The sequence below is a fragment of the Neovison vison genome, chromosome 1 (genome assembly GCF_020171115.1).
Source record: "Neovison vison isolate M4711 chromosome 1, ASM_NN_V1, whole genome shotgun sequence".
Lineage (NCBI taxonomy): Eukaryota > Metazoa > Chordata > Mammalia > Carnivora > Mustelidae > Neogale > Neogale vison.
Genome location: NC_058091.1, coordinates 205,044,870 through 205,300,040, shown reverse-complemented (window position 1 = coordinate 205,300,040; position 255,171 = coordinate 205,044,870). Strand labels below are relative to the sequence as shown.

Sequence of the window (255,171 nt, the reverse complement as noted above, 5' to 3'; positions counted from 1 at the left end):
GACAAAATTTCAGTGTTGACCTTAATGAGTTATAGTTACATGACAAGAAACGAAGAAAATAATGATAAATCTCCTCACAAAGTCTAAATTTTATGGCAGTTAAGGCATAAACAAGCACTGTGAAATACACTTTAGATATCATTTTGGCCTTTTAAAACATGTTTTGAATACTGAACAACAAATGTAGGTCATTGTCAATGACGACATTCTCCTGTAATTCTAACGATTTGTCCCTGTTCTCCTCCTCGTCTGCCGACAGACACCACACTTTGAGTCCCACCACCACACACACATCCCGGTTGCTTGTCTTTCTGCTTCTCTGTAAGGTAATCCTTGGTCTTCTCTCTCTGTGAAGATAGTAAATGAAATTAGAAAGCCTAGATACCCCAATGTGAAGTCACGTTTGCTGAATGTAACACATTGGACAAGATTTTGCCTCTCTGAGCTTTAGTTTTATTACAAAATAGGGACTAAAGCAAGCCAACATACAACACAGGCTTTTAAGAAAAAATCTAGAAGCATCATTCAAATGCAAGATATGATTAATCTCAGGAAATACTGTAAACTGGGTAGTAAAAGGGACCAGTTTCTAGGTGGTTCTTCTCCCAGGAAACAAAACAAACCCTTAATCTATTTGGTTTCCTGTTTCGGTATCTCCCAACAACAGCAAAAGCAGATATATATGAAAATTTCTCTGTTGTCTTCCTTAGCCCAGTGTGCTTTGCAGTTCATGTGGATTACATAACTTTTGTTCATTTATTTAACAAATCCTAATTGAGTACCTTTTTACCGTTTACCTGTGGGTGCTGTGCTAGGTGATTTAGACACATTCCATGAAGAAAAAAAAAGAAAAAACACCAAAGATATGGGCGCCTAGATGGCTCAGTCAGTTAAGTGTCTGTCTTTGGGTCAGGTCATGATCCTGGAGCTCGGAAATCAAGTCCCACATGGGGCTCCCTGCTGGGCAGCAGGGAGTCTGCTTCTCCCTCTGCCCTTCCCCCTGTTCATGTTCTCTCTTTCTCTCTTCCCCTGCCTCAAATAAATAAAATCTTTAAAAAATTATATGTATATGTATATCTATAGATATATATCTCCCCCCAAAATCCTTACCCTCTTGGAGTTCCGCATTCTCTCTAGGAAGGAGAGAGTGTGGGTGGAAGAAGAAAGATAATAAATAATAAATATTGAAAAAAAAACCCTAGTATTCACAGCATGTTAGAAGATGATCAATTCTATGGGGAAAAAAGGGGTGGAGCAGGGAAAAGGAATGGGAAGAGTTTTCAGGAAGGGCTTGTCAGCTGGGTGGAAGGAGAGGCTGCTAGGTACAGTGTCTAATTGGGTAGGTCTCCATGAGGAAGCTGTTTTTTTTTTTAAGATTTTATTTATTTATTTGATAGACAGGGATCACAAGTAGGCAGGGAAGCAGGCAGAAAGAGAGGAGGAAGCAGGGTCCCCACTGAGCAGAGAACCTGACGTGGGGCTCGATCCCAGGACTCTGGGATCATGACCCAAGCCGAAGGCAGAGGCTTTAACCCACTGAGCCACCCAGGTGCCCCGAGGAAGCTGCTTTTGAGAAAAGGCTTGAAGGGTGAGGAAATTACTCAAGAGAACATCTAGAAAAGAACATTCCATTAAAGGGAATATCCACTGTCCAAGGCCTATGGTGGCACTTTCTTGTCATGTGTGAGAGAACAACCAGGTCCTTGTGTCTGGCGAGGAATGAGTCTGGGGAGAGTACCAGGAAAGGAAGCTAAACGATAACATTTTATCTAAAAATACCTTACTTAAGGGCGCCTGGGTGGCTCAGTGGGTTAATGCCTCTATCTTTGGCTCAGGTCATGATCCCAGGGTCCTGGGATCGAGCCCCGCATTGGGCTCTCTGCTCAGCCAGGAGCCTGCTTCCTCCTCTCTCTGCCTGCCTCTCTGCTTACTTGTGATCTCTCTCTGTCAAATAAATAAATAAATAAAATCTTAAAAAAATTTTTTTTAAAATAAAAATAAATAAATAAATAAATAAATATACCTTACTTAAAACTTGGGAGCCTTACTAAAACTTTCAAAAAAATGCAAAAACAAAAAAAACTTATTTCTATAAATTTTAAAAGCAAGAAGACTTCGGTTTTTGTTCTCATGCCTGATTGTTTCAATGAATATTTGATTATTTCTTATATGTTACATTTTATTGGTAGAAAGATACACTTAGTATTCATTTTTTCCTATTCTCTTTCAACCTTTCCCATCATTTATGACTATAATCAGCTTTGAAAAGCATGAGGCCCCCTCACACTTACCCTACATTTGCTTTAAGAGCTGCTCCCAGTAGGTTGGAGCTTGCTGTCTAGGTTTTAACCCTGCTCCCCAACAAAGTTCCTCTAAATTGTTATCCCAAATTGTTATCCCACAGGGAAAACTGTTTCATTGTCTTTATGCCATCCACACAGCTGCCCAAAAAAAACAACTGCTAACAAGAGTGAAAAGCTAATGCATCCCCATTTCTATTTCATTACAAGGAAGAGGAAAACAGGGTAAACCCAAGTCATGGATGACATAATTTAGAAATGAACTTCATGTTTCCCATTTTGAAGTAAAAAAAAAATGGAGGTGCACTCTGGAAAAACAGCATGGGGTTTCCTTAAAAAGTTGAAAATAGAGGGCGCCTGGGTGGCTCAGTGGGTTAAGCCGCTGCCTTCGGCTCAGGTCATGATCTCAGGGTCCTGGGATCGAGTCCCGCATTGGGCTCTCTGCTCAGCAGGGAGCCTGCTTCCCTCTCTCTCTCTCTGCCTGCCTCTCCGACTACTTGTGATTTCTCTCTGTCAAATAAATAAGTAAAATCTTTAAAAAAAAAAAAAAGTTGAAAATAGAGCTACCCTACAAAACAGCAATTGCACTACTGGGTATTTACCCTAAAGATACAAACGTAGTGATCCGAAGAAGCACGTGCACCTGAATGTTTATAGCAGCAATGTCCACAATAGCCAAACTATGGAAAGAACCTAGATGTCCATCAACAAATGAATGGATAAAGAAGAAGTGGTATATACTTACAACAGAATACTATGCAGCCATCAAAAGAAATGAAATCTTGCCATTTGCGACTACATGGATTGAACTAGAGGGTATTATGCATAGCGAAATAAGTCAATCGGAGAAAGACAACTATCATATGATCTCCCTGATATGAGGAAGTGGAGATGCAACGTGGGGGGCTTGAGGGGTAGGAAAAGAATAAATGAAACAAGACGGGATCGGGAGGGACACAAACCATAAGAGACTCTTAATGTCACAAAACAAACTGAGGGTTGCTGGGGGGAGGGGGATAGGAAGGGGGTGGTGGGGTTATGGACATTGGGGAGGGTATGTGCTAAGGTAAGTGCTGTGAAGTGTGTAAACCTGGTGATTCACAGACCTGTACCCCTGGGCCTAATAATACATTATATGTTTATAAAAATTTTTTAAAAATTATTTTTAAAAAATGGAGGTGCAAGGATGTTCACTGCTTTTCCTTCCTCAGAAATTATGATGAGGTGTGGTATTATGTTACTGTTTATCCCAGGCAGGAAGGGAAATCTTGCAATATCACCCTCTACGACAGAAGAGAAATTATGCTTTCCTCCATCAAATTTTCTTCCTCAGCTCAGACTTTGCTTCACTGAATTAAATTCATATTTATCAGATAAAGCTATTTAGTATTTTGCCAGGTTTGCACTAGGAAGGATTTAGGGTTTTTTTTTTCTGAGAAATTTTAATAAAACATAAACTCATTCCACCAAGATTTTTTTTTTTGAAATTCAGACTATCTGATCTTTAGGGCAGGATTTTTTTCAACAGTTGTAATTATTTTCTAACACCTTTTGTAATACATCATTCTGCTGTTTTACAGCACGTTTGGGTAATAAATTTTTTATTCATTTTATCTAAATTCTGACATCCTATAGATCTGGCATTAAATTATTTTGTTTAGGTTTCTACTAGTAAGTAGCTGAACGTCAAAACAACTTAGAAGGTTGTTTTAAGGAGAATGAACAAAAAGAAAACAACCCTCCTTTAGTTCGACAGGTTTCGATGGATGCACTTCTGTGTATAATAGAAGATCATGTCACTGTGGAATCTAGGACAAAGAGGGCTTTTTAGAGAGCATGCATTCTTCGCTAAGTAGGGGCCATTTAATTCATACAGTTCAAAGAAAGAACCCTGAGGGGGCACCTGGGTGGCTCAGTGGGTTAAAGCCTCTGCTTTCGGCTCGGGTCGTGGTCCCAGGGTTCTGGGATCGAGCCCCGCATCGGGCTCTCTGCTCAGCAGGGAGCCTGCTTCCCTTCCTCTCTCTGCTTGCCTCTCTGCCTACTTGTGATCTATCTGTCAAATAATAATAAAAAAAAAGAAAGAACCCTGAAACATATTGTGTTTTTCTATGTTCTTACTTCTCTACCACCAATTTCCTTCATTTATATTTATGCACTCCTGCTCTTACGGGCCTATGTACATACACTCACTTTACTGGAAATGCTATATTCTCTGATGGCAGTTGATAGAACCATCATCACTTCCCACACTTCTGCACAGCAGAACGACATTTTTTTTTTTCTGATGCCTTTTCCTCAGGAGATCACTCTTACTGTTTGGAAAACCCAAGGCTTACGCTGTGTATGGGCCATCCCTCGGGCTCCCTTGAGAAGAGTAAATGAAACGGACAAACACAAACTCAGGAAAGTTTTCTTCTGCCAGTTTTCAAGATTGTTATAGTTCTTTGATCAAAATGATCATATTAACCCATCAACCAGTAACAAAGAAGAGAGGAAAGTAAAAAGTGGGGTATCTTGAAAATCATCGAAAGAAAATCATGAGATATTATTAACAAGTATTAACATAATTGACTGTATAATGAATTTGTCTTGATGAAATTAAGTACATTTCCATATATCACAAAACTATTATAAATACAGGTAGTATGACGTTGGAAAGAAATACAAGAAGTGCCTCATTGGTTGTCTCCGCTGATGGGGATGGAGAGATTAATTTTAAAGAGAACAGTCTGTACCCTGACAGTAGCAGAGTGAGATGGGCACTCTCATAGATTGCTGGTGATGTCTACATGAAGCATTCTGTCAAGAAAGCAATTTGCAATATTGATCAAGGACCAGTAAAATTTTTCATGCCTTTAACCTTAGTAATTCCATTTTGAGGAATTTATTCTAAGGATATAAGCTGACGTGTAGAAGACGGTTTGGAGGTTTGGGGGGGGTTGGTTTTGTTTTGCATTTGCAAAATATATTACTGAAGTATTTTTTACAGAAGTGAAAATGAAGGAAAACTTAAAAGCCCCAAATTGGGTAGGATTAGGTAATCCTTTTTCTGTTTCCCAATTATTTTGTACATACATTTTATTCAAACAGCCAGCATAGTGGGTTCTCTGCATTTGCATGGATACCTTCTTGAGTAACTGAGTTCTCAGAGTGAAAAAAAGAATTTTCATCTCTGTGATCCCAGAGCCTACTATAAAAACTGGGGCCCCATAGACTCTCAGTTAATGCTTGTAAATTAGTAAAATTTCACTTTATTTGTCATGCAATCCATAATGACCACTAAGATTATTATTTCCCCCAACTCTCACTGCCTACACACCCATAGACATGAGACTAATTCATTCCATTTTTGCAGTTTAGCAAAGTAGACTGTTTAAAACAAACTGAATTTGGCTTTATCTGTTTATACATATAGATAGAGCTATTGGCATGGTCATAAACAAACTGAATTATAAATCAGTATATTACCATGACAGGTATTAATATAAAGATAAGCAGTAAGATAAGAGATAATATTTCAAGTCACTTTTAAGACTTTACATGAAATTTTTGATGCTTGGGAAAACCAAACGATTCAATGTCAGATGGATCCCAGAGGATATGTGAGGCTGATACAATGTGGAATAAAAATTACAGAGTTTGGAAAATCAATGTCATATATGTATATATGAAGATTGAGACCATTTTCTGTATCTTAAAAGTAATTTTAAGCTGCTTTAAGAGGCAGTCTATTGAGTGTAAGCCTCCTGACTCAGCTCAATTACATCCCAACACAATGAGAAAAATTGCGAGTGAGTTCACAAAACACTGTGGGAAAACTATTTTAGACTGTTATTGGGAAGTTGTCTGTACATAGAAGTGTAATAGCTGCACTTCAGTCCAATTCTGGTCTTTGCAATTTACTTTAAGATGTGCCAATCCTCAGTAAATTATGTGAGAAGAGGACAATGAAATCATTATTTACCTGAATTGTAATACATTCCTATCTTACTCCAGGAGTAGTAAGATAGTATTGATTAAATAAATCAATAAACGGAAGGGTTCATGTGTAGAGGATTGAAGTGCCCACACATACAACTTTTCTTTTTTTTTTTTTTTAAGATTTTATTTATTTATTTGACAGAGAGAAATTGCAAGTAGACAGAGAGGCAGGCAGAGAGAGAGAGAGAGGGAAGCAGGCTCCCCGCTGAGCAGAGAGCCCGACGCGGGACTCGATCCCAGGACCCTGAGATCATGACCCGAGCCGAAGGCAGCAGCTAAACCCACTGAGCCACCCAGGCACCCCCCACACATACAACTTTTATTCCAGGTTTGAGGGTGAGAGGAGGTAGAAAATGATTTCAGCAATAACAAATTAGAAAACTAGTGGAACATTTTAAAAGCATGAAGAATTAAATCCATTTAATTTCTGAGTATCTGTTAATGTCATGTAACTCTGGATAACATTTAAAAAATCATATATGAAAAAATAAACAGCTAAATGTTGGACAACAGAGAGAAAACTCACCTTAAACAACTCAAGCAATTCCTCTAGAAAGGAGAGGAAAGGGAGAGAGGGAGGTAGGACAGAAGGAAATAGGGAAGGGGGAGGGAGGGAGGAAGGAAGGAAATAATTTAGAGCTTGTATAGTACCTAAACTACCCTCTTATAGTGGGCAGCAGACAAGGTCTTGGCCACCCTGAGGAAGAGACAATATGGCACATCAAAAGTGCCCCAGAGTTTTAAAACTTAGTTTTACCAATACCAGCTAAGACAATCTGATTGAAATAATTTCTTTAAATCATACATCTACATGTGAAAAAAAAACTTTGTACCATAATATAAGGTAAAATCATATATTTTCTCCTCAATACATGTTTTCCTAAGTGCTGCTCAGTAAATAACACCTTTCCTTTTTCTCAGAACTACAGTGGTGGTGGCGTGGGGGGAGGGTAACATACCAATCAATACTACATCTAGTTGCAAACATTATTTTCTGAACTCTTCAAAGATTGGTGTTGGTGCTTTGGTAAGGATGTTGGTGGCTCCGAGAATTCTGTGAGTTTTAATTAAGGTCTCTGGGCCCAAGATTCAATGTAGAGAGAGTATAAGTGTGCTTTATACCCTAAAAAACTGTTTGGATATATTTCCTTGAATTCAGGTATTCAAATAAAGTTTGTTAGATAACTGTAGGTTTGAATATTTCAATGAAGATGATAATTTAATATGACAGGAAAAATGATAACACTTATAATCCGTGTTCCCAGGCCATAGTGGCCTAAAAGAACAAAGCTTTGTGTCAGAGTAAGAGTAGAGATAACATCGAACAGCAGAATAGATGGAATCCCACCCCACTGGTCATTCCTTCATTTCACTCAACAAATATTTATTATCACATAAGAACCAAGCACTCTGCCAGACACTGGGGGTATGATGGTGAACAAAAGTAGACATGGTCTTTTGTGTACCTTAAAATCTGGGAAAGGCATTGAGTAAATAACAAGGAAGTCTTACCTAGACTTGGGAAAGGGGGCAGCTACAGTTAAGATGGGTGTCCCATAGGAAGGAATGCTTGGGCTGAGTTATGATATATCGCCTGGAGTTAACCAGGTAAGGGGAGGAGGCACAAAAGGTGAGGAGGAACATTAAGGACAGACGGAAGACTATTTTCAATGATCCCATTGTCAGAGGGAACCTATCACATCTGGGAATGAAAGAAATTCTAAATCGTTGGGGTGCAGAGAATAGTTGAAGGGGAAGAGGAAGGTTGGTAAAGGTCAGGCTTGACTGTCATCTTGAATGCAGAGAAACCATCGAAGACTTTTAAGCTGGAGGAGTGGTGTGGAGAGAAAAGAGTAATAGGATCAGATTTGCCTTTTGAAAACTCCACTGTGCCTAAGTTGTGGAGGACCCATTGTTGGGAGGGAAGGACAAAAGCAGATGAATTAAGCACCCACTGCAGTAAATGGTGCAAATCTAAGTCTGTGGTAAAAACTTTTGGCCACTTTCCTCCCTGGGAGCCTAGAAAAAATACTTTATTTCCCAGAGAAAACCTTCCCTCTATAGTGGAGGTGGAAGGAAGTCAATTAATTGAACATTTAGAAGGTAAAATTGGCAAGACATAGTAATGGATTGCATATGGTTGCAAGACACAAGGGCTAGTTGAGGGTTTGTACGCCTGGACAGATGAGAATCCCATTCATTTGGGCAACAGCGGTAACTTATTATAAGTGAAATGGATAATGTTTATTGAGCAATGCTATGCTACGGTCATTGTTCTAAGTGCCTTGCACACTTATTTAATTCTTTTTTTAAACAACTCTGTGATCTAGTTAGTACTCCTATTTTCTCCATCTTATAGATGAAGAACTGAGGCAGAGAAAGATTAAGCAACATGTTCATTTACGTATCCATACAAGTCGTGGATCTACGTATTGAGTCCAGAGCTATGCTTTTCACTACTTTACCATGCTTCCTCCCCCTTCAAGATGTGTTTCCCGTAGTTCAAACAAAAGGGCCTCTTTTTCCTTCCCAGCTCATCTTGTGGTTTTCATTCTCCTTCAGTGCTCACTTCCAATGCTCAAAACAATAGTTTCCTCATAGCTAAGTTGCTATCAATTTTTGAAAAATATCTTTGTCTCTATGTTGATATCACCTCGTGGAGTCATAATTTATTGTTGTAATTTGAGGTTGAGGGACACAGAGAAGAAGATTCCAATTTGTATTCCTAATGGTCCAATGCAGGTTTATGGACAAATGGATTTTCTTAGAGTGCTTAGACTGCCATAACAAGGTACCGTAGACTGGATAGCTTCACTAACAGAAATGTATTGTTTTACCATTTTGGAGGCTGGAAGTTTAAGATGCCAGTATGGTTGAGTGCTGGGGAGAGTTCACTTTCTGACCTAGAGATGGCTGTCTTTTTTTTTTTTTTTTTTTTTAGATTTTATTTATTTATTTGACAAAGAGAGATCACAAGTAGGCACAGAGGCAGGCAGAGAGGAGGAAACAGGCTCCCTGCTGAGCAGAAAGCCCGATGCGATGCAGGGCTCGATCCAAGGACCCTGGGATCATGACCCAAGCCGAAGGCAGAGGCTTTAACCCACTGAGCCACCCATGCACCCCATGTCTTCTAACCATATCCCCCTGTGGCCTTGCCTTGATGTTTGCACACTGAAGGAGAGGGAGAGAAGAACAAGGGTGGGGGGGAGAGAGAGAAAGAGTTAGTTCTCTCTCTTGCTCTTCTTATAAGGCCACCAATTCTATTGAACTAGGACCCCACCCTTACGGATTTGTTTAATTGCCTCCTAGAGACCCTATCTTCAAATACAGTCACACTGGGGGCTAAGGCTTCAACATATGAATTTGGGGGGAAAACAATTCAGTCCATAGCATGGACCCAGTTGTCTTCTTTAAGAAAGATAACACAGAATTAGTCCAGAGCTTCTCAAGGGCCCTTGAAATTACTTCCCCAGCTTCTCAGTAACTTCACCTCAATTAGGAAGTCCTTAGACTTCTATTCAGCTCTAACTTGGGAGTGTTCAGGGAATGGCTCAGGAAATACAGGGAAATGATGAGAGAGTTAGGAAGCAAATCTTGGTTCAGTGAGCATGACAATAAAGCTGGAGGCCATCCCTGCAAGCAGTGTTGACCCTGGCTGCTTCAGAAATCCCAGACCCTCAATCACAACGATTACTGATGTCCATGCCCAACAATAGAGCCCAGGAGCACTTGCCCAATATCACAGGTGCAATACCTCCTAGGGACTCCAGAAATAAGTAGAACCAGTTCTGAAGTGAGCAGGGAGGGTTGGGGGAGGGAGGACATCATGTAGCATGTGGGGATATCTACGAGAGAAACCACTAAAACTGTGCCCTATATGTGGTGTAGGCTGGTGTAGCCTGAGACACACAAACTACATCATCTTGTGACCCCACACAGTTTATCATGACTCTAATTTTAAGGGTCAAATTTAGGCTACAATACTCTTCTTCCTCTTACATTAAACTCTAAGAGTCATCCCAAAGCACGGTATCCATGCATTTTCATTTTTCAATGGTACAACTCCATCCCCTCTACTCGAATGACCAACCATCATGGTTCACCCGGGACTGAGGGGTTTTCAGGAATGCAGTCTTTTCACTGCTGAAGCCTAGTCAGTTTGAGTAAACCAGGATGTTTGGTTACCCTAAGTGTAACTCCTCCCCTAAGAACATAGGAGTATTACTCCTGCGGGTAATACCAGAGAAAGTATTCTCCCCTTGCCCCCAAAACAGAGTGCCTGGCCCCAGCTGGTAATTTTTAATTCTGATTTCAGTCAGAGTCAGAACTTTATTCTTCCTCAGACTCCTGGGAGATAAAGGCCACTGTTTGGAACCATTTGGAACTCAGAGACTGTGTTCATTATAAAACCGGGTGACTGGCTTATGGCTATAATTTGCTAATTTTATTTCTTGCAAAATCACATTAAAATATTATTTATCTTAATTACTGCTTTTGGGGTGCCCTTTACATTTAACTCCCAAGGCTGATGCTTCATTGGCTTTACCCTAGTCCAGTCTTGTCAGTAGGCATGGAACTCGGGTTCCTGGTGGGCAGTTCCAGCCCCTAGTGCAGTACTCAGTCTCTCCTCAAGTGCGTCAAACCCTCCAGCAGACTGGACTGAGGAGCCTCCAGCCTGCCAAGTGTGCCCTATGATACTCACATATGCTGTAGGTGAACAGTATTTGACTTAGGTACTGGGACCTTTACCATACCTGGGTTAAAATCATATAATGATGATTTGACTCTTGGAAAATAAATATTTTTGTGTACACCTGTACTCCAGCAAAGGTGTATAATATGATGCCAAAAATAGCGTGGTGTAGGGCACCTGGGTAGCTCAGTGGGTTAAGCCTCTGACTTCAGCTCAGGTCATGATCCCTGGGTCCTCGGATGGAGCCCCTCATCAGGCTCTCTGCTCAGCAGGGGGCCTGCTTCCCCTTTCCCCTGTCTGCCTTTCTGCCTACTTGTGATCTCAATCTCTCAATCTCTCTCTCTCTCTGTCAAATAAATAAAATCTTTTAAGAAAAAAAATAGCATGGTGTTCCAAAGAGCACAATTCTTAAAATCAGATGGGATCTCTGACATTTGTCAGCTATAGTATCTTGGGCAAGTTAATTAACTTTCATGAATCCCAGTTCTAGTAACTATCAAATAAAGATAATAGTTACCTCACAGACTTGCCTGTGAGGATTACATAAATCAACACATATCAAGCATAAATCAGCTACCTGACACAGGGAGCAGGCTGTGATACAGTTTTCTTTCTTCCTTCATGTTTTCTGCCTGGTCTCCTCACCACTTCTCACCAAATCGCGCTTTTTTTTTTTTAACTTTAATGTCTGTGGATCTAGAATTTTCTTAAGGACACCCTGGACATATTTTCAAATGCTTTAGAAAGAAAATAGTTATTTTGTCATTGTACTCGTAGGTTCAAAGTATAGTTTGTTTTGTATTCCCCTGAGCTGTTTGATGTCTGAAAAGTAAACAATCAGGCTAAAGCTTTCTAAAATCCAATATGATTAAAAAAATATTTATTGAGATAGCAGTTTTTCTCTCCAGATTCCCTTGATAATATTGGTACTCTACTTCATATTTCTAGATAAAAAATGTGAAGATTAGAATGCTGCTGTGTTCTGTGCTCTCACACAAGAGCTACCCTTGGGCAGAAGGACTTCCTCTCTCACACTCTCTCCGACCCTGAGCTCACTGCTTCCACAGTTATTTTTCTGCTTTTCTGGAAAAACATAAACTTTTTCCATTATTGTCACCTGGGAGAAAAACACTCACAGAACAATTTCAACTATTTTCCAATTAAAAAAAAAAAAAAACCAAAAACTTGATTTAGAAAGTGCCTGGTAAAAGAAGGTAATAACAAAATGCTGATGACTACTTCCCTAACTACTATTTCATATGGTATATGTGGGTATAGGAACAACTGATTTTTTTTTTTAACCTCTTGTTTCGAGTTTCAGCAATATCTTAAAAAACACTAGATCTCAAAACAGACTACCATCCTTTAATAATGTCTACATTTCCCTGGGAAATAGGATATATCCAGAATCTAGTTCTTTGCTTGTGATTCATTTCTTAATGAAATTCTGTTATCTTACAGCAGCTAATGGAATATACCTCAGGGCCCGGTGCCATCAGATGCATTTTAGAAAATTACTATTTTCTATGAGCACTGTTAATGCTTATTTTAATTGATGGTGCTCACATTAAATCATCAGAAAACAGATCTTTTAAAGGAACTAGTGGCAATACTGTTTGTACTTTTTTTTCCAAAAAGTTATAACATCATCAACTTTCCAATAACTTTGTGTATGTGTGGGACATGCATAAGAGGCTTGGTTTTATCCTCTGACCTCTGCTTCATCGTAAGAGTTTTAGGGATAGAAGAGATCTTAGAGATCTTCTAATCCAACACATCATTTTAAAGATAGTAAACATTTTAATGACTTGCCCAAGGCCAAAAAGCTGGAGTGAGGCAGATCCACAGCTAGGGCCCAAGTCTCTGATTCCAGACCAGTGCTTGTCCCACCCAATTATATTCCACGATCCTTACACTGGCCTCCCTGCCTCTTTCTGTCCACAAATGTATTCACACGATAAGCAGAACTACTCACATCATAGTCCCCTTCAGGAAAAAGTGGAGCTGCATGATAGCTTCAAAGTGGAAGGCTTAAAGAAATGAATTATAATCAAATAGCACAAGGTATAAACATATGTTTATGTAGTAGACAGCACAAGGTATAAACAATTTCAGGCAAGAAAAAGAGCTCCTGTCTCTTTTTGTTGTTCTTTTTAAGAAAGAAAAGAAAAAATTCTAAATGTCTTGAGTTTCAGGAAAAATGCTCTATTAGTGAGTCAGACTCTCAAAATAATGTTAGCAAAGGAAGTGACTGTCAATGCGTGGGTGAGATTTTTTTTTTTAGAAGTCACATGAAAAAAAAAATAGTTCTATGTGTACAGTTCTGAAACATTCTTTTTCCACTCTTCAGGGCTTCCTCGAATGTCCAGGCTGCCATAAACTGATTTATGTTTATTTTGCTTTCTCAACTTCTGTTTCGTGGACCCCAACATACAAGCCAAGAACATTATTATTTTCTTCCAGTATTCCATGTACTCGAACACGTCTGTGACTTTGCTATTTTTCTTTTACTTTTCCCTCCTTTTTCTCCAACTGTCAAAATCTTAGGCATCCTTCAACACCTGATTTAATACCACCTCCTCCGTGAAGCCTTTGCCTATCTGCAAATGCATTATTAGTGACTACTTCCCGTAGCGCTTTTGTTGTACTTCTTAGAGAAATGAATCCAGTCTACTTTGTTCTAAAGACCATGTGACTGTCTTCCCTGATGGATTTAGATCTACTTGAGACCTAGGGAAAAACTTATCTTTATATGCGCTGGGGACACGGATTCCAGAGTAAACATGAAAAAGCCCTTGGCTTCAAGAAACTATCTAAAATCTAGCATGCAAATGTAATTGAGGTTATATTCCCCTGTCAGAAAGCAGATCTTGACATAAGGATTTGAGTGCAAGTAGTGTGTCTAAGTAGTGAGAGTGAGGAAATGAGATCGTAGAGGGAAGAATGCCAAAAAAAGAAGCATATTAATAATGAGAAGGTTTCCACAGAAATCAAAAAAAAAATAGAGTGGTGGTTGCCAGGGCCTGAGGTGTGGGGGAAACTGGAGATGGAAGTCAAAAGGTACAAACTTTCCAGGTATAAGATGCATAGTTATAGGGGAGCAAATGGACAATAGGGTAGCTACAGTTAATGTTTGTACACTTGAAATTTGCTAAGAGAGTTGATCTTAAGCATTCTCATCACAACAACAATAAAAATGTAACTATATGAGGTTCTGAATGTGTTAATTAACTTGACTGTGATAATCATTTCACAATGTGTACATACATAAAATCACCACATTGTACACTTCAGATATATACAGTTTTATATGTCAATTAGCCTCAATAAAACTGGAGGGGGGCAAAATGAAAGGTTTCTACTGTGGGGCCCACCCTTGCTGAAGACCCTCTGAGAAATATGTAGAAGGTGCCTCTGATTATGCTGAGCTGAGGACACTGTGGTATAAATCCCTCAATTCCACTCTCCTTGTTTCAGGGTGGCTAATGAAAGGTTCATTCAAAGTCACTGCCAGCCAGTTCTCTTCCCCAAGTAGCCAGAAAAGGCCCTAATGCAGAGATAGAAGTACTTGGGGAAGGAAGCTGTTGGCAGGTCCAACAAGTGTCCACCATGATTGGAGGTGACCTTCAGGAGGGCCAGGAGGACGTAGGCAGAGCAGGAACCCTTTCAGCTACAGGGTTATAAACAGTTACTGCTGGGTTTACTTAAACCCTTGAGTTTAAATAAGTCTAGTTGCTATCCTTAACAACAGGTAAATGCTGAGATAGGACTGAATTTACTCTTTTCTAAGGAAGCTGAGGGTGTTTTTTAAGTATAATTTCCTTACCAAACCATAATGTATATTAGATTTGAATTCCTGTGAATTACTGAGTTACAAAAAAGAAAAAAAAAACTTAACTTTATTAGAATAAATTAGAATTAGATTGTTCCTGATAGAGGCTACTCTCTGAGAGTAGGTTAGGAAGCTGTTTCTTGTCGGAAGTATACTCTTTATTTTCCTTGACGTCTTTCTCGCTTTTAAGAGTAATACAGCTAATTATAGAAACATTATAAAATATACAAGAGTAAAAGAAAAAGAAAATCATTCATTGTTTCCACCAAATACTCGCACAGAAAAACAACATGGAACCATCCTGACTACAGTGCCCAAGCTTTTCCGTTAATGAGATTATCTATTAACGTTCCCTCATCTATGTTAGATTACGGATAAACTTTGTTATATTATGAAAGGATACACTTATTACCTGCCATTTTTAAGAGACTTAAATTCCTTAAGCAGAATCAGTAACCTGGAGAGAATCCTGCTGCTTATAATATGGACTTGCACAATTTTCAAAGGTATTTATTTGTTATTGATTTTTAATTATCCCACACTTTGGTAAGAAAATGTAGTCTACCGGATATTAATATTTGGAAACTGTGGAAGCTTCATCCCTGGCTAGTACATGACAATTTTTTGTGAATATGCTGTAGATTCTCAAAAAGGTTATGTAGTCTCAGCTTTTTGAAGAATGTGCCTGGTTTTCCCTTCTTCACACTGAAATCATGAGGATTTCTTAGGTGACCATGTTTCACGCCGTTGTATATATACAGGTATTAATTAAACACATCAGTTGTGTCCTACAAGTATGTTAGTTTGGCCAGCTGTAATGCCCAGAAGTCATAGGTAGACTCTGTTCTCCTGTTCATTATAAACTTGAAGGAATCAACTTCTCCAAATGTCACCTAAAGCATGTTTAGAGAGATTTTGCCAGGAAGAGAGTGGAAAAGAGGAAACATCTGTACAGAGGGTATGTGTAGAAAACCTTTCCTCTGATCCTAGTGCAAACTATAAAAGACACAGAGAACACACCCAATCCATTAAAAAGTTGCATTACTTATAGTTTTCAGAAGGTTTTCTGTTGCATTCTCTGAAGAACCAAGAACTCACAAATCAAGGAATGTCCCTGTTACTGTAAGAAAAGAATATTAAAGAAGAATTTTTAAATGAAATAAACTTAGATCCTAGTGAAACACATCTTCTATGATACTACTAAAGGCAAAGCCAAATAGTGAGGTGGAACAGAGAGACCATGAATAGACTATGAACATGACCCTTTAAGGAGCGATGAAATTTAGCTCCCACAGTCAACTACTTTCTGTTCTTTCTAGGAGGAAAGTCTTTGTAAAACTTCACCTTGGTGGGGCTCTGTGAATTCAGCACTGAAGTCTTTGCTCAGGGTTTATAACCACACAATTGTCTTTTTTTTTTTTTTAAGATTTTATTTATTTATTTGAGAGACAGAGGTCACAAGTAGGCAGAAACGCAGGCAGAGAGAGGAAGGGAATCAGGCTCCCTGCTGAGCAGGGAGCCCGATGCTGGACTCGATCCCAGGACCCTGTGATCATGACCTGAGGCAGAGGCTTTAACGCACTGAGCCACCCAGGCGCCGCCGCACAATTGTCTTTAAGACAGAAAGTCCTGTAGGTAATGTTATTCTCTTGAATGCTTTAGCTTTCTGTCATTAAAGATCTCCAGTTTCACACCACATACTCTACCAGTCTTAACATTAGAAAATTGTTTCTCTGAGAATATATGTTTGCTCCATGCTCAGACAGGAAACTCACAAACAAATTTTTGGATAGTAACCTATGGCTAAATTGAGAACTAACTACATTAATTTCGCCAGACAAATTTTTTCATTCAAGATAATGAGGAGTCATCAGATGACATTGCTTCATGGTTTAGGAAACTGATACCCTGTCATGAAAGAGTTTATTATTACACTCTACCAAAAAAATCCAAATTCCAAGGAAGTAGTTTATAGATTAGAATAGTCCTACCATTTTCTAATGTAAACTCTAAGATATACTGTCCAAGAGCTATGGAAGTTAGTGTCTATGGGTTTCAGTGGTATGAGGAATCATACTCACTAATTTCCTACATATATATGTAAATGCACAGTACACACACACACACACACACACACACGCGTGCACACACATTGTCACAATGGAAAAATAATTTTTTTTCTACTCAAGAAGAGCAGCTAAACTTTTTTTAATATCATGAAAGGCAGACAGAGAGACAGAGAGAACTGGTTATAACAACTTCCCCTCTTTTCCATAACATTTTACTATTAGCATGAATTTACAGAGACTATGCAGTTCTCTTACTTCAACAGCTGGTATTCCAAGCAATGTCATATTTAGGGAATAATTTCCTACACCTAGTTACCCAGAATATCCAAAGTTAATAGTTTGATTTAGATCTAAGGTATTTAAAAGTTAGAGTTGCAGAGGGAAAAAAAGCAAACAATCAAAAAAAAAAGTGATTAATGCTGTCATTTACTTCAATCCAACTAGATAAATTAAGAACATCCTGAATGCCTTCACTTATTCTAGCTAAGCTTTCAAGGGTTCTAGAATGCTATTCTTATAACAAAACAAACATACGAACAAATAAGAAATTTTATGTGAAAAGTATCTCTAAGTTTGTTCCCAAAAGCCAAGGTGAAAGAATGGTTAGGAGTATTTTCACTCATGAGGGGAAAATATGACTAAAAATAAGATGTATCAACAATTAAATCTTGCTATTAGTTATATTTCATAGTTTAGAATGACTAAATTATTAATGGCTTTTAAAAATGATACCAATGAGTTGCTAGAGTAACATTTTTTAATTATTTATTTCATCCTTAAAAATAAACTTATGAACCTACATTACAGATCCTAGAAGCTAAAAATCAAGTGATTAGTAAATTAGCCTAATATATCTATCTTCCAGAATATTCTGCTGCAATTTGTCCTGTAATAATATCTGAGCTATGCTGTATTACCAGAATACATAAAATAATTCATATGCATTATAAACAGGCATATTAGAAACAATGTGTACACACGTGTAAGACATTTGATTAAATCAGGTTTTTAAGTCCAGAAATATTCATCAAGCATCTACCATATACCAGGCACAGTGACAGATTATCTTCAAAAAGAACACTTTCAAATTACTTATATTTTATTATCTTTCTGGAGAAAATCTATGTTGTTTTAATTTATTTCAAGTAGATAAAGTCTTATTTTAAGAAATACTCACTTTTCAATGATTTTTAAGTAATATCAAATTCACATATTATGTTGTTGGTGGTTTTTTTTTAAATTTTTTTAAAGATTTTTATTTATTTATTTGACAGACAGAGATCACAAGTAGGCAGAGAGGCAGGCAGAGAGAGAGGTGGAAGCAGGCTCCCTGCTGAGCAGAGAGCCCAATGCCAGGCTCGGTCCCAGGACCCTGGGATCATGACCTGAGCCAAAGGCGGAGGCTTTAACCCACTGAGCCACACGGCACCCCGTTGGTGTTGTTTTAAGACACAAAAATTTAAATGCAAAACATAAAAGAACTGCTTATTAATAGCATAGTAAATCAAAGCTCAGTTATTCAACAAGTATTTATTTGGTGCTTATTCTGTTCCAGGAATTGTTTTAAGGCCTGAGAATACAATTTTAACAGAACAGAGATCCTGCCTTCATGGAGCTTAGATGACACTGCTAGGCAATGCATAGGAATCCATTTGCAGCTTTCCTTACTGTTTTTGTCATAAGCTCTTAGAATTTGATTATCACATTCTGCAGTCAGACCACATCCCATACTTCATGAGCTGTTAATAAATGTCAAGGGACTAACATTTCCTAAATAGAGAAAGCCTGCTATTCTGCTTTTGCTTAACCATAGATGGTAATGCAGACGGACAACTGTGAGTCAGATGCATTATTAGAAGTTGTTAGTTGATCTTTATAGAAATAAAATTACATTATGGACCTTAAGAGTAAAAGAATGTGACCAGTGTAAGAAAATAGGTTTTGAAGGTGTTCCTATGTGGCTGATTTATTTTAGAAATAGATTTGTAATCTTTATAAATAACCATTACTAATTGTCTACTTGCATAACATATAATTAAGAGAAAGGTTTATGCCTCCAACACTATTACGGTTGCAGAAAAAAATGTCCAGCCATAGGGCTAGGAACTGGGAATTGGCTTTGGTATATTTACACAATGGCAATTATGCTACTAACATCTCGAAATAATACAGACCATACTCGTAACTTTCTCTTACTTAAGAGGAATCATTATAATGAATAACATTTTTTTAAAGACTTCATTTATTTATTTGACAGAGAGAGATCACAAGTAGTCAGAGAGGCAGGCAGAGAGAGAAGAGGAAGCAGGCTCCCCGCAGAGCAGAGAGCCTGATGTTGGCCTCAATCCCAGGACCCTGAGATCATGACCTGAGCCGAAGGCAGGGGCTTTAACCCACTGAGCCACCCAGGCCCCCCACGAATAACATTTTTAAACACCAACATTGCCATGCACTATTTCAAAGACATCATCTTTAATCTTCACAGCAAGATTCTCTATAATGTGGCCATCATTCTTCCATTTTACTTGTGGCAACTGAGGCCAAGGGAGGTGAAAGTGAACTGTCCAAAACCGTGAGCAAAGACAGCACTTAGGATGAGCATCTTGAATCACTGCATCATTTGTTCCCAGGAATACCCAACTCACTGGTCACTATTTAGCCTACCAGCCTCAGGCCTAGAGAGCAAAGTGTAACGTTTGTAGTACAGTATATAATTCAGCTGATTAAAGAAGTGTAAGTAATTTGGGGGGTTAATTCAAGTATATTAGGGTCTGAGATATTTAGAGATTAGTTATTTCCTTGGCTTTCTACTTAAATTAACTTTTCTTCACATTCATCCAAAGAAGGAATGAGATCAAAAGCACAGATAATAACAACTCAGTCATTGTTATTTTATTATATATATATATATATATATATATATATATATACTGGAAGAAAACCTTCTCTTGAATTCTCTGAGTTAGGATTCTCAGACAATCCTTTACTGTGACCAATGGGCTGAAATAAAGAAAAATAATAAGAATAATAATAACCATAAGCCAGACTTAACAGTATCTTAAACAACTGAGTAAGAGTAACTAGTTCCACAAATTCCACTCTCCTTCCCCTGTAGTATCACACTTGCTCCCCTAGTCCAGCTGTATATGAAGAATAATTTACCCCGGAAGTGAAAATTTGTTCTTCAGAATACATAAAAGGGAAAGAGACCACTTTTTCCATTGCCAGTGCTTTTTGGGGTGATCCTAATACAAAATGTGTGTTTTGGGTGGTTTATACTTACACTTTTTTTCTTAATTGTGAATGAAAATGCTCACACAAATAATGGAGAGTGCAGAAGTAGTTCTCAGTGAAGTCTTACAGTCTAGATTTTAGTAAATGGTGAACAGGTGGAATTTAGACTTACAAATAGACACTTAAGGTAATAAAAAATTTGGCAGTAGACTTTGCCATGGTATATATTCAAGACAGCAATTTCAAAATCCATTTGCCTTATTTTGTAAGCAGCCTTTGATGGAGCTGTTTCAAAATCAGTGAGATTCATTTAAATTATTTCCTCCACCCAAGGAACCTGACCTTGACAGACATGGACTAAACGAATCTAACCTGTTTTTCAGTCTCAGGATCTAGTGGGAAGCCAGCCAACCAAGGAGAAATAGCAAGTGTCTAGTGTAAGAGAAGCAAAATCACACATAGCAGAGCCAAGACAAAGTATAGGTAAAGAGACATGGGGATCTTAGTTGCAAGGAGGCTAAATTTGTAGGAATACTAAGTCTAAAAGCAACCTTTGACTAAGGCTACAGAGAAGAGGACAGTGAAATATGTATCTGGAAAGGAAAAAATTGATCTTTCTTTAAGTTTTTTAGTAAGTCCTATAGAGGTGTGGCTTGGCTGAATGCCAAAAGCAACAGGGAGAATTTCTGACAAATATTTTGCCATCCTGTACCTGAAGGCTGGTATATCTGTGTGATGGGATTGCGTTGGGGTGACCTTGAGGAAGAAAGAATTCCTTTAAAAAGAAAAAAAAAAAAAGGCTGAGACAGAGATAATGCCAGTACTAGAAATTTTAGGCAAGAAGTAAGGCAAGAAGAAAAATTGTACTCTCATTTCCACTTTCTAATAAATACTCACTTATGGATCTTGATAATACACTTAAATGGAATCTTGCCTTAAGCTTCCATGAGCCTCTGGAAAATATAACTTTATATAAACTCTAAAACCATGAGAATAAAGCAGTTAACAAAAGAAAGATTCTCTGTCTTCACCTTGAAAAAGAAAGGCATTGTCTGAAGGAAAAGAGGGTATATGTTCTACTATTCAGAACCCAAAATCTTTCTTCTCTTTAGAACCCAAGATCTTTTAGACTCTATTATTGATTTTCTCCTTGTCTTGCAATAAAATTAATTTGGGTTTGTTATATGTAAATGACAGACTGTTGTCTAAATTTTTATTTAAGAAGCATTAGAAAAGCCCCTCAGGGAGCCTGGGTGGATGAGTCGGTTAAGTGTCCACCTCTTGATATCCGCTCAGGTTATGATCTCAGGGAGTGAGATCTGCTCCAGCATTGTCTGGCTCTCAGCTGGGCGTTGAACCTGTTTAAGATTCTCTCTTTCCCTCTACCCCTCCCTCAACGCTTATGCACAGGAGTTCTACTCTTAGGAAAGGAAATGAAAGGGGAAAGGGAAAAGGGAAGGGAAAAGGAAAGGAAAAGAAAAAACAAAAGCCTCTCAAAATTTCTCACATGGGCCTGGAATTCCATGGTTCATTGGACTGTTATTCCTAAGGGTGCACAAATTAAGACAACTAATATTCCAGAGGGGATAATTCATTACACTATTATGTAGCATAGCCTTTCATTGATAATGTATACTCAAGATTGCTTTCCAGAGTCTCAGCTTTCTGAGAGGAAATCCAATTGGTCATAAGGTACAGATGAACTTTTAGAAAGAAAAGTAAGGAAGACAGAAGATGGACTTCAGTGATTTTATTGATAGGAGAGAATCCAAAATCAGAAATAAAAATACATATACACAAAATCAAATAGGCCTGAAAATATATTACCAGCCAAAATACTTTTCTGAACTTTACCCTTAGCTTTACTAAAATTATAATTATGTTGCAAATTTTTATTGCTAAAAAAGGCCTCAAAGATTATCTAGCTCACACTGTTCAAAGAGAGGATTTGGAAACTAAGACCCAGTCATGTTAAGTGATGTGCCCAATGTTACTAACAAGTTAGTAGCAGAATCCCCTCCAGACAGCCAGGTCAGCTTTCTTTTGTTCTCTACCAGTGTTTGCCAGTCTTCGGTCCTTTCCATTTCCTCTTCACCTTTTGCTTCATTGTAGTATCACCAGCATTATTGTACTTTTTTCCTGAAAATGTATTTTCTGTTTTTATTTAATACATTTACATGAAAATGAAACTTTATATCATGTCTACAAATAGAAAACCAGAATCATTTGCCATAAATAGAAAGGAACAGTGAATAATATAATATAGTAAAAATAACAATATGTGGTAGATCATGTAGGCAGTTTCTTACTTGATGAAAACTCTCAGAAATGTGCTGTGCCTTGTCAAGTTAGAGGATTGGAGAAGTCTAGACATAGATTAACACTGAACTACAGCTTCTTCCTTGATAAAATCACAAGGATTGAAAGGTGCTTGCAAAAATAATAAAACAATCCCTTTTTGTGATTCAGTGTTAATTTATGCCCTATCCATGAACCTCATGTCATGTCTAGTGCCTCTTAATATCACCTTGGATATTATCATTGTTAGATGTTGCATACTTCCAGAAAACACCCCTTAGTAGTATTTTGGATTGATAAACTGAGTTATATAATACTTACATTCCATTGGATAATGCTGATTAAATTTCAGTTTCAAAAAACAGATTAATTACCTGATTTGGTGCTGACTTTTAACAAGTGATGACTTAAATACCACTAGAGAAAGACTTAGGAAATCAGAGCAGTCTGGCTTGGGTGGACGATCAGCATCTTTTGGAATTGATTTGTGGCCCTCAAAGTACCTAGCATGGGGGGACCTGTTCCAGGGACCTCATCCTAGCATGGGGTCTTGGCTACCGACCAGGCTGTAGACTAATACAGAAACATGTTCATACCCACACTTTCAGGCCTCCATTTTCTATAGCTAGGAGAAGAGCAAGCTGGTAGGTGGATAAAATGGAGTAAAAACATATTTTGACAACTGAAACACCTAAATACCCAGAAAGATTTCATATGGAAAGTAGTTACTAAATCTGAAGGACTCCAGTGACTTATGGGATACTGAACTACTTGACATTATGGAGTACATACCCTAATACCAACTCTTGACTAATTACTAAGTTCTGGAAATCAGTTATTTGGTTCAGCAGTAAGAGCCAGCCCTAGGAGACATCACCCCCAACTTCAGGGCCAAACACTGGCCAGCCTTTCTTCCCTGAGAGTCAGCCTTCTACCCTTGTAGAGTGAGTACACACTTGGTTACAAATAAAGTGAAACTGTATCTCCCCACCAAATAATGATGATGAGGATGATGATGATGATAATAACTGGCATAGTTAATGAAGCATATAGAAGCCTGATTATATTAATAAGGGCATTTACTCTGGAAATCAGAGATCCAAGTTTGAATAGTTACTTAGTTCTACTACTTAATAGCTATGAGAGCTGGGAGAAATCACTCAACATAGAATGTTTCCTCATTAAAAAATGACAGATAATTGTACTTGACTCATAGATTGTTGAGAATTAACACTTTGAGTAGAAATTGACTAAATATTGATTTAATTAATTCACATGCTCATTTACTAAAACTTCATAGTTCACTAAAGTTCTCTATTCTCCCACATAGTAGTGTGGATAGTTTTCCATACTTGAGCTCTAAAAAGTACTTTGCATTAGAAAAATTAAGCACATAAGCAGATTTAAATATTTTGTATTTTAAATAGGGGAACTAAACTGATGAAACTACTCTTCAAAAATCTTACACTTAGGGGCGCCTGGGTGGCTCAGTGGGTTAAGGCCTCTGGCTCAGGTCATGATCCCAGAATCCTGGGATCGAGTCCCGCATCGGGCTCTCTGCTCAACAGGGAGCCTGCTTCCTCCTCTCTCTCTGCCTGCCTCTCTGCCTACTTGTGATCTCTGTCTGTCAAATAAATAAATAAAATCTTTTTAAAAAAATCTTATGCTTATTGTCAACATTCATCTCTTACTAAGTCTCATGGCCACTTCAAAAATTTTTAAAGTAATTTTTCTTGAGCTTTGATAAAATATGACTTGTGAGTAGCGACCAATAAACAGTCTATGCAAAAAGTAGACAACGTTTCAAAATACTACTAAAGTAGAATAAATTACACAACAAAAAAGCTGAATTCATCCTTATAAATAATATAACTCTCAACAAATCTGCTCTTCTCAATAATATACATTAAGGGATTAGAGACTCTTCCTAGCATAGTTACAGGTTTTAGGAGATAGGAAGAAATACTTCAGGAGTCTCATATACGTCATATATATGGGGGATGTGGGAGTGTAAATAATGTGTATGTGGAAATAAATTTGACCAATCAAAGCATAAATAACATTTAGCCAGATATAGTATTACACCTCAGTAAAGATTTCTTTTCACATCTTACATTATATTCTAGTTGTTTTCCTGATATTTGATACCCAGGCTGTAAAATAATTTTTAAAGTTAATTCTACCCTGCAGCACCTTGGAATATAACCCCTACAAAAACCAAGTAATCTACCAACACCTCTGTCCCCTTTGTGAACAGTTCTTGCTAGATAACTATATGCTTATTCAGTCTGATTTAAATTTTCTCTTTGCATCTAATCTCTTGTTCAAACCAACTCTACTGCGTTTGTTTGAGTTTCAGAACTGGACAAATATACATGTTGTGCTTAAATATCTAGAGGAGTACTTCTCAGAGTGTGTTTTGACTGTTTTTATTAGAATCGGCTGGACTGATTGTTAAAAGGCCAGCTTCACCCCCAATCTGGGGCTTTCCCACCCCAACCTGTTTTGTTAGGCAGAATAATGGCCTCCTGAAGATGTTCACATGCTAATCCCCAGAACCAGGGACTATATTATGTTAACGTGGCAAGAGAGAATGAAAGTTTTGGGTGGAACTAAGTTTGCTTGTCAACTGACCTTAAAATAGGAAGATTATACTGGATTATCCAGGAGGCCCAAAATCACAAGGGCCCTTCAAAGTAGAGTAGGAGGCAGAAGAGAAGAATCAGCAGAGGAATACGTAACTATGGGAGAAAAGCAGAGAGATGCAGTGTTACTGGCTTTGAAAATGGATGATGGAGCCATGAGCGAAAGAAGGTGGACAGCCTCTAGATCCTAGAGAGGGTATGGAATAGATTTTCCTTTAGAGCAGCCAGAAAGAAATATAGCCTTGCTGACACCTCGATTTTAATCCAGTGAGACCAGTGTTAGACTTCTAACCTACAGAACTGTAAGATAAGTTTACATTGTTCAGGCCACTAAGTTTGTGGTAATTTGTTATAAAAGCAATAGGGAAACAATATACGTGCCCAATCAAAATTTCTGGAAGTGAGGTCCAGGAATTTGCTGCTGCTTCTTTTTTTTTAACCAGTCTCCCTTTGTACTCCAACATTCAAAAACCTAACACTAGCTTCGAGTTCTTTTTTTTTTAATTAAAGATTATTTAAAGGGGTTCATTTGCTTCCTTAATCTTTTTTTAAAAAGATTTTATTTATTTATTTATTTGTCAGAGAGAGAGAGCAAGGGCACAGGCAGGCAGAGTAACAGGCAGAGGCAGAGAGAGAAGCAGGCTCCCTGCCAAGCAAGGAGCCCTAAGCAGGACTTGATCCCACGAAACTAGGATCATGACCTGAGCTGAAGGCAGTGGCTTAACCAGCTGTGCCACCCAGGCGTCCCCCTTCCTTAATCTTACAGGCAAAAAAGAAAAAAAAAAAAGATTGATCAGATTTTTTTGGTCTACAAACTTGGAGAAGTTAAGAAATAATAAGCTAATCAGTGTGCTTCGTGAAAGATACTGAGCACTTCTTAGCAGGATTATTAAATAATTTTTTAAAAGATGAGACATTATGGATTCTCTCATCAAGTGCTCTAGGATTTAAAGAAGAGAGTTATTGATGTTAGTTGGAATACATGTGAAGAATTAAAAGGATTTTCAATAAGTGGGACTGAACATATATGAAGTGTTAGGGATGAGAGTATTTAGAAATGCAAAGATGTAATGGTAAAGACTGAGGTGGTGCATTTTGAGGGACCATGAAACTAGCTTGACTAACATGTGTTGGGGGTTCTGGTGGAGCTGTGAGGAGACAGTGGCTCTACAGGGAATTCTGGAAAATAAACTCAGGTGGTTAGTGTGGATGCTGATTAAACAAAGCTTTTAGAGAGGCGCCTGGATGGCTCAGTCAGTTAAGCGTCTGTCTTTGGCTCTGGTCATGATCTCAGTGTCCTAGGGTTGAGCCTTACGTCTGGCTCCCTGCTTAGCAGGGGAGTCTGCTTCTCCCTCTGCCCGCTGTTCTCCCTGCTTGTGTATGCAGAATCTCTCTGTGTCAAATAAATACATAAAACCTTAAAAAAAAAAAAAGCTTTGTAGATTTTTGCCTAAATTGTGGACAAATTGTTGTTAGATGGAGTACTATTGGGTGTTTCTAAGCATGGTTCCTTGATAAAAGTGGTCCTTAAGGAAATTTGATCTGCTAGTGCTTTGTACAATAAATTAGACAAAGAGCCAAGGCAACCACCCAGTTAGGATGCTTTAGAGTAACTTACGTTTACAGTGTCTAAGGTTAGATTAAAAAAAATGGCAGATGCTAGATTAGAATTGGATACATTGCTATGAACTCATGTTTCATTTAATATAGATGCAGAGGGATACACATAAGAATATTTATAGATAATATATACATGAGCTAGCATGTATATACATATTTCCTTACTCTGTCAGTTGAGAGGGCCTAAAAGCAAAATACTCTGGCAGCAATGGGCACATCCAGTGTCCAAATCCTGGTTTGGACCTAGGGATCCTTGGAGAACTAGGGGTCCTTGGAGAAATGGTTGATTCTATAGGAAGAATAATAACTCCACCACCCAAAGATGTCCACATCCTAGAATTTCCAGAATCTGTGAATATGTTATTTTATTTATTTTTTTTAAAGATTTATTTATTTATTTTAGAAAGACAGAACACAAGCAGGAAGAAGGGCAGAACTAGAGAGAGAGAGAGAGAGAGAGAGCGTGACAAGAGAATTTTTAGCAGGCTCCCTGCTCCAGGGGAGCCTGACACAGGGTTTAGTCTCACAACTGAGATCATGACCTGAACCAAAATAAAGAGCAGATGTTTAACGGACTGAGCCACCCAGATGCCCCTGAATATGTTATTTTATTTTATTTATTTATTTTTTAAGATTTTATTTATTCATTTGACAGACAGATCACAAGTAGGCAGAGAGGCAGGCAGAGAGAGAGGGGGAAGCAGGTTCCCTGCTGAGCAGAGAGCCCAATGCGGGGTGCGATCCCAGGACTCCAGAGTCATGACCTGAGCCAAAGGCAGAGGCTTTAACTCACTGAGCCACCCAGGCGCCCCTGAATATGTTATTTTAAATGGCAAAAAAGGAATTAATGTAGGAGATGGGTTTAAGGTTGCTAATCAATTGACTCTAGTATAGGAAGATTATCACAGATTCTCCATGCAGGCCAAATCAATGTAATCAGAAGGATTCTTAAATGTGAAGGGGTGGGGGGCAGAAGAGGAGAAGCAGAGAAATACAGCATGAAAAGGAACCAAGTTGCCATTGCTGGCTTTCAGGATGAGGGAATGGAGCTGTGAGTCAAGGATGCCCAGCAGACTCCAGAAGATGGAAAGAGGAAAATAAAAAAAAAATCTCCCCTAGATTCTCTAGAAGGAATGCAGGGCTGCCCATGTCCCAATATTAGCTCTTGGAATTTTGACCTCCAAACTTATAAGGTGTTATAAGGTAATAAATTTGTGTTGTTTAAAGCTACCAAGGTTGTGTTAAACTCTTGGAATTCCGAGCTCCAGAATTATAAGGAACTATAAGGTAACGAATTTGTGTTGTTTAAAGCCACTCAGTTTGTATTAAGTTTTTACAGTAGTAATAGGAAACTAATACAGACAGGAAATATACAAGATGACCCTAGGGCATCCTATAGTGCAATAAATTAAGAAAGTGTTTAAAAGACATACACAGGGGTGCCTGGGTAGCTCAGTGGGTTGGGTCTCTGCCTTTGGCTCAGGTTGTGATTGGGGTCCTGGGATCGAGCCCTGCATCAGGCTCTCTGCTCAGTAGGGAGCCTGCCTACCACTCTCTCTCTCCCTGCCTGCCTCTCTGCCTGCTTTTGATCTCTGTCAAATAAATAATAAAAAATTAAAAAATAAAAATAAAAGACACACATACACGAAAGACGTATGCCAAAGGGACATGGGACCTAAGTAAAAGATTTCTCATTGGTTAAAGCTGGAACATTTGAGCAACAAAAAAACTAGCACAGTATTGGTATAACCCTAAGTATAAAATAAATATCCATGGGTCTGTGTTGACTTAAATAAATACATACATATATACAAATCTCCATGCAAAATTCCAAATAATTCTATAGGTACTCTGCCCAAGGAGAAGGAATATGACTACCCAATGATTAAACACGGGCTGCATATAGTGACTTTCTTCCAAAGAATATAGCATGGAAAGGGGGAAAAGAGAATAACTTCACAGCGGAGAAATTTGACAAACACAACCTCGGCCAGATGATCAAGGTTAACAATAACAGTGATAAATCATTCTGACAGCATCTACTCTTGGTATGATGTGATGAGAATGGTACCTTCCCTCTGAACTCTTCCTCTTCAAAATTCAGTATCTTAATCTAATTATGAGAAAAACTTCAGACAAACCCCAGCTGAGGGGAATTCTACAGGATACCTGAATAATACTTCTTAAAACTGTCAAGGTCATCAACAATATGTAAATTCTGAGAAACTGTCAAAGCCAAAAGGAGCCTAATGAGATATGATTAAATGTAATATGGTATCCTGAATGAGACTCTGACACAGAAAAGACATTAGGCAAAACATTTAGAAGTCTGAATCAAGTATGGACTTCAGTTAATAATAATGCTTCAGTTTTGTTTCATTCCCTATGCCATATGTACATACCAATGTAAGATGCTAATAGTAGGCGAAGTGGGTATAGAGTACAATGGAATTCTTTACTATTTTTGTAACTCTTCTGTAAATCTAAGGCTATCCTAAAATAAAAAGGTTATTTCTTAAATGATAGGAAGGGCGCCTGGGTGGCTCAGTGGGTTAAAACCTCTGCCTTCGGCTCAGGTCATGATCCCAGGGTCCTGGAATCGAGCCCCAAATCGGGCTCTCTGCTCAGCAGGAAGCCTGCTTCCCTTCCTCTCTCTCTGCCTGCCTCTCTGCCTACTTGGTGATCTCTGTCGAATAAATAAATAAAATCTTTAAAAAAAAATAAATGACAGGAAGATTTCAGAGGGAGAAATACTTTATGCAAGATGTTAAAGGAGATATAACTGGTTTGGTGGCTAATTGGATAAAGTAGATGAAAACATAATGAATGAGTCATAGAGTGTTGTCAGAGTTTTAGGCTTGAGTGGTCAGGGCAATGTAATGCTGGTGACAAAGACGAGAAGAGGAAAAGTGTAAAGAAGAAGCTTGCTGAATAGTTGAGCAAATGGTCCGTTTGAGACACAACAAATTTGAGACCAAAGTGGATAATTCAAGTATAAGTATAATCAGTAGCTAGAGATTAAAAAGAAAAAAATCGGTTTTGAGTGAAAGTTCATGAATGGGAATGTAGGTTTGTATTTTATCAGCTAAGCCACAAATATACATGGAATAAGTGTTGATAAGGTCATGGATGGAGAAGGGGAAGGGAATATATACCAAAATGGAATCACTGGAGAGTCAAGCTTTACGTCTAAATAGTGAAAACAACAGAAAACAACTGCACAGTGTTGAAAAACATTTAGCAAAAACATGAAGTGTAGGAGTTCAGTACAGTGACCTGAGCATGCATTTTGTCAGTATAAATGAGATTGTCGAGGAAAGTGTTGTAAACTGAATGTTTGTGACCCCCTAAAATTTATGCACTGCAGCCCTAATCTCCAGTGTGGCTGTATTTGGGGCCACTAAGCAAGTACCTGGAGTTAAGTGAAGTCATAAGAGTGGAAACCTGATCCAATAGATCAGTGTCCTTATGAGAAACACCAGAGGACTTTTCTTCCTCCCCTTCTCTGACCATGCACTGAGGAAAGCCAGGGAAGGACATAATGACAAAAGAGCCATCTACAAGCAGGGAACAGAGCTCTCACCAGAAATCAAATCACCTGAAAACTTGATCTTAGACTTTGAGCCTCTGGAACTATAAGAAAATAGATTTGTTGTTCAAGCCTGTAGATATTTTGTTATGGCAGCCTGAGCAGACTAATGCGGATGGTCCTAAGAGGGTAAATGAGGAAATGGGAATGGGAGAGTAATAAGATGAAAACCAAGGCAATGTAGCACTCAGGAAGCCAAGGAAAAAGAAGTCTTCATTTATTTTTTTCATAAATACCGATTGAGAACTTATCTTGTGCCAGACATTGTATTAGATCCCAAAGGTACATAATAAATAAGACCCACTCCATCTAAATAGAATGTACACTTGCAAACAAGAAATAATAAGACAGACAAGTAAGCCATACAGAGATCATGTTAAGTACTGTGAGAGCGGAGGTAGTGAAGACTAACCACGTACAGTGTAGGTATGTCTTGAACGGTCAAGGAAGAACTCTCTAGGGAGATGACATTTAAGCCAAGACCTACAGAATGAGAATGAGCTAGCTGTGCAAAATGTTGAGGTAAGAGTTTTGTGGGCAAAGAGAACAGGAAGTGCGAAAGCAGTGGTGTCAGAAAACACATAGGGCTTTTGAGAAATGGCAGTGAGGCTGCTGGGAAGGCTGAACGTGATGCAGCAACTTTATAAAGGTAGGAAGAAGCCACGTGTGCAGTCTTGTACAGCCTAAGAAGTAGGAATCTATTTCTTTTTTTTTTTTAAGATTATTTATTTATTTATTTATTTGTCAGAGAGAGGGAGAGAGAGCAAGCACAGGCAGACAGAGAGGCAGGCAGAAGCAGGCTCCCTGCCGAGCAAGGAACCCTATGTGGGACTCGATCCCAGGACGCTGGGATCATGACCTGAGCCAAAGGCAGCTGCTTAACCAACTGAGCCACCCAGGCGTCCCAGAAGTAGGAATCTATTTCTAAGACAGTGAGAAACTGTTGAATGAGTCTGAAAAACACATGACATGGCCTGATTCATGTTTTTAAATAACTCTGATTGCTATGTGAAAAAAAATATTTTTGAATACAAACAAGGAGCAGGGCACAAAGACCAGTTGGGGAGCTATTTCAAATAGTACAGAAAAGAGATGATGGTGGTTTAATTTAGGACAGCCGTGTATAGATGGAGGGAAGTGACAAAATCAGATATTTTTTGGTGATAGAAACAGGAGAAGTGGATGATGGGTTGGAGGTGGGGAACTGCAGAAAGAGAAGTTTGTTTAAGAAAATGGATGAACGCTGGTGCCAAATACTGAGATGAGGAGGAGTAGCGGAAAACCAGACTTGTGACAAATGTCAAAAGCTCTGTTCTGGACAGGGGGCTAGAAATTTAATTTTGAGAACCATTAGCATATAGAAGGCTTTTAAATCTATGCCGCTAAATGAGATCTCTTAAGGAGAAAGTTCTGGTAGAATTAAAAAGAGGACTAGCTCTGAGCCTTGGTGAGCAGCAGTGAGGTCAGAGGAAAACCCGGAGAGTGTGATGTCCCAGAGCCAAGAGAAAAGGGGAAGGTTTCAAAGAGCGTGTGTTTGGTGACATCAAACACGGTCAGGCAACAAGTGAGAGGACAGAGAAGATAGTTCTGGTAATGAAGAAACTGAGGGAGACTTGGCAAAAGGTGTTTCAGTAAAGGAGTAGAAATGGGCGCTAGATTAGAATCTGGTGAAGAATTAATTGGAAGTAATTAAGAGCACTGACACTGTGTTCAACATATTTAAGAAAAAGATGTGGAGAAATTGAGCAATATCTGCAAGAGAATGTGGGATCAACAGCCCTGTGGTTGCTTTTGTTAACAAGGGACCTGTTGGATATGCTGATTGGTGTGGTCCAACATAAAGGGTGAGAGGTATAGGAGCTGTAGACCCAGGTCTGTGAGAAGGCAAGAGGGCAGTAAATCCAGAGAAAAGTGGAAGGATTTGCATTTGATAAGAACAGGGTAGGGCCTTCGCTGTAGCCCCAGGGCATGGGTTAGGCATTCACTTTTGATGCCTTCTGTTTCTCAGTTAAGCCAAGGGAAGGGCTGTTAAGGATGAAGAGAGTATTTGAAACAGTCATCTAAGAAAGTGGAAAGCAAATTTACTAGAAGACATATATGAGTTCTAGACAGCATTGAATGGGCATCTGAAGTTTTGTCATGAATTTCAAGTATTATCAGTCTGCCTAGTTTTTTCCACCCATGGTCAGCTACTAAAGTGCAGACAAGGAGAGGGATATGTATGCAGATTGCAGATTGGAGGTTACTATGTGATTAAAGATCTGTAGCAGTGAAAGACCAGGATGAGTAAAATAGAATAGGAGGTGATGGTCGTAAAGTAGGATACTTTAAATAAAGGCTGGCTGCTTTCCCAGTGATAACACATTCCAGTGCTGTTGTGACAACCAGTGCTGTGGTTGGCAAAGATGGAGCTGAAGAAGAGAGAAGAGAAGGAGAGGTCAAGGAACAGAGAAGCTTAAGTTTAGTGTATTTCATTCACGTGGTTCTTGCAATCACTAAGAACAATGACAGGAATTAAGATGTACAGGAAGGCAGTCAGTCAGTAGTTAAGTCTTAAGTGAACAAGGAAAAATGATCAGGAAGATAGCTAGGAATTACCACCAAGAAGGGGTCACAGATAGTAAAACTAGATGGGAACCCATATGAGGATATTGTCATAAAGACAGGGCAGCATAGCTCTATAAAGAATAATATATATATTATTATTTAATCAATGATATTTTCAATAATAACTGTCTTCATTTTTTAATCACACATTCCTATCAATCAAGAATTTTTATTTATAAATTACATATATGCTACTCTAAAAATATTGTTACAAAAGAAATTTTAAAGGGTGAAAATTTAAATGAAATAAACTATGTTTAAAACTACTATTTCATTTTATTGTTAATATTATAAAATCTTTTTTCTCTCACTAGAAAATTATTATTAAACACTTTACAATGGAAAACACTTTATTTTTTAAAATCCTGGTTTAAATTTTGTAACTGGGTGATCTGAAGGTCTGGTGCTAAGTTTAGTATATTTCAGTACATAATTTTAATAACGTTCCTAACTGAATAAGAGACCTCATAAAAACAATTATATCTGAATGAAAGAAGTATATTGTTGACTATATTTACCAAATTCTGATTTCTAATCCCATCTACCAAGTATACAAAGGTTTTCAGTAACTTATATATGGTAAAATTTAATTTACCCTCATGTCAATCAGCTTTCCTAGACCAGTTGAAAGGTGTAATATTTTTATGTCTGTAACAAAATAATTTAAAACTCACTGAAATTCTTTATTTGGATAAGTTTGAATAAGTTGGAAAATTATCATTTTAAGTGCGCAAATAAGGGAGTATTTATAGGTGCTGTACCTAATCACTTCCAGCGATGACATTGCAAAAAGCTGAAAAATTTGTAAATGTTTATATTCAAAATGTTATATTCATGTTATGTTATATTCATAAGATAAATTGTTACTTTTTTTTTTTAAGATTTTTGCGTATTTACTTATTTATTTATTTAGAGCGCTTATAAGCGTGCTAGCCAGTAGAGGGACAGATGGAGAGGAGAGAGCAGACTCCAAGCTGAGCACAGAGCCCCATGTGGGACTTGATCTCCCAATCCTGAGATCATGCTCTGGGCCAAACCAAGAGACTGAGTCACCCAGGCGCCCCCAAAAATGTTACTTTCTTACTACTAAAGTACCCTGTTTTTTCTTTAAGGAATTGATTAAATATAAGCCTTCCCCCAAACTCCAAAAAAAAATGCGGCTCGGTAAAATACACAATGAAAACAACTGTTCTTTTGTAATGGAAAATGATTCACTTAGCTAGGCTTCACCAGCCTCTGGGGTCTCTATGCATTTTTTCTAGCAGCAACATACCCTGTGGACTTCAAACAAATTCCTACGGGTACAATTTAACATCACCTCTCTTCCAGCCCTGGGAATTGACTTTGGATGTTGAAGCATAAAATGCCACAGGACACACATGCACAAGCCGGAGCTCAAGAGAAAAGCGCCACAGGGTGAACCTTTATTTTAGAACAGGTTCTTCAGAGAAACAGAAAAATAGTGTGTGTATGTGTGTGCGTGTGTGTGTGTGTGTGTATGTACACATATATGTGTGTGTATATATATATATATAGAGAGAGAGAGAGAGAGATAATATGTGTGTCAGTGTGTGTGTATAAAATAAGATTTACTGTAAGATAGTGGCTTACATGATGTGGAGGCTAGGAGGTTCCATAACCTGGCGTTCGCAAGATGAACACCCAGGAAAGCCAGTAGTGTTGTTAGCTGGAGAGACAAGGGTGTAGATGGCAGGCCAAGTCTGAAGGCCTAAGAACCAGGAGCACCAACAGCGGTAGATCCATGCCTCCTCTCAAGCAGTCAGGGAGCTCTCTGCCTTTTCCTCACCTTCAGGCCCTGCAGCTTGTTCTGTGAGCATCCAAGATGGGATTAGTCGCTTTAATCATTCTACCCGTTCAAATGCTAATTTCTTCTAGAAACACCCACACCCAGAATAATGTTTAACTAGATACCTGAGCATCTGGTGGCTCACTTGAGTTGACAGGTAAAATTGGCCAGCACAATCTTTGATTAACAGCTGGGGGCTAGAAGATTATTACTTCTCCATTTCTCTTCCCAACAGACAATCAAAGCAAGTTAAAATCCTTTATACATTCTCATGGGAGATGAGCCCATGAGACTGAGTTGAGGCATTTGATCCTTGTGGTGGCAAACTTGATAATGCAACTTATATTTGCTCTCTCCCATTCCCTGCCATGGTCCCCTTTTCTATCACTTGCAGGCCCCGAAGTTTGCTTTGCCAGATGCTGAAGTAGCCCACAAGCCTTCCCTGCAGGCTCTAAACCCAAGATGAGAGAAGTATTTTTTCCTGATATGAAGTATAAACCCTCTTACTATATAAAATCTGTTCATAGTAATCCCTCCTCTAATTACATAATATTTAAGATAATGTAGGAGATGTAATCATACGACTTATTCAAGAACATGCGAACTGCATTGTGTGGTAATATGATTTTACACAAATGTGAGTGCCAATATAAAATCTTCCAACTCTAGGACACTTTCTCCAGTCATATATAATATACTGTGTATGAAGTATGAATATCTGACAAAAGATCTGATTTTCGTCCTATCCATATATATAGATCACTAGCCAATCCATATTTCATTTATTTATTTTATTTTTTTGTCAATCCATATTTTAAACATAAGTAAAGTTTAATATCCTCATTTATCTGTTGAATTGAGTTGATTGTATGCACCCCTTCTTGGGGACATACACCTAACTACGGAGACAAGTGTTCTAGAAGCTACAGTCGATGCCTACCTATATTGCAAGAATTCCCTCCAGGGTAGTGGTGAAGTTTTCAGATGTCTCTGCTCCACAAAGAAGGGGACAGTTATAACTCAATAGATGGGAAAATAATCATAAATCATGAAAATTTTATTTGCCTCCTGAAAAGATAGAAGGCAATGCTTTAAGGCAGAGGATCCTTTGCGCAGAGTATTTAATTTCTTATTCAGCATTTAAAGATAAATTAATTGTTCATTTTGAGAAAAAGTATTCTATTAAGTGTTTGTATATCATCTATCACTAATTTCACATTTTAAATATAGGTATTAATTTAAACCTCAATTTAAAATATTTGCCATTACACATGTATTTCTTAGGGATTTACTTAAATTATATTTTGTCTATCAGATATGAGTTATCACCAGCAACTTTACATTTTAGCATTTAAAACTGCTATTTTTCTGTTCTATGAGAAGTAATGTTATTCTGCAAATTTTAGTATTTATAATTATATATACAAATATGTTTTTCTGTAAAACAGTAAAATTAATATAAATTGATATATATTTAATTCATAATAAGTTTTGCAAATATTTGGGGGAAGTTTACCTCAGAAAATAGGCAAAATTCTAACAGCAGCATATTGGCTAAAGGTCAGAAAAAATCACAGATTATGTAAAAATTGTTGTTTGAAGTTATAACTTAAATACCTGTTATAAGTAAGTACATTAAAAAGTTTGACGGGGGCGCCTGGGTGGCTCAGTTGGGCCTCTGCCCTCAGCTCAGGTCATGATCCTCCGGTCATGGGATCCAGCCCTGTATCAGGCTCCCTGCTCAGCAGAACTTTGCTTCTCCCTCTGCCCCTCCCGTTGCCCATACTCTTTCTCTCAAATAAATAAAATATTTATTTATTTATTTATTAAGATTTTTATTTTTATTTATTTGACGGACAGATCACAAGTAGGCAGAGAGGCAGGCAGAGAGAGAGGAGGAAGAAGGCTCCCCACTAAGCAGAGAGCCCGAATGCGGGGCTTGATCCCAGGACTCTGGGTTCATGAACTGAGCCGACGGCAGAGGCTTTAACCCATGAGCCACCCAGGTGCCCCAATAAATAAAATATTTAAAAATAAAAAAGTTTGAGGGGACGCCTGGGTGTTTCAGTTGGTTAAGGGTGTGATTGTTGATTTCTGCTCAGGTTGTGATCTCAGGGTTGGGAGATAGAGCCCCATGTAGGTCTCTGCTCTCTGTGCTCGGTGCCCAGCCTGCTTGGGATTCTCCCTCTCCCTCTGCTGACTCAACATGTGCTCGCTCTCTCTCTCTCTCTCTCTCTCTCAAAAAAAAAAAAAAAAAAAAAGTTTCATGTCTAACTTGAAAATAATTGTATATGAACAGATATTGCACTCATAACCTTCAATTAGTAGGATTAGTGTAGTTCTTAAAAAAAAAAAAAAAGATTTTGTTCATTTTACATCCTTCCAGTCTAATATGACTCCCTTAATGCAGCCCGTTGTAGTAGTGTTTTGACTAGTAATATACTGTAACATTTATACTAACTCTTCAGGAAAGACGGTTCTAAATTAGGCCACTCTCTTGGGGCTCCTGGGTGGCTCAGTGGGTTAAGCCGCTGCCTTTGGCTCGGGTCATGATCTCGGGGTCCTCCGATCGAGTCCCGCATCGGGTTCTCTGCTCGGCAGGGAGCCTGCTTCCCTCTCTCTCTCTGCCTGCCTCTCCATCTACTTGTGATTTCTCTCTGTCAAATAAATAAATAAAATCTTTAAATAAATAAATAAATTAGGCCACTCTCTTGGCGTGGGACCCCTAGAAAGCATAGCCTAGCAACATCTTATATGCCATTATTTCATCATAGATTCGAATTCCAGGAAAGCAAGAATGAGAAAAAAAGGGTATGAGGCAGAGGTATATTAGGAAGAGAGCATAATCCAGTTGTCACTGTTTACTATCAAGTCAAACTGATTACTTGTCAAAGGACTGTTTTCTCAGAGGCTATATAAATTACCATTTCTCCAGACAGTCCATACGAGAAGAAGGGAGAATTTACGTGCCGGCTCTTATTTCCCATTGAAAAAAATTCTCTCCTATCACTCCCAGTTGGACATGCTTGCGTTCTGAGTGGGTTCTATAGCCTCTCGTGGTTCAGCTGCAACAAGGAAGCCCTGGGGAAGTTGAGAAGCAAATGACACAGCCGCGAGAAAATGTGCTGCAAGGAAATGTGCTGTTGCATTATAGCCCTAAAAAATTGGTTACCTAGAGGTAGCAGAGCATAGCATATGCAGTGTTAATTACAATAGTGGTGGGTGGGTTAAAATAAGAATGTCTGAGGAAGTACCTAAGAGTTGTCTGATATAGTCACCAATCATATATAATTTTTCCCCTCACCTAAAATTAATTGCAAAATTGACACAGACTTATTATAGAAAAGTTGAGTATTTTATAAAGGAAAATATAACCAAAAATTACTGTTTCTATTTTGTTGAATTCTTTTTGCAAAATTGTTTGTTTCATTACTCACATAATGGATGTCTGATTTTTCCTAAAATTATTTACTTAATGTATATAAACACACAGTCTCATTGTAAAATTAAAAAAAAAAACAACAGAAGAAATATATAGAATTACAGGTGAAGAATCAACCTTTACATCACAAGCCTTCCTGACCCTGACCCAAACCCTTATACTTGTGAGGAATAAGAGTTTGGTATAAAATTCAACCAGATCATTTTCTGTATATACATGTGCAGTTTTATATATATGCATGTATAAATGTAAATATATATAGCATATAATTTATATATTTTTATTTTTACATGAGTAGGATTACGTGTACAGTATTATACTATGACCTGCATTACACACTTAATAAAGTCTTGGATCTATTTCCATGTAAGAATATATGGAAATATGCCAATCTTTTCAAGTTTTAAAGTATCTTATCATATGGATACACACGAGTTTCAGTCCCTTTTTAATGAATATTTCAGTAGTTTTCATTTTCTCACCATTGCAAACAAATTTGAATAAACTTATACATGTGTATTTATATATATTATTATTTAACTGTATGGGTTCTGGAGAAAAATCTCCTGTGTTCTAGTTCCAGCTGGATCACTTCCTTATTGTGTGACCTTGGACAAGTAGAAAAACCTCTCTAATCATCAGTTTCTTCATTTGTAAAGTAATAATAGTATTCCCTTCATAGATTCTTGTTGTGAAAGTAAGTGTTGAGGATTCAGAAAATTCCCACATGCAGCAAGCAAACAATTCATGTTAGCCACTATTTATGTGCAGTATTTCTGTAGATACATTTCTTAAATGGGATAAAGAGTTAAAGGGTATATGCATAATACATTCTGTATGGATACTGACAAGTTACCCTAAAAGAAGGCAATTTAACTGCCATTAACAGAGTATGAGACTGTCCATGTCCATACATCTAATCCACATTGGACTTTAGCAAACTTTAAATTTCTGTCAAATATAATCAGCAAAAAGATTTTTTATTTGCGTATCCCTGGTTACTAGTAAATGTGCTCTTATTTTCATAGTTATCAGTTTTTCGTAAAGTCATTGCTATTTCTTCTATGAACTGCTTGTTTGTATCCTTTGCTCGTTTTCAAGTTGGGTCATCTCATTTATTTGTGGGTACTTTTTATATGATATAGATATTAAAATTTGTTACATATGTAGTCAGTGCTTAAAGCTTTTTATGATTTCCTTTATTTTGAAAAAGTTTTAAATTTCATACACTCAAAATTACCAATATTTCCATTATCTGGTTTCTGTGAGCCTGACTTAGTAAGGATTTCCCTACATAAGGTTATGAAAAATATATTTTCTTCTAATATTTTTAAATTCATTGGTTTCATTTAATGCTAATTTGTCTTGAAATTTTACTGTGTATGGAATAAAATAGCTTCAGGAGTTTTTTTTCCTGTTTCATTTATCTATTCATATATTCATGTAACAATTTCACATTCTGTTTTGTCTTCACGGTCTCTTTAATTTTTAAAATAATTCTTTTATTTTTTATTAAAATGACATATTCTCAATATAAAAAGTTTAAGTAATAAGGAAAGTAGAAATAAAAACATCACCCCAGTTCCCACTGTTTAACAGATTTTCATTGACCACCTATTTTGTGCCAGGCACTGCTCTAGAAACTAAAGATCTAGCAGTGAACAAACCCAATAAATTTTCCTGCCCTAGTGCTTATATTTTAGAGGGTCATAAATCATATTTTACACTGGGGTAAATACCCACCCCAGACATCTCTTTACACAAATATACAGATGAAAACATGGATGCAGAAAATATATTACAATGGGATTACACAGGCTAATTCAAATAAAGTTAATTTTAGTGGCATTTAACAAAAATGAAAGGTCCTAATGTGGCAAAAAGAATAATCAATACGTAAATGTTTCTTGATCCCCAAAGATATTAAAGGTTTTTGTTTTTTTTAATTAACATATATGTATTATTAGCCCCAGGGGTACAGGTCTGTGAATTGCCAGGTTTACACACTTCACAGCACTCACCATAGCACATACCCTCCCTAATGTCCATAACCCCACTACCCTCTCCCTAACCCCCTCCCCCCAGCAACCTTCAGTTTGTTTTGTGAGATTAAGTGTCTCTTATGGTTTGTCTCCCTCCTGATCCCATCTTGTTTCATTTATTCTTTTCCTACTCCCCAAACCCCCCACATTGCATCTCCAGTTCCTCATATGAGAAAGGCAGATCATATGATAATTATCTTTCTCCAATTAACTTATTTTGCTGAGCATAATACCCTCTAGTTGCATCCACATCATCGCAAATAGCAAGATTTCATTTCTTTTGATGGCTGCATAGTATTCCATTGTGTATATATATACTGCCATTCATCTGTTGATGGACATCTAGGTTCTTTCCATAAAACTATGGAAAACTATGGCTATTGTGGACATTGCTGCTATAAACATTCAGGTGCATGGGCCCCTTCGGATCACTACATTTGTATCTTTAGGGTAAATACCCAGTAGTGCAATTGCTGGGTCATAGGGTAGCTCTATTTTCAACTTTTTGAGGAACCTCCATGATGTTTTCCAGAGCGGTTGCACCAGCTTCCATTCCCACCAACAGCATAGGAGGGTTCCTCTTTCTCTGCATCCTCGCCAACATCTGTCATTTCTTGACTTGTTAATTTTAGCCATTCTGACTGGCATGAGGTGGTATCTCATTGCAGTTTTGATTTGTATTTTCCTGATGCCAAGTGATGTGGAGCACTTTGTCATGTGTCTGTTGGCCATCTGGATGTCTTCTTTGCAGAAATGTCTGTTCATGACTTCTGCCCATTTCTTGATTAGATTATTTGCTCTTTGGTTGTTGAGTTTGATAAGCTCTTTATAGATTTTGGATACTAGCCCTTTATCTGATAGTCGTTTGCAAATATCTTCTCCCATTCTGTCAGTTGTCTTTTGGTTTTGTTAACTGTTTCCTTTGCTGTGATCTTTTGATCTTGTTGCTTTTGTTCTTGGTGAAGTCCCAGTAGTTCATTTTTCCCCTTGCTTCTCTTGCTTGTGGCAATGTTCCTAAGAAGAAGTTGCTGTGGATGAGGTCGAAGAGGTTGTTGCCTGTGTTCTCCTCAAGGATTTTGATGGATTCCTGTCTCACATTGAGGTCCTTCATCCATTTTGTGTCTATTTTCATGTATGGTGTAAGAAAATGGTCCAGTTTCATTTTACTGCATGTGGCTGTCCAATTTTCTCAACATCATTTGTTGAAGAGACTGTCTTTATTCCATTGGACATTCTTTCCTGCTTTGTTGAATATTAGTTGACCATAGAGTTGAAGATCTATTTCGGGGTTTTCTATTTTGTTCCATTGATCTATGTGTCTGTTTTTGTGCCAGTACCATACTGTCGCGATGATGACAGCTTTGTAATAGAGCTTGAAGTCCGGAATTGTGATACCACCAACTTGGGCTTTCTTTTTCAATATTCCTCTAGCTATTCCAGGTCTTTTCTGGTTCCATATAAATTTAAGGATCATTGTTCCATTTCTTTGAAAAAAAAATGCGTGGGATTTTGATAGGGATAGCATTAAATGTGTAGATTGCTTTAGGTAGCATAGACATTTTCACAATATTTGTTCTTCCAATCCATGAGCATGGAATTTTTCCATTTCTTTGTGTCTTCCTCAATTTCTTTCATGAGTACTTTATAGTTTTCTGAGTATAGATTCTTTGCCTCTTTGGTTAGGTTTATTCCCAGGTTATCTTATGGTTTGGGGCTCGATTGTAAATGGCATCGACTCCTTGATTTCTCTTTCTTCTGTCTTATTATTGGTGTAAAGAAATGCAACTGTTTTCTGTGCATTAATTTTATATCCTGACACTTTACTGAATTCCTGTACAAGTTCTAGCAGATTTGGAGTGGGGTCTTTTGAGTTTTCCACATATAGTATTGTATCATCTGCAAAGAGTGATAGTTTGACTTCTTCTTTACCGATTTGGATGTCTTTAATTTCTTTTTTGTTGTCTGATTGCTGAGGCTAGGACTTCTAGTACTATGTTGAATAGCAGTGGTGATAGTGGATAGCCCTGCCGTGTTCCTGACCTTAGCGGAAAAGCTTTCAGTTTTTCTCCATTGGAAATGATATTTGTGCTGGGTTTTTCAAAGATGGCTTTGATAATATTGAGGTATGTGCCCTCTATCCCTACATTTTGAAGAGTTTTGAACAAGAAAGTATGGTGTACTTTGTCAAATGCTTTTTTAGCATCTATTGAGAGTATCATATGGTTCTTGTTCTTTCTTTTATTAATGTATTGTATCACATTGATTGATTCGTGGATGTTGAACCAAACTTGGTAGCCCTGGAATAAATCCCACTTGGTCGTGGTGAATAATCCTTTTAATGTACTGTTGGATCCTATTGGCTAGTATTTTGGTGAGAATTTTCACATCGTGTTCATTAAGCATATTGGTCTATAATTCTCTTTTTTGATGGGATTTTTGTCTGGTTTTTGGATCAAGGTAATGCTGGCCTCTTAAAATGAGTTTGGAAGTTTTCCTTCCATTTCTATTTTTTGGAACAGTTTCAGGAGAATAGGAATTTGTTCTTCTTTAAATGTTTGGTAGAATTCTCCTGGGAAGCTGTCTGACCCTAGGCTCTTGTTTGGAGATTTCTGATGACTGCTTCAGTCTCCTTACTGGTTATGGGTCTGTTCAGGTTTTCTATTTCTTCCTGGTTCAGTTGTGGTAGTTTATATGTCTCTTGGAATGCATCCATTTCTTCCAAATTGCCAAATTTGCTAGCGTGTAGTTGCTCATAATGTGTTCTTATAGTTGTTTGTATTTCTTTGGTGTTTGTTGTTGATCTGTCCTCTTTCATTCATGATTTTATTTATTTGGGTTTTTTCTGTTTTCTTTTTGAGAAGTCTGGCCAGGGGTTTATCAATCTTATTAATTCTTTCAAAGAACCAGCTCCTAGTTTCATTGATTTGCTCTATTGTTTTTTTGGTTTCTATTCCATTGATTTCTGCTCTCTGTTATTTCTCTTCTGCTGAGTTTAGGTTTTCTTTGTTGTTCTTTCTCCAGCTCCTTTAGGTGTAGGGTTAGGTTGTGTGTTTGAGACCTTTCTTGTTTCTTGAGAAAGGGTTGTATTGCTATATATTTTCCTCTCAGGACTGCCTTTGCTCTGTGCCACAGATTTTGAACCATTGTGTTTTCATTATCATTTGTTTCCATGAATTTTTTCAATTCTTCTTTAATTTCCTGGTTGACCCATTCATTCTTTAGAAGGATGCTGTTTAGTCTCCATGTATTTGGGTTCTTTCCAACTTTCCTCTTATGATTGAGTTCTAGCTTTAGAGCATTGTGGTCTGAAAATAAGCAGGGAATGATCCAATCTTTTGATACCAGTTGAGACCTGATTTATGAGTTAAGGCATATTTTTTAAATCACTCTAGCTTGAGGAACTATTATTAAAATCATTGAGTTTGAGGTGACTGTGGGTTGTTTAAATTTCATGTGTCACTTTTAGTCATTGTTGATTGACTCCCTAGTAATAAACAGAGGAAACCAGCATGCTTAGAAGCTTCCTCCTGTCTCCCTTTTATCACCTCCCAATTCCTATTGGTGTTTACTTCACTTCAGCAACTAAAATAATATCTATGCTCTATCCTCAGACATAATATCCACAATGTTTAGTTTTCTCTCTGTGTTTAAATAGTTACTATATTCACTAGAGTTATTCAACCACAGTCTCCCCATCCCTGAGTTTTAGTTTTATTATTTTTGTTTGTTTATCTGTCTGGATTTAATTGAACTGCACATCTTTCCTGGGTCTCCAGCTTACCAGCCTATTCTGCAGATCTGGACTTGCCAAGCCTTCTTACTAACATGAGCCAATTCCTTTCAAGTCTCGCTCTTTTATTCTACTGTAGAAATATACATAAATGTGTTATTCATTCACCCATTAAGGGCAATTAGATTGATTCCAGTGTTTCATGATTTATGGGACAGCAGGAGCATGTGCATATCTCTCTGTGCACTTGGGCAAGATTTCCTACAGGACAGAGAAGTCGGTATGAAATTCCCAGTTTTTAAGATAAGAACATGTCCAGCTTTACTGTATATTGACAAATTGCTCACCAATGTGGTTTTGTCAAGGAGGATTGCATTCAGCAGCAAGTGTAAAAGGACCTAACTACCATAGCTGATAACGTTTGCAATTCTTTTGTCTTCCCTCCATGGTAACAGGATAGTTGCTGCAGCTCCAGCTCAGCTCTTGAATATTCTGATTCTTTAGTGTATAAATCGGAAAGAAGGGTGGATGGGGAGAGAAACCGCAAAAGTTTTCACAGGAACACCGCTGGAGTATTTTGTGTCTCATTGGCCAGAAAAGTTTCATATGGAGCTCCTTTCTGCAAGCACAGCTGAGAGGGATAGCCATGTTTGAAGTAGAGTAATCATGAGCCATCATTTGGAACCCAGCTTTTGTTGTCCTGGACAGAATTGGACTTCTGTTCTTTAGGAAGAAAGCTGGATGGATATTGGAGAAGCAGCTAACAGTGTCTGCTGTAGCAGTTGTACACATTTATGATCCTATTAGCAGACTTTCTGTTTCTGTGCTTTGTGTTGTTGTCGTTGGTGTGTGCATGTCTCTCTGTGTGTGTTACATGTTAACATATTAAGAATTTGGTAGGTTTCTTTTTTCAATCATTTCGAATTTTATCTATCTGTTCTGTGTTATATGTAAACCCAGTTGTTCACACTGGCATTTTCCTGATAGTAAAATAGGCATTTTCTCTTTATTAACCATCTGGGTCTCCTCTTCTGTAAACTGTATTCATGTTTTGTCCTCTTTTGCTCTTTTCTATCTGTCTGAGGAACTCTTTATATGATCTAAATATGAAGCATTTTATTAGCTGTATGCATTGGTAAATATATTCTCCCCATCTGTGACTTCTCTTTTAATTTTATTTTGATGTCTTTTATAGAATATAAATTTTTAATTTTAATGTTATCAAGTTGACAATATTTTTCTTTTGGGCCTGGTTTATGAACCCCTCCCCTACCCTGAATTCCTAAATTCTTCTATATTGTTCTAAAAGTTTTAAAGTTTTTCTCTTTTCATTTAAATTTCATTCATTTGGAATATATCCTTATAAATAGTCTGAGGCAGACATTTTGTTTTCCCATGTGCCTAACAATCGTTCCAGCATGTTTTTTGAGTTGTCTGGTCTTTTTGCACTGAATTGTAATGTCATGCCTGTCATATTCCAAGTACTCACATATGTGTATTTGTTCCTGTCACTGCATTTTGTTTATTAGTCTATTAATTTATTCCTGAAATAACAGCATAGTTTTATTAATATATCTTTGGAGTATCAGTATCTAGAAGGGAAGTATCAGTGACATTGATTAATGCATTGCTCGAATAATGTTAAAGCACATGTCAGTCTGATTAGCAGTGGCATACGATATTCTCTTGATATGGGTACTTGCTCTTCCATGCAGTAACTTAGCCTGAACCTCATATTAATTCCTGTTTTCTGGGTATAGACACTACTGGATTCCCTATGCAAATAATCTTCTGATAAGTATGTGAGTCTCCCTAATCTATACAACTTCTTTCTTACTTTATTCCATTAGTTAGAAACTCCAGAGTAATGATGGTTATTGGTGGAATAATGGGCAATATTTGCCTAATGCTAGTGAGAATTTTATAATGCTCAAACGTTATTCCTCAGATAAACCACCCTTGACCATTACATATTTTTTTAAAATGTTTGATTCAGATTGTCAACACTTTAAGACATTTGCGTGTATACTCAAAAGCGTGGTTAAACCAATAATTTTTCTTTCTCTTGGTTTTCTAGGTTTAGTATACAGAATATACTAACTTTATAACAGTGTTATGTAATTTCCTTTTCTCAATTTTTTTAATCATATTTTGTTGAAAAGAGGGATTTTTCTGTCCTTTGAAATATTGGTAGAACCTGCTTCTAAGAGTGTCTATGCTTGGTGCCTTTATTGTGGAGAGCTTTTTGCCCGCTGATTCAATTTCTGTGATGACTGTATCCTCAGATACAGGTTTACTCTTCTGGAGTTAATTTAGGTCATTTAAATCTGTATAGAGAATTTTCCATTTGTGTTTTAAATTTTATTTTTATAAAATTTTAATAATTTTCTTATGATTTTTGATATTTTAATTTATACCATATCTAGAATTATTTTATTTTCATTCCTGATACTATTTACCAGTGTCTTCTCCTTGCATTACTGATCAGCCTTTCAGAGGATTATCTATTTTATTATCAATCATCCTTCTTAGTGGCACTCAATCTTCTCCAAGGTCACCTCAAGCTGGGAATAGAAAGTAGAGGATGGAAAAAATAAGTGATTTCTGTGTCCCAGGACTAGAGTGGCTTAGATCACTTCTGTCCACATGACTTCAACCCAACTGTAAGACTTCTGAGAAATGCATTTTACTGTTATTTCTACATGCAGACTATACTCATCTCCTCCCCAGAGAAGACAACTGAGAGTCCCTTCCAGTCAGTGCATTCAGCTCAAAGTTCAAGATATCCAGTGAATGTGCAGTCTTCTCCAATATGTGAATAGCTGTCTTCTTCTGAAATGAAATCCTATGAACCAAAGACACAACTTATCTTTACCACCCATCACTGCCAAACATGCATACACACATCTAATGTACATTAATGGATCATGAACTGAATTAACTATAATAAAATGTCTGATCAGTAAGGGGGAAAATGGAAGGTATGTAGCAATAGCTAGTTCATAACCATCTTCAGCAACAGGTTTCCAAAATCACTGCAGAATGGGGAGAAGGTCTGAAAAGTCACAAATCAAAAGAGTTAACATACCAGACCTAGAAGTGGCAGATAGCTTTTGGACATATTCCAATGGCTAAAAGTCAACTCTGTGATCCCAATAAAATTCTAAGAAGCCTATGAAAGTATTTTAGTTGTGTGTCAAAAAAGAAAAGGAGAAAATGGATATTGATAAGCTCTAGTAGTCCTTGTCATCATAGTGAAATGATCATTTTATTATTAAGTAATCACTTTTTTAATCCTAATAATGATCTTGCTATTACGTGTTTTTTCTAATATCAGTATTACTCTGCCAGATTTATTTTGGTTAGGTATTTTGTGTAACTGTTTTTATCCCATTACTCTCATTCCATTACTTTCAATCTTTTGAGATTATTATATTTTAGGTGTGATTCTTAAAAAAAAGTATAGCTTAAACTTATATTCTAAATCCAATAAAATCCAATCTGAGAAGCTCTGTATTTTTCAGATTAACTTAATCCATTTTCATTTTTACAACTTTCATGCTGGGAAACAAGTATCTTCAAAAGATAAAACTATCATTCAAGATTTATTATGAAATAAAGACATTTTTTCAGAAAAAGAGAGAGGGTTTACTATTTGCAGATCTTCCTTAAGAGAACTGCCAAAGTATGTGGGATGCAAGAAGCAATGTCTGCGTGGAAAAAAAAAAATTGGTAAATCTGATTAAACACTGTAAAAAAATGACCAATTTGGGGGTGCTTAAAAACAAGGAGGACCTAAACACAATATAATTAAAGTATGTCAAGATTCAACTATTTCAAACTTGAATTTGGGGGGAGCTGAATAGAAATATTTGTGGAAAATATGGGCTGTGGACATAGATTTGGCAACTACTAATAAAAGATGGAAGAAATCACAGGAGTATTATTGAATGAAGCACTTCCTCTAGTTGGACATGAATCTAACTCTTGTTAATACAACAAGGTAGAATACAGCTTTTTTTTTTTTAATTTTATTTGTTTATTTGACAGAGATCACAAGTAGGCAGAGAGGCAGGCAGAGAGAGAGAGAGGAGGAAGCAGGCTCCCTGCTAAGCAGAGAGCCCGATGTGGGGCTCAATCCCAGGACCCTGGGATCATGACCTGAGCTGAAGGCAGAGGCTTTAATCCACTGAGCCACCCAGGCGCACCAGAATACAGCTTTAATGAAAGGACTCAAAGTATACAATGGCTCAAACACAGTAACAGTTTATTTTTCTCACACATAAATAGCCCAAGAAAGCTGCAGGAAGAGGTGGAAAGGATTCTGCCTCATGCAGTCATTCATGGACCCAGGCTGAAGAAATAACTTCTTCCACAAATAGCTTTCAGGGTCACCCTGATCATCAACATCTAGCCTGTGAAAAGGAAAGGACTATGTCTGAGTATGTTGTACTTTCTCAGTGCTTTATGGAGGCACATGTTGCTGATATGTCTCAACATATCATCCATATGTATCGTCAATCATGAGGCATATCAACCTCATATGCATCGTGCCACGATTCACTGAGAAGGGCACACCACCACTTCTATGGTAATCTTGCCCAAAATGCCCAACCTCAATGTAATTATGAGAAACACAAAATGAGACACATTCTTCAAAATACCCAACCAGCCCTCTTCAAAAGTGCCAGGGTCATGAAAGATAAGGGAAGATTGAGGAATTCTCAGATTGAAGGAGACCAAGGAGACATGACAACTAAATGCAATGTGTGATCAGTTACTTTTGAGTAACATCTATAGGTTAGTAAATAGTATTTTCTCAACATAAATTTCCTGCTCTATAATGGTCTTGTGGTAAGATGTTAACATATGAGTAGGCAGGTGAGGTAAATATAGAAATTCTTTGTAACATTTAATAACTTTTATAATCTTGAATTTTTTTTTCAAAATACAAGATTTTAAAAAGAAATGAGTAAGTAAATAGTCTCATTTTGTTTCCACCTAGATGGACAGCTGTTATCAGAGATAAAAAGGATTGTGAAGACCAGGTGGGTACTACTACCCTTTTAATTTTTTATCTTGTACATTAAGTATCATTAGATTAGCTTCATCAGTATAAATTTATTTATAACTAGAGTGTCCCCTACCCTTTTTGGAGGATGGTGAACATATACATCTGCTCTTGCATCAGATTACAGAGCCCCCAAAACTTGGTTCCTCTAAACCACCTTTTTCAAATTTACCCCTCCTATCCTTCCTAGCTAATTTACACATTTGTGGAACTATCTTAAGCATCATGAAATCAATCAAAAGGACACTCCTTTTAAGGTCCATCAGAGTCCCCTTGTTTTGTGGTTGTTCCTTTTGATTTCCTTCATTTGAGACAAAGAAACTGATGCAAGGAAATTTCTATGAGATAGTGCAAACCATTCACAACTTTTGAAAAGAAAGTGAGTACAGGTTAGTGTTTCTTTCTTTTTTTTTTTTTTTTCCAAAAGCATTATCATTATAAATATATCATGCTCTCCTAAGAATGCAGGCAAACTATGGGCTGTCTATATTATAATTAGGCTGCTACGGGGCATTTTCCTAACTCAGAGCCACTCTCTCCTGACTATTCCATTCATCAAAAGTGTATTGGATTCAGATTTAAAAGACTGAGGTCTTGTTCCTGATCTGCCACTTAGTAACTAAGAATTTTGGAAAACTAATTTCTGTCTATATGTCTGTAAAATGGGGATAACAAGAACTGCTTTGCCCCACCAGGGTGTAATAAGGTAGAGATGAGATACAATATATAACAATTTCATAAATCCTTATATAGATTACATTTTTACGTGATCACTAATGGTCTTAGGGTCAGAATGATAAGGTCTAACCCAGGGTGTTTTCTTATTTCTGACATTACCTCATGCTGTTGGCCATGGTTGTTGACCTTCAGGGCACTGTGCCAGAGATACCTTTCTGTGTTTTTATTCCGTTCCTGGTTTCCTGCTAGGATTTTTTTTTTTTTTACTTTTGTTTTTTAGTAAAATTTCATTCTTTAGCAAATGCATTGCAGTTTATTGTGATTTTTTATTTTTTATATAACAGATTTTGGTCATTTATAAATCTATTTTAAATTTGTAAGTCAATTCATTTCAAAATGATTAATTTAAAAGACCTATAGAAATGCTCAAAAGTTGCTTTTTCCTTTGCAAAAAAAAAAAAAAGAAAAAACCACGAAGAAGAAGAAGAAAAAGAAAAGAAATCCATTGCCGATTCTTAGTTATTAAAAAGTAGTTTTTTGGCAAAACTTTGTTAATATGAAGAGAAAACATTATAATGAAGGAAACAACCTAAATTTCAACACGTGATCCATTGTGAAGACCAGACCAATGTGTAATGAATAACAATATGTATAAAAATCTAATGATTAAATGTAATGAAAAAATATATGAAAAACATTAAGTTTCCATGCTCACATATGTTCCTTTATTTTCAGATCACTACTGTAGAGTTACTGGTTTACTCAGACTTTCCCTAGGAAACAGTCACCATCTGCCTGATTAGTCTGTTTCCTTGGTATCCTGCCCATTCTAGCTATTTAAGTTTCTGCTCTATTTCAAGAAATGCACTCATTAGGATGGTCACATCTGTTATCATTTGAAAAGAAATACACGTATTCATAAAACATATAATAGAATCTTGATATTTTATTAGCTATAAACAGGAAAGCTCTCTTTTCAACTACCTTGACCTTAAATGCTAGTAAAGGATGGCATGTTCTTTAAGGTTCCTCCCTGAAATTCCATGAATCTAAAATAAAAAAGGAGTGCTGAAATGGCAAAACTATAACTTATACATTTTCATTATATACATGTTAATGTGAAAAAATGCCATCTGTTAAAAATAGTTAACTGAATACTAGAAGAGAATGATAAATATGAAACAGGTATATTAGCCTATTGTGGTAACTTTATATCTGGATATTTTCTAAAGCTCTTGAAACAATAGGATACTAATATCTTACATATAATTTTTTTCCCTAAACTTTCTAGAATGTTTGCTCTATATGGACTGGTATATATATATAAAATATTCCCACACATACACTAATGTGTACAAGTAATGAGACACATAATAAATAGTTGACTCTTAAGGAGAATTCCAAGATGGTACTCCAAGATTCCTGACCTCTGATGTAGGTATATCTTCTCTACTTATTCACTCAAATACTAATCTATATATTACAATGAAGGGATTTTATGGATGCAATTAATGTCCCTAGTCTGTTGACCTTAAGATAGGGGGGCCATCCTGGTGGGCTTGACCTGATCATATGAGTCTTTAAAAACAGAGTTTTCTCTGCTGATCATAGAAGTCAGAAAGACATATCCTGACTGGTCTAGAAGAATGTAACATTCAGGTTGTGGATAAAGGCTGTGTGGCAAGGAACAATGGGCAGCCTCTAGGAGCTAAAAGGGCCCCCAAGCTGAGGGCCAGCCAAAAACCAGGGACCTCAGGCCTGCAGTCACAAAGAACTGAATTCTTCCAACAACCTGGATGAGCTTGAATGAGAACCTGAGCCCTGTAAGAAGTGTATAACCAGCCAACACCTTGTTTTTAGCTCGATGACATTGAGCAGAGACTTCAATCATGTTGTGCCTGGACTCCTGACCTACAGAACTGTGAGTTAATAAGCTTGTATTGTTTTAAGCTGCTACATTTGTGATAATTTGTGATACAGCCATAGAAAACTAATACATTGCTTTACAGTTGGAATTTAGTATTTGTGGAAGAAATGAATAAAATTTTGATATGCTACATAGTAAGATAATTTTATAAAAAGGGAAAAGCATAAGACTATGTAGATAGTTAGTAGAGCGTGAAGCCAACTGAAGACTATGGAACAACTTCAGTGCCCTGCTCTGCTTTCATACTGCCACCTCTCTGTGTCACCCTTGCCCCTTAAGTTCTTTGTACTATGGCAGCTGCTCACTCCAAGCAGTACCTAGGCTGGAGTCTGAGGAGACTGTAGCTAGAGCTGTAGCCAGCCAAGGCAGCATACTCGCCACAAAATTATTGTGCTTTTAGAACTAAGTTCTTGATACTTTTAATAACCACACATCTTGTCTTATTCCAGTACACTTATGTGACATGAATATGTCATCTTTAAATAGAAAATAAATCTAAAATTAAAATATTAATAACAATGCAAGGTAAAAACATGTATAATAATATCTCCATTAATATTTTAATTTTAAATGAAAGAAGCTTATAGTAAATAAGTCGAAAATCCCATCTCAAATTTATTTTGAATATAGTTGAACTAGAACTTTTATATATATTTGTAATATGTGAAACAAGATTTATTTCATGTAGAATAACTATACTATTAAATTGTTGAACTTGCAATCAGTATTCTGGAGGTTTACCCTACTTCCTTTTCAAATATGGCATGTCAAATTGGATAAGATTCAAGAAAATAGGCAATCCATGCTCTTAGAAATCAATAAAGTTTCAAAGACCCATCAACAAAAGTTTGACCTTAAATGGACAGAAAGAAATTAATCAGTGTTGGGTGGCTTGATGTTACATATAAAATGAAGTTACATAATCAGAGTGGATTTTAAAAGATGATACATAGCACCTTTTTTTAAAATTTATTTTTTATTTTTTATAAACATATATTTTTATCCCCAGGGGTACAGGTCTGTGAATTGCCAGGTTTACACACTTAACAGCACTCACCAAAGCACATACCCTCCCCAATGTCCATAACCCCACCCCCCTTCTCCCAACCCCCCTCCCCCCAGCAACCCTCAGTTTGTTTTGTGAGATTAAGAGTCACTTATGGTTTGTCTCCCTCCCAGTCCCATCTTGTTTCATTTATTCTTCTCCTACCCACTTAATACATAGCACCTTTTTAAATATTCTTGGCTTCTGTAGTTATAGAAAGTTGATACCTGTTGGTCTGAACAGTATTTATTTATATACCACTGCTTTTCAAAAAAAGATTTGAGGGGAAAAGATAAGTCATTCATAAAGTAAAGGTGAATAAACATAAATAAAACCCATCATTAAGGATGACTAAAGAATAATTTTTATCTTGGTCTTCTCTGAATTTCTCTCTTTGTACATTTATACGTTAATTCACTTGTGGTTAATTCCTTAGCTTGATCTTATCTGTCATAATGCAAATATTCATACTGCTTTGATTTTATTAAAATAAGCTTAATAATTGAAAAAGAGTGTTTTGGCTGTAATCTGAGCTGTTATTCAGTCTAGATCTACCATTATGCCCTACTGAACAATATCTGTTTTGATTGGTTGTTACCCATGCATCTCTAGTAGTCAAATATATTGACTATAATCACCTAGATATTAGTAATAATCTTCAAATAAGCCTAGCCTACAGAAGCAGGTTATGAAAATAATATAGCAAATATGAAGGTGTTTTGAAATATCATTTAAAACAGGTATTATCAATATTGCATTTAAATGTATTTTGTTATCCCCTAGTACTGGAAAGCTTACCTTTTACACTGAGGGAATCTAGCATTAAAGCAACTTAAATCAAAGAGATCCTGAAAGGAAACCAAAACATTCTTAGGATAATATCAGAACAAAGTGAACATAAAAGCAAGAAGTATTGCTGGAGACAAACAGGGAAATTTTATAACAATAAAGACATTAACCCACCAGGAGAATATCATAATTCAATATTTGAATTAACCTAGTCATATAGCTTTAAAATATATAAAGGCAAAAAGTGGGGCACCTAGATGGCTCAGTCCCTTAAGCACCTGACTCTTGATCTAGTTCGGTTCTTGATCTCAGAGTCATAAGTTCAAGTCCCACACTGGGCTCCATGCTGGGTGTGGACCCTACTTGAAACAAAAATATGTATAAAGGAAAAAGTCATAAATCTCAAAGGTGAAATATATAAAACCACAAGCATAATAGGGTACTTAAAAATCTTCTCTCAAAAACCAATAAAACTAGTAGACAAAATATCACTATGGGGGTAGAAAATTTAAACAAGACAATGAACAGACTTGAACCAACCAGACAGATCAACGCCACATCTAATATTAGAATACAAATTCTTTTCAAGTGCCTGTGCAATAAAAATAAATAAAAGGCTCAAAGATCAGAAATAAAGCAATAAAACAGCTATTTGCAAATAATATGATCATGTACATAGAATATCCAGAAGGCTACATATCAAAACAATCCCAGATGAATTGTAAAGCAAAAGGTGAAAGGTAAATTGTAAAACTTCTAGAATAAAATATAGAAGAATATATTCATGTCTTTGGAGCAGGCAAAGCTTTCTTAAAAGGGACACAAAGAGCAATAAATGAAAAGGAAGTAAAAAGATAAACTGACCTATGTTAAAGTTTACAATACCTATTTATCAGAAAGCATCATTAAGAAAGTATCGGCAAGCTATAGGGTGAGAAAATATATTTGTTTATATATTTAATGAATAACTCATATCCATAATATATAAAGAGCTCAGACAAGTAAAAAAAAAAAAAGATTGATAATCCTATGGATAAATGACAGAAGACTTAAAAAGCCCTTCACAAAAGAAAGAGTATATCCAGGGGCACCTGGGTGGCTCAGTCATTAAGCAGCTGCCTTTGGCTCAGGTAATGATCCCAGGGTTCTGGGATTGAGTCCCACTTCGGGCTCCTTGCTCAGAGGGAAGCCTGCTTCTCCCTCTTCTACTCCCCCTGCTTGTGTTCCCTCTCTCGCTCTGTCTCTCTCTGTCAAGTAAATAAATAAAATCTTAAAAGAAAAAAAGAAAGAGTATATCCAAATAGCCAGTAAGTTATGAAGACAGTTGCAACCAAATTATTTGTCAGGCTGATGTACATTAAAACCATAAAGCTATGGCACTCCTCATCTCTAACACTGTTAAATATTAAAAAGGGACAATATCAAGTGCTGGTGATGATGTGGAAGATCTGGAACATTTTCAGTTCATTGAGAGTGTAAATTGGAACAACCACTTCTCTAGGCATAAACCCAACAGAAATATGTGCATCTCCTCAACAAAAGACATGGAGAAAAATGTTCATAGCAGCACTGTTTGCTGTAGATGGAAACTGGAAACAAGCCAAATGTCCATCTACAGTGGAATAAATTATTCCATATTCATAGGAGAATACTGAATGGCAATAAAAATTAGTGAGCTATAATTGCCACAATGTAAATAAATCTCACAAACAATGCTGAGTAAAAGAATCCAGATATTAAAGAGAAAACTGCATGAGTCCATTGACTTAGGTTGAAAACTGGTGAAATGAATCTGGGCTGTTGGAAATCAGGTCAGTAGTTACTTCTGGGGTCAGGAGTGTAGGAACTGGAAAGGGACTTCTGTGATTCTGTTACTGTTCTATTTATCAATCTGGTTGCTGATCACTTGGGAGTGAAAAATCGACTGAGCTGTAGAGCTATGACTTATATATTTCTGTGCACCTATTATATGTCAGTATTACCTTGTTAAAAAACAAAACCTCACCAACAAAAACCCTCAGAATAAGAGCACTTCACTGACCTGTTTCTGTACCTGAAAATGTAAATTGACAAAAAATTAACACTTAAAAAGATGGTTAAGGCTACTGCTAAAAGTTCAGATAAAACTACCTAAGCACCAAATATCCATTTGAAATTAAAAAGTATGCCAATAATTTACAGATATCTCACTCACCCACACATTAAGTGTCATTCCTTTTCTGCAGTACCAGAGATGATTATTTATAATTATTTAATATTTGCTGTCAGTTCGTATCTTAAACATAGGACTAAAAATATTGCTATTATTTTTTAAAGACTTTTAAATATTTTTTAAATATTACTATTTTTTTAAAGATAAGATTTTTTAAAGCTTATTTGTTATTTGAGAGAGAGTGAGAGCATGAAGAGGGGAATGGAAAGTGGGAGAGGGAGAGCAAGACTCTCAAGCACTCCTCACTGACCATAGAGCCCAACCAAGGGGCTGGATCTCATGACCCTGAGATCATGACCTGAGCCAAACCCAAGATTTGGATGCTTAACCATCTGAGCCATGCAGGCACCCTGTGAGTAAAAATATTATGAATCAAAGCTTATGATTAACAAATATTGAAGAGAAGGGTTATGATTTGTCAGTGATAATCTAATAAGATGTTCTAAAACAGTAAAACGGTAATAATCTAGAAGTGATTTAGCTGCTAATCCATGACAGAGGCCATCAAAGTCTAATCTTTGGATAATTACAGACAAAGAAATATATAAACAAGGGTCATTGGTGTCTAAAAATTAAAAAATAAGATATGATACAAACATTTAATATTTAAGATAAAGAAGCATGGTGGTTTATAATAAAGTTATAAGTGATGTGTTAGTTTTCCATTGCTGCATAAAATTATAAATTGAGCAGCTTAAGAACAGCACAAATTTATTATGTCACAGTTTCCATGGGTCAGCAGTCCAGGTATAAGTTAACTGAGTCTTGAACTCAGGCTCTCTTCAGGTTGGTAACTAAGGTGTCAGCTGGAGCTATAATCACTTCTGAAGATTTGGGGTCTTTCAAACTCACCGATTACTGGCAGAATTCATTTTCTTAACCTTTAAGACTGAAATCTTTGCTCTTTGCTGGCTGTCAACTGGGACTGTTTGCAGCTTTCTAGAAGCTGCGCACCATTCCCTGACATGTGGCCCTCTCCACAATACGGCAATTCCGCAAGAACAGCAGAAGTATCTGTCCCTTAGGTTGGCTTTGATGAAATTTTATATGACATAACCTAATCAAGGGAGTGACTATCCCATCATAATTATAGGTCCCACCCATATTCAAGGTGAGAAGATTCTACGGGCTTGTACACCAAGGAATGGGGATTTGGGTGGTCATTTTTGAATCCCACTAATCCCCACATGTGCACATTGGTCATATGTAAATTCCCAACATAAGGAACATATTTTGGTACTATAAAAATCCACTCTGCTATAATATGAAAATTAGAAAAAAATGTGAGAGAGAAATTATTTAAAGGAGAAAGAGGAAGAAAAATTGTGATGACTCACTGTTAAAAATTACAGAGAGAAAACAATGTAAACAAAAAACTACATACATTTAACATTATCATGTTAAAGTCCCGTGGGTGGCTCAGTCTCCCAGGGTCTGGGAATCAGCCCCCAGTCAGGCTCCCTGCTCAGTGGGGAACCTGCTTCTAGCTCTCCCTCTTCTACTCCCCCTGCTTGCGCTCTCTTTGCCAAATAAAATAATAAAAATCTTAAAGAATTCATTAAAGATGGAGAAAAACCATGCGAGACCCTTAACTACAGGAAATAAATTGAGGGTTACCGGAAGGGAGTTGGAGGGGGATGAGGTATTTGGGTGGCAGGCATTAAGAAGGGAACGTGATGTGGTGACCACTGGGTGCTACACACAACTGATGAATTATTGAACTCTACATCTGAAGCTAATGATGTATAATATGTTGGCTAATTGAATTTTAGTAAAATAAAATATAATAAATAAAATCTTTAAAATATAAAAATAGAAACTCATTTGGATTACCAACATTTTTATTTTTTACACTAAAATAGTTCATTTTAAGAGAACCCATGCAAGAATGCCACTGAATTTTTCTGGTATTTTACGGAAAGGATAACTCATAACTCTAGAAATCATTTGCCAGAAAATATGAAGAGTTATATTATAGATAACATACCTGTGAAACATAAGCTGTCATGGAACTTGTTTAGTAACTCTAAGCATGTACATGTATCTTAGAGTTTAAACTGGATTCAACATTTCTAAAATAAAATGCAGCATTTTCTTCCCCGAAACAATTCTTCCTTCCTAGTTTGTCTATTTTTGTTCATGGCATCACCATCCTTCCAGTCACTAATAATAGAAACTTCAAAGTCATCTTCCATGCCCTTCCCTACTGTATTCCTATAACATAGAGTCACAATGTTTAATATCATTCCCCTTGTTCATTAAATAAACATTTACCAGGGGGCCTGCTGTCTTTAGGCACTATGCCAGGCACCAAAACTGCCACAATGAGTAAGTCACCAGTGGTTTTACAATGTTTCCTGTAATTTCCATTCTCACTGCACCTGCTTTATCTCAAAAGCTTAACTTGTTGTCCTGTCTCAAAACTCTCCTTATACCTAGTTTGTTCTGCATACTACTGCCAGATGAATCATTCTTTCTTTCTTTCATGGGCACCCCTCTTAAACCGTGATCTAAATGCTAAGATGACAGCAGTGAATAAGACAGCTGAAGCCCCTAGCTTCAGAAGTATATTTTCTGGGGCAAGAAGAAAGATACATATATAAAAAAGCATTTTGTATAATATCTTGGAGTGGCAATTATCCTATAATGTCTTTTTCCCCATGACAGTCTCAATTTTCATTTGTTCTTAATAATTAAAATATAAGTCCTTGATGTTCAGAACAGTCCTCAATGTGCTTTTTCCTCCTTTTGATGAAGGACCCTCTTGTTAGGCTAGCCTTCTTAGTTCTTCATTTTGCTGCTTCCATTCTCATGCCTATCTTTTTTCCCTCTCTTCTGGCTATCTTCTTCCCCCACTACCCGATTCTACCTAGTTATTTTCACATTTTCTGTGAAGTCTTTCCTGACTAATTCAAACCAAAATGCTTGCCCTCTTCTGACCTTCCCATAATATTTCTTATCTGTAACCATTGCGGTTTTTTTTTTTTAAGATTTTATTTTATTTATTTGAGAGACAGAGACAGTGAGAGAGAGAATGAGCAAGGAGAAGGTCAGAGAGCGAAGCAGACTCCCCATGGTGCTGGGAGCCTGATGTGGGACTTGATCCCGGGACTCCAGGATCACGCCCTGAGCCGGAGGCAGTTGTCCAACCAACTGCGCCACCCAGGCGTCCCCATTGCGGTTTTTTTTTAACCACATATTTTCTGGTAATACAGTCAGCTGCATTTTTGCAGGTATGTATGTGTTTCATATTTCCACCAGATCCCCAGCTTTTTTAGGGCAAAACTATCTATTTTGTATCTCAGTATCTTCAATACTAGTTCAACAAAGATATGGATAAACTTTTCCTTCTCTAGAATTAATCTCTAACTAATTATTAGAACTAATTATTCAGTGTAGTTTTTTTTTGACAGGCAGAGATTACAAGTAGGCAGAGAGGCAGGCAGAGAGGCAGGCAAAGAGGGAGGAGGAAGCAGGCTCCCCACTGAGCAGAGAGCCTGATGTGGGTCTAGATACCAGGACGCTGGGATCATGACCTGAACTGAAGGCAGAGGCTTTAACCCACTGAGCCACCCAGGCACCCATGTAGTTTGTTTAGACAGTAGTTATTCTCAAATAATGAAACCATTTTGTATACTATTTTTTCCTCAAAAAGGGAAGAGTACTTCATGTAAAAAAATTATAATCATGAATACAAAAAAAGTGAAAGGTTTTTGAAAAAAGTACTGATAAATTCCTACTGAAACTACAAAAATAACAAGACATCTGTCCAATCTATTTTTGTTCTCCAGAGCATACTCTTTCTAGAGTTTTGTAATCTTCAGAGCACCATGGCATTGACACCATGGTCTCTTACCCCATGATAACTATGTGTATCAAGCACTAACCATTCTCCAAGCCCTGTGTTGGGCATTTTATAAAAATATTAATCTTCAAATATTACCCTCATCCTGTGATAGCCACTAATATCTCCATTTCACTTAGATGAAGGCAGACTTTCATTACCAGCAATATGGCAACTTATCTCCAAAAAACCTCCAAAAAAGATACACAACAAATCCTGGTAAAATAAAACAAATATCCTTTACATGTATACCTGAGATTGCCAGAAAGTAAAGGAAATACCCAGAGATAAAAAGTGAAGAAAAAACTAAAAATTAGAGCTAAAAGTGTGAACTGATGGTAGAGTTGTCTTAGGTTGGGGCATGGGAAGTATTCTCGTTTGTTGTAAGCAGAGACGTACGGGGAGGAAAAGCTTGGATGAGGTAAGATGGGGGGTTAGAACTGAGACCCTTTGTAAACAGATGGACTCACACAGTCCAGCAAAAGGGAAGTAGAAAAAAACTAACCCTATAACACCAAAGACAGAAAAGCTTCTCATAACACTGCATTCTGGGTCAGAAAACAAAGTCTCCTCAGAATTTGCCTTAGGACAACATTTAGATTTGAGATTAGTATGTATCTCTAAGGTCTAGAAACCTTTAAGCCAAGAAATTCCCAGCTTTGGGAAAGTTTTTTTTTTTTTTGCCAAATTCTTGCCTTTTATTTGGTTAAGGCCTACACTCTTCTCCCCATTGTCCGTTAATATCAAAGCCAATAATACTCATGGGGAGAAATGCAGAAGCAAACACCAAATCAGTCTAAAAAGTGCTTCTCTTTATCCTTGGTAATATTCTTCTCCATAAAGTCTATTTTGCCTGCAATTAATATAGCCCCATCAACATTCTTATGGTTAGCATTGGCATGGTATATATAATTTTCTGTCCTTTATCTTTATGTTTTATAATTTAAAGTGGGTGTTTTGGTAGATAATGCATAGTTAGGTCTTACTTTTTGGTCCAACCTGTCCAATTTGCCTTTTAATTGGCACGTTAGATATGAGGAGACTGTCTACTGATCTCTGGAATTCTCTCTCTCTACAGCTCTCTTCCTCGATATTCTGATTTGTAATTTTTTGCTTTCTTGGTCTTCCACATTACCAATTCCATTTTTTTCACATCCAAAAAAAAAAAAAAAAAAAACAGCTGGGCCTTATCTGTGTGCCCTTTCCCTGGAAACCCTCCTAATCATGGATCTTACTTCATTATTTCTCATCTCTGAAAGAACATTGTCCTCATTGCTTACTGTGTGTTGTCTTTAAAAACTGTTGTTTCATATATTTTGTCCAGAATTTTAGTTGTTTCAGGCAGGAGGGTAAATATAGTCCCCATTACTCCATCTTGCCCAGATGTGAAAGCACAAAACATTCTAGAAGGACATCATGCAGCATTGCCACAAATAAAGCTCTGATTTAAATGCACTGACAGTCCATGATTACAAATTACATGGGAAAATCATCCATCATCAGTTGTAATCAACAAACACAACAGCATGGCTAGAACCCAAGAACTTTAGAAAGTAGAATTATTAGATATTGACTTCAGCATAAGCATGTTCAAATGATTCAAGATTAAAACAACTTGGAAAAGCAAATGACATTTTCAAACAGTATGAGGCAATTTTGGGGAAAAAAAAAACAAATGGAACTTCTGAACTAAAAAAAATGTAATCATTGAATTTACTATGAAGAAATAGAAGCTATTATGTTTGATTTGCCTAAAATCACCCGCCTTGTATGTGGTAGATCTGGAACACAAGTGTTCTAGGTAAAAACAACGTCTGTGATCTTTTTATCAATCCTGTGTCTGAATTTGGTGGAAAGATGAATGAACAATGAAGGTTTCCACCACAGAGAGTCTTCTCCTTGTCTTTGATTTAACATCAGCTAATATTTGAGTCACTGATAATGAAATTAATTCAACATCTTTTTAAATAGTGATCTTAAGAAGCAGCATCAACATACATACTTTAGGCTAACATAAGTGAAGCTCATTTTATTAAACTGAAAGTTGAATAAAATTGGGTCTACTTTATTTCAACTTCAGATAGACTTATGTCAACTTAGAAACACATTCTAAATAAATATAGATATGACTCTAAAAGCATAGTATGCATATACCAATCACTCTTCAAAACTTCATAAAAACCTTCTTTATACATCTTCTTTTCCCCAAAAATTCCTTGTTCTCTCTGCCAGTCAAAACAATACAAATGAAAACAAAACAAAATTCCCTTCCCCACCTTCTTACTGTTTTTTTTCTCTTATCTATTCCTTCTGTTTGCCACTTCTTTGTTATTTAAAATGAGTCATTTTATTTTCCAGTTCTTCTCATTTACCTCTTTGTGACATATTTGAAAATGATTTTGATTTTTTGATGTATCCTGGTCCCTCTCAGCCATTGTCTCTTTTTATAAATTTTTTTCTTTTCTTTTCGTTCTTTTTTTGGGGTCTGGGGAGAGAAATGAAGAGAATAAACATGATATAACATTTGGCTTCAATCACCTACCTACAAGAGGGATCTGGTTTGGGAAGAAACCATACCACATTCACCAACATTTTTCTCTTGTTCTTGTAATTACATTTTTGCAGAACTGAATATTGATTAAAAAAAAATGAAGCTATAAGATTAGAACATTTTAAGTGAGAATTCAATACAAATGTAGCTTTAATGAACATCAAGCTGTTTCATGTTTCATTCTTACTTCATTTCAAATCAAAGATTATTTGAATTTCAGAATTGAAATGGAAATCAAAGGATAGATATATGATATTGAATATTTTATATCCTTTATATAATATGATATTTAATGTCTTTTATATTTGTTAATTACTTAATTTGGGTCCTTAATAATCTAAATGTCTTACTGTTTATATTTTAGATTCTAAATTTGCCTGAACAGCTCAAAATGTTAGTGAAGAGAAGGACCCTTTGTTCACAGAAGAAATAATAGCTACAAAACTATGACATAATGTCCTAAAAGTTGGGGTGTGATGTTGACTCATAACAACTAGTCAGCCACACTCATGGAGTGATGTAACACAACTTTAGTCTAATGGAAAGACATTGTTTTCAAGAACGTTTGATAGTTGTCTTCAGATTCATTCTCTATTACATTTTGAAGATTTTGTCCTGTTCTCCTTTCAGGTTTTTCATTCCTCTTGGGTAGACAAAGATTATTTCCAAATGCTTAGAAAATGATAACTTTATTTCCAGGTGTTAATTGATATGAATGTATCCCTCTGAAGTGAGCCCTCCTTATCTCTTGCTGGAAGCCTCTCTCCCATTGTTCTAAGAATCGTTGTACAAAGTAAGGCATAAATGACCAATAAATATTTAAAATTTCACTCTTTTTTGTTTTTTAAGATTTTATTTATTTATTTGTCAGAGAGAGGCACAGTGAGAGAGGGAACACAAGCAGGGGGATTGAGAGAGTTAGAGAAGCAGGCTTCCCGCAGAACAAGCAGCCTGATGTGGGGCTGGATCCCAGGACGCTGGGACCATGACCTGAGCTGAAGGCAGACGCTTAACGACTGAGCCACCCAGGCGTCCCTAAAATTTCACTCTTTTCATTATGGAGCTTTTCAAATAGACATAAAGAAGAATGAATTGGAGGATAAACCTCCAAGTACTATCATCACCCATCTTCAACAAGTATTCATGTTTGCCAGTTTTGTAAAAAATTATCTTTTCTCAAATCTATTAATAAGAGTTCATACTATTTTAAAGGGAGTCTCCCTGTAAACTTATGTTCCTAACCTAGATCATAACTATGAATGGTTGTATTCTATTTCTATCTGTAAAGAGAATCCATTCAGAGGGAAAGGGGATATATGAAGCATAGCTCCTCTACAGAAAGCAAGAAGTGATTCCCTCCTTTGTTAAACACACAGAATTTAATTACAAAAGATCTCTGTGTAGCTTTTAAAAGTTGTAGTGCCAGAAGTCTCTTTGACACCCCAAAATTTTCAACAAAATTCTAGATAAATCATTATATTTCACATATATTTATGGAAGGTTCTTTTTTTTCTCTTTGGTATTTTCACTCTAAAGTGGATGTTTACATAAAGTGGAGGAAGGAAGAGGTATTTCTAGCAGGTTGTTCTTGATCTCCCATTATTCAGACTTTTAAGTATAATAGAAGCTTTCCCTGAATGCCAAAGATAATTAAAATATGAGAGTCCTAATGTTACTTCCTCCTTTTAATAATACCTCACCCTGAGAATCAAAAATGTTTTAAACCAGGGTAAGTGTGTAATGGGAAAAAGAATAAAAACAATGACTAAGTGTATGAAAGGATGAAGTTATATTTAGAGAGAAAGAAAAAAAAAAATGGTGGATGACTATTTTACTCCTTATACCAAAATAAATTCCAAGTAAGTTAAAGATTTAAACAACCTAAAATTGGAAACCATAAAAACACCAGAAGATAACTGGAAGAATTTCTAAAATTGGTGCAGTAACGAAGAAGGTCTTTTTAACTGACATGAATCCAGAAACCATAAAGGAACCCAAGTGGATCATAGGTCATGTTGAGTTGCATGGGTGTCTGGGAAAAAGAACAGGATTGCTAAAGAGTGGCTTGGAGCAGTTGGGATTCATTGCTCAGGCTGGAATCATTGCCATCCTGAACAAAATCAAGATTCAGGTAGCAAGAAAAGAGGTAGGAGGAGGTTCATGGATAAACAAATACAAGATCTGCCATAATCGTGGTGTTCTTTTCCTACAGCATCCATAAATCTTGTCATAGCATTGCCTGGTTTTATCTTCTGATATATTTTTTTTAATTAAGGAGGTAAAAATAAATGCTGATATATCAAAAATTCATTTATATAATTTATGAAATATTTTCTGTAACAGAACATAAGACTAATATAAAGTTTTTAGAAATAAATATTATTATAACATGTAACAACAGAACAGTTTTAAAGAAAATATTTATCTAGTCTATATTAAATGAAATAAAAGGGTAATTTTTTAAAGAAACTTAACAAAAAGAATATCTCAAATCAATTTAAAAAATAAAACTAATTACTATAAGGGATAGCAAATTGTTTTAGATGAAAACGAATCACAAATTTTTAGCTCTTGAATAAATGTCAGAACTTTTCTTTACATCAGATGAATGATGTAAAGCCTTTATAGTTATAGAATATAGAAAAAATAATAATACATACAACCACATAATCTTCCAAAACTCATTTAATTAGGTGAATTTATTCCTGTAATATTATGATAATTGGTTTAGTAGAACATTTTAAAAAGCTGAACATACTATATCATCTAAGAATGAAGATTATATAAGTAGCATATTGTCCATGATCTCAGTCAGAAAGCTCAGGAAATAAGATCATCAATACATAATGCATTTAAGAAACTTCAGGCCAAAATCATCTCATGCCTTGGTGAATGCCAAGTCTTAAAAGACTGAATATTTCACTTGAGTAAAGCACAATTTTAAATAAATCAAGCTATATGTATTGGTCATAAATTTTTAACTGACCAGGAAAATAACATGGAACTGTATTTTTTTAACTTACTATATTTGTTTTGGTTTTTCTAATTAAAAAAAAAATCCTTGATGTTGGTTCAAACATTTCCAAAGCATAGAAATTTAATGGATATCCTTTTTACTAGCCAAGACGTAAAAAAAAAAAAAAAAAAAATGTTTATACTAAATAATGAAGTACAGGTTCAGAAACCTGCATCAGCTTTAAGATTTGTTAATAAGGCAAAGAGGAATGTCAAAACTGAAAATAGAAAATCAATTCAATACCTCAGTCCAAGAGAACAGAATCCCCATCCCAAACTAAGACCTAGTTATCTATACTACTGTGATCGTCAAATTTTGTCTATAACTGAATGCATTTTGACCTAGCTATGGCTATGTAGACAGTTACTTAGATAATTCAAAATTTAAAGGCTTTTTTGTTCTTCAATAACTTCATAAACTTATGGAAGATAGTTTTGGTTCTTTCCAAATGGTAGCAAAAGCTTATTTATAATTCAGATTCTAGGCTATATAAACTTGTAGGATTTCTTTGATCTATTAATATAATCCTAAATTACCATTACTTTTCATAGTATTTGATTTTGTTATAGACCCTTTGCCTTTATTAGTCAACTTTGCTTCAGTAACAAATGATCCCAGAAGTGTGTTATTAAAATAACAATTCCTTGCTCACATTACCTGTTTATCAACAAGTTTGCCTACGGTTTTGCTCCAATGTATCTTCCTGTTCTGGGACCTTGACTGAAGGAATAGTCTTTGCATAGAACATTCTTTCCTTCCTTCCTTCCCCCTTCTCCTTTTCCTTTCTTCCTTCCTTCCTTCCCCCTTTCCTTCTCTTTCTACCTTCCCTCCTTCCTTCAAGAGAGAGTGAGCCTGGTGGGGGGTAGAGTGGGTGAGGAGCAGAGGCAGAGGGAGTGGGACAAGCAGACTTTGCACTGAGTGCAGAGCCCAATGCAGGGATCCAGCCCAGGACCCTGAGATCATGACCTGAACTGAAACCAAGAGTTGGACACCCAACTGACTGAGCCACCCAGGCACCCCTACAACATTCTATTCTAATGGCAATGGGAAAGAGAAGATTATTGGCAGAAATATCCAGTGGGTAAGTCATTTCTGTTTATATATCATTGGCGAAAGCAAATCATGTAGCCAAACCCAACAATGGGGCTACAAAGTATACTCCATTGACAGGCACTCCAAGTCACATGCTAATATGTAGGTATGTATAGTCTTACAGATAAGCAGAGAGCAACTCCTGATAAGTACAATCTACCAGTGCTATCTTAGGCTTACATATTGGAATCATTAAAAAGTAAAGAACCAAAAAACCCTCTGTCTTCTTTGCTTCTCATATCCAGTCAGTTACAAACCCCTTTCAGTTCCTAACTCTAGTTGACTCTGAGTATTGTTTGATCGGAAATCAATTTGAGAAGGACCTGTGATCCAAGATAAGTTAGGTTATACTAAAGGGGAACATGGTTGCTTTAAATGGGCTCCAATAAAAAGCTTCATAAAAATTTTGTCTTAGTCTTAGTCCCCTGAAAGAACTTACAGATGTGATAATGGATTCCCTGACAAGTCAGATGAATTATTGTAATAATTATAAGAGAAACCAGAAGGTAAATGTTGAATACATGTTCTGACTGGAAGAGTACTGTGATATATAGTGTGACTTTGGCAAGTAGTTTAAACTTTTAGAAGCTTTGGTTTTCTTATTTACTGAATGGAAATAGTAATATTTATTCCATGAGGTCACTGACAGGATTAAATGAGATGAGATGATGTAACACATAATATAGTTTTTAAATATCAGCTCTTTCCTCTATTTAAATTTTTTTATAGAAATGCTTAATAAATATACTAGTGCCTAACAAATTTTTAGAAAATATTAATAACCAGCTGTTTTGACCATGAAATGAGAAACAATGATTAGTTATGATTATCAAGAAGAATTTCATAACAAGACATACCAAGCTCTCCTTTATTTTTTTTGAATAAAGTTTTTAGATTGATAGAAAAAAATGCTGTAGACATTCTTTTTTGAAATTAGCAATTTTTTTTTTCAAAATCACTTCTAATACACAGAGGAATAAGATAAATGTAGGCTAAGGAGATTTTTTGCTTGTTGAGCAAATACACGTAAATAGTGCTGAATAATGGATTTCCCACCACACAGTTTTGTACTTGTTCTGTTCATTGTATTACTGATTTGGAGTTGAGTGATAATATATATGATTTGCTTTTCACATAATCAGGCATTAAATCAGTCAGGGTTCTCCAGAGAAACAGAGCCAATAGGAGATGATAGATAGATAGATAGACAGACAGACAGACCTTTCTATCCATAATCTATCGACAGATCTCTCTCTCTCTCTCTCTCTCTCTCTCTCGATAGACAGACATAAAGATACAGATATAGGTACATATCCGAGAGAGATTTTTATTTTAAGGAATTTGCTTATACAGTTATAGAGCTGGCAAGTTTGAAATCTGAAATGCAGGCCAGCAAACTGGAAATTTGGTAGGAGTTGACACTGCAATCTTGAGGCAGAATGTGTTCTCCAGGAAATGTCAGTTTTTGCTCTTACAGCCTTTAACTGATTGGATGAGGCCTGTGCACTTTAGTGATGGTAATCCCCTTTACTTAGAGTTAACTATTAACCACATCTTCAAAATACCTTCACAGGCACACCTAGGTAGAATTTAATTAAATAACTGGCTAGTATAGCCTAGCCAAGCTGATACATAAAATTAACCATCACAAATACCAAAAAGGTAGAAGAGATAGTCAATATATTGTATTATATGATGTGGATTTTTTAAAAAATCAAAACTTAAAGAATGGTTGTATAAATATGGCAGTGGGGAGACTTGACAAATATTCATAGGGAAATATTTCAGTGATAATGATTGTACATACAATGTTTTTCAACAGTGGGATATGAATTTCCAAAAATTCTACCTCCTTCCTTCTTCCCTTTTTTATCTGTTCTTCTTTCCTTCCACAGAGATTTATTGAGCACTTAATAAGTGGAAGATACTGCCCTAAGCAGGTAGAATACAGTAGTTAATACAGGCAGAAATCCTGTCCTCCTGAAGCTTATAATCTACTTGTGGAGGAAGCTAATAAACAAGTAAACAAATAAAAATATGCCATAACTTCAGGCACTGAAAAGCACTATGAAGAAAAATCAAACAGTGTAAGTGGAAGGTTTTTGTTGTTGGAGTGGTTAGTGAAGAACTTTATGAGGACACGATATTTGAGCAGTTTTTGATGAAGGGAAAACATAAACCAGGCAAAACTCCACTGAAGAGTATTTCATACGGAGGTATAATAAGTCTAAAGGCTCTGAGATAGTGGGATTCTTGGTATATTCCGGAAACAGACATTCAGTGTAACAAGACTAGAGTTGAGAGGTAGAAGTGTGAGGTAGGGTCTGAGGTTTAAGAGAGGCAGAGGCCAAGTCATGTGAGGCTTTATAGATTATGGGAAGAAGTTTGCATTTTATTATGTGTGATGGGAGAATTTTAAAAAGCAATGTGAAGTGATTCGATTTGCATTTTATTTTATTTTATTTTTTCGATTTGCATTTTAAAAAGGTCATTCTGGCTAATGTGTGTACGATAAAGAAGAGGAGGAAAAGTGGAAGCCAGAAGACCATTAGAGAAGTCGAGGTAAGAGATGATGGTGGCTTAGACTGGGATGGTCGCAATTAATATTGAAATGCAATGCAATAGAGGACATATTTTGAAGGCAGAGCTAAGAGGATGCACTGATAAATTAAATGTGGGATGTGAGAGAAAAAGGAATCCCTGTTATCTAGGTTTTGGGCCACTAAGGGAATGTTGATACCATTTACTACTGGGAGAAGAAGTTTTAGGTGTAGCAAATTCAAGACTTTTTTGTTGGAGATAAGATCTTCAGATGGAGGGTCTCCTGGGTGTCTCAGTCGGTTAAATGTCTGCCTTTGGCCCAGGTCATGATCTCAGGGTCCTGGGATTGAGCCCTACATTGGGCTCCCTGCTCAGTGGACAGTCTGCTTCTCCCTCTATCCCTCTCTCTCTCTGACCCTCCTTCTCGCTTGTCTGTTTTCCTAAAAAAAAAAAAAAAAAAAAAAGACATTCAGATGGAGATGCCAAGGGACAGTTTGGGCTAAGAGGAGAGACTAGGGTTGGAGATATTAATTTTGGAGTCATCTTCATATATATGGTATTTAAAGTCATGAATCTGAATCAAATTATCTAGAAAGAACAGTAGATAGGGAAGAAAGCCAAGGGTACTCCCAACATTTAAAGTTTAGGAAGATGGCTTGGAGAACTTATTAGTTATCTTCAAGTATTTTAAGGACTCTGTGTTTAACATAAATACATGAACTAGGACTATTGTGAGGATGTCACTAGAAGCACATTTCTGCTCAGTAAAGGGAACCACTTTCTAACACAGCTAATGCCATTTCTTATGAACATCAAGTCACTGAAAATATTCACATTTTACCAAGTCACAGACTTGTTTAGAAAGACCTTTTGTATTGGATAGGATGTATACTAGATGAACTCCAGTGTCCCTTTCAAAATCTAAGACTTAATTTTCTTCCTTAGATTTTTGTTACCTTGATGGTGTTTCTTATTCAGCTATCTTCATCAGCTGCCTATTTGCCTGAAGATGAAATCTAAATGCCTCTGATTAGCTTTTTAAAATTTCCATAACTTTGCCCTGACTTACAACTTAACCTTCATCTTGCTTTCTGGTTATGAATTTACCTCTCTAGTAAGGATAACCACTTCCTTTTTTTACCACAGGAAAAAATGTCCATCTTCTCTTCTCACTTTTCCTTATCTCCTTGAAATCCAGCCCTCTTTTATTACCAAAGGAGTTGATAAAGTTAAATAGAAGCTTAAAAAAAAAAAACTAACTTTTTTCTAGGGCACCAAGTATTTGACTCTTCTGAACTACCACTGCAGTACTGTAACATGTTAACAATTATATTGAGTATATGTAATGTTAATATATGTTAACAATTATATATTGAATTTTACATTGTAATGTATTATTATGTTACTGTTTCATAAGTGCATATCTCATCCTCTCAACAAGAGTTTTATCTGTTGTAGTCCATACAATTTCTTGAGCTCCTATTTTGTTCCATTATCTCAGTATCTCAAATCCTCATAAAAACCTCCTAAAGGTGGGTTTAAAAGCTGTCAGTACCCCACCCATGTTCCTTTGTCCCTTAGCATTCTAGTGCAAGGTCATGGAACTACCCGATGAGTAGGAACTCTCTCTCGCCTGTGAGCCTGGGACATCTCAGAAGTAGAGGGGGTTAAAGAATCTCAGAGCAGCCTTCACTCTAAATGGAAGGGAGTTGGAGAATAAGTACTCCCAGTTTCTTGGAATCACCATCCAAATAACTTATAATCCAATTCTAATATTGGGATCAGCCTCTGGAGGAATTCACCTAAGCCAACAGATATTGCTATCCACACATATAATAGATGCAAAAACTGAGACTCAGAGAGGTTAAGTAACTTGACCAGGGTTGGGTTGTAGCAGTGGCAGAGGAGGGATTTAAATCCAGTCTATCTGTCCCAGCATCCCAGTTTGGGGGCTGATATACTGTCTGCATTATTATACCGTAACACTCTCTGAACACTCAACAAAGACTCTGTTGAATGACTGTAAGAACCATAAAGATTTCAAGCCATTTTAGTTTTGCTTTCCCTAACATAATTTATCTTACTGTTAGATGCTGCATTTATCTATGTGGCTAGTTGATGAAATGTCGGCCTCTCTCCTAAACATAGGCTCCATGAAAGCAAAGACCACGCCTATTTTGGCTTACCACTGTTTCCCTAGCACTTAATAAATATTTTAAGTGGAAGCAAGGAAGTAGTGGAAGCCACAAATAAGTAGGAATTATGAGATAGTGAGGCATGAAGAAAGGTGATTGATATGGGAGGTATACTCAGAATCAGTAGAAGCAGTGGCTGTATTGAACAGAGAAACAGAATACAGCAGTGACCATGACTGAGCACTTGAGTCATGGGAAAGATGCTGCCACTGAAGGTGATAATAACACGGTCCCCATTCTTCAGGCATTACCACAAGCATTCCTGTTAGTTCCCTGGAGCTGCTGTTGGGTGCTGAACAATAAAGATATTACAGCTCCCTATGAGGCTAGACATGCCTTTTTTTTTTTTTTTTCGAAGCTAGACATTTTATTGTGGGACAGTTTTTTCATCCTATCATACTTCCCCAGGCATCCTTATAATAAATAACCATTACTTGAGGTGAATTAACCATACCTTTGGAACTTAAAAGCTTACCGATCTGTCAACTGGGAACAACAGTATTACCATACTTTTTCAGAGTTGTGAAAAGGACAATGCATGAGAAAGCACGTGAATGACTTTAAAATTTTCTACAAATACAAGGCCTGAATTTTGAACCACTTTTAATAAAGTAAAACGTATTAGGGGCACCTGGGTGGCTCAGTCAGTTGAGCCTCTGCTCAGGTCATCATCCCAGGGTTCTGCAATCTAGCCCCGCATCGGGGTCCCTGCTCAGCAGAAGTGTGCTTCTCCCTCTCCCTCTTCTTCTCCTTCTTCCTGCAGCTTCACTTGCTTGTGCTCTATCAAATAAATAAATAAAATCTTAAAAAAAAAGTAAAACATACTATCAACTATCATATTATTTCCTCAAAAATGCTATTTTAATATGAATAATAGGGTTTTTTTTTAGCTTTTTTCATTGGTTATCAAGAAACTATTTTATATCCAATACATAATCACCTTTGCTTCTATTCTATAATCTGGATCAAAGTACATGTTTTAAAAAAGACAGGAAATAAGTTTGGTATAAAGCAATAAATGGTGAATCTTAGGAAACCACTCCCTCTGGGAGTGCTCCAGGGATAATACACATTACTGGGAAATGATGAGTTCTTGTTCCAGCTATACCATGATTAACACTGAAGAAGCCTCTTAGCCAGTTGTGCTAAATAAAGTTAGTAGGTCATAGAGTAGGATAAATTAAATAAAGTGGCTTAAATGTAACAAATAACATCCCAGAATACCTTTATTTAACAGAAGTAAGTTCTTCATCACAGAGGTTTTAAAACCCTGGGATAGTGGATACTGGCCTTACCAACTCCATACCCCTTCGACACTCACCTTTTCTGTGCCTTTCACTGCAAACACCAGTTAACTCTGTACTTGAGGGCTTTCTCTAGCCCTGGGAGACACTCAGCTTGCATAGAGGGCAGTGTAGAGGGATTGGCAAGGAGATACTCTTATTAGAGTATCCCTCCATTGATGACAAATGGGAGTTGATGAGTGAAAGCCAGTTTCTTTGTCCCTCAGGTATGACAACTCTCAGGTGCCTTCTGTGTTGTCTCCCAAGGCTCTCTAGTGGAATTTGAGCCCCAGTTCACAGCAGAGCACCTCATTAACACATCTGGTATTAGCTTCCTTTCCTTCCCTATTCTCTTTCTGAAATTTCCTGTGATCACCTCCCAAATAAATGATTTACCACTCCAGTCTTGTTCAGATCTGCTTGTGGAAAAGACCAGACTAAGATACTTGTCGGCAAACCAATGCTGATTTTTACTAAATCTGTGGGAAAATGAAAAAGGACATAATATTTGATGCACTTTTCATGAAGCTAAATTTATGTAATCAAAAGACTTACTGAAATTAATTCCTTCCCCCTCTTTTTTTCTCTCTCCCTCCCCTCCTTTCTTTCTGCCTTGAAGTTTCCTTTCCTTTTATGAAATACAGTGGTAGGAAATAGTAGTTAATAACAATAAAACCATAAGTCAGCAACTTCATAACAATTTAATAATCTTTCAATTTTTGTTAAGCTTCACTGATCTGTAAAATTCAGAAATTTGGAAATCACTGCTATGTGTTTATATATGTGCTATATTTCATTGTTATCTTAACAATTAGATAAAGAATGAAGAGAAAATTAAAAAATAAAAAAAGTGTTAATGGGTGTTGAAAATCTCTTTAAAGGACAATGAATTAAGAAATAATTACAGTCTATAATAAGAAAAATAATAAAATAAAAATAAAAATAATCTATAGAAATATAGATATTTCTTATAGCTAAGAAAGATCATTTTAGTTTTGTAATGTTACATTACTCAAAACTTCTTCTAATGTACTTAAAATTCTCACCTTATTTTATCTATAACAAGACCGCACTTAACCCCTTCATTGTATAGTGAAGGAACTATGTGATTATAGGTATATAAGGTATAGTCAGGAAATACAGAAATGTTTCTGGTCAGAGGTAAATGGTAGACATAGAAAAAAGGATTAGAAATAATAAAGGAGGAGAATTTCTGACAAAGAAAAATGAAAAGTCAACAAAATAAAGATAGTAGAATAAGAATAAACAATACAAAATAAAGACATTTGTCAACTCTTTCAAGAGAAAGAACATTTAGATCCAACTGCTCTAAGCTCCTTTAGCCATCAGAAGAGAGCTTCTGATAATTTGCTTTGAAGTTTATTTTATAGCTTCAGAGATCATAGTATTATTTAATTTCTTCACAGTGTTTATAATTTTTATAAATCTTATTTAGTTATTATATCACATATAGTAATCTCTGCAGAACCATTTACTTTTTCATTAAAATAATTTCCTTTAACCTGTATTTTCTCAACATTATTTTCTTAAAACATCTCACTAATAAGAAAATGTGTGCTCTTCAGGACTTCAAGATGAGGTCACCAAATGCAGTAGGAATATTATGGGTTAGGAGTAAAGCTTCTTTTCAAGATTTTTTGGGTCACTGAAACCTTTTGATATTCTTTAGATGAACCTGGAAGCCCATTTGTATAGCTGAGTATGTACTAGCGCATGAAACATAATTTGGGATTCTTCAAACACAGCTGTAAGCTCTTTATCACTTCTTGCTTAGTTTCCCCCTCGGAAACAACTCATATATTTACTCTAAGCCCCTTGAGATTCTCTAAAATTGTATTTTTTGCCTAAGAATTACTGTCTACCTTTTCATATACTGAGGTATCAAAACTGAAAAAATATATTGGAATGTATTAAATTCATACTTAAGTTGCCAATAAAATCAGAATGAACCAAATTAATTTTTAAATTAAAAATGTTTAGATTCTTTTCACCCATAAGTCTTTGCCCAGCATTTTGATTATTTATTTTCATTAAATACTGTATTTAATTCAATATCTGGATAAATCTTCTAAAGTCATAGATATCAAGGATTGTTTTACTCAAGGTAAAGGCTATTTTGAATTTTTCTCTTTTTTTTGGTATATTGTTCTGTTTTTCAGTACCTCCTTGTTTAATATTATCTGTGAATTTAATTAACAGACTGTTTACTTCCCTTTGTTAACTGATGTTACATAACTCCACATCTAACACCAATTCCTGCAGAATCTCTGTAATGCCTCTCTCCACATAGATAGTTCATAGTTGTATTTTTTTTAAAAACTGTTCTTCAGGGTTTTTTTTTTTCTTTCAGTTTTTGACTCATGAAACTTTTTTTTTTTTTTTTTAAGATTTTATTTATTTGACACAGAGAGAGAGATCACAAGTAGGCAGAGAGGTAGGCAGAGAGAGAGGGGGAAGCAGGCTCCCTGCCAAGCAGAGAGCCCAATGTGGGGCTTGATCCCAGGACCCTGAGATCATGACCTGAGCTGAAGGCAGAGGCTTTAACCCACTGAGCCACCCAGGCGCCCCCTGACTCATGAAACTTTGAGAGTTTGACTCTTGAAAGTTCAAGGAGTCAGGAAATACAGGGCTTGGAAGAAGAGAAAAAGAAACATAGAAGTAAAAATTGAGAGAGAAAGTAGCAAGAGAAAAGAAACATGAGAATATAAATGAGAGAAGGCCAGAAGGTCAAGGTGAGTAGAAAAAGAAAAAAAAAGGCAACAGACAAAAAATGAGGTATAAACATATAACCCTTTAAAAAAAAAGTCACTGAAGAGAGAAGACGGACTTGAGATTCAGGAAGCACACAAGGAAGAGTAAAGATCAAAGTCTAGATCTGTCCAATAAAAGGAGTATATAAGATATTTGGAAGTACCTCATGAAAGACTGTGGTAATCTCTTCAATAAAAAGGACAGCACAACTCTAAGATTGAATATATGGTAAAGATACTGGTATTAGGTTGATACATGGACAGACATAGTAGGTTTTTTCCTACTAGCTGAGCAACTGATGTCCAAAGATGTGGGCTGATCTAATCCAGAATTTGTTAAAAGAATGAAGACCTGCTCAAAGCTGTTGGTATGGGTGCCTAACACTGGGCTAGGCAGTAGGATAGACCACACATTGTATTTGCAGTGTAGGTTTGTAGATACATATACCTAAAAGGAATTAGAAAACAATATAACTTGGTACATAATTGGTGTTGGACTGCATTAAATATTGGCCTTTATTTGTAAAGAATTTTCAAGAGGGGAAAAAAGGCAATTCTGCATAGTAGGCAGCATACAGATGATGTGTGAGCCCTCAGAGATCAGTGATAAGAGCTGGTGATAAGCTGCCAGGCCAGGATCCTACCAAGGCTGATGGTGGTAATTGGGGTGGGGGTGTTGGAGGACTGGGATGCTAATGCAAAATTTTTTGGGAGTGGGGGGAATTGGTACTTTGAAGTTCTCTTCTTACTTTGAGGGTCTAAGTTTAAAAGAAAAACTGTTCTAGGCAGGCAACTGTAAGTAGGAGTGCATTATTCTCTTAAATATTATGAAATTACTTCATTACGTATTTTCTTATTTTCTAGCCTCTTCTCTAGAATAGTACAGAGCTTAGCAACACAATACTTCTCTTATCCACATGCCTAATGAATGGCATTGAGTTGGCCTTCTCATTTCTTCTTTCTTTCAGAACCATTTTAGGTACTGCATACCTCCTTCTTGATTAGCATGCTATATATAGCATAGTGGTTCTTAAATGTGTAAACTTAGAGGGACTATTAAAAAAGATTCTGGTGATTCTGATTCAGAGGGTCTGGGATGGGGCCAAGAATTTGCACTCTTACAAGTTTGTAGGATAACATTGGTCTAAGACCACTCACATGAGTAATCCATCTTTGCTCTCTCAAGTGGTACAAGTAAGAGTAAGCACAATGGGGGCCCTGGGTGGCTCAGTGGGTTAAAGCCTCTGCCTTTGGCTCAGGTCATGATCCCAGGGTCCTGGGATCAAGCCCCACCTCGGGCTCTCTGCTTGGCGGGGAGCCTACTTCCCTTCCTCTCTCTCTCTGCCTGCCTCTCTGCCTATTTGTGATCTCTGTCAAACAAAACAAAACAAAACAAAACAAAAAATCTTAAAAAAAAAAAAGAGTAAGCACAATGAAGGAGTCCTCAGGATTAATCAAGTTTGTCACTGATTTGGCAAATAGGTTTGTACAAGCTTCTAAAGAAAAGGAAAATATCTTGTGTGCACCTCGCCACCTCTTTTAGTGTCCTTTTCCTTTTTTTCCCCTGGGGCCTCTATTAGAGCTCCTACTCATCCCCTATGCGCTTCACTGTTGGTTTGATCATCCTTAGCAGAAAAAACGTTGATCTCAAAGACCAATATTTAAAGGTATTCAATGTGGGATTCCTCCTGGGAGAATTTAAAAGAACAATGTATGAATGCAAAGGGAAAATTACCCATACTATAATTTCAAACAATGGGAATGATTCCTCCACCTCTAAGAATGGACACAATAGTTTATACATATTCTAGCATAAAAGACAAAACAAAACCCATCTCTCTGGCTATATTTAGTGTGAGATTTCAGTTTATTGGTCATTTTTTAAACTATGCACAATTTTATGTGGCACTTTGGAACCTTGACATTTGCCTTGTTCAAGGTTCTCTATGCTTCACATATGCATCCCCGAATATGACCCGCCTTCTGCACACAAATGAGCGTTGCAACCCTCCTCTACCCACCTTAGTAGTACCTAACAGACTTGCGATGACACTGCTAAGTGTGTGTGTCGGGGGGTGGGGGGAGAGGAGATAAGATGATATGAATGAAGAAAACAATGTCTATACTCGTAGAAAACCGACTTTACAACCACTATTTCTACCAAAATTCTTAGCCCTCCCCTTAATGCTCCCCTATTTCGTTTACTTCTCTTGAGTTTCAGAACGTTGTTTAAAATCTTTTTTTTTTTTTTTTTTTACAAGTACGGAATAGTCATATAGTGATCGCTAGTACGCCACGAATATAAAACAATAGTACTGCCTTTAAATTCGAAGCAATCTTCCTACCCCTGGGCCTTGGCCATCTGGGTTCTGCGCCACTGACTGAAGGTGTTTTTTCTACCAGTCAGGAAGCAGGAACTGGCTTCGCGGCATCTTCCTTTCCCTTTTTCTCCGTTTCTCCCCCTCCACCCCTCCGGGTCCCTCCCGTCTCTCCTGTTTCACAGTGCCCAGCGGCCGCGTGCTCGGGTACCCACTCCTCCCAAAGCCCGTCAAACAAAACCCACGGAGGCAGACGCGCGCCACCGCCCGCGCCACCGACTGGAGAAGCGGCGACGCCACCACCAGCTCTAGCCCGACCGTAACAGTGAGCGCGGCCGCGCACAGCGCGCTCCCGCGGCTTCCTTCCCTCCCGACTCTTCCTTTTCCTCCAGGCCCGGCGTCCTCACCCCCGCGCTAGCAATGCGCCTGCGCAGAAGTTGCCCTCGCCCTCCTCCCCAGCCCTTCCTTTCCTCGGCTCCTCCTCTGGTGCCCCGCCTTCCTTTCTCTCTAGTCGGTTTTCATGAGCGCTCCAGGTTGGAGCAGTTCAGTCGATTTCCCCACCACCCCGCCCCCCTTCCTCTTTTCTCCCCACCCCTCCCATCTCCAGTCCGGTGGAGAATGAAGCGGCTGCAGTGGCCCCAGCCCCAGCAGCGGCACCGGCGGTGGCTGCGGTGGGGGTGGCCGGAACTAGGGTGGTGAAGAAGCGGTGGCGGCGGCGGCGGCGGTGGCTGAAGGAGCGGCAGCCGCCCCAGCCGCTTCCTCTGTGCTTCCCTTCCTCTTTAGTGCAGCCAGGAAGTTTTTTTACTTCTGTGCATGTGTGTGTGTGTGTGCGCGCGTGAGTGTGGGTGTGTAAGGTGAAGGTTTGGGGCGGTGTTTGTGCAGGCGTTGCAGGCGTTTTTTGCCCACTTCGCTTCCCGTAACCCGGGCAGCTCCGGAGCCTGGGCTGTGGCCCGAGGAGGGGGCGCGGCGGCGGGCTCTCTCCTTTTGTTGTTGTTTCCTCCGCCTGGGGAGCTGAAGGGGGGACGCGCCTGGGTGGGGCGGCTCGGAGCCCGGGCCTGGTGGCCCCCGGGGCTCCCGGGCGAGTAGGGTAGAGTAGAGTAGAGCGGGCTTCAACATGATGGCGGCCGAGGCCGGCAGTGAGGAGGGCGGCCCGGTGACCGCCGGGGCAGCTGGAGGCGGCGCAGCCGCGGGCTCGAGTGCCTATCAGGCAGTCTGTAGGGTGAAGATACCCCCGGCCCTGCCAGTGGCAGCCGTCCCCTATTCTGGGCTGACGGAGGCCGGAATGGCCGGGACTCTGGCTGGCGGAGCCGCTTTGGGGTCAGCGTTTCTAGGAGCCGGGTCTGTGTCCGGAGCAATGGGGGGAGCCGGACTGTCAGGGGGAGGTGCTGCTGCTGGCGTGGCTGGTGCTGCCGCTGCCGCTGCCGCCGGACCTGGAGGAGAGATGGTTCTCGCCAAGGGGACCACTTCGTTGCCTGCTGAGACCTTCGGGGCCGGCGGCGGATTCCCTCCTCTGCCGCCGCCGCCTCCTCAGCTGCCCCCTTTGGGCGCGGGCCTGGGAACAGTGGACGAAGGTGACTCTCTGGATGGACCAGAATACGAGGAAGAAGAGGTGGCCATCCCGCTGACTGCTCCTCCAACTAACCAGTAAGTCAAGACAGCTGTTCAGGAATTGGGGCAGCTGGCTCCTAGAAAGAAGTGGGAAAACTTGCTTCGTTCTTTCAGTTGAGATTTGTGCTGAAAAGTTTTGAAGCTTCGGGTTCCGCGCGTGGGGATTTAATTTGATCACTCATCCTCCCTACGGGCATACTCCCTGGCGTCTTAGTATATTTATTGTTACTCTGGGAAGATGTAAAGTTTTTGAGAGTGGGAAGCAAGTGAAAAATGTGTATCCATTGAGAACCGGATATAGTTCTGCCTCTTCCAAATTAAGGTTGCGTCCTGGGATTCAGCTGAGCTTGCAGCTACCAAGGCAGTCACAGTCTCTTATAACCCGTGTGTGCATTCCCTGTTGAAGCCAGGTTATTAGTAAGAAGCTTTGGAATATATAAGTGTTTGAATGAATATTGTATAGATACCATTTGAAACATGCCTTAGTCAGCATGCTTTGTTTTTGTGTCACTGCAAATCCCAGCCCATGGCTTTGCAAGCATAGCGATGCTGAAGTCTTTGGATCACTTATGAAGATGTGGGTCAGCAAGAAAGGAAAGGAATTCTGTGAATTACAGGTGTGATTAAGGGCCCGTCCTCCAGTAGTATCTGTAATTTATGTCATAGAATTCCCGTTTATTAATATCAGTGTAATCTTTTATGGTGGAGACTTTTTAAGTACAACACTGAAGTAAAATACAATTAACACTAAAACACTCTGTTGGTGGCCAGTACGGTGTTCTATTTGACAATTAGTTTTGACAGCATATTACAGAATATATAGGGCAAATGGTTTTTTCATACGTACCTCCCCCTTATTTGTTCCCTTCATAAGTGAACATAGGTAATATATTTATAAAGGTGGACCTTGATGAGAGGAAAATTTTGATGGGATGTGGTAATAGATGACAAAACCGTTTTTGTAGATCCCTCACATCAGTATTATTTGGCCTTTAGAATTTTGACAACCTTGGTGTGGTGTGTCAGAGGAAAAAATATTTGGTTCCTTTGTTGACAGTCACTCGGAACAATTGGAAGTTTTTGTTTGTTTGTTTTGGATAAGCTATGGAAGATTTAGAGAGGACTTACAAAATGAATTAGAAAAAGATTCTGTAATGATCCATTTTTGACTTAAGGCTACATCTTTTGATACTTACGGTGGAAAAATAAAATTAACCTTATTTATGTCAGCCATGGTATAACAGTATTGCATTCTTTTTATATTAATTAGGAGTTCAGTTTTTTTGTCTAATTTTATTCCAACTTACCATATTATGTTTGAGTGTTACAGACTTCTGAAGATGTTCTGGGAGTGTTAAAAATTTGCATTTTACAGCACTGTTTACATACCTTCAAGCCTTCTTGAAAGAATCAGTTAAATGTTTAAGTGCTCACTACATTCTCAGCACTGCAGTTATAATAAAGCGCAACTTTTTATACTGAAAGAAGATAGTCTTATGTCAGTGTTTGTGACTGAATTGTATTAGACATATTTGGCATATTGTGGTTCTAAATTTTTTTTAAGAAAAGTTTATTTCGTAGAATAGTTTTATGTTCACAGCAAAACTGGGCAGAATATATAGAGTGTTCCCATTAAATTTTCAATAATAAACATGAATGAGTACTCAGGAGAAATTGTGTTTGTGGGAAGTCCGTCGTGTGAGATTTCCATCACTATTAATATGTATTTGGGAATAAAAATGATACTTGTATGACTGTATTTGAGAATTGTTCATGTTCTGAAAAGTACCCTCCGTTTCTGGTATGTTCTTAAAATTTGTCACAAGAAGTACAAATTTCCCTCTTTTGTTTATCTGAGATATCAACCCAGAGTCATTGGAGGCAATACAGTGTAGTGTTGAAGGGCAAATTCTGAAGTTAGACAAGATTTGGGCTGTAATCCTGACTCTGCCACTTATAGCTGTGTGGTCTTGGAAAGGTCAGTTTCCCCATCTATAAAATGGGGATAATAATGGTACCTCCATCATAGGGTCGTTTTTGAAGGTTTAATGAGAACCCGGAAGTACTCAGCACCGTACCTGGCACATAGTAAGTGTTCAGTATATGGTGTCCCAATGTAACAGTAATATAATCTTATTGTCAATAAATTGCCTACTGATTTTTTTGGTACAGGGACTCCCTCACTAGTAGTTATTTTAAAGAAATGTTGGAACTCCAGAGGACTATCAGAAGTGATTAATTATACTAAAAATTATGACTTCATAAAGGCTTCCAGCCCGTTAAGTAGTGTAGAGATGAAGTTCAGATCTTTTCTGTAAATTCTTATTTTTTAAAGGGCTTTAATGATTTAGTTAAATAATGTCAAATCTTTTGGGGCGCCTGGATGGCTCAGTGGGTTAAGCCTCTGCTTTCAGCTCAGGTCATAATCTCAGGGTCTTGAGATGGAGCCCTACTTCCCACTCTCTGCTCAGCGGGGAGCCTGCTCCCCCCCCCCCCTTTGCCTGCCTCTCTGTCTACTTGTGATCTCCCTCTCTGTCAAATAAACAGATAAAATCTTAAAAAAAAACCTGTCAAATCTTTTGTAAACGTATAGAAGAAATGTTCTTGGACTAACAGTATTTACTAGTGAGTGGTTACCTTAGTTATTGGATAGCATATTAAGGAGGTTCGGGTCATAGGTTTGAGTCCACAGTGGTTTGTTAAAGTAGAGTTCCCTTGTCATGGAGTTCAACCTTATATCCAGCGAGTTTGGTGCTGTTGGTCACAAGAGAGTCAAATGACAATATATAGACGAGAGCAAATACTTTAATGCCATTAGTGTTTTGTACCTTGTTTTTCTGTATGCATGGGGAGTCATTGTCTCATGTTTATTACTGAATGTTTTCATTAGTTTGGTTAAGGCCAGAAAAGTTTGTATAATTTTAACTATTTGAATATTTTCCTTTTCTCAAATTTTGAGGAAATACGTTTAAAAAGCAAAAAATTCTCCCCTATGTATTTTTATGCTGTAGAAGATTCCGTATTTAAAACTAACAGATTTGATTTTCAAGAGAGAAAAAAGTTAAAGGAGTTTGTCACTGGTGCACCTTCTAATTTTATGGACTTGCTTTTAGTGGTCCTGCTTTCTTTGCTTTAGAGGTGAGGCTAATAGTAAAGGAGCATGTTCGCTTAGTCTACCTTCAGTTATATGTAGAGATTCTGAACTATGAGCCTGCAATAGCAGGATGCGCTTAGACTGTATCCACTCCACAGATACGTGTATTGCTTTTTCTTGGTGTATTTGGAACATTAATCAGTCTCCACCACTTAAAAATAGGAAGACTTCACATTTAAGAAGTCTCACTTTCTAGCATCACTTGCAAAATCACAGAATTTGGCTCTACCTGGTTGCTGTTCCAGTTTGATTGTAGCTTGCTAGAGCTGAGTAGTGGTTGCCCCATTTAGGTGAGTTCTGAGCTTTGGTTTGCTGTAGCCTCCACTAGGCTTGCTTTGCCTTTGATATTATTTGCCTGGCAGGTGGCATAGATCTTACCTTGGACACAATATGCAGTCTTCTCAAGCCTGAAACTTGAAGGAAAAGGAAATAAGGAACATAAAAGATGCCTTTCTTTTCCTAAAAAAAATGTGACTATCTCTACAAAAATAAAATCTTTCTAATTAAGCCAAATAATTTTTAGAGGTGAATGTTAGGACATGTAGTGTTCATTAACTTTGTCACTAATTGCATTATAACTATGGGTGAGTCATTATTTCTTAGTAAAATTGGGAGGAGGTGAGAATTGCAAGGATTAGTTAAGTACAGAGTGGTTGCTGACCAGGACCCAGATTTTTTTTTTTTTTTAAACCATATTTGTATGAATAGTAGAACAGTGTAGTGGGTGCTTAATTTAAGGGATACAAAAATGAGTAAGATGCCCATTTTCTCAATTCTCTCAAGTCCATAAAATATTCTGGGACAGTTATAGATCTAATAGGAAGTTAAGTAAACCAACTACTCTCGCTCAGGCTAGATTAAGATAAATATCATGAGTGAAGTATGAACAAAAGGTCATGGGCTTTAAAGGAATAAGAAAATTATATAATTAGGATCAGTAAGTCTTTGAGGAAAGGTAGCAAGTATGTTATCCCTGTTGCTTAATTTATAAATTTCTAAACAAGACCTTATTGGTCCCCACACCCTTTGCCTAATGATTCTGTCATGTGAAAAAGAATTACAAGTTAAAGGAGTATAAACTTTTGACCCTTCGTGAAGAGTCTGTCCTACTGAACTCTTAATTTTATTTACCACTGGTCTGGAAGGAGGTTGAAGGAAGTTGAAGGAAGTGCCTGTAATTCTTGAGAATAAAGAGCACAGCCAAAGGGTAGAATTGGTTTGGATCATTGATTAGGCACTCTGGGGAAATCATGCAAGCATTATAGGTAGAGATAAAAAGAAAAAGGACAGGGGTACCTGGGTTTCTTAGTGGGTTCAGTGTCCCACTCTTAATCTTGGCTCAGGTCTTGATCTCACCATCTGTGTTGGAGTCCTTGGAGTCTTGCATTGGGCTCCACGCTGTGGGGGGTAGGTCGGGGGTGGGGTTTGTGTGTATGCGTGTGTGTGTGTGTGTGTGTGTGTGTGTGTAAGGACAGCTGTAAATTAGGAAGCAGAAAGGGAACGCAAAAAGTAGGCCTATCTGGTTGCTTTACTCCTGTCTGTTTATTTATTTATAAAAAAATGATATATTTTTTTATTTGATAGAGAGAAACTCATTGAGAAAGGCAGCATAAGCAGGGGCAATGGGAGAGTGAGAAGCAGGCCTCCCACCCTGCAGGGAGCCCGATGTGGGGCTTGATCCCAGGACCCTGGGGTTCTGACCTGAGTTGAATGATGGCAGACGCTTAATGACTGAGCCTCCCAGGTGTCCCTACTCCTGTCTCTTTATTGGCCTATATTGCCAATATCTCTATATTGTCTCTATATTAAGAAAATGAGAGAATGTCTCTGAGAGCAACTTTAATACCCAAAACAATACATTGGTGGGGTGGGACTTATAATAATTATTAACAGTAACCGTTATTACTGCTGACATTTCTTGGTTGCTTACTACCAATCAGAACTTTTCTAATTGGCTTACATGTGTTTAGTTACAACAAGGTTTATTTGCTCTTAATTCTAAAAGTTAGGGCTTGATGGGGACTACTCCATGTGTCATCTGTTGGCTGTAACATCTAAGGTGGCTTCTTAATTCATAAATCTGATGCTGCAGCTGAGATGGCTGGAACAGCTGGTGGATACCTGGGAATATGACTGCTTCTCTCCCTTCATCTGCCCCCTTAATTAGCTTGAGTTTCTCCACAGCATGGAAGCTGGGTTTCATGTAGGAGCATTTCAAGAGGAGAAGCCTCACTGTGCCAGCATTTATCAAGTGTCTGCATTCTTTGTGTTTGCTGAGGTACCGATGGCCAGTGCTAATAACATGACCCAGTTCAGATTTGATTTGGGTAGGGACTGTACAAGGGCATTGATACTGGCAGGTGAGATATGTTAAAGGCACCTAAGCAAAAACCTACCTCATGTGTTACTCATTTATATGTAGTACCAGGTAATACTAGGATAGGAGTGGTGAGGGACAAGGTAGGGGAAAGGGCAAGTACTTACAAGTTCTTCCCTTAGGCTTAACATGGTAAATTGTTTTTTGTTAAATGATTCAAATATCCTCACAGTAGATTTGCTTCTGACTATTATCTTAATTTTAAAGCACATTTATGGAGTATGGATGCTGGTTATGGCTCATTGTTTGAATGTGCAGTAAGTATCCCATCTTGAAATCACTCACAATACATTTCAGTAGTGGGCTAAGTTAAAAACAGTTGTCAGGTACAATTTATTGGAAACCTCTCCATATGCCTGACCATATCTCAATAGGATTTGGGGTGTGATTTTAGGCATTTCAGTGATTAAGTGATTTTTGTGAGTAAAACAAACGTAGGGGAACAAAAATATAAGAGTATACAATCTACTTGGAAGATGAAGCATTAATGATAAAGAGAAGATGGTGAAATTAGCCTTACAGGCATGTTGTACAGATACATTTTTCACTTTGGAGGATAGCTGTGGAAGAGTTTAAAGAATGGAAGTATTTGGAAGAATAAATTGAAATTTCATACCATAATCCTCTTTTACTGGAATTTTATAAAAAGTTTGAATAGCGGGGTGCCTGGGTTGCTCAGTTGGTTGGATGTCTGCGTTCAGCTCGGGTCATGATCCCAGGGTCCTGGGATTGAGCCCCACATCGGGCTTCCTGCTTAGTGGGGAGTCTGCTTCTCCCTCTCATTCTCCCTCTGTGCTCACTCGCTCTCTCTCAGATAAATAAATAAAACCTTAAAAAAAAAGTTTGATTAGCTTTTGTAGTATTGGCGTTTGATTACAGTCATGAATGATACGCATAGATACATAGTATTTTAGTGATAGAGGAAACTCTCATATCCCGGATGCAGAAGAGTGGTTTGGTTAAGGTCACATAGCTAGGTAGTGGTAGAACTGGGACAGAATCTAGTTCCCATAATTTTTCAGATATGTTTATATTTGAGTAATATTTATAATTAATTTTGCGGGGGGAGGGGAAGAAAGGCAGAGGTCCAGGATTGACTAGTCCTTTACCATATGCTGGGCACTTTACATAGATTATTTCTTTTACTTCTCACAGCTATACAGTAAGAATAGATATTCTCCTCATTTTTATTGTTGGGAACACTAAGTGATAGAATTGGAATTGTAATGTACATACTATACTTTTTCCTTTGCCTTGCCCCCTTCCAGTAAGTATAGTATATATATATATATATATATATATATACTCATATAAAATATACTTCAGGGCCGGTTGGTCACTGGGTATTATGGACTGAATTTTGTCCCCCTAAAAGTCATAGATTGAAGCCCTAAGTCCCTATGTGGCTGTATGTGTATAGGGCCACATTTAAGATTAAATGAGGTCATGAGGGTGGGTCCATAATCATTTTGGACCTTAGAAGAAGAGAAAGAGACATGGGAGTGCACATGTGCAGAGAAAAGGCCATGTGAGTTCAGAGTGAGAAGGTGGCCATCTAAAGTCAAGGAGAGTGGCCTTACTAAAAAGCACTTCTGCTCACGCTTTAATCTTGGACTCAGCTTCTAGAACGGTGAGAAAATAAGTTTCTTTGGTTTAAGCTATCCAGTGTGTTTTTTTTGTTTTTTGTTTTTTGTTTTTTTTTTGGTTATGGCAGTCTGAGCTGACCCATACACTGGATAACCCTCTCTCTTTAAAAATGGCTTTGGGTGATTTTGATGTAGATCAGATGCACATTTACTACTTGAGAAACTGATTTTATTTCATGTCTTTCGCTGGAGGAAAGAAAAACTTCCCTTATATTCTTCCTTCTTTCCTTACATGTTAGTGATTTATATCTTTTTTTTTTTTTTTGGCCATATGTATGTTGAAAGATGGAAAAATTATTTAAGTGTCTGTCTGATTCTTATAGAATGAAAAGATCCTACATATGACCATGGATGGTAGCCATGAACAGTCCTGTGGGGAGACATTACTCCAGCAAAATTTCTGAATTCACTCTGTGTTCATTATTGTAATACTCAGTATTACACATTTTTGTGTGCGTGTGTATTTTTATTATTTTGTCTGGGTGTCAGTAAGATAAACACCTTATCAGACTTTATCAAGCTAGATTATCAGTTTATTACAAGAGCCATAACAACAACTAAAATGAAAGAGAAGCATTGGGCAAGGTATGTGGAAAAGGGCACAGAGCTTCCATGCTTTCTCTGGGGTTACCACTCTTCTAGCCACACTCCCACCTCCATGTATTCACCAACTAGAAGCTCTCTCTTTAGAAGTAACCTTTAAAAGATTACTTTTGAAATTCCTTTTATCTTACATATCTGTCTGAAGCATAAGGGAAAGACCTAAAGATTCTTTTTAATCTGTTAAGGCTTCTTTGTAGGTATAACCCATTAGACTGGGGGTTCACAGCTAAGACATTTATATCACTTATTGTGTAGGCAGAGAGGCATCCATGTCTATCTACCTAGCTAAATATTGATTTATTTCTTATTTTTTAATTGCATTTTATTTTGAGGTAACTGTAGATTAACATTAGTTGTAAGAAATAATATAGAGTACATGTCCTTCACCCATTTTTTTTTTCCCCTCAGTGGCAACGTCTGGTATGATAGCCAGGAAATTGACTTTAATTAAATTAATTTAATTTAATTAAACCTTCAATTTCATTGGGTCTGCATAAAATTGTGTGTCTCTGTGTGTTCAGCATGCATTTAGTTCTATCACATGTGTAGATTTGTGTAATCATCACTATAGTAAAGATACAGAACAGTTTCATCACCACCGGTTTTCTTGTGCTGCCCATTTATAGTCAAACTCACCTCCTTTCACGTCTCCCTTATCTCTAACTCCTGGCAACCACTAATCTGTTTTTCGTTTTGCCCTTTCAAAAACGTTACACGCCCCCCCCCCCAGTTGTACAGATGGAATCACGTAGTATGTAACCTTTTGGGGTTAGCCTTTGTTACTCAACATAATTCCTTCAAGATTCATCCGAGTCATTGCATGTATAAGTAGTTTTGTCCCTTTTCATTTGCTAAGGAGTATTTTATGATGCGGTTATAGGACCGTTTAGCCATTCCCCCACTGGAGAACATTCGGATTATTTCCAGTTTTAACTATTAGGGGGAAAAAAGCTGCTCTGAATATTAGTGTTCATATTTTTGTGTGGATATAAATGGTCATTTTTGTCTGATAAATATCCAGGAGTGCAGTTGCAGGACTCTGTGGCAGTTGCATGTTCAGTTTTATAAGAAACTGCCAATCTATTTTTTAGAGTGACTGTATCCGTTTACATTCTTACCAGTAATGTATGAGCAGTTCAGATTCTCTCTATTCTCACAAGCGTTTGATATTGTCAAATTTTTATTTAAGCTGTTCCCATAAGGTGTCTAGTGATCTTATTGAGGTTTTAATTTGTATTTCCCTAAATGGCTGATGATGTTGAAGATCTTTTCATTTGCTAATTTGCTATCTGTCTATCCTCTTTGGTAAAATGTTTGTTCATGTCTTTTGCCCATTTTCCAATAGGATTGTTTTATTGTTGAGTTTTGAGAATTTTTTTTAAAATTTATTATTATTTTTTTAATATTTTCTTTTTATTTATCACAGAGAGAGAGGGAATGAGAGCAAACACAGGCAGACAGAATGGCAGGCAGAGGCAGAGGGAGAAGGAGGCTCCCTGCCGAGCAAGGAGCCCGATGCGGGACTCGATCCCAGAACGCTGGGATCATGACCTGAGCCGAAGGCAGCTGCTCAACCAGCTGAGCCACCCAGGCGTCCCAAGTTTTGAGAATTTTAAATATTACTCCATTTTCTGCTACGTGCAGATACTTTCTCCCATTCTGTAGCTTTTCTTTTTTTTTCTTTTCCTTTTGACAAGGTCTTTCTGTGAGCAAAAGTTTTTAATTTTGTTGAGGCTTAATTTATTAATATTTACTTTTGGAAGCAAGTCTGAGAACTCTTTACCTAGCATAGGTCTCAAACATTTTCTACCGTGATAGCTTTATAAAAGTTCTATACTTTAATGGTTTGTAGTTAAGCCTATGACTTATTTTGATTTTTTTTAAAAGATAATTTTAAATTAAGTTTCATATTTTTGCCTATGGATATCTAGTTGCTCCAGCATCATTTGTTGAAAAAGTAAATTTCTTTCCTCTTTTTTTTTTTTTTTTAAGATTTTATTTAATTATTGGACAGACAGAGATCACAAGTAGGCAGAGAGGCAGGTGGGGAGGTGGTGGCGCATGGGAAGCAGGCTCCCTGCTGAATGGAGGGTCCTATGCGGGGCTTGATCCCAGGACCCTGGGATCATGACCTGAGCCAAAGGCAGAGGCTTAACCCCCTGAGCCATCTAGGCACCCCTTTCTTTCCTCTTTTGAATTGCTTTTGCACTTTCATAAAAAGTCAATTGGGCATATATGTATGGGTTGACTGCTGGGTTCTCTCTTGAGTTCTCTTGGTTTATACGTTTCCATCTGCTGTGATACTCCTGATTATCTGTATAGTCCTAAAATCAGGTAGAGTGGTTCCTCTCACTTTTCAAGATCGTTTGAGTTATTCAAAGCCTTGTGTCTTTACATATAAACTTAGAACAAGCTTATCCATATCTACAAGTCCTGTTGTACACCTTGTTAAATTTATACTTTTTTTGTTCGTTTGTTTTCTGTGGAGGAATTTTGTGAATATTATCTTTTTTATTTCAGTTTCCATATGTTCATTATTAGTACATAGAAATGTGGTTGATTTTTGCATTGGTCCTGTATTTTTTGACCTTGCTAAAATTACATTTTAGTTTTTAGAGGCTTTTTACAATATTCTTTCTAATCTCTATGCCTTTTATTTCTTGTCTTGTTGCATTGGCTAGAACTTCTAGTACTGTATTGACTCAGAGTTGTAAGAGCAGACATCCTTGCTTTGTTCCTTGCTTTAGGTGGAAAGCATTTAGTATTTCAGCATTAAATATCATGTCAAGTGTACTTTTGTGGGGGTGGGTAGTTGGGTAGATACTTTAAGTGTAGGTAGATCACCTGTCCTCCTAGTTCACTGAGAGTTTTTATTATGAATGGTTGATGGATTTTGCCAAAATATTTTACTGAGTCAATTTATATGATAAGATTTTTTTTCTTTAGCTTGTTTATATTGTAGATTACACTTTTTTTTTAAATGTTGAACACTCCTTGCATATGTGGAGTAAATCCCATGTGGTTATGGTATGTAATGTTTTTCAAATATTGCTGAATTTAGGTTGTTGATTTGTTGAGAATTTGTGTCAAATTCATTAGTGATATGGTTTGTATCTTTCTTTTGATATCTTTGTTTCATTTCAGTATTTGGGTAATACTGGCCTCATAGAATGAGGCAGGTAACATTACCTCCTTTTCTACTCTTTGGAAGAGTTTGTGAAATTTTGGTATTCTTTAAATATTTGCTAGAATTCTTTGGTGAAACATTTCAGCATGGGATTTTTTCTTTTCTTTTTTTTTTTAAGAATTAAAATTATGAATTCATTTTTTAAAAACGGTTGTGGATTTATATTTATTTATTATTTATTTTGGTTGAATATTGGTAGCACAAACAGTCCCTGACTAAAGATTTTTTTGGCTTTACGATGGTGTGAAAATGATACACATTCAGTAAAAACCATACTTGGATTTTGAATTCTGATCTTTTCCTGGCCTAACAATATGTGGTAAGATTCTTACCATGCTGAGCTGCAGCAGCAAATCATAGCTCACAGTCAGTCTGCAATCACAAGTGTAAACAGCCGCAACCTATAACACTTAAAAGGATTCTGTACTCTTACAACCATTGTGTTTTTCACTTTCAGTATTTAGTAAATTACATGAGATATTCAACACTTTTTTTTTTTTTCAAGTAAAATAGGCTTTGCATTAGGTGATTTTGCCCAACTGTAGACTAATAATGTAAGTTTTTGGAGGAGACTTAATGTAGGTGAGGGTAAGCTCTGATGTTTGGTAGCTTAGGTTCATTAAATGCATTTTTAAAAAAGATTTTATTTATTTATTTGACAGAGAGAGCGAGCGAGTACAAGTAGGCAGAGTGGTAGGGAGAGGGAGAAGCAGGCTCCTCACTGAGCAGGGGCCTGATGTAGTGCTCGATCCCAGAATCCTGAGATCATGACCTGAGCCAAAGGCAGACTCTTAAGGGAATGAGCCACCCAGGCACCCCATTTTAAATGCATTTCTGATTTGTGATATTTTCAACTTAAAATGGGTTAGCTGGATGTAACCCTGTTGAAGGTAGAGGAAGATCTGTATGTGGTTGATTGAGGAACTGATTCATTTCTTCTAATTAATCTAGTTTAAGAGCAAAAACTTGTTTGTATTATTTCCTGATTACCCTTTTAATGACTTGAGGATGTTCAGTGATACTTTCTTTTATTGCTGATTCATAATTTGTACCTTCTCTCCTTTTTGTTTTGCCAATTTTGCTAAAGATTTTATCAATTTTACTTTTTCAGAGGATTTCAAAGGTTTTCTTGTTTTCAGTTTTTTTGATTTTTGCTTTTATTTTTTATTATTTCTCTTCTGATTGCTTTGGGTTCATTTTCTTAAGTAGAAATTTAAGATACTGATTTGGGACATTTTCTGTTTGCTAATGTAGCATTTCATCTTATACTTATTCCTCTTGGCACTTTTTTAGTTGTATCCCACATCTTTTGACGTTTTTTCTGTGTTGTCTTTGCATTTTTACTCCATTCTGTTTCTTTTTTAACTTTACTTAGAGACTTGTTCTCTGATGCTTGGGTTGTTTAGAAGTGTGTTGTTTAATTTCCAAGTGTTTTGAGACTTACCAGTTGTCTTTCTCTTACTAATTTTTAGTTAGAGTCCATTATGGTCAGAGAATATACTCTTATGATTTCAGTACTTTTAAAATTGTTTTATGGTCTGAATATGGTCTGTTTTGGTGAGTGTTCAATGGATGAAAATAAAAGTGGGTATTTGGCTGTTTTTTTGATGAAGTCAGATCCTTTTGGCTGATTGTATTCTTTAGAACTTTTAAATCTTCGCTCATTTTCTGCTTAGTATTTCTATGAGTCTCTGAGAAGGGAAGTCTTGAAGTTCCCAATCATAACTGAGAATTTGTCTGTTATTCCGTTTAGCTCTATCAGTTCTTCATGTATTTTGCTTTGTGTGTACCATTTAGGATCGTTAAGTATTCCTGTTGGATCCATCCTTTATCATTATATAATGGTCCTCTTTTCTCTCTAGCAATTGTCTTTGCTCTAAAGTCTATCCAAAATTAATATAGCCACCCCTGCTTTTGTTTACATGCATCTTTTCTGGTACTTTTTCACCTCTTATTTTAAGTGAGTTAATTGTAAACAGCCTATAGTTGGGTCATTCTTTCCCTTAAGTCCACATTGCCAATATTTGTCTTTGGCATATTTTAACTGTTTATATTTATTTTATTTTATTTTTATTTTTATTTTTTTGAAGATTTTATTTATTTGACACACAGAGAGAGATTCAAGTAAGCGGATAGGCAGACAGAGAGAGAAGGGGAAGCAGGCTCCCTGCTGATCAGAGAGCCCAATGCCGGGCTCCATCCCAGGCCTGAGATCATGACCTGAGCTGAAGGCAGAGACTTAACCCACGGAGTCACCCAGGCACCCCTGTTTACATTTATTTTAATTATTGATATGTTAGAGCTTTTTTAAGAATTTTTTGTTTTAATTCTAGTTAACATACAGTGTTATATTAGTTCCAGTTCCAAAATTACAATGGTTCAATAATTTCATATATCACCTGGTGCTCATCACTCCAAATGCACTCCTTAATCACCCATCACCTATTTAATCCACCCTCTGCCCACCTCCTTCACCTCTGGTAACCATTGGTGTTTGGTATTTGTCTTTCTCTGACTGACTTTACTTAACATAATACTCTCTAGCTCCATCCATGTTGTTGCAAGTGGCAAGATTTCATTCTTTTTACGGCTAAATAATAATTCCATTGTATATAAATACCACATTCATTCCTGAGTCATTGAACACTTGGACTGCTTCAATATCTTGCCTGTTGTAAATAATGCTGCCATAAACACATGGGTGCATGTATCCCATTGAATTAGTATTTTTTTTTTTTTAAGAATTTATTTATTTATTTGACAGAGAGAGATGACAAGCAGGCAGAGAGGCAGGCAGTGAGAGAGAAAGGAGGAAGCAGCCCCCCCCCCGCTGAGCAGAGAGCCCGATGCGGGACTCGATCCCAGGACCCTGAGATCATGACCCGAGCCGAAGGCAGCGGCTTAACCCACTGAGCCACTTTGTATTCTTTGGGTTAATAGCCAGTAGTGCAGTTGCTGGATCATAGGATAGTTCTTTGTTTTAACCCTTTAAGGAACCTCTGTACTGTTTTCCACAGTGGCTGCACTTGTTTGCATTCCCATCAGCAGTGCGGGAGTGTTCCTTTTTCCCACATCCTCACCAAGACCTATTGTTTCTTGTGTTGCTGCTTTTAGCCTTCTGACAGGAGTGAGGTGATATCTCCTTGTAGTTTTGATTTGCATTTCCCTGATGGTGATTATGAACATATTTCCATGTGTCTTTTGGCCATGTGGATGTCTTTTTTGGAGAAATCTCTGTTCATCATGTCTTCTGCCCATTTTTAATTGGATTATTTGTCTTTTGGGTGTTGAGTTTTGTAAGTTCTGTATGTATTTTGAATACTAACCCCTTTATTGCATATGTCATTTGCTCTTAGGGCTTCTTCCATTTTGTTTTCATTTTCTATTTTTTCTCATTTCTGTTTCTCTTCTGTCGCCCTCGACCCGCAAGGACGACAAGAAGCCCCGGTTCAGATCTGTCTTCTCTTTATTTCCCCAAGTCCACACACTTATATACGTTTACATGACCAATCAGTGAACAAGGTGACCAATAAGGGGCCAAACAATGGGGAGAGCCAATGAGAGTCCTGTTACTATGCTGATTAAATTTGAAACAGCCAATGACTATGTCCTCCTTTAGGTGGGCTTCACCAGAAAGTTCGATGTTCACTTGCAGCGTATTTTGCTGGCAGTGAGCCAAGCGCCATCTTGTAATGGCGGGGACTTTCCCGGCCGGAGGCGGTCCCCGACATCTCCCCCTTTTTTGTTTTATGGCGGAGATCGTGCCTGTCTTAGGTTGTCAGTAGCAGAAAACATCCTTACCCGTCATCAGACACAAGATATCGATGATCTCTGTCCTGTCTTAGGTTGGTATGTTTCTCTACTGATCTTACCTGTCTTTGACTACCGATCTAGCATGCTTAGCCACATCTGGGGAGATGTCCCAGCCTCTATTGACATAAGGGCTTGTACTATAGCTCGGCTCTGCTCTCGCTGCTGTGTTCTCCATTGGCGAACTTTTCTGAATAGAAGCAGAATGCCAATAAGAAGGAGGACAAGAAGACCAATTGTGCCAGCCCATTGTTTGGTAAACTGGAACATATTGCTGAATGTTTGAAATAGCTCTGGGAGGGAAGTTGGTTGCACACACGTACTCGTGTGAAATTTTGAAAATCGTCAGAAAATCGTCAGACCAAGCACCCTGCAAATACTGGGAGAGCTGTCGGGAGACATTCTGTAAGTCACTCATATTAGCATAGGCTATGGGAGTTACACAAATTGCCGGGAAGGGTGCTATACATCCCAGTCCCAATAGGGCCCCCAATATGTCCACTTGTTCTTGAACCAAATCCACTCTCTGGTTGACTATCAGGATTCCTGCTTGCAGATGTGCATTGATCTGAGTCTGTGTTTGAAGGGCAGCGGCCGTTCCTGCTGCAAGGGTGTTCACAGCTTCCGCAGTGGATCTAGTTGCAGCAATCGAGACTGCTGCTGCCGTGGCAGCTGCTGTAGATATAGGCAATGCTCTCACAATGGCGGCTGTGATACCAAAGTCTCTCTTCTTTCTGGATAGCACCACCGGTAACTTGTCCTCTGGAATGAAAACTGGGATAGGAGTAGGGATACGCATAATCACAGCCAGCTTGAAGGCCGTGACATTCCAGCACTGGGAAAGATAGCAATTCTTAGTGCAATTCAACGTATCATTCAGCTTGCTAGCATTTGTTACGAGGAAAAGGAACGGTGGTGAGACGCATATGGGAGTGGGCTGATAAGTAATATTATTGGGACAAGACACATTAACTGTTGTCTCAAAGGTACTAGAGTCATTTTGTTTATAAGAATAGTTGAGGAATTTGCCACCATTTAACATGGACACTGCTGAGATATCAGTACATGCTCCTAACAAGTCACAGACCTGCCATGCATCAAAGGGAGAGGAGGGAATATGAGAAAAGAATTAGTCACTGGTAAAGGATATAGCCATGCTTTAACCACTGCTCACAGCTCTCTGGCTTGAGTCGGCCGCAGGAGGTGTAGCATCCTCAGCGTTATCATCAGCATCTTCAGCATCATGACTGGTGTTTGGAGGCAAGGCTGCACGCACCAGCCGCTTTGGGATCCAAATTGGAGCCTCTTTTTCCTGTGGAAAAACACATACAGACCCCCTACTCCATACTAACACTGGATCTGGTCCATTCTACTTTCCTGTGAGGATGTCCTTCCAAAGTACTAAAGGCTTAGGAGGAGCAGCAGCAGCAGTTGCATGTCTGTCTGCAGCTGATTTGCCTGTTTTGTCCAACGTTAAAAAATTCAAAATAAAGAGAATGGTGTTGAGCTTATCTTTAGGGGACCTGAAGGTGTCCCCTATTCCCCCTTTTTGTTTATAAAGCGCATTTTTTATTGTAAGATGCGCGCGCTCCACAACACTCTGTCCTTGTGGGTTATAGGGTATTCCATGTATCAAGTGAATGTCAAGTTGTTGTAGGAAGGCTTTAAAGGGTTGTGAGGTGTAGGCTGGACCATTATCTGTCTTTAACTGGCGTGGCTTTCCCCATGCCGCGAAAGCCTGTAGGCAATGGGCGATAACATCTTTGGATTTTTCCCCCGTATGCACTGAGGCAAAAATTATTCCAGAGCAGGTATCTACAGAGACATGAACATATCTTAACTTTCCAAATTCTGAAACATGTGTGACATCCATTTGCCATATATGATTAGGTAACAGACCCTTAGGATTAACCCCCAAGGACGGTGCAGGTAGTAAAGTCAAGCAGTTTCTGCAGGAGACTACTGTGTCCCGTGCCTGTGCTTTTGTTATGTTAAATTTGAGGCGAAGAGTTAAAGCATTCACAGGGAACAGCTTATGATAGATAATGTCTCGCCTGTTGCACCGGGTCCTCAATGGCAAAGGTTGATATGGCCCCGAGGCATTAATAGGTTTTACAGGGGCCAAACCCTGGATCACAGGTGGTCCCATTGAGGTATGTTTAGCAAGCCTTCATCTAGGAACCATGGAGGCGCCTTTTCCACTGTATTCAAAAAGGCCCGAGCAGTTTTTGCTTTTAGTGGAGTTCCATTGGCTTACAGCAGGTCTTTTAAAGACCCTTCTAACTGCACTTTAGATACTTCAGATCCCATTATGAACACAAAGACAACAGACGCGGACGTTAAAGGCACTAACTAACACATTAACTTTTTATGCACATATACTTCAGTCGACCTTTACTCCTCGCTTTACCGCGGAAGAAAATCCCGGCTCTGTGGCCGCCCCGCTTCTTATTGCGGTCTTGTACAAGATTGCCACCACTTTAACCGTGGTCCCTTAAGAAAATCCCTGCTCTATGGCCGCCCGCTTCTTATTGCGGTCTTGTACAAGATTGCCACCACTTTAATTGTGGTTCCTTCCCCGCTTACCTGCGGTTTTTCTCCTTGCAAGGTTTACTTACTCGTTAACTATTCCCGGGTCTCGGCACCATTTGTTGCCCTCGACCCGCAAGGACGACAAGAAGCCCCGGTTCAGATCTATCTTCTCTCTCTTTATTTCCCCAAGTCCACACACTTATATACGTTTACATGACCAATCAGTGAACAAGGTGACCAATAAGGGGCCAAACAATGGGGAGAGCCAATGAGAGTCCTGTTACTATGCTGATTAAATTTGAAACAGCCAATGACTATGTCCTCCTTTAGGTGGGCTTCACCAGAAAGTTCGATGTTCACTTGCAGCGTATTTTGCTGGCAGTGAGCCAAGCGCCATCTTGTAATGGCGGGGACTTTCCCGGCCGGAGGCGGTCCCCGACACTCTTCTCTCTTCTTTTTTAAAAATTTTTTTTTTTTTTTTAAATTTTTGGGAAAGAGAGCTTGCATGCGCTGGGGGGAGGGGAAGAGGGAGAGAGAGATGCAGACTCCTCGGTGAGTAGGATCCTGATCTGGGCTCAATCCCAAGACCCTAGGATCATGACCTGAGCTGGAGGCAGATGCTTAACCAACTGAGCCACCCAGATGTCCCTTCTTTATTCTTTCTGTGTGTTGGTTGAGCATTTGTTGGTATTTCATTCTGATTTATTTATAATATTTTTCAAATACACCACTTCATGGTGTTTTCTTAATGGCTTCACTGGATATTAAAATATACATATGTGGGGCGCCTGGGTGGCTCAGTGGGTTAAGCCGCTGCCTTCGGCTCAGGTCATGATCTCAGGGTCCTGGGATCGAGTCCCGCATCGGGCTCTCTGCTCAGCAGGGAGCCTGCTTCCTCCTCTCTCTCTCTGCCTGCCTCTCTGCCTACTTGTGATCTCTCTCTGTCAAATAAATAAATAAATAAAAAATCTTTAAAAAAAAAATATACATATGTAACTTACTGCAGTCTATCGGGAAACAGTTTATTGGTTTGGGTGAAGCGTGGAACCTACCTTTCCATTTTCACCCCTTTATTCTCTTACTTTGTAAATATCATTGTTTTGAATATTTCTTCTTTATACATATCAGATAGTGTTAATATATTTTCCTTTTGTGCTAAAATATACATGATAAAAAATTTACCATTTTAACCAATTTTTTTTTTTTAAAGATTTTATTTACTTATTTGATAGAGGGAGACAAAGCATGAGAGGGAACACAAGCAGGGAGAGTGGGAGAGGGAGCCTGATGAAGGGCTGAGCCAAAGGCAGATGCTTAACAACTGAGCCACTCAGGACCCCCCCTCCCCCCATTTTAACCATTTTTAAGTGTATAGTTCTGTGACATAAATTACATTTACATTGTTGTGTAGCTGTTATCACCATCCATCCCCAGAACTTTTTCATCTTGCCCAACTGAAACTCTGTATGCATTAAACACAAACTCCCCATATCCCTTTCCCCTAGTTTCTGGCATCAGTTATTTTACTTCTGTTTTTATGAATTGGATTGCTGTAGGTACCTCATGTAAATGGAATCATAAAATACATGACTGATTTATTTCACTTAGTATAATGTCTAAAAGGTTTGTGTTGTAGCATTTATTGAAATTTTACTTTTAAGACTGCATACTCTTCTAGTTTGCCCCACATTTTGATTATGCATTTATCTACTGATGGACCCTTGGTTTGCTTCCACCTTTTTGGCCCTTGGGAGTGATGCTACTCAGACAGGTACACAAATGTTTCTTCAAGTCCCTGCTTTCATTTTAAGTATATACCTAGAAATGAAATTGCTGGATCATATGGTGGTTCTGTATTTAAGTGTTTGAGGAATTGTCATGCCATCCGTGATAGTGCCTCTACCATTTTACAGTCCCACTGGCAATGCACAAGGAATCTAATTGCTCCACATTTTCACCATTACTTGTGATTTTCTGTTCCTTCCTCCTCCTCTTCTTCATAATAGCTTTCCATATGAACTATCTCATTGTAATTTTGACTTGCATTTCTCTTATGAATGAGCATCTTTTCATGTGATTATTGGCCATTTGTGTATCTTACTTGGAGAAATGTCGAAGTCTCTTATCTGTTTTTAAGTTGGTTTGTGTCCTTTTGAATTACAGTAGTTCTTTATATATTCCTGTATCAGTCCTTTTTCAGTTAAGTGGTTTGCAGATATTTTCTTATATTCTGTGCATTGCCTTTGCACTCTCTTGGTAGTGTTTTTCGATGTACAGATGTTTTAAAACTTTGGTGAACTGTAACTTTTTTTGGTTGCCTGTATAATTTTTATTTCATCCATCAATGATGATTTTAAAACCGTGCAAAGAAGGATAGTCTATTGAGTCTATAGTTTTTACCCATATTCTTGCTTTTTCCATTGTTCTTTCTTCTTTCCTAATGTTACAGCATTCCTTCATTTATCATCTGAAAGAACTTCTTAGCTATTTTTGAAGGATACATTTGCCAGTGATAGATTTTTAGGTTCCTTTGCCTGCTTATGTCTTTATTTCCCTTTTGTTCCTGAAAGATAGTTTTGTCAGATATAGAATTCATGATTGACAGTACTTTTCTTTGAGCTTTTAAAAGATTTTTGTTACTTTTATCTTTTTACCTTTGTGGTTTCATATGAGAAATCTGTCATTTGAATTCATGTGCCCTTATAGGTAATGCATCTTTTCTTTATGGTTGGTTTTAAGATTTTTCCTTTTTTTTTTTTAAGATCTGAAATGATGTGGCAAGGTATAATTTTTGTGGGTTTACCAGTGTGAAGTTCTCACTTGATTCTGTGGGTTTTTATCTTTCTCCCAAGTTTGGAAGTTTTCAGCTATTATTTTTATGAATACTCTTTCAATTTCATCCTCTTCTTTATGGGACTCCAGTGATACTGGGTTGAATCTTTTATTATTGCCCCATAGATCTTTGAGTCTTTGTTAGTTTCTTTTCAGTCCTGTTTCTCTTTTGTTCAGATTGGGTAAATTCTATTGATACGTCCTCAAATTGACTAATTTGTGCACTTCGTAATTTTACTATTGAGCCCATCCATTAAGTTTTTCTTCTTACTATAGTTTTTAGTTCTGTAATTTCTAATTGGTTGCTTTTTTTAAATACAAGCTTTTATTTATTTATTTGAGATAGAGAGAGAGAGAAAGAGGGAGAGCATGAGAAGGGGGAGGGTCAGAGGGAGAAGCAGACTCCCTACCAAGCACTGAGCCCGATGCGGTACTCAATCCTGGGACTCCAGGATCATGACCTGAGCTGAAGGCAGTCACTTAACCAACTGAGTTGTCTTTTTCACAGGAATTTGTAATTGATGAAGAATTGTTATAGTGGCTGCTTTTACGTCTTTGTTAGACAATTGCAATATGTAATTAATTTCAGTGTTGGCATTGTTGTCTTTTTACATTCAAGTCATTTTCTTGGTTCTTGGTATGATGGGTGATTTCTTTTATTGTATGTTGGACTTTTTGTCTAGTGCATAATTTTTTAACAATCACTTTTAAGACTGATGATTATATTTTTATTATTGAAAATTTGGAGACTTGGAAAATACAAAGGAAAAAAGCATTCTTTTATTACCAAAGGTAGCTACAAATTTATTTGTAGATTATATATTATTTTTTACTTTTTTTACATACTATTTTTGAAAGGAGCTATATATATATTTCCACCCTCTCCAACCCCTGTAATATAACTAACAGTTTTATATATGAGGAAATTGAAGTAAGAAGAGTTTTAGGTAACTTTCTCAGTTCACAAAGCTACCAAATAATTCTAAACCAAATTTTTGACCCCTAGGTTTGCACTTTAAACCAGTATGGAGTTCTCTCTCTCTCTCTCTCTCTCTCTTTTTAAACCATGTAAGATAAATTTTTCAGTAGAAGAATGAAATTCTTTACGGAAGAATCATCAGTAGATCAGTAATATTCTTAAAATATTTGAATAATGTTTTAGTACTTCACCATATATGTTTATAGATACTTGAGTTTGTTTAGATACATACGTATCTATTTTGTTAGTAGAGAAAGGAGCTTTGACACCTTTATTTATGCATTCACATGGATATTTAAATAAATGAATGTCTCCTTACATTTGAATAGAAAGTAAAAATAGGACTTTTTTTTTCCTTTATAGGTTTTTATCTCCTTTCAGGAGCAATAATTTTTTTTTTAATATGTGTTTTTGTTTGTTTGTTTTTAAAGCAAATCCTTATTAATTTCCTTTTTTATTGAGCAACAGCTGTGTAAATATTCTTCCCCATATTATTTCACTTAAGGGACTATAATGTCACTCATTATATACATACAGTGAGTGAGCTTGTTTGTTATCCATGTCAGTTGAGTTTCTGCATTTCTGCTTCAGCATGGATTTAGAGGCAGTTCCCAATCACTGGGTTACAGAGTGACTATATGAAGGTTTAGGAACATTTTACTGCCTTTTAGTTCTTAGCTGATTAAAGAAACTAATTCAGGTATCTAGAGTGGAATTGCTACCCTACTTACTTATTTATGGGACTTTATAATGCTTGGTGGTAAGAGAAATAAGATTTAAGTTAGTTTTCACTACTATGACCCTTGAACAATGTGGAAGTTGGGGACACGAATGACCCCTCTGCAAGGTCAAATCTGTGTATAACTTTGGACTCCCCTAAAACTTAATTACTGAGAACCTGCTTTTGACTGGAAGGCTGATAACATTAACAGCACATTAATATGTATTTTGTATGTTATGTATATTTTGTACTGTGTTCTACAAGTAAAGTAAGCTGGAGAAAAGAAAATGTTACTAAGAAAATCGTAAGGAGGAGAAAGTACACTTACGGTACTGTTTATATTTATTGAAAAGAATTTCTGTATAAATTGACCTGTGTAGTTCAAGCCTGTATTATTCAAGGGTCGACTGTATTTTTGGAATTCTATAAGTATTGTCTTAATTTGTCATTGCTGGCAATTAAAGAGAAGTTAACTGTGTGATTTGATGTTTGCTTTTAATTATTACATAAATTTCTCATGAGATTCAGAAGAAAGGAGCACAAATCTTAGACTGACAGGAGACTACATCCATTAGTTAATACTAAAATTTCTGAATACCAACCTCAGAATATTTTCATCATGAAACTGTTTTGGATACAATTTTAGGAGTGAATAGAAAGTAATACTTTTATTCTGACTTCATTTTAGGGAGCTGTTCTATGTGATGTGATAAAATAGCATATCACATTGTAGTGTCTGAAATCATACAAAGTCTTACAGTGCTGTGGAATCATTAATACCTCATAAGAAAGTAGTAATAATATTTATGGAAATGGTATTGTTGGTCTAGTAATAAGGCCTGTGAGTGCAATGAAGAAAAGTTGAAATAAAATAGCTTGCAGACTTGTCATGCTGTGGTTTAAATGCCACAGTGAGGAGTTTGTGCATTGTAGTGTAGAATCCAGATGGAAGTCCTTTACTACTTCTCAAATAGTTTTTATTTTTTTTAAGATTTTAGTCATGGGGGCTTTCTTCTTCTCCTCCTCCCACTCCAGTCTATAAACATTTACTAAGAATGTTTCCTACCTCCCAAACTACTTCCAAATCTAACATGTGTTTTCTTTTTCTTTCTTTTTTAAAACCTCTATGGCTTCAGACCCTCATTTCTCTCTTTCCTCCTTTTGGAGTAGTTTGTTAATTTTCTCCCTTTCCCTGATCTCTTTTTCTGCCAATTAATCACTCTCCTTATCACTGACTTCCAAAAGTTTTATTTCATCCATGTAAAAATTAAGAAGTTCATTGTGTCTTGTGATATAGAATTTATCTGGGTGTGTGTGTGTGAAACTGCAGAATAATGAAACCAACATGCATGAAATATACCCTTTTTAATTACTACTTACAATTCTGTTTACTTTTTAACACTGTTTTATCCTCCTTAAACATTCTGGCAGAGAGTAAATTTAATTCAAGACTCCCATTAGCTTGAAAAGCTGCTTTGTATTAACTGCCAGCATGATTTTGTAAAGACACATTTTACCATATTCTTTCTTGAAACCTTTCCTTCCATGAGTCTCCATCATCTGGAGAGTAGTGGCTTTCAAATCTCATTTTGACCATGAGCCCCCGAAAGAAATAGATTTTACATCTGTGACCCAGTACACACCTATAAACAGACATTTGTAACAGAAACAAAAGATTTTTTTTTTTAAAGATTTTATTTATTTATTTGACAAGAGAGTGAGCACAGGCAAAGGCAGAGGGAGAAGCAGGCTCCCTGCTGAGCAAGGAGCCCGATGCGGGGCTCGATCCCAGAAGGCTGGGATCATGACCTGAGCCGAAAGCAGCTGCTTAACCAACTGAGCCACCCAGGTGTCCCCAGAAACAAAAGTTTAATGAAAAAATTTATCCTTACTGCATGTGATGTACTCTATGTGCTGTTCTGTTCTCATCGTCAGTTAATTAAAAAATAATGCTGATTATGACCTACTAAATTGATTTCTTGACTCAGGGGCTTGAGACCTTCAGGTTGAGACAAAAACAAAAAAAAATCAGAGCTTACTTTAGTATGACATACAACATCATCTTACCATGTTCTCCATTATTATATATTTCATCAATGATATATATAAGGAATATACAAGTTTATTCCTTAAACTTGACATGGTATTTTGTTTCTCCAGTTTACTATTTCTTCTGTCTGGGGTATTGTATCTATCTCGATTGTGTGCCAAACTGCCATTCATTTTTCTAAATAGAGACATTACCCAAAGTAGTGTGTCATGATATTACCCAAAGTAGTGTATCATGATAAAGTAGTGTATCATGAAGGTTTTTTTCTTTCATTACCCAAAGTAGTGTATCATGATAAAAATGAAGGTTATTTCCTTAAAACAGTGATAGCAATCATTTCATCAAACAGACTTGGAAATACATTTTTTTTTCAGAGAATTAAACCACCGTATCTCAAATTAACACGGGATGAATAAAAGATGTTTCTGGTTATAAAGATCTGACTATAATGTGATTGGTGCTGTTGCAATCTTAACAAATGACATAATGATAATGGGTTCATAGAAAATGGAGCCATATTAAGGGTAAGCTTGTCAGTGATCATCTGTGTTCAAAAGTGGACTTTTTTTTAAGACCAAGGATGAAACTATTTATTTCTGGTGAAGTTATTTTTTTTATTATGTAAATACTTACATTAAATATATGAATTATCTGTATTCTGAAATTAAGAGGTCCATGCTACCACTAAGCCAGCCAGCACATCCCTTTAATTATCTTTTTGTCCAGATTTTATGCTCAATGAGCAATCTTTTCTATAAGTTTTTATGTTGAAAAATTTCATATCTGCAAAAAGTTATAAGAATAGTGTACCAAATAACCATACATTATTTACCTTTACATTTTGCCACATTGTATTTATCCCTTTGATTTTATACATCTATATTTCCACTCAATTATTTGTGAGTTACTTGCAGAGATCATAGCCCTTCACTCTCAAATACTTCATCATGTTTTCTAAGAATAATGACAGTAGCCTACATAGCCAAATAAAATGAATTTAACACTAATACTGTGGATACTTAGATATCCACAGTTATCTTATTTCCTTTATATCTGCTTATTTTATTTTAATGAATTGTATTATTAAAGGACACTCTGTAGTGTCCTTTAATCTAAAACTGTTCACCCACCATTTTTTTTTTTAAATAACATTGACATTTTTGAAGAGTCCAGGACAGTTGCTTTACAGAATGTCTTTCAGTTTGTATTTGTTGCCTCATAATTAGATTCAGGTTAACTGTTCTTAGGAGAAATACTCCATAGGTCATGAGTTCTTCATACATCATATCCAGGGGCACATTATGTCAGTTGTCCTCTGATGTATAGAAGTTTGACCTTGGTTAAGATGGATCCCACCAGATTTTGCCGTTAAAAAAAAGGTTATTGGGGTGCCTGGGTGGCTTAGTTGGTTAAGCATCTGCCTTTGCTCAGGTCATGATCCCGGAGTCCTGGGATCCAGCCCTGTGTCAGACTCCCTCTCCCTCTGCCTGCTGCTTCCCTTGCTTGTGTGCGCTCTCTCTCTGTCAAATAAATAAAATCTTTTTTTTTTTTAAAGGTAATTAGTAAGTAATGAATACTCATTGGTTTTAGTATTTGTTGATGATTTTTACCTGAATCAAATCAATCAGTTTATGCTGTGGCAATGGTATTGTAAAATGGTGAGTTTTTTCTTATTTATTATTACTTTGAAATTTCTTAGTTTGCAGTCTTCATTATACAACAGTGTGATAACAGTTTGGCTTCCCACTTAACAGGCTTTCTGCAGGTGAGTAAGCTGGGGAAACATACATGCAGATTTTTTTTTTTTTTAAAGATTTTATTTATTTATTTGACAGGAAGAGATCACAAGTAGGCTGAGAGGCAGGCAGAGAGAGAAGGAGGAAGCAGGCTCCCTGCTGAGCAGAGAGCCCGATGTGGGGCTCGATCCCATGACCTGAGCTGAAGGCAGAGGCTTTAACCCACTAAGCCACCCCTACATGCAGATATTTTTATTATTAATAGAAAAATTGTTGTGGTTCCTATATTAGTCATCTGTGAATTCTGTTAGAATGGATTGACAACTTGAGTCTAGTCAACTCTTGAAACTGAACTAAATTGATTTTTGACTTGGAGACTGTAGAGAAGTCACCTTGCCTGTTGTGATCTCTTGAGAGCCAGGAAGTTAATTCTTCCTAGCATCCTTTTATTTCATGTGTTTTACAATGACCATTTCCAAGTAGCAAGAGCCAGAGGGATGCATATCAGAAAAGGCATTGGATTTTATTGGTTAAAAGTGATAAATATTTAATAGAAGTATCATTTGAGTAAAATGGTGAATGATTATGGATAAGCTTAAAGGAGTTATTCTTTTTTTTTTTTTTTTTAAAGATTTTATTTATTTATTTGACAGACAGAGATCACAAGTAGACAGAGAGGCAGGCAGAGAGAGAGAGAGGGAAGCAGGCTCCTTGCTGAGCAGAGAGCCCGATGCGGAACTCAATTCCAGGACCCTGAGATGATGACCTTAGCCGAAGGCAGCGGCTTAACCCACTGAGCCACCAAGGTGCCCTTAAAGGAGTTATTCTAACTCATTTTTTTAACTAATCAATTTATATTTCAGAGAAGTTTAAAGTTTAGGGCAACATTGAATAGAAAATAAAGATAATTTTCATATCCTTGTGTCCACAAATGTACACTGTCAACATCCTGCATCAGAGTGGTACATTTGTTAGAACCAACGAACCTAAATTGACCTATCATTATCCAAAGTTTTTGGTTTACATTAGAGATCACTCTTGGTTTTGTGCACTTGAAGGGTTTTAGCAAATGTAAAATGACATGTATCTACCCCTGTAGTATCACACAGAATAGTTCTACTGCCCTAAAAATCCTCTGTGCTCTGCCTTTTCATCTTTTCCTCCCCACCCCACCCCATGCCCCAAATCCTGGCAGTCTTTTTACTGTCTCCATAGTTTTGCTTTTTCCAGAATGTCATAGAGTTGGAATCATACAGTCTTTCAGTTTGGCTTCTTACACTTAGTAATAGGTAGTTAAGGTTCTGCTGTCTTCTCATTGTTTGATAGCTCATATATTTCTAATGTTGAATATTATTCCATTGTCTGGATATACCTCATTTTATTTATCCATTCACATACTAAAAGGGGTCTTTGTTATGCCCAGATTTTGGAATGAATAAAGCTGCTGTAAACATCTTTTGCAGAATTTTATGTGGTCATAGTTATCAGTTCATTTGGGGAAATACCAAGGAGTACAATTGGCTAGATTAAATGGTAAGAGTGTATTTAGTTATTAAGGAACTTCCAAAGTGCTGTACCATTTTGCTTTGCCATCAGCAGTGACTGGAGGTCTGTGCTGTTCTGTGTTCTCTCCAGTGTTTGGTGTCAGCATTTTGGATTTTGGCCATTCTAATAGGTGTCAGTCCTTTGGTTCCATTTGTCTTTTGCAAATACTTTCTCAGTTTTTGTCTAGTATTCTCATTTTCTTGACATTGTCTTTCACAGAGCAGAAATTCCAAATTTTAATGAAATCTAGCTTAGGTATTATTTCATTTCTGAATTACGTCTTTGGTGTTGTAGCTAAACAGTCATCACTATACCCAAGGTCAATCTAGGTTTTTTCCTTGCATTATCTTCTAGGAGTTCTATAGTTTGGCTTTTTACATTTGCATCTGAGATCTAATTTGAATAATTTTTGTTAAAGATTTGAGGTCTATTTGTAGCATTTTCTTTTCTTTGTTTTTATTTGGATATCCAGTTGTTCCAAAGACTCTTTGTTGTTTGTTGAAAGACTGTCTTTCCTCTGCGTATTGCCTTTCCTTCTTTGTCCAAGACCTGTTCACTGTATTTATATGGGTCTGTTACTGGGCTCTCTGTCCTGTTCAGTTGATTTGTTCATCTGTTGTTTCGCCAGTAGCACTCTGTCTTTATTACTGTGGCTTTACCATGAATCTTGAAGTCAAGTAATATCAGTCTTCCAGCCTTCTTCATCTTTAATCCTGAGTTGGCTATTCTGGGTCTTTGGCCTCTCCACATAAACTTTAGAATTAACTTCTTAGTTTTTACAAAGTAATTTGCCACAGTTGTGATTTCAGTTGCCTAGATTGTAGATCAAGTTGGGAAGATAGGACATCTTGACAATATTGAGTCTTCCTGTCCATGGACATGGAGATAGTCTCTCCATATACTTAGGTCTTTGATTTTGTTGATCAGGGTTTTGTAGGTTTTTCCTCATATATATCTTGTACATATTTTGTTTGCTTTATAACTGGGTCTCTCATTTCTTTGGGTGCTAAAATAAATGGTGATGTGTTTTAATACTCAAATTCCAAGTGTTCATAGCCAGTAATAGGAAAGCTATTGGCTTTTGTGTATTAACCTTGTATCTTGCAACGGTGCTGTATAATCTATTACAGGAGTTTGTTTTTTTCCCAGATTCTTTTTGATTTTCTCTACAGAAAATCATGTCATCTCTGAACGCTGACAGTTTTATTCTTTTGTAATTCTGTACCTCTTATTTCCTCTTGTCTAATGTGTTAAGACTTTACAATGTGATGAAAGGGCATGATGAGAGAAGATATCCTTGCCTTATTCCTAGTCTGAGTGAGAAAAGTTTAAGTTTCTCACCATTTGTGATATCACTTGTAGGTTTTAGAAAATTGTTTAAAGTTTTAAGATATTATCTGTCAAGTTAAGGAAGCTCCCCACTGTTTTTAGATTTTTGAGAGGTTTTATCTTATCATTAAAGTGTTTGATTTTGTCAGATTTTTTTGGGCAGCTGTATGGATCATGTGATTTTCCTCTTTGACTTGTTGATGTGATAAATTACATTAATTGGTTTTCAGACGTTGAACTACTTGTGCATATCTGGGGTAAATATTACTTAGTGATGATGTGTACATATTTTTGTACATTGTTGGAATTGAGTTGCTAATATGTTGATGAGGATTTTTGCGTCTGTGTTCATGAATTCCTGGTCTGCAGTTTTCTTGTAATTCTTGGTCTGGTTTTGGTCTCATAGAATCGGTTAGGAATTATTCCCTCTACTTTTGCTTTTTGGAAGAGATTGTGGAGAATGGTATAATTTCTTCATTAAAAATTTGGTAGAATTCACTAGTGAACCCACCTGGGCCTAGTGCTCTTTGTTATGGAACATCTGTTTCTTCTTGTATGAGTTTGAGCCAGTTGTGTTTTTCAAGTAATTGGTTTTTGTTTCATCTAGGTTTTTTTAATTGGTGGGCATAGATTTGTTCACAGTGTTACTTTGTAGTCCTTTTAATGTCTATAGGATCTGTTTTGATGCCCCCTTTTTATTTTCTGATATTGGTAATTTGTGTCCTCTTTCTTTTTTATCTTAGCCCATCGAGAAGCTTATCAAGTTTTTGATGTTTTCAAAGAATTAGCTGTTGGTTTCGTTGATTTTTCTCTATTGATTTATTGTTTTCAGTTTCAAAATACTTAGTTTGGTCTAATTTTTATTGCTTTTCTTGTGCTTTCTTTGGGTTTAACTTGCTCTTCTTTTCTAGTTTCTGAAGGTTGATCTTTAGGGTATTGATTTTAGATCTTTTCTAATTTGTGCATTCAGTGCCATAAATTTCTCTTTAAGAATGTTTTTTGCTGCATCCCATACATTTGTAATTTATATTTTCATTTTTATTAAGTTAAAAATATTTGAAAATTTCTCTTGGATTTCTTCTTTGATACATATATCATTAGAAATGTATTGTTAGGGGCGCCTGGGTGGCTCAGTGGGTTAAGCCGCTGCCTTCGGCTCAGGTCATGATCTCAGGATCCTGGGATCGAGTCCCGCATTGGGCTCCCTGCTCCGCAGGGAGCCTGCTTCCCTTCCTCTCTCTCTGCCTGCCTCTCTGCTTACTTGTGATCTCTCTCTGTCAAATGAATAAATAAAATCTTTAAAAAAAAAAAAAAAGAAATGTATTGTTAATCTCCAAGCATTTTGAAATTTTCAAACTACATTTGTTACTGATTTCTATTTTCATTCCATGGTTGTCTGAGACCAGATATTAGTCTCTATTTTAAATTTGTTACCTTTTTTTTTTTATGGCCCATAAAAAGAATTAGCTGTTGGTTTCGTTGATTTTTAGTTTATCTTGATAAATGTACTATGTGAGCTTGAATAGAATGTTAACTGCTGTTGTTGGATGAAATAGTTCATAGATGTCAATTATTTCCAGTTGATTAATGGTGCTGAATTTAACTATGTCCTTTCTTTTTTCTTTTTAAGATTTTACTTTTATTATTTGTTTGAGAAAGAGAGAGAAAGCATAAGCCGGGGTGGGATGGTACAGGGAGGGGAGGGAGAAACTCAGGCAGACTCCCATGCTGAGTGTGGAGCCCTGAGGAGGCCATCATGGAGCTTGATCCCATGAACCTAAAATCATGACCTGAGCTGTAACCAAGAGTCAGTTGCTTAACCAGCTGTGCCTTGGACATGACACCCCTAACTATTTCCTTTCTGATTTTCTGCCTCCTGCATCTGTTCATTTCTAATAGAGGATTATTGTAGTTTCTACCTATAATTGTGAGTTCATGTATTTCACTTTGCAGTTCTATCAGTTTTTGCTTCACATATTTTGATACTCTCTTGTTAGGCACATACACACTAAGGATTGTCCTGTCTTCCTGGAGTACTCACTCATGTATCATCATGTAATGTTCTCTTTAACCCTGATAACTGTGCTCTGAAGCTGTTCTCTTGGAAATTACTATAGTTACTTCAGCTTCTTAAGGCATATTTTATTTTATTTTTTTAAAAGATTTTACTTATTTGAGAGCAAGAGAGAGCAGGAACACAAGCAGGGCATGGGAAGGGCACAAGAGAGAGGAGAAGGAGACTCCCTGCTGAGCAGGAAGCCTGATTCAGGGCTTTATCCTAGGACCCAAAGATCATGACCTGAACTGAAAGCAGACACATAACCGACTGAGCCATGCAGGTGCCCCTAAAAATTATTTTTTAAATAGTATTTTCCTGGTGTATCTTTCTATATCTCTTTACTCTTTGTTGTTGTTGTTGTAATATTTCTATATTGTAATATTTCTATATCTTGTAATATTTCTGTATCTTGTAATATTTCTATATCTTTCTATTTACTTGTAATATTTCTATATCTATTTAAAGTTGATTTCTCGTAGACAACATTCAGTTGGGTCTTGCTATTTGATCCACTTTGGCAATCTCTGTCTTTTAATTAGTGCATTAGAACTTTGACCTTTAATGTGACTATTGAAATAGTTGGACGAATAGCCACCTTATTTTTTACTGTGTTCCATTTGTTGCCCTTGTTCCTTGTTCCTGTTTTTGTCTAACACACTTGGCCTTTTGTGGTTTTGAGCATTTTATGCTTCCATATTTTCTTTGATTAGCATATCAATTATACTTAACATTTTCCTTTTTTGACTTTTTTCCCCTAGAGCTTGCAAATGGACATTTGCAACTAATCCAAGTCCATTTTCAAATACTATACTGCTTCACAGATGATGGAAGTACTTTATAATAAAAATATTCCCAATTCTTCTTTCTTGTCCCTTGTATCATTGCTGCCATTCATTTCACTTATGTCTATGTAGATATATAGATATATGACATACAGGTAAGGATATGTAATCAAATACATTGTTGCTGTTACTATTTTGAAAAACCTTATATGTTTAGGATGGTTAAGATTTAGGCATATAAAACTTTATTTTACCTTCAGTTAATCATTCTCAAGTGTTCTTTCTGTATGGCTGTTTGATTTTTTTACCTGTATCAATAGTTTTTCCTCCAAAGAACTTCTTTTAACTTTTCATGGAAAGTGCATATACTTTCAACCAATTCCTCTATCGTTTTGAAGGATAGTTTCACAGGGTATAGAATGCTAGATTGGTGGTTTCTCTCAGCACTTCAAATATTTCATTCCACTCTCTTCATTCTTGCATGGTTTCCTGGGATAGGTTGGATTTAATTCTTATCTATGCTAGGTTGGTGGTTTCTCTCAACACTTCAAATATTTCGTTCCACTCTCTTCTTTCTTGCATGGTTTCCTGGGATAGGTTGGATTTAATTCTTATCTTTCACCTCTATTAGTAAGGTGTTTTTTCTCCTCTGGCTTCTTACAAAATTTTTTCTTTCCAAAAAAATTTCTTTTTTAAATGTTTATTTGTGAGGTTTGAACATGATATGATATGCTTAGGTATATAGTTCTTTTGGTGTTTGTCTTGCTTGATATTTCTGAGTATCCAGGATATCTGACGTTGATTGGGGGAAATTTGTGGTCTTTATTGCTTAAATACTGCTTTTCTTCCTTTCTCTTTTTCTTCTCATTTGGTATTTCCATTACATTATTTTATCTTTTTTAGTTGTCCCACAGTTCTTAGATGTTTTTTTCCATTTGTTTTCAACAATTTTTCTTTTTTGCTTTTCAATTATGGAAGTTTCTATTATTATATCAAGTTCATTAATTGTTTTCTATCATTTCCAGTTTATTAATGAGTCCATCAAAGGCAATCTTCTGTTTGCCTTTCTGTTACAGTGTTTTTTAATTTCTAACATTTCTTTTTGATTATTTCATAGAATTTACATTTTTTTTTGCTTACATTGTCCTTTTGTTCTTCTCTAAAATTTCCATTAAAACTTTTAGCATATTAATAACAGGTTAAAAATAAAAGATTTCTGGTCTCATAATTCTATCATTCCTGCCACATTGGAGTCTGGGTCTTATGCTTACTCTGTCTTTTCAAGTTGTGTTTTTGCCTTTTAGCGTGTCTTGTAATTTTTTGTTGGAAGGTAGACATGATGTACTGGATAAAGGTAACTGTGGTAGATAGGCCTTTAACAGTGTAGTGCTAAAGTGTTGGGGGGAAGGGAGTGTTCTATAGTCCTGTGATTAGGTTTTAGTTCTTTGGTGATCCTGTGCCCCTGGACTGTGAAGTCAGTGTTTATCAGTTTGTTTATTTTTTATCCCTTTAGGTGGGAGAGGATGGCTATAGAGGGCTAGAATATTTCCCATTCCCTACATGGTAGACTAGAGCTGGCTTGAGTTGGGTATTTCCCTTCCTTTAGGTAGTTTGGACTCTTGATAAGACCCCTCCCGTAGGTTAGGCATTGATAAATTAATTTCTTTTGGGTGCAGGCCTAGTTAAGAATAGATTGCTCTGCAGTATTTCAGAGTGGTTCATTTCCCTCCCCTCCAGAAGCACGAGATGACTTTTCTCAGATTCTTACTGTGAGGACCTGATCGAGGTCTTGAAAGTATAATTCACAAAAGTGTTGCTTCCTCCCCTCCCTTACTGGGTCCCCCATGGAGTTTTTAACTCTCAGAGTTGTTCACACCGAACATCCAGTGATTCGTTAATTGCAGTTTAGGTTTTCCTACTGTGGTGCTGTTTCCACAGGGATGTTTCTGCTCAGGTAAGTTAGGATTCTCATTAATCACCTGTTTTTCTCTCAATTTTGGGGGCAGTGGTTTGCCCTATGACCTCATTTTTGTGATGGATCTGAGAGGAATTGTTGACTTTTCAGTTTGTTCAGCTTTTTACTTGTTGTTAAGAGAGAGTAGCAACTTCTAAATTCCTTATATACCTGACAGAATATTTTCAAGTGGCTTAAAGGAGTTTTAAGTTAAGTTTTAAGGAGTTTAAAATAAGTTTGGTTTATGGGAATTTTGAGGCTACATTCTTCAAGAGAATGGTAGCAAAGGAGGAGAAGGCATAGCAAACTAGTAGCTTTTTCAGAATAGTAAAGAGAAGTAATTTAGGTGAGAATATTTTTATTCCTAATAGTAAATGTTTAGGTCTGTTTTTAAGCAGTCATTTAGCTTGGTATTCTTGTTTTTTACTTCAGTGTATTCAAAAGTAAGTTATGCTTTATTTTAAAATATTAATAATTATTTAGTCAAAACCTTACAAAATTAAGGTAGAGATTTTATCATTAGAAGAAAGCAGTTGGAACAAGAAGAGGGAATTACTAACCAACCAGTGTCCAATTAAGTGTTTCATTGTGTTTCCTAAATTGTGCACTGCATTGTTCAATAGTAAGAATTAGTGTTCTGTGACTTTTTCGATAGTTAAATAATTTGGATCTATGTTCTTAGAAATCCAGAATGCACATGGTACAAGATTCCTGTTTTTATTGTGATTAAAAAAAAAAAAACCATTTTCATTTAACTCTGCTTTCCCTAAACTTGATTACATGTTTAGTAAACATTGTTTTTGAAACATGTTGAGAAACCATAATTTAAGTAGCTTGTCTTCTATCTGCCCAGTGCTTATAGGGGAAGTAGTACATGGAGGAAGAACCCTTAGATTAGAGTTCAGAAAACCTTAGCTTCTGTTTTTAATGGTTTTAGTGAATCACCATATTGAAAAATTTATTTAATTTCCTCTTGGTTCAGTTTTCCTTTTGTAAAATATGGTAGCTTTTCTCCTTTTCTAATTCCTGGGATGTTGGTATTTCATAGTTATAAAAACAGCTTTTGTAAAGAACTTCTTTTTTAAAAAATTTTCTTAATTATATTAATTTTTTTCCCATACATATGGTGCTTCCTATTCAATTTATTAAAAATTTTAATAAACATAATAATCAAAACTAGTGCTCCAAACTTATGCTGTTCACATGGAAGACACTACAAGAAGACACAATAGAGACTGCCTGGCAATAAGAGGTACAAATTCCTTCTATAGAGATGGAAAAATAAAAGGACAAATCTAGATGTCTAAAAGACAATTCACTGCACACATTTTATTTACAGTTTTGTACACTGTCTTAATATGAATGGGACCGCTTTTCTACTTGAGCCATTTTTTTAACCAAAGCAAAATAACCTAAGTAATACAAAGTGTTAAAATACAGCATAAAGATACAAAAACAGACATACTAATTCTAATTAAGAATGTAATTATGATGTTACATTTTTTATAATCCACAATTATGTTTAGGAAATCACACATAGATCACTGATTTGAATGAAATGCATAAATTTGTAGCAAAGCTTTGTAGTTACAAAAAAAACAAAAAAATTACCAAAGAATGCACAAAATTAATGTGAATTCCACCTTTGTGTCATATTCCTGGATCCTTCATCAGTGTTACATGAGGAAAAAAACAAAAGCAAAACAAATGAAAAACTGAAATCAGAATCACTAATGTTAATCAAGTAGGGAAACAAATAAATTAAAATCTAGCAGCCATCAGCAAGAGTACAGCAAAGACAATGCTGTAAAAAGAAACAAAGAAAATTGCTAGAAAACTGTATGCATCATACTCTTTCAAACCAGCAAAATATGCTCCTGCTTACAATGAAACATAAACAAATTTTTTTTTCCTGTAAGATATAGAAATGCAAGTTCTTTTTTGAATATTGTGGATAGGTAAAATGTGTTTGTAATGGTAATTCTACTAAGCTATTACAGAGTGGGCCAGGAACACACTTATGGATTCTGGGGATGATGTGTACTGTAATTCTTTGATTGGGATAGTGGACACTCTAGCCAAAATTAAAAAAAATACATATATATGAACACAGAAGTACAAGACAAAGGCAAATGAGACTTCTCTTATATCTTAGCAACATTTAGATGGAAATCAGATTTAATTGCAGTCCACTCTGCTTTTGAAGAGGCTTTGGTTCAGCTCCCAAATCTCGATTGCTTGATGCAGTCTCCTGTGAGAATACTCAGAAGGTGTCTTCTTAAACTACAAACCTATTTTTAGTGGTGGAGCCGCTCTTAGTAGCTGTGTCTGCATGGGACTGATAACCAGTTACTATCTTTGGAGGAAGTCCTAACCTTTCCTTGTATACCCTCCTTATATGTGTAATAGCCTCTCTGTTTTCACATTCAGTAGTCCATATAGTCTTATTAACATTAACAACAACTCCACATACATCATCACTGTAGTCATCAAAAGATTCTCCAAAAAGGCACAGCAATCCAGGTCATTTCACCTGTGCTGCTTGTTCAATGTAATTAGCCATCCTCCTCCTCGTTTGTTTTTCTCATCTTCCCACATAGACTCAATACTATCCTTAAAAAGTGAGTAGTCACAGCCAGGCATACTAGACAACTGGATGTGGTTGTACAGAGCCCAAAAGTCTTCAACAGTATCAAACTTAGAGATCAGCAGAAGGTTTGCTTGCCAAGTTTCGCTTTTATCATTTTTAAAAAACCAGAGTGCCCATCTGTTGTGTAAAGGATGTTTAATACAGTGTTCTGTGTTAGCAACCTCCTGATTAGATTCTGTTTTCTCTTCTTATGTAGGCGGGGGATTAGGAGTACGGGTGGTTTCCGGTTCCACAGTTGCCATCTTAGATCGATCTCAATTATCTTAATTTTTTTATTATCTTTTCATTTATTTATTTTTTTTATTATGTTAGTCACCATACCTTGTTAGTTTTTGATGTAGTGTTCAATATTTCATTGTTTGTGTATAACACCTAGTGCTTCATGCAATCCGGGCCCTCCTTAATACCCATCACCAGGCTCACTCATCCCCCCACCTCTCTCCCTTCTAAAATCCTCAGTTTGTTTCCTGGAGTGGGTAGTTTCTCATGGTTCTTAAAGCACTTCTATATAAGGTTTGTATGTGGTTCTTAGAAAAGAAAGTGAATATTTGACACCTACCGTATGGAGGCAGGTGACATTGATGTGAATTGTCACAGAAATAAAAAACCTGTGTAAATATTGAAATAGTAAATGAATCAAGTATGTAAGTGAATTGCTTGTTAACTTTATGTATAGGCAGCAGTGCTAATAACTGGAGTTTTCATGGTTTGGTTTTTTTTTTTTTCCCCACACAAAATAACATGTGGCCAGGATGAGATAACAATAAAGCAAGAATAAATACATATTTTAGTGTTGCTTATTAAGTTTAGATATAAGAGGAAATTTCCCAGCAGAAAGCTTATCCAGCTTATGAATTACAGAGATATGATAGGAACATGACAGAAAATTTTTGGATAAAATCATATGCCGTTGTTTTTGAGATCATATCTGTATTTAGTTTAATTGCTTTAAGGAACTTAAAACTGTATGAGTTTTAGAATAATGCCTGTGGTAATTGGGAATGAAAAGGCTTTTTATATGAAAAGAGACTAAAGTATTCTGAATTTTTTATTATTGAAAAGCTTAAAAATGATGTATACGATTAAAAAGTTTAACATAATAGAAAAAGTAAAAAATGGTGATAAAACCCTGAGATGTATAAAAATACACATACCAAAGAGGCAGAAGCATGAATTTCCAACATATCTCTTACCTCAGTGGTCATGAGTTGTTAGTCACAGGAAGACAGAACAAATGAGACAGGACTAGGTCCTGGGTCAGTCATCCATTGATGCAGGTGCTAGTAGTGATCATGGAGTCTTAGGTTGTGGAGCGGAACATAACATAGCACAGTCTTGGTCTCTGCAAACATTTGGCAGTAATGGGGGTTAAGGGTTATTGAGTCTATGATGATGTAATGGATGAGGGGGAGGGCAGCAGTTGGCAATATACCATTATGAGGTGTCTAATGTGGATATAACTTTGCGTAATATTGTCTGTGCGTGTGTATCAAAATACAATTAAGCATGTTCCCTTTTAATGTTAAAATGAAAGTTTTAGTAAGAAGAGTTTTTCTCTGTTTGAATTACTTTTTTTAAGTATGCAATTAAAGATAACATATTGAAGTATAACATACATAAAGTTTAGCATCGTAAGTCTATCCCAGTGAATTTTAACAAGTAGTACCGATGTATTAATAGTTATTATATTAATTGGTATTGTATATGTGTGATACGGTGTGTAATAATACTATTAGTACATTATTACCATTACCATAATTCCTGTGTAATCCATTTTTATTTAATTTTTTTTTTAAGATTTATTTTAGAAAAAGAGGGTGTGTGAGGGGAGGGGCAACGGGAGAGAAAGAATCTCAAGCAGACTCCTGAGCTGACTGACTGGGTGAGAAGCCAGTTACGGGGTTCGATGACCCTGACATCATGACCTGAACTGAAACCAAGAGTTGGTCACTTAACAGACTGAGCCACCCAGGCACCCCTTTAAATTTGAGAACAGAGTATTATTATCAGCATCCTAGAAGTCCTTTTTCCATGCCAGTGTAATAATACCCATGCCACCTCTCCCCAAAATAAACATGATCCTCCCCTTTTATACCATAGATTATTTTTCAATTTTTGATTATGTAAATTAGATTTTATATAAATTGAGTATATAGCATATATTCTTTTGTGTTTATAAACTTTTTACATTTGTGAGATTTATCCACGTTGTTGGATGTAGCAGTATTTCACTCATCTCATTGCTTATACTGTTAAATTGCGACTGTACCATAGTTTATTCTTTTTTCTGTTGATAGACATGACATTTAGGTTGTTTCCAGTTCTGTTTTAGAAAGAGTACTACTATGAATTTTCTTGTAATGTCTTTTGATCAGTATATACAATTATATTAATTCTATACCTACAGTTAGAATTGCAGGATCATAAGGTGTTCATATGGTAAGCCTGGTAGATACTGTTAAATAGTTTGCAAAGTGCCAGTACCAGTTTACATTAGTAGCAGTGTATGAGAATTCCAGTTACTCCACATTCTTTTTTTTTTTTTTAAAGATTTTATTTATTTATTTGACAGACAGAGATCACAAGTAGACAGAGAGGCAGAGATAGCAGAGAGAGAGGGAGATGCAGTCTCCCCACTGAGCAGAGAGCCCGATGTGGGGCTCGATCCCAGGACCCTGGGATCATGACCTGAGCGGAAGGCAGAGGCTTTAACCCACTGAGCCACCCAGGTGCCCAGTTACTCCACATTCTTGCTAACAGTTGGTATTGTTTATCCTTTTCTTTGTGGCTGTTTTTGTGGATGAGTGATGAAATAGTCCTTGCGGTTTTAATTTGTATTTTCCTGATGTGAGGAATAATGATGATGTGTATCTTTTCATATTTATTAACTATTTTGATAGCCTCTTAAATTGTCTATTCAAGTCTTGTCCTATTTTTCTATTGGCTTTTTTCTTTTTCTTAGTGATTTCTAGTTGTTCTATGTCCTGGCTATGTTGGATGTATAGCTTACAGAAATCAATTTGTATCTTACCTTTTTACTATTGTAATGCTATCTTTAATGAACAGAAGTTCTTAATTTATATAAATTTATATGTGTCAGTTTTTTTTTCCTTTTTGATTGGTGCTTTTCTTTTCTTTCTTTTTTTTTTTTTTTGGACATGTTTAGGGAATCTTTGCCTGTCCTAGGGGCATAAATACATTTGCTTATCTTTTTCTTCCCAAAGCTTTATTGTTACATCTTTCACTGTTACGTGTAGCATACACATGGAATTGATTCTGTGTATGGAGCAAGGAAGAAGTAAACATCCCCCCCCCACTTTTTTTTTTTAAATATGCATATCCTGTTGACGCAACAGCATTTTAACCAAAAAACTATCTTTTTCAGGTTTTCTCATTGTCATAAATTAACAGCAGTCTACGAGTGAGCCTTTTACATCTCAGTTCTTTAACTTCGGTTTACTTTAATTATCTTTGCAATAAATCTTCATAAATGATTGCATAAATAACTTTTCTGTAGGACCTATACAATTTCCTCCTTTTTAATTATTGAAATTGACAGTTTGTGACTTTTTTTCTTCCAGCTTGTCCTGTAGAATCTTGTTTACTGAGCATTACTTTCCAAAAATCAACTTTACTAATCTTTCCAAAAATAAACTTTTGATTCTTCTTCTGAAGATTTATGATAACACCTTTGCTTGTGATTTCATTAATTCTGTTTTCTTTTTTTTTTTACTTTTTGCCTTTTTTCATATTTAACTTCTTGTTTTTTTGCTAGTTTTTTTTAGATAAATACTTAATTATTGTCCCTCTTCTTAACATAAGCCTTTAAGGTCACATAACTCCCAAGTATAACTTCAGCTGCATGTCATTTACAAGTTTTATATGTCTTTTCTTCATTATCATCCTTTCAAATACTTTGTTTTCCACTGTAATTTCTACTTTAATTCAAGAGTTAATGTCCTTAGAGTTGCCTAATTTTCACATAGTTGTTAATAGGTTTGGTTTAGTGAGTACTTGGTTAATTCCACTGAGGCCAGAGAACATAGTCTGAATGATTTCAATCCTTTGAAATCAGGATTTTTTTTTTTTTTTTTTAAATTCAGCATATAGTAGTTTTGGTAAATGTGCCATGTTCAGTTGAAATGAATATATACACATATACACACACACACACACACACACACACAATACTCTTGTTATTGGATGCAGTTCTCTTTTTTTATTTAAGATTTTTATCTATTCACGAGGGGGAGAGATATGGGAGTGTGAGAGAGAGAATGAGAGACGGCACAAGTGGTGGGGAGGGGTAGAGGGAGAAGCAGGGAACCCTCTCCAGTACTTAATCCTAGGACTCGGAAATCATGACCTATTTTGAAGGCAGATACTTAACCGACTGAGCCACCCAGGTGCCCTGGCTGCAGTTTTCTGGATAGGTCATTATTCTAAAATTTATGCATCTTGGTCATATCTTTTTATTTTTGCTAATTTTTTCCTTTTTTAATTGTTTTTTAATTGTTTACTTTTTAAATCAGTTATTAAAATAGAGAAGTATGTACAAATTTGCCAACCTGCATGGTTTATATTTTGATGTTATGTTATTGGGTGTATGCATTGTTAGCTTTAATTCCTGGTGAATTGGTCCCTTTATTATTATGAAATCCCCTGAATGTGTCTAATAATACTTCTTGTCTAGTTTGGCTGACATCATTTCTCTTTTGATTAATGCTAGCATGGTACAATCTTTTTTTATCCTTTTACTTTTGAGCTTTCTTGTGTTTTTTAATTTAAGATGTGTTTCTCATAAGTGTGTTTATTTATTCATTCATTCTGACAATCTTGATCTTTTAGTGGTTGCCTTAGAGATTACAACACATACTGACTTACTGCAGTCTACTGAAAATACTTTCTTTTACCACCTCCCTAACAATGCTGAGGACTCAGAACACTCGAACTCTACTTACACTTCTCCTGCTTTTTAACTCTTGTCCTGAATTTTCATTGTACATATGCTTTAATGCTCAGTAGATATTATTGGTTTATATGGTCAGTGTTTGCTTAGATTTACCCATATATTTACCTGCTTTACTTATACTGCATTTTTATATTTTCCTGTGAGAACCCCCCCCCCCCCGCCTTTTTTTTGGCCTACAGAACTTCTTTTAGTGTTTCTTTTGGTAAACAGCTGTCAACAGCTTTACTGTCTGCTTATCTGAAAACATGCTTGTTTTTGATTCTGAAGGATATTACTTTTGAGCATAAAATTCTAGGTTTGCTGTTCTTTTCCCAGGTGAAGATAATTTTATCCTCTCAGACTTCCATTTCTGTTGCAAAGTCAGCAAAGGTTTTATTACTTCTTTGAAGATAATGCATTTTTGTTCTGAAATGTCTTTCTTGCCTGTTTTTTTATATCTTTATTATGGTGGGCCTGTATGTGGTTTTTTTTTTCCTTTCTTTTTTCTTACTGTGCTGGGGGTATATTGAGCTTCTGGAATCTTGGATCAATATCTTTCCTTGGGTTTTTAAAATTCTTGGTTATCTTCTCTTTAGATTTTGCTTTGTCACATTCTCTCTTTTTCCTCCGAGACTCAAAATATATGGTAATCACTTAAAAAAAAATTGCCTTTTCATTTCTATGCTCTTTTCTGTATTTCTATTTCTATATTCTTTCTGTGCTTCTGTAAGGATATTTTCTGTGAGACCTACTTATTTAGTAGCTTCTTAACAATATGCCTAATCAATACTAACCTCATACTTAGTTTGTAGTTTTGTAAATTTGCTTTTTAATCATACCAATTTCATGGTTGAATTCCACCTTTTTATTTATTTTATCCTTTCCTGTATTTTCTTGAATCACCACAGTTTCTGTTGATTTCAGATTTATTCCCCTGTGGGTCTGAAATTGGTAATTTGTGGCCTTTTTTTTTTTTTTCTTTTGAACAGTTTTGCTAGAGTCTGTTGACCTTACTAGTCTAAGAAACAACTTTGTTTTTCTTCCTGCAGTTTTATATTATACCTTTTTGTTGTTGTTGTTTTTTGCTTGTTTGTTTGTTGTTTTCTTAATTGAGTTTTGTCTCATTATGTGCTCTTAATTTTTAATTCAACGCCAGACATTGTGTTTAACAGTTTATAGGGGATCTGAATGATAATTTGCTACAGAGGATAGCTTACCCTTTCCTCTGGTAAGTAGATAGAATGCAGTCAAATCACTTTACTTTTAACATTTTTAAAAAGATTTTATTATTCCTTTATTAGAAAGCATATGTGGCAGGGGTTGGAGGATGGGGAAGAGCAGAGGGAGAGGGGCAAGCAGATTCCGCACTGAGTGTGGAGCCTTGGGCTCCATTCATGACCTTGAATTCATGACTGACCTGAAATCAAGAGTCTGATGCTCAGCTCACTGAGCCACCCAGATGTCTTGCAATCAGATCACTTTAGTCCTAAAATTTTCAAATGCTGCATTTTGCTATGCAGTCTTTGCTAAGTTTCATATCCCTATAGCTTCAGAATTTAGTAGATCTCTTGAGAGGGGAACTAGTTCAACTTCCATTCACTTCCTCTGTCTCTCTTTTATGACTAGAAGCCTCTTCTCATGTATGTTTTACCAGCTTTGTGAGACTGTCAAAAGCTACACTGGATTCTTTTCCTACAAGTAGGAGCCAGGCAGAAGACCTGGGTCATTTGCTTGTTTTCTCAGTTTCTTTGTGACCCCTTTTGGGAAATACTCTAAAGGGAAACATGGCAGTATGGCTGCTGATGGCACTCTGCTTCCTATGAAATTTGGGTCCTCAGATTGTGAATGCCTCGGTAACTCTGGGATGAGTTCTAATGGACAGATTTCGTTTTTTTTCTTTGTATTTTGTTTGCTTTTTTAAAGTTATTCTTGGAGGAAGGATTATTCTACTGTAAACAGTGTTATAAGTATTAGATGAATACTTCTTACAAAATAAGCAAAAACAAAACATCACTTTCTATTCCTTTATACTTCCTTAATCTCATTATCTTACTGTTAGCCATTGCTATTATTTATAGATAGGTTTGTTCATAAATATATATGTGTAGCACGTATATAAGCATATATATATATGTTACGAGTGTTAAGATTAAATTTTCAAAGAGGCAGTTTCTGTTTGCATGTGGGGAAAATGCAGTGTGTATAAGAGAACTATGTATAGAGAAAGACATTTGATTTTACTGGTAAGTGGGATCTAAATACCAAAACACATGAACAAACAAATTAAAAATTAGAAACATACCCATAAATACAGAGAACAAAATGATAGTAGAGGGGCAGTGAATGGGAGTCTATGCAAAATGAGTGAAGGGAAGTTTGAAAATACAGGCTTTCGGTTACAGAATCAATAAGTGACAGAGATGAAAGGCACAGCATAGGGAGCATAGTGGTATTGTAATGACTTTATGGTGACAGGTAGTAGGTACATTAGTGGTGAGCAGTGTAATGTATAGTGTTGTCAAATCACTATGCTGTACATCTCAGGTGTATCAACTATACTTCAGTAAAAAAAAAAGTAAATAAATCTGGGATGAAGTTACTCTACCACAAGCTTTTGGTTCCCTAATTACGCTTCCTAAGGTCAACTATTTACTGCTTTTTTTGGGTATATTTATTTAACTGATAATTTTTTTCAGAACCTGACTTATACAAACTCCGTTCTAGATGATTTAAGATAAACAGATGAAGATAGCTTCCCCTTTGGGGGTTTTAATTTGCTGGAAGAAGAAAGACAATAAATGTAATAAATAAATTGTACAAAATGCTAGAGGTAGTAAGTGCTAAGACAAAAAAAAAAGGAAGGAAAAGTTGTTCATGGTAAAGAGGTATTGGTGGTGTCAGAAGGGAAGGTGTGATTTTAAATATGGTGGTTTGGAAGATGGTAGAGAAGTAGCAGGCTGAGACGACATCAGGTAGCAGGAGATCGGCTAGATAGCTTATCTAAAGATTGCAAACACCTGCAAATCCATCGGCAGATCGAAGAGAAGAAGAACAGCAATTCTAGAAACAGAAAATCAAACACTTTGTTAAAGGTAGGACTGGCGGAGAAGTGAATCCAAAGCAACAGGAAGGTAGACCCCGGGGGAAGGGGCCGGCTCCCGGCAAGCGGTGGAGCAACAGAGCACAAAATCAGGACTTTAAAAAGTCTGTTCCACTGAGGGACATCGCTCCAGAGGCTAAACTGGGGTGAAGCCCACGTGGGGTTAGCGTGGCCTCAGGTCCCTCAGGGTCACAGAAGGATCGGGGATGTCTGAGTGTCACAGAGCTTGCAGGTATTAGAACGGGGAAGCCGGCTACAGAGACAGCTGAGGAGTGAGCTCTCAGGTCGGGGTTACCTTGAACTGGTCGCAGGCTCGGTGAGCTCAGAGCGTGGCCGGAGGCCAGGGAGATGGGAGTAAATGGGCGCTGTTCTGTGAGGGCGCACTGAGGAGTGGGGCCCCGAGCTCTCGCCTCCTCCCAGGCCGGAGACTTGGAGGCCGCCATTTTCATTCTCATCCTCCGGAACTCTACGGGAACCATTCAGGGAACAAAAGCTCCTGAAAGCAAACCTGAGCGGATTACTCAGCCCGGCCCCTGGTAAGGGCGGTGCAATTCCGCCTAGGGCAAAGACACTTGAGAATCACTACAACAGGCCCCTCCCCCAGAAGATCAACAAGAAATCCAGCCAGGACCAACTTCACCTACAAAGGAGTGCAGGTCCAATACCAAGGAGAGCAGCGGAATTCCAGAGGAGGAGAAAGCAAAGCACGGAACTCATGGCTTTCTCCCCATGATTCTTTAGTCTTGCAGTTAATTTTTTTTCCGTTTTTTTTCTTCTTCTGCTAAATATTTTTTTAACATTTACCCTTTTTTAACGTTTTTAAACTAATTTATCTAATACATATATTTTTCTTTTTTATATTTTTTCTTTATTCGTTTTCTTTTTTAAATTGTTTCTCTCTCTCTTTTTTTTTTTTCCTGAACCTCTTTTTATCCCCTTTCTCCCCCCCATGATTTGGGATCTCTTCTGATTTTCTGATTTGGTTAAAGCGTATTTTCCTGGGGTCTTTGCCACCCTTTTAGTATTTTACTTGCTCCTTCATATACTCTTACCTGGACAAAATGACAAGGCGGAAAAATTCACCACAAAAAAAAGAACAAGAGGCAGTACCAAAGGTTAGAGACCTAATCAATACAGACATTGGTAATATGTCAGATCTAGAGTTGAGAATGACAATTCTCAAGAAAAAGTCTCGAAAAAGGCATGGAAGATATTAGAAAAGCCCTCTCGAGAGATATAAAAGCTCTTTCTGGAGAAATAAAAGAACTAAAATCTAACCAAGTTGAAATAAAAAATGCTGTTAATGAGGTGCAATAAAAAATGGAGGCTCCCACTGCTAGGATAAATGAGGCAGAAGAAAGAATTAGCAATATAGAAGAACAAATGACAGTGAATAAAGAAGCTGAGCAAAAGAGGGACAAACAGCTACGGGACCACGAGGGGAGAATTCAAGAGATAAGTGACACCATAAGACGAAACAACATTAGAATAATTGGGATTCCAGAAGAAGAAGAAAGAGAGAGGGGAGCAGAAGGTATATTGGAGAGAATTATTGGAGAGAATTTCCCTAATATGGCATAAAAATCCAGAAGGTTCAAAAAACCCCCCTCAAAATCAAAAAACCCCCCTCAAAATCAACAAGAATAGGTCCACACCCCATCACCTAATAATAAAATTTACAAGTCTTAGTGACAAAGAGAAAATCCTGAAAGCAGCCCGGGAAAAGAAGTCTGTAACATACAATGGTAAAAATATTAGATTGGCAGCGGACTTATCCACAGAGACCTGGCAGGCCAGAAAGAGTTGGCATGATATATTCAGAGGATTAAACGAGAAAAACACGCAGCCAAGAATAGTATATCCAGTGAGGCTATCATTGAAAATAGAAGGAGAGATAAAAAGCTTCCAGGGCAAACAAAAACTGAAAGAATTTGCAAACACCAAACCAGCTCTACAGGAAATACTGAAAGGGGTCCTCTAAGCAAAGAGAGAGCCTACAAGTGGTAGATCAGAAAGGAACAGAGACAATATACAGTAACAGTCACCTTACAGGCAATACAAAGGCACTAAATTCATCTCTCTCAATACTTACCCTGAATGTTAATGGGCTAAATGCCCCATCAAAAGACACAGGGTATCAGAGTGGATAAAAAACCAAAACCTATCTATATGTTGCCTACAAGAAATTCATTTTAGACTGGAAGACACCTCCAGATTTAAAGTGAGGGGTTGGAAAAGAATTTACCATGCTAATGGACATCAGAAGAAAGCAGGGGTGGCAATCCTTATATCAGACCAATTAGATTTTAAGCCAAAGACTATAATAAGAGATGAGGAAGGGCACTATATCATACTCAAAGGATCTGTCCAACAAGAAGATCTAACAATTTAAAATATCTATACCCCTAACTTGAGAGCAGCCAACTATATAAACCAATTAATAACAAAATCAAAGATACACATCAACAATAATACAATAATAGTAGGGGAATTTAACACTTCCCTCACTGAAATGGACAGATCATCCAAGCAAAAGATCCACAAGGAAATAAAGGCCTTAAATGACACACTGGACCAGATGGACATCACAGATATATTCAGAACATTTCATCCCAAAGCAACAGAATACAATTTCTTCTCTAGTGCACATGGAACATTCTCCAGAATAGATTACATCCTGGGTCCTAAGTCAGGTCTCAACCGGTATCAAAAGATTGGGATCATTCCCTGCTTATTTTCAGACCACAATGCTCTGAAGCTAGAACTCAATCACAAGAGGAAATTTGGAAAGAACCCAAATACATGGAGACTAAACAGCATCCTTTTAAAGAATGAATGGGTCAACCAGGAAATTAAAGAAGAATTGAAAAAATTAATGGAAACAAATGATAATGAAAACACAGTGGTTCAAAATCTGTGGGACACAGCAAAGGCAGTTCTGAGAGGAAAATATATAGCGGTACAAGCCTTTCTCAAGAAACAAGAAAGGTCTCTCAAATACACAACCTAACCCTACACCTAAAGGAGCTGGAGAAAGAACAAGAAAGCAAGCCTAAATGCAGCAGGAGAGGAGAAATAATAAATATCAGAGCAGAAATCAATGAAATAGAAACCAAAAAAAAAAAAAAAACAATAGAGCAAATCAACGAAACTAGGAGCTGGTTCTTTGAAAGGATTAATAAGATTGATAAACCCCTGGCCAGACTTATCAAAAAGAAAAGAGAAAGGACCCAAATAAATAAAATCATGAATGAAAGAGGAGAGATCACAAGTAACACCAAAGAAATACAAACAATTATAAGAACATACTATGACCAACTCTATGCCAACAAATTTGACAATCTGGAAGAAATGGATGACATATAAACTACCACAACTGAACCATGAAGAAGTAGAAAACCTGAACAGACCCATAAGCAGTAAGGAGATTGCTTACAAATCGCCAAACAAATAAAAGCCCAGGGGAATTCTACCAAACACTTAAAGAAGAATAAATTCCTATTCTCCTGAAACTGTTCCAAAAAATAGAAATGGAAGGAAAACTTGCAAACTCATTTTCTTTTAAAAGATTTTTTATTTATTTATTTGACAGAGAGAAATCACAAGTAGGCAGAGAGGCAGGCAGAGAGAGAGAGAGAGGGAAGCAGGCTTCCTGCTGAGCAGAGAGCCCGATGTGGGACTCGATCCCAGGACCCTGAGATCATGACCTGAGCCAAAGGCAGCGGCTTAACCCACTGAGCCACCCAGGCGCCCTTACAAACTCATTTTATGAGGCCAGCATCACCTTAATCCCAAAACCAGACAAGGATCCCATCAAAAAAGATAACTACAGACCCAATATCCTTGATGAACAGAGATGCGAAAATTCTCACCAAAATACTAGCCAATAGGATTCAACAGTACATTAAAAGGATTATTCACCATGACCAAGTGGGATTTATTCCAGGGCTGCAAGGTTGGTTCAACATCCGCAAATCAATCAGTGTGATACAACACATTAATAAAAGACAGAACAAGAGCCATATGATACTCTCAATAGATGCTGAAAAAGCATTTGACAAAGTACAGCATCCCTTCCTGATCAAAACTCTTTAAAGTGTAGGGATACAGGGCACATATATCAATATCATCAAAGCCATCTATGAAAAACCCACCGCAAATATCATTCTCAGTGGAGAAAAACTGAAAGCTTTTCCCCTAAGGTCAGGAACATGGCAGGGATGTCCATTATCACCACTGCTATTCAACATACTACTAGAAGTTCTAGCCTCAGCAAACAGACACCAAAAGGAAATTAAAGGCATCCAAATTGGCAAAGAAGAAATCAAACTATCACTCTTTGCAGATGATATGATACTATATGTGGAAAACCCAAAAGACTCCACTCCAAAACTGCTAGAACTTGTACAGGAATTCAGTAACATGTCAGGATATAAAATCAATGCACAGAAATCAGTTGCATTTCTCTACACCAACAACAGGACAGAAGAAAGAAATTAAGAAGTCAATCCCATTTACAATTGCATCCAAAACTATAAGATACCTAGGAATAAACCTAACCAAAGAGGCTAAGAATCTGTACTCAGAAAACTATAAAGTACTCATGAAAGAAATTGAGGAAGGCACAAAGAAATGGAAAAATGTTCCATGCTCCTGGATTGGAAGAACAAATATTGTGAAAATGTCTATGCTACCTAAAGCAATCTACACATTTAATGCAATTCCTATCAAAATATCATGCATTTTTTTTCAAAGAAATGGAACAAATAATCCTAAAATTTATATGGAACTAGAAAAGACCTCGAATAGCCAAAGGAATATTGAAAAAGAAAGCCAGAGTTGGTGGCATCACAATTCTGGACTTCAAGCTCTTTTGCAAAGCTGTCGTCATCAAGACAGCATGGTACTGGCACAAAAACAGACACATAGATCAGTGGAACAGAATAGAGAGCCCAGAAATAGACCCTCAACTCTATGGTCAACTAATCTTCAACAAAGCAGGAAAGAATGTCCAATGGAAAAAATGAAAAAAAGACAGCCTCTTGGTGTTGGGAAAATTGGACAGCCACATGCAGAAAAATGAAATTGGACCATTTCCTTACACCACACACAAAAATAGATGTATATATATACAGGTATATATACATATATAACATAGGTACATATACAAAATGGATGAAGGACCTCAATGTGAGAAAGGAATCCATCCAAATCCTTGAGAACACAGGCAGCAACCTCTTCAACCTCAGTCGCAGCAACATCTTCCTAGGAACATCGCCAAAGACAAGGGAAACAAGGGCAAAAATGAACTATTGGGATTTCATCAAGATCAAAAGCTTTTGTACAGCAAAGGAAACAGTTAACAAAACCAAAAGACAACTGACAGAATGGGAGAAGATATTTGCAAACGACATATCAGATAAAGGGCTAGTGTCCAAAATCTTTAAAGAACTTAGCAAACTCAACACCCAGAGAACAAATAATCCAATCAAGAAATGGGCAGAAGACATCAACAGACATTTCTGCAAAGAAGACATCCAGGATGATCCAACAGAAACATGAAAAAGTGCTCCACATCACTTGGCATCAGGGAAATACAAATCAAAACCACAATGAGATATCACCTCACACCAGTCAAATGGCTAAAATTAACAAGTCAGGAAATGACAGATGCTGGCGAGGATGCAGAAAAAGGGGAACCTACCTACACTGCTGGTGGGAATGCAAGCTGGTGCAGCCACTCTGGAAAACAGCATGGAGGTTTCTCAAAATGTTGAAAATAGAACTACCCTATGACCCAGCAATTGCACTACTGATAAAGATACAAACAGTGATCCAAAGGGGCATATGCACCCGAATGTTTATAGCAGCAGTGTCTACAATAGCCAAACTATGGAAAGAACCTAGATGTCCACCCACAGATGAATGGATAAAGAAGAGGTGGTATATATACACAATGAAATACTATGCAGCCATCAAAAGAAATGAAATCTTGCCATTTGCAACGATGTGGATGGAACTAGAGGGTATCATGCTTAGTGAAATAATCAGAGAAAGACAACTATCACATGATCTCCCTGATAGGAGGAAGTGGAGATGCAATGTGGGGGGTTTAGGGGTAGGAGAAGAAAAAAATGAAACAAGATGGGATTTGGAGGGAGACAAACCATAAGTGACTCTTCATCTCACTAAACAAACTGAGGGTTGCTGGGGGGAGGGGGGTTGGGAGAGGGGGTGAGGTTATGAACATTGGGGAGGGTATGTGCTATGGTGAGTGCTGTGAAGTGTGTAAACCTGGCAATTCACAGACCTGTACCCCTGGGAAAAAAATTTATTATATGTTTATAAAAAATAAAAAAAATTGTAGAGCAAAAAAAAAAAAAGTGGTTTGACTAGGACTCAATTGAAGAGACTTTTTGTGCATTCTTTTAATGCACAATATTCTTAAAATTCTTTTAAGTAGCAGCATAGTTTGCTGTTCGATATATCCAGTTTATTTAGTCAGTTCTCTAGTCATTAAATCATTTGGTTTTATCTAATCCTGATATTGTACATATGTACCATGATGATCCTTGTGGTGATGTGAGCATATATGTGCATTTAATACTTTGCTTTACTTTTATTTTGACATACCATTTTTTGTGGTGTAAGATCTCTCAGTCATGTTTGTGTGGATTTTATTTTCTATTTTGACTTTTAAGCATAGACTGTCATGTATCTAGAATTACATATAAAACTACAGTTTTTATAGTTTTATTTTTAAAATAGTTTATCTGACATTTATTTTATTACTTTTGGGAATCTAAGTTGATTATTTCCAAATGTCTGATTGATTATTGTAGAACTCTTGACTGAATACTTTTTGTGCTGTGCCTCCCATTATTACGTTTCATATGTGATAGAGGCCTTCTCTGGAATTAATGTGTGCATAGTAGTTGAAAGATGTGTTGCTAGTTGGGTACCTGCAGGGAAAGCTTTGCAGTGGGAGGGAAGAAGAGGAAGCAGGTATATATAATGTTTTGACTAGAGGGAAGACTTAATGTTGTTGGCTAAGTCAAGTAATGTCAAGGATTTTTTTTATTTTGAAGATGTCAATTTTAGTTGGCTGGCTTGAAGTTTATTTCTCTGTGTATAATGTACAGTTATCAGTAAGTAAGACTAAATAATTGCTGAAATACATTAAAGGTAAGGAATATAACAAACCATTAAGTAGAGACTGAGGAATTTTAAAAGAATTTTAAGGAATTCCATAAGCCTGTGATTCAATTAAAGAAAAATGAAAGAGAATAGAGTTGATCATCAAAATATTAGTAAACAGAGAAAGATGTCAAAGCTAGAAAGTTAAAACATCTGAAACATATCAGTGAACTATAAAAATGTTTGAATTAATAAATTGTTTGGAAGTAAGGTACTTGATAATGGAGCTTTTCTTGTTTAAAAACAGTTGACAACCAAACATAACCAATGGAGACTGGGTGGCCTTGGGATAAAAAAGCAGAAAGTAATTAAATTTTTGATTATGCCTGTAATGGCCTTGTCTTCTGTGCAAGCACTAAGGTTGTCCAGGAAAGAAGTTGGAGTATCTTGGACTAGGTACTGGTTCTGAACCCTAGGGGGTCTGTAAAGTTAAAATGGTTTTCGTGATGTTAAGCCCTTGCTTCTGTTCATACCGATAGTGCACTGGGAGTAAAACTTTTGGTATTTTAGTGTACATTAATGCAGTGGCACCAGACTATGCTAGTAGTCATTGTATTTGTCACTCCTGTACAGTGGCAGAAAAAAAGAAAACCTGTTTCAATTAAGAATGGTAATAATGTGGCAGTAAGAATTCTTTTAAGTCGCAGTCCTTGAGTGTTTGTCTTTTTAATGTTTTGTGTGGTGAAATGGAAAATATACATAATACTGTATTCCTGAGTACACACATAATAGTGTATTTCTAAGTACATTTTCTTGAGGAAAAGCAGTTGTGTGATTGACTTGAGAACAAAACTAGGTGTTGCTTTTATGGCACACTATTTTGGCTATAAAGAATGACAGGCAAAGTATGATAATTCAGAATTCAGTATTTAACAGACATTGTCTTGAAAAAGAACAAAGTGAGCCTGCCACTTTAAGGAAAAAAACTGACAGTATTTGGTGCTTTCAAGGAAAATTTGAGCTTTAAGTAAAAATTAGAATTTTCAGAACCTTATGTCTTTGAATTTGAGAACTTCCCAAATATTTAATGACTTTTCTGATGAGATTGATGGTTGTTTTTTTAGGTCCTGAAAACCCCCCTCAGGTTCAATGATTTTCTAGGACTAACAGAACTCAGCAAAGCTGTTACACTCACAGTAACCATTTATTATACAAAAGGATGTGGGTTAAAATCAGCAAAGGAAGAAAGTGCATACAGCCGACTCAAGATGCAGGCTTCTAGTTTCCTCTCCCACTGGAGTCATACAGACAGTGCTTAATTCTCCACAAACAGCAGTGTGTGATAACACCGGTGAAGTATTGTCAATCAAGAAAGTTCACCTGAGTCTTGGTGTCCAGAGTTTTTATTAAGGGTTGACCCTGTAGGTCTAGAGCCCCCTGTGGATGACCTTAGTTACTCCATCAGTTTGATTCTAGGGTCCCCACCATAAATCACTTTGTTATGATAAATAATCTGGTGTGGCCCAAGGTTCTTAGTAAACGAAGACACTCTTGGGGCAGGGTATTTCAGAGGCTTAGAGGTTATCTCCTAGGAGCCAGGCAAGGGCCAGATGTGCATAATTTGGACACCCCCCTGGTGTGTTTTATGATGTTTTGATATTATAAAATGTTAAAACTTCAAAGATTGTCATAGCCCCATGAACCAGTGTTGCCAAATAACTATTGCATGATGCTACAAAATATGCACGAGTAAATGATGGAGCAGTGGATTTTAATGGAGCAGAGTATGGAACATTTAAAGGTATGGTTAGATACTATATTCATCCAAATTTGAAATAACTGCATTAAGTTAACAGTCTGCTTATACCATGAATGAAAACAATAGCAGCAACTACTTAAATTCAGAAACAGATGAGTATCCAAATAATGTTCTCAGATTTCTTTCTTTCTTTCTTCTTTTTTTTTTTTTTTTAAGATTTTATTTATTTATTTGACAGAGATCACAAGTAGGTGGCAGGGGGCAAGGGGGGGAGAAGCAGGCTCCCTGCTGAGCAGAGAGCCCGATGTGGGGCTCAGTCCCAGGACCCTGAGATCATGACCTGAGCTGAAGGCAGAGGCTTTAACCCACTGAGCCACCCAGGCGCCTCCCCCATTTTATTTCTACTACTGCAAATATTGGTATGTATAACCCACATAAACAAATTTCTGTTGGATCCTGTAGTTTTTTAAATGTGTGAAAGGACCTAGAGACCAAAAATCTGGCCTAGAGGTAATAAAAGGATGAGATGGACAATTAAACAGAGGGAAGGGTAGGATTGTTAGTGGGATCTCAGAACTGGAATCAGGCAGTTGAATGCAATCATGAGTCTAGTCTTCCCCCCCCCCCTCTTTTTTTCTTTCTTTTCTTCTCTTTTTTAAGAGAGGGGGAGAAAGGGAAAATCTTATGCTGCCTCCATGCCCAACATAGAGCCTAATGTGGGGTTCCATTTCACAACCCTGAGATTATGCCCTGAGCCAAAAATCAAGAGTAGGACACTTAACTGACTGAGCCATCTAGATACCCCATTACTCTGCATTTCTACCTATGTATTTGTTTGCCCCTGTCAGTTTCATTCTTTCTTATCATAGACTTGCTCTTCCAAGTGATGGGAAGTTTAGTGAACACACAAAACCCTCCTTTATTTATTTATTTATTTTTTGGGGACTGCGTATCCTAAAGTGTGATGCTATCAGAGAATGACTCCTGTAATTCCATGGTGAACAGAGTATTTGAAAAGACAGTATGATTCTGCTTGGTTCAGGTACTCACCTTGGAATAATGAATTTTGACTAGGCCAAGTTCTTCAGAGAAAACGAAAGCTTCCTCAGAAACCATGTTGTTGAAATTGGAGACAAAAGACCTCCCAGAGAGGGCGTGTATTTTCCTTGAGTGGAATGGCTGCTGAACAGGCAACTCCCAAATCAGCATCTTTGAGTTTCAGCAAGTTGTATGGGTTGCAGACATTATGGGAATTCAGAGTAAGGGTGGTTGGGGTGTCCAGGTGAGGGAACACCATGTTCATAAATAAGTACAGAATTATGTTGCAGCTCTTACTAATGGCCAATAAGCAAAAGCTTCCTTTTAGAAATTTAGTGTTTTAAAAGGAGTATGCGTTCTTCTGGGATTTTCAGAGGACATCTCGATCTGGAATAAGTATATCTTGACCCTTGAACAATGCAGGGTGGAGCTCCACTAACATGTGCATTCTTTTCAGTAAATACAGTATAGTACTGTAAATGTCTTTTCTGTTTCCTGTGATTTTTTCTTTCTTTTTTTTTTTTAAGATTTTATTTATTTGACAGAGATATCATGAGTAGGCAGAGATGCAGACAGAGAGAGGGAGAGAAAGAGAGCAGAGAGCCTGACTCGGGACTCGGGAATCCTGACTTGGGAATCCCAGGACCCTGAGATAATGACCTGAGCTGTAGGCAGAGGTTTAACCCCCTGAGCCACCCAGGCGCCCCTTCCCTATGATTTTGTTTGTTTGTTTTTTAAGATTTTATTTATTTATTTGACAGACAGAAATCACAAGTAGGCAGAGAGGCAGGCAGAGAGAGAGAGAAGGAAGCAGGCTTCCCGCCGAGCAGAGAGCCCGATGTGGGACTGGATTCCAGGACTCTGGGATCATGACCTGAGCCGAAGGCAGAGGCTTTAACCCACTGAGCCACCCAGGCGCCGCCCCCCACCCCATGATTTTCTTAATAACATTTTTTAATTGTAAGAATATAATGTAGAATACAGAAACATACACAGTATTTTTTAATTGGCTGTTTATGTTATCAGTAGGGTTTCCCAGTTAAAAAGAGACTATTAGTATTTAAGTATTGAGGGAATCAAAAGTTAATGCAGATTTTACACTGTGTGCAATTGGTTCTTCTCTAACTCCTCTAACCCCTGCATTGCTTGGGGGCCAGCTGTGTAGAGTACTGTTTAATATCTCATGTTCGGATGCTTCGTATAGGAGAGGATTGAACAATTGCTCCTGACGTTTTTGTATTTTATGTACTAGTAAATAAAAAGCAGCTTGAGGGGGTGCCTGGGTGGCTCACTTGGTTAAGGGTTTGCTTTCTGCTCAGGTCTTGATGGAACTCTGCATCAGACCCCCTGCTCAGTGGGGAGTCTGCTTCTCCCTCTGCCCTTCACCCCACTCATGCTCTTTCTCTCATTCTCTCTTTCTTTTTCAAATAAATAAAATCTTTTTTTTTTAAAACAAGGAACCTGAGAATAACATTCTTGTTTTCCATAGTTTTTATATATTAGTAATGAAGCAGATTAAATACTTCCTAGCAGTTACGGTTATTTGTTTTGCTTAAGAAACAATGTTGATATTAAATAGAATACACCCTAGGTTAAAAACCCTCCTAATTTTAATAAATCAGTGTATGTAGGTTGATCCTTTCTGTTAATGAATGTTCAGAATTTTAATCAAAAGAATTGTAATTCATTAAAATTTAGCAAAAATTGGGATAGTAGGTGTTCAAGTCTATCAAAGTAATAAATTTTATTTATTTTTTAAAAATTTATTTCTTTTGAAGATCTTTATTTACTTGTCAGAGAGTGAGAGACAGAGTGCACACAAGCAGGCAAGAGTGCAGAGGGAGAGGGAGAAGCAGGCTCCCTGCTGAGCAAGGAGCTCAGTGAGCGACTCCATCCCAGGACCTTGGGATCATGACCTGTTCTGGGATCATGACCTGAGCCAAGGGCAGACAGATGCTCAACCAATGAATCCACCCAGGCATCCCCAAAGTAATAATTTTTAAACGAATGTTATTGTGGATAGATTTCAGGGAGCCATTAATGTTTAATTTCTTTGTGGTAGAATGCCTCGAGACCAGGTCTATTTATTTGAAGAGACAAGCTAAAAGAGTATAAAGTTAAAGCAATATAAGGAATAATTATTAGCTTGTGCCATGGCTCTTCTGCCTTTAACAAATGCTTCTAAGGTATCATTGTTCTGGCTGTGGTACCTGGAAAACAATTCTTTCTTTAGACAGTGATTTTGGTCATGCTACTGAGGACCTTTTTGTTTCATAATGCACTTGAAACTATGTAAAATATAGTTGTAGAAAAAAATTTTAAAAGTCAATGGATAGCTTATTCTCATTTGTAGATAAGCAGTAGATAAATGTTAAGTTTGATAATGACAAACATACTTCAAAACTTAAACCTTTTTCTTTCTGTCTTTTTCTTCTCTAAATTCTGTACCCCCTCCCCCCACCCCCAAAGTGAGACTTGAGACTGAAGCCTTTTGTGGTAGCATTTGAATGGCAGGTTGAATAGTTCATACCTCATTTGGTAACAGCCATTTGTAGACTTTTAAGTTGTTAGAGGGAAATGCTTGAGCCTGTGATTTAGGAAGAGCCTGTTGGGAAGATGAATCTTTCCACAGTTGTGGGAAGTGTGAGAAGAAAAGAGGGCTTGAACTAGAGTAATTGAAGAGGGAATGAACAACTGGAGAATAATTTGTATATTGCAACTCCGGTGATGTTGGAGATGCGGCATACAAGTTGGCACTAGTACTATGGCTAGAGAAATAGGAAGGAATCAGAGTTGCGAGTCTGAAGAGTCTAAACAGGTACTTGTTAATTTAGGAGGAAAGTCCGGTTTAGCTAAAAGATTTGGGGAATCATTCTCATAGAAGTTACAGTTTGAACTGATACTAAAGTATTGATATTTCCATGAGTAAGAATGAATAGGGAATAGAAAATTCTGAGGGGGGGGTGCGGAAAACCTCACAGGAACTGCTTTAATTTTAGGATGATATTTGGCTAAATTGCATTATCTTTCCACCCTTTTTTTTTAAAGTCATATTAGAAAAACACTTTGAGAAAGTGCAGAGGGGAGTGTCTAAAACATAGTAGGCATAGTAGGTGCTTAAAAAATACTTGTTGAATGAATAAATGTAATTAGTCTGGATATAAGAGCTTATAGGGGAATAAATGGGCACATCGTGGAGAATTTTGAGCTATGGTATAATGTCCCCCGCCAGCCACGGGGTTATGGCTGGGACCAGATTAGAGAATAGAACTTAGAGTATCTTGAACTTTTTAAAATGTTCTGTGAGATATATTTCTGAGGAAGTGAAAGAACTTCATCAAGTAATGTAAGTTTCTAGTCTAATTTGAAAGCATATATTCTTTACTTATTTTCTGCTAAGAAGTTAATGTGTAAGGAGTATTTTGAGTAAGTTGATGTGTAAGGAGTATTTTTATATCTGTTTGTAAACTTTTTTTGCCTGTACTTTTTCCTTTGCCTGATGACATCTTTCGCACTTTCTCAGTCCCTTTCTTTCTGTGAATCAGTTGCTACTCATCTTGAAGTTTCCATTTAAGCCATCACTTTTTTTTTTTAGGAAGTTTATTCTAAAATCCTAAGACTGATTTTTTTTTTTTTTTTTTTTTTTTTTTTTAATGCTCCCACATTCTGGTACTTACTGGACTAGATTGCAATTGTCTGTTTTGTCTGTATTCTCCACTAGATCATAAATTTCTGTGTCAGGATGGTGTTCTTTGGTGTTAACTTATTTTCTATCCTGTAGCACGATGCTTGGCCATTGTTTGTTGGAGATAGCTAAATAAAAGGCAATTTTAGACTAAAGTGTGCTTTTAACCTACAGATTCAGTGTTTTAAACATCTTTCTTAAAATACAGGTTAAGAAATGTTTTCGGTGCAGTAGGTAGCCACTAACTGACCATTACCTCCAAAGTTTTAGAATGAGCATTGTGAAATTAAACAGTTTCTTTTTTACATAAAGGATTGCTTCAAGGTGGTTCACAACTATGTTGCAGCAAGATGGCCACAAGTCATTTCCTCCTGTTGTTTTTCATGAGCTCAGTTACTGTTATGACATTCTAATTGTTGAGGTTCTAAGAAAAACTCAACCATAAGAATTGGGAGTTTCTGAGGAATGAAATTACACAAAAGTGATTGACCATGGAGGTAGGAATTTGTTAGCCTCCTGCTAGTAGGTATTGTGTTTTTTCTTTCTTTTCTTCCTCCTTTCTTTTCCTCATTTTTCCTTCTGCCCCTTTTTAAAAAAATTTTTGAACATGTTTGATTAGTGCATAACATTTTTGGAGAGGGTGTGGCTTTTTCTGCTCTTCCCTATCTGTTATCTAGGGTAAAGGGAGTTAAGGGTAATAAGAATGAGGCTATCTCAGTCAAGTGCCTTTTGATACAAACTTTTGCCTATGTAAGCATTGGGCTGGTTCCCATCTTTCCTGTATTAGTCTTTCAGCAGACTGAATTTTTGGTGGGTAGGTCACATAGCACAGGTAGGTAGGTCACATGCTTTTCTTAAGAAACACTCTCAGGGTTAAAACCTCTTTTGGACTCTGTAAATATGCACTTGGAACAAAAGAAAATAGAATTTCTACTCTTGGTTTGAGTTACTTTGATCTGAGATATATAACTAAACACACACAATATTTTCCTGAACACATAAATATATTCAAGATACCTAACACATACACATAAGCACTACATATACCTACCATTTATATAAGCAGTTTTTCTTCAGGTTTAAGTGGTTTAGTTGGTCTAGGGTAGAGGACATTTGAGGAGTCTTACAGGGGTATATTAAACCTGTTGCGCTTATTAGTCTAGTGGTTGTTCAAATGAATTTACTAGTGACCAAATTTTAATCTCTCTGCTTTCACTTTTCTTAACCATCACCTCAGACTGGGTGACTGTAAGAACTCTGTTGAAAGGAAATATGGGGGCTTTAAGGGATGTGTGCTAGTTTTAGCAAAACTTTTGTGTCTGTCATACCACCTTGAAATAACCTGTTCAATTTCAGAAAGGACAAACATGTATAAGAAAATCTGATTAGCATCTTTGAGAATTACAGAAACACTTTAAGAGTTTGTAGTATGGTCAGACACAGAATCCCAGGTGATTTAGGTGTCAGAAGAGGTTTCTTGGCAAGTGGATATCCGCATATACATTTCTCTGTAAGAACTCTGGTGCCTGTCAGTGACTTAATTAAGAGGAAGAGCATAGTGGAAAGTAAAAGTGAACTGGGAACTTCAGTTTAGTTTCCTTTTTAAAAGGAAATATGTTGATGGTGACACTTTAATTGTTTTCTACTGTAATAGACAGTTTCCATTTAGGAATGTCAGGATAGTTTTAAGTAATTGTATAGTTTGAATGAAGTGTCTGTCTGTATTCACCGCCAGCTGGTTTTCTCATTACATAGATTTCTGTATTATTTTTCTTGTCAGGAGAGACAAACTAAAGAGCACAAAAGCCTCCATAAGGTCCCTCAAAAGTCTTTTACCAATATACAATATGAGGTTATAAGTATAAACAATTCATGTTATTTCAAGTTTAAAAGTAAAATGATTTCTGCAACTTGTCCAACTTGTCTCTTTTATTGTTGACTTTTTAAATATATAACATCATTTTGGATGGTATGATATCTTAGATAAACTGATTATGTAGTTTCTATTGAAATCAAGGGACTCTGTATCTGCCTGTAAGTTTTCTCAACTTGAAGAAACAAAACAAAGAACATTGTGGGGGGTGGGGGGAAGCGAGGAAAACTGAGAAACAGAATGTTAGCTATGGAGAACAAACTGATGATTGCCAGAGGTGAGGTGGGCCAGGGAATGAGTGGGATGGGTGAAATAGATGATGGGGATTAAGGAGTTCCCTAGTGATGAGCACCAGGTGATGTATGAAATATTGAATCACGATATTGTATACCTGAAACTAATAGTACACTGTATGTAAGTAACTGGAATTTAAATGAAAACAGAGGGAAAATTAAAAAAAATAAAACTGGGGGGAAAATTACGAGGCTAGTTGAGAAAAATACATTATACTTATTAAATTTCCTGTTTTCTTTTCCCTACCTTCTTAAAAGAAAAAGACAGGAGTACTTTACTTTTAAATAGGAGAACATTAGATACTTAATTATTAAAGTGCTATATTTGCAACATTTAAGTCACAGTATCTCAAATGCATACTTTCTTCCTCATTCCTCCAAAGAATATATCCACTGGATAAAGAATGGGGCTCTCAGAGAGTTTTCTTCTAGAGTTGCGAGGAGAAAGGGAAGAATTTCTAGTGTGTGAATACAATGGCATCGCCAGTCCCACTTAATATGTATGATCTGTAATGTTCAAAAGAATTTTGGGAAAAGAAATTTTCTCTTAAAAACAAGGATTCGGGGCACCTGGTGGTTCAGTGGGTTGAGCCTCTACCTCTGGCTCAGGTCATGAACTCAGGGTTTCTGGGATCGAGCTCCGCATAGGGCTCTCTGCTCAGCAGGGACCCTGCTTCCCCCACCCTCTCTCTGTCTGCCTACTATGTGATCTCTTTCTGTGTGTCTGTCACAGAAATAAATAAAATCTTAAAAAACAAAAACAAAAACAAGGATTTCACAGATACAAAGATTGGTTTCTAGGGTTGTCTTTCCAAAAGTTTGCTGGAAGGTGAAACAAGACTGGGAAATGGAAGATCATTGGAGCTTAGGTGATCTACAAATTAATCATCCATTAGGCCACAGTCATAAAATTTAGGATTTTCATTGATGAAATTGTATTAATCTGTCATGTAGTCTTTCATGTGTATATATGTTTATATGTATTATTTAATAATAATATCAAGCCAGCTTCTATGAAGTAGATACTGTCATTATATGCCTTTAATAGAGGAGAAAACAGGCTCAGAAATTAAGTCATTGCCCCCATTTGTACAGCGAGGTGGCAGAGCTATAATTCAGACAGAAGCAGGGTGCCTCCAGAGTCTTTACTTAATCATTATGCAATTACAGCCTATGTAGTAGTTTTTCATTTTTATATTTTTCTTTGAAGGAGTTTAGGACAATATGTAATTTATTCGGAGGTTGAGCTGGAGATTGTTTTCCATATTTCATGAGTGATGATGGTAAGGTGACAAAAGGTAGAGGCTTGACCAGAGTCATGGAGGTTTCTTGTTAAGTCTTCATCTTACCAGTTGGTTGAGCCTCTTCTGAAGATGTTTGGGAGTTGTGAGTGTAGCCATCCTTCTTTGAGCTCTGTCAATCTCAGTTATTTTCATATATTTTTTAGACCTGGCTAGCAGTCCTCAAAGATTAGAACTTGTTTATTACTGACATTGAAGAAGAATTTTTTTTTTTTTTTTACATTGATAGGGAGTTTGAACTAGACTTCTAAAGTTTTTTCCAGCATTATACTTTTTTTTTTTTTAAATTTTTTTTTAAGATTTTATTTATTTATTTGAGAGCGACACAGTGAGAGAGAACATGATCGAGGAGAAGGTTAGAGAGAAGCAGACTCCCCATGGAGCTGGGAGCCCGATGCGGGACTCGATCCCGGGACTCCAGGATCACGCCCTGAGCCGAAGGCAGTCGTCCAACCAACCGAGCCACCCAGGCGTCCCTCCAGCATTATACTTTTTGATTTGACACTTCTTCCTTCATTCAACAAATGCTTTTAAGATTAATATTACTGTGTGTCAGGTACATCCTGAGAAGTTAAAATTGCCGTACATGTAATAAGCAGAGTAACAAATTTACTTTAGGTAGTGCTGACCATAGATATTCGGTAGTCTCATGTTGCACTCAGAATATCCTCCAGTTATTCTGTGTTCCTTAGAGGTATTCTAGATTCAGTTGCATTTCTTCTTCTTCTTGTTTTTTAACTTAGTTGAAAACTGTCACCAGCGAAACTACTCTTAACGAGAGATAATAGAACTTTGATTGTAAAGATTGTCAAGAAATAGTGGGAATGATTAGATTTTTTTCATTTCCTTGTTCTTTTGTACTATGTGTACAAAGTGTAGCATTTTTGTTAAATGAATCTTAAACTGATAATCCACTAGGGGTACATCTACTCTAGGTGAGTTCACATCTTTGGTATGAGGGTATGTTTTGAGAAGCCTATTACACATTATTTTTTAAAATATAAAATGAATTTTATTACAAATTTCAGAAAGTTAAAGTAGTTTATTTATTTATTTGGCCCCTGGGGTTAAATAGAATCTGCAATGATTTTCAGTGACAAATTGGGAGCTTAAGTATTCTGAATTTCCTTGTAGATGAAATTTTAGGTTTATCAAAAAGTTCATGGGTTAAAAAAGGGTTGAGGGACATTGTTTTAAAGACCCAAGGACTAGTGCTCAGTGGATACAGGGCGTAGGTTCTATAAATCTGTGAAGTACTTTAACCAAATCATATCACATTGGAATTGTGATCTACTTATAAAATACTTATTCTAGCTGTATATCATGATGCTATGTGCATTTATGATAAAATTATTATTTTGTTTGAAGTGGTTGGGGGATGGGAGGTTGGGGGAACGGTATTAGAGAGGGCACAGATTGCATGGAGCACTGGGTGTGGTACAAAAACAATGAATACGGTTATGCTGAAAATAAATAAATAAATATTTAAAAAAAGGAGTTAACAAACTTGAATATCATTCAGACATGCAAATTTTATTGTACTTTGGTTTATTAGTCAAATAGTTCATTCTGTCTGTTACAGATTTTGTCATCAAGGAAAATAAATTTGGTAAATTTTTAAAGAGTAATTTAAACATAATTATTAAGAATAAAGAAATAAAATAAATATAATAGAAAAAAATTATTATTTTGCCAAACATGTTGCTGATGTTTTTTATTTCCACGTTTTTATGAGACTGATGCGCTGCCTACTGCACTAAGGAGGCACCTATTTCCACGTTTTTAAATGGTGTAAAGAATTGCATATTGTAACATCTTACTTGAAGTGCTTTTCATGCTTTAATAATACATTTAAAATAGCTGTACAGATATATTAAAAATATTCTTGTTAGTATAATTCACCTTAATTTCAAATTAACAGTAAAGATAATTCAGGAAAGTCTGAGTTTTGATTAAGACAATTCAGTTTTTTTGTTTGTTTGTTTTATTTTGTTTTTGGAAGAACAGCCAGTGACTTTTAACAGTGGAATTCTAACATTTAGAGGATCTGTCTCAACTATATCTGTGCTCATCCAGGCTATTACTGGATAACTTAAAGTCAATTTATAATCATAATAAATAATTGACTTTTTTTTTTTTTTTACTGTAGTTGACATACATTGTTACATTAGTTTTAGGTATACAGCACAGTGATTTGACAGATTGATACAGTATGCTGTATTCACCACAAGTGTATCTGAAACTGAATACCTGTATTAAAGCCAGAATCTTACAGAAAATACAGAGCTAAAAACTAAAAAATCACAAATAGATCTTTTATATATCAGTAAAAGTTTTTAGTCAAGTATTTTTTATAAATGAGTAATTGTGTAACACCTCATGGCCTTTTATATCATCTCATGGTGGGTTCACAAGATGGAGATTAAATGAAATTTTTGAATCTTGACATTTGGGTAAAACAGCAGAAATTTAGCAGATAGAAAGTACACAAAAATAGGAGTTTTGCTTATAATTGTTTTTAATTTTTGTTTCTTCACATGTAAATCTGCTCTGCGGCATAGCTTCATTACTTTAGGTAATAAATAATGTACCAATTTTGTATTATAAGGACATGTTCCATGTATTTTCACAACTAAGTAAATTTCTAAATAAATTTTTTTTAAATGGTGACTTTTTAAATCTCTGTTTATTATTTTTTAAAGATTTTACTTACTTATTTGAGACAGTGAACATGAGCCGGGATGGGGGGGAGGGATTGGCAGAGGGAAAGAGAGAAGCAGATTCTGCACTGAGCAGAGAATACAATATAGGGCTCCATACCAGGACCCTGAGATCATGACCTGTGCTGAAGGGAAACACTTAACCTACTGAGCCACCTCGGTGCCCCTCTAAGTAAACTTTGTCCTGATCATATATGCTTCAATTTTACCTCATCAAAGAACTTTTAATCATCATAAGTCTAAACTTTTACTTTCACATTTAAGAAAAGAGAAAACAGTTCTTGAAAGTTAAATTTATGTCAGTAGCCTTAAATATAATGTTTGAACTGAAATTAGAATTTTAGAAGAATGCAGTGTTGATTGTTCTTTGCCTTCTTCCTCTAATACTAACAGCTTATAATTATGTTTTTCCTATTAAATTAAGATGAAGCTTTGTGATTTTTTCATTATTTCATTTCAGTCTTATGCATAGACTTCAAATAAGTGAAAATTCTTTTGATAACTTATCTTTTTTTTAAAAAATAAACTAATGAGTCAAGAATAGTTAGCTTTCCTTACAGCAAGCTTAAAAAAAGGAGATTTATAAAAATAGTCACAAGACTGTAATAGTTTTGACTATTGACTTATGGCTAGATATTAATATATCAATGCAATATGAATGTTTTATTGTTTTTCTGTGAGTGTTTCAAGAAAGAGTACAAGTATCAAGGATGAGTTGGGATGACTAACATATTGAAGGTGTAAAAATAGTTCATAACAATTACTTTGTAGAACTATTACCATGGCCATGTGAAAGTTCCAGTATGTTTCTAATTATGCTTCTGTTAATCCATAAGTCTTTTATAGGCATAAACTGGTAGCATGGGTGATGCTAGAATTATAACCAGTCATTTAAGCAGATTATCTCGTAGTGTGGTAGGTAGAACACATTTACAGTGAGAGTAAGAAAGTTAAAGGGACAAAGTTAAAGGGATATTATTTATTTCCACATGTTTGTTAAATAAATTTGAGGAATTAAGATCAGTTATGTGGTTATGGAGTAAATAATCTTAAAACCAAAGGGAATAATCAGCTTTATGTTGAAATAGGAAATTAGAACACTAGGCTTTTCAGAGTGTCATTCTATTTTCCTGTTCTAGGGCACAGATACTGAGATGGAATAAAGTTTTATTTTCTTATAGGTATCAATTTATCTTGCGTGTTATGTCAAGTGATATACTTAGGATCTTTAGCATAGAGAGAGGTAGTAATTGTTTCCATTTGTCCATCATACTCTTTTCTAAATAAAGATTTGATTGTAATAAATGCTTATATCTTGACCAGGTAGACAGTCCTGGAGGGAGAAGATGGACAGAAATGGAGAGGTTCATATGTGAGATGATTAGCCATGAGTTTATAGAAAAAATTAAAAACTGAGTAAATGATTTTTTTTTTTTTGAGAGACTGAGAAGTTAAAAACAATTGAGTTAAAATTGGAATAATCTACCAAGAGTAAAAGGTAAATGTTTAAGTTATACTTAGGTATTTGAAACCTCTAATAGTAAGTTTTTCAGCTACCACTATTAATTTTATAGTTGCTATTTGTATTTTAATCACAACTCTTTTTTCCCTTAGGTGGTATCATGGAAAACTTGATAGAACTATAGCCGAAGAACGCCTAAGGCAAGCAGGGAAGTCTGGCAGTTACCTTATAAGAGAGAGTGATCGGAGGCCAGGGTCCTTTGTACTTTCATTTCTTAGCCAGACAAATGTTGTCAACCATTTTAGGTAAGTCTTTATTTCTAATATGAGGCTAAATAACATAATGACTTTGCTGTAGTGTTCTTAAATATACCTGCTTTAATAAGGATGAATGTTTCATTGATATTTAAATGATGGGGAAAGTGATTTGTTTTCAATTATGTGATTTAATCAGAAGATTATAGAGTAGATATTATTGAATGATTGTTTTTTTGTTTAAAAACAATATCATTGGGCACTGCTGTGCTAATCTCAAATATAATTACCACTTTTAAAGTATAAAGAATTATGAAGAAACTTTGAGTGGTAAAGCAGAAATAAAGGAAATGTGTGTTTTTAGACAACAGAGTAACAAAATATAGGAAACAAAGAGTCAAGATGTGTGCCCTCTAACTCATTTTGCTTCACTGTTCTGAAATTCTTTGCAAACATTCATGTCAAAGGTATGTAGATTTTCAAGTACAGATGCCTAAGTCTGCATAAATATACATACCTATATTATTGTCTTCTATTTCATTTTTAAGGGAGACATTGAAAAAAAAATCATATATTGCCTCTCATGGTACTGATAAATGTTTATATGCCATTGACTTTCAGATTTTTTTTTTTTTAAGATTTATTTATTTATTTATTTATTTATTTGACAGAGTCAGATCACAAGTAGGCAGAGAGGCAGGCAGAGAGAGAGAGGAGGAAGCAGGCTCCCTGCTGAGCAGAGAGCCCGATGCGGGACTCGATCCCAGGACCCTTAGATCATGACCTGAGCCGAAGGCAGCGGCTTAACCCAGTGAGCCACCCAGGCGCCCCTTGACTTTCAGATTTTAAGAGAAGTTGTGAGAGCACTTTATACCGCACATAGAATGTGAAATTATTATAATACTCTAAATATTTTGAGATCTGTAAACTACTTTTAGCCAGAGAAACTTATTAAAATTGCTGTTTAGTCTTAGATATGAAAAGTGAGCAGAGGTATCTGAAGATAGATTTATAAATATTGCAGTGAATTATGAAATGGGGTTTATAAGTCAGAAATGTATTTCATATCTATCACATGTATGCATATGTATTTTTAGAAGAAGTAACCTTAGGTAAATTTGCATTGGCAGATATTGGTAAGTGGTATTTTAATATTAGGATATAGTTTAAGGAAGAGTATGACAATTAGGGATGTATAATTTCTTTAGAAACTGGTCTTTAAAATTGGCTCTGAAGGTTTTTGTTATATTGTATTTTTTCCTGTACAAATAGGATTATTGCTATGTGTGGAGATTACTACATTGGTGGAAGACGTTTTTCTTCACTGTCAGACTTAATAGGTTATTACAGTCATGTTTCCTGTTTGCTTAAAGGAGAAAAATTGCTTTATCCAGTTGCACCACCAGAGGCAAGTAAAACTTAAATACTGTATTTTTCAAAAATTTATAATTTCACTTTACTAATGAGGTTAGCTCTCGTTCAGTTTCTTATGGTATTTATTAAAATTTAAGAAATATGTGTTGTTTTAAATTTTAATTCTGGTTGTACTGTCAGCAAAACTGATATCCTTTTCAGAAAAAGAAAATTTTTCAGTAAGTTTGTATTTAAGTTGCTAGATATATATTTTTTTAATTAATACTGTATGGTGATAGCTTAACAAATGTTTTTAAGTGAATGATAACATAGCGCTAATCCTGCAGTTGCTGCAAGATTCTGAAACACCTTTTAAATAATCAGAGAAAAGTTAATTTATATGTTCCATGTAGTTCATTTATTTATTTATTTATTTATTTTTTAAGATTTTATTTATTTTTTTGACAGACAGAGATCACAAGTAGGCAGAGCAGCAGGCAGAGAGAGAGGGGGAAGCAGGCTCCCTGCTGAGCAGAGAGCCCGATGTGGGGCTCGATCCCAGGACTCTGGGATCATGACCTGAGCCGAAGGCAGAGGCTTAACCCACTGAGCCACCCAGGCGCCCCCATGTAGTTCATTTAAAATTAAATGGCTACTCATATTACCTGATAAAATCATTGGTTATGCAGTTAAAAGAATTTCTGTTAAAAAAAAGCCCCAGAAATAAGACAAGTATTTCTAGGCTTTGAGTATTTAGAACCTTACTAAAAACAATTTGAATGATCCTGTGTTCATAATGTGGATTTTTGTTGTTTTAAACTTTATGTGGATATACCTAATTTGACTTTGACATAAAAAGGTTATCTTTTATAAATCTTCTTTTTCTTATTCCTAGCCAGTAGAAGATAGAAGGCGTGTTCGAGCCATTCTACCTTACACAAAGGTTCCAGACACTGATGAAATAAGGTATTTTAGATTGTATTCTCATTTATAAGGCATTTGAAATAGGCATTTGACAGATTTTGAAAACTTAACTACTCTTGGGCTGGGAAGGTCTCGGACTTTGAGGAAAGAGCATGTAGCAGGCTAGCAAGTACCTTTAGTATTGAGTTCATCATTCCTGTACTCCTGTGTTTGGCTTGTTCAGAATATGGATTTGGATCAGAGTGGCCACAGTGAAGATGGCAGGTGAAAAAAATTCAGATTTTATTAGACTGTCTTTGACAACGTAAGGATAATTGTTATATTCTGTACTCTAATTTATATTACTCCATGGCATTTATGTCTCAACTGTAATTTGTACATAAATGATGACTAAACTTCTATTTTACATGATGAGTGAATGGTTTAAGTGTGGCATAGAACTATAGAACATGATTATTTAAAAATTATTTTTATATTATTTGATTTATATATAACTTACTATTATTACTGTAAAGATTTTATTTATTTATTTGAGAGACAGAGATCACAAGTAGGCGGAGAGGAAGGCAGAGAGAGAGGGGAAAGCAGGCTCCCTGCTGAGCAGAGAGCCCGATGCGGGGTTCCATCGCAGGACCCTGGGATCATGACCTGAGCCAAAGGCAGAGGCTTTAACCTACTGAGCCACCCAGTTTTTATTGGCATACCTTTATTTGTGATCTAAGCAGGAAAAGCCAGTGAAAGAAAGGGACAGAATGAATTATATACAATAAAGAACAACAGTGGTGAACTACCAATTCAGGAATTTTGAATAACTTGTAAATTCCCAGTGTATCCTCTAGGACAGCAGTGCTCAAAGTGTGATCCATGTAACTTTGGGGATCCTTGAGATCCGTTTAGAGAATTCAAGAGAGCAGAGCTGTTCTCTTGATAAGACTAAAATAAAATTTGCCCTTTTCACTGTGACATTTACACTGATGGTACAAAAGCAACAACCAGTGAAAGTATTAGTGTCTTAGCACAAATCAAGGCAGTGGTAGCAAAGTGTACTGTTCTTCATGCCACACACTTGGAAGTAAACAATACAAAAGTTTCCCCTCAGATTTCTCGATGAGACCGTAAAAGGTATTTTTCTAAATCTCAATCATTTTAGTATTCTGTGTGGTAAATATCTTTTTTAATCTTCTGGGAGATGAAGAAAACTGGTGCCTCTTTTTAATATTCTGTGTGATGAAATGGGAAATATGCACAAAACATCTTGGTTGAGCACCACAGGTCCTTGTCTTGAGGAGAGCAGGGAGTTGAGAGCTGAGCTAGCTTCTGCTTCTGTATATACGATTTGTGCTTAAGACTCAAAGGCAAACTATCCAACAATGGTTGTTCAGACCAGAGTATTTGACCTTTTTTTTTTTTTTTTTTTTAAAGGAATGAGTCTGTTACTTCAGGGGAAGTGAGTTGAGTGGCAGTATTTGTTGCCAGTGACAAAATTTGAGCTTGCAAGCAAAAATGAAAATTTGGGAGACTGCAGTCAGGAGTTTCACAGTTTCCCACATAGTCCCTGATTTTTCTGATGAGATTGGTGGTGATATTAAAGAATATGACATTTTGATTGTGTAAAATGTACCTACATCTGGGTGATCTGCATAGCTCAGTGAACCAGTATCTTCTAAATGATTAATGCATGCTGTTAAAGAATTATGCCTGGGTAAAGGTCCATTCAAAGTGCAAGATGGACAAATAGATATTACTGAAATGGGGTACGGAAAGCTCATTGAGGCAGTTTTCGATTCCTTAATACAACTAACTTTCAGGTACCAATTGTTGAGTTTTTCATAGCATATCTATAATTATCTGAGAGGCTATTAAAATACTCATTCCTTCCACAGCTGCAAATTTTTGTGAAGTCAGATTTTTCTTCATATACTTCAAACAAACAAACAAAAACCTGAAACAACAGATTGAATGTAGAAACAAAAGAATCTGGCTGTTTACAGTTAAGCCAGATGTTGAGATTTGCAAAAATGTAAAACAATATTCTCACAAAACATGTAAAAAATAGTAATTTTTAATATTCTTTATGTTACCGTGTGATGGGGTAGATTATTTTTAAAAACATTTATATTTTAAATTCCAATATGGTAAATATTAATAGATATAACTCATATAAATAAAGGTCTTTTAGGGTATCAATTTTTAAGTATAAAACGGAGTCCTGAGAGACCTTCAGAACTGACTACTACTGGTTTAGGAAGATGAAAATTTAAATAAGTATAGGAATATATAAGTTTTAATTTGATCATATAAATATATGTGAATATATGAGTCCTTAAAAATTTGTATGTATCTGTGAAGTTTTTGTTTTGTTTTGTTTTAGGTAAAAACATCTGAAGATTAATGAGACTTAATAAGGCATTTTAACTTTTTTTTGGAAAAATGCAAAATAAATAGTTATATTTATATTGTTAAAACCTTTTTATTTTATTTTATTTTTATTGTTTTAAAAAAATATTTAATTTATTTATTTGACAGAGATCACAAGTTTGCAGAGAGGCAGGCAGAGAGAGAGAGGGGGAAGCAGGCTCCCTGCTGAGCAGGAGAGCCTGATGTGGGGCTCGATCCCAGGACCCTGGGATCATGACCTGAGCTGAAGGCAGAGGCTTTAACCCACTGAGCCACCCAGGTGCCCCTAACCTTTTTATTTTAAATTTTTTTCATTTTGCTTCACATATTTATTGTTCTAGCAACAACATAAGTCAAATTTAAAAATATTCTCTTAATGACAGTTTTTGATCAAGAAATGAAGCTATATTTCTATATTTTTGTCCATATATATTCTTCTTTTACTCATAATTATTTTTTATTTTTTAATTTTATTTCTTTTCATAATTTTTTTTTTAAATGTAGTTATTTAGGAGAGTGTTTCTAGAAAGGAGTAGTTTATTTGGTTAAGTAGTAATGTCTTCTGCCAGTCAGCTAATGAAATATTGGTCACTGTTAACAAGGGTTGTAGAACCAAGATAGAATGCAGTATTACGTGCTCATCCAAATAGAAATCATCTGAAGTGTATAAGTTTTTAGTCTTGAACCTGTCCAGGAAACAGTGAAGCTTGAGATATTCTGGTGGAAAATTCAGAAGTATGAGAAGAGATTACTTAATGGAACTTCAGTTTGTGAAATTTAGACTGAGGAAACTTGTTTAAAAAATATGCGATGTGAATATAGATAGAGGGTTAATAGCAGCAGCCAGTTAATCTTGGAACTTTGAATGCTGGGAGGCATTCATTCAGGCCTCCAGTAATCAGCGAATTACTGATGTTGAAAAATGGCATCAGTATAAAACTTACTCCTCCTGCAATTTTGTGGAGGTTGAAAATGTATAGGTTCCAAGGAAAAGAAACTAGTTTGTATATGCATCTCTCTACTCAGAAATTGTTAACAAAAAAAGCATGCATGCATTTTCCTATCCTTTGATACCACTTTCAGAGAAAGAATGCTTGCTATATCATAGATGTGTTAAGTGAATTAAATAAACATTAATGATTTTTATGAGGAAGATGTTAATTCTCATTAATATCTGCTGGAAAGTCTAATTTTGCTTACTTGAAGTTTTTCTAAAATAGCTGTATCTTGTGTAAATGTAATGAGCAAATTATATTATGATTTTATATCTAACCTACATCTGAAAGAGTAATTACATGAAAGCTTATTTTTAAATTCAGTTTAAATTTTTAAATTCAGTTTTCTTGGAGTTATAGCCTAAAGCCTATAATACATATATAATTACTGTTTACACAAATTTGAATTTGAATTTAAGAGTAATCCAATAATGTAGAGAGTGCAGATACCATTATTATTTTTATTTATTTATTTATTTATTTAAAAGATTTTATTCATTTATTTGACAGAGAGAAATCACAAGTAGATGGAGAGGCAGGCAGAGAGAGAGAGGGAAGCAGGCTCCCTGCTGAGCAGAGAGCCCGATGCAGGACTCGATCCCAGGACCCTGAGATCATGACCTGAGCCGAAGGCAGCGGCTTAACCCACTGAGCTACCCAGGCGCCCTGCAGATACCATTATTAAATCCATTTTACAACGTGAGAGAATAAGATTCAGATTGTTAAGTGTCTTCAGAGCTTTATATTTAGGTGATGCCAAAAAACAAGACAAAAATCCAGGGTATTTGACTTTAATTTCTTGCATTCCCAGTATCATATTATCTCTGTAGTATGGCACATGATTACTCAAATTTCCATGTTTAAAATTTTAATTCAATTTTAATAACTTCATAATTGCTATTTTCAGTTTCCTAAAAGGAGATATGTTTATTGTTCATAATGAATTAGAAGATGGATGGATGTGGGTTACAAATCTACGAACAGATGAACAGGGTCTTATTGTTGAAGACCTAGTGGAAGAGGTGGTAAGTTTTGTTCTTCTTCTGTCACTCTCAATTTTAAATATTCTGTACATTTCTGGAACTTATCCGTAATCAGGAGAAATTAGTAATGAAACTTTTTAAAATTAAAAATGTCAATTCCCTAGAACAAAGAATTTCTCATTAAAATATATTTACTGTAGTAAAGGTTATTTATTTGTAAAGAGGATAACTAAGCCAGCATGTTTGAATCTTTAACTGTTAATTTTCTGAAAGTCTTTTATTTCCAGAAAGTTTTTATGAAATTCTAAGAATTAAAAAAAATTACCATTTGTGCCTATTTGTATCTCCTTTTGTCTTCTTAGTGGTTTTCCTCATAAATGAGGCTATGAAAAAATGATCATGGAATCTGAATCAAATAGGGTTGCACATGTTTGCTTTCAGAATCTTTATCTCCCAAATATAATTTTCTGGTAACCTTAGCAAAACTTAGTTTTAACACCTTTCTACATTTCCAGTATTCCCATTTTTATTGTCGCCACATAATTCAACATCAGTAGTCTTGTCACACAGTGTTGATAATTGTTGTGTTTTTTGATAGCAGGTCCGCTTTCAAGTACATTTGCATTTCAGATGTATCCGTATCGCTTGAATCTTTTTTTTTTTTTTAAGTGTCACTGAATCTTATCAAACATATTACAGTTTTGGAGTTCATCCTTTTTGGATTTGGATTTGTTTAGTGTGATGGAATGGTTTCTTTTATCTTTCACAACCCTCAGAGCTACTGTTTTAAAATTATGTCATGAACTTGATAATATTCTGAAACCTGTGCTTTGATTATTTTCCGGGAAGATTGCAGTGGAGAACATTTTTCTTTGTTATTAATTCCCTTGATTAATAGATCTTGATATGTAGAGGTAAAACATAACTGAGGAAAAGTGGAGGGCAGTTGAGGTAATGGTATGATACATTGCATACAAATAGTTACTTAGTGGAAGAGCTGGGATTGGAACTCCTAATTCCTAGGTTAGTATTTGGCAATTTACAGTAGGGAGAGATATTTTTTTTCATTGTAGGCCAGAAATCTTCAAACAGAAGAATCTTACTGTGTTGGTTTTACTACAGAATTTCTTAGTTAAAACTTTTTTATGTTGGATTTTTTTTCTCCTGCTGTCATACCCCATCCCTATTTTTATGATTATTTAAAGAATTCAGAGTATAGTTTAACTTTCTCCAGCTCTTGGGATTCTGGATCAAATTTAATAAGATAAACTTTAAGAAGAATAAGTGAAAGTTATCCAACGAGTACAGGGGGAAAAACCCCAATTTAACATAAGGATACATAACATAAATAAAAGAAAAAAAAAACAAAAGAACAAATTAACAAGTATGAATGAACAGTGTTCTGCTAAAAAGGGCTGCTAAAAAGGAATATAGTCATACTTTGAATTAATAGTAGATAATTCCAAGTTAGAATTAATGAACAATTTTTACTCTGATACTTAAAATAAGTTTTCATAATGGTCTTCATTGGAGCCTAGTGATTCCTTGTAGCTTGAAAAGCCATTTGCAGATTGTCTAGATTTCAGACATTAGGTTGGTGGTTGGATTTAAGTATTTTCCCACTCTGAAATTCTAATTACTGTTCTTCAAGTACATGTCTGCTTTTTTTTTTTTTTTTTAAAGATTTTATTTATTTATCAGAGAGAGAGAGGGAGAGAGAGCGAGCACAGGCAGACAGAATGGCAGGCAGAGGCAGAGGGAGAAGCAGGCTCCTTGCTGAGCAAGGAGCCCGATGTGGGACTCGATCCCAGGACGCTGGGATCATGACCTGAGCCGAAGGCAGCTGCTTAACCAACTGAGCCACCCAGGCGTCCCTACATGTCTGCTTTTATGCTTTTAATCTAGAATGTAAGCTTTGTGAGGATTTTTGTCTCTGATTCAGTGGTGTATCCCCATAGTATAGAATAGTGTGTCCGGCATCATTAGTATGCATTCAGCAAATATTTGTTGAATGAATTTCTTTATGCCTGCACTTTTCCTGACACTCCTGCCCTGCTAGACTACTACCACGTAAAATTTGATTCATCTTTTTTTTTTTCCTATTTATTTATTTTCAGGAAAACAGTATTCATTATTTTTTCACCACACCCAGTGCTCCATGCAAGCCGTGCCCTCTATAATACCCACCACCTGGTACCCCAACCTCCCCCCCCCCCCCCGCCACTTCAGACCCCTCAGATTGTTTTTCAGAGTCCATAGTCTCTTGTGGTTCATGATTCATCTTTTTATCTCAGAGGCTTCCTAGTTTTCACAGAGGATTTATGCCTTTCTTAGGCTAAATTGTTTTCTCTTGTATGTCTATAGCACCTTGTTAATCTTTATTTTATTACACTGTACAAAATTAATTTAGTGTCAACCTATTCTGTAGAGATTAGCTCCTTTTGGGTAATGATCATGCATTTTGTGTGTGTGTGTGTGTGTGTGTGTGTGTTAAGCATACTGCTTTGTTTTATAATAGACATTCAGTGGGTGTTTTAGTTCACTTAGGTATTTGATGGGTAAGGAACAAATTGAGAGAGGTGAATGCCTGTATAGATAGACCATTTTTCTTTATTATTCAGTGAAAACCTGGTGTCAGGTACCCAGTTTTGCTGGGTACTAGGAGTACAGGGCAATAAGTATTCAGTGAAAATTATATGCCCAATATTGTGCTAGTGGTTATGGGGTGGTTGGGATTAATAAAGAAGAGTTAAGATCTTACGGTGCTTACAGCCATTATTAAGGAATGAATAACACTAGTGTATCTTAAATAATAGGCATGCCAAATAGAGTAAGGTAAAATTCAATAGATGATAAAAGAATGATGTCTTTTATTCAAAGTAGAAGTTTATGTTTTAGGGACTCCGTATTTTATACTGAGAACTAGTATTTGAAGAAGATACTGTCTGAATAGTTTAGGTTAACAAACAGGTAGGAAGCAGTGAGTGGAAAGGACATTCTAAGTTAAAAAGAACAAGCCAGTGGTGTTGAGAATACAGATAAGCAAATGGGTAGTTATGTGGGTCCATTGTATAGATACGTAAAGAGAATTGGTACTAGGAGATAGGAAATGTAGGCTTGAGTGATATGATAAAGGATTTTGGTTTTATCAAAGGAGGAATTTGTAGGGAGCAGAGAGGTATTAAAGGTCTGGTTTTTAAATTTTGTTTCTTTTTGTTTGGTTTGGTGTTTCTTAGTGCAGGGGAAAGTTGCAGTTGAAACTGATGAGTCCAAATTGGAGAGGTGAGATAATGGGATTGAACAGGGCGCAGAGGTAATTAAACTCTTTGGGCTGTGGTAATAGTTTGAGAAAAGGGAGAAAAAATGCCTGAATTCCAGTAACCACAACAAGAGGAGAAGAGTAGTAACAATAAGGGAGAGAGTTTTAGAAAGACTTTTCTTGGACTGATAGGTCTTTTCTTGTATATACAAAAGTAAATATGAGGGACAGGGTAGAGATGTGTTTGAAGATATGATTTTTATTAATTTTAATAAAAATAGATTAATAGTTAAAATTATATAAAATACTATCTTAATGTCTTATCCTTTAGGGCCGGGAAGAAGATCCACATGAAGGCAAAATGTGAGTTTGTGTTAATTACTAAAAGAAAAAAGAAAATATGTTATAAACCTACAAATTGGAAAACTTAGGCCAAAATATATTTTAAAACTGCTACTTTTGAAGCTGTCTTAAAAATTGTTTTTATTTGGCTCAGAACTGATACGTTAATATTTTCTTTAGGATCTACTGATAGTTTTATTTTTTAATAATGATGGTGTCTTTTATACCTGAATGTAACTCTTCTGTCGCTAAAGGCTTTTCTATAAACATTAATAACAGTATGAATGTCACGATTCCTCATATTTTTTTTACTTTCTTACTGTTAATGCATTTTTTGTTTTTGTAACCACATCTTTTATGTATTTTATATTCAGTTTTTCATTTTTTTTTGTTTGTTGTGTGCCTGTGTATGAGAAAGAGAGCTGGTCTCCAACAACAGGGCTTTTTTTTTTTTTCCCTTAGGATTTTATGTATTCATTTGACAGAAATAGAGCATAAGCAGGAGGAGCGGCAGGGAGAGGGAGAAGCAGACTCCCTGCTGAGCAGGGAGCCTGATGTGGGGCTCCATCCCAGAACACTGGGATCATGACATAGGTCGAAGGAAGATGCTTAACCAACTGAACCACCCAGGCGCCCCCAACATCAGGGTTCTTTACTATATTTATAAGATTCTGTAAGGTCTTTCTTTTCATAATCTTTTCAAGCTGATTTTAAGTATCTTCTAAGGGCTAATTCAAAGACCAGGTATTACTATATGTAGTATTTGCCACAAAATCTTCTCATATTTCATAAGTTACTAGCTGTTAACAATAATTTCCTATGGGAAATTTACTCTGATTTTGTTTTTGTCCTTACAGATCTTTTCTAGTGTCCTGTTCATCCCTCATTTGCTTATTTATTTATTTTTAAAAATTTATTCATTTGAGAGAGAGAGAGAGCAAGAGCAGTGGGGAGGGGCAGAGAGAGAGAGAGAAAGGGAGATGCAGAACTCTCTGCTGAGCAGGGAGCCTGATGCGGGGCTTGATCCCAGGATCCTGAGATCATGACCTGAGCCAAAGGCAGACACTTAACCATCTGGGCCACCTTGGCACCCCCCCTCATTTATTTGTATATGAATTTTTTTCTGAAGATGTTAACTCTCAATCCCAAGTCTATTTCAGTCATATGATTTTAATAGAAACTGTTCATCTTCTGATCTCTTTTCACAGGAACATTTTTTTTCTTCCCTTCCTGTCAGAATTTACTAATGGAATTTAAGGCTTTCCTTTCAAGTGGTTGCTTATTCTGTTTTCTAACCATTAGAAGACAAAAACATGAAGCTGGATACTCTGCTTGCAGTAAACCTCCTTTAGTTCCCCACCCTTCCTTAGATGGAACATATGAGATGTTTTTGGAGTCCATTTTCCTTATTGTTTTATGTAGCTGTTTAACTGTAAAATAGTTTCCATGAGTGAGACTGTACCTTGTTGATTTTAGTAATGTGAGGTCTTCCTGCTACCTACATTTAGATTATGAATTCTGATGAATGTGTGGAGGAGGTATACCAATAATGTAAGCACATGAAGTGGGTCAGGTGTAAATGCTGTTTCTCTCAAATTACAGTAATCTTGATCTTCCTAATTTTACCTCTCTGAGGGAGATTAAGGTACATGGAACTATTTTCCTATAGTACAAACAACCGTGCAAAGTGTTGGGATAAATGGCAACTAATATTCTCTCTTTGTATTAGAGAGTAGGACGCCAAAAATGAGGTGTTTGCCTGCAGTGAGGGGACTGCTGTAATTGATGTGTGCAAAAATGGGGTCCAGTGTTGTGAAAGCCTCCAGATTTATAAGATACACTGCAAATCTGTATACTTCCCTACTTAAAATAATACCACAGATTTATTTTTAAAAGGAAAGAAAAAAAATGTAGGTCAAACGCCAGTAATACTTCAAATGCGTAATACTGTTTTTTGCCTTTGCCCAGACTACTTTCTAGGCCAGAATTCATCCTGCATTATGTTTGATTAATTTCTGTTCTTAATGACCTAATTCATTTATCACTTGCCAAGAAGTATTCCTGTATCTTTTCACTCACGTGTTCTACAGAACTGGTCCCTTTTCTTTTATTCAAAAAAAGCCCTCCGTGCATATCTATCAGTGCACTTTATTATATTTTTGACATTGATTTTGTGGTTATACGTATGTGTGTCCCTTTTTCTTGTTGGAATAGGGACTTGATAAGAGCAGATACTCCCCTTTGTGTCACTGGTATACACCATGTGTTTGAAGAAACACTTTGGCTATTCAGGTGTTATGTGGTTCCATAAAAACTCTAGGATTGTTCTAGCTCTGTGAAAAATGCTAATGGTTTTTTGATGTGGCTTGCATTGAATCTGTAGATTACTTTGGGTAGTATGGACATTTTAACATTTGCTCTTCCAGTCCATAAACATGGAATATCTTTCAGTTTGTTTTTCTCATCTTCAGTTTCTTTCACTGTTTTTTAATGCATTTTGGAATACAGGTCTTTTACCTCTTTGGTTAAGTTTATTCATAGGTATTTTATTAATTTTGGTACAGTTGTAAATGGGATTGTTTTCTTAATTACTCTTTATCCTACTTTTTATTGGTGTATAGACATGCAGTTGATTTCTCTATATTGATTTTGTATTCTGTGACCTTACTGAATTCATTTGTCAGTTCTGTAGTTTTTTTGGTGGAGTCTTTAGGTTTTTTCATATAGTTGCATGCCATCTGCAAATATAGTGAGTTTTACTTCTTCCTTACCAATTTGGATGCCTTTTATTTATTTTTCTTGTCTGATTGCTACAGTTAGGACATCCGGTACTCTGTTGAATAAAAGTGGTAAGAGTAGACATCTTTGCGTTTTTACTGATCTTAAGATAAAAGCTTTTAGTTTGTCACTATTGAGTATGATATTTCCATGTATGGCCTTTATTATGTTGAGGTGCATCCCCTCCTGAACCTACTTTGTTGAGTGTTTTTAATCATGTATGGATGTTGTAGTTTGTGAAATGCTTTTTATGCATTTATTAAGATGACCATATGGTTTTTATTGTTTCTCTTATTACTCTGATGTATCATGTTGATTGATTTGCAAATATTGAACCATACTGGCATTCCTGAATAAATCCAACTTAGGGTGAATGATTTTTTTGATGTATTGTTGAATTTGGTTTGCTAGTGTTATGTTGAGGATTTTTACATCTGTCTTTATGAGGGATATTGGCCTGTAGTTTTGGGGGGTTTTTTGTAGTGTTTTTGTCTGGTTTTCTTACCAAGGTAATCCTGGACTTACAGGGTAAATTTGGAAGTTTTCCTTCCTCATTAGTTTTTTGGAATAGTTTGAGAAGAATTAACAATATTAATAGTTAATTAATTTAAATGAAAGGTATTAACAGTTAATTAATTTAAATTAAAGGTATTAAAGGTATTTACATTTTCTTTAAATGTTTGGTAGACAGGGGCACTTGGGTAGCTCAGTCAGTTAAGTGTCTGCCTTCAGCTCAGGTCATGATCCCAGAGTCCTTGCATCAGGCCCTACATCCTACTCCCTACTGAGGGGAGTGTTCCCCCCCCCCCCCCCCCCCGCCATCCCCACCCAGAGCACACGTGTTCTCTCTCTCTCTCTCTCTCAAATAAATAAATAAAATCTTTTAAAAAAAGTGTTTAGTAGACAGAATTCACCTGTGAAGCCATCTGGTCCTGAACTTTTGTTTGTTGGTAGTTCATTGCTTACTGATTCAGTGTCATTTCTTTTTTTCTTTTTTTTTTTTTTTTAATATTTTTATTTGAGAGAGAGACAGAGTGAGAGAGCATGAGAGGGGAGTTCAGAGGGAGAAGCAGACTCCCCATGGAGCTGGGAGCCCAGTGTGGAACTCGATCCCAGGACTTCAGGATCATGACCTGAGCTGAAGGCAGTCGCTTAACCAACTGAGCCACCCAGGCACCCTTCAATGTCATTTCTGATAATCAGTCTATTCAAATTTTCTGCTTTTCCTGATTCGGTTTTGGAAGGTTGCATGTTTCTAGGAGTTCATCCATTTCTTCGGGGTTGTCTAATTTGTTGCCATAGAATTTTTCATAGTATTCTCTTAAAATCTTTTATATTTCTGTGATGTTGGTTGTTACTTCTCGTCCTTCATTTCCGAGTGTATTTATTTGAGTCCTGTGTTTGTTTTTTCCTTATGAATCTGTCTAAGAACCAGTTCCTGGTTTCACTGATCTTTTCTACTGTTTTTTCCTTTTCTTTTTTTTTCTTTTTAAGTTTCTATTTCATTTACTTCTGCTGTAATCTTACTATTTCTTTCTACTGGCTTTGGGCTTTGTTTATTCTTCTGTTCTAGCTCCTTCGGGAGTTAAGATTTGGTTGTTATTTGAGATTTTTCTTATTTCTTGAAATAGGCCTGTATTGCACTAAACTTCCCTCTACAGCATCTTTTGCTTCATCCCAAAGATTTGGACTGTTTTCATTTGTCTCATGTATTTTTTTATTTCCTCCTTGAATCTTGGTTGATCCATTCACTGTTTAGTAGCATGTTTTTTGGACTCCATGTATTTGTGTTCTTCCCAGACGTTTTCTCAGGATTGATTTCTAGTTTTATACTGTTGTGGGCAGAAAAGGTGCATGATATGATTTCATTCTTTTTGAATGTCTTAAGTTTTTTTGTGGGTTAATATAATTTATCCTGGGAAATGTTCCAGGTGCACTTGAAAGAATGTGTATTCATGGTTCTGGGATGCAGTGTTCTGAATATATATCTATCTGTCCCATCTAGTGTAATGTGTCATTCAAAATCACTTTTTCCTTGTTGACTTTCTGTCTGGATGATCCATCCATCGATGTAAGTGGGATGTTTAATTCTCCTACTGTTACTGTATTACTGTCAGTTTCTTCCATTCTGTCTGTTAATAGGTGCTCTGTGCATTTAGGTGCTCCCATGTTGGATGCATAGATATTTGTAATTATATATCCTCTTCTTAGATTGTTCCTCTTATCATTTTATAATACCCGTCTTTTCTCTTGTCACAGTCTTTGTTTTAAAGCTATTTGTCTGATATAAGTACTGCTACTCTAGCTTTCTTTTCACTTCCGTTTGCCTGGTAAATGTTTTCTTGTGCCTTCACTTTCAGTCTGCATGTGTCTTTAGATCTGAAGTGGCATATAGCTGGGTCTTGCTTTTTTTTTGTTTGTTTGTTTGTTTAGTTTTGGTCTTGTAGTATTTTTTACTTTCTAAGTTGTTTTTTAAGCCGCGATCAAAACTAAGAATAGATCCCAGGAATTTGTGGCGAAGTGATAGAGGGATGATCTGGAATTACCAGCTTGGCATTAAAAGGTGTTAATCAACAGGATAGATAATAGTCCTTCACATAAATTAGAGGAGATTTTAAGAAATTTAATTACTAATAATTTATAAAATCAGGTGTGTCATTTTACTTTAAGGTAAAATTTAAATACTTTAGTTATTATATGTAGTGGATCTTGAATATATGCCACTTATAATAATTTCTGAATGCTTATTTTAAGTATATAGAAACTAAAACATATATAGCCATCTAATTTGTTATGGCAGTAGCTCAAATATAATTAGGAATACTAAGTCATTCTTTTATTTCAGTCCTTGATGCTGACATTTACTCTCTGTCATCACTCAATCTCACTTTCTGACTTTAAGGAAAGTATTAATCAGCCATGTCTATTTTCTTTCAAGAGAGAACTTACCTCCTGTTTTAGGGAAAGTTCACTTGGAGGGTGATGTGAGGAAAATTCATTTACTAATTTTTTTTTGGGGGGGGGATAATTCTGGGTTCTACCTGTACCATCTCTCCCTCCTAATGCAAAGAAAAGAGAACACTAACTATGGTGGTGTAAGCATGTAACAGTTTCTCATTATCAGAATTAAAATTATTACTGGTACTGTTCATTAATATGGAAATTATGGTTCATATTGGACCCTTATTTTACTATATTTTGTTGAAATTATGTATGTTTACAAATATAATAACAAATGTAAAAGGAATGAGATAACTTGATCAGTTGTATTTGTTTTTATTTCATTGTATCAGTGTGAATTAAACTTGTGCTGGTTGTTTAGTTTTGATTGTATAACAGCAAAAAGGACTTCAGATTTACATATTTAATTTGTTCTCTTTTTAAGATGGTTCCATGGGAAAATTTCCAAACAAGAAGCTTATAATTTACTAATGACAGGTACTTGTATATTCACTCTTTGTTTTAAAACTGACCATTTATCATCCATTTTGTCTTTAGCACTCATTTGATACTTAAACATACACAGAGGAAAGACAAAACATTTTGGTGTTAAGAGTCATTGCCAGTTGAAGATACTTAAAAGCCTTCTTTAAAATTAGTCTGAAAATCTTTAATACATGATAATTTGATCTTATATGACTTTTCAGGTTCTTACCAACTAAATGGAAGGTAGTATACATACATTGATTTTGATAAGATGAACACATATTTCATTTTTTGAATCTACCTTTATAAGCATTGGTACTATTTTATTACAGTTATTTAATGTTTAATCAGTACTCCTAAAAAAAAAATTACTTTAACCTTTTTAGACTCTTCTTATTAAGAGGATTTACAAATAGAATGTACCCATTTAGCCAATGTCCTCTACCTGTGTTTAGGTTATTCTTTTGAAGTCATGACAGGTATAACATTATTAACCAGAAATCACTGCTGCAGACTTATTTTTATGTAATACACACCTGCAACATTTGGGTGGTTGTGACTCATAAACTAGAAAATATAAAAATGTATTAAAATTGTCTTTATTATAAAACAAGTTCCTGGTGAAAATTTATATATGTTTATAACTTCCAAATGTACTTTGTAATTATGTTACTTAACACAACTTTTTTTATTTGGTAATTAGGAAATAAAACTAATAGCTTAATTTTTACAGTTGGCCAAGTATGCAGTTTTCTTGTGAGGCCCTCAGATAATACTCCTGGTGACTATTCACTTTACTTTCGGACCAATGAAAATATTCAGCGATTTAAAATTTGTCCAACACCAAATAATCAGTTTATGATGGGAGGCCGATATTATAACAGGTAAGTTGTGAGAAATTTTAGTTATCTTTTACTTTTAGCAAAAATAATTGAAATTTAAATAACATAGTGTTATCAGATTCAAAACTGTATAAAAGTGTCTGACTTTTTAGAATTTAAAATAAGGCCTTTAATGTAATTTAGTAGTAGTCATGTCCAAGGATTCTTCAAACAGTGTCAAAAATGAATATAAATTAAAAACTTATAATTTGTTTTCGTTGAAGATAATTTATATGTTTGTTGATTATGTATGGACTGTTTTTATACCAAATTTGCTAAGTCCTTAACTGTAGGGTAGCAAAACATTTGTTCTAAGAAAAAGAATATATTACATTCTTTTATTAGTGAGACATTTTACTTTATTTTTTTTAAAGATTTTATTTATTTGACACAGAGAGTATAAGAAGGGGGAGCATCAGGCAGAGGGAGACTGGGGAGCCCAATGTGGGGCTCAATCCCAGAACCCTTAAGCCGGCATGCTTAATGGCTTGAGACACCCAGGTGCCCCAGGATATTTTAATAGGAAGAAAAAGTTCTTAAAGATTAAAGGGAGACTTTACTACAAATGTTACCCATGTAACTGGGTTGTTCTCAAGTTGCTATTTCTTGGTTCTAATTATTGGTTCCTACTTCTTATTTTAAAAATTACAGAAAATTCATTGTTTATCCCAAAGCTTAGAATGAATTTTAGTCACTGGAGCAGGAAAATGAGTCAATAGAAAAAAACCATATGATAGAATTTCAGCTCCCCTCCACCCCCCCGTATATTAGAAAGAAATCTTACATTTTTGTTTCTCCTAATGTAAAGAATTTCCCGTATTAGCTAACTCTGGAATGGCCTTGTCTTCCTCTTTTGGAGGCTTTCATAAATTAAAATGATGGCATTTTCCTAGTTTAATCCCTTAATAGCACAGCAGTAGTCTCCATCCCATTTAGTATTTCTCTTAATTCCAGCTTGACTTTTGAGGGTATAGAGATCCAGCAGCTGTTTTATCTTAGAAAACAAACAAAAAAACAAGTTGTAGTTGCTTGCCAGAAGGCCCATGAACAGTTAAGAGACATCAAGTAGCAGATGTGAGTCTCGACATTTGGATCCTTTTGCACACGTATAGAGAAAAGCTGCTTGAGTGGTTTCTACATTAATAGTCCAATCTAGACATCTTCACTGAAAATCTAGCTAGCTGCAATTTAAGCTCTTTGTGAAGGTAAATTACTTTTTCCCCATTTTCCAGTTTTCTAGTGGTTTGGAATATATAAAACTGTAAATTGAAAACATATATTCTTAACTGAATTGATAAATGTCTTCTCTGGAAACTTTTTAAAATATAAAATAATTTACATAGATTTATTTTCAGTGAAGTTTGTTTACTGACTTAAACTTCCTTATGATATGCATTCTGCAAGATGAAAATTCTTCCTACATAATGGCAGCAGTCTGTAAAATATGTAAAGGTTGGCTTTTTTATTGATAAAGGACCAGAATGAAGCAAGAAGAAAGAAGTATTTGAAATATATTTCTTTCTAAATTATTAGTCTGCTTACAAAATGATGACTTAAAAAATTTTAAATACATGTTAATTTAGTGACTGTGATCAATAACCCTAACCTCCCAATCTTTTCTTTAAAAAAAAAAAAAAATTATTTTTTTATTTTAGGGAGGAAGTGATTGAGAGAGAAGCATGTGTGAGTTGGGGGAGGAGCACAGGGAGAGAATCTTTCAAGCAGACTCCCCACTGTTTAGATATTTAAATGTTAAGTTGGATTATCCAATAAATGTATGTACAGAGACATACTCTGCTGTGTTTTCTTCCCATTAATTCTACATTAGTCTTTTGGTAAAGAGAGGTAGCACTCAAGTCTGTTCATTTAGAAACTGCTTTTTTGAGACATAACTTTAACATTCCTATATTAAAACTTTTATAAAAAGCAGGAGAAGCATTTATCAGCAAGTATAATTCAGCAAACATTTATTAACTAATTTACTTTTTGAAATACATTGTACAGACCCCATGCATATACATTTAAGAGAAAGGTCTATGAGGTACAGGTCTATGAGAACAGATGGTTAGCTGACCTTGATGATTTTAGGACTGTATATGTGGACATGGGAGACTCAGTGGAAAGAAAGCAGTTGAGAAGGGAGAGGGAGGAAGGATTTTGGTCGGACCTTGAAGATTACTAACATTTATCTAGGAGGTTCAAGGAGAGACATGGTTTTATTTATTAAGTAAATTACTAAAATGAAAGTGTAGTATGAACATGTTTTAGTTTTCTGAGACGTAAATTTGTCATTTCATACCTAAAACTTGCATAGAATATCTAGGAAATTTTGGGTTGTTGTGTCTCCCTTGACTGTTTCTTTAGGTGTATTTGGGTAGAATATGAACTAAAGTAATTTAAAAAAAAAAAAAGGTATCTTGAAAGTCCAGCTCATTGGTAAAAATATATTTGATTGGTTGTCACAGACTTTTTAAATTTGTTCTTGGGCAGTCTGAACTGTGTATTCTTTCAGCTCATGGACAAGAATTATATTGTAATGTTGAGATGCTCCACAAGATCAATTGCATTTTATAGTTACTGACATAAACCTTTGGTATTTACTGTTTTTTATGGATTTGATACTTTTTGCTTTTCAACAGGTGGTCATTTCTGTGACGGTCTCTGTCTTCAAATGTCTTTTCTGATTTTCTTTTTTCCTTTAACATTTTTGGATTTATATGTGGCATTACCTTATTTCTTTAAACACTTATACCCTCCTTGTCTTTTTTGATGTGAATACCTTTTTTTTAAAAAAATATTTTTATTTATTTATTTGACAGAGAGAGAGAGATCACAAGTAGGCAGAGAGGTAGGCAGAAAGAGAGAGAGAGAGGGAAGCAGGCTCCCTGTTGAGCAGAGAACCCGATGTTGGACTCAATCCCAGGACCCTGAGATCATGACCTGAGCTGAAGGCAGTGGCTTAACCCACTGAGCCACCCAGGTGCCCCATGTGAATACCTTTTTACTTGTCTCATTTTGCCCCCTTGTGTAAAATGCTGCCTCTAGTATTCAGTTCATATCCATTCATACTTATTTTTTCATTAATCTTTTCAAGTCTCCTGTTTTGCTATTTTTAACATTATATTTGCTTTAAATTAATTTTGTAGTATGGCAAAGACATTTTATCTTTGGAGACATACATATGTGCATATATATGTGTGTATCTTTGGAGAGGGGGTGTGCATATGTATATATACACATATGTATCTCTAGAGATAAAATATATATTTCAATTCCATTAGTTGAAGAACTGTGGAAAAAATCAAGTGGAAGATTAAACAGGATCTGTTTTGAGAAATGTTTTCTCTCTGTCTCTAAAATAGCCATTCCTCCAGTATATTAAAGGAAGTTTAAAAGTGTAAGATTTAAATATTCAGGACAATAAAATGGCCTACTGATTATACAGAAGCACTTTTACATTGGAAAATTCATTATGCCGTGCTAAAATACATGTTAAATTACATTATATAATGTCATTTTATTTTCTGTTTTACTAGTAACATTTCCCAGATAGTAAGAATATTTTAATAGCATTGCCTTTCAAAATCATCAATAAGCCTTCCCTGTGGTAGCTATAATCTTACATGTAAAATTAGCTCCGGTCTGTTTGTTTCTCCTTTTACTTGCTGTTAATGTTTTATGATCTAACTTCATCTGATTGTTATGAAAGCAGAATGTGTGTTTTGATGATTAAAAATTCTTAAAATCTACCTGAACTTGCTATATAAATGCCATTTTTCTTTCAGTTCTTTCTCAGTTCCTCAGAAATACTCTTAAAAAAATAAAGGTAGACTTTTATTCTTTTCTTACTTATACTGACTCTTTGGGTATGTGTATACAAAATTGTAGTCTCTGACTCAGGTATTCTGATCTGTAGATGAATTCTTGCTTTTCTAAAATAATGAGACTGTTGTAATCATACATACTATTGATGTATTTGGGTTATATGCTTTGGAAAATACTTGCAAATACATAATCCTTGCTAACAGGGTCTTTGTGTATTCTCAAGATTTACATTTTTTATGAGACAAATTATATCAATGTTAGTAATTTTTATTTTAACAGCATTGGGGACATCATAGATCACTATCGAAAAGAACAAATTGTTGAAGGGTATTATCTTAAGGAACCTGTACCAATGCAGGTCAGTGTTGTTTTTCTTTTTGCAGTAATAAGCATTTTATTTTAAAATGCATTTTTGATGGTATGTTTTATGCACACATTCATGCATTTAAAATTGGATAAAATTTAAAACTGCCATTACTCAGATTCTTTCAGAAAGTAAATTGTAAGAGAAACACTTAGTTTTTATTTATGTTGGTTCTAGTCTCTGTGGCTTTTTGAGAATAGAAGGAGTGGTGGGGCAGAAGCCTTGTTACTTTGGGTCAGGGAGTGAGCTTGTTGGAGGCAAAAATGGAGACATCAAGGATCAGTCACAGCTGGACTTACATAGGTGGGCTTGGTAGGTAAGATAAAAACGAAATCCAGAAGAAGATACAGGGCTGAGGGGGGTTTAAACTTTTTATTTCATTGTTTATTTGGCTATAGGTTTATGGTTGAGAGAGTTTTGTGCATGTTTGTATATTCTGCATTAAGCCACTAGTAGCAAGCAGAGTGACAGTGGTGGGTGAGATGGGGTAGTGGCAGTACTTGATGTACGCAGCCCTAGGGAAGGCAAGAGTAGTTAAAATCCCCAATATATGAAGAAGGATGGGTCTTGAGCAAGGGGGCCTCTTGAATCTTAGCTGCTTAATGCATAGTGTGATTGCTTATTCTCTGTATTTCTTATACTTTCTGAAGAGTGGTGGGCAACATTTGTAGCAGAGGTTAGGAACAGGTGTTTCAAAAGAGTGATAAAGAATTTTCTATGTGGGAAATGGAGGTATTGATAGTCCAAGGACACCCAAGGTTTTGGGTGCCCAGCTACACTTCCATAGTTATGTCTGTAGCTTCTCAGTTTTTCCTCCTTCTAACAAGTTAATTTCAGATGGTTGTACCTGCTATTTATAGCAGTTTCAGAGGTGGGGGATCATTATTCTGATGGTTAATATCAATTGAAGAATCTTGTCACACTTAATACAGCTTCATTTCCTCATACTTGCTAGTAGAATGTGTGGTCCCAGACAGCAGGGGTGTTGTGTTGTATTCCCAGGGCCTGGAGTGGGTCTGTGTTACGGAATCAATGACTGACTGCTCTCCAGCAGGAAGCACCTACTTCAAGCCCTTTGTGTTCTCACTGTGCCTGTTGCTCTCTCCATGTCCACCCTTTCCTCTAGGCAAGCACTGCTAGTTTAAGATCCATCTCAAGTTTCAGTTTCTCCTTGACACTTTCCTAATAAACATAGTCAGCCCTGAAGTCTCGCTTTTGTTGGCAGTTCTGGCAGACATTGTTCACTATTCTACTTAGTGCATATTAGAATGAACTTTTTATTTAAAAATATTTTATTTTTTTATTTGACAGAGGTGGTGGGGAGCATAAGCAGGGGGAGTGGCAGCCAGAGGGAGAGGGAGAAACAGACTCCCCGCTGAACAGGAAGCCTGATGCAGGGCTTGATCCCAGGATGCTGGGATCATGTATTCGCCCCGCCCCCCCCCACCCCGCGCTTTTTTCTTTTAATCACATAGTGTGGTACACGTCTTCTAGAAGCACTGCTCTAGAGGAGCAGGGTCTTTTTATTAGGGGTCCTATTACCCACTGTGTCCTACTGTGTCCTACTGCTGTATCCTGAATTATAATTCATATTGGCTTTTGTTGATTTTGTTTCAGAAGTCTATACATTTTATTTGTCTACAAATTAAGTCGTACATTTTCCCATCTTGAAATTGTGCTTAGAATTTTTAATTTAAGGTTTTTAAGAAAAACTTACTTTTTAGAATAAAAACTCTTAGCGCAGTAAGTGGTATTTGACATTTAAACTTTCATACTTAAGTTATAAGATTGTTTTAAGAAGTACTTCAAATACATAGTCTGCTGCACTCCCGTGTTGCAGTCTCATAATTCAGCAAACCCCAAATTGTTGTCATTTGCAAAAGTGCCAACTAATGCCTTAAATACTTCAGAAATACTGATGCCAATTAGAAAGCAATTTGATTACTACACAAAAACCATTAAATCTATTTCAAGTCTATTAATTAGGGCCTGGCATAAAAAAGTAGGTTACCATAGGAGTTTGGGAATCCTAATACTTACCTATCCTTCCCAGCAGGATACTAGGACAGAAAAGAAAGTATAATAATAACCTTTTATTAATGGAAAAACTTAATAGCTCACTCCCCCTGGGGTGACTCTGCATACCTTCACTCAGAGTAGGATTCTGGAATGGAAAGAGCAGTCTTAGGTACTTCTTTGTCCTAGGTGCTTACTTTGGAGAGCTAATCCTTCTCAAGACAGACATTAGAAGAGAAGGAGCCTTTTGAGACAATGCAGCCCACAGTAAAATAGGCAACATTTTTTAAGCAGTGTGTTTTAGACACTGTTCTTAGTAGTTTATTTAATTTTCAACAACTTGATGAGGTTTCTACTGTATGATAGGGAAATTGAGAGTGGAGGGAGTAAGGACTTAGGGCATCGAGTCGCCCTTGACTCTTCTTTCTTTCCTATGCTTTGTATCCATACTGTTGGGAACGTCATACTGCCTCTGCCTTCCAAACAAATGTAGCACATGACCACCGTCAGAATCTGACTTTGGTCTACCTCTTTCCACCTTTGCCCCTTCTGCTGCACAACAGCAGTCTGAGGGATCCATGTAAGTCAGATCATTTCACTCCTCTCTTTAATACTTGTACCTGTTCTACATTTCATTCAGAGTGAAAGCCAAAGTCCTTACAGTGGCCTCTCAAACCATAGATGTCATCTCAGTGGTCCTCTGAACTCCTCTTTCTACCATCCTTCTCTTTGATTTGTCTCCACTCATACTGGCTTCTTTGCTTTTTTTTTCTTTTTCTTTTTTTTTAATGTGCTAGTTTCTCTCATTCTTTAGGATCTTTGTTTTACCTGTTGATTCTGCCCAAAATGATTTTTTTCTCCAATATCCACTTGTCTCATTCTCTTACTTCTTTTGCTCAGAAACCAGCTTCACAATGAGATTGATCCATATACCTTATTTAATACTGCTACTTGCCCTACCCTGTAAAGCACTTACCATTTCTTAATATACAGTGTGATTTATGTATTATGTTTATTATCTTTCCCTCATTAGAATGTAAGTTCTTTGAGGATACGGATCTTTGATTTGCACATTGGTGTTATCTCCAGAACTAGTACAGACCCTGGCACTCAACACATTATTGAGTTACATGGGTAGAGAGTAGGCCCTAAAGCCTTCCCTTTGTCATCCAGTGATTTAGTGGAGTTTGGAAAGTGAAATTCTGTTCTTGGTCATAGTTTCTTCTAATATATTGGAATCCTTTAGAGGTTGTAGGTAAGTATATCAGCCCCTACTCTAATATAATCTAGAAAAGAGCTTTGGAGATCATCCTGAAATCAGATATTTAAATCCAGATATTAGTGTAGTTGTGTCTTAAAGAACAAACCACAAATATGCCCCATTCTGTAGCTAATACTAAATATTATCATCATTATTATTAATTTTGAAGATTTTATTTATTTGAGAGAGAGAGAGAGCATGAGCTGGGGGAAGACGGAGGGAGAGGCGGACTCCCTGCTGAGCAGGGAGCCCAGTATGGGATTATGACCTGAGCTGAAGGGAGACGCTCAACTGAGCTACCCAGGTGCCCCTAAATATTATCATCATTGAATAAAAGACTATTAAGTACAAATCTATGTAACTAGGAAAGCAGTCATTACTGTTTATCATCTGGGTCCAGTGTATCCTTTTAAATTTTTTATTCTTCAGCCTTTTTATGAATAATCCTTAGAAGTAGGAATAAAGGTATAGTCCAAAAAGGCCATTAGAAAATTTAATAAGAATTTAAACATAGGAAACTCAAATGTTTTCCCATATTCCTTGGTTATAAAGGCTTGAAATAAGCAGCTGTTAATCCACTGTCATGCATGGACCTGGAACATACCATTTTGTAAATCCTAATTCCAGATTTCTGATACATCTCTAATTAATTCTTGCTGTATAATTACTCTGGTTATTCTTCCCACACTTTCATTATCAGAATACAGTAGTGATTCCAGATGTAAATATCTCTCCACTGGGTTTTAGTTTATGATTCTTGCTTTTTGTTCATGTACTTGAATTATCAAATGGAATAATTTTGAAAACTTGGATGGCTTATTATTTTTTTAGGAGGGTACCGTCTTCTTTGCTTCATAAGGGTAAAATATTTTTCTGTGTAGATTTTTAAACATCAGTTACAGTGATAAATGTGAATTTTGAAATTTCTCTGTTTCTTTCTACAACCTTTGAATACAAAGTACCTTTTGTCCACTTACAGATCATATTAAGTGAATCTTGGTACACAAAAATAAAAATTTAAAGAACCCTTATTTCTTTTTAGCAAAACAATCGCTTCTCGGCCTTTTGGCTAAGATCAAGTGTAGTATCTTTTTAGCAAAACAGGACAGCCTAGATTCTTATCACAAAATACTGCATGATGACATCCTTGCTGTTAAATGACTGACTAGACAGAAACACAATACATATTCCCCTCTTCTCCCCCACCCCACTAGAAATACATCGTTTATTCAGTATTTCTTGAGTTTGAGAGAAGTCTAAGGATACTGTCATTTGAAGAATTGCAGTCTGAGATTTTTGCTTATCAAAAATGAATTTTACCATCACAGTAGATCACAAAGTGCTGCTGCCTCTTTGTATTCATCTTTTGATTCTTTTAATAATTGTCAAACATCTTCTATGTCAATTTTTTTCTCTTTGATATTAGTGGAAAATCAAAGGTTCTGGGCTGTGCTCAATGAAAACTAATAAGATAACAGGTGGGCTTTTTACACTTTTTTGAAAGATGCTGCAACACTTGGTAACACAGTTAAAAAAAAACAAACAAACACAAACCAACAAAGTGTGATGCAGTGGAGATAGTGTATTTCACTCTTGCATCATCCTGTAACGGTTGGCAAACTTTTCTTTTAAGGGCAAGATAATAAATATTTTAGGGTTTGCAGGCCTTCAGTCTCCATCTCCGCTGCTGAGCTCTGCCTTTGTACTGAGAAAGCAACCATAGACAAAATATAAAGCAATGAGTGTGGGTTTTCGATTAAATTTTATGTCCAACACCAGTCAGTAGGCTAGATTTGGCACCTGCACCATGGCTTGACTACCCCTGCTCTTTAGCATACTTGAGAAGTAATTGTTGAATAATGATGAAAATTGTTCTTAGGATGATGAAATAACAGGATGTTTTAAGATAGAGGAAAAAATACGATTTTTGAAAATCTCATATCTTAGATTTATAAGCGGATCAGATGGACCTATGAAGTCTCTAAGAAAAGTCATAAAATACTAATCCTAGCAAATAGTAAGATCTGCTCAAAAAAGAAACTAGGAAACTGAAATTGAATCCAATGGATCCCAGTGGTAATACTGATGACTGATTTATTTTGAAAAGATCATTATTAAGATACTCTTCTCTGTAGATTCTTCCTGACATCAGAATTCTTTTTGTTACTTGGGAGGATTTAGCAGTTAAGAGACACGCTTCCATTCCTAAAGTCAGAGTTACATAAAACCATGGAATAAAGACCACAATGTTATGGGAAGGTAAGGTTAGGGGTACAAGATTCAAGAACCTCATCAGTAACATATAAAGATAAGAACCTAATAAAATGTAGGCTAGTTTTTATATGTGTAAATGGTTAAGAAATCTTTAACTACTACAATAAATATGGGCCTTGACCTTGTAAAAGACCTGAAGTTTACCTGTCAAAGAGGCTGTCAGAAGGGTTGTGATTATTGTAAAGTGGTAGAAGGATTATTTGAAACCAGATGGTATTGTAATACCCTATGTGGATGTATGGGTGGGTGTGGCATATAACACTTAGTGGGTGGAGAGGGTTGTGAGGTACTAGAGATGTGTTTTGTATATTCCTATGCATCTCATATCAGCTGCGTGCAATTTTCTGCATTCACCTAGTGCTTCTCACAGACACAACTGTGCCTAAGCAAATAGGAATTGGTTTTATGTTTGAACTGGTTCCCAATTTATCAGTTCTCTTGGGACCAATTCATGTTGTCCATGTTATTTGCTATAACACAAGGCAACATAACAAAACTGTATTTTTGAGACTTTCTTTGAAAAGCAAAGGATCTCTTAACAAACGTATTTTAGAATTTAGCCTTAAAAACTTTATTTAAATGTTCTAGACAGACACACAACCTGGCTTCTAATTGGTAATTTAGATTTTATTTCCATCAAGAATTCATGAAATAATTTTAATATTTTTAAAAATTCAGGATCAAGAACAAGTACTCAATGATACAGTGGATGGCAAGGAAATTTATAATACAATTCGTCGAAAAACAAAGGATGCGTTTTATAAAAATATTGTTAAAAAAGGTTATCTTCTAAAAAAGGGTAAGTATTATCTTGAAAGATTCAATTTCAGTATTTTCCACTAATATTTAGTAACTGACCCTTGTTTAAAGCTTTTGTAGCTAAGCATCCTTCAAAATCTAGTCTAGGATAAAGAAGATGTGTGTATACACACACACACACACACACACACACACACAACAGTGGAATACTGCTCAGCCATCAAAAAATGAAATCCTGCCATTTGCAACAATGTGGATGGAACTAGAGGGTATTATGCTAAGCAAAATATATCAAAGATAATTATATATGATCTATTTCATGTGTGGAATTTTAAGGAACAAAACAGGATCATAGAAGAAGAAAGGAAAAAACAAAGCAAGATGAAATCAGAGAGGGAGACAAACCATAAGAGACTCTTACTCATAGGAAACAAACTGAGGGTTGCTGGGAAGGAGAGACGCCGGGGTGGGGGATGGGGTAACTGGGTGATGGACATTAAGGAGGGCACGTGATGTAATGAGCACTGGGTATTATATAAGATTGATGAGTCAGTAACCTCTGCCTCTGAAACTAATAATCCATGTTAATGAATTGAGTTTAAATTTTTAAAAATGTGGAGTCTGGGTATATTAAGCCCACATTTTCAAGCAGAGTTTAATGACACAAGCTTACATATTTCCAGTTTCTCTTTCATTCTTGAGGTTAGGTTATTTCATTCTTTGCCCACTCTCTCCCTGATACTTCGTTATTACAATTTTTTTTTAAAAGAGAGACTTCTAATGACACTTGTCACATTATTGTTTAGATGTTTCTGTTTTATAGATTTGCCTCAGATTAACATTAAGAAATGATGGGAGGTTGGTTGGTAGGGTGTGGGGTAGAAGAGTATTTTCTTAAAATTAAAAAAGAATTACTCCTAAGCAGGAATTTTAAAGATTTTTATCTTGATGAAACTTGGAAAGATACAGTTATGGTACTGTTGTCAATTTACTCTGTGATTCATTAAAACAAGCAGTGTAAGAAAAGGCACTTTTTTACAGATAAATATGATAGGCATTTTCTCATTTTGTATGGACTGGTACGTTACTGAAGCTTTGGAATAAAAAGGAAATACGATTTTTATTTTCAGTAACAGTTTTTATGTTGTGTGTGTGTCTATGTGTGTGTATACACACACAGACATGGCTTTTTAATTTATTACTTGGCTAATGGAAAGCACCCTTTTTTATTTTTTAACAGGCAAAGGAAAACGGTGGAAAAACTTATATTTTATCTTAGAGGGCAGTGATGCCCAACTTATTTATTTTGAAAGTGAAAAACGAGCTACCAAACCAAAAGGATTAATAGATCTCAGTGTATGTTCTGTCTATGTTGTTCATGATAGTCTCTTTGGCAGGTAAGAAATTGGTTTCCTATTTCTTTTGGGATTGTTTTAATAATAAAATAGTATGGATATGTTCAGATAATTTTTAAAGCATCGCCACTGGATTTTTGAGAGTCCTAAAATCATCTGAAAATGTCAGATTTACTTTCTAGGGTAATATCTGTCTTCCTTATTTATTTTACACTAACCGGTGCATGAAATTCCACTTTGGTATTATGTAGAAATCTTCGGAATGACATTTCCTGTAGTAAAACATGACCTATATATCACATGTTTCCTCTCTCCCTTACCAGCAGTCTTTTGAGTGACTGACTTTGAATCTTGTCCTCTTTCCCATTTTATCACATTCTCTCTTAATTCATTGCATCTCATAGTACTGAGTTCACTCAGTTGTATTACTAACTTGATAGGCAGTTTCCTCAAAAAATTTGACCTTAAGAATTCTAATGTAAAAAATCATTGCTTCAGTAGGAAAAAGGGGAGTGTTTCAGATTTGGAGTTGAAACATTTTTCTTAATTAATTTCAAAGTTTTTCAAAAAATAAATATAAATGTACAAGCTAAAGGGGAATCCTGACTGTCACAAGACACATCCACCTCTTGATTACTTCTAATTTTTTGATCAGAAACAAGGCCTTTCTTTACCTTTCACTATCAGTATTATTAATAATCCATTCTACAGTCTTTTTAGATAAATTGACCATTTTTATTACATATTGGTATTAATAAAACACAGATTTTTTTTTTACAACTGTTTCTCTGCTGCAGGATGGCATTTCTGCTAAGCAAATTCAGCTTTATCCTGTTTAAGTTCAGGAAAGTTTAAAACAAATAGCTGTAGGAACATACTACAACCTTGTCATTTCTTTTCTCCAGACTGTGTTTAGGACATCACATTAGTGTTACTCATAATTTTAATAGTCAGTTTTTTAAATGGTTATGGTTTGAGAAATGCTGAGTTGAACACATAGTTTATCCTTAAAGCATGACTTTTTGAATTTCTGCCAGTGTTTATATTCTGAATCATTAAGAGGGAATTATTATATGAAGTATTTCATGAACCTTTGACCTTGATAACTCTCCCCATCCTCCCCCCCTTTTTTTTTTCAAACACTTCCTAATATTTCGTAAAAACAGCTGTTCCAAAAAACAAGCAAAATTTTTTTGGATAACATAGGATTTCCTAAATTTTGTTTTTCCTTCCTTAACAATATGAGACTCTTGGCCTTCGGGTGTGGTTAGATCAGACCTCTGGCTGCTTTTCATTTCATCTTTCTGCTCTACCTGCCTTTGTGTTTACTGAATTATTCCTCAAAAAACAGCTTCTTTCATGATAGCAAAGTGGCATAAATACCTAGAGAAGGAAAAAGTAAGCATTGCCTCCAGTAATGATTGAAAATCCTGAGAATGCACTATTGAGCCACCTCTCAATCAATGTGTAGTTGTAGTTTCCCTCAAGTAGCAAAGGTGGGGTTCCCTTCATAAATGGAGGCCATTGGGTGCCCAAGCCCTTTTGAAGATGATCCCACTGAAATAGTAAGGCTGCTCTGTACCCTCTGTACGAGAGGGAAGTGGATGCTGGGGAGACAACCACACTGTTCACCACCAAACATGGTTTATTTGTGCTTTGAATAGCTGCACAGGGAAGAGATTTTTGGGAACAAGCTTATTGAATTAAGTAGTATGAAATAGGTGGTTCTTAAGTTGAATCTTGGAAGATGGGTATAAATTCATTTAGATAACTCTATCAGAGCTCTCCCACCCCGTGCCATGAATAGGTTATGGGTTTCTGTTGAGATATTGGTGGTTATAAAAATGTTAGTATAATAAAAATATTAAATGTTTGAGATTTCAACATTTCATATTATAAAATATGTAAGGGAGATCTTCAAAAAATGTAACTTCAGATTTTTTTTTTAGATATGTAGATTTTTTTCTTCCATTGTTACTTCTTTGATTGGCTTTAATGTATAGTTATTTCCCCACCATCAAGGACAATTTGGTGATTAAAGCTGGAAAGTCACTAAAATGACAAGATAAAAACAGTACCTTCATTTAAAAAATTCAACCCACTTAAGAACTGTATTGGGATAACTAAATCCAGTAAATCTTTTCCTCAGCCTAAATATTTTGCATTGAAGTTGAATAAATCAGTGATGCCAGGCATATTGTGTTGGCACCATATCACTGAAGAACTAAGTTTTAAATAAAAGTACCTCCACCCCATATTCCCCTCCCAATCCCCTCCTTTCCATAGATCTGTTCTACAGTGTCAGATTCTACTTGGGAAGTTTGTTAGATCTTGGAATTAATAGCTAAAGCTAAAGCCAGAATACTTCACACAGAGTTGGAGAATTTGCTTGTTTAATCAGTCTGCATGGAAATTGCCAGTTGTATGTTTGAAGCCAAAAAGCAAAAGAAAGAGAAGAGGTACTATTTTCAAAGAATATTAGATTGTGTTCAGATAGTACTATCAGTAAATGCATTGGTGAAACAAATGATAGGCTATGTACAGAGCCAGAGATTACATTTTCACTGTACACCAATGAATCTGCAAACATTAGAGAAGTGCTTGGAAGTAAATTGTTGGTCATTCAAAGAAGTACCAAAGGAAATTATTAAAGTATTCAAAGCAGTAAATGAATCCTTTGAAACAAAGAAGATACTGTAGAAATAGTATTTAAGTTGATGATCAGTGAAGAAGCTTCATGATAGAAAATTTAAAGGTTTTACGTCAGAAATTCATTCTGGAAAATAAAGCAATACAGAGAGACCCTTACATGTAAAAGTCTGTAGACCAAAATTCCATGTGAAATATTACAAAATAGAGTCTAATAAAATGGAAGCTGCTTCAGCTGCATGTTTTCGTTTTATGGGAGAAAATGGGATCAGAATGCTACTGTACTGTTCTGTGATACCAGAGTCTGTAAGTCATCCAGAAGAAGAGTTTTGCTGAAGTTTACAATCTAAATGAAACAATACTGCTTGGCAATTGATTCATGCTTTGCAGATTAAAGAATGGGTGAACTTCTCAGAATTAGAACGCAAAAATAGATTAATGTGCTCTGATAGTTTATAGATTCAAAGCAGAAATTCAGCTTTGAAAAATCAGGTTAAAAATGATTCCCTGGTGATATGTAAAATTTGAATAACAAGAATCTTAAAAGCATTATTAGGACTAATAAAAGTACATCTGGGTAAATTTGGGTGGGGGGGAAAAAGCTATTACATTATTTATGACATACTTTCTATGAACAGGCATGAGTGGACCAAAAATCAGTTTGCAGTATCACAAAGAAAGGTCACTGTTACCCTAGCCAATGAAAGAAAATGACTGCTAGAGTTAAAGGTCAGGTCTTTTAATGCAGTTTAAAGAGATCAAATTATTCCTATTATGGTTAACATCAAGCAAGGAGTTTCAGGCAGCAGAAAAGCAGTAAATGCACATTTACCATTTGCTATGGGAACACAGCTTGCTTCTTGGGCAGTTTCTTGTTGAGGGTGGCTTTTAAGACTCTGATATTGTATTTAATGATACCAAGTCTAAACCTGGTATGAAAAAGTTGTGTTAATGGGAACTAAGGTACAAGTCTTTCATTTTAAAGAACTGAGTTTTTTCCAAAGTATACTAGTTTACTGTCATCAGCTGTGTTTTGAGAGCCTTACTATGAAAGAGTTGGGGAGTACAAAGAAAGAGTGGATCCCAAGAAAAACAGCATCAGCAAAGTATGTTTCAAGGAAATGAACAGACACCTGTAACAGATAGGACTGGTGAAAAATAGGGTGGCATTAAATTATGTATCATAGAATGCAAATATCACAGTAGTAATGGTGAAATTGTAGATGAATGCAGTTATCTTTTTCTTTGAAATATATGACTGGCGCTGAATATTTCTTGTTTTGTATATGCATAGAACCCAATACTCTGACTGACCTGCATTTGAATGAAATGTTATGTGAAAGTTAGCAACTCCTTGCAACAGAGGTGAATAGCATGCTTGCTCTAGCCACGGTGAACAAACGTTTGGATAGCTTTGCTCATTTGCCTGTGTTCTTGAAGGCTTTAGTTGCGCAGCTATGCAGTTTCTCCAGATGTTCAGTATTGAGGTCACTAAGCACTTTATTTCTTTATACTAAACTTATTACTTTTAATCTTGCTTTACTTTAAATATATTAATTTCAGAAGCACAGGTTGAAAGATACTTCAGTGATAGGAGTTACTGTAGTGAGTATTTATGTGGGAATGTTTACATCTTTTCATGGGCTGAACTTTCATTGTGGCAATATTTATTATCTTCATTTAGGACCAGTGTTTTCACTGGGAATTAAATTTTAGGTTGGCAGTTATTTTCTTCCAGTGTTTCAAGATTGATGTATTTATGAGCGAGAGACTGAGAAAATGAGTAGAGGGAGGGGCAGAGGAAGAAGCAGGCTTTCTGCTGAGCAGGGAGCCCGGTTCAGGGCTCCATCCCAGGACCATGGATCATGACCCAAGTCTAAGGGCAGATGCTTAACCGGCTGAGCCACCCAGGCACCCTTCTTCAGCATTTTAAAGAACGTTCTCTGCCTTCCAGTCTTTTGTTTTTGATTATTCTCTTTTACAGATAATACATCTTTTTTTCTCTTTGAGGTGTATTGTATTTCATCTTTCTCTGGTTGCTTTGAGATTTTTCTTTAGATTTTCAGCAGTTAAACAAAAATATGCCTACTGTAAATTTTCTTTAAAAACTTTATCCTAATATTTGCAGAGCTGCTTCAGTTTGATACTCGATGTTGTTTGTGAGTTTCAGAGAAGTCTTGGTTACTATCTCTTTAAACAGTAGTTCTGCCACATTTTCTTTCATCTTCTGTGATTCATGTTACCTGTTATATCTTTTTTAAAGATTCACTTAGAGCGCGGGTAGGGGCAGAAGGAGAGCGAGAGAGAGAATCTCAAGCAGATTCCCGGCTGAGTGCAGAGCACGGCACAGGGCTTGATATCATGACCTGAGCCAGGATCCAGAGTTGGGTGCTTCACCAACTGAGCACCCAGGTACCCCAGCATGTTATCTCTTTTACAAGGCCCCATGTGCCTATTATATAGCTTTCTATGTTTTTCATATTTTTTTTTCCCTTTATGTGCTCTAGGCTAGATATTCTGATTTGTCTTCCATTCCATCCAGTTAAATGCATTTCTTGAAGCCTTAATTGTATTAATTACATTTTTCAATTTAGAGTTTCCATTTGGTGCTCGCTTCGGCAGCACATATACTAAAATTAGAGTTTCCATTTGGTTCTTCTATAGATATAGTTAGCTGGCAAAATTCTCTAGTTTACCTGTTTTCTTAAGCCTTTTAATTAGTTATTTGAAAGTTGTTCCTAACGATACAGCTGTATCTGGATTATATGTAAGTCTTTCCTCTTTCTCTGTTTTCCTTGATTGGTTTTTCAGTCGTTTGAGTATGATTCCTGTTGTATCTACTTAGTTTGACTGAATGGTGGACGTTGTGTATGAAAAACTGTAGAAGCTATGGATAATGTTATTGCCTCCAGAAAGGACTGTTCTTCTGCCAGATAAGTCCCTCAGGGATCAAATGGACATATTGGTGAAGGCTGTTCTATTTATCTGGTTTGCTCTTATTTTGAAGGCATGGGTAGGGGTCTCAGATGAAAGCCTTCTCTTTTAAAGGCCCTAAAGTCATTTGTCTCTCCTCTGGGTATGAAACTGCTGAATGTGATGGTTGGTTTTTGGACCTCTTAGATGCTGTTTCCTTCTGCTAAGGTTTCTCAGCTTCCTGCCCTGCGCAGTTTAGGAATTGGCAAGTGCCTTGAAAGGAAAAGCTGTGAAGTTCAGGCTCACTTACTCTGATCTTGACCTCCCAAGTCTGAGTTGCTCTCGTTTTCCAGTGATTTTGAACAGTTGTTTTTTTGTTTTATTTATATTTTATGGAGCTGGGAAGGCCAGTCTGATTCAAGCCACTTTCAGAAGCTGAAGTTTCCAATTTGTACTTGTATTCTTTATAGCATTCTCAAAGCATGAAAGGGTAGTTTTTGTTTTTGTTTTTTTATAAACATATATTTTTATCCCCAGGGGTACATGTCTGTGAATTGCCAGGTTTACACACTTCACAGCACTCACCATAGCGCATACCCTCCCAAATGTCCATAACCCTACCCCCCTTCTCCCAACCCCCCTCCCCCCAGCAACCCTCAGTCTGTTTTGTGAGATTAAGAGTCACTTATGGTTTGTCTCCCTCCCAATCCTATCTTGTTTCATTTATTCTTCTCCTATGCCCTTAACCCCCCATGTTGCATCTCCACTTCCTCATATCAGGGAGATATGATAGTTGTCTTTCTCTGATTGACTTATTTTGCTAAGCATGATACCCTCTAGTTCCATCCACATCATCGCAAATAGCAAGATTTCATTTCTTTTGATGGCTGCATAGTATTCCATTGTGTATATATACCACCTCTTCTTTACCCATTCATCTGTTGATGGACATCTAGGTTCTTTCCATAGTTTAGCTCTTGTAGACATTGCTGCTATAAACATTCGGGTGCACGTGCCCCTTCGGATCACTACGTTTGTATCTTTAGGGTAAATACCCAGTAGTGCAATTGCTGGGTTATAGGGTAGTTCTATTTTCAACATTTTGAGGAACCTCCATGCTGTTTTCCAGAGTGGTTGCACCAGCTTGCATTCCCACCAACAGTGTAGGAGGGTTCCCTGAAAGGGTAGTTTTTTAAAATAAATATTAAGCTTGTACTCTGGGCATTTTGTTGTGGCCTCCTAACACTGAAGTAAAAGATAATCTGGTTAATGCCAGAAATAGGAATATCATTATTTGAGTTTTGAGTTTCAAAAACATGAAGGCCTTTATTTATTTATTTATTTATTTATTTATTTATATTATTTTGTAAAGATTTTGTTTGAGAGAGAGCACGAGTAGGGTGAAGGGTGAGCCTGATCTGGGACTTAATTCTGGGACTCCAGGATCATGACCTGAGCTGAAGGCAGATGCTCAACCGGCTGAGCTGCCCAGCCCTTACTTATTTGTTTTTTATTATGTTCAATTAGCCAACGCCATTAGTTTTTTTTTTTTTTTTAAGATTTTATTTATTTATTTGACAGACAGAGATCACAAGTAGGCAGAGAGGCAGGCAGAGAGAGAGAGCGAGAGAGAATAGGAAGCAGGCTTCCTGCAGAACAAAGACCCTGATGCAGTGCTCGATGACGCTGGGATCAGGACCTAAGCCGAAGGCCACCCAGGCGCCCCCCATTAGTTTTGATTAGTAGTGTTTAATGACTCATTAGTTGCATGTAACACCCATGCTCATAACAACACGTACCCTCCTTAACACGTGGCTGTCCTATCACCCAGCTACCCATCCTTTCACCTCCCCTTCCTTCTGAAACCCTGTTTGTTTCTGGGCATCCAGAGTCTCTGATGGTTTGTCTTGCTCTCTGATTTCTTTCCCTTCAGTTTTCCCTTCCTTCCCCTTTGGTCCTCTGTGCTGTTCCTTATGTTCTACATATGACATAAACTATATGATAATTGTCTGTCTCTGTTTGACTTATTTCACTCAGCATAATCCCCTCCAGTTCCATCCATGTCGATGCAAATGGTGGGTATTCATCCTTTCCGATAGCTGAGTAATATTCCATTGTATATAGGTGCCACATCTTCTTCATCCATTCATCTTTTGATGAACAGTTTGTGGACACTGCTGCTATGAACATTGGGGTAGCATTTATTTAACATTTTAAAATCATTTTCAAGTCTAATTGGAAAGATAACAAACCTGTCTTCAAAAAAAGATAAACTATCTAATGTACTTCCACATCAGATGAATTCTAATATGGTGCATACTATGGGAGGACAAGAACTAATTTGTACTGTATGCCACTGTTCGGTTGTTTAATCATCAGAACAGGAATATATGTGAGCAGATGTTGTTTCCATTTTAACAGATGAAAAATAGTCAGTTGTAAAAAAGAAAAAAGGAAATACATAAAAATGCATTTTAAAAAGTCACCCACAATCCACCTGTGAGAGATAACCACTAAGAACATTTTTGGTCTAAGAACATATCTAAAAAAAAGGAACATATCTAGTCTTTTTCCAGCACTTATAAATGTATAATATATGTTACTATGAAGTAATGAGCTAAGTAACATTTTGCTTTAGAAAGTTTAGATTAGATATATGCAATTCTAGGATAAGACATTTTTAAAGTTTGAAGGGTTGATTAAATTTCAGTGGTGCTGACCAGAAGTTTTTAAGAATATATGCAGCTGATGTTTTCTTTTCAGTAATGATCTGGGCAGTGGAGTATTGGTTCTCTAAGAATTATGTCAATTGATATACATCATATAATTATATGTTGTGATTTTTTTTAAGTTGGTGTGTTTTAATGCTTTCTGTTAAGCTTCCTAATAACTTTTCTGTTTATATTTTAAAGGCCAAACTGTTTTCAGATAGTGGTTCAGCACTTTAGTGAAGAACATTACATTTTTTACTTTGCAGGAGAAACTCCAGAACAAGCAGAAGTAAGTTAATTGTTTTCTCAGCACACTTTTATTTAGCTCATGTTTTCTTTTTCATTAAGAAACTACTGCATGTGTGATAAAGTAATAAAAAGGAAGACTGAAATCTAATTTTTTTTATTTCAAGGAATGAGAACTCTGTAATGACAAATTTTTTTTTAAAGAAATGCAGAAAAAATCTCAGTGAAGGGCTATTAGGAATGAAAACTCCATTTTAAATTGACCTTTAAATGCTCTATGATGTTGAGTCCAACTGAGAATCCTCATTTAAAATCCTCTCTGCAGAAAGGTTATAGATATTCTCAGTACAGTTGAAAGGTAAGCCAGTTAGTTTTGCTGACAAGCATTGTTATTCTTGACTGGTTGAACTTCATATGTAAAAATAGAAGTTCAGTCATCAAAAATAAAATTATTTTAGGAATTTTTTTCTTTTTCTCTAAGTCTACATATGATGTCTGCTTTCAGCACTATGCATTGATCCATGTGCAATGCCCTTATTAAAGCTTTTATTAAATTTCAAGCGTTGCTGTGATGAGAGAATGTTTTCCAAAAATTGTTTTTAATAATACTTTGATTTCTTTGAACCATAAGATTTCAGGGGTGTTTATTGGTATTTTGTACAATATTTCTTCTGCTTATACTCTGTGAGAAGAATCTGAAGGTGGTTAAGAGGTCAAAGAAAACAACCTTGTTGTAAATAGAAGATAATTTGCCAACTCTGGATATGAGGCAGAGAAGCTCTTAAAACTGGATCCTGGCATGCATCCCTGATTCATAAATTATGAAAATATCTTGGACTCTAGAATTGATGAATGAGCTACATTAAGTTTTATGGTTCACAATTGAATGTCATGTTTCAAATCTTTATAAAATATTTCAAATATTATATTAACATGTAACACACAAAAACCCTTTGTTGTGGGTTTTATCCCTAATATTTAGATGCAGGAAGTAGAGTTCAAAACATTTATAGATAGACACACATATATATAATTTTTTATGCTAGAAATTGAGTTAGGAAAGAAATTTAAACTTCAGTTTCCTATCCTCCAAATTATTTCACTATGTTCCCTTTCTAAATAAAGATATTTGGTGATGTTTCAGTATAAATAGAATATTTTCTTGTTGTATTCATATATAAACTTTACATATTCTTTATTTCCATAACCACCTAAAGTCCAAAAATACCACTGATATTTCCAATTTTTGTTACTTTGGTGGCCTTTTGGATCTGTGGTTACTCTCTTCTATTTCTAAAAGTTATGGTAATTGATTAGGTCTTAATGTGTTCTGTAAAGATGTCCTGTGAACATTCATAGTTCAAACTGAAATAGTCAACAAGTTAAAGATATAACTGAGTCAAACAGTAGTGCAGAACTTTGTGGAAATAAGTAAGCCAAAGTGAAATGTTTGGATTTATTTTTGATAAACCTAAGATTGTTCTCTCCTTTCTCCAGACCACAGGTAAACATTCAAAAATATAGCCTCATTTTAATTTGAATATTAGCCTGAAAATTATTTTGAATCTAATGTTGTGTTTTAAAGGCTTATAAATAACCCAGATCCCCTTACACATTTCTACCTGTGTTGTGGTCTAAGGTAAGATTAGATGCTTGTCATCAAGGTAGTCATCACATGATCAGTTGGTTTTGCTGTCAGCCCTCTTTTCACAAAACATAACAACTGTTTAATAACTTCAGTGGATTTTATTTTTTGGCTAATTAATGATCACTTATGGCATACTTAACATTAATTTAGGGATTCAACAGAAATACAGTTTCAAAGATGATTATAATTGTTTTGGTCATTGTTTTATTTTTTGGGACCCCCAATTTAGAGTGCAGCATACTCTGAGTATAGAAATGGCCGTCTGGAGAAGGAAAGAACTGCTGAATTTGAGGGGGGAAAAAACCTTATGATTGGAAACTGAATAAACTATTGTGTATTTCTTTGACGTGCTGTTATTTTTTGTAGGACTGGATGAAAGGTCTGCAGGCATTTTGCAATTTACGGAAAAGTAGTCCAGGAACATCTAATAAACGCTTGCGTCAGGTGAAACTTAATTTTCTTTGATGTTGGCACGTTTCTCTTTATAACTTAGCTCTTTATTTCTGTCAGAACTGGTTTGGGCTACATTTCAAATCCTTCTGAGCACCCCCCTCCCCAAAATCCATCCATCCATCCATCTGTTTATTTATATTATGTTCAGTTGGCCAACATAGAGTACATCATCACTTTTTGTACATATATTCAGTGGACTATTTATTACTCAGCCATCTGAAAGTATGAATACCACCATTTGTATCGATGTGAATGGAACTGGAGGGGATTATGCTAAGTGACATAAGTCAAGCAGAGAAAGACAATTATCATATGGTTTCACGCATATGTGGAACATAAGGAATGACACTTCTGAGTTAAGTTTATCTTTTCAGGCATTTTAAAGCTGTGCTTCCACTTGGTTCAACCGCAGGAGAAATATTTATGAAAAAGAAATGTTCCTTATATACTTGCCAGGTAGTTAGTCCATAATGCCATCTTTGGAATCCATACCAAGGATTCTTTTCTTCTACTTAAAATAGCAATACCAAACCAACAACAATAGAAACCATTTTGTTAGGCACTTTGATTCATTTTTTTCTTGAAAGAATCATTTTGGCCTATATCAAAAAAGTGCAACTAAAGATAATTATTGAAAAGATCATCTGAATTTAAGTATTAATCCAAATTGCTCTGAAGTCAAGTCTATTATGTATCTGTTAGGCAGCATCTTATTTGAACCATAACATGTCATACATGCTGATTTTATAGAGAGTTAAGTTGGACTTTTTCTTTCTTTCTAGGTATGTAAAGTCAACTCCATACCCTGCGTATCTTTGCTTTTTTTTTTTTTTCCTGTATTATTATCCCTAGATAGCTGGAAAAAGTTAAGTAATTTTCGTATTCTTGGAGTATTGAGGAAAATTTAGTACAGTATTTATTGACCAAAGTGATTCTTTATTAATGGAAGTTTCCAACAAGCTTTGTGAACTTAATACAGTGTTCTATTGCAAGTCAATAAATGGTTAATATTTAAATGAGTATAAGTTATATTTCCTGTAACCAAAAATCTAAGCCTTTCCCCAAGGACATTTAATTATACACATAGTTGTATTCTCAAATCATATTTTAACATTTTGTAAGCTATGAAAAATCAGACTGAGTTTTTGCAGATTGTGTCTTGTGTGAAACTTTTGCTATGAAGTTATTTTTAGCTGTAAGACAATAGAATAAAAAATGATATAATAAAGTCATAGCTAACATCTCTTAAGTCCTTTTGCAGGTACTCTCCTATGTGCTTTTACTGTATTATTTTGAGTCTTTATAATAACGTGCAGTGTAGAATTTATCCTAATTTTATATCTGAGAAGTTGAGGCTCAGAGAGGCTGAATTGTCCTATGCCATTCAAGTAGTATGTAGCAAGAGGGAAAGAGAACCTGATATAAACAGTGAATGCTCTAAGTTTTGGCATCAGAACTGACAAAAATAACTTAGCTTCTTTGGATTTATATCTTTTTATGTAAAAGGAGAAGGCAGAATCAGTGCTGTAAAAATACTTTCTAGCTGTGGAAGTTTATAGATAAATCTTCCAGATGAGCTTTATATATTTAACCTACCGGGCTTTGATTTGGGTGGTGACAGTTTTTTACTTATGCTAAAATAAAAAATCCCCTATTTCCATTTTCTCTGAACTGTTTTTTAGTAGAAAGGTATGTTTCATTAAATTGCTATGAGAATATAATTGGAGATTTAAGAATTATTTTAAATGCTTGAATGTTGTATTTTATAAATCACATAAAAAGGAAAATATAATTATAGGTGTAATGTCTAAAGAAAGGGGAAAAATAAACCAGTTTTGGGGTTTTACTTCTTAAATAGTAATTGCTTTTGAAACCTAATGCATAATTCTTAAATCTGGGTAACAATTTCTGTGTTTTCTTTAGGTCAGCAGTCTTGTTTTACACATTGAAGAAGCCCATAAACTCCCTGTAAAACATTTTACTAATCCATATTGTAACATCTACCTGAATAGTGTCCAGGTAGCAAAAACTCATGCAAGGGAAGGGCAAAACCCTGTATGGTCAGAAGAGTTTGTCTTTGAGTAAGTCTTATTTTATCACTACATTAAATCTTTTTCTTTTACCCTATTGCATTTTCTCTGTTTTTGTTTGTTTGTTTTTGTTTTTTGGTTTCTGTCTCTGAACTACCAGAACAAGGTGCCAGGTCCAGGCATTTTAGTAGTACTTACATTTTTTTCCCCCTGCTTTTATTAGTGAAGTGCTATGTCCTTGGTTTTTCACTTAGTCATTAATAGGAATAAGTGTTACTGACACGTTCAAAAGCATTTACCAAGACACACATACAAAATGTTCACATTGGTTCCCAGGATTTACTTGAGGAGGTTAAAGAAGGTGGGAAAAGTATGATTTGCTTGTCTGCATTCCTGTATTCCAAATAATAACACATTTGAATCCAGCATGCATATTAATAGGAGAAATAAGGGACTTATTTGATACTAGAAGTAAAAGAACTAGAATTTGATGCCAGGATATTTTGTTAATACTTTTCCTTTTTGCTCCTCTAGTGATCTTCCTCCTGACATCAATAGATTTGAGATAACTCTTAGTAATAAAACAAAGAAGAGCAAAGATCCTGATATCTGTAAGTTGATACATAAATTTCTCTCTGGAGTAAAACATGTTTTATATACTTTTTAAAATTCATAATGAAATCTAGTCTAAAAGTGCCAGTAGTATTATTTGACATAGTTTTTTTTGTACTTCTAGAAATTTTGATTGTTGAGGAAGAGTTTCTCTAATAAGAAAAAAAGATCAAAATGGCTAAATTGTACATACTGTAAACTTAAGCCCTTGATATTAAATTATCTTTCATCTCCCCTTCCTTCCCCAGTGGACAGGAACAAGAGAACAGTAAGAGTGGCCATCTTTCTGTGGTGTTTCCACTATCCCTTCTTTGTACTTTCTAGGTTTTTCCTGTTTTCATACAGTTTTATGTAAGTGGGAAAAAGTATGCTTTTTTCTTTTCTTTAAATTAGTCCACTGTTTAATCATTTCTGGTGAACCTTTTCCATTCTTTTCCCACAGTAGCATACCTTCTCCCAGCCTGTTGCTGACAGGTGGCAGTGGGATTTAACAGTTCATATCAGTTAATTAGGTTAATACCTTCTTAAAAGTCAGGCTTAGGGAGAGCCTGAATTTTCCTCTACAAAATATTTATTCTGTCGTTTCTGTACTATTTAAATGTGCAATTTTTTTTTTTAGTGGTTCTCCATTACTTTTAAGATAAAATCCAAACCTGTAGTAAACACAGAAGAAAGGCCCTTTCCTGATCCCCTCCTCCTCCCCCTGCAGCTCTCCTAGTGTATCTTTGGTATATCCTCTCTAGACACAGCAGCTTTCTTAGAGCTTTTAAGCAGTCCATGGATTTTAAAACTGCCCAACATACCTTCTATTGGGACGGTGCCCTTTTTCTTTTTCTCTGCCTTTCTACCTAGCTACACCTCCATATCCTGTTAAATGTCAGCTTAAGGGTTACTTGTTTGGAATGGATTTTTTCACCAGCTGAATTACATATTATTTCTCTATACTTGAGTAGTAGTAAGCACTGGTAATGACGCTTACCACACTGTACCATGATTGATTTCTTGCCTTAACTGTGACCTCCATGCAAGTCAGAGATCATGTCTTAATCTTGTCTGTATCCCGTGTCCCTGTCTACCATAGTCTGGTGCAAAATAGGCATTGAGTAAATGAATGAAGTAAGTATTGAGTATGTGTTCCTACTGAAAATGCCTTTAAAGCATTTAACACTACAGAGAAGACAAAATGTCAGGAAAATTTACTGGTATGATGAATTACAGTGTCCTCTTTTCAGACAGTAATCATTTGATGTTTTTCTATCAAAGTATTTATGCGCTGCCAGTTGAGCCGGTTACAGAAAGGGCATGCCACAGATGAATGGTTTTTGCTCAGCTCCCATATACCATTAAAAGGTATTGAACCAGGATCCCTGCGTGTCCGAGCACGATATTCTATGGAAAAAATCATGCCAGAAGAAGAGTACAGTGAATTTAAAGAGGTATTAAGTTATTTGTCAATCTAATTATTTTAGATGGAATTAATATTAAACATTTAAACAAAAAGATACATTAAGTTAAACATAGTAATGTCATAGCTTAGTGCACCAGTGATGGGCATAAAGGTTGAAAAGCCTTGTGGTAGTATGATGTTGGTCTTAAGAGTCTGTAAATATTTAGGCTATAAACTCGTCCTGTTTTTAATAAATGTATTCTATAGAACATATTTCTAAATAGAAGAAAATAAGAGAATTCCTATTAATCTCATTGAGCATGTTTAATGCTGTGTACTTTCAATAATCTTTCTTGATATCATTTTTAGCTTATACTGCTAAAGGAGCTTCATGTAGTCTATGCTTTATCACATGTGTGTGGACAGGACCGAACACTACTGGCTAGCATCCTACTAAGGATTTTTCTTCATGAAAAGCTTGAATCGTTGTTGTTATGTACACTAAATGACAGAGAAATAAGCATGGAAGGTAAAGTATGGATGTCTTGGTGTGATACTTAAAAAAAAAAATCATTTCGCAAAAGTTACCCTATTTTTCCTTCATTAAAAATTAAAGTTGGAATGTCAGTTCTGATCCTTGTGCTAACATTTGGCAGTTTCCGTCATGGTAAATTATTCCATTAGAAGCCATAAGAAAACGACCTCTTTATCCTTATTAATGGCTCATGGTGCTTAATCATTAAGAATAGTTTGGTGTACCGACCATATTCTCTCACATATATTTTACTTACTAATTCACTGCACAAAAGTTGGGAGACAGCCGCATTTTATTTCTAGCTTCTATAGATAGGTAGTCCCCAGGCAATGGAGCTGGACACACAGTGCTTTGTAACAGCTTGAAAGTTTGTCACAGTTAACCCCTTTCTGGCTAGCACTTTGGCTTAGTAACAGTGCTTGTTTTTAGGTTTCCCAGTAAACTATAAAAGCTAAAACTATTTCCTCCTAATCATAGAAAATGTAAAAAAGACATCGATTTGTCAGGAAAGATAAAGTGATGGTCAAGATATTACATTGGGATTGTCTTTTTTGGGTAATATTTGTGTTTTTTAGGTCATTAATAGCCATTTTTAAAGGTAATAATTTATACTGGGATTTTGTGGTTTTTTTCTTTCCATTTTCTGCATTTAAAAAAATTGGAAGTATAATTGGCATTCAATATCCTATTAGTTTCAGGTATATATCATAGTGGTTTGGTATTTTTATACATTATAGAGTGATCTCCATCATAATTCTAATTATTTATACCACTACATTATATTCTTATTTGGAGAGAACTCAGAATTTCCAAAGTGTGGGCTCATTGGATAGCAAAGCTGAATTCTGATCTTATTTTAGTCACTCCTTGGCTCTGTGGTCTTAACAAGTCATATAACCATTTGTTTTTTCTTATGAATATGCCAGTGTCAGCACCTCCTGCTGATTTAATGAATAAAGTCCTTTGAAGGGTTAAGTTTATAGAAATATAGGATGTCATTGTAATCAGTACTTCAGTGCTGCATGCAAATAAGCATACTTAAATGGCTATGATGGTTGAGGGGAAAAATGAATTCACTTTATTTCTAATCTGGTTTCACATTAGTGCAATCTTTTATATGAATAATTTTTTAATATAAATATTTATGTAGATGAAGCCACTACTCTATTTCGAGCCACAACACTTGCAAGCACCTTGATGGAGCAGTATATGAAAGCCACTGCTACACAGTTTGTTCATCATGCTTTGAAAGACTCTATTTTAAAGATAATGGAAAGCAAGCAGTCTTGCGAGGTATGAACTTCATGTTTTAAGTATTTCAGCAAAGAACATATTTTAATAGGTGATGCTTTATAGCTAATGACATTATAAGGAAAATACATTAGCTTTCTAAAATTACTCATCAGGGCATTTACATGTTCTGTAATACGTTTAGAAAAATGTTGGAGTAGACTTTAAAAAAAAATTTAAAAAAATGTACTTTGAAATTAAAAAACTCAGATTGCACCAGAAATTACTTTCTCATTTACCTGCTATACTAATGATACAGTGTATGCTGCTTTCAGAAAGCATATGTAACATAAATTGAAGTTTTTGCTAGAGACTTAAGTCATATAATCCAGGTAAGGTCTATGAAGCACTTCCTAATAACAGCCAGGGGGTATCCTTGAAGGTTTTGGTAAAGAAGTACAACATAATGCATTCAAAAGCAAATAGAAACACCCTTTAGATTATTAAGGTTTCAGCGTAAATTCATAGTAAACCATTAAGAGAAAGAGTGGAATCTCACATGGCTCTTCTCTCATTTTGAAGGTAGAACAACTACAGAAGAAAGATATTAAACATATTTTTTCAATCTGATACAAAATAAAACAAAGAATTGCTTTTGATAATGTACACTGGGAGCTGTCAAATGTTAATTTTGCACTACAGATGTCCGTTTTTACTAATTAACCTAAAGGAAAGATATTGAGGATTTAGTGTTGAAAACTGGGGTAATGCAGGTAGTATCAGAAATTGAGCAAGTATGCAGTGAGTCTGTAATCACTAGATCAAGTTAGGGTATTAGGACTTAGATGAATCTACTCCACTGATTCTAGATCAGATTTCTTAAAATTCCAAGGGTTACTGGAAAAATTTTGAGAAAGGTTCATTATTCTGTCTATGGCATTCAGAAAAGCCTTTCTATTTTAATCAGTTTTTTTTTTCAAATAAATACAACTAGAGATTGATTTTACAATAGATGGTGATCATTATTCTCATTTAAATACTCCTAGTATATTTGTGTATATGTGATCACCAAAGCTGGGTTTTAGTCTTCTCGTTTAGAGAATACTATTTTAAAAATAAAGTCTAATCCATTTTTGTGACTGTAAAAATCTATGGTAAAGCGTAGTAAATGAATAAAAGAGAACTTTAACACCCGTATTAATCCCAGAGCAAATAAAATGTGCTGAATAATCACTGCTTATTGTACAGTTGAATAATTGGAAATTAATGGTAAATGAGTTCTATATAGCAAACTACTTAAAAATTCCCATTTCTATCTACCCCCAAGACTAAAACAGATTGAGAAATGGAAAAACAGAACCTTGAAAACAACGGTTTGATTACCTGATTCATTTGCATTTATCATTGTCAAGATGCATTTATATTAATTTATTCCTTCTCTTAGTTAAGTCCATCAAAGTTAGAAAAAAATGAAGATGTGAACACTAATTTAGCACACCTATTGAACATACTTTCAGAGCTTGTGGAGAAAATATTCATGGCTTCAGAAATACTTCCTCCGTAAGTGATGAAATTTTAATTTGACAAGAAACTGTATATCTGCATTTTGAAAAATTTGTATTTCTAAAATGGGTAAGCTTTCCCACTGTCCTAATGAATGTTTTTATACTCTGCAAAAGAGTTTTTCAATCTTCCAAGGTGAATTTTGTTTAAGGCAAAAGAGTAAATTGAGGAAACTGCAGTAGTATAATATTTACATTATAATAAAAACAAAAGTATGTTTTTACACAGACTAATATGTCTGGTTTATACGGTAACTTGGGTAATGAATAGAGACTTTTGAGATCATAAATATCTTGGTCTTTTTTTATGTGTTTTTGTTTTAATTTGAGTCTAGTTAACATAGACTGTTATATTAGTTTCGGGTGTACGATGTAGTGATTCAGCACTTCCATACACCACCCGGTGCTTGTTACAACAAGTGCCCTCCTTCATCCCCATCGCCTATTTCCCCAATCCTTCCGCTCACTTTCCTTTTGGTAATCATCGGTTTGTTCTTCGTAGTTAAGAGGCTGAAAAATATTCCATTGTGTGTATATATTTACCACATTTTCTGTATCCGTTCATCTACTGTTTGACAGTTGGGCTGCTTCTATCCTTTAGTTATTGTAAATATGCTGCTATAAACATAGGGGTGTGTATATCCCTTTGAATTTGTGTTTTTGTATTTTGAGGGGTAAATTATTTACCCCTGAAATTGGATCATAGGACAGTTCGATTTTTTAACTTCTTGAGGAAACTCCATACGCTTTTCCACAGTGGCTGCATCTTAAAGTACAACAGCCTTAGTACCTGCTTAACAGCTTTTAGTGTAAGTGAACTCACTCAGGTAGAAGTTAACAGAAGTTAAAATCCATCTCCAGGAATCTGAACTTAGTATTTCCTTTGTATCCTCATTCCAGTACTTTTTTCTTTCTTTTCATTAATAGAGAAGCATTGTAAAAATGGTAAGATTTCTTCCAAAGTAAATGTAAAGAATTGACTAAATGAATTGATGATGAATACTATTTGTTTTCCTTCTCCCTTTACCACATATGTCCTGCAACTACTTGTAGCAGAGTACTGTTTTGAGGGTAAGGGCCAGTCACATTAAGAAATGTATTTGGCAAATTAAGCTTTTGGATGCAATGAGATAAGCACTTTTTCCCTTGCTTTATATATTGAGATGACTGTGTTGTTTTGGCAGGACACTGAGATATATTTACGGGTGTTTACAGAAGTCTGTCCAGCACAAATGGCCTACAAATACCACCATGAGAACAAGAGTTGTTAGGTAAGGTTTATCAATCCATCTGTTAAGTCATTGTGGATGGTGCGCACTGATAGTCAAGCGGGTAACTGAAAATTTGAAGAATAACAGTATATAATTCAAGACTTTTTTATGTCAGAACCCTGTTGAATATTTTCTGAGTTCAGATGGCTACTGAACTTTAACTGTACTGTATTTTTTTTGGAAGTTACTGAGAGGTATTTAGCTGCCTTGTGCATTTTCTAAAAACCTGAGCACTCAGGTATAATCAGTTAACTATGGAAGTTTTTATCTTATTGAAAAAATGGGGTTAAAAAAGTTATATAACCAGTAACATCTGTAAGTAACTTTATATAGTACATTACCTACATGCATACTTGCATATACATACAGATAAAGAAGAGAGAAGGTGGGGAGGCGGGGAGGATTGAAAGCAGGATTGATGTGGTGCTAAGGAGGAAGAGGAATAATGGACTGATGGGTTAGTAGCAGTCGGGGACTCCGGGCTAACCTTCAGCCAGAGCCTCCAGTGCTGAGGCTGTGTTTCAGTATGCTTGTTGTGCAGTAGTTAAGTAGTTAGGAGGAATTGCTTTGGCAAGTCACAGAATGTTGTAACCTGTATACAGGGGGACTTCGTTATCACTACTCTAACTAATTTTTCCAATGAGGGAGCAGAGCTGTAGAGGTTGAAATTGTTTGCTTAAGGTTATATAGAAAGGTTGTGTTAAGGCAGAACTAAAGGCCAACCTTCTAAGATCCAGTCAGATCGCTAACACTACTGTAGGCTTCATTAAGTACACCCCCCACTGAAGACAACTGGAAGTTCAATGCAAAAGCATCAGAGAATATAGTGTTCTGCTAATAATATTTTATGTAGAATGCACACTACCAGTCATGTTATATCCCATTAAAACAACCATTGAAGACACTAATATCATACTGTTAGTTGTGAAAAATGTGTGTCAGTTGTGCCCACAACCTGAGTTTGGTAAAGAGGCTTCTACTCTTTTTGTAGATAAAATTTCTCCTGGTTAGTAATGATGAGACATAAGTATTAAAGAATTGTAGATTCTGTATTTCTTCGCCTTAGTTGTGATTGAGAGGAATTAGAATTAGCAGTGTAAGTTTCAGCATAGTTTTGTGTGTGATGTCAATTAAAGCCTCATACACTCTGTTTCAAATGAGTTTAACTGTTAAGCAAATACAGCAGAAATTTCTGCTGTGTGAATTGTCTGACGCTACATGGTTTTTAGGGGGCATTTATGCCCAAAGTGATGATTTCTGTCCCTACTAGTGAGCTTTTAAACATATGTGTAGGTACCTAGTATCCTTTTTACATTTAAAATCACTTCTACAAATTCACAGAAAGAAGATTTGCACACTGAAATTCTTTCATGATTAAATGACGGTAGGTTATAGTTCAAACACGTAGCAAAATGTTTTCAAGCAAAACTTATGCAAGATTCTTCAGAAATTCATTTAAGAGATATTAAAGAGCTGATAATTGTGCATTATAATTGCAATAAATGCTATCTGTGAAGTTACAATCATTTTCTAAGAGTCCAAAAAGTAGTAAACTGTCATTAGGTTAGAAAGTAAATGCTAAGGTCTTTTTCTTTATTGCCATAATAGCTTTATAGCATTCAGTTGTGTACATTTTCATTTATCAAGAAGCCACTTTTCTCCAGCAAGATGGATTCTTATTTTTAGGATTCATCAGCAAAATCAGTTTAATCAACTAGATTTATAGCAGACATTATTGCATTATTCAATTTAAATAAGGAAAGAAAGAAGTGAGAGAATGCAAATTTTAGGACCACACAGTCCCGTGTCTCTCTAAAAAGGTTGTTTAATACTCCTAACGTATTTCAGAAATTCTTAGTGTTATAATGCCACTGCTTCCTCAAAGTAAGTATATTGGAATAAATAAAGAGTTGCCAAGACCATAAATGTTACAGATACAACTTAAATCTTCCCAAGATAAACTGAAAATTGCAGAATTTGGGCTTCTTTACATCAGTTCAAAGTTCATGGTTCTACAAGTATTATATTTTTGTTTATTATTTTTATGTAACCTATATAGTTTTCTAAAAAAAAAAATTTCCCTCCCATTCAGTGGTTTTGTTTTTCTTCGACTTATCTGTCCTGCCATCCTGAATCCACGGATGTTTAATATCATCTCAGGTAATCAGCTTTTGATAAAATTTTGGAATTAAAAAATTAGAGTAAAATTTGATATTTGGTAAGGTTATTCATTTTTTCTTTTACATCTGATTTTTTTATTACCCAGTTCTAAGACTTATTATAAAACAGAGCACCCTTTTCTTCTTTCCTTTTCCCTACTTTTTTACCTTCTCTCTTTTGCTGCTTTTCTTTCCATCTAGTATCTGAAGCCTGACGTGGCATGATTACAGACAAGTATCACTCTTCCCCAATCCCTGCCTGTGTCTCAGACTCTCACTGTGATGACTTCTTCCAATGTACAACCTATTTTTTTCACTTGGCAAGAGTTTCTGTGTGCTTTTAGCCCATGCTAGACCCTATCACTACCACTGCAAGTTGTATTTAAAGACCAAATTAAAATGGTAACTACAGTTGCAGTAGTGCTCTGTGAATACTTGACTGTGGCCCTTTAGTGATGGAGAGGTTTGTTACCAGTTGGATAATGTTAATTGGCCAATTTAAACTCCCAACAAACCAGATTTAGTTTTACTTGTTGCCCATATGTCCATCATGCAAGGACTTTCAGGTGTCATAAAGAAAGGAGAACAGTGATATTTGTGACTACAAGTGTAATAATGAGCCATTAATAACAGAAGGAACTGGAACCATTTTTCTTTTAATAAATAGAAGCTTAAGGTTGTATTTAAAAATACTTTAGACTAAATCTTAAGTTTTACTTTATTGTATTTATAGTTACCACATCTCTGTCATTATCTTCTAAAGCTACCAAAATGGTTAAATCTTTGGTTCTATTAAGAATTAAGGGTTTAGAATTCTGGAGAGATTGGTTTATCTCAATGTTGGCCTCTGAACCACTAGGCAGTACTCATTTACAGTTCAGCAGCTTAAGATACACAGAGTACAGTCTAAAATGAGGCAGTCAGATAGAAATACTTACACAGTTTTACTGTTAAATAATTCTTTTTCAAGGCTTATATGTAATAGCTGCATACGGTTTTCATTTAACCCTACTATGCATATTCTATAGGGAAATGTTTCCTGACCAGTCTTTTATTATAGTTTATTCTATAATATTCTAAGTTTATTAAATTGTTTTTCCCTCAATATAAGGGCAGAAATCCCAGACTTTATCTTTGTTATTGAGCTTTAAAGTGATTTTTCTAGTCATTGGAGGTTGGGAGTAGGAAATTGCTCAGATTGCAAATTGCTAACCTGAGGGGATGAAATTAGCTTTGTGAACTGTCACGAAGCAGGTGTGTGGAGTGACAGTCATTTTAGTGATAAAGCTTAAAGCATTGTGAAATATCAACCAGTTGAGAATTGCTGAGTCTTGCAGCAGCACCCTTTTCACGAACTAGAAGTGTTGATAAGTGTATTTAACTTTCCCCCCTTTAACTCAAGTTTTCTTGACTTACACAGGTCATACCATTTCCAAGAATGTCAGTATTTTTGCAGTAAAGAAATATTAAAGTGCTAACTTTATATGGCTTTACCTGAAAACGCCTTTGGAGTCGGTATCATTACCTGTGCCCAATTCTCTCTTACAGATTCCCCATCTCCTATTGCGGCAAGAACACTGATATTAGTGGCTAAATCTGTGCAGAATTTAGCAAATCTTGTGGAATTTGGAGCTAAGGTAAAAACATTTTGATACTTTAAAATGTCATTTACAAAGGAAACCTTGAGATGATAAAACCATAGAATATAAAGTTATCCGTAGTGGCGGTTTCATAGTTATACTTTTGTTGGTATGTATGTCTTTTAAAAATATTTTTAGATTTTACATTTTAATAATGAAATTTTTAAAACCACTGTTTTAGCCAGTACAGAAAACTATACTTTCTTTTTCCAATATACTCAAACTCTCCTACTCTTAAATATAAAAATTAATATTTTTAAATGTAATCGAGCCCATTTTATTATTTATTTCACCATAAATATTTACTGTAAATAACTTGGACAAGTTCTTAAAACACCCATATGTGATCCCACTACCTAATGATAAGGATTGTTAATATTCTAGTAGTGATCATACTGTGTTGCCTGATTTTTTCAATATTGAACAAACTTCTTGCGTGGAAAAGTAACTATTTTACTGTTCTTAACAAGTGTTATGTCATCATGTAGCTGTTAAAAGTACTCTTCTCCTCAACATTTAGATGGCTGCCAACCTACCACTGTTACAAATACTGCTATAACAAGTATCCATATATCCTTTCAAAAATGTCCACTTATTTCCTTAAACTAGTTTTGGAGGTAAACTTCTAAGTCAGACTTTTTGATTCCCAGAGCCTTGCCAAAACTCAATGAATGTTACTCTGTTTAATTTTTGCCAAACTGCCAGGCATGTTACTTTGATTTTTCGTGTCTGTTTCTTTGGGATAGACTGATGAGGTCTTTATCATCTTTTATTTATTGACTTTAAAAGAGCTTGTGTTAACACTAAACATTTTCTGTTTTACAACATAACACATTTTTATTTTTATTTTCATTTTTTAAATTTTTCTTTTTTTAAAAGTATTTTATTTATTTATTTGACAGATATCACAAGTAGGCAGAGAGAGGAAGGAAGCAGGCTCCCTGCTGATCAGAGAGCTAGGCACAGGGCTCAGTCCCAGGGCCCTGGGATCATGACCTGAGCTGACGGCAGAGGCTTTAACCCACTGAGCCACCCAGGCGCCCCACAACATACCACATTTTTAAATAGGCTTAATATTTTAGTATGAAGAGCAGTTTACAGTAAGGCTTAGCTTTTGAATTTATCTGAATAGTGAGGCAGGTTGATGTATTCCTATTGCAGTCTTTAGCACACTATATTTTAATTACTTACATTCTCTGCTAGAGTCTAACCTCTGGTCTGGGCCCATGTTTATCTTGGTAGGTGGCAAATAAGTTTCTCAGTAATTATTTTTGAATGAATAACAGCTGGCCCTTGATGCACAGGTTCAAACTGCACGGGTCCACTTACTCATGGTTTTTACAGTACTGTAAATATATTTTCTCTTATGGTTTTAATATTTCCTTTTCTCTAGACTACTCTATTGTAATAATACATGAATATATGTAATACATGTATATACATATTATATATGCATATATATGTATATAAATATGTGTATATATGTACTGTATTGTAATAATACATGAATAATGTAACATACAAAATATGTATCAGTCAACTGTGTATGTTATCAGTCACATTTTTTGGGGGGGGTCAAGTTATTTATGGATTTTCAACCACTTGGGGTTGGTGCTCTTTTTTTTTCCTCCATGCAGAATTTCTTACTTTTTCATGAGAATATTCCAGTTCTTCAGTATAGCTGTTTGTTTTCATTAGAAGGAAAATTTATATGACTAATTCTTATGAACATTTATTGCTATTGATGGACATAATTAGATTTATAGGAATCCTTGCTACATATGTGGTAAAGATTAGTGTTTGTTTTTATTATTTTTAGGAGCCCTATATGGAAGGTGTCAATCCATTTATCAAAAGTAACAAACATCGCATGATCATGTTTCTGGATGAACTTGGGGTATGTATATAATCTTTCAAATACTTTGAGACCTAAATTTAATACTTAGGTCTCTTAATATTGAGAATTATTAACTTATTTAATCAACGGCTTAGATTTTTATCTAGAACTTAAAAATAAAAAACAAAAACAGGCATCTGGCTGACAGTTGCTTAAGCCTCCTACTCTTGATCTCAGGCTGTTGAGTTCAGGCCCTGCATTGGGCTCCACTTAACACAAAAAGAGGCTTTTTTTTTTTTTTTTAATCATTATAAACATTTATTCTTAAACTAAATGGTTTACTACCAAGAACTCACTGTTATGGTTTTGTACTTCTTGTGCTATTTTTTAGTTTCTGTCTTGTTTTTCACTATCCTTTTAGCTGTTCCATCTCCTTATTGTGATATCCTGTTGCTACTTATACTGAGCTGCTAGTGTATGGAACTTGAAACAAGATAACCCAGATCTGACCAGGTTAAATAATGGACTGGAGAGTGTTCTTGGGGGCTTTACTAGGAATAAAATACATGGATTTAGAATGCTACTTCATTCAGTGGGACTACTGATACCTTACTTGGGCCTTTATAAATTGTGATTATAAGATTAATAGAAATGGTAACTAAAAAAAAAAAAAAATTTCCTAAGACCCTGTATTTCTTAGTAAAGTTGAATTTTCTTGTTACAGATTTACAGATAATGGATTAAAAATATGTTAGTAATTCAGTTCATATATAAAAACAAAAGGTTATCAGTTTAGTATGTATGGCATTAGGGAATGCTAGGGTTGGGAGACTGAAGTGCCCATGTTTTGCCATAATGTATTCAGATCCAGTTTTAAAAACACCCCACCAGGGGCGCCTGGGTGGCTCAGTGGGTTAAGCCGCTGCCTTCGGCTCAGGTCATGATCTCAGAGTCCTGGGATCGAGTCCCGCATCGGGCTCTCTGCTCAGCAGGGAGCCTGCTTCCCTCTCTCTCTCTGCCTGCCTCTCTGTCTACTTGTGATTTCTCTCTGTCAAATAAATAAATAAAATCTTTAAAAAATAAATAAATAAATAAATAAATAAATAAATAAATAAAACCACCCCACCAGTGTTCAGTGAAACTAACCAGCAGTTCTTGAGGGCCCCTGCTTTGCTACCTGAGGGTAAAACCAGGGTGAAAGAAGTTATTTGTAACATAGGTCCATAATTAGCATAAAATTGAGAAATAACAGGGCAAATGCTAAATGTCTATGTTTTTTATATATGAACTCAGGGAAGTTTAGGAGATAAAAATACTTATTACCAAAAAAACACAGTTGGGTCAGCGATTGAAAAGTTCTTACTGTAGTATTGTTTAAAGACTGAAAACTGTCCAGTATCTAAAGCTACCGAGCTTTAACTTATGCTATATTTCTAGGTTTTTAGATTCTTCAGATTCATGGTTAGGATTCTCATTTATTTTCCATAATCACAGCTGTCTATAGTCCAGCTCTCTTACCACTTTCCTAGTTACGCCTCACAGTCTAGTCTTAAACTGCTTAGAATTCCCAGTATTTTTCTCTTCCTGCCTTCTCCATGTTCTTGTATTCCTTTACTACCTGTATAAATCAGATTCTTCTTTCAAGACTCACTTTCAGAAGGGCTTTTTGATGAGCACTAAATCGGAGTCAAATACCTTTTCCTCTGCTTCCTAACTATCTGCCTATCTTTCATATCTGTGTTGCAGTGATTGGTTTATCTCTGTCTTCTAGAGAGGCTGCAAGCTCTCTGAAGGCAAATACTATAGTCTTTTAACTCTGTAATCCTTCATTCACTGAATGAATGGATAACTGAATGTTAATTAACAAGAATGAACTATATTTCAGCTCATGCTACAGAACACAATGTTTTTGTAGTTTTTAGGAAGGTACAGCAATTGAGTTATCACCGTTAGGAAGAGGAGTAGATTTTTTCAGAACAGCCATCTGAGCCCATGTTGAATTTTATTCTATGGCTCAAAATAATACTGGTCTTTAGTGCTAATAAAGTACGAAGTTTTGGGGCATAGTCCACAGATAATTATCAGCCTGACAGGTTCTCCTCACACTTCTATAGTGTAACTCTAAACTTACGTATACTGATAAATTTGGGCAAACTATAACAGTTAAATAATGAAACTGTTGTCAATGGAGGAATTTAAAGTTTAGCTTGCATTTAATCCAGATTAGCAGTTGCAGTGTTTATGGTTGTTTTTTGGTGTATGTGCCAGATCAAAAAATCCCCAAAACTCTTAAGAATGTAGGAAGCCCACTTATTTAGATTAACAGTAATACTGTACAGTATTCTGCCATGTTTTGTAAAGCAAATTGGACCCTGCGTTTGATGTGAATATTGAGGTCATAGGACCTTTATCAGAAGTACCATTGATGTTACATAGCATCTTAGACTCTTAAATTTAAGAGAACATTATGTTAAGAATTCTGTTTACTGTAAGCAATTAGGATCTTTTCAGAAGTGACTATAAAAATTTGTATTGCTAAATGCAGTTTTATCATTCTCTTAAAGAATGTACCTGAACTTCCGGACACTACAGAGCACTCTAGAACTGACCTGTCTCGTGATTTAGCGGCACTGCATGAGATCTGTGTGGCTCATTCAGATGAACTGCGAACGCTCAGCAATGAACGTGGTGCCCAGCAGGTAGGTTTTTGCCAGCCTTCATTATCAGTGATGTTGGTTTAGCACTTAAGCAGAATGTCAGCATAAGACTCTGAAAGGTAACAAGCTGAATTATGGTCAGCTTTTTAACATAAAACATATTATTTGCCCCAGGGGTACAGGTCTGTGAATCATCAGGCTTGCACATTTCACAGCACTCACCATAGGATATACCCTCCCCCATGTCTACGCTTTCCCCGGGCCCACCCCTGCACCAACCCTCACTTTGTTTCGTGAGCCTAAGAGTCTCTTATGGTTTGTCTTATCAGTTATATTTTTAAGAATTGGAATCTTCCTCCGCAAAGATCTTGGCAGAGCAGTAATGGACCCAGACTAAAATTCTGTATGTTTGGCATGGCACAGTGTGAACTATACTGAAAAACAGTGGTGTTACACACTTCAGTGATGTGAAAATGTCAAGTGAATTATAAAGTCAGTAGTGATATGGCTTATCTCCCATACACAGTGCACGACCAAGTTCCAGGTTCCGAGATTCTGGAGTGTGGCCTTGAAAACTGTAATTTCTAATAAGCTCTTCCTGAGGACTGTCACTGTACTGGCCAACCATTTGGTAGCAGCCTTGTAGAAGAGATTAAAATTAAAGCATTGTGTTTGTGGATTTGAGGATTTTAAAATCCTCAAGTATAGATAACCTCCTCTGGCTCACAAAGATTTCAGTCACTTTAGCAGCTTAGGCAGAGAATGTGCCACTGGCCTACTTAGTGTCTGTGGTATATATAATGCCTTCCAGCTACACTGGGGCTGAGTTTATGATATGCCTTAAATAAAAGTAAAATTCTTGGAGAAGTTAGCCTAATTAATTTTAGGCCCAGTGTAGTCCTGTTTCTTACATGATACTTGAATAGTGTTCACTGGGCTGCAAGCGGATTGCTCCTCCGTGATTTTATGGATATTAGGATGATTTGTAATGATCAGTCTGTCTGCTGGCAAGATGTTCTGTCCTGAGTAGATATGAAAATGGCAAATAAATGAAATTCTATTTAGTGTACAAAGATCTTGACCAAAAATACTGAGTCAAGGACTGAATAATTAATAGAAACATTCACAATTGTATGCTTTGAGTAGAATGGTTAGTATTATTTTATGAGTTCCTTTGAATTGATGTGGCTTTTTCCAAAATCCAGGTTCCCTGAAATTTCTGACTGAACTTTCATTTATTTACTAATTACTTTCATACTATTTTTCCTTGTTTAGCATGTACTGAAAAAGCTTCTGGCTATAACAGAACTGCTTCAACAAAAACAAAACCAGTATACAAAAACTAATGATGTCAGGTAGCAGACTTCGCCCAAGTGTTCTGCTTGGATTCAGCATGCCCAACACGGTAATTCACATCAGTATAATGTCTCCTTTGCTCTTGCCAAAAAAATAGCACACCTTTCCACATTCCAGTGATGCGTGAGCTATGCAAACAAAATCCAAGATTCTGCTGGTGAGTAAATGTGCCAGCAGCTTTGTAAGCTATCTGTGCAGGAAATTTGCACTTTTTCCACATATGGAATCAATCTTTACCAACTTCTGAGCCTTGGTGTACAGATCACCTTTCACATAACAAAATGCTGACTGAACTTGAAAAATATATTTTCAATACATCTGATTGCCAAAGTTTTGCTGTGTCTTGGAAAAAGAACTATGAAATCAACTGACAAGAAAAAGGATTTTCTTGACAATTGAGCATAACTGGACTGCTCACTGTTCTTACTGTAATTTCCTCCTTATTAGGAATACGACCGTTTGACTGTTCAATGACTATTTGTATTTACAGTTTCCAGAGTCTGCCACTATAATAGGAACAATCTTTGCTGTATACTTTTTTTAAAATACTGTGCTATTTCTCTTGCTGGAACTGTTAAGAGAAAATATATAGAATGGACCTATTGCTCATCAGCTTTATTTTTTAAACATACCACTTATTTTGTTGGAATTGTCAAAGACTATTTAGAGCTCATGATGCTTTCATTAAATGTTTACAACAGTAAATAGTTTGAATCCAGTAAATATTATTGGTTGTTGTACTGATCAATGCATGTTACCCATTCATCCGTTCTATAGATTACCAGTTTATTTTATGTGTCAAAATATCTGGAATGCTTTTGTTGAAAGTACTCATTTCTAAATTGATTTTTTTACAGAGCTATCCATCTTTGAACTTCTGACTACTTGTTCTATCTGCTGCATATATAGTTTGTATAGTTTTATTTGCTTCTGTATATGTATTTTTGTGAAGTATTCACAAGGGTTTTAAGTTAAAATAAAACCAAGGGATATCTTGAGTAACTGATTACTTCTGTCTAAATACAGGTAAGCATTCAGTTTAATTATTTCCCTCCTCCTTTAGGGGCAGTTCAAATTTAGTACCAGAGCAAGGGCCAGGGAGAAAACAAGCAAGAATTCCTTCCCTCCCATAACTGTGCGGGAGAGAGAAGGCATACAAAGAAGTACGTGGCAGAAAAGCATTTTCAACAAAAAAAATTTTTTTTCTAAAGGCCTGGATTCTAAGAGCAACACTTGAATACAGGAAAAAATAATCAAGGATTTAAAAGATTGATGCATAGCACAATTTTAAGCTATGAGAAGTTATTACTTCTGTAGAGGCAGGTGAACAGTGATGCTCAAAAGCCAGACAACCCCGTCTGCTCTCCTGTGCTCCTTTTCCTTCGTGTCAGCTCAATTTCCATTACTTTTCCCTCACTTCTGCTTTACAGCTGGACTACCATGGCAGTAGTATGGGTTACAGGATAAAGCCAAAGGGATATAGACCAGTGACATCTCCAAGAACATTTCACCACAGTCCAGGGAGGTCCAAAATCTAGTGCTGGGCAACTTAGTCCTCCCCACTAATCACTCCTCAGTCTCTAGCCATACTGACCTATCCTCTGCCATTCCCCCAGGCTGAAAAGTCCTCTTCTGCCGTTTATATTTTAATGCCATCTTTCTCTCTTGAGGTGGAATAGAAGACGTGTCATTTACCTTTGTACTCCTAGTTGGGTCAAAGATGAAATAAAACCTCAGACTTTTTTAATGGGGCTGGCTAGGAGACTTTTCAGAAATAAATGTGGACCTTGCTCTGATACTAAAGCTTAGGGACCTAAAAGGGAAACAAGATAAAGTATGAACACTTCACAATGCTGTCTAGAGGCTAGCAGCACTGCTACTTAACTTGGATAGCTCTGGAAGATTGTTAACTTTGGCTTCTTCCAGTCCATGTTTGTAAAATCACACTTCATGAATTTCGTTCCTCATCCCACATGAGAAGAAACTAAAACCAAAAACTTCAAACATAAAGAATTATTAGAAGGTGCATACAGTAAATATTGCCCTCACATAGTGAGATGGAATTAAAATGGTACCTACACTCTAATGGCAAGTGCAGCCTGGGATGAACAGACACTGAGGACAGCTGTGTATCCATCAAACTCAGATTTACAGGGCTACAGAGTTTCACAGAATTCCTGTAACCCAGTTTTCTAGAAAAAATTGAACAATCACAATTTGGTTGCAACTTAGAAACCAAGTAAGATCACAGTTAAATACCTGGACAAATGCTACAATGTGCAACACTTAGTATATGCAAGCACTATTCCCATTAGACCGGGGAAAAGTAGGCATTATTTGCCCCATTTGTACCTCGGGAAATGGACACAGAGAGCTTTAGAACTTGACCATAATCATGAAATGAAATAGATAACCAAGACCAAGTACCATAGTCTGCAGTTATTTTTTTTATCAACTCACTTCAATCTGAATTCAGTGTCTTGAACATATTTCATTTGATAAGTTAATAACCATAACACCTATTTATATCGATTTACCTGAGGGTATGTGTTAGTTTTGACACCGAATGTACAATTCTCGACTATCTGCAGACCTACAGCAACTTAATTTTTTATCTAGACCACTACTCAAGACTGTGTGTTTATTTGATTTCTTCTTTAGAACTTACTTGGTAGTGTTTTCAGGTAACTAACTGAGGACAACAAATACTGATTATTATTACCCTGAGTAACTAGCTTTTAGTTTCAGTTGAAGCATTTGACAGGTGAGGTAAGTTATATATAAGAAAGCTAAGTATACTACGATGACATCTGAGAAGGCATTTATAAAGGTTTCTAGAGGGCAAAAAACATTCCCTAGCAGGTTTAAAGGTGATTACTTGGTTTAATTTTTTTGTGACCTTTTTTGGTGCTTTTCCTTAAAAAAAAAAAAAAAAAAAGTTTGCTTCTTTTCTTTTGTTTAAAACACTAAAGGCAATAAATTACAGCTTTGGCTACTACAAAAAGACTGATTTGGTATTAGTCATGATGGGGCAAGACTATCTAAACCAGGTGCTATTCTGGCTCTTTTCAGGGGTTTTATTTCACATAAAGCTAGCCTGAGAGAAAGGAAAAAAAAATTAAATAACAAATAGAAAAGTTTAATATATTTGATGCTTTCACATTATTTCTTTTTTCAACAAAGTTAAATGCTAGATGCTTCATCCTTCTGTTGATTAGTTAGCACTGTAAAGTCTATTTCAAATGGTTTAGAGAGAATCTACCAGGTCATCGTCAGTCCATTCTTCCTAAGAAGGAAAGAAAACGTAGTAAGAATAACATTATACTGAAGAGTAACAGCACTATTTAGCTCCTTACCTTTTAGGAAAATCTTCTTTTACTGTGATTATAGGAAGGTAATAAGCCAGGAAAATTTGTAGTAGTTCAATCTTAGAGTACTATGGTTTGGTCTCACGAGACTACACTGACAGGAGTAAAGGTTACAACTGTGACCTTCTGCCTCTTATTATTAATATATATCTGACAAAGTACAAGTTCTCTGAAAAGGGTATGAGAAGAATCCTTGGAAGTCAAAAACAGAGCAGAAATTTAGCATGTTATATCTATTTCTGTTGCCTTCCATAACCAGAGGAAGGATTCTTCATCAATTAACCATTACACTGCTTCAGAACAGGGTAAGAAAGAAGTGAGAAAAATTCCATGGTAAGAAGAAGAATATACATAAAAAAGGATGCAAAAAAAAAAAAAAAATGAAAGCTTCAAAGCCCACGCCTCTGTAATACTTGCATTCTGGAAAAATAAAATCTTAACAGTATGGTCAGACTAGATTATACAATAAAAGTAATTTTTAAAATTTACCTTTGGAGAACATACCTCTTCATGTTTGGGTTTCTTAGAGACATAATCATCATCTTCATAGCCTTTCCTCTTCTTCCTGTAATTAAGCAGCCATCAATAAGTAATCTTATATATACATATATAATACATATATCTGAAATAATATATATATATTCTAGCAAGGCTATATGAAATACTGTATATATATATATATCTACTGAAGAACAAAGGTATGGAAGATGTAAAGAGATGCATTATGGAAAGGAAGACATTATCTTTCTAATTAATCTCTATGTTCAATGCGGTTCTAACTAAAATCCTAATAAAATTTCTCATTGAAACTGTCAAGTATAACTGATGTGCAAGACTATGCAAAAAAAGCAAAAGAATCTGAAAGAATAAAGTGTGGGGCCCTGTCCCAGTTATCATCAAAACACTATGTATGAAAGATCAAGTAATTTATGGTGTGGTATTAGCAAGAATTAACTGGATCAGTGATCGAGCAGATAGGCAAAAAACAACGATGCATATATATGAATTTATAAGGAATATGTAATTGGGGAAAACTATGGTTTTTTAAAAAACAGCTAGGTAACAGACTTTTTTTAAAAAAAATTAGTGTTATGACATGTGTACCTCACATCATTCATAAATAATTCTAAATCGTTTTAACAGATGAACACAAAGCAAAATAAAGATTAGCTTTAGGGTTAGAAATGGTATTCAAATGTAAAAGCATAAAGCAGAACGTACATCTCCTAGATACCATCAAGTTGAAAGACACAATAAAACAGCTGTAGGATACAGGAAAAGACAAATATATAAAGAACTATGGATCAGGAAGTAACATCAAAAAACTGCACAAGGGTTGTAAGCAGGCAATATCAAAGAAATACAAATGGCTGTTAAACTAAAAACAGCAATGCCTCATAGTAATAGGGGAAATACAAATTAAAATACCAATGTGATACTGTTTTCTCACCCAGCCTGACAAAAGTTAAAGACTGACACTCCAACAGTTGTACAATATGTATGAAAGCATTCATAGAGAAAAAACCACTTATTTCATACACGCATGCAGAGAAAAGACTGGCAAAGGTATAAACCAACTAGATACTACCTCTGAGGTCACAACTGGATTTGGATTTTGGTCAAAGAGAACTTTGGTTTACCTGTACTGACTTCAGTAATGACAACAGAGTTAACTGTTTGTGTCATGAAAAAGAAAAAGAATTTTAAAGACCAGGAAAACAAATTATTTTGTCCTGAAGTAATGCTTGTCACTGTGGTCCACAGAACAGTCATGAACCATTTTCAGTTTGCAGTAAGGTGAAGTAAAGAAACAGACTGTTTAGAAAATTTTACATTAATTCCATCGATTAATTTTATGACTTACTAAAATCTAATAAAATTTCAACTTGTGTTTTGTGTATTTCATTCTAGTAATTTGTTATTTATTGCATTTTATCTTGCATTTTTTTTTTAAAGTCCTTTTTTGATAGCCGAAAAGCAGTCCCCGCCAAGTACTCACAAAAATGCAGAATTTGCTTGATATAGTAAAAAAAGCACATAGCAACTTGGAGTAAGAGGTACTCTGGCAGTTAGCAATTTTGGATTATAGACCATTCATAGTTAACCCAGCTAAGAAGGATAAATCAGTAGTCCAGTGGTGTGATCCAGAGGGTGATAAATTTCTTTATATGGTCAATTCACCTTGTAGGCTGTACAGTTCACTTGTGTCACAACTACCTAACTCCTGCTGCAGCGTGAAAAGACCCACAGACAGTACGCAAACTAATGGGCATGTCTCTGTTCCAGTACAAGTCTTTGTAAAAACAGGTAGTAGTTCACATTTGGCCTCTGGGCCAGTTTGCCAATCTTTGGTCTAAGCTGACTTCAAAATCAATATGAAAAGAATACAGTTGCAATACTTTGATTTATTCAAGTTGACATTTCTTTACTTCTCTGTAACCACTCTTCATTACGGAGTTACCACTGAAGCCCACAAATGAGATCTACCAATTTTAAGTTCTATGCTGAGCCATGCCTTGCAGTGACAGCTACGATACAATAAAGTAGTCCCACATTTTGCATGTTTCATAAATCCTTGGATAGTCTCCTGTGACTCTGTAAAGAATTTGAGCCACGTGTACCTGGATCTGAAGGCCACAGAATACTGTCCTGGTTTCTCAGACATTATGCAGTACAGTATATTCACCAATAACAGATCAAAAACATCTCAGATGCATCTTCACTATAAGCTGGCAGTGTTAACTCCCACTAAATATTAATAAGGTAGAACTTTGGAATCAATGTATTCCATAGAAAAAAAAAAACCAACTTTTCTCATTACCATTCCACACCCCTACCTTAAATTCCTAAAAGATGAGATTTGAGTAGATCCTTCAATTTGCAAAGCACAAAGAACCCTAATTCTGTGATTTCCACATTCAGCCTACAAATCAGTGAGAGACCTTATAGGTGTTCCTTATGGCTGCCAAGAAAATACCCAACAGCACATTTTCCTACTTAATCTGTCTTCAATTTAAAGTTCATCCCTGAAAGAAAACAGGCCAACTTTCCCTGCTGTAGCTAACAGAAGTAAATCTGAAACAGTATACTTTTTCTCTCAGACAAGGTACCAGACCTCCAAAGAACCCAAATATTAAAAGACAGTACGAGGTTTGGAGATTCCCTAGAAAGACTCTAGAGGTCCCTTGAGAAATAACAGACAGGACCTGCAAGCCAAAGAATACATTAGTCATATGAGGAGAAAGCCAAACTTCTGTCTGGTGTTTAATCTTGTTAGAAATATCCACTCGATTAAAGACAACCCAACTTAATGGGTAGTCATTTTTCCCCACAAAAGCAAACATTCACCAATTAAGTGACTTTTTAGGATGAGCTAGCCTCAAGAACAATTCTACCCAACCTTAACACCCCCACCTACTTACGTAATTACATTAAGGGCAAGCTCAGCAGAGTGACATCTCTCTAGCTTCTGTTTCAGAACAGCAACTTCTTCAGATCTGGGTGGCTCATATTTTTTTACCAAGTTTCTCATACCTATGTGGAGACAAAAAAGATTTATACTAGATAATAAAAAGTCCTGTTCCTGTAAGGGAGCTGAGTATTTTCCCAACTTACTATGGGAACAATAACAAAACTCTTGAAATGTGATTATTACCAGCATTTGCAATGTTCTGCATTAAAATCCAGTAAATACCATACGTGCAGTAATTACAGTGGTCTCCTGCTTAGCCCATATCATATACAGCATAAAAAGAAGCACGTTCTTCAACCTAGTCAGTACTTTTTCCAAATCCCACCATGGTCACTTTTTCAGATTTAAGGCTTTAAAAATCCATGATTCAGTGAACATCCTTTGTTCTCTGCCAGCTGTATTTATAACATTCTGCGCTACAGATGGTGGCCCAAAGACTGTATTTACAAAGGAAACCATTAGGTGACATGAAATAAAGGGAGGACACTTAGTAAAAATGTGTCAATGATCCTTTGCTTCAAAAAAATACAGCACCTAGACAATAAAGCATCACCAAGAAAACAAAAATGTCCACCTTAGGCTAAAAGTGAACTACTGTGTCAGTGACTTTCAACTGCCAAAATGTCCTCTCCCCTGGTCTGTTTGTATTATTCAACTGCAATAAACCAAAGAATGTTAAGTCTCAGGAATTTTTAGGGGAATGGTGAGAGATCCAGGGCTTATTAGCCAGCCACATGTGCCAAACAGGCAGAGCTTGCTGGACTGTAAACAAAGCAGTGTTTTCAACTGAATTAATACTTGTGGCTTGATTATCTTTGTTCCAAAAACTTAGGAATAAGATACTTAATATTGTTATAACGCTGAGTGTTCTGTCAAAAGCTATAAAACAAGTGGAGTAAAACGAAGGAACTGAGAAGAAATCAGTCAAAAGCTGTTAGCTGTGTGATGAGCACAGGGGGTTATCTTTAAGGCTCGTTTTACCTACTAAATCCTTGATCCTAAGATCTCTGGCTGAATCACAGCGTTGGAAGTGCACCCTCTAGTGGTTAAACTGAAGACCTACAGTTTTATGATTCGTAAATCACAAATCCATCACTCCCAATTGAAGGAAGCCCTCAAGATCACTTCAAGCAGAGAATCAAGAAATGTTATTTACATGCCCTGAAACAGCGTACCTTCTGAAATATAAAACATATAAAACACACTTACTACCCTCATCCAAGATCACGATTTTTAATCTCCTATTTATTGGCTTATTGGCTTACCCAGTATTTCAGCTACATATTTAGTTAACAAGGACAAGTAGCACAAACACAAGGGAGACAAACACAGATGACTTTTAACTCTAATTCTTAGTAGCCATGAGCCTTCAGTGATACACAGTCAAGAATGAAGGAAGGAGAGGGGTGGGTAATCTCTACTCACCCATTAAGACAGGGTTTCTCAACACTGGCACTGCCAACAGTTTGGGCTGGAAAATTCTTCAATGTGAGAGGCTATATTTGTTTTCTGAGTCAGCTATTAAAAATTACTCTAAGCTCAGTAAGTCCTGAAACAACAGAAATGGATTCTCCTTTCACAGTTCTGAAGCCCCGGAGTCTGAAATCAGTTTTACTGGGCCAATATCAAAATGTTAGCAGAGCCCCATTCCCTCTGGAGGCTCAAGGTGGAAATCCATTTCTTCCTGTTCCAGCTTCTGGCTCCCAGCATCCCCTTGCTTGTGGCCATATAACTCCAATTTTTAAGGTTTGCATCTTTAAATCCTTCTCTGTGTTTTGTCTTCTCTGTCAAACCTTCCACCGCCTTTTTTTTTTTTTTTAATATTTTATTTATTTATTTGACAGACAGAGATCACAAGCAGGCAGAGAGGCAGGCAGAGAGAGAGGGGGAAGCAGGCTCCCTGCTGAGCAGAGAGCCCGATGTGGGGTTCGATTCCAGGACCCTGGGATCATGACCTGAGCCGAAGGCAGAGGCTTTAACCCACTGAGCCACCCAGGCGCCCCTTCCACTGCCTTTCTTTAATAAAGACTCCTGTGACCTGGATATCCAGGATATCCATCTCAAGATCTTCAAACTGTAACAGCTTTCTAAGGTAACATTCATGGTTTCTAGGGATTAGGACTCTTTGGGGAGTCATTCTTCAGCTTATCAAGGGGCTGCACTGAATTATAAGATGTTTAGGAACATTCTTCTACCAGCTAGATGCGAGTACTAGCCACTCCCCAACCCCCTAAGTTCAGACAGCCAAAAGTGTCCCAGATACTACAAAAATCACACCTAGTGGAGAACCACGACTTTTGTAATACCAACATGACTAGCAAATAATGGGAACTAATTAAAGCTGATTACAAAACAACCCCAAATTTAAGTATTATCTTTAATTTGGTTCCCCTTAGATCTTCTCCTGTGCCTGTCATATATCTGTGTACACTTCAAAAGGACTCGGTTTTAAACCTTAACCCTTTCTGAATCTTCTATTTTCACTTTCCTAATAAGTTCTCTATGTGTACAAACTACTTCCTTTCATGATCACTCTACTTGGTCTCCATCGATGAATGTATCCTTAATGCCTCCATGACCCAGTAAATCAATGAAAGTAAATCTAAACAAAAATCTATATGATTGATACCTGAAGTTAAATATCAAGATGATATTTAGAAAGTAGCTTCGTAATAGAAGAACATTTTATAAAGTGTCCTGTTTTACTTACTTTTCATTATATCTAGTAACTGTGACAAGCCAGTTCTGTTCTCTTTCAGCATCAGACTTTCTGACAAATAACTGGTAGAAAAAGGAAAAACATTTTAATCTACTGAATACATACCGCATCTTGAGAAACATGACATCATAAATTAGTTTCCCCCACGTTCGTTTCACAAATTAAAAATTAATTTACATTAAAAGTATTAAATAACCATACTTCAAACTCCACAAAACTATATACTCTAACTATTATAGTCTTAAGGATTTAATACAACTTAGTTTAAAAGATGTTTAATATCCAAATTATTTTGCCTAAATTTTGTAATATATAAACTTTCAGAGGGAAAATGGTTATGAATACAACATATCGAGTATTGACTGTTACTACTGTTAAATGTTTAATATATAAACTCTACGAATCTAACTTCATTTTACAATCTGAATAATTTGAGTAATTGAGCAATTTGAGCAATATGAGTCACAGGCACAGACAAGTCATGATCTTGTCCCCTGCCCAAAGTCATAAAGCTAGGAAGTAGCAGAGCTGGAACATGGTACTAGTAAGGATTCTCTCTTCCCTTAATAGCAAGTTAACTATAAGTGCTCTTCTTGGGACTAACAGGTATTCAAACCAGTTAAGAATATCCTCATGCTTTGGGGTGCCTGGTTGGCTCAGTCATTAAGCATCTCCCTTTGGCTCGGGTCATGATCCCAGAGTCTTGGGACAGACTCCTGCACCAGTCTCCCTGCTCAGCGGGGAGCCTGCTTCTCCCTCTGCTTGTGTTCCCTCTCTGGTTGTCTCTGTCAAATAAATAAATCTTTTGAAAAAAAAAAAATATCCTCATGTTTTGCAAATCTATTACATCTATAAATCAAAGTGTTAATACTTTTCCATAAATGGATATAAAGCCTCATTATCAACTTTCTGGCAACCAATGATAGCAGCATGAAAATAATTTCTATATTTAAATATTTAGCTACTCTGAACTTGATACTTAATTGATAAAAGCCCAAGTGAACAGACTGTGAAGGCATAAGTAATCTTTCAAACACAAGTAGAAAGAAATTATTAATTTCTCTGAAAAATGGCAAAATGAGTAAATGGTGAAATACAGTTAAAGCAGACAATTTTTTAGGAAATTTTGTTGCCTTCTTTTAAACTATCCAGATTATTTAAATGATCCTGCATAAGTTTTGATAGCTAAATTTGATGTTAACAACTTCATCATCTATGATGAGAATTAATTTTAGATATAAGAATCAACTCCCTTAATAATATACATTTGTGGTTATCAGTAATTCAAAATAACTATTAGTCTTTTCCTTTCTTTTTTCTCCCAAGCCCTCACACTTAAGGCATTTTCTTTTGTTTCTTTTTACTCTTTCTTTTTCATTTCTTAAACATAAGAGCAAAACATTTAGTTCTAAGAGTTATCCGACTAGACTCTGCCTCAATGAACTTGTAAGTTAGCAACTCAATCTCAATACTGAATTAGAATTTTAATATTTTGATTAAAAAAATCCATAAGCAAGCAGGAATATTTAAGAAGTCAAGCTAGGAGATGAAAAATAAATCGAAATCCAGTAAAAGAGAAGACAACTCAGAACTAACAAAAGAACATCCTGTGAGTATTAATCTAAAGCGTCACCCAGAATATAATAGCACAAGGGCTTTCCCTTTCTGAAATCAGCAATAAATGTAAAGGCAATTTCAGTGTGTCCCTGGAGTTTACAAAGTAAATCAGAAGTTAAGAATGATTTACAAATACTTCCTCAAAAGGAAAAGAAATGCCCAACTCTTCACAGTCCCTGGGAAATTCAAAAGTGTATTTAATTTGTCATGAGCCCAAGTTACCACAGTTTCAGTTTCAGCTATCTGAGATGGTAACGACACCTCCAAGATGACATAAGCTTCATCCCTCTCCGTAAGAATCTCACCACTGGAGAATCTGCATACACACGGCATCGGATATGATGCTTCTATTCAGACATCTGGCTATCTGACTTGTAGAAAAGAGGCTTTCTTCTCTTAGAGAATGGAAGCTTCACATCTAAACTCCACAGATATCAATAATCTGCTGTCTTTCCTAACGAGAACAAGGACTAATAGCTTTGTTCATTCTAACAGTACAGTGCATGGTACAGAGAAGGCACTTGATAAAAGTTTTGTTTAGTCAAATAAATGGAGGTATACATCACTTAGGGATTAAAAGTATATATTTATGTACATTTGGTGAGCTGTGTTTGTGGAGAAGAGGCATACCATGAATCAAAAACAAGCCCACAATCCCTTATCTTGCATTTGTTTTTAAATTCATAAACTGTTCAAGTTTTGGAAAGGGAACCTAGGGAAAGTACCAAGAAATGTGCAAAAATGCAGTGATGTCAGGGGATGTAGCCTGTTACCAGTACATTCGTATTTCTGTAAGGAAACATAAATTCTCCCATTAAGCTGAATAAAGACTAAATCACATCTGTTCATGTTTGCTACCACCATTATCCATGGATTTTGAAATTTTGGATGAGGGGATTACAAACATGGAGAACAGTATAAGTTTAGAAAATCTTACCTTTCTCAGATTTTTCTAGGACTAAGATCAGGCAGAACTTCAAAGGTCACAAAGAAATTATAAAAATTTACAAAATCTAACTTGCTACTAGCCTGTGTTTCAGTTACAAACCAGTATGAAAACAGTGTTTAATTAATCTGTGCACAAGATACTGCAGAGAGTCAAGTAAGGTTAATTCAGGTAAAGGGCTTGTACAAAGCCCGGTTCTCACTGTGCATTTATGTATCAGCTGTAGGTGTCTACAGCTCAGGTGCAATTCATATGGACATCCCCTGAAGCATTACTCATTCTACAGATCTTTACTGAATGCCACATGCCACAGAGGCTCCACAGCAGGAGAAGGACAATAAATCAGGCAGACATATTTGCCAAGCACGTGTTGCTTAAAGTTCACAAAACTTCTCTGTTCACTCTTTACAGACAGCTCTATCAGTCTTTGCAGGATCACTTGATTTACTTCTACATTGGTCATAAAACGGATCCTCTCAGCTCAAAGACACTCAATTTTTAAAGATTTCTTTAAAAAGGTGACAGGGCACCTGGGTGGCTCAGTCCCTTAAGCATCTGCCTTTGGCTCACCTCATGATTGCAGGGTCCTGGAATCAAGCCCCACATTGGCTCTCCCTTTCCCTATGCCCCTTTCCCCCTACTTGTGCACTCTTGCTCTCTTTCTCAAATCAATAAATCTTAAAAAACAAATAAAAATTTAAAAAAATCTTAAAAAATATATAAAAGGTCATTTCATTTCTTCTGTTGCCCTCGCCAACCCTCTGAAACACAGTACATATAAAGGACTAAGTCACAAACTGAATAGCACTTAAAAATTCACTCTCCAGAAAGGGATAAACTGAGTCTGATCAAAGCTAAAACACAGATTAATACCTTTCCATAGTAATTCCTGCTCGAGAGGCACTAGATAAAATGGCAGTCAGGGCAATCTGGGAAGGTGTGTATAAAAGGTAAGCATCCGTCAATGCAATTCTATTAAGAAAGTCATCAGCTGTTTTCCTCAGCATCTCTGGATTCTCCATCATGGGATAGCGAGTCTAGAAAGAAAGTTTGCAAATGAAATCACTTCTGAGAGTTAATGCAATAATAATAGTTCAAAAATATTTATATTAACAAGAAAATGCTTAATACAGGATTCTTTTGTTTACAAAAGTAACACCCCATGGGTGCCTGGCTGTCTGCACTGGTTAAACACCTACTATTGATTTCGGCTCAGGTCACGATCTCAGGGTCCTGGGACTGAATCCCCTGTGGAGCCCAGTGCTTACTCAGCAGGAAGTATGCCTGAGATTATTTCCCTCTGACTCTGCTCATGTATGTTCTAACAGATAAATTTTTTTCTTTAAGATTTTTTTTAATCTACTGACAGACACAGATCACAAGTAGGCAGAAAGGCAGGCAGAGAGAGAGAGAGAGGGGGGAGCAGGCTCCCCACGGAGCAGAGAGCCCAATGCGGGGCTTGATCCCAGAATCCTGGATCATCCCTGAGCTGAAGGTAGATGCTCAACGACTGTGCCACCCAGGTGCCCCAACTAATAAATAAATCTTTAAAAAAAAAAAAAAAAAAAAAAAATCTCAGCTTAACCTTTCCATCTAAGATTGTTTTTTTTTTCATGAGAATGTATCAAAAGTGTAATCATTAAACTCTGCATGTTTGAAGGATCTGTTTTTCCTTAGTGACTTTCAAACTTTTTTTTTTTAAGATTTTATGTATTTATTTGGCAGACAGAGATCACAAGCAGGCAGAGAGGCAGGCATGGAGGGGGTGGGAAGCAGGCTCCCTGCTGAGCAGAGAGCCCAATGCAGGGCTTGATCCCGGGACCCTGAGATCATGACCTGAGCTGAAGGCAGAGTCTTAACCCACTGAGCCACCCAGGCTCCCCTAAACTTTTCTAATCACAACTCATAATAAGAAATATATGCTTTAAGATAATTTATCTGAAGCTCCCAGTATAGGACTTGGCACTGTTCTAATTTACGTTAATCCCTCTCTTTGTCCTTTTCAACCTGAGAAGGAAGGGGAAGAGAGGTTTGAAGCTGACCTAAGAAAGGCACATCCCAAGGTAAAGGCTTCCCAGGCAATCCACCTTGGAGTCAGCTGGAATTCAGCCATTTAGGAATCAAGGCACCACCTCATCCACATTTGAAATTTCTGCTACTTAAAATTTACTTTTGGGAAGTAAATGGAGATGGGGCTGGTTTGTTTTGATTACAGAATTATTTTTAGAATATGCTCAAGAAATACAGATGAGCCCATATTCTCTGAAAACTCTTCCTACACTGAACTCTAAATCCTAAACCCTTAGATGTATTTCAGATATCCACATTCAAGTCCCAAGGCACTAAAAAAATCTCTTCTACACTCAACAGAATACCGAGTCAACTGTACAGTTACACCCGTGTCTTATTATCCAGAAATGCCTGACCTCTGCTATGAGAAATTCAGACATTCCACTATGACCACAGTACTCCTTTCCCCTAATATATTTGCTCAGTTACTTCACAGCTATTCCCCAAGTTCCTCCTCAGATCCTTTGGTCCTTTATCCCTTTATCTGTCTACTTGCTCCCTCTCACCAGCGTCCGCTGATCCTCACTTCCCTCCAGAATTCCCTGACCCATTATGCTGCCAACATATTTCAGACAAAACTTGAACAACGGCTGAATTCAAGTGATTTTCTGCTTTGTAACTATATCCACATTTCTGGGTGCTGCAACAGAAAACAATACCACCAAGGGGTCTAGTATTATTACTATAAATTCAAGTTCACGGACTTTAGGAGGGCTCTCAACACTGCCTAACTATGATAATATTCCATAGAAAATTAGTTCTCCCACGTGTCACTGTGTTCAACATTTTCCACCTGTCTCAATGTCTCGTAATTTTCAGAAACTCCATCACTCTTCTGCCTTTAACAAAGAAAGACATTCCCATTTCCTGTCAGCACCAATCCCCAGGCATAATACGGTCCTCAACCCATGCTTACCTCTATCCCTCTGTTCAAAGAGCTATTATTCTCTCAAGGCCAATTATACTTTGCTTTGAATCCCATGCCAGTCCCTTCCACCTTACTCCAGAGACAAACTTGAGCTACTTATTTTTCTTCACTTCTTCCTTTAAGCTTTCTCTCATTACTAGCTCTCCACATCAGTTTCTTCCACAAAACACGAAAACCATCTCTCATCTATTTCTAGGAGATCCACTATCTTCTCAATCAATCATCTTTTTCCACTTCAAAAATCAAGCTGTTTAATCCAGGTTATAAATACTTGTTTTCTCACCTGCTATCTATTCCCCAACTGGCTCCAATCAGCTTCCTTCCTCCACATTCAATGGAGACTAATTTCACAAAAATCACAGATGACCCTTGTGGCACTAAATCCAGCAAACATTATCCTTTTGCTTCTATTTTGCCTGAATTCTGGACAGGATTAGAGAGTGACGCATACTCGTAAAAGTACTCTACTTCACTTTTCCAGAAAGTCCTACCTCTCTGGATATTCTTCAATCTCCTTAATAGCTTCTTATATTTCTCTTAACTACCATTTACTTATTGAAAATAATTTATTTTTTGGCGTGAGTGTGAGAACAGGGGTGAGGCAGAGGTGGAGGGAGAGAATCTTGAGCAGACTCCATGCTCGCTGAGGACAGTGCAGCTTGATCTCATGACGCTGAAATCATCACCTGATCCGAAACCAAGAGCTTACCTGACTGAGCCACCCAGGTACCCTTCTCTACCCTTTAAATGGTCCATTGGGCAGTCCACTTTAAATTTTCTGGGAGCAACAACACCCAAATCTATACCTATAGCTTTGCCATCTTCTCCCACCTCGTGACACCCTTGATGCTTGCAGGAATTGGAAATTATGTCTCAAATCAGATTCATCAACCCTGAACCCTCCACTATCAACAAATCTGTGCTATGCCAGTGTTTTCTGTATCAGGGAGTGAACGAACCACCATTACCTATATGCTTAGGCCAGAAACCTGGGGGTTCTTCCTCTGTTTTCAAGCTCTTTATGAAATCAATCCTCAGACTCTAGTGATTCTGACTAGTATCTCTTAAGTCCAGGAAGCTCTCTCTGTACTCACAGCCACTATAAGTCAAACCAACCACCATCTTTTGCCTGGACTACTATTTTTTTATTTTTTCAGTGTTCCAAGATTTATTGTTTACGCACCACACCCAGTACTCCCTGCGATATGTGCCCTCCTTAAATACCCACTGCCAGGCTCACCACCCCCCACCCCTCCCCTCTGAAACCTTCAGTTTGTTTCTCAGAGTCTATAGTCCCTCATGGTTCGTCTCCCACTGATTTCCCCCAACTACTTCCCTCCTTCACCCAATGTCCTGAGTTATTCCTTATGCTACACAAGTAAGTGAAACCATATGATACTTGACTCTCTCTGCTTGACTTATTTCACTCAGCATAATCTCTTCCAGTCCCATCCATGTATGGACCGTATCTTCTTTATATGTATATATGGACCATATCTTCTTTATCCATTTGTGCCTGGACTACTCTTAACAGCATCTTACTGTTTCCGTTCATAGATTCTAATCCATTCTCCATATTATGCCTGACACATACATACGTGCAATAAATAGCTGCTGCAGACTGATGCAAGAACTTGCCAACAGGATTTTTTTTTAACTGCAAACTACAATGCTGCCCAGACTTAAGCCTTATGCTGGTCCTGTTGCTCTATTCAAAATCCTTAATATCACCTCCACAGTCCAGGACTCTACCTTCCACTCAGGCAGCACTCCGTGGCAGTCTTCCTCCTCTATCTCTAAGCTCCATTTAGGTTCTTTAGTGCACCACAGTTTCTTCAATCTGGACCTTTGACCAAAGAAGTCTCTCTAATTGGGATGTTCTTCTAACTACCGAATTCCTCCTCTTGCTCTGATTTTCACTCTAAATGACCCTTTCTCACAGCTATCTTTTTCCTCTCAATCTGCCATCCTGTTCTAAAGTATCCCTTCCTCCTATGGCACTTAGCACACTGGATATATGATTATCATTCCCATTAGACTGTAAGACCTATGAAAGTTGAAGATGTTCTAAATCCTTAAGCACAATGTTTTGGCATATGGTACATACCCAAATCTGGCCGCTCAACTGACGTGAATGAACCAGTTTGTGACTTCCACTTTGACTTCAGTCACACTATCCAAGTCCCCTTTCAGGGTCCAAACAAAACAACCTGAGTTGCTTTTGTCAATGCTTATTTCCTTATATTTTTGATACCTCCCTATTGATTCAAGTTTGCAATGCACTAAAAATGTTAATCACTTTGCAATATTCTAGTTAAAATTTATGTGGTTCTTTAAATGAGACCCATGGAAGTATACTTCAGAGTTAGAAGAATAAACTTAAGTCTTCAAAAGCATTACTCCAAACTGGCAGTGATCCTCATTAGAGTTCTTAGACAAGTATCTGCAGATCTACTAAATGATTAGCTCTGGAACTGCAGCCCAACAATCTGAGTTAACAAACCTTCCAGGTGGCACTGAAATTTGAGAACTATAGTACCAGAGGTCCAAGCTGAACTCACATTTCAGATGAGCTTATGTTGTAACAACTAGGATGATTACAAGTAATAATAAAATTTTGATTTTTCTGGTTAAAGAATTAGCAAAGGTATATATTCTAATAGTTAATTTTTTCTATCAACAAGATTACCTTTAAATCAATGAGAAAGCCCTCAAACGGTCTATATGGATTGTGGACAATAAGGTGGAAATTAAGTTGCTGTATAAGTAGTAGTTCATATTCCAAAATCTGTTCAAGTGCCTTTTCTTGTCCAAGAGGACTCTCCCGCAGATTTCCAACGAACTGTGGACTAGATACATTGAATTCATCTACTTTGCAGGCCAAAAATGCACAAGTGAGCCTAGAAGAAAAAAAATAAAGGGATGGGAATGGGATCTCTAAATACTTTAAGAAGTATCTGAATATTTTATTAATAAAAATAAGTTCTAAAAATGACTAATATTAACAAGTGACTATGCCCGACATTGCAGGAAATTTATAAAAAAAAAAAAAGAGTTTTCTGTTCAAGCTTTTATCCATTAGAAGACTGTAATAGGATGAACTGTATAACCTTGTCAACAGCATTCAACCACTATTGACTTAATGGCAGTTTCATATAGTTCAACATAAACATCTGGAAAAATAAATGCAGAATAAGAGTACTTTGAATCATGAAATGTAGGTGGAAGAACACAACGGTATACACAGATGGAAGAAAGCAGGGGAAGCCAGGGAAGACAGGTAGGTTAAAGGAAGACTGTGGAAGGCCATCAGTAAAATCTCTGAAGGCATTTCATTAGAGATTATTACCTCGGCAACCTATGAACTCTCACAGCTACTACCATAAATTTCAGAGTGAGCATCTAGTAATAAAATTATCACAAAAATCAAGATTGGAAGTAACAAGGACCTGACCTAGACTGGTAGAAAAGAAAATGAAAAAGGGAGAAAATAAACAGGGACAATGTGATTGAGAGCAAGCTCTTTGAGGAGTCTCATACTAGCTTCATATTTATTTCCAATGGACCTTTGTTCAATTGAAATGAATCTGGAGCTACAAAAATTGTAAACCGATTGATACAGAAAGAGAGGAGGTACCACGAATGATTCTTGGAGCAACAAAGAGAAGAAAGGTACCACTAAGAGAAAGAGGTATTAGGGAATTTAGTTTGAGAAAAACAGAATTTGAATATGGACAAGTTGAAGTTCAGCTGCCATCAGTATTACAGGGAGGGTAGTACTATAGATGTATAAGGAGTATAAGGATAGTATAAGTTCAAAACAGAATGCAACTCTATTTACCCCTTATTAAGAAATCATTTAATCCACACAAATAAAGGTTTTCTTAAATGAAAATCAGTAAGTTAGAATTATACTCACATTATTATCCGGGGGTGATATTCCATTACTGAGTTATTAAGATAGAAACGCTTGAAATACATACAAGCTGTACCCTAAGATTAAAAATAATACGTTATCAGAATCTAGTCACACATACATGTTAAATTTTATTCAAAACATTTTTTAAACTAACTCATGCAAAGATTTCTTTGAAAAAGTTACCCATACAAAATACCAAAACTACTTCTTTTTTAATAAAATAAATTGTGATGAATTACCATGGAAATGTTATAGCCAAAAGACCCTTTGTTGTCCTTCCTCACTCACCCTGGTTACCTTTCCTATGGTCACTGAATGACTTTTAAAAAGTTTGTGCGTGTGTTTGTTTCAGACTTCAGAGTAACAAACACCAGCTTAGATTAGAAAAAAAATCGAGAAACAGACAAATATTCACAGCTTAACCAGTCAATCTGGTGGAAAAAATTGACAGAATTAACACAGTTGGGCAGTAAGCCTTCTCTCTAAATCCACTTTGGATCTGTGCAATAGAACTATGATCAGGTTGCCAAACTAAACAATAGAAACAGCACCTACCATTTTACTGACTGAATCCCATGTGTCAAGCATCAAGCTATCATCGTGCTTTATCCTTACAACAGCTTGGTGAGGTATGGCTGTCTCCACTTCACAGAGAAGGAAACTGACCATCAGTAAGGTTAACTGTCTTGTTTGGGGTCACACATATAATACGGAACAGGGATGGATTCAACTAAGACCTGCCTGTACTTTTAACCATCATGTCATTTGGCTAGAACCAATGAACAGATGTTTATCTATTTTAAGTTAGAAAAAGTTTCCTTTTAAATATTTTAAAAATTTAGCTTTGTCATTCTTTGTGAAACAAAACAACAAAAAAACTTCATCAGTTTTAAATAAGCATGTTATACAAAGACAAATTCCACAAAGAAGTTCATGCAAGAATTCAGTTTCTTCCTCTGAAAAAACTCAGTAATAAATTACTATTATGTTATAGTTCTTCTATCAGAAAAACATGGAACCAAATCTAGAAACAACTAGTTAAGTCCATCTAAAATTCTTTATAAATTTTTCATCTCTCAGATGAAGGTCAGGTAAACTAAAAAAAAAAAAAAAAACAAAAAATAAAAACAAAAAAAACAAAAAACAAACAAAACAAAACAAAAAAAACACTGTATTTTTGAACTTGGTTTTTTTTTTTAAGATTTTATTTATTTATTTGACAGAGAGAGATCACAAGTAGGCAGAGAGGCAGGCAGAGAGAGAGGGGGAAGCAGGCTTCCTGCTGAGCAGAGAGCCCAACAAGGGGCTCGATCCCAGGAACCTGGGATCATGACCTGAGCTGAAGGCAGAGGCTTTAAACCACTGAGCCACCCAGACACCCCTGAACTTGGTATTTTCAATATACCTCTATTTTTTTCAACTTTAAAAATGGAGATTATTTCCTGAGGTGTTATTCTCTATTGAGTCATAAGTTATTCACTCCATACAACTTTAAAAGTTAAGATAGACTTTCACTTAAGACAGACCTTCATATTTGATATTCACAGCAAACCTGTAAGATAATTATGAAACAATGTTTTATAATCCTCCTCTTTTATCTTTCAGCTTTTCAACCTCAGTCTATATTCAATAAATAAGAATACACACTAAAAGAACAATTTCAAGGACAGTGCATTAAGTCCCTATAGCCATAAAACTCTAACTACCTGTTTCTCCTCAACACTGCCACAACACAGTAACCACACCCACACAAATGAAGTCCTCAGAACCATACATCTGAAACAAACACAAGACAATTTTTTACCCAAAGATAAATCTCCAGGTTTATCTCCTAATCAAGGTTTAAAAACTTCTATGGCATGAGTTTTAGCTGGGGCATCTGACTGCAAAAGATGATTGAATGACTTATTTCAAACGTGTTTGTCAGATTTGAAAAGACACTAGTTTATGTTCTTCTCCCAGTTCTATTGGTCATTAGTTGGGAACCTAGAGAGAAAGTAGTATTTTCTCTGTAAAATGAGGATGTTATGACCTGTCTAGCAGACCTCAAAATTCTTTTGACAATGAAATGAGAATGAAAATACTTTGTAAGAAATGATACAGGAATTCCTAAGTTAAGGAATTTATCAAAAAAATACATAAAGTGACAAAAACGTGAACACATAAATTTGCCTAAAGTGGGCAGAGAACTGAGTTACAAGTTTAGAAGAGTTCAGATTTCAGAGGTCAGCTAAAGGACATTATACTTTATTACTATCGTAACTTACCACAACAGACCTTGGCATTGCTGGCTTAAACACCGAACAGAATTCTAATAATCTCTTCTCATAGTATTTGCAAAGCACCATTTCTTCATGAGGCTCAAGAAAGACTGGATCATTTGGAAGAACCTTTAGACCAAAAGTTACAACAAAAGTTCAATGAAATGCTCTTAAAATACTTTTCTCTGTCCAGGTTAAGTTTAGTTTGTATCTCCAACCAAAGGGAAATATGCCATATATCATTTCCTCTTTATAGAGCTGCTAATTATTACACAAAATAGTTTTAGTGAAATATTTGCTAAACTAAAACTATGCCATCATTTCATAATTTCTTAGACTGTCAGCTGGACATTTGCTTCATTAGGGTAAAAAGAATCATGACAGAGGGTGTGCACACTCACTTGTTTGATGTCAGTTATAAATCAAAAATAAGATACATACTGTCATTGATTGGAAAGCTTTCAACATCCCTTTCTCAGTCACTAAGTCACACAGGTTGAGGTAAAAATCGACAAGTGTCTCAAGGATGATTATGACACTTAAAATATTCCCATTTGTCTTTATAAACTCTCCACAGAATACATTAGATGATTAATATTACAACAATTTTACAACAAATATCTACTAGGCAGTTTTTTTTTTTTTTAAGATTTTGTTTATTTAATTGAGAGAGAGAGTGAGCATGAGAGGGAGAAGGTCAGAGGGAGAAGCAGACTGCCTGCTGAGCAGGGAGCCTGACACAGTACCTGATCCGGGACTCCAGGATCATGACCCGGGCCGACGGCAGGTGCTTAATCAACTGAGCCACCCAGGCGCCCCTTAGGCAGTGTTATTATTGGATTAATTATGACTACCAAAAAAAAAAAAAAAAAAGTATACTGAAGTCCTGACCCCCAGTACCTCAGAGTATGACCTTATCTGGAAATGAGAGTTTCTACAAATGTAATTAGTTAAGATGAGGTCACACTGGAGTACAATGGGCTCCTAATCCAATATGACTGGTATCCTTATAACAAGAACATGGGAAGATAAAAACACAGAGAGAACACTATGTAAAGAGGAAGAAGCAAAGGAATACCTAGGGTTACCAGAAGCTGAAAGAGGAAAAGATTCTCCCCTAAAAACTGCAGAATATTCTGACAACAACTTTATGCTAGACTTCCAGTCTCCAGAACTGTGAAACAATAAATTTCTGATGTTTTAAACCACCCAATTTATGCTATTATTTTTAATGTTAGGCCAAGGAAAGTAATACTAATACAAACCTATTTTATAGAGACAGCACGGGATTATGATTCAGAACAGAAATGGGTTCAAAATCCTGGGTCTGCCGCTTACCAGCAATGTAGTCCTGAAAAGTTATTCAACCACTCTATACCTCAATTTCCTCAGCTGTAAAGCAAGGACATTAACAGCATCTACCTCATGGGATAGTTGTGAAGATTAAATGAGCTAGCACTTACTAAATGCTTAGAATACTGCCTGGTACACAGTACAGTCCTTACTACTTCCTGCAGCACAAGAATCAGGGGGTATGAAACAGACATGAGTTAAATGTAAAAAGTAGCTCAGTACCAACAGGTCTGAAACATGGAATCCTTGCTAGAGGGAAGCTTGTACTACAATGGATGGTGGAACTTGTGAAAGAAGAGTAAAACGGCGGGGGGCGGGGAGGGGGCGGAGCTTCTGGGTGGCTCAGTTGTTAAATGTCTGCCTTTGCCTCAGGTCATGATCCCAGGGTCCTGTGATCAAGTCTCACATCAGGCTCCATGCTCAGCGGAAAGCCTGCCTCTCCCTCTCTCCCACTCCCCCTGCTGTGTTCCCCCTCTCTCTCTCTGTCAAGTAAATAATTTTTTTTTTTTTAAAAAAGTGATTCTTTGTTTTTGTTTTTGTTTGCGTCCGAGCTATAACAGAAAGGACTTGGCTGGCAGAACCAAAGTCTAAACCATGTTCAGTCAATAGGTAATGACGGTCTCCTGCCCCCTCCAATCCATACACCACCAGGCTTCCTGAGATCTCTTTCTAAAACAGCATCTGAAAGGCCAATTCCCACTTAAAATCTTTCAAAGATTCCCCATCTCTTCATCATAAGCTCAAATTCCTTACTTCCGCTTACAAGCTCCTGGTCTATAGCTTCTCCAGCCTTTCAAGCTCCTCTACTTGAGCTTCTGCCACACAATCCGGACCATTCGACCGAGCCGCCCTCAACTCTGCAAATTCCGACCTCCCACTTTGCACCTGTGGCTCTGTCAGCCGGGAACGTCCTCTCTCCCCCTCTCCATCAACTCCCGGGAAAAGCCTTCCCCTAACGTATGCTCTTAACTAATAAAAAGCTCTAGTCCCGCACTACGATATCAAGTCTTTTCTTCGCCATGTTACTGATTACTCCTCTGCCCTTTGACTACGTCAATGACGCTGTCGATCTCAGTATCCACAACACCTGGCAAAGTACTCGCCTGTTTCTTAAATAACACGCCCCGCACTCCGCAGAGGCACGGGCAGCGGAGATGAAGGAGTGTGGAAGACCCAGGGAAGGCAGGATAGAGAATGGGGTGGGCAGCAGCTGCTCAAGAATTTAGAAGCCGCCAGACTCCTCACCTTCCCGTTGGCCACCGCTTTGCATTTGAATTTGCGGTTGGCGTCCGCCCGCAGTCGCGCCAGCTGCTCCTCACTGGCGAAAGTCCAGTGCCGCTTCTGGCTACTGTTGTGGTACATCGCGAAAGCCCAAAGCAGGCCCCGGGAGTCTGGGAAAAAACACCCCACACGCCACAACACAGTGAGGGGGAAAAGGCACCTAAGGCATAAACGCGAGCCCACGGAAACCGAGGGCGTGCTTTCGGCCGGCGCCGACGCGTTGACGTTAAGATCATGTGATATTTCCGTCCGCAGTCGCGTTTCCGGAGCGGACTACGAGGAGAACAACCCGTGGGTCCGCCCAGCCGGCATGTGGGTGGAGCCTACGGGTGTACGCCCCCTTTCCGTGAGGCTAGGCCCTAGCTCCGCCCCTTCCCGACAAAATTTAAAGGAGAAGCGACAGGCAGGGATGTCCAAAAGAGAAGGAAGGTGTGGTTACATGGACGCCGACAGGAACAATTTACGTGGAGTAACCAGAAGTGGGCAAAGGACCTGGGAAATTGTCAGCTTTCAAGTAGGGTGTTTAGAGTACGCCTCACTGAAAAGGTGACTTTTGAGAGAAGGCTTTAAAGGTATGAGGGAGTAGGCCTATCAGGTAAAGGGGTCGGGGGGAGAAGGGAGGAGATTTGGGGGCAGACAGACCACTTAAGGTCCTAAGGCAGAAGCATTCCTGAAAATTTTACAGAAGAATGTGCTTGGAACATTACAAAAAACTCATTTCAAAAGACCCTATCCTTTCCCCCTGACCTTTTTCTTCCCCTCTGTTGATTACTAGCTAATATTACTCCATTTCCATATCTGAAGCACTGTGTATGGTAGTTTTAGGATTTTCTTGAATTCCCATTTTTGTTATTGCCCCAAGGGAGACTTGCAATAACCCATTGTTAATACTGAAGAGATTCACAATTTTTATTACTAGTATTTTCAAAGCTGCATTTGTGATACAAAATTTATATTGATTCCAAAAAGCTTTACTGGCTTTGTTATTTGTCCCATTTGGGCAGACCTTATTCTGTGCATCATACATGGGATTATAAAGATGACTGACCTACAGCAAATTGTTTTTCTCAAAACAAAAAGCAGATAAAAACGAAATGAAGAGAGTTTAGGTATTTACATAGGTAAAACTTTTGTAGGTAAAAAGAGGTGGCAGGGTATCTCTGTGTTCTATGAAAATGTTTTTAGAGGTTTAAGGAAGAGTTTTTGTTTGTTTGTTTCATGTTGGTAGGTATAGTTGAGGGTAGAGTTTGCCAGAGTTATTTGAATTCCTCAAACTTGTATATTTGTAGTTTATAACTTTGGAACTCCAGACACTCCTACAACATATGTTGGTAATCTTGACTACTAAATTGGCTAAAAAAAAAAATTAGAGAAAGAAAATGTGATGATGTCGAGGAAGGACATGGCAAGTTATGAGTCCAGTGGATTGTAAGCACCCTAAAATATTGTGTAATGGAGAAGAATAATTTTGAAGGAAAAACAAAGTTTTCAGAAGATAGTCAGGAAATGAGGTGATTTAGATAAATTAGTATGTACATTAAATCTTGACCCATGGCAGTTATGTACACTGAGTAAATTCTTTTTATTTTGTTTTTCTGAAAGGCATTGGACAACTCCTTTAGTTTCGTGTAAAGGGGAATCAAAAGGTAGGCATTTGGGATAGATGGCTGAATAGGATTTCCACAGGGGTAACAGTAAAATTGCTCAGTGTCAGAGTTCATTTAGAAAGACAAATATGAAAAAGGTGGTGTTGATGATGTAACTGTTTTTAAAACCTGTAACAAAGCTTAGCCTATACAAATTAACATTGGCAAAAAAAATGAACATTGACCATATTTGGGGGATGTATAAAGAATTGTATTTAAATTAACCAGCTACAGAATAAAGTTGTTACTGATGCCCTAACATTAAGGCTCACATATGATTTCTACGAAATGAAGGTGAGCAGGCTGGATGCTACATTAGTCACTATGTCTGAGTGATATTTCCCTGTTGGGCTTATTGAGCACAAGTTTATTCCTTGTGCTATTTCTAAAGTAGAAGGCAGACTGTGGATTTAGAACAGGGTGCCTTTACTTAGTTCCATTTCCAATTCCAGCTGAAAAGCAGCAAGTGCTTCTCTCCATGCTTTTTATTTTATTTATGTAAAAGTTCAAAGAGTAGGGAGAAATGAATTGCAAAATTATCAATGCATGGACAATTTCCCTCTACTTCCCACTCCAGTTAAATCACAATTTCCCTGATACTAGATGGAGATGTTTCAAATAAACTAAACAAACTGACAGAGTCTATACTTTCTAGAAAATAGAAAGATTCAAAACTTGAAAATAAAGATTATTTCATTAGACACTAACCAGAAATTGAATGTTAACAGGAAGGATTACAGTGAGTTTTCAAGTAAACACAATCCTTTACTGTGCTGCTGTTGTTAAATTGTGTTACAGTGTGTAATTATAGACGAACTCTAAATATTTTGACTGCATGCATTACCTCAAAACCAAGGACTATGAATCTGAGATCAGGCAATGCATAACAGGTCATCTGAAGTCATGGTGAAGTCTCTATATTTACCCATGCGTGATGCCCAGGTTTCTCTTGACAATACTTGGAATTTCTCCCCTCTCACTTGCTATAAGGTAATTTTCCCTCTTGTTTAGGCTCTGCCCTAGGGATCATAATGTTTTGAGAAAAATAAAGACTATCAGACTGCTGAATAAAAGGAGAAAAAGGAAATTATAGACAGGTGAGGGAGTGACCAATAAATATATATGTGGAACTTGGAATAATTTTGTAGTCCAGTACATTTTACGGAGTGGCCTGTGTAATTTATAGTTATTCCCTAAACATAACAGTATACTCATATCCACAAAGTTTCTGATGTTGGGGCCGTAAAGGCAAAAAAAACCTCCAAAAAGTGGGAGGGGAAAATAAAGTACATCTCACAAAATGCCCACAAAACCACACAATATCCTTGTTGCTTTAAAATCTGATATGCAGTTGTACCACTTCAGCTACTGACACAAGTATGTGACATTCCAAATATAGCTGGCAATGATATTCAAAAATAAGCTCTTTGCAAATCTTTTTGATATATGCAATTAGTATTGGTTCCAAAACCCTTTCTTACTCCCCCCACCCCGCAGTTTTCATGTTATGACTAAAAGAAAGGCAGCTGCATGTAGCAAATACCTAGTTTCTCAAAACTGAGTAATACTAAAGGAAAAGAAAAAGAAGAAAGAACACCTAAAAAATATGCTTGATCTAAGTGTAACCCCCCCTAAACTGAAACACTTTTTCTTTCCTTTTAGGACTATTTAAAATTTAAGTGTAAAGAGGCTTGACAGCACACTGAGGAACAAATTCTATAAATTCAAAGCCAATTCTGCATCTTATTAAGTCACCACTATACTCAAATCTAGTGCTAATTGTTGGGTGGTGATAATGATGGTGATGGAGACATAAAAATGGACTATTTTATAGTCCCTATATCAGGGACTGTCGTAGAATGACTATGACATGCACAAATACAGTCCCCCCTCAATGACAGTAACCTTGGGGAGGGCCCAAAAGGGAGTGGAGTAATAAGATTTCTTTTCTTCTTCTTCTTTTTTTTAATTGTGTTACATTAGTCACCATACAGTAGTACATCATAAGTTTTTGATGTAGTGTTCCAAGATTCATTGTTTGTGTCTAACACCCAGTGCTCCATGCAGTCCGTGCCCTCCTTAATACCCACCACCAGGCTTACCCATCACCCCACCACCCTTCCCTCTAAAACCCTCAGTTTGTTTCCTGGAGTCCTAGTCTCTCATGGTTCTTTTCCCCCTCTGATTCCCTCCACCCCATCACTTTTCTTAAGTGCTGATACCTGGTATTAATGTTAGACAAGACCTTTTTGTGATTTGAAAACAGTGGAAAACCCAGAGCCTAGTTCATTCAGTTCCTATTAGCTGTGGTTCAATCCAAAGTCTTACTGTCTGTCTCTTCAGATAGAGTTAGGTGGTCAACATGAAGGTAATTTCTATGTGGTGGTGGTAATGTTGTTTTAATCACTGTTAACTGCCACCCCCACAAAAAGAAAAAGCTTTGAGTTTAGTTCTCTTGCAACCATGACTGGAAGTGATCTGTTTATCACCTTCTCCTCCTAATCCAACTAATCAATTGTGAATGTATCTCTTGTATAGAATACCACATAATCATTTCCAACACAATTTTATAGCAATTTAACAGGGTGGAAAGATTTCATTTGTGACTCAGTAAATCTAGTATTTCAGAGCTTAGGATATGAAATCAGAATCACAGCTTTACTATTTGCTACTGAGTATTCTTGGGAAAATCACTTCAGTCTATGTACCCTGGGTTTCCTTTTTTGAACAGTGAAGGAAATAGTTCTAGCTACATAATAAAGTATTCACAAAAATTAACTTAGTTAATGCATGTGAGGACATAGCAGAGGGACTGGCTTCTACAAATTATTCAATAAATGTTAGTGATTATTTAATAGACACCTAGAACAGGCTAGCTGGAGGATATAACACTAATGTGAATTTGATTTTGTTATTGATATTGAGGGAGACAGCACTCCAGGAGCATGGGATCTGCTTGGGCAAAGTAGAGGGGCACAAAGTAAATGTGTATCTACAGACAGAAAAGAACATAGGTTGGTTGGAGAATAAGGTGAGTTAAGGGAGATATGAATTAGTTAGAAGATTAGCAGAGGCTGTTGAATGTGAAGCCAAGTAATTTGTATGTAATAATGTCAAAAAAAATTTTTTTTAATGTCAAAAATTTTGAGTGGAAGAAAAAATTTTCAGAATTGCAGTACTTTAATCTGGAAATTATTTGTGATTGTTTTAAAAATGATGACTTTTTAAGAGGTCCACATTAACATAGAACAAGGAGGTCAATTCTAATGAGGTCCAAATGTTTACTTTTGGAGTAGCTATGTCAGGTTGAGAAATAGAAAGATGAACTCCTCACTATGCTCCCAGACAGATATATGTTTCATACATATCATATAACATAAGATATATGCCATATGAAATGTACCACATTTACATACTATGTTTTTGTGTGTAATTCTGGAGCAGGGCCCGAGAGTCTGGTTTTTGTGTGTGTGTTTTTTGTGTTTGTTTTTTTATCTTAGGTTTTTCTAAAGATTAGTATTAGCACCTTTGGAAGCTTTTTTGCCAATATAAAATATATAGAACTTGGCAAAGCCCTACAGGTTGGATGGGGTGGTGGGATGAAAGAAAAGCAGCCAACTTTGAAATATGAAAGAATCTGACTGTCATCGGGTAGCTTGTTCAATGCAAACCAGAGGTTTCCATTCAGTACACCTAGAGTGGAGCCCCAGGAATCTGGACTCTAAAGTTGAGTTCTCTCAAATTCATTGGTTTTCAAATTTCAATGTTCAACAGCTGGAGAGCTTGTTAAAAATATAAATTTGGGGGCCCCACTCCCCAGTCCTATGTAGGCCTAAGAATGAGCATTTCTCAGTAGCTCCCAGGTGATGCTGGGAACTTGAATTACACTCTGAGAACTACTATTCCAGTTGCATCAATGCTGTTGGTTTTTAAAGCCCAGATAATGAGGAGGATGACAGTGTGCCTTGTAATAATAGAGAGTCTCCACCTTTTCTGTTGGGTTGAGTGAAGAAAACCATAGTTTTGTTCCAGGTTACCTTTGTGAGAGAAAATAATGGGAGAACCTTATTCATTTGTTGGCCTTATGTGTATACACATGCAACATGACCATGGTGAAATTTAATACCCATTTGAAAAAAAATTATTAATAACCACATTCCCACTGGCTAAAAAAGGTGTGGAAAAATTCATTCTCTCACAATTGGATTGGATTTATCCTTTGGTTAAAGAGTAATAAAACTTATCAACCTCTTTAGTTATTATTCTATTGCTGTAGAATTTAGAATTTAGATGATAAAAATAACTGAAGGGCTAATATGTTTTCAGGATCTGTGTTGGCTGCTCAGTGTTCTAAGACAGGAATTGGCAAACTTACAGCTCACAGAAAAAATCTAGCCAATGTCTATTTTTGTATGACCTGAAAACTAAGAATAGTTTTTAAATTTTTAAATGGTTAAAAGAAATAAAAAGAAGAATAGTACTTCATGACACATGAAAATTTTATGAAATTCAAATTCTAATGTCCATAACTGCATAACTGTATTAGGGCTTTCTAGAGAAACAGAACCAATAGGAGGAGGACCGATGGATACATACCCTATAAATACATATGTTTATTTATAATTTCATTTATATTTATGTATATATTTTTATCTTATAATTTACTATAAGGGATTGGCTTATGCAATTATGGGGGCTGAGAAGGTCCATGATTCAGTTTATATAAAACTGGAGACCCAGTAGAACCAATGGTGTAAGTTCCAGTCCAAGTGCAGGAGAACATCATATAACACAGTTAGAAAAAATTCAGTCAGAGAGAGCAAATTCACCTTTAACCCTCCTTTCATTCCACTCAGGCCTCCAACAGATTGGGTAAGGCCCACCTACACTACGGAGGGCAATTTGCTTCACTCAGTCTGCCAATCTAAAAGTTATCTTATCCAGAAACATTGTCAATCTCACCCAGAACAATTTCAGCCAACAATATTCTAGGCCCCCCTGTCCTAGTCAAATTGACATATAAAACTCGCCGTCACAGTATTAAAGTTTTACTGGAACTCAATCATGCTTGTTCATTTACACATTGTCACCTCTGGTTGCTTTCATTCTAAGTAGCAGAGCTGAGTTGCTGCCTTATAAAGCCAAAAATATTTGTTACCTGACCCTTTACAGAAAAAAGTCTGCTGACTTTTTCTACAAGTGCTTTAAAATTTTTAATGTAAGTGAAATCATCTAGGGTTCTTGGTAAAATGCAGAATCTGATTAATAGGCCAAGACCAAGGTTCTCCATTTCAACCAGGCTCCTGTAAGACCAGTACTACACACTGTGATCTATTCCTTAGCTAATGCTCTTGTCACTGTCCCTTCCTACACTGCCCCAAACTCCTTCTGTTTATACAAAATTCTTTTAAGTCCATCTAGCTTAACCCTGTTACTTCTGTTACTGCCTAAGTATTTTAGTTTACTGTGATCCCTTCTTACTCACTGCGTGTAGTTTGCGTCACTCTTTTGGGAACACAGTAAAATAAATAAAGAAATAAATAATAAAATGTTTGGCTGAAAATCATAGATTTAAAAAAGCAACAACTGATACTGAATTATCTTTAATAAAGTTTTGTTTTCAAGGTTAAAAAAATATAATCCATATTAATTTATTGTTTGACTTTTAACGGCCCCAAAGACCTAAACTCCTCTGAAGAAAGGACTCTGATTTTAGACATCATCTATGATGTTCATATAGTGCTTCACATCCAGCACTTATTCTAAAAATATTTATGAAGTTAACTACTGTCTTCTGTGTAGAAAAGACCTTTTGGTGAACAGGACTTTTTTTTTTTTTTTTTTTGCTTCAATAGATTTTGAAACATTTCAGTTGGTAAGCATTATGTTTCTTCCAGAACAAAGATAGTTTTGAGGTAAAATATAAACCTTTGGATTGATATATTAAATGAGATTATGGAATTGAAATCTAAACTTGGCTTAAACCTGGAGAAGAAAAGTACAACTTAATTATGAACTGAAAAAGTGCTTATTGAGCACCCTGTCTGGAGACTGGAGAATTAGAAATGCAATGTTAATTTCACTAGTTTAATATAATCTCATTTTCAGAATTTACTTGAAGAGATATTGATAAATTACCATAGCCAATCATGTATGAAAGTTTACAGACTATGAAGATGTTTTATTTTGCCATTAAGAATCACACTTTCCAAGCTTTTAAAGAGAATTATGTGAGTAGTTAAATAAGATGAGAAACTTCTATAGTCATAAAAATTAATCAACTTATTTTGCTTTTCTTCTAATCAATTTAAAATTTCTACCTGAATTATTTCAGTATAACCCAAGAATAAGAGTGCTATGATTATGATGCTACTTCCAAGGAATCCTAGAGAGATAAAAAGCAATTATAAATGTTTGGCATTTCAAGTCCTCAAAGCAACACTCTTAGTATCTTCTGCCCCAAACGGATGTGTGTTAATTTCACTACTTAATAGACTTTAGACTTAATAAATGTAAATAAAATACCTTTTTCATTAAAGTTGTACCCAAGGAAAAATTTTAAAGAAATTTCCTATGTAAACCATTTTATCAGTTTTGAATAAAATATTTGAGTTCTAAATCTTTTCAAGTATCAATACATATTCTTCTTCTAATCAACACACAATTTTTGGCTTTCTATTTCTACTAATACTCTCATGTTAACAACCAGGATCAGAAGGAAAAAAGCTATCAGCTGACCTGATACATCACAGTTTATCCACATGGTGGAGCCATGTGGCTAGATCCCGGAGACACCAGTTTTATTGTACTCGTTTTGAAATCACTCATGGTAAATCCAACCAAACAAATTTCTTGTTTCTGTATGCTGTTAGTTCCCATGTGTTCCTCTGGTGCTCCTAGTTTGGTTCTTTATTATCTCTCTCAGTATAGAGCAGTCTTGTTCCATCCCAGTCTTCCAGAGCAGTGGGTCTCCAACCTTCACTGCACATTACAATTACTTGGGAAGTTTTTAAAAACCCTTATGGTTGGAGCCCTATATGAGGCTAAGTGAATGGGTATCTTTGGTGGGCGGGGTCTGAGCATTGGCAAGGTTCAAGGCTCTACAGGTGATTCTATCCTGAAACCCATGCTCCTTACTACAACTATAAACATGTTTCTAAATTATAATCATGCCATTCCTCAGTTAAAATCATTCATTGGCTCCTCACAATTTTAGGATAAAATAAATCCTTCAACATAGCAAACTATCCCTACCACATTGCCTTTTTACTATCACCATCACTATCTTGTACCCCGCCCCTTCCACAACACACCAGGCGTTTTCAACCCCAGGCTTGGGCTCAGATTCCTGGCATCTAATACATCAGGCACTAATTAATATTTATTGAGTGATTAAATGAATAATGTGAAATGGCTTCATCTTATTTAGGACAGAGATGTTTATTTCTGTCAAACGACTCCCAAGTGTCTGCTTACCTTTCTGGGGCTTAGAGTGCAGAATGTGGCATGATATTAACCAACAAATGTTAACTGTATTATTCTAAAGCTGACACTGTGTTCTACCGGCTTACTTCATTCAAAGGGAACATTTGAAAGCTTCCTTAAGAGCAGTTGCTTCAGCACTGTATTTCTTTTTGATCTAAAATTTTCAACTCTAACATTTGTGTTTGAGTCAACAGAGAATGAACTGTTTGCCTGTGGGTGATGATGCTCGTTAGTTCACCTTTTTAAATGAGTGGATACTTGGACTCACTGGCTACCCATCTAGCATCTTTGATCTTAAAATTGTTCTCACCTAGAAGTGTCAAGAACCTACCCGAACTAGATTTCCTAGGTTGGATATTTCTGAGGACGAAGAGGTGTGGTTTCAGTTGGGACCACCTTATCTACTGGGCACAGTAGGCACAGTGCCTGGTGACCACAGTGCTTCTAGAGGTCCATGAACATGTTTTAATATCCTTTACATCAGAATTAAAAGTAGAGTTTTAGGTCAAAGAAAGTGTTATAAAAGGGAAATATATTTCTCTTTATGCCAATATGATGATAAATACAATTTGTAATTATGTTTTTGGAGGAAGGGGTCTATGAAGACAAAAGTGTCTTAGGCACAGGAATGTCACGTGGCTGTAATTTCAGGAAAATTAGCCAAGAAGCCTAAAAAAGAATTCTACCCCTCCATGCCTGCTGCAGGATATAAATGCTGATAGTGTCTATCATGTTATCCTGGCCTTTATTTTCAGGCCATCAATATCTATCACAGTACATTTTCCTCCCCCTCAGGAGAGGAAGTAATTTCTGGCACTCCTATGTCACTAACAGAAACCTGTCCCTCTAATCATCCCCTTAACCTGCTTTTTTCACTATGGCATGCACCTAGTAAGTCTTTTGGCATGTAAAAGCCACCTTTTTTTTTTAACAGACACATCTTGATGTTGTTCTACTAAAAAGGTGCCAATACTAGAAATGAGTGCGAACATTCATAAAAATAATTCAGTTCTATCATGTACATTCAGTTTTCAGAAGCAGTTCTCTAAAATGCCCTCTAGTGAAGGAGGTTGCAGGAGTTTGCAAGTTTATGAAAATAAATGTTTCAGCAAGTGTTAATCATTGCAAAGAGCTCACATTTAGCAGAGCACCTTTGACGTCAAAATCCATGATTAGAATATGGATGGTATTTTTGTGCAATACTAAACAAGTGGTTTTGCTTTTCTAATGTAAATTCAAACATGCTGCTGAATCAATTAACTAGTGTTTCTATGACACTGGATAGTCTCAATCTAGTTCTTTATTAAAGATAAATAATAAACTCCACTGCCTCTATTGGCTGTACTAGGCAATCCCTTTTTGGTGACAAGAGTATTTCAAGGTTGATGATCTTTGATAACTATAATGTGTTTAGAATATATTTCTTGGCTATATAGAGCATTGTTATTATTATTGTTTTAACCTGAGTGCCAGGCTTATATATAGTAGGAAGCTCTTGGCTTTGTGGATTCTGGCTCCTTAGGCATTTAAGTTGCATACTTGAATAACAATTGATCTTCTTTTTTTGCAAAAAATAAACCAATGACATTGATAAGTCTAGTTCATAATCTTAAAGTAAAAGTAGATCCATAATAGTCTAATGTATGCTTATAGATAGTTCTTTGCTTAGTTTGCATGGCATCTTTCTCTTCTGGGATTTAAACTTGATACTTAGTAAAGGTTGCTAATCATAGGGCATTGTGCCCGCAGTGATTAATCCAAGGAGTGAACACAAGCTGTGTATTGTACCCATCAAACTCCTTCCTAGGAACTTAAACTTAAGTTAGAGGGATGAGCCCTTTTCTCTCAAGTGGTAAAGATTTAAGGATATGCATCCAGGAGTTGCCGGGGGTGGATGGTGATTCCGCCTTGCACTCTGAGTTCTTACCAGACAGAAAATTTAAAAAATAAAAAATTTAAAAAAAGAAGGAAAGAAATAGAGTCCTGAGGAGGACATTCACGTCCTTAGTTACAATTCCCAAGGTCCTTGAAAATCTTAGTTTTCATAGTCCTTAATGCCTGTTGTTCTTACCGAATCTATAAGCTAATCTGGTGTGTCTTCTGAATATATTTGGTGAAACACCCACCCTGTCCTTAACACTCTGCTTAGCCTAAACTTTTCTCTATCCATTCCTTTAAGTAGAGTATTTTAAAATATTAACTAGGGATGAAATTTTAGACATGTTAGTTGGTTGAAAAAAATTGAGGATTGTAGGATTTTAGGATTACGTGAGATAGTTTATATCAAATATCTGATCAGGGTTTGGCATACTGTAATTCAATAAAAATGTTCTTTTTAAATATTATCTTTCTTGGTTACTCACAGAACACATACTTTGAGGACTATAATAATTAGCACATACAGTTACGGATTTTCCTATGCCATCCAAAAGTACATGAAGCTTTTCTAAGCTGAAATGGCATAGAGCTAAGGAGCAATTGCCATTAATTTTATATGGAAAGTTTCTTGAGCATCCCCAGAACCCCAAAATAACCTCTTAGGCTTTTCAGATACCTTAGGACATATGTTGCTAACAGTTTCATAAAATAAATTGAGAAAAAGCACAGTTGCTCATGGACACAGCTGAACGCTATGGTGGTCAGATGCTGAGTGTAGTTCCCAGGGTAGGAGCTTGGCCGCACTGCCCGTATAATGACTCACCTCAAAACAAACCCTGAATGCTATTTTTACTGTAAGCCTTTTATCGTAGAAGTGAAACTTTTATGGAAACCTGGATGGTGTCTGACTCTTGATTTAGTCTCAGGTCATGATCTCAGGATGGTGAGACTGAGCCCAGTGGTGGTCACTGTGCTGAGAGTGGAACCTACTTAAGATTCTCTCCTTCTTCAATAAGTGGAGCTAAGAAAATTGGACAACTGTGTATGAAGAATGAAACTCAGCCATTCTCTTACACCATACACAAAGATAAACTCGAAATGGATAAAACACCTCAACGTGAGGCATAAATCTATCAAAATCCTAGAGGAGAACATAGGCAGTGACCTCTTTGACATCAGCCACAGCAACTTCTTTCAAGACATGTCTCCAAAGGCAAAGGAAACAAAAGTGAAAATGAACTCTTGGGACTTCAGCAAGATCAGAAGTTTCTGCACAGTAAAAGAAACAGTCAACAAAACAAAGAGGCAACCCATGGAATGGGAGAAGACTTCGCATATGACACTACAGACAAAGGGATGATAAGATTTATAAAGATAAGATTTATAAAGAACCCTTCAAACTGATAAGATTTATAAAGAACCCTCAAACTCAACACACACAGAACAGATAACCACGTCAAAAAATGGGCAGAAGACATGAACAGACACTTTTCTAATGAAGATATACAAATGGCTAACAGACAAATGAAAAAATGTTCATCGTCACTAGCCATCAGGGAGATTCAAATCAAAACCACATTGAGATACCACCCTACACCAGTCAGAATGACCAAAATCAACAAGACAGTAAACAACAAATGTTGGAGAGGATGTGGAGAAAGGGGAACCCTCTTGGCTGTTGATGGGAACGCAAGTTGACCCTGCAATTGCACTACTGGGTATTTACCCCAAAGATACAGACGTAGTAAAAAGAAGAGCCATCTGTACTCCAATGTTCATAGCAGCAATGGCCACAGTCGCCAAAATGTGGAAAGAGCCAAGATGCCCTTCAACCGATGAATGGATAAAGAAGATGTGGTCCATACACACTATGGAGTATTATGCCTCCATCAGAAAGGATGAATACCCAACTTTTGTATCAACATGGACAGGACTGGAGGAGATTATGCTGAGTGAAATAAGTCAAGCAAAGAGAGTTAATTACCGTATGGTTTCACTTACTAGTGGAGCATAAGGAATAACATGGAGGACATCAGGAGATGGAGAGGAGGAGTTGGTGGAAATCGGAGGGGGAGACAAACCATGAGAGACTGTGAACTCTGAGAAACAAACTGAGGGTTTTGGAGGGGAGGGTGGTAGGGGATTGGGTGAGCCTGGTGGTGGGTATTAAAGAGGGCACGTATTACATGGAGCATTGGGTGTGGTGCATAAACTTGAATTTTGGAACACTGAAAAAAAAATTTAAAAGAAAGATTCTCTCCCTCGCCCTCTGCCCCTCCCACCATTTCTTTTTCTCTCCATCTCTTAAAAAAGAAAATGAAACTTATCTTTAGATATCTTTTGGTTTGCAAAGACAAGTACCAGTGTAGGTCTTTTGTAAATGTGAAGTGTCATAATGTGAACTTTCAAAAAGCAGAGGGTATCTGTGTACTATTTTAGAACTTTCAGTTTCAGAGACAAAAAGCCAGCTTGGGTACACTTGCTGCTTAACAGCCTAGGCAGCCATTCAGATCATGGAAACCTACCTAGTGCCATCCCTACCTAGAGCACATTACTGTACAGAGTCCAGGGCAATTATTTTTTTGTCTGGTTCCTGTGTATGTGACTAATTTTATTTTAAAATGTATTGCCAAATTCACAGGCCCATGTGAATTATAGTGCAATACTGATGAAAATTTAGAATGGTCAGAAATTCTTATGTATTTGTTTACTGTCCAATCAATGCACCTGAAAATTCTGTGTAGTATCTGCCCAAAAGGGTGAAGGCTGTGAGCGTTTATTACTTGCAGTCTAACAAGTAAGTTTGTTTCCATGCTAGCTCAAGACAGTAGATTACTTACTTGTTCACAGGATAGAAAACAGCAGGATCATCAGCGTATTTGCTGATGGTGATGCCGTGGGCCCAGATGAAACTTGCTTATGCAGTTAGGTTATCTTACAGGAAATGACCCATAGGCCAAGAGGGCAGAACTTTGAGCAAGTTTTACAACTTGTTCAATGCATGTTTTATAGCTTGTTCAAATCTATGAATATCCTACAGCCCATGATTTTAATGCATCTAATCTGTCAATTCTAACTTTCTAAGTTTCTAAACTTTTAGACTTGAACATTGTAGCAAACTGTAAACCAGTCTCATCTACCCCTTTCCCCTCCTGCTGTAGTCACCTTGACCTACTAAGTATTTTTGTGGCCAGTTCTAGAAACTGATCAGTATCAGGAGCTAGAGTAACCTTGTAATCTGGCACACAAAGCAACAACCCAGGATGGCTCATGGTCCATGGAAGACAGCCTTTCCCAGTGGTATCCATGCCTAATCTCTTCCAGTTCAGGAACCATCTCTTCATGTTCTGTTTTGTCAAATACATCATTCCTGGCTAACTGCATATGTCTTGTTTTGAACAAAGGGCATTGACATTGTTGTTACAAGGTTAAAGTTCTTTGGAGCCTGTGAACATTGAAAAATATGGATCCTGCTTCTGCAATTCCCTAATACCATTTACTTAATCCTGTTCACATGATTATTCATTCATAAATACATCATCCGTAGTTATTCCCATGATCACTGTCTTCCAAGGATTTTCTCAGATATTCTCGCTGAGCTTCTTTGATGATGACCACATATATAAGCCTTACTCAGACTATGCAGGAAAATGTGACCAATTCATTTTCCATTCATATGAAATTTTATACCGTCTAGAATTTTATACCATAAACATGCAACATGTCTTCCAACCATGTCCTCCCTTGAACCATTTAGGCCACTGGATTTCTAGCATGTGAGCTCATTTACTGGTAACTACCTGTCTTTCTTCCAAACACTGCCATCAGCAGAGACTAGGATAGGTGAGAGATTCGAAGGGAGCGGAACCCCCCAAAATAGTACAATGTGTGCAAGGAAATCATTTCAGAAGAACGTTAACATTACCACAATGATCAAAGGCAAGAGCCAGTATCAATCAAAGCCCTTGGATAAATACATATAGCCACACCCAGAGAGCTGGTAGACATGTGGCATAGAGTTAGCAGAGGTCACAGGTGACTATGCTAAGAGCTAGTAGCCATGGGTGCATAGAGTAAAGCACACACTTTGATGCTAGACGAGAGGTGGCACCGTGGTCAGAACAGAACTAAGAGCTCTCTCACAAGCCCACACACATAGCACAAGCCCAGGTTCGGCAATGAATTCTCAGTAGCCCAGTCCTGAACTTACATATAATAATAGAGTCAACTGACATCTGATGCTTGTAGGTGCCTTCATGGCAACCCCCAAACTCATAAGATCCTGCAAAAAGAAATGTTGTCCTGACCATTGGGAGTTATCCACCCAACAGCCTGCCCTCCCAGAACAGGGACCAACTCCACAGAGTGCAGGACAACTCCATTGGCATGAATCCCATAGCTTCTCAGAGCAGTCGGTTGATTTTATTCCCTGAGAAAAGGATTGGACTACTCCCCAAAGTGGGAAAGAGGAGACTCAAGCCCTGTGGTTCAAGACTCAGAGTATACTGGATGGCACAGCCAACCTTGGCCAGCACCAGGAACCAAAAGAACCTTTATGGAAGGCAGTCCAAAATGTGGGGCCCTTCTGGAAGTAGAAATATGTAAATCTATGTATATCCTCCAGCCCACTATTTTAGTGCATCTAATATGTCAATTCTAACTTTCTAAGTTTCTAGACTTTTAGACTTGAAAATCAATTTATATTTGTTTCTTCTTTGCAACAGTTCTTTAAAAAACATTGCGCTACTAAGAATTTAATGTTCATTGAAATATTTCTTTTAAATAGTAATTTTCAAGGAGTTTGATATGATTTGTCTGTGAAAAGAACAGATATTCTGTATCAAGGGGATGAAAAATGATTTAGGGCCTGAAGCTACTCTTAATACTGTTTCAATGTTTCTCTCACTTCTATTCAAATATTCATATTAATATTTAGATTATCTAACTTTATATGGATGGCTTGGCTGATCTGTAGGTGCTAATTAAAATAATTCTATGGTTAATGGGTGCAGTTTGCCTATACTAGATACGTTATCTCACTAAACCATTAAACTAACTTGTGTATTTATAAAATCTTGCAGTGATCATGCCCATTATCTTATTTATTTCTCGCACTATCTGCATATGATTACCTGCCTTGGACAGATAAAGAAACTAAGGAGAGTGACTTATGGTTATTGTCCAAGTTTATATATTTGGTATCACAGCCATGAATAGAAGTAGGCTTTCTGGACTCTTCATCTGATGCTGTAGTGCTTGTGGTAACTATCATGTGCTTTCCCCAGGCACGCCTGTCATGATTAAGTTAGTATTTATTCTGAGTCTTCTTCCAATGTTCACTATGTCAAAAGAGATAACATGTCATTTTTCTTTCTTGATGCCTCTCTTGCTTCAAGGGAATATAGTTTTAATATTCAATGGTGAATATTAAATACATCTATTAAACATGATATATGACAAGAAATCTATATCCCACATTCAGAATTTCACTGTTCCCTAACATTCTGATATGTGTGTCAATGTAGCGAACACAATGGATCCTCCTGCCAGTCACCTTTTAACTATCTAAATATCACAGCTTCTCAGGGCTGCAGGCAGGAGGATCTTGGTGCATGTCAGATTTGAAGCCCCCATGTCCCTTTCTTGATTTGGAATAAAGAATAGAAGATATTAGTATCCTTATACGGTTAGTAACCGATGAGCAGAACTCTGCTCTACATTTTCAAAGAAGTGAGGCTGTCACAACCTGCCCTCAGGGATCCAGCAGAATTTTTGTCACTCCACAAGATCCTGGGAACTTATAGGTTCATTATGATTTCTCAGGTGTGCAGGCCAACTTTATACAGTCGGGGGGTGGGTACAGCCAGGTGAGGTACAGTGAGAATTCTGGAGTTGATAAAACGGAGTCGGTTCATTTATTGATTGTGGGTTTTGGTCAATCTATGTGCTTAACGTCCATTTATACTCACATCGACATGTATTTTTTCCTAAATGAACTTCACAAGTGAAAACCATTTCCTATTCCTCTCGAAATGACTTGAAACCTTGCCTTCTTTGACATTATACTTTTACTATCAAAATGTCAAAGGTCTGAACAATGATTTTATACTATGTTCATCCGTAGAGGTTGTGGGGTAAGTTTAGTGAAATTCTGGGAACAGAAGCTCAACATTCTACACTATTGCTTTCCAATTCTTTTTTCCCTTTCATTTTTGACGAAAAAGGTTCAATTTTAAAAGCTATTTCCCCCCCCCCCCAATATCAAATGTATATAGAAAGAAGAGATATAGCAGGATGGCCGACAATGGCATACATTAGGAAAAACAGATGCAAGACTTTACTTTTTTTTTTTTTATCCTGTTCATGCACATCAGGTCCCTTCAGGAAAATAGTGCTACTTGCCAAAATCCTCCACAGAAGATATGCTTAATAAAAGTGGTGCAGCCCCAATACACCTTATTGGCTCTGTTCCTTACCTCTACCTCCCAACCACTACAAACAGGTTATACGTGAATATATTAAAGGACTGGAGAAAACTAGAAGTCATGTGGAAAGAATTGTAAATGAGTGTGTTAGATTTGGCTTTTTCATTGTCCAACAGAAAAGCACTCAAAGATTTTCACATTTCAGTTCCAAACCTCATTTAATCCCCAAATTTCTAAGAGTTTCTCCTTGGCAATCTCATCAACTAGTGTTAGAAACTCCAGCCCACTATTTTAGTGCATCTAATATGTCAATTCTTTGACCTTAACCACAAAAGTTAATTTCACTCCAGAATCTATTCCTTATCCCCACAGAAGTATATTCTTCCAAGTGTGACATGGAATAATCCCCAAATTTCTAAGAGTTTCTCCTTGGCAATCTCATCAACTAGTGTTAGAAACTCCAGCCCACTATTTTAGTGCATCTAATATGTCAATTCTTTGACCTTAACCACAAAAGTTAATTTCACTCCAGAATCTATTCCTTATCCCCACAGAAGTATATTCTTCCAAGTGTGACATGGAATAATCCCACATAAGTTCAAGAAGGACAGTTCATATCTATCACACACATTCCAAATCTCATAGAAAGGTCTAGAGTAAGTGTAGCCTTTCCAAGCTTAGCCTCTAAAAGTCTCCCAAATAGTATGAGTTGTAGGTGGGAGTCTACGCTTAATGTTCATTGAGTAGCTGTGAAACACACACACACACATACATACACACACACACACAGCAAAAATTAATGTTCAGGGACAGGAAAGACTAAACCCATAAGGAAGAAATTTTCTTCCCTATGATTTTCAAGTCCATCATTATCTAAAACTTTGCCTAGTATTCATTCTGTTTATTTCCTCCATTTCCAAATTTTGTCTCCTAAAGCTGCTAGGTATAAGTAAATAACTAATTCATATATCAAATTCATATGGCAGCTTCCTTAGCTATATATGACCAAACAAAGACATGGACATTATTGTTCTTTTTTTTTTTAAGATTTTATTTATTTGACAGAGAGAAATCACAAGTAGGCAGAGAGGCAGGCAGAGAGAGAGGAGAAAGCAGGTTCCCTGCGGAGCAGAGAGCCTGACGCAGGGCTCGATCCCAGGACCCTGGGATCATGACCCGAGCCGAAGGCAGAGGCTTTAACCCACTGAGCCACCCAGGCACCCCTGGACATTATTGTTCTTAAATAACACATCATTCTTCTCTCTGGTTGTGGGGAGCAGATGGCAGTGAAGAAGCAAGGAGCAGGATAAGAATTTCATTTTTTTAGTTAAGAATGATAGAGCTGAATTGCTTTGGCTAGTGTACATTTGGGGATAATATCTGAAGTAATAGTTAAATAAAATTTGTTTTTTAGGAATATTAAAAGATAAAAAAATTCATTCCATGCTCATCAGTACAATTGACCCTTCAACAACATGAGTGTTAGGGATGGTGACCTTATGTGTGGTTGAAAATCCCTGTAGAGGGGTGCCTGGGTGGCTCAATGAGTTAAAGCTTCTGCCTTTGGCTCAGGTCATGATCCCAGGGCCCTGGGATTGAGCCCCACATAGGGCTCTCTGCTCGCAGGAAGCCTGCTTCTCCCTCTCTCTCTCTGCCGGCCTCTCTGCTTACTTGTGATCTCTGTCTGTCAAATTAAAAAAAAAAAAAAAAAAGAAAAGAAAGAAAATCCCTGTAGAACTTTTCACTACCCAGAAACTTAACTACTGGTAGTCTACTGCGGACTGAAAGCCTTACTAATTACATAAACAGTCAATTATCACATATTTTGTATGTTATATGTATTCTATACATATCCTTATCATAAAAAAGCTAGAAATAAACACAGTTATTAGGAAAAATCATCAGGAAGAAAAAAATGCATTTATAGTACTGTAGGCACAGAAAAAAATTTCAAGTATAATTGGACCTGTGTCACTCAAACCCATGTCATTCAAGGGTCAACTGTGTAAGGTAAGCTCTAAACTTGTTGCTGAATTTAAGCTGTGTAACTAGAACTCTTAACACATGTAGTAAAGGGGTAGAACCAATTATTTACATTTTATTAAAGGATAATATTGTATTTAATGATAAATGTAATTATTGTAGGAACAATAAAGAAGTAACATATTCTTTGAGACAATGATTCAGAGTTTGCAAATCTGTTATATTGAAGAGTATTTTATATTTTTTGTAGAAATAATACTTTTTATTTAATTTTTGCCATATAAAAACATGGGAAGACCAAGAATTGACTAGGCAAATAAACATTGCCTAGTTAGGGCCAAAAAAAAAAGATATAATTATAGCTCCAGATGATGTCTGTTTTTTCCCTTGCAAGTAACATGAAATCAGGGCCAAACAAAACCTTAATTGTAAATTTGGCCAGAGATATATAAAGTTCCTTTGATATCAGCTCACCAATTAAACCTTTTATTAAAATGTAACATAAAATAATAACTGACTTGAAATCTTCACTTTAACTCTCTTATTCTGGGTGAAAGTCAGATAAAAAGTTTGATTTTTTACTAAGTTATTGATTTTCAAAATTTATATTTCTGTCACTATCTCAGTGTTTGGGTTAACTGTGTACATATTTTATCATTTATTTTCTTGCATTAATACATTTTTGTATGGAAAAAAATCGTGCCCTTTCACTGATATATATCATAACCACATATTATTTTGAGTGTTTTCCACATAAACTCTCAAATTTTAACTCTCTGGCCTGGTAGTTTACATATTCCAAGCAGATGCACTTTTAAATGGTTTAGTTTTATTTATGGGATGAAATAGTTTGAGTTTCTAGTGAAAAGTAAATCACTCACAGTTATATCTTGTAAAAATAAATTACAGACTAAAATAAAATATCTATCCAGGCCTATTCCCTGTGCTACATATCAATGTAGCCAATTAATATATCTTAAGTACTTACAAAGGTGCGGTACATATACTCAAAGCTTAAAAACCGCTAGGCTCAAGGACTTGTGATATTTACCAGCCCCTGCCTCTGTAATTGTGAAATAATAATTCTGAACAACTACAGTGGTTTTCCACTTAAGCATTATCTGGGAGCTTCAAAAAGTCCATGGTTATGCTTCTGACCAATTAAATCAGAAATTTTGGGGGTGGGATCAGGCATCAGTTCTTCTCTAACATTTTATTTGGAAAAACTGTCAAGCCTACAGAATATCCACTAGAATAGTAAATCAACATCCATATATCCGGGCAACATTTGTTTTAGCTATTTATACAAGTTTAACATTTTTTTATTCTTAAAACATTTGAATAACTTACTCTGAAATTATGAAATTTTACTTCCAAACATTTCTGCATGTAACTTGAAGAATAAGGACATTTTTATATATGAGCACAACATAAACATCACACTCAGGATATTTAATAATTATATATTATTATCTAACATGTGGTCCATATTCAAAATTCTCCACTTACCCCAATTAGGTCCTTTAAATAGCTTTTTTTTTCTTTTTAAATCAAGATTCAGTCAAAGATTTCATATTATATCAATTTGCCTTCTTCTTTTTTTTTTCTTAAAGATTTTATTTATTTATTTGACAGAGATCACAAGTAGGCAGACAGAGAGGGGGAGAAACAGGTTCCCTGCTGAGCAGAGAGCCCTATGCAGGGCTCAATCCCAGGACCCTGAGATCATGACCTGAACGGAAGGCAAAGGCTTAACCCTCTGAGCCACCCAGGCGCCGCTGCCTTGCTTCTTCTTTCTCCCTTAATCTAGAACAGCTTTCCAGTCTGTCATTGACCTTCCCGAAACTTGGTTTCGAAACTTGGTTTGTCCTTCAACTTTGACTTGTATGGTACTTCTTCATGATTAGATTAGGCTAAACATTTTTGGCTGGAAGCCTATCTGAGGGCATACAATGTTATTTGCCTAATTACTGGTGATACTAGCTCTGATCACTTGGTTGACAATTTTTATAATAAAAATGTACCCTTGTTACTTTGTGACTGCTAATGCTATGATACTTCAGGAAATGCCAAAGTGAAAAAAATAGTAAATGACTGGGTAGGGCTGGAGCTTCTTTTCTTAAGAAACAGGCAAGACCCTCAGGACTGGAGGTGGAAGTCATGAAGGAGGATGATTTTTTCCCCCTAATGATTTGAGTTTTGTCTCATCTCACATCAGTTTTTGTCTCTTCTTCAAATCTCAATTTTGGGTGTTTGGAAAAATTTGTTCTTGGAGAATCTATACTAGAAAGAGTACTTTTCAAATTTCTTGCATTAAAATTAAAAGAATAAAAAATTCCCCTGACATTATTATTATTTTTAAAAACAGAAACCTGATCATGTGCCTATATGATATATTGGTCCTCTATCACCTTGAAGGTATATGAATAACCCTTTGACACAGGGTAATAGGCCTACTTGTCTCTTTTGCTTTAGTTTTCAGCCCCTACTATCTTGCACCCCATGCTCCAGCCATTTGGGATTACTTCCTGTTGTAGATGTCACTCTGACTTGAAATGATGGGTTGCCTTCACCCGAAATAATGACACCTCACTTGTTTGCCTGGTGAACTTCAACCTAGATTCCCAAATGAAACACTTGTATTAACCCCTTTTTCTCGAGTGATACCCTCTTCACCCAGCTGAACTGATCATTCTTACCTTTTTCCTCCTCTACAATGGACCCTTTAATAAATGTCCTTCTGTTAAGGCATTCACACTGGGTTTATTTTTTTTTTCCCAATGGTGACATTCCCTTGAGGGAAGACATATTCTTAATAATTCTACTCCTCTAGTTTTGAGCTCAGTGTTTTAACAACATATATATATATATATATATATATATATATATATATATATATGCAATGTTCCATAAATATCTGATCAATGAAAGCTATTAAACTGAATTACTGATTCAATAGTGGTAAGAACCTAGGTTTCATTAATGAGTTAGACTAACATTTCAGTTCTCTAAAATAATGTTTCTCAAGGTTCAGTCATGGATTTGGGTGTATCTCATAGCACATATTATTTTAATATTTTTATTTAAAATTACTTTGACCTCATCTGTAGCAACTTCTTACTAGACACATCTCCTGAGGTAAGGGAAACACAGGCAAAATGAACTATTGGGACTTCATCAAGTTAAAAAGCTTCTGCATAATGAAAGAAACAATGGACAAAACTAAAAGTCAACCTAAGGAGTAGGAGAAGATATTTGCAAAAGATATATCTTAAAAAAGGTTAATATTCAAAATCTATAAAGAATTTATCAAAATAAACACTCAAATAACAAATAATCCCATCAAGAAATGGGCAGAAGGTATGGACAGACATTTCTCCAAAGAAGACATATAAATGGCCGACAGACACATGAAAAAAATGGGCAAAAATCACTTGACATCAGGGAAATATAAATCAAGACCACAAAGAGATACTACCTCACACTGGTCATAACAGCTAAAATTTACAACTCAGGAAACAACAGATACTTGTGAGGATGTAGAGAAAGAGGAACACTTTTCCCTGGTGGTGGGAATGCAAACTGGTGAAGCCATTCTGGAAAACAGTATGGAGGTTCCTCAAAAAGTTAAAAATAGAGCTACCCTGTGATCTAGCAATTGCATTACTAGGTATTTATCCAAAGGATACAAAACAGTGATTCAAAGGGGCACATGCACCCCAATGTTTATAGCAGCAATGTCCACAACAGCCAAACTATGGAAAAACTCCAGATGTCCATTGGCAGATGAATAGATAGAGGTGGAACATTTATAAAATGGAATATTATTCAGCTATCAAAAAGAATGAAACCTTGCCATTTGCAATGATGTGGATGGAACTAGACAGCATTATGGTAAGTGAAATAAGTCAGCCAGAGAAAGACAAATACCATATGATTTCACTCATATGTTGGATTTAAGAAACAAAACAGATGAACAAGGAAGGAAAAATAAAATAAGATAAATGCAGAGAGGGAGGCAAACCATAAGACTCTTAAGTAGGGAGAACAAACTGAGGGTTGCTGGAGGGGAGGTGAGTGGAGGAATGGATTAAATGGGTGATGGGTATTAGGAAGGCACTTGTGATGAGCATTGTGTGTCATATGTAAGTGATGAATCACTAAATTCTACTCCCAAAACCAATAAAAAATATAAAGCTTTCTCATCAATCTTAATAAAAAATAAAAAATAAAATTACTTTTAACATTTAAATGCTTGTTTCTTAATCCCATTCAAAGCAGTATTAGTTATGATATTCATGGTTTCAATGTGGGAGTGTATTTTTTCTAATGTACATCAATATATATTCAAATCAATTAAAGATTTTTAAACACCATACCTCTATAGCATCTAAGATCAACTCTTCGGTCTTTGACAGTACCCACAATTTTTTTGGAAAATCTCTGTATTATCAAGCTTGGGCAATTCTCACAAACACACAACCACTGCACATTTTGTAGCTATGAAGTAGATTTTATGACATTCGAGTTTAGAAAACCAACAAAAATTTATAGGCCAAATGACTCTCCTATTCTTGATACTTAAAGTTAGGTTCAAGAGATATATTGCCTAACCAACATTTTTACTGGGCTATCACATTTTTATTAGCCTCATCCACTCTTTCTAATATCACCACAGTTGCTCTAGTGGCAGGCAAAATCACCCAGATTTGCTATATCAGTCAAACAAATCATTCAATCAAGTAAAGCACATACATTTATACACATATGTGTATGTTAGGTGATGCGCAGAACACTTAAATGCATAAATTCAACACGAGTCTTTGATGAATGAGGAGTTTAATTGGATATATTACTTATATTAAAGATATTTAATCAAATGATTAGGTATAGTACATAAGAATATAGGATTTTATAAGAGAGTACCTAACTATTTTCAACTAGTAAGTCAAGGAAACCTTCTTAATGGAGTTGATATTTAGGCTGAAAGTTAAATGATGGATAAGATTGAGATAGGCATCCCTGAGATTAAATACCACCAAAAACAAAAACAAAAACACACACACACAAAATGTGTCCAGTGGATTGAGAATAGACTCAATCAACTGGTTCCTTTATTTACCCAATCATTTAATTATGTATTAAACAACTATACATTGAACACCTGGTGTCTGCCAGGTGTTCAAGCAGACTCTGAGATAAGATGGTAAATAAAATAGGCACAGTCCCTGCCATCAAGGAGTTGGAATATGGCAGGGTAAGGGGAAAGGGAAGTGAGGCTGAACCTTGAACACAGGAACTTGCTGTCCTGAAGACTTTTGTTTTATCATAAGAGCAATAGAAAACAGCAGGAGGATTTTAAACTGGATGGTGACATGATCAGATTTGTGCCTGGAAAAATAATCCTGACTGTAGTACGGAGAATGGTAGATTGGCTGGTGATTATAGCGGATGCATGTCTTTGGAGGCTAGTATAAAATAAATCAAGAGATGATGGTATGCTAGAGAGAAATAGAAAAAGGAGCATATTTAGGACATAAGACCAGCATGACTGCTGATGACTCAGATATGCAGTATAGGCAAGAATGAATGCAAGGATCACTCCCAGTTTCCTGAATTGTACAGCCAAAGGGATGCTAAGACTATCCAGTAAAGCAGAATGGAAAAAAAGTTTAGGAGAAGATTATGAGTTCAGTTTGGTCTAGTTCCACGTAAGCTACTTTGAGACATCCAGGAGATGTCTTTAAATGTGTATATCTCTCTCCCTATGTATGTATATATATAGAGATACACACACACACACACACACATATATATATATATATAATTATAGGTGTGAAACTTCAAGGAGATAGAAATGTGTGAGTTACCTAATATGTCACTTTGGGTTCCCTGAGAGATGCTGATTTGAGTTAGAAGTACAAGAGGTTTACTGATCAGAAATGTAGAAGGGGCGGGGGGTGGGAGGTTGGGGGAACCAGGTGGTGGGTATTGGAGAGGGCACGGATTGCATGGAGCACTGGGTGTGGTGCAAAAACAATGAATACTGTTACGCTGAAAATAAATTTAAAAAATTAAAAGAAAAAAGAAATGTAGAGGGTTGATAATGCTTATGAAAGGTAAAGAAACAACACCAGCAACCATAACAACAAAAAGATCGGTCATGGGAATGGTTTGACTCTAATACCAGGTAGGAAAGAGGCAGAACTGGGCAGTGAGATTCTTAGACTGGGATGCAGGTCCAACAAAGCCCTGGCCAACTCAAGGGTGAGCCCCTGATCAAAGATAGCCTGTTGTGAGACTCCCTCACGTTACAGAATTGGGCAGACCCTAGGACACCCTCTGTGCTCAGTGACTGGCTGGGTCCTTCCCAGGAAAAGCATAGCCTTAGCTCAAATACTGTGGTGAGTTTGGAAAGAACTATCGCTGGCAGCTATCACCTAACAGCCCTCTCCACTGCTGAGTGACAGATTCTTTTGCAAAGGGAGAGATCCGAGCGGCACACCTCTCTGGTGGTCACATCTGGCATAGGTGCTAGCCAAAGACATACATGTGGATGAGATACCCTAGCAAGCAAATTAACAGAGAACACTGAAAAGGATTTATTAAAGAATGATAGAGGTAAAAAGCAGAAAACTTAGGTAAAACTCATGTTCTGATGTGTCACAATTACCAATAAGAGGTTTGATTGGTGCAGGTATCTATTTATGTATTTTCTAAATTGTTCAAGAGTAATTAAGTCTGTTTATACAAATGTGTTTTGTATAACAAAATTCAAAGTGTAGTGAATAAAATGGGACCAAGAATGGTGTAGCAGGGTTACGTTGTTTAAAAAACCGTGTCATAAAGCCACATACACTGAGTAGAAGCATATGCAGACATGGCTCTGATCTATCTAGGCGCCACTGAAAGAGGAAAAGATAATCATTTATATTGATTCACCATGTCCATAGGCCAAAAATAAATCCATCTTATAAAAATAAGTACAGGGAGGAGTTATGCAACTCTGATACTTAAATTTCCATCTAGGTTGATTAATATGATTTTATGTGGGGAGCTCATGGTTAATTTGGTAAGAGAGTGAAGAGAATTTAGAAGCAAAAAAATAGACTGAATGTCCTATCTACAACCCAAAATGGATTAGGATTGAAATCATCTCACAAAATCTGAGGACCCTGATCAGAAGTATAAGACACCCTGAATCCCATAGAATTGGACTGAGGAGCTATCAGTGAACCAAACCAAGAATCTACTCAAGAAATAGATTTTGTTTCTGAGAGTACACAAACAAGAGCTTCTTGCCCTAAATATTCTATACCTTTGACCATGACTGCAGAAATTTCAACACTGAAAATGATTTAAAACAGGCAGTAAGGGCGCCTGGGTGGCTCAGTGGGTTAAGCCGCTGCCTTCGGCTCAGGTCATGATCTCAGGGTCCTGGGATCGAGTCCCGCATCGGGCTCTCTGCTCAGCAGGGAGCTTGCTTCCTCCTCTCTCTCTCTCTGCCTGTCTCTCTGCCTACTTGTGATCTCTGTCAAATAAATAAATAAAATCTTAAAAAAAAAACAGGCAGTAAACTGAATATTTATGTTTTAAAATATTTAAAAAGAAAATCCTGAATATAATAATCTTTGTAGGGCATTTAACCTATGGTATTTTTAGCTTTACCTCATGAAATCTTCAAATAAAATCTATATTGAAGATTTTCTGTGGGGTGTTTTTTGTTTTGTTTTGTTGCATGGTATTTTTAAATTATGTCAACAAATTCTTTGATTCTCCCCTCATCAGGTGGAGCTTAATTCTCTCCTTATGTAGTTCATCCTTCTAATGAATAGAATAAAGCCCACATGATGGTTTGTTTTAGGGAATTTTCTGCTTAAATATATTTTGTAAATATGAATATATTCTTTAAATTTTAGTCCGTGGATATAACTTTTGGCAGTATTTTAAAAAACATTCAAACTTGTGAAAGCAAGTTTGATCTCCTTGTATTTTAAGTGTTTCAACTTTTTATTAAAATTCTAGTTAACTTGTGGGGTGCCTGGGTGGCTCAGTGGGTTAAAGCCTCTGCCTTCAGCTCTGGTTATGATCCCAGGATCCGGGATCAAGCTCAGTGGGGAGCCTGCTTCCTCCTCTCTCTCTCTCTTGCCTGCCTCTCTGCCTACTTGTGACCTCTATCTGTCAAAAAAAAAATAAAATATTTTTAAAAATTCTAGTTAACATATAATGTAATATTAGTTTCAGGAGTACAGTTTAGTGAGTCATCACTTACACATAACAACCAGGGCTCATCACAATTGCCCTCCTTAATGCCTATCACCCATTCAGCCCATCCCACTGCCCACCTCCTCTCCAGCAACCTTTAGTATGTTCTCTATAGTTAAGAGTCTCTTTTGTGGTTTACCTCCCTTTTTAAAAAATTTCCCCTATGTTCATCAGTTTTGTTTCTCAAATTCCACATATGAGTGAAATCTTACATCACAAAGTATACAATATACACAATACACAAAATGTGTATTTTGATGCTTTAAGATAAAATATTCTGCATATACTTGTCAAAACCATCTGGTCCAGTGTGTCATTCAAAGCCATTGTTGCCTTGTTGATTTCTGCTTAGACGATCTACCCATTAATGTTAACGGGGTGCTAATGTCTCCTGCTATTATTATATTATCAATAAGTTCCTTTAGGTTTGCTATTAATTGTTTTATATATTTGGTACTTCCAAGGTGGAGGCATAAATATTTACAATTTTTATGACTTTTTGTTGGATAATCTCTTTATTATGACATTGCCTTGCTTCATCTTTTGTTACCTTCTTTGGTTTAAAACCCACTTTGTCTAATAGAATTATGGTTCCTCTAGCTTTCTTTTGACATCCATTGCATGGCAAATATTTCTTTATTCACTCATTTTCAAGCTGCACATGTCTTTAGGTCTAAAATAAGTCGCTTGTAAGCAGCATATAGATGGATCTTATTTTTTAAAATCGATTCTGATACCCTATATCTTTTGATTAGAGTATAGTGCATTTACATTCAGAATGATTACTGATAGATATGAATTTAGTGCCACTGTGTTACCTCTAAAGCTGGTGTTTCTGGTGATGTTCTCTGGTCCTTTTTATTTTGAATGACAGCCTTGCTCGACAGAGTATTCTTGGCTACAGATTTTCCCATTCAGCATGTTGAATGTATCATGCCACTCTCTTCCAGCCTGTCTAGTTTCTGTGGATAAATATGCTTTTAATTTGTCTTTTTAAGACCTTATTTGTCTTTCTAAGTTAGGAAAGTGGTAAGTGGTTGGTGACTGTGGTAAGTGACTTGCTGGTGTAGTCTATGCTTTTCTCAAGCACAGCTGGTATCCTTATGAATGTTGCTTTA

General features: G+C 36.4%; 2 protein-coding genes and 2 pseudogenes across 7 annotated transcripts; 2 read left to right on the top strand and 2 right to left on the bottom strand.

Annotated features, from left to right (window-relative positions):
* The first annotated feature begins 77,750 nt into the window (after positions 1–77,750).
* RASA1 (RAS p21 protein activator 1) lies at positions 77,751–203,435 on the top strand. The gene is made up of 25 exons (XM_044265962.1): positions 77,751–78,866; positions 144,248–144,400; positions 145,622–145,757; positions 146,598–146,668; positions 150,926–151,043; positions 154,592–154,623; positions 160,766–160,818; positions 161,540–161,690; positions 165,792–165,870; positions 172,106–172,226; positions 173,427–173,583; positions 182,016–182,103; positions 184,075–184,152; positions 186,085–186,242; positions 186,726–186,802; positions 188,067–188,239; positions 188,560–188,719; positions 189,876–190,018; positions 191,400–191,515; positions 192,702–192,788; positions 194,881–194,948; positions 196,496–196,584; positions 198,407–198,484; positions 200,989–201,123; positions 202,357–203,435. Exons 1-25 carry the CDS (start codon positions 78,337–78,339, stop codon positions 202,438–202,440), a joined length of 3,135 nt encoding a protein of 1,044 aa, XP_044121897.1. The 5' UTR covers positions 77,751–78,336; the 3' UTR covers positions 202,441–203,435.
* LOC122917763 lies at positions 113,338–115,018 on the bottom strand (annotated as a pseudogene).
* LOC122896901 lies at positions 170,203–170,301 on the top strand (annotated as a pseudogene).
* On the bottom strand, positions 170,418–226,612 carry CCNH (cyclin H). 6 transcript variants are annotated; one of them, XM_044265988.1, is made up of 9 exons: positions 226,336–226,611; positions 223,744–223,866; positions 221,477–221,550; positions 220,247–220,457; positions 215,433–215,596; positions 211,988–212,058; positions 209,228–209,339; positions 206,310–206,370; positions 170,418–170,858 (listed from the first exon to the last, which is right to left on the bottom strand). In XM_044265988.1, exons 1-9 carry the CDS (start codon positions 226,450–226,452, stop codon positions 170,805–170,807), a joined length of 987 nt encoding a protein of 328 aa, XP_044121923.1. In that variant the 5' UTR covers positions 226,453–226,611; the 3' UTR covers positions 170,418–170,804. The 6 variants fall into 6 exon arrangements, with proteins under 6 accessions (XP_044121923.1, XP_044121904.1, XP_044121949.1 ...); XM_044265969.1 differs by lacking the exon at positions 170,418–170,858 and adding an exon at positions 201,098–201,193; XM_044266014.1 differs by lacking the exons at positions 170,418–170,858; positions 226,336–226,611 and adding exons at positions 201,098–201,193; positions 226,194–226,214.
* Positions 226,613–255,171: the final 28,559 nt, after the last annotated feature.

Coding starts and splice junctions, on each gene's coding strand:
- RASA1 (XM_044265962.1), top strand. CDS start 78,337: ATGATGGCGGCCGAGGCCGGCAGTGAGGAGGGCGGCCCGGTGACCGCC. Junction 182,104..184,074: donor AAACTCCAGAACAAGCAGAA/GTAAGTTAATTG, acceptor TATTTTTTGTAG/GACTGGATGAAAGGTCTGCA. Junction 201,124..202,356: donor ATGAACGTGGTGCCCAGCAG/GTAGGTTTTTGC, acceptor TTCCTTGTTTAG/CATGTACTGAAAAAGCTTCT.
- CCNH (XM_044265969.1), bottom strand. CDS start 226,452: ATGTACCACAACAGTAGCCAGAAGCGGCACTGGACTTTCGCCAGTGAG. Junction 206,371..209,227: donor CTTGCCCTTAATGTAATTAC/GTAAGTAGGTGG, acceptor GCTTAATTACAG/GAAGAAGAGGAAAGGCTATG. Junction 201,194..206,309: donor AGAAACCCAAACATGAAGAG/GTATGTTCTCCA, acceptor GTTACCTTTCAG/AGTCTTATGCTGACATTCTG.